The sequence below is a fragment of the Alosa sapidissima genome, chromosome 15 (assembly GCF_018492685.1).
Source record: "Alosa sapidissima isolate fAloSap1 chromosome 15, fAloSap1.pri, whole genome shotgun sequence".
In the NCBI taxonomy this organism is placed as follows: Eukaryota; Metazoa; Chordata; class Actinopteri; order Clupeiformes; family Clupeidae; genus Alosa; species Alosa sapidissima.
The window spans coordinates 17,995,934-18,245,668 of record NC_055971.1 but is presented as its reverse complement, the minus strand read 5'-3'; the positions used below and the strand labels follow the sequence as shown (position 1 = coordinate 18,245,668).

The following is a 249,735-nucleotide window of genomic DNA, read 5'->3' as shown; positions in this document are numbered from 1 at the left end:
CAACCAATCAGAGTGGCATTTCCCATTGAAAGAGCCTGTACCACCCCCCTCCCCTCCACCCATCACATCTCTATCTTGTTAGCGGCATCTTCCGGTGTTTACATTCTGGGGCCCATCGGAGGGAACATACCCTGCTTCCCACCCCCCTTTGATGTAGATAGCGAGTGCTATCTTTAATCAGGGGCCTAATTAGAATCTCCCATCTTGCGCATCACTTCCTGTCTAGACAGTGGGGGACGCATCCCACCCACTCTTCCAAGCCTTCGGCCAACATCTCCACCCTGCAGAGGAATGCTGGGTGGGCAGTGGGTGTGGGGTTGGGGGGAGCTGTTTATTTAGGAAGGGAGAGAGGGTTAAGTAGAGATGAAATGCTAGTTTCTCTTCCAAAATCAGATGAGGACATTGTGCCTCTTCTTGCCTGACCCTTCAGGTAACTTCTCTGCTCCTGTATACAGTTATATTATATTTGACACACATACATTTTAAAATATGTCAAATCAGATCTCTAATAAAAAAAAAACCCAGCATATTTAATGTTGACTTCACATAGCCAATCAGAATTTGAGGTGAGCGGTGCATTTTATCACTTGCTGTAACTATGTAAGGTTGCCTGTTTACAGTTAATGTACAGTTGGCAAGAATTTAGGTAAATTTCAGGCATCCATTAGAGTGCATACATTTACACATGAGAGTGTAGTATGTAGCATTAGCTGTCATTTTGATTTTAATGTAGTGACAGTAATTCAAAAGAGTGCATACATACATTTCCTCAGTAGGAACTGACCCTTTGACCTGGGAGTTTCCATCGTATATGTCCAAACAGGCAATCTGTGACACAGAATCTGCGGAGTCCACCAGAGAGAGAGATGGTCTGTGAACAGATCGGAAGACACATCAGAACATGAAGATACTGTTTCAAAGTAATCTTGAGAAAACTGAGAATAGGGGCCAATTTCAGAGCTCTTTATGGCCTGCTGTAAGTCCTGCTGCTCAGACATGGCCTGGAAATCAGAGACAGTCCTACCAAAGCAATAGTAGTGATTAAGATATAGGGGCACAGGCAGCCACTCATGCTGGAGCCACTATGGCCAAGCAGTTCATGGGGCCACCTGTTTAAGTGGGATCCCTTATGGCAATGGTGTCACTGAATAGTTAATGGTTTTCTAGGAGTGGGTTATAGCTTACAAATTGATGTGTGAGAGGGCTCCAAAGAGTTTTTTTTTTTTCTTATGGCTCCACAATCCTCAGAAAAGTCGATGGCATGTGAGGGATACACATTAGTGTGGACCACGGACCTGGGAGGGTGCGGGGTCGTGTGGAGAGAGGAGAACAGTCTCGAGGGCAGACTGGTACGGCTGGCATGGCAGCCTTGGCGCTGGCTTTATCTCCAGGGGCCACTTGAGCCAGGGAAGTGCATGGGTCACATTAACTTCAGTGACTTCACAATTGCTGGAGAGCCTCCAACATTCCCCAGAAGGCAAGTCAAACAAACCTGATGACTCAGTGCCTCGATGGCCGCCACAATGGGCACATTCCAGTAAACATCCCAACCAGAAGGAGCCACCTTCCCTGGGCTAACCTAAACATAGCTCAGGGGCCCTGGACAAGCACAGGGGACAGCAGCAGACCCACGGTACCATACGTCACACAAGGGATGTAATGCAAGTAGTTAACATGTATACCCGGTTGGTGAGGACTGTTGGAGTAGATGAGGAAAGCAAGATAGTCCCGAGTAAAATGGCTAGGCACTATTTTGGGGGAGAAATCAGCTCCTCTGTGTTGTTCATAACAAGGTTAAGGTCAAGGTCAAAAGGATGTTGGCATGCTAGCTGTAGTGTATCACAACAGTCAACAGTGACTTAGTTTGACTTAGCATCATTGTTGAGGACATTCTGTCTACATGAACTGTTAAAGAAAATTGGAATTGGACCAAGAAAGAAAATAGTACCTGATTTTTTTAGATTTTTTTTACCTCAAATGAATTTTGCCGTGAGCAACGGCCAAAAGCTCCCTTCACTCAGAGTAAGTGTACACGTGTGGGTTAAGGGATGCTTTTTACCTTGTCAGTTAACGCAAATATTATTGCCTGAGTGTACCCACGAGCTGTGTGGTTGTTAGTACAACAAACCAGTGAGAGAGCAAGGTCTCAAGTGAGACAGATGCACTGACCAACTCTCGAGGACACTTGAGTGCATGTATCTACACGGTATCTACAAGTCTGACTGCTGTATACCAACAGTATTATCCCGGGACTGAGAAGAACATTAGCTCTACCAGGTGTCAATGATTAACCGGTAGGGGTGTAAAGGTACAGGTATTCACACCGAACCATTTAGGTATAGGATGTTAGGTTCAATACAGATGTTTACCAAATGTACCAAATGCAGTATTAAACAATAATCAACTTTTTTGCATGCGGACCAAGTTTCAAAGTTCAGAGTTCCGACACAAACATATTAAGTAGTTGACCATATGTCAGTTTAATTAACTAATGCCAAAAAACAGTTGACACCTTTTCAAAATTCTATTCCTGCTTATATGTGTTGTGTTGAGCATCAGCAATATTGTCAGTGAATGTTAGGTTAGAAGTAGCAGTACTTACAGGCGTACTGTACCGAAAATGAACCAAACTGTGACTTCATCAGCAAGGTAGGCCACGTACCGAATTGTGATTTTTGTGTATTGTTACATCCCTAATAACAAATGTGACTCCAGATCAATCTGCAGAGAAAATGGATAGATATGCAGTGCAGTGCAAGATGTTTTAGTTCATACACTATGCTTTAAGTGCATGAGTATGTTACTGATATTACATTGCAATTTTGATGTATTGGAGAAAGGAAATGTACTTCTTCAAATACAGGTAGCTTGCCAAAGGAAATGCAGTTCCTTCCTTGCTTACATGTAATGAATCTCCAGAAACTGTCCAGTCTCCACGAATGCCACTAAACCTGTAGGACACCAGTGTACCAGTTTTCAGAACAAAATAGCTTGAGATAAAGGTTTAAAAGAAACAGGAGGGGATTACCTAATGAGAGGTCAATATATGAGGTCAGTGAATCCCAAACCAAAAACAGCAGCACAGTAAGAGAACCAACAGGGGTTATTTGACCACAGTGTTTGGGCATGCAGAGGTGGGGGGCGTAGGAGTGTGAGTGATTAAGAGGACGCGGCCATGTATTTTTGTAAGCTATCACAGACATGTTCTTGCGTTAGACAGGAAGAGAGAGAGGGCCACAAACAGGATGGAGTGGAATGTGCTTCCTGTTGGACGGGGCAGATTTCTTGTACCATCGTTTGACTACACGAGCCCACGCAACCTCCATCTCACCCCTCACAAACTTATTGCTCACGCGCACACACAGAGACACACACACACACACGTACACATATGCATGCATGTACACATAAACAGTCACACACACACACACACACACACACACACACACACACACAAAAGGATGTTTTTCCACTGGAATCAGGGAGAAGCAGGGTACCAGGATTGGGGAAAAAGCAAAAAGAGCAAGTCCAGAGAAGATAAGAGAGAAAGACAGCCAGTGAGTTCAGCAGTTAGAAACACAGGCGGTGGACTGCATGATACGCTACTGAGAGACACACAAATGAATAGACAAGGCCTTGTTCTCCTCCTCCTGACCACAGACAGAGCTAAACAGAACCACAATTCAGATAAAGTCGCAGCACAATAGTCAACCAAGGATGTACTCCCATCCCAACATCACAAAAGGGCATAATAACAGTCCACCACCAGACACCATACAGACCACCATACAACAACCCACGACCCAAAGCTATCAACACCAACATTGTAGACCAAGGGTGTTCAACTGACTCTGACCCAGGGACTACCATTCTGACTAAGAGGCAAGCTGTGGACCATAGCTGTGAAGTGACGTGAAAAAGAGTGATTCATGATAAATGCCTGGTCAGGGAACCCCTGTATTGCCTTGACGGACCACTCAATGTGGACCCCAGATATCTGCCATGTATGCCATGAGCAACCATTCACTGTCCGGGGCCTGCAGCTAGCCAACAGAGTTGCAACTCTAAGATAAAAGCCGGTGGGAGGGGCGGTACTGGTGGCACAGAATAGTGACAGTGACTTAGGATATGAAATTAACATTGCATGTCCTTGCAGGCTTCCTGATTGAATCAGAGCCCCTGATGACGAAATGGGATCTTTCTCATACTTCAGAGGGCCAGAGTTGAGTGAGTATGAGTCATGCCATCGACAGCGGCGCTGCACTCTCTGTCTCTCTCTCTCTCTCGCTCTCTTTTCCAAAGCATAGGCCCATACCCCCACCTCCTTGCAAGTAATTGAGCTTGTACGACAGAGGGACAGTCATTGTACACTGCCTAATGATATTCCAATAAAAAAGGGACTTTGGAAAACAAGCTGTACCTTTTAGGGAGATTAAAATATTACCGCCGCATCCGGCCCAAAGCGCCCCAACAAATACAGCTGATGCATCGGCCCAGGGAAGAATGACATAACGGCCAGAGGAGCCCTGCGTTATTACGATGTGTAAGATGGTGGAGAAGAACACAGCTTGGGATTTGAAAGAGGGAGATGTATCTCCTACTGCCATTGTATATAGGCACGGATGAGGATGGATACGGATGCAAATATAACGTTTAGGAATTACTCCCCTGATAAATTAATTTAATACCATTCAGAGTGAACAGCATCACATATGTCATAACAATATCATCATCAGGAATCATATATGTGGCAAAAGCGGGCAAGGAAAGATTGGTCACACTAACAGTTCCCATGTCGCAAGGAAGTGGTGAAGAACATAACTGACTTGTCGCAAAGATATAGTAGATAAATCATCATACAAATCCTTCAACAATGACCTTGATGTAGGGGAGATTTGCCTGCCAGAAAGCAAACACTCTACTGGATAGATATCCTGGCACTTCTACCTGAAGAACAACACTTTTTTACTTGAGAAAGGTGCATTTATAAGCAGCACAACAATGACAAACAATAAGAGTGTACCTTTGTCAAAACCAACAATGAGTATGTCTTTGACTAGAAGTTAAAGAGGGCAAAGTTTCTTTGTGCATAGGGGAGAGTGGGGTGAGTTGTGCCAGTTTTTACTTAAAGTGACTTTAAAGGGAGGCCATGATAGTAATGCTTCCAACTACAATATGAACATATATTTCAGGATGTGGTGCATCTCTGGGAACAATCACTTTCAATCTGAAATATAGTATTTAAGAGATATAGCTTTCTGAAAAAAAGTGGTCTTGTGGCACAACTTGCCCCCGGTGCGGGGTAAGTTGTGCCTTTGAAGAGAATGCATTGGGGTAAATTGTGCCATCGATTATTGAAGTAAAACAGTATATTTTGATCTCAGACACTGTAATGCTTTATAAAAGCTAGACAAATTCAATACAAAATTACTCATTTAAGGTTTATTTAAAGTTATTTTACAACATCAAAGGCCAATTTTCTACAAGCCTATTGCGCCACACAAGCACATCACAGGTCATTTTTGATTGTCACACCAGTTTCATCCATGTTGTAGATCTTGTGTGGAGGGAAGTCATACCTGAAATGAGATTAAAGTTTTGTTGATCAGAGAAGTTTACAGCAGATTTAGGTGGTTGGATGTGGTTGTGTAGATGTCAACTCTGCCACTGCTACTACCTAGAGATGATGTTCCCCCTCTCCTTCCCAGGCTTCCTGGTCAGTGTGTGTGTGTGTGTGTGAAGTTCACAGCATTTCATGGGACTTAGACCGTGAAACATTACTCCTAGTGCCTTTATATGTTCTGCCAGCTCATTCTCCGTACAGTATGCCCTGCCTGTCTTCCTCTTATAACTCTGTGGCATGATGGTATATTTCTATTTTTGGTCTAAAATGAAGAATGTCACATAGTTTTAGTGATAAAATGTAAGAATAAAAAGCACAATTACAATAAAATAATATGTTTAAAACATATGATAAGTGATACACAAACATATTATAAGTGGGGGTGAGTTGTGCCACTGGCACAACTTAACCCAGGCCCTTTGGCACAAATCACCCCAACCCCACCATTTTGGAAAAAATGCATCATCCATCAGATTTGAGCAAACATCATGCTAGCTGTATAGACTCATAATGTAGCTTACAAAAGCACTAAAACATGTCTGAAATGTTTCAAACTTGTCTATAACTGTTTTGACACAACAACAAAAAAACATGATCATAGAAATTTTACTTTGAAAGGCAACAAACAGTTCTTTTAACTTAAATGTGCTTACCTCTCATGCAATGAGGCTCTCTTCTCTGCATGATGATTGAAATGGCTAAGTCTATAAAAAATGTGTGGTCACATAACCAATTTCTTCTATGGTTTCCTAGAAATAGGGGGTGGCACAACTTCCCCACTGGCACCAATCACCCCACTCTCCCCTACCTGTATCTAGTGATGTGATGGTAACCCAATTTTACTTATTTACATCCGAATGGCCACAAAGGGTAATTTAAGAGATAAATTCTAGGCAATGGCTGTTGGAAAATTATGAGTCAATTATTGTTGTTAAATTATTGTTTAGCGTGTTACTTTAGACAGAGAGGGCATAGTTGAGAAGTAAGGACACTAATCTAAAGCAAATAAATAAATAAAATAGGTTAATACAATGGACAAAGGGAGGATAAGATACTGTTGCAAATGCAAGTAACAGTGCAATGCAAACACAGTACACCATGCTGGCTGTTTTAGCTAGATATTTTTTTTTATTATTAGACAGGTACAATTTCAGAAACTTTCTCCATCACCCCAGGTGAATGCTGGGTACAAAAATATTCCAGAACACGGTCCAGCGGATGTGTGCACAAACAAGAATTTCTTCCAAGCAGGCACCATCATGAACCCTGCAAAACGATTAACCGAGATAAACATAACGTCGTCTTTTCCTTTGAGGGCCCGCTCCGGGAATTCAAGTTTTCCAGACAATTATATCAGTGTTCCACCTGCAGACATTTCTTCCTCTCCATACACACATTCAAGAAGAAGAAAAAAATATCACTCAGAAGATGCCAAAGAACTGACTTGCTCCCATAGGGCGAGTTTCCTCTTAACTCAAAATCTCAACCTTGCGATAGCTCCAATTAATGTCATCTGAATACATTGGTCTCCCTCTGGTGGCGTTAAGCCACCATAACATAGGCCTAGTGACTTCAGAAAATCACAAAGCTGCATTGCTTGATGGATGAACCAAAAAATGAAGAAAACTGTACACTGGTACAATATGGCCATCCTATCATTAAAGGGAGAAGTGTGTGTGATCTCAGGTCATGTCCACATTGACGTTTATGTTCATGGTTACACATCAAATGAGAATGAAATGATATCCTGACAGCGAAGTAAGGCCTCCTTCTGAACACCAATTGGTGTCTGCAACTCTGACACTTGAAAGTTCAGCACATCAATGTCTGATGCTCCAAATCTGGCCTCCACCTGCACGCCCTCATGCATGTCGAAGTGAACCGTTTTATTTGTCATCTTGATAAGGGTGCGGAGAAAGCGCTCCCTCAATTCACTGCGAGAACACTGCTCCTCTTCGATGCTGGCCCCTTCACCAGAAGAGGCCGGTATGGAGGTGGGACACAGGGCAATAAACCGCGGGGAGTTGGGATCAAAACCTCGGCTGTTGGGATCTGGTCCCCTTGGCAATCTCAGGACGGGGACAGGGGTCTTCTTCATTGCAATAGGCGGTCAAATAGCTGCAGAAAAAAAACACCATTGTGTCAGTAGCCGCCAAGAAAATCTACAGGCATTCAGATTACAATATTAAAGTCATAGCCATTTGATCAGACGGATTGATAAGTCACAAACATCGGTCACAAAGTTGGCATGAGAGAGAGAGTTAAAGAGAGAGAGAGAGACGTAGAGATCATTAAGATATAAGCTCATAACGTTGGAACGTGGGAAGCTATAAGAAAACCATGAGATGATTTTGAGCAAAGGTTGATTTCAAAAAGTGTGTGTGTGGGGGGGGGGGGGGACTTTGGTTTTGGCTGATCTATTTGTAAAGGGAATAATTATCCTGCCAACCGTTGCCGAATAGCGAATTTGAATGAATAAAACAACAAACAAAAAAGAAACACTCCCCCTGTAACGATATACAGAAGCATTAAATTATAGGCTACGGTAGAAAATAAAATATAGCATGCGCTGTTAACATCTAAGTGCTGTGCGTGGAAGATTCCGAAAAACCGTGCCAAGAGTTAAAATAATAATACAAAAGAACTATCAATTAGATATAGAGATGCAGGCTGCTCCGTGCAGGTGAATAATAATTCGAAGTAGCCTAAGCCTACACTGTAATTACCGCACAATGTTTAATTTAGACACTTACCAGTTATGTTTTCTGCCATAGAACACGGAAGTTACAGTATGAAACTTACCGGAGAGTACTGAGAACAATTACTAAGGTTCCGCCCGAAAAATCAGAGGCTTTGTGAAAAACGTTACTGCAGCGTCCTCTATCGACAAATAATGGTAGGTCTATCTATCGTGATGTATGGCCTAAAGCTTTATGTAAACTCGCCTTTCTCACAGCTACTTCGTCTGAATAATATTAATAATAAAAAAAAACACTGAAATACTGAAACACTGTATCGTTATACGAGGAGATTATTTAAAAAGGCATTATTCGCATATTACGGAACCCCGCATCCATTGTCAGGCGGAAGTAGTAACGTGAAAGGCGGTAGGACCAGGACGTCCTTGGAAGCAACATGCATGCAGTCTTTTACTGTCTATGAGTCCTGTGCATAATGTAACGTTAGTACAAGCCTAGCCAACTTGGTATGTCTTTATTATTTATTTTATGTCGCATTCATAAAGTAGGAAATCACCAGTCAAACTCCGGTTTTCTTTGAATAGTTAACAATGGCAGCAGGTTAGCCAGCATGTAACACAGCTAAGTAAACTTGCTTATAAACTGTTACTGATATGTGAGTTAGATTAGTCGTAAGATAACGTTAGCGCTAGAAACGTGAAGAGAGTAGATTTTAATGTAGATCGCCTAGCAGAATTTCTGTTATTGTGTGTAAGGTCATGTTGTTTGTGATATTGAAAATGTTGTCTAGTTATCCCATGTGGAACCTGGAGAGATTTATATTGCTGGGGTATCAAACCTGCTACCCACACTAGCAGTCAAGCTAGCAACAAATGAGCTAGTCAGAAGTCATTCATCACTGAATAGCTAACGTTAAGTGAATGTTGAAATGCAAGGCATGTTTCATTAATTAGAAACCACTGATACTTTTGAATCGGTAGTGAAAAGAAATTGACAGTACATTATATCAGTTTTGCACAACTGAACGTGTTCTACGTTGTCCACGTCTGTGTGTCATATTACTTATAGGCAGTGTTGGGCAAGTTACTTCAAAAGCGTAATGCATTATTTATTACTTGTTAATGTCATCTCAAAGTAATTTGTTACATTACAATATTACTGTCTTTGAATTGTAAGGCATTACACTACGTTTACATTACTTTCACCAAAATAACAGGAAATATGGATTTGGTGTTCTCAATAGATTTTCATGTGTTCAATGCAGCTCATTACACGGCAGGAGGTGATGTGGTATGGCATAATGACTGAGCTAGGCTTAAGGCTAACAAAAGAACAATATAATGGTTGCAGTTATGGCTCATGGGACAATGTAGGCCCCAAAGGCCAAAGGTCACTCATAACTTACTGTAATATAGTAAAATATAGCCATAGTGAAATTGTATGTTGACTTTAAATGGTTCTCATCATTGCTGGCTGCCTTTCCTTCCACTTACAGTGGTGTAGACTTAATGCAAATAGTTTGAGAATAATGGCTACAATCTTTGTCTGTAAAAGCAACATTTTAGTTATTCTCACTGCTTGAAATGAGAAGTATAGCCTAACCATGTTAGATCTGTTGCATGAATTGCAGAGATAACTCAAATTCCCTTTCTACAGTCATCTAAACAAGGCAATCAAATTCCAGGACCAGCATAGATGACTTTTTTTAATTCTTGGATAATCTTCTCTGGTGCCAATTGAGCATTTCTCAATTTTGGATTAAAAAGCAAAGTAACTTCAGTTACTGAGAATTGTACCGAGTAAAATATTACTGAAATTGTATTGGTAATGCCTTACATTACTGCATTACAGCAAAAAGCAATGCATTACTGTAATTACATTACTTTTTTAATGCATTACTCCCAACACTGCTTATAGGAACTACTAGGCTAACAATGTATTGGATGAATCTTTAAATATCGAATGCTAACTTACTTAATTTTGCTTTGTAGATGCGATTCCCACCTGCTAGTAGAAGATGCCACTCCACAAATACCCACCTCGTATCTGGGAAGCTCTTAAGCTAAAGACAGGCATTTATTCCCGACTCCCACAACACTATTTAAAAAGCTGGGAAGACAAAACGCCTCCCACACCTGTGCATTGGAAAGCACTTGGAGTGAAGTATCAGGCCAACGCCAAAACTGGTAAAAAAGAACGCGTGCAGGATGTTCCCATTCCAGTTTACTACCCGCCAGAGTCCCAGCAGGGTCTTTGGGGAGGAGAGGGTTGGATATCAGGCTACAAATATGCCAACAATGAAAAGGTTTGTCCTCAGTTGTGTTTTGTGATGTATTGGATGCCATTTCTAATCTTAGTTACGTTTGTGGGATAGTTGTGGGATAGTAGTACTGTGGTCCTCAAAATGTTAAATCATTTCATGTGTTCAGGTTCAGATAGCTTGATAATCAGACCGTAACTCTAGATTTAATGTACTAGCAATAGTCTCCGTATGCTGAATACAGAGTACTGACTAATTGTGTTTTTATCTTTGAACATGTTTTCATCTTTGTTAAGCTGTCTACACGATTTAAGAAAACCTGGAAGCCCCAACTTTTCAAGAGGGAGTTTTACAGTGAGATCCTGGACCAAAAGTTCAACATCACAGTCACTGCTCGCACCTTAGATCTCATTGATGCTGCCTATGGCTTTGATTTTTACATCCTGAAGGTGAGTAGGACACTTCTAAATCAGCAATACACCTGATTACAGTGTTAGTAACTATTATAAAATATAGTATAATTATTTTTCCTATGTGACGTGGTCAGACACCCAAACAAGATCTGAACTCCAAACTTGGAATGGACCTTAAGAGGGCCATGCTCCTCAAATTGGCACGAAAGGACATGTATCCAGAGGATCCAGATCGTCGAGAAAAAGTCTGCAAGAGATACATGGTGAGCCCAAGCGGCCTTGTTCTCTTGTATGAATTACCGAAGAGATAAGTGCCTACTATTAACCCATACCTTATGGTATCTCACACAGCAGTTTGAAATCGCTGAGGAGGAAGCAGAGTGGGTTGGTCTGAGTCTGGAGGAAGCCGTGGAGAAACAGAGAGTCCTGGAACTTAAGGTGGGAACCGTGACCAAGAAGAGCAATGTTGGTTCATGCCATGTCTATAAACACTTCTAGGGCTCTAATTGCCTGTATGCCACACTTCCTGGAAGGCTTTTCAGCCAGGACAAACATTTCTGATGGATCGTCACCTGTGTCATAGCGGCTATTGTTTTAGCGTCCCTGTTTACACGAACCCGGTTGGGTGTTGCGCCTAGAGAATGAGCATGTTAACATACTGAAGGATTTACAGTATGTATGTGTGTAAAGAGTTGCCTTTGGATATAAACAAGGTATTTAGTGTCAGTGTGAACACAGAGGAACAGAATATAACAGAAGATGGCGTTTCACTGATGCTTCACCAGACATATATATGTTGCTGGCTAAAGACCCATCTGTGGCATATAGTCGATTTAACTGACAGGCAAAGCACAAAGTTTAAATTCTAAAACCAAAGCTAATTTAATAACGAGGTGAAATCGAATTGCTAATTTAATACCATGAAAAAGATCCCAAAGTCCAAACATCAGTGGGTCAACGCAGTGCTTCCACATGCTACATCATAGCTTTCGCTTATGCACAAGACATTTTGCTCATTGATTGACTTGGCACTTTGCCTTTATTTTAAATGAGTGCCCCTTCTGTTTCAGCTCGCTGACTCTGGTTTCTCTTTGTGTTTGTTTTCTTCTTGAAGGAGCCTGAGCCTGTATTCAAAGAATGTGTGGACAGCCTTGTGAAGGAGCTGGCCATTCAGAAGCTTTCTGAACCAAAGATTGTGGAGAAGACGTAGTCTACAGTTTTACTGGCTGATAACTTGAACGGATTCTTACTGCATACGAATTTGACCCATACATTTGACATGTGCTTATGTTATATAATCTCAAAACGAATTGGCATTGACAAAAAGTGCTTATGTAAATATGTGACTGTTTTTCTTTAGTAAATGAATTGAGAGTTGTAAGAAGGAAACATTAGTACATTTGTCCCAATTTTATGTTTTGGGATTTATTGAATTGTAGCGAAGTCCTTTTAGGCAAGTCCCTCCACTCGGAGACCATATTGCAACGCACTTTGGGCACTTATTCGGCATCTATTTTGGGCAGGACTGCACGTGCGCAAGGCTTCACGACACTAACCTCGCTCCAGTGGCGAGATCACAGCACTAGATTAGTACAATGTATTCACAACACTATCACAAGCCCTTTTAACATTTAAAAGCTAAGTGTGACTATCCGGAATTAACATTGTAGATATCAACAACGTCATTATGACTGGTGCAAATTATTGTGCATGACGTTGCTCTATTTTAGATATCCATAAATAGGCCTACGTAATTTCCCCTCCCCGCCATAATCAAAGAAGAACTGTACATGTGTAGGCCTACTAAAAGCACCAGCGCCATCTACAGGAAACTCCATTCACTACAATGGCATTGGCTGTAATCGAAAAAACAAAGTAACGTTGAATCATCATTTTCTTGCTGCCAGCTCCTGTCTTGCCAGGGCTGCAGTATTAAAAAGACGATTAAAAACTCCTTCGCCCTCTGGGTGCTCTGACATAGTGCTAATCAGTGCTAATTACAAGTTAACATTAACAACAACACGCTCTGCTCCCGCCTAAAGTGGGATGCGGGCCTAATTTGCATAGTAATACAGATATCTGCAATGTCATTTCATGTAGTCAAAACTATAATTCAAGATATCTGTAATTACATTTTGACTAGGCAGAATGAAAGTTACAGATATCTCCAATGTCAGATATCTCTAATCAAAATTCATTGACAGACCTATGGGTAATGCTAAACTAAAGTGTGTTATTGGAGCGGTGGTTGTCATCAAAAGATCAGTGAACCAGTGTAGAACAGGACCCTCAGCGAGTACTCCGACTACAGTATTGTTAACCCTTAAAGGAGTACCGTCACACCGGTGTGACGGGAATGTTGGGAAATGAAGATTCTAATGAATATCTGGGTTCATTGAATTCAACACAGCATTTTAGAACCTTCAATTGTTGCGGAACTTAGAACGTTCAAAAACCTACACCTTTAAGGGTTAATAAATGTCTGGGTGGGCCTCAGCAGTGTTAAGTTTGGTAACCTCTGATTTAGGGCATCCAGGTGATGGTAGTTCTTTTTTAAAAGTTTAAAAAGCATAAAAGGATATAAAATGATGGGTAGGATGGGTCGTCATGCTCCATAATCTTATTGCCTTTAGGATTTCTTCAATCTGTAATCGGAAAGGATGAAAATATGAAAAGATGAAGAAAATTACGAATTGCAAGGAGATGTCTTATTTTTCGTAAAATTGTCAAATATTCCCTCATATGTAGGGTGCCATTTTTGCAGCCAGATCTTTAGCCAGGGCTAATAGTCCTACCGGTACTCACCCACTATTAGGCCACCAGCTAGAGGTAGAAGAAGGTTACTGTTGAGTTGATGAGGGAGGAAAAAGATTTTCCCAGTGTAAATCTACCATACCTTCTGGATTTATTATATCAATGTGTGTTTGTTAATGGTTAATCATGAACAGACTAGGGGAAAAAATCCTAAAGGGATGTTTCTACCTAGTTGGTTCATGATTAAACATTAACTACCATGCATTTCCGAAGGTAGAAACAGGCTGAGATCACACTCCCGCTGTGTGAAGGGAGATGACAGTGATGTAGTACCTTGTTTGGGAATAAAATCTGGTTGTCTCTGTAGTGCAGAAAAGGGAACGTACACAGGCGTCTATTAGGGTGTCATCAAATAATGTCCACGAGTGGAGTTCTCATTTACATATATCAGTGTCAGCCGAAGCCACAGCAGTGTTAAGCAACATGCATGTGTCAGGAGTTTCCCCATGGCGAAAGGCCAATGTCTTTCCAGTGTTGGTCAACCATGTTTGTGGTTTGAGACATTGCAGCTGTCAACAGATGGAAAATGCTTCAATCTGTGTGGGAGAAAGGTGGGAAATACATGGGGGGGATTTGCCCCTGGTGGTCTACTCATTCATTCAATGGAAAGTCATGACGGAAACCGAAATATACCACCAGTTAACTGCTTCTTCAGTTGAATCGCAAACGATTATGAGTGCCACCTCAATCAATTACGTGATACAAGTGTGTCATGTCAAAAGAATACTGCCATCACAAAGAAACTACCCTTATTGACATGCATTGTTTAATGAAAAGCTAAGTGAAAGGCTCCATTGTTTCAAATGAGGTTTTATCACCCTTGTAAAATTGATTAGGTCAAGGTCAAGGTGTTCCTAAGCTGAAGGGAAAAGATCACTTCTGCATTGAAAGTGTTCAAACATCGCACATGATCTACAAAGTATAGTCGAACCACGAGGCAGTGAGAAACTTTCAAGATAACAGATATGAGAAAATCCACTCTTCCTTTTTGTAAAACTACTTCATCTTTGGGTAGTACAGATTCTTGCCATTACCGCAATTTGACTCAGTTGGCTATGACTTTGGTTGACTGATATTTATCCAAAACAACACGGATGCAGCAGGAATCGAACTTGGGTCAACCGATAGTCAGACAATGACGATACCATTGCTCCACCATGCCTTCATTTCTGGAGGTCAACTGTGTGTTCGCAAGTTAGGGCCCAGTCTTTTCCACAATCATTACAAATATTTTCAGCTAATTTCATCAAATCCAATAATAGCCTAATAATGAAGGAAAGTGAATGGGAATGCACCAGTCTATACAACAGTTTTAATGTTAACCAAAAGACACACAGGGCACACTTGTAAAACATTAATGGTCCACATGACTAAAACATCTATACACACTGACAGAAATGCTAGAAAGGAATTCATGTTACCAGAATTCACTAGGGTTCTCAGTCAAAGATAAGGCTGTATTATTGGAAATTAATTCAGTGGTCTGTGTGGTCCATCCCGTCGATAACTACTACAGTAATAATAGTATGAACATCTTCATTTTCTTCCACTTGTGGCAGTAGGGCTGTTATTTTAATGTAACATTTGAATTTGGTCAACCAGAATATGTACAAAATGTCTGGACCCTCGACAAAGCAAACATCAACAAAGAAATTAAAGACATATTTGACAAGGAAAACAAGACCATACCTTTTTCACGATAAATTGGTCCTGACTGGCCAACCATATATGTACTAACTGTCCATTTAGCTGTACAGAGAATCAGTGTTTTTCAGTGGAGCAGCCGAGGACAATAATGCATAGCATGCTATTCACAAAGTTCAGGACGGACAGTGATACTGGGTTCGGCCAGCGATACCCGACTAAGAGCTACATCCATTTCCTCTCCAAGGCCTTAATGTCTGAAACATCTCTGCAAAAGGGGCCTAAGTGATGCAATGACCTGTGAGGGATGGACAGTGGGGGGGGCTGAGGGGCATCAGACGTCACCGTCTTTTTCCGTCTTCACCTGGGGAAGACCGTGACCTTCTGCGAGGCCCTGCTCAATCAAATCAAGAACAGAGGGGGCAACAGCATGGTGGCCACCACTGACCATCTGATTGAACTGCATGTCTGTGTAAATACTCATGTTCATTGCGGACGGATCCTCCATAAGAAAAGAGTCTACATCCCTAAAGTTAGAGTTTTCGTCCTGGTTGGCCGCAGGCAAGCCAAAGCTAGCGCTGCCGCTATCTTCAAGCATCTGTATGATTGAAGAGAGCATGTTCATGGTGTCTGGATCCAGAGTCTCTATGGGGTCTTCTTGCTTCAGCTCGTCAACAGCAAACATGTCTCCCAGGGCCTGAACAGGCTGGATTGGTAAGTCTTCTTGAGATGGGGTCACCATGCCAACAGAACTCTCCAGGGGATAGGAGTAGGAGTCAAAGACGCGAGGTACAGCAGGCTCTGCCATCACACTCTCAGCTGTGGTGCAAGAGGCAGTGATATTGTTATTGTTCCTATTATTATCATTATTATTATTATTAGTAGTAGTAGTAGTAGCAGGGTTCCCACACTAGGTCAAATGTAAAATTACAAATGTTACTTTCAAAAAAATGAAAATCCACCTACTAATAGTAATCTTTGGTCGGTGTATTGTACCATTCATTATATACTATCTAATGAGAAAATTCTATTCATATATACTATTCATTATATACTATATAATGAATGGTACAATATACCGACCAAGGATTTCATAGCAGCCGCAGAATCTTTTACTTTTTTGGAGTGGGGGATAAATAAATGGGCATTGAATAAACGAAGTTGGGCTAACCACAACTACTTAATCAAGCAGTAAAGCTAATAACCAGATATACACCACTTCTGTGGGGGTAATATATCTGTATAAATGTATTTTGGCAAGTCAATTTTGAATGGCTACAACAAAATTCCCTGATATTCCATGACTTTGCCCCAAGAATGATCAAATCCCCTGACTTTCCATGTCTGGAATAGACTTTCTGAAATTCCATGATATTCCAGAAAATCCATGACCCGTGGGAACCCTGTAGTAGTAGTGGTAAAAGTAGTAGTAGCAGTAATATGGGTAGTTGTAGCAGTAGAAATAGTAATACGAGTCTGGTATTTTGTTCATAATTCCGGACATCTAAATGAAGGAGAAAATGTTACCTCTCGCATTGCACCCATCAGTGAACTTGATGTCAGGCTTGATTTTTCTTTTGCGATTTACCCCATAAGGATCTGAAACATACATACACACACACAAAAAAACAAAGAAACCCTTAATATCAAATAAAGCATGTCCTTTTCGATTCAGTTTAACTCAAGTAATTTATTCTGTGTCCAGTAGCTCATCACATGGATCAGCTTAGTCATGAAAACAGGAACAATTACGCATGGGAGGGAACTATGTGGTAGAACCAGGTCAAAAGGTGGAGCCCAACTGCCACTAGTCATTCCTGCCACTGTCTCTCCAAAAGCATTAACTGCTGACCACCAAAACTGGAAGAGGATGTCAGCAGGCGACTTTTAGTTTCAGCACTGTGTTCATAAATAACCTCTGATTCATCTGAGAACAACTTGCATATGCATTACCACAGGCAGCCGGCGATGTGACTGATTTATGACAGGCGACCGGCAAAATTGAATACAATCTATTGAAGTGAATGGGGAAACGCACTCAACAAGCTGAATGGCGGAGCGACCATCGCCATCACATCGCTCTAACCGGCCCCTTTCTATTTTTTAGGGCGATTTTGATACGTTACAATAGAAAACAGCTATTTGGTCAGTGCATCTCCACTGAATTGTTGGGTGATCGTGTCACCAGTAGTGTCAAGTCAAGTCAAATTTATTTATATAGTGCATTTCATACACAGAGGTAATTTAATGTGCTTTACATAAACAAAAGCAAATAGTAATAACAAATAAAAGCATAAAAGGGCAATAGTGAAAGAATAGTTTAAAAGGTAAAGATCATAGTAATCATAATAATAATAAAAAATAAATAAATAAATAAATAAATAAAATAAAAAGATTAACAGAATTCCACCGTCACAATCGACTGTCGCATCGCTAGCCATGCGTGTGTCGGCCTTTAGAGTGAACACCACCATTCAATTTAGCACTGAGAGGTGAAAAAGATGGCAAATAATATGTGATGCTGACCTGGATTATGTGCTGTGTAGGTGAACTTGACGGGTTCGCTGTCCATGCGGTCTGAAAGACGCCGGAGGAAGACGTTGACATCCACCTCCTCATAGATGTCCTGGTCCTGATAGGGGGGCGACTTGAAGACGATGGCGATCTGTCGGTGGACATCTGTTTGCGCAAACTCAGCCTTGGCCTCCCATGATCCCCGGCCAAAGATGATCTCTATGTCATCTGAGTGTGGGTTTTCAAAACAAGTGACACAAGACAACTTATATACTGACAACTTAATCTAAAACTTAATACAGAATTGTGTGTCAGCTTTGCTCGCTGCCATTCATTGTATTATAACTATGTAATGTCTCCAATATGAACTGGATGTAACAGAATAAAAACAAACCTTTTTGGACTTTGTCACACAACATGTAGATCTCAGTTTTCCCTGTGCATGGCCCCTTAACGATATTCAGCCGAGTTATTTTCAGCTCTGATGTTGTTGTAGCCTCTGTATAGACACACACACACACACACACACACACACACACACACACACACACACACACACACACACACACGTTGCAGAACCAAGATAATACAATAAGGTATTGAGGAAAAACATGACTTTTGTCAGAAGTGCCATTTTCACTTCATGGAAAGGGAAAGTGTAGTCTATTGTGCAGTATGCTCTTACTCTTGTCGAAAATGGGGTTGGAGACGATTGGGGACAGATGGATCCTCTCGCCATCCTCCCTCTCCAGTTCACATTGGAAACACAGTCGGACCACATTCATGTCCATATCTTCGATGCTCTTAGATTGGCCAGCTGTTACAGAATGAAAACAAGCTATTTCTCACTGGTGGGTCTACATACTACTGTATGTGTACACATATGAAGTGCATAAGTGTTTTGGAGAGTATAAATGTTTTGCTCTGTAAACAATGTGTGGAAACTCTCTTATTATAAGAAGTAATTTTACTCACTGTTAAATGGATCAATTTTTTGATCCCTTCTCTTCTTTAGGGAGAGATCAAGCTCTTTCCTACGCACACACTGAATGCCCAAATTGGCGAAACTATGAAACAAAGAGAAATTCAGAATATCAAAATACAGGGCAGGGCAGGGACATAATATAATGTATAATATTTTATAATTTTACATGTTCATATGTTCACATCCATAAAAACAAACAAACAAACACAAAGGAGAGCACACCTGTGTCGGCGGGTGTTGTGTGGATTAAGGTGAATGACACAGATGCCATCAGAGCAGTCTTTACCCACGAGGCAGTGGGGATGTGGGCGGTAAGGGATGTCCTTGGTGACTAGGGAAACAGTGACTGTGACATTCTTTATCTCTTGAATTGGTCCTTGAATCTAAGAGGGAGCAAGAAAGTGATAGAGGCAGACTGTAAGCGAAACCGAAACGAAAAACAAAAACGGTGGCATCAACGGCAGACAGGGTGGGACGTGTCAGATTTCAAGAGGTAATTCCCTCTCTCTGACCACACGACGAGGGTGTAGACCTCTCAGGAAGAAGATGCGGCGTGCAGCTCCTCAGGAGTGCTACAACTCGCAGCCAAACCACAGGGGGGGAAACCCCAATCATTTGGAACAGTGGGTACATTCCAGAAGTGCCCTCCATCCAAAATATGCCATGATAATAAATAAAACATTTGCACATACCAATGCACATTTACAGGGAAACAGGTATTAAGAGTCAAGCTACCTAGAGTCAAGCCGCCATCACACCTGCATTTGTGTAACTTTTCTTTTTCATAGCACTGGTGCTACAGAGGTTGATCGTTTTGTAACAATCCACAAAATCTCTACTATTGGTATGTATTTACAAACACATCTGTAGGCTACACTCTAGAAAACATTTTAAATATTGGCGCTAAGCTGGTAAATCATACATAGTACAGAATGTTTCTTTTGTAGCATGAACTACAAATATGTAGCACTGTACAGCCCTGATTGCAAAAACACTGATATTTTGGTGAACAGTACCATGTCATGTCTCATCAAAATATAGGCAATCCAAAAAGTATGTGACTGTGTGTGAGAGTGCCCCATATATAGCTAATCATATAATTTGTTTGTGAATTTCTGTAAAAGAAATGTTTACTCATAAACATAAAACATAATAACATAACATAAAAACATAAACATAAAATAAATTATGCTTATTCAACTATTTTAGGTCTGTGTGACTTGCTGGTAAACTGTGACATTTCTGTTGAGTTTTCTTGCTGTTCTTGCTAAGTTGTCTTTCTTTAGAATGACTTTTGAAATGTTCAGGGTGCCTGGTATATTCATATCACTTAAATTTAGAGGGTGTATGTGACCAAACACTGGTATTTGATGCTCATCACAGAAAAGCCTGCAGACATATGGGGAGTTTTTCCATGATATCTCCAAGCTTCTTCTAGTCTAGGTTCAATAATGTGTCCCCACTTCCCTGCATGTCAGCAAATCTATGAGATGGTTTGGGACTGACCTCAATAGCAGGCAGAGTCTTGTTGGTCTCGTTGCTGCTCGTGCCAAGGATGCTGCCAGCTGAGCGACCCTCGCACTCGTAGCGGAACCTCATGCCTCTCTCTTTGGGCTGCTCCGTCACCACCAGCTGCGGCTTGTCCAGAAGGCGCTCCAGTGGCTCTGTGTCCGAGCGGGCTGCCCGCTGCACCGCCGCTGCCCCTCCACGCCCACACCCGGACCGGGGGGCGGATCCCCTAGAACTCCTCATAGGATGGTGCACTGTGCTCTGGATTTCAGGAAAGGTCCGCAGGGGCTGGCAAGTGAAAAGCAGATTTACTGTTAAAGTTAACTCTGGAAACATTGGACCAGTTCAAGACTTACTGGTTGAGTAAATGAATGGAATGAAATCATGACAGTATGGTTTCCTCTTCATCGTTTTTACCCAGTCCAAGAAATCAGTGTTTGTTTGGTCAATCAGATGGCAACAGCAAAACCACAGAATACAAGGCAAGCACACTACAAATACAAGTTTTTAAAGTATCTTACAAGGTGCTGCACGTGCTGGCTGAAAACAACTTGTCAGTGAAAACAAGAGGGATCTCAACTTGGCTGAAGAATCATAAAAGACGCTTAAAAGCAAGAAAACTTAGTTGCAACAATATCAGGAACTTAGAATAAATTGCGTAAGTTATCAAAACAAAGACAGCTATCAAGCTCGTTAAATATGAAATGGGAACGACTACACAAAGGGTAGTTTGTGGGCGGAAGCATAGCATTGAAACAGGAAGATGGTGTTCAGAAAAAAGTACAGCAAAGAGAGTCAACCAATAGGAACGCCAGAAAGTGACGCTGCTGAGCAAGGGCAGAGCGGGGCAGAGCAACCCGGAGCAACCCCATTTGTACTTCCTTAGTATTGGTTGCTATGTGTAGGCTACGTATACTGTTCTAAAACCAATATTTGCAATCACTATAGCGGAAAAAATATTTTGTAAACAAATGTAACAAACTGCGAATGTAACAGAACTGCGTGGCAGCATGAGCAGGAAAATTGTGAGCCAGCATGCAGGAATCATATTACATGATTTGCTTTCTTCTTAGTAAAGACACATATTTTGAACCCCTTGTGTTCGGCTTCTCATTCTTACTCATGAAAACCAACGTTTGGATGATTTTGTAATGCCAAGGTCGTCACTGTATTTCTTTTATTTTTCTAAGAAAAGCTACGACAGCGCGCGTCAAAAATGACTGAAAGTGAAACTTGCACAGCAGCCTCAAAAGCATTCATGCATAACGGCTTCGATCTCATATTGCATCAAATAAGAGCTTTAAGAATAGGAAGATACTGCAGAGATCACAATGAGTTTTATATAGGCATAAAGTGTTAGTACCAAGTTACAATCATCTATTATTAGAATAAAAGGTTTAAAAACGTCGCCTAGCACCTAGGGCCAACCCACAGTTGATTATAGCAGATGGCAACTTCGAAAAGATACACAGTCAATAAATATAACGATACCGATACATAAACTACTGAAGAATAGACTGAATCACCTGGGAGGCTGTACCCCTGGGTACTAGCACTGCGTTCCTTTTGGGACTTGTAAGTTTTTGCAATGTTCTACTGTCAGAATCCGGGTCGGGAGGAGGGGGAGGAGGCAGAGGAGGCCCAGGTAGCACGAACTGCGGTCTCAACGATGTGTCCTCCACGATATACTCCTGGATTATGTCTATACAGAAAAGAACACATTAAAGACAGACAGACTCATATCATATTGACTTTGACGCTATCCATTTACGTATAAATGAATCTGTGAAAGTATCAAACTCACCAAGGTCTATATCTATGATGGAGGGGGGGGGGAAGTAAACATAACAGAGATTAAGCACTGCAGTTTAGAAAAATGCTAAATTGTTAGAAAACAAAAGGAGTCAGATACGAAAAGGCTAGACGGGCTCTAGGCTACGTTGCGGTGCAGCGTATCATATACGAAAGCTAAGCGCCAAACCAAACACGAATTAAGGATTCTGAATGGCGTCATTATTGTCATAGAGGTTTTGCTCATTTACCCTTCGATTTCAAATAGTTACCTTAACCAATTGCTCTCGGTATATTATGCTGGACCTAACAGCACATTGTAAATAATTTCGAGTCGACTAGCTGCATCAAAATAATCTTAGCTACAACATAAATTAGCTAACATTAGCTAAGTCAAAAATGTCATACCTGTGCGCGTTCCGTTATGGACACTCATGTTTGTCATGGTAGAAAGAACCAGATCTGTGATGTTTTCCAAACGCTCTCACTCTCACTGTAATGGGCTCATTTGACCGGAAACTCTAACTAAAACTTATGACGTTAGCTTGAGTTATTCTTTGGCCTTTAGCGCTCCACGAATCCACGTTGTCCGCGTTCTACGTCCTTAATTCTCACTCCAACCGTTTCAAGGAAACACCACGGTTTAGCGTAATGGCCACTACCACTCCTCTGTTTACTTGCTGAAAGATGTCAGCTCCTCATGTTTGTTCGATTTTCTGCAGTGATTCTCTTCTACTAATGGAAATCCCCAAGCGTCACATGTTGGGAAAACCCCCAACACGCTACCATGACAACACACTAACACCTGAAAGGACTACCTTGAAAATCATCTCAGAACTGTCAACCTACCAGCATCCCATCTGAACATAAAATAACCGTTGTAGAGATTTTCACCAGAGAACCTATGTTGCCTCCATCCAAGTGCCTCCAACATTCTTTTAACATTTCTTGCCATTGCATCACCCTGTTCAGTGCTGTGAGGTCACATCACTTCCAATTATCTAACTCTGGGATCTGAACACTGGCCGTGAAATAGAAAGATAATAATAAAACAACAATGAAATGCTAAATCCGCATTGTATGGCGAAACATCAATGTAGCCTACTATATGACCTACCAGTAACCTATGACCATTTACATTTTTTATGTGAGCAACACTATTACGCAGTCACCTTTTTCTGAGCCACAGATTTAGAAAACAGCAGACCGAGATATATATGCGCTCTGGTCCGAATGTCACTGGATCAAGCGAATTTCTAGGATCATGATAAACGATACATTCTATCTCAATCCAATCAGAACGTCTCGTGTAGTTCCATTTTAAATTCTACAAACAATCACGCCCCCTAGAGGAATCTGAAAGACGCTCGAGAAATCCCCTGCACTTGCACACTACTGGCAAAAAAAAAAAAAAAAAAAACACTACTGGCAATTATGGAATTATTGGTTATATAACATATTATAGTCATTGCATTTTACTATTTGCCTGTTTCAGAAAATTACAAATTTCGTAATCCTCACTACATAGGAAACCAATTTGTGAAGCAGCAGTAAAGAGTTCTGGACTAAAACGAGCAAGCTAACTACAGACGAGCCCTACAGGAATAAAGCAGTGTAGACTTTGAACCATACAGTTGGTGACATGATCTGAGAGGATTTTCTTAGATTTCGATGCCCGTCCCAAGCGTATTACAGCACACAGTGGCCGTGCCTAGGTGGTATCTGTCCTGGGCACCTGTTGGCATGCTATCAGTACCAACAGTGCTGTTGTTTGCGTGTACAACTGAATCTGAATTTTATTACCCCTTTAATAGTTGCCTATACAACATACACCCAAAAAACCCTTCATTAAGCTCCTTTAAAGGAGAACTTTGCAACTATTTCAACGTAATAAACCCGTTTAGAAATCATTTGGATGGTTAAATGACCTGTTCCGGTGAAAATGGTGACTTTTCACGCTGCCCCTAGCGTCCCCAGACGGAAAACCAACCTTGCAACATTGAGACTACCGTCCCGGAAAGAGAAGTGAGAAACAAGAAACTTGTTTTAAATCGTGTTTCTTACCTTGCAACATCCACATTGTCTACCGAACTTATGCTAACCGTTTTGCTAGCTTGTAAACAAATCCATGTGCTTTATCGTTACTATTTTCCCTGGTTTGAAATAGCATAATGCACAATTTCTCCAGCAGAGGGGGAAATCCTGCCAAGTTTCCCTTTAAATATTTAATCCCATACAATGAAGATTTATATCCCATACAATAAAGATTTAATCCCATACTCTACCCTGATCAAAAAGGCTCACCAGCGCCTCTTCTTTCTGAGGAGACTAAAGGTCCTGGTGGACTTCTACCGCTGCACCATCGAGAGCATCCTCACCAAATGTGTCACAGTTTGGAATGGCAACTGCTCTGCCAATGACCGGAAAGCACTGCAGGTGGTGAAAACTGCCCAACGCATCACCGGTTCCTCACTCCCCTCCATCGAGGCCATCCAGAGCAAGCGATGCTTGCGTAAGGCCAGGGTACCCCCAGAATTGTCAGACCTAAATTTAAGACTTTTTAATACCACTTCAGATGAAATTTAATACCTACATCGCACCTATTCGGATAGAATAAATAATATCAAAGGTAAGATTAAACCTCAAATAATTAACTGTTAACACGCTCAGTCAAAACCTTCCGTCGCAAATTGTGAAAAACATTGTTGTAGCCTACATGTCAAAACAGACGAAGGCATAGGCTACGGTTTATATTGCGTCACTTTACACATAATGTTAGTTGCATTGATTAAAAACTGTAACAATAATAGTACATCGGGTGGCATAGCAGGCTATCTGTTCAAGTCATAGGTGACACCCAAAATGAATGACCTCCCCTGACAAGAGTTCGCGATAGTAAGAAATTGTCTAGCCTACATTGATGCATGGAAAGAACACAGCTTCCGAATTCGCACATAGAGCTCACAATAGCATATCCAAAAAAGTTAAACGGATTGGGCAACCTCATCAGCTGTCTCGATTGTGTCAGCCCGTCCTCCAGACGTGTTCTTTTTTTTTTTTTAAGCAACCGCCCCAGGCCAATGAGACAAGCGTGTATAGCTACAACATAAACAAAGCGAAACTCATGGCTGAGGTATCTTCTTGAGCAATCTCTGCACTATTAGGTCTTTAAACATTTACCATCACACACATTCATTCATCGGACCTACTTTTTAAGGCCTTAATTTAGGAAAATTAAATTTAATACTTTTTAATACTTTTAAGACTCTGCGGGTACCCTGAAGGCACGCATCATCAAAGACTGTTCTCACCACTCCCCTCCGGGAGGCGTTACAGGTCTCTCCGCACCCGAACCAGCAGGTTCAGAGGAAGCTTCTTTCCTGCAGCTGTCACCCTACTAAACTCTAGCTCTGCACCCCGGTGACATCCAACGAACTAAGCCCCCATCACCACCCGCTTGATGCCTCCATGCCTGTGCCTGTTGAGGTGTCCACGACCATGGCAGCTTTGACAGGGACAAGGAGGCGGACAGCACTTATTGTTAATACTATTATAATTTTACTGTCTCTGCACTACAATGGTACTGTTACCACACTGCACATAGTTGTACATACTGTACATATGTGTTTATTTGGTTCATACTAAATATCCACATTTATTCAGTTTTCCGGTAATATATTCTGTCAATACAATGCATATATCTATAGTGTTCTTACTACTACTACGGTACTGACACTACATTGCACATATCTGTACATGTTTTTCATACATTGCTCATATTACATAGCCATACTTATTCTGCTCTTATAAGGTTACTGCTAATACACTGCACATACTTGTATTTAATTTATAGTACTCTAAACCACCTTCTGAAAACAACTGTATACTACGGTCTACACTGCACTATATCATTTGTCCTGTCTATGCACCTACTTTGTATATCACATTGTACTTGTTCTGCTTTTTTGCACTTCTGGTTAGACACAAACCGCATTTCGTTGTCTCTGTACTTGTACTCTGCACAATGACAATAAAGTTGAATCTAATCTAATGTCTGAATCATATCATGAATACCAAATTAACTTCTATGATCTTAATGATTTTCACAACACTGAGACAGGCAAATAAAAACAAGTACCCATTACATTTTAAACTGCACTTATGCTTTACTATAAACATGAGTGATCAAACTTTAATGTACCAAAATAAAAGCTCCATCAATTCATAATTACGGCACCAAAATAAAACCAAGACAAAACAAGCAGTTTGTCTCTTATACACCTGATGGTGGGTGGTGAACTTTTTCCAACCCTCATGATACTTAACAATGTGGCTGTTCTGTTATCGGTCAACATGGTCCTGCAATGGAGTGTGAACGTATAGAGGAACATTTCAAAATCAAAATTCCTGGTCAATGAAACTGACATATCAACTATTGCTAGACAATTTTGACATCAATGCAATTAAGTTTACAAGCTGAGATTCTGTACACTTTTCAGGACATTAAAAAAGTGACAAAGAAAAAAAAAAATCATGTTATCATTATTAATAATATTAATATATATTAATACCTACAAGGCTGTTATTTTTTTTTTTGTTCAAGTCTGGAACATCAACCATTTTGTTTTAAAAATGAGGGTAGTCACAATCTTCTGCGAGTAGCATTTGGATCAGGTCAGTTACTGCACCCCAGCACAGGAGCCTGTCCATTCCCCCCTTCACCTCATGCATTTCTCACCAGTACCCCACAACACAGCGCTCACACATGGAATGGAGGAAAAAAAGAAAGCACAAGGAATCCACATAAAAATAGCGAAGTTGCTCGACGCTTTGTATTTTCTGCAAGTTTTTTTTTTCCTCTATAATTTGCTGATATGTACTGCGATCACCCTATGTTCCCCATCTCAAATGGGCTATATTTCATTAGTTACCCCTATCCCCTCCCCATTATCCCCATCCCACAATATGTAAAACAGTACATCACATTTTTTTACTTCACTTAAACTGCAAAAATATGGAAACATTTTGGAAAATAAAAGTAATTAGGAAGTCTACGTTAAATATGATTCTTTTGCTGTGGATCCCACATGAAAGAATAACAAAGTTGAACTGAATTTTCTTCTCTTTTTTTTGTTGTTTTTGCAGTCAATTATAGAATACCATATACTCCAGTTTCCACCCCTGGCAAACAGACACCAGAATTTTAGCCTTGAAGCGGACTCCACCTTCACATGAGTGGGTGAAGGGGGAATGCGAACTGGGTGGGCGCTTAATCATTCTTCTTCTCCTCCTCTGCTTTCTCTGTGATAGCGGGTGTGGGCCCGTTGTCAGAGGCCTGCGCCGTGCTGTCCTTGCTGTTTGGGTCCACTCCACTGGTGCCAAACTCGTTGACACGGTTGGGGTCCACTCTGTAGATCCAGCGCTGGTACAGATAGATGAAGAACACTACGTCTGTTGGTGGAGGAGGTAAAAAAAAAAACATGTCATTTTGCAGACTGGACATTAAGGACATTATTTGAAGGACATTATTTGAATGACCCTCACTGACTACGGTCGCTTCAAGCAAATCCTGATGCTGCACACATTTATTTTTTTTGCTGTGGAAAATAGTTGTAATAAAATCAGTCGGAGCAAGCAAACATGCTGGTTAACAGTAACGTTAGTCAACAGATTAATGTAAAGTCATTTAGCAAATGGGTTTATTCCAGAGATCTCATCGCTGGTTGATTTTAGTGTCACCGAAGTAATAGATATCTGGTATTTAAGTGGAATTGTTTCCGTGTTACACTAGGTTAAGTTACAGGTTAAGAACATGGTGTCATCTAAGTGTTCTGACTAGCAGTAGCCTATTGCACTAAATTGGAGAAATGAGTGGCTAAACTGTCCCAGTTGTCCTATAGTGTGTGCAATTACATCTAATATTTTGGGGGATTCTTTGTGTACATCCCGATAGTTAAGCATTTTTCAGACGTTATGGTCTGTATTGCAGTCAGCTAGCCTAGAAATCTAGACGCACCCTAGCGGCGGCAAATTAATTTGCTCAGCCTGTACGTCTAGTAGCAAACCATAGGAATTTCTATTGGCTAACACCGTGGATGTTATCCAATCACAGCGCTCTATTTTGTTAGAGAGTCTTAAGGCGGGCTTAACAGGATAACGACAGTCCTGCGACGGTGAACAACAAGGAAGGTGGCTATGGCGAACGAAGAGCGGTTGTTTGAATCGGCGTTGGCGTCAACTTTGGAGGAGTTGGACTTGTGCTTTTCTTTGAAAGTTGAGCAACACAATGCACTTAAGTCATTCCTTTCGAAGAAGGATGTATTTGCCGTTTTGCCGACCGGATACGGATATGGTCGTAGCGCTGGCCTATTGCATGCCTAGGCAGTTTGAAAGACAATTCTCTGCCCGCCCCTTGGATTAAGCAAGGTGAATGGCTCGATTCCAGACTATACATTTCATTGACATAGGATGGGCCGCCAGGCTAGCAGTCAGCAGTAAGGGAGTGGAGAAAGAAACTACTGAACGTAAGAAACAAGGAACTAACTTTAAGTAGGGGAGAGCCGGGACAGTTCAAACATTTTTTATATCAAACCTAATTTTCAGAGATCGTACCATACTGAAAGCTAATATTTTGTCACTAGCAACCTACATATGCCCTCTGCCAAATACAGATGTATTTTCAGCTCTGAACAAAGCCATTCACAAATTATTTAAGCAAAGGTGGTACGTGCGTAATGTTTCATTCATTGGATTTTTGTTGTGAAGCATGTAGCCCACTTCGCGGTTATGGAAATAACATGCATATGGATGACTGCCATTATTATAGCTAGAACAGTAAGTGTTTCCATTTATATAATAGTTCTACCGTGCAAAATGTTATTTCACTATGTTTATACAGGGGTTAGGCCACTGCACATCCAAATAAGTGCCCTTAAAGACCTACAGCCCATCAGCCAACATAGGTTAACATGGCAAAACTCGATCCCTTACCCAACATCTTTCTTAAACTGCTTTCCCATGTCCCACCCCCTTATTTTATAGTATAAACAGACATCAAGGACAGGGCAAATGAAACGACAGAGAAGTTTAACTAGCTTTAACATTAGCGAGCTGTATCCATGTGTAGTATAGGCCTACATTCAGGCCTGAATTGCAACAGAAAGTGATGTATCGTTTGCGTAGCAGATGTTGCTGCCATTGCACAAGGCTGTTCAGCATCCATTTGGGTCGAGACCAGAGTAGATTGCATTCTGCATGCCGTCCATCCTTGTTAATAAAGTCTCTGACACTAGTATATTTTCACATATTTTGCTAACACAGGCAGCGTGGCTGTGAATGCAGGTTTGACAGTGGGTTTGGCTTATGAGTTGGACCAATCACGTAGACCTAGGTCACGAAGGGTTCCTATGCGAAGGAAAAAGATCCTGCCCTGAGAAAGGAGCTGAAAAAGTGTTGGGAACTGCGGTCAGAGGAACTTAATAATCCCCACATCTGTCGTGTCCGAACATGAGAAAAAAAGGGTTCTAGGAACGTTATGTTCTAGGAACTGCAAAAATCCCTCCGGTGCGAAAGGGACTAATCCTGTGTCCATTTTTGCCTTCTTGGCAGTGAGGTCATACTGAAGACCACACAATAATCACTAGGTAACCGGTCCTAAAAATGTTCAGAAAACCAGACAAAAAAACCCTGGCAAGAGAATGGGCCATAATTACAATGTCACTGGGCATATACTGTCTAACACTCACCATCTCTTAGACATCCTATTCTGTACATCATGGGCATCTTGATGACGAAGGCAAACAGGTCATCAATGAAAGTATTGAGTGCCTTATAGGTAAGCATCCTCCATGGGAGGTGGGCCACAGATTTCATCTTATAGTTAATGAAAAGCTGTGGGGTCATGGTAATGAAACCTGTAGAGGGGGCAAATACACAAGGAACAGATATAATGAGAATAAGCTCACGCAATAAACTACATCAATAAACTATAAACTACAATAAACACCACCAAAAAAACAGTCTCCATGATATTCTGTGTTGTGAGAATATTTCTTCTTTGTAAGTGATCACCTAACATTTTCATGGTTACGAGGCAATTTAATTAAAGTCAGAAAATTAATGTCTCTCTGGTGTGTTGAGTTTTGTTTGTAAAAAAAAAAAAAAGGTTACTCACCAAACGTTAACAGGAAGCCATAAAGCATGCTTAGTACCCATGAGTACCAGCCTTTGTGCTCCACGTACAGCAGGCTGTAGACGGCATAGCACCCAAAGAGTGGGTACAGGAACCACGACAGGTACTTGAAAGCCATCTGAGACAAAAGGAATATCCAAGGAAGGGGTATTACATTTGCCTCAAATGAGTGTGCAGTTCAACTGGGTTTCTTTACTAGTACTTACATCATCATATTGTTTGGTGGATGACTGCACATATGTGGACTTGTCTTTGAATACGAGTCGTGGGATTATTCCAGCAATCTTGTTCTCTCTGTCCAGCTGGAAATGACAAACATCATCTTAAGACCGGAACCAATGATGGGAGCTTGCAGTTCCCACAACAGAGAGATGAAATGACAACGACACCATCAGCAGGCGTTAGGACCACTCACTTTGACATCCATGACTTTTGTGATTTTCCAGAAGTCGATGAGCAGGCCAATGAACACGCTGACCTGCACCACAAAGTTGGTCTCGTTGTCCAGGATGTAGAGCAGCACCACTAGGGACTGGAACACCCCAAATATGATAGAGCGAACGGACAGGCCCTCCAGGGACTGCCGGCTGTTCCAAAATTGGATGTCTGAGGAGACATAGAGGAGGATTGAGCGCGTCATTGACTAAATGCACCCAGAAATATCCAAAATTAGTCATACTAGGTTATACCAAGCATCTTTTAGCTTAATCAGAAAAATCTGATCTGCAGTGTGCTCAACAGCATGCATTTGTTATACCTCCTTCAAGGCATATTTTTTGAATTAGTCATTTTTAATAGTATCCTTGAAGACAAGAGAAACAAAATCTGATGTTCACATATACACTAGGTTCACATACTGTACTTTTAAGTGCCAACCAATCACTCACCATTTTTGAAAGCCAGGAACTCAAAGATACTGTGAACTATGGAGACAACAATGGTCACACCCAACAGATAGGGATTGGTCTCCAACAAGGCCACCTGTGGAGAGACTCATTATTAACAGCTGCAGAAGAACACATTGAGCAGACAGAGGTTCCAAAAAGAATGGACCTTTTTCACAGCAGCCATTTTTGACATGAAATATACATCAGGCCGAGGTTTTAATTATGACATTAAGATTCTGATTCTACTACACTTAAATTTAACACAGACACAGAGGCTGCTGTGAAAAAAGTATATTTGTATGAAAAAGCCCACCAGCCACAGGGTCAAGGCAAATACCGTAAGTTGTTTTGCTAGTGGAATCACATGGGAGAAGCGGCCGAGCGCCATGAGCAACAGTTTGTTAATTAGACTACCTCCGTGATAATCTTTCCCGCAGCCTAGTAAATTATGACGGCATCAGCTTAGAAGATACAAGATTTAAAACAAAAGCGGCCTGCCACAAAACAGTATAACTTCACAACTGGATTTCTGCACACTCAAGTTACCTTTAGCAACGCACTTCTGCGGAAATTTGATGTAGATACAGATCAACATTTAAACCCGTTGACTGGCTTTGAATATCTTACCAAGATATTTCTATGATTGCAAAAGGCCACCTGTAGGAACTAGCCAAGGGACACGGCACATGTTGCATATTACATTCTCCAGACCTGGGGCCTGTACTACGAAGAGGGGTTACTGGCTTATCTGGGTACGCTGCATCTCAAACCTGCTCCGACCAGGTTATGTTCTTGGTTAACCCGAGGTTTCCGTTAACCACACCCTTTATACAGTAAGTACCACCCCTCCACTAACAATTTCTCCCGAGACATGTTGGCATACCTGGATGATCCATACGACATTGGCGCGCAAATCGCGAGGGACTCTCTTCGCAGGGCGAGGGGTTTTAGAGACCACCAGAAAATATATATAGCCTACCTGGACGATATTCTCTATGAAGATATAGATTGTCAGCCGAGGGAATTTGTTATCTTTGTCAGATGATCTAGGAAGACGTCTCATAGCAATGCCCGTACGTGGACATTCATGTATTCCAGCGGTGATGCAAGAATACTGTATGTCCGAAAATAAATCGGACATAGGCCTACAGTATGCTGAACATCTGAGCAAGAATAGCCTAAAATAAATCAGACATAGCCTACAGTAGGCCTAATAAATAAAAATCACCATTTTAACAAACTTGTTGAATTGAATGTCATAATACTGTACCCTGCACATAAAGGCTACACATTTCCACAGCACCAGAATCCGACCAAATGCCTCCCTCAACCCACTCCATAATCGGCCTTCCACTATTATTTGCGATGGCCAACTCCTCTGCTACTGTAAAACACTCTGGTGCCTTTCCTCCTACAGTAGTGTTCAAAGACACCTTTTTCTTGTTAGCTGTAAAACAGAGGCCAAGTGAAGGCTATAAGCTAGGCCTACATGTTTTCATAATTAAGAAATATTAATGCAAGCTATAACTGTATAAACCTACTATTCTGAAATGTTTTTGTGTTTCATTTTCACCTGCTGCCATGTGCGTTTGGCAATGGTGTTGCATCTGAAATGTTCACAGGATTAGGCATACACTAAATCAGTAAATGGGGGCTACTTAAACATTCAATTATCCTTATTACTGTAATCTATATGCCCACTTCTGAATTGGGTTGCATCTGTAGGCCTTTCTATGAACTCAAAATAGGCTATTTAATTATTTCAACTCATTTCAGACAATTTGACTTTGACTTTTTGACTTTGATTCCGCAAGCTACTAATCCTCCGTAACACATATTTGAAGAACATGTGGGAATAAAACTTAACTTTTAGGCATTTAGGCTACCCGATCTGCAATACGTTGCCAACAGCCTTGCTTTGTTCACTGCCGACGTATTTGATTTTTGTTGTAGAGTGGGTTTTAATTCCTCATAACTTAATTGTGCATTCCTCATCCGTAAAATAAGGTGATCGCGTCATCATTGAAAGTGGTGACTTGCGCTGCAACCCGCCCCTTTTATGTGAACGCGCACAAACTCCAATTAGGTTAACCCCGGCTCAACAAATCAACTTCATAATCAGCGTCGTAGTACCGATTAACACCACTTAAGATTGTCAACCCTGGTTTAACAAAGTAACCCTGGGTTACATCTGGGTAGGTTAAGCTCCCTTCGTAGTACAGGCCCCAGCACGCAAAGAAACCTCCTTAGTAACACATTACCAGATGCCAGCTTATTGCTTCAGACTGCATAAAAGCAGTCACACTTAGCGGCGGCAACTCAATGGTTTGTACAAGAGAAAAAAACTAAATGGCTTAGAGCGCTACTAGGAGGCTACAGGTGCTGGTCATATAATTAGAATATCATGAAAAAGTTGTTATTTCAGTAATTCCATTCAAAAAGTGAAACTTGTATAATATATACATTCATTCCACACAGACTGATATATTTCAAGTGTTTATTTTCTTTTAATTTTGATGATCATAACTGACAACTAATAAAAACTCCAAATTCAGTATTTCAGAAAATTAGAATATTGTGAAAAGGTTCCATATTGAAGACACCTGGTGCCACACTCTAATCAGCTAATTAACTCAAAACACCTGCAAAGGCCTTTAAATGGTCTCTCAGTCTAGTTCTGTAGGCTACACAATCATGGGGAAGATTGCTGACTTGACAGTTGTCCAAAAGATGACCATTGACACCTTGCACAAGGAGGGCAAGACACAAAAGGTCATTGCTAAAGAGGCTGGCTGTTCACAGAGCTCTGTGTCCAAGCACATTAAAAGAGAGGCGAAGGGAAGGAAAAGATATGGTAGAAAAAAAGTGTACAAGCAATAGGGATAACCGCACCCTGGTGAGGATTGTGAAATCCACCACGCACAGACGTATGCAAGACATGGGTTTCAGCTGTCGCATTCCTTGTGTCAAGCCACTCTTGAACAAGAGACGGCGTCAGAAGCGTCTCGTCTAGGCTAAAGACTGGACTGCTGCTGAGTGGTCCAAAGTTATGTTCTCTGATGAAAGTAAATTTTACATTTTCTTTTGGAAATCAAGGTCCCAGTCTGGAGGAAGAGAGGAGAGGCACAGAATCCACGTTGCTTGAAGTCCAGTGTAAAGTTTCCACAGTCAGTGATGGTTTGGGGTGCCATGTCATCTGCTGGTGTTGGTCCACTGTGTTTTTAGATGCTTCCTGCTGCTGACCAACTTTATGGCGATGCAGATTTTATTTTCCAACAGGACTAGGCACCTGCACACAGTGCCAAAGCTACCAGTACCTGGTTTAAGGACCATGGGGCAATTCCACGGAAAATTGACTTTTTGTCACATCCATAACGCCAGTGAAATGCCTTGGCATTTGTATGATGTGAATGGTAACATTCATTTTTTGTGCAATTTTTTTCTCATATACATTCTTCAGCCAAAAATAGCAAATGCTCAAATTTCATGTAATCATTCACATCATACCATACCATCACATTTTATTGGCGTTATGGATGGATATATATGGACGAAAACGTAATTTTCCATGGAATTGCCCCATGGTATCCCTGTTCTTAATTGGCCAGCAAACTTACCTGACCTTAACCCCATAGAAAATCTATGGGGTATTGTGAAGAAGATGCGATACGCCAGACCCAACAATGCAGAAGAGCTGAAGGCCACTATCAGAGCAACCTGGGCTCTCATAACACCTGAGCAGTGCCACAGACTGATCGACTCCAAGCCACGCCGCTTTGATGCAGTAATTCAGGCAAAAGGAGCCCCAACTAAGTAAGTATTGAGTGCTGTATATGTTCGCACTTTTCATGATCATACTTTTCAGTTGGCCTTGGTCTTAAATAATATTCTGAGATACTGATTTTGGGATTTTCCTTAGTTGTCAGTTATGATCATCAAAATTAAAAGAAATAAACATTTGAAATATATCAGTCTGTGTGTAATGAATAAATATAATATATAAGTTTCACTTTTTTAACGAAATTACTGACATAGAATATCATCAAAATGTTTATTTAATTATATGACCAGCACCTGTACAGTCAGTAATCACTTCAAACAGGTGCTCTTTTGTAGTGGGTGTGAGTTAAGTCAAAAAAAGAAAGCAACAAAGGCACTCTGTTTAGAAAAATGTTTGAATATTTTTTCCCCATACATTTTTTAGAATCATGATTTGTATATTAGACTAGTGTAAAGATGACATTTGGTGACTCAATGAGGCTGCTGACAGAAAGGTTGAAAACGTTGTGCATATGCAAGCCTGGCTAGCTGGCTAGAAGCCTTGCAGAAGATTTCACTAACCGTTAGCAGATAGGATCATTATTGTTAACCAAGGGGCTTACTACAAACTACATGATTGGTTTTAACTCTACAGTGACCATCACCTCTACAACGTGACATTATGAGGTTAGTAGACCACATGGCCATGGGCATTTTTGACATTTTGTCAAGGTTGTCAAGTTTTTAACTGAAATTGTTGCATGTAACACCTTCAAAGTTGTTAGAAAACCTGTGTGCCAACCTCAAGTGCCAGTGGGTAATCAGTAAAGGCCTACTGAAGTTCTAATGCACAGGACAAATGCCTAAAAATACCTCAAGCTGTCTAAACCACCCAAATCTTCATCATCACCCATCATCAGATACCTCTAATCGTACTCTACCTTTACAGAATCTTGGTCCTCGTCGGACTGGTCGTAGGTCTCCTCGCCCAGGAAGTTCCATGGAGAACGGGCATTCTGGGCGGCATACAGCTGCCAACGCCACAGGGACAGTGGGCAGTATGTGAGGCGCAGGGGCAACTTTTCCAGGGTCTCGTTGATGGGGTAGTAGTCTTTCTGCAGGTTCCAGTAGTCATTGAAGTAGACTATGGGGTAATAGTCTCCACTGACTGCATCAAACTTCACATCTGTAATAAACGCAGACATGGAGGGTGTTGAGTCTTAGTAGCAGAGAAGCAACTGTGTGGAGGTAATTGAGGCATGCAGATGTGGAGAGGCTTACGCTGGTCAAGAGGTGGGGGAACAGACCCTTTGACCCATGCTGTGTGGTCGTCCACCATGTTGATGGTAAGGTTGGGGTGCCAATGGGAAATGATCTCCACAGGTCCGTGGCTCTCTGCACGCTGGGAACAAGACCAATCAAGACATTGTTTAAAATTATAACACCATCAGGGAAATAGTCTCATCATAAGGACTCTGAACTTAAAGAGCAACTTGCAGGTTGGAAATCCCTATAAAAGCATAGTTTAGAGTGTATAGTCTCGGAAAGAAAAATTATAACTACCCTGGAAACAACATATTCTGAGAAAATTGTGAGAAAATAACTCCCACATCTATAAGCCAATAACCGGAAGGGAGGTACCAGAGGGCAAACAGGTCAAGTTCAATGAATGGTGTGGATCCTAACACAGACACAAAAGAGATTATAAATAACGAAAATGCCTGTGAAGGGTCACAACCCTATAATTATGAGCCACCTAGGCAAGATCAGGGCCAGGAAGAGAACAGGGAAAAGAATGACCGGCAGAGGAAAGAAGTTTTTTGGTGAGTGACTTAGTAATAAAAGGTGGCTAATGCTGTGTTTGCGTCTATTGACATCTTGATATTGTTTAATAAATTAACGTTGCTGTTGATCAAACAACCATGTAGATTGTCTTCATTTAAAGTCCTATTGGAATATTCAATATATTTCACAGCAATTGGGCAACATGGCAAATAACGTCAAACTGTTTGAAGGCCCATATTTCTTCTGTCACGACCTTCTGGCGGAAAAGTCAATGTCAGCGCAAATATGTAACAAACACAATATAACAATACTTGCAGGTATCTGAACACGCACAGTGGAAACACTCCCAAAATGAATGTTTAGAACTTTGATAAAGTCAGAATATGCTGTGTGACATGTAAAAGGGATGACATTTTATTAACAACTCATGTAAACACCATATTTCGCAATATTGTGTTAAATTCTGAATATGGTCAACTCACGTCAATTTAAGATGTTTACCTTCTATGTAATTTTACGCTTTTGTGGGCGGGAGAAGCATGTAAGTTAGTAAGTATATATACTCTTTTGATCCCGTGAGGGAAATTTGGTCTCTGCAATTATCCCAATCCGTGAATTAGTGACACACACACAGCACACAGTGAACACACAGTGAGGTGAAGCACACACTAATCCCGGAGCAGTGAGCTGCCTGCTACAGCGGCACTCGAGGAGCAGTGAGGGTTTAGGTGCCTTGCTCAAGGGCACTTCAGCGGTGGATGTGGGCATGGGAGAGAAGAGCTCAACCACTTTCCCCACCCACATTTTTCCTACTGGGTCGGGGATCGAACCAGCAACCCTTCGGTTACAAGCCCAAAGCCCTAACCAGTAGGCCACGGTTGCCCCCCAGTAGGGGCATTTAGGATATTTGGGAACCTGCTTAAAACAGATAAGCTTTCTTCTGAATTACTGTCCGTAGATTTTGTAAAACATTAATTTGTGCATATACATTTTTAAAAAGATATTTTCAGACAAGATGAAGTATAAATTCAATTTTGAAATCAACCTGCAAGTTGCTCTTTCAAGCGTAAAGTCGGCTTTTATAAGATAAGATAATCCTTTAATTGTCTCCCAAGGGAGAAATTTGCATTGTTACAGCGTCCAAGACAATGAAGGAAAAGAGACTTACAGACAACCCCCCCCCCCCCCCCCATACATCTTCAGTAGGACATGCAGCAAATACACATACACAAATACACATTCCTTGGGCATGCTTCCCAGCACCATACCTGTTTGAGCTCATGTGGGGAAAGCACAACCACCATGTACAGCCATTTATCGCAGTAACAGACAGTGTTATCATCCTACTACGCACTAATGCTAAATACATAAAATAAATAAATACAACAACAACGATAACCTTTTCTAATGGGAACCCACAGTTCTTAAGAATAGTTACATTGTCCTTGTGTAATGTATAAAACTGTATAAAAAAGTAGTCAGTAAAACAGCTCCAGTAGTTCTAAAGTGCCTTGTGCTCTATTGGGGTGGTGTTTATTATACAATCTAACTGCAGTGGGTAGGAAGGGCCGGTGAGGTCTCTCCTTTATACACACAGGGTGTAGCAGCCTGTCACTGAAACAGCTGCTCAGCATTGACAGAGTGACATGCATTGGGTGACGCTCGTGACCCAGCATAGATGTCAGTTTCGCTACCATCCTGCTCTCTCCCACCATCTCTATTGAGTCCAGCTTGCATCCCAGAACAGCACTAGCCCTCTTAATGAGTTTATTCAACTTCCTCCTGTCGGCAGCAGAGATGCCACTCCCCCAACATACTACTGCATAAAAAATGGCTGATGCCACCACTGAATTGTAAAATGTTCTCAAAAAGCTCCCCCTGAACCCCAAAAGATCTGAGTCGCCTCAGCAGATACTTTTACTTACTTTTATCATTTCTGGATCTGCTTCCGTCTCTCCAGTCAAGAGATTCTTGGTCTTGAGAAACTTCCTCCGCTTGAACTTATTCAGCACTGAAATTTGATTGGGTCAGATTTTACTTCTTGAACATTTCTGAAAAATGTTTACTTTTGTAGCCAAGCTAAACAAAGATGCATATCTTGCCTCTTTATTCCTCATCTCTAGTGGATGACTTTATGGCACTCAAAAGACTCGGTCATCGTTAATTTGCATGCTGATCTTTGGGACAGCTTCTCCATTAGGCTTTGCTGACTCAGGACAAGCACTAATTTAATTAGTGGTTGCCATGACCAGGTTGGTTTAGGTTAGGAGACTTACTCTTTAGAACCATGACTCAGAGTAACTCTAAGTAAGGAGACTTGCTTGAGTGAAGAGTGCCGACTTACTTCGAGAGGAATGGACAGTGGCCAGCCTGCGATACTGGCCCTTGCGCTTGGGGTCTGGATGAAAGCCACTCTTGGTGAAGTAGATATGAATATAGAGAGAGCCATTCTGCTGGAGACTCTGTAAGAGAAAGGTTAAGTAACAACCATATCAGAGGTGTGTTTAAATATCATCTGTCAACACCTCACAATAAAAGAATGCTCATTTTATCTCACTTGACCGACACAGCTGATAGGTATAGATAGAACTCTGATAAATATTCCAGTTTTTCTGGTCAGACCCGTATGCAAAGAGCATGTACCCCCTCCCCCTTTACCTCTGGTATATCCAGTTCCTTGTCATGTTCATAGCACCCTTGGTCTCCTGTACTCCAGTCTCCATAGACTAGATCTTGCTGGAACCAGAATAATGATTGTGTGTCGTTGAATTCCGTAAATATCTCATCTTTAGAGAGATATACATAGAGATCCTACAATGAAAAGAATCAGAGCAGAGTCAGAGAGTCCTCTCTTTTTATGATGGCAGTATGTCAAGGACTGTTTTGTTTGTAAGCAAGGATGCTTAAAAGATAACTCTGGCAATATTTGACATAGATCTCTGTTTCTTGAGGTCACCCAAGTACTGGGGGGGTGGCAGAGTTTTCCTTTAAAATAAAGGTCCTGGTGGGTCAGCCTACCATTAGGGTATCCTTGGGGAAAAGGTTACGGCTGGGGACTCTTGGTGCCCCAGCCGGAGTGTTGGGATCTGGAGTTGAAGGGCCTCGACGGAACCAGCTACTGATGGCCCATATGATAAAGATCCTGTGGAGGGGGTGTAGAATGTCAGGAATGTTAAGGGTATAACAAAACAATGCCAAGCTTCAACATTCAATATGAGGATAAACTGTTATCACAACAAAGACGTATGACTTTGTGCAAACAATGCAGTGCAGTCAATGAATCTGCAGTCAGTTTTAAGACTGAATCAGATAGGAATATCTGTTTTTAGGCCCATTGTTAGGCAAGGTTCACTGTTTTGAGGAGAGTGCCAAAGGAGGAATAATCATTCACAGAAGAATGGAGACTGTAGTAAATGAAGTAGATCCAAAGTCCAGAAACGGGTTCTAGGTAAACGCACAAACCACCACCACAGTGGCTTCATTTCCTATCCTAAATGTTGTTTTGTATTCATAAGACATAGGAAACATCCATTCCCTTGGACCATGTCGCAACACAGTGCAACATATTCTGAATTGCATTCTGTCAAGGGAGCCTTTCCCCTGACACCAATTACAACAGCAAACAGCCCTGCACTCCTAAATATAAAATCAAGGCTTCAGCTAGTGACCTGGATGTTTCTGACATGATATAGTGCCAACTCCTCTGAAATGCACCACGTAAACATACAGCCATTACTAATGATGAAAAATCTAAGAGTAATAAGCGGCAGAGCAGAGACTAACCAGATTATAACTGGCTAGCTGTTATTCTTTGGCTATGTGTTATCCATAAATGAAACACCTAATCCACTGTGTCCATAAACAGAAGCTTTCTAACAATCTTGATAGTAGGCCAGGGTGTTAAATATGAATGTTATGAATCATGATAAACAGTTCATCAATACCTCATAACAAACACGCAACTTTGGATGCATGAATAAACTTCAAGCAATCTCCATTCTTGGCTCAAAAACTCATTGCACGCAATACAGAATGTGGTCATTAGTGACACGCAAATAGCCAAGCTATGTGTATCATTTCATAGTTTTGCTCTACGATGTAAAAATAGTTAGACAGACACATAAATGGTAAGTGTACCCAAACTTTTGACTGGTAGTGTATTTCTCAGCCATTTACCTCAGTTAGGGGTATAAAGGTACACGTATTTGTACCGAACCGTTTAGGTACAGGAAGTTAGGTTCAATACAGGTGCGTACGGACCAGCTTAGGAAATCAGCAGAAATCATCTTACGACAGGGCTCACGTGTGATTCATGAAACTTTCGTATCAATCCCATTCCAGTGTAAGATTAATGTGTGTTGATAAATGTAGCGGCTGGAAACAAGTGTGATTTAAATATCACGCCACTATATAAGCTCGTTTTAAAGGCCTCGCCCCTAGAATTTTCGACATGGAGGTGCATTATACGTCCAAAAGAGAAACATTTGTGACCTCGAGATAGCCACAGTGACGTTGCAAGTCCAGCTGAACTTTGTTAAGTTTGACAGCTAAAACGGGGTCATCAAGAAAGTCGGGAAAGTATAGTGATTTAAGTGCAACACACTTTATTTTCGCAGAGAAAACACATCATACTACAAATTATTTCATTACAACATTATGACGCTGCCAATTGCCCTTAGAAAATAATACAAATTAATTTATGACTGTTGCCAAAGAGAAAATAATTCTCTCCACATAGCCTCTGGCTATCCTAAGCAATCAAATGTGTCAACATAACAGGCTACATTATGGCAAGTAAGCTACAAATGTGCAGGAAAAGTCTGTCTTGGAAAAGTCCAAGATATCCCATGAATTCAACTCTTCAACTTTCCAATCCTCTGCCGATTTACTGCTGCACTGTGCTATGCCACCTCAGAAACTTGCGTACACGAGTTGCATGCTTTGCATGGAAATGAGCATATGCCTGTCCTACGCCTGTTTTGTCATACACACGTTTCATATGAGGGCCATTAAAAAGCGAACCATGTCAGTTTAGTCAATTAACGTCAAAACATGACACCTTTTCAAAAAACTATTCCCGTTGTGAATCAGCAATATTGTCAGTGAATTTTAGGTTAGCAGTACCTACAGGCTTACCGTACCAAAAATGAACCAAACATGACTTTAAAACGGAGGTACACATCAAACCGTGATTTTTGTGTAGCGTTACACCCCTAAGCCCAGCCCTAACTCATAGTGGCGTAGTGTGCTCAACACACACTAGTATTATATGATTTCATTCCTACTAAATAGGTCCATCAAAAAGGTGAAATCCCCTATTCACCTTGAAAATGTAAAATTGTGGCTGGAAACATTGCAGAATGGTTGTCATGTAAGGGTTAACACTTAGAAGGACAATTTAATATCAGTACCATGTTATAGTAGACTAAAATCTTTCAAAGTGCATAGTCTGGCAACTATCGATTGGGAAACATTTGCAACACTTGCATCGCAACAGGCCCCAACTTTGAAATCATTGGTCCAGCTTTAGATTTCTAATGTTACTTCCTACTTCCCCTGTTCGCTGATTGAAGAGGTAAAGATTGGCCGGAGACGGCCACCATTAGCCCCAGAAAAACTCACATAACCATTCCAATGACTCCAAAGCTGTGAAGTTAAAGTAAATTAAGCTAAACAAACTGCATAGTTCCCCTTTAACAACTCTTTCTGATATTCTAACAGATATTTAGAGCAGCCCCTAAGGACTATAACGAAATGGCGAGCTTGAAATCAAGCGTGAAAATGTTTACTGAGTATGAACTATATAAGCCTACTGATACATTTTTCACCTGCCAGGTGAAAGAAAGTGAATGTGCACATTCTTGACTAGACTCACCTGAAGAGAACACCCTTGATGACTTGCCACGCGTTCGGAGCCGGCTGCGGCTGGGGATCCTGTCCAGCTTCAGCCGTCTGTGCGACCTGGTCAGCAGCAGCCCCGCCATTACTGCTCACCTGCAGAACAAACGCCGTTAGACTGAGAACTGCACACGTACAATATAGGTACGTTTTTAAACCAGATACCTTGTAATCCTCATAACAGGTAGTGGAGACTGATGATGATGATTAATTAACATTCACAAATGGCAAAAAGAAGGATGCGTTGGCTGTACAGGAATCAGGGTAGGCTTTTTCGTCGCTCTGATTGGTAAGGTCTATCCAATTGCGTGCAGAGCAGGCTTGTGCAAAATTCCAGAATAGAGTTGAAACTGGCTCTTAAATTCCAATTCAATTCTTGAATTTCACTTGCATTTCAATTTATATAGCAAACAGGAAGCAGAATTGTGATTCGAATTGTGCACAACCCTGGTGCAGAGATCTTCTATCCAATGTATTGGTTGAAACACGCCGCATAATTATGTCCCAATGCGCCAATTCCAGACTCAAATTCTGAATAGAATTTTGAGCATGGCTATGTCAGGTTACAAAGTACCTAGTATGTCGTACTAACTGCAGCCGCACTGAAGCTGGTCAAAACCCCAGCCTACTATTTTTCCAGCATCTGGTTAGTTATATGGTTTGTTATTTTTCTAGGATTTGGTTAAAGAGTAATTCCGAGGGAAAATGGGCTTTGATGTAGCTCAGTGTGCAGAACTTCATTTTCAGTTTAGTATTTAAATGGTATTGCATATAAAGTATTTCTGCAGATTAAGACAAATGGTACTTAATGACACATTTACATTCATTTGAATGAAGCTATGGAACTTTCCTGTGTATTAGCGCATTGTGCATAAACTGCAAAACTCTGTACTGACCTCATCCGTGTATTAACCACGACACCCAATATATAAAAATAAGACGCTTTAATTATACGAAGAAAATGATATGAAGAAAATTATATGAAGAAAATTATATGAAGAAAAGAATCACATTCCCATGTAAAGACAACCCTGAGTAGTGAGAAATTATGGTAAGTAAATAATCACAAGTCTACAACAAGGCTGCGGAGTCAGGGGCCAAGCACTCAAGAGATGCAAGAGCAAACCACAATTAGTGGTTGCATTTTAACATGTTACGTTAAGCCAACATAGCCTGGTTAGTTCAGATGATTGGTCATCAGTTTCTGCTAGAACTGTAGGCTGTGTGTGACACTTTTTCAAGGACATCTTCAACAGGAGAAGCGGAGATCAATGGAAACAACACTTAGGCCGAGTTTGGCTTGACACTGGAATGTTCATGATCACCAGATGGCCAGAAAGCATGGAGCATATCCAGTAAGACTGGTTAGGGTGACTAGAACACAAAACACTATGATTTTATTCTGACAATTCAGTTATGAGTGTAACGCCAAATAAGAATGAATCGAACACAGTTGAAGACTCCCTAGTATTATAATAATAGTAATAATAATAACAATAATAAACAGCTTTATTTTTATAGCACTTTTCATACACAGAATGCAGCTCAAAGTGCTTTACATTTGGTATATTTAACACAATAGAGAAGAAAATAATAGTATTAATAATTGTGGCCCGTCTTGCGGACCCCCATAAATACCAACAATTTCCTGCAAGTTCTTCAGTCATTCATTCCTCTTCATTGCTGTGGCCATTTATGATCCAACATATATACTAAGCAAATACAGCAGTGATGTCCTTAGTATTTGTTGTGATTATATGAATTATATACAGACATTTAAGGAACACAATGACTGGAAAACTGTCAGCCTTAAAGTGTAACTCCAGCGAAAAACTGACCCCAGGGTCTTTTCTGCATTAAAACACATCAAATAAGCTGTAGAGACAGTATTTTTCGTTGATCAACCACCACAGAGCTTGCACCGGTATACGCTATAGTCCAAATCGCAAACAGTGGATTAGCTAAGGGCGGTGAGCCAAACGCTTCCCAAATAGCATTTTAACCAGTAATATTGTTTAAAACAGCACCAAACCTCGTCAGTAACTTGCTCAGGGTCCCTACACATAAAACGAAGCAGCACGTGTTTACGTAGTTAGCGAACCCGAAGCTTACCAACTGTCCCCCTACCAGCTCCTCCAACCTCAGCACGAATAATAGATTAACCAAACGTGACAGTACAACCCTGAGCAAGCAGCTGACGAGGTTTGGTGCTGTTTTGAACAATATTACTGGTTAAAAAATTTGGGAAGCGTTTGGGCTCACCGCCCTTAGCTATAGAGTATACCGGGGCAAGCTCTGTAGTGGTTGATCAACGAAAAACACTGTCTCCACGGCTCATTTAATGTAGAAAAAGACCCTGGGGTCAATTTTTGCCAGAGTTACACTTAACCCCCTACAAGCATGCCATATAGCAACAGTGGCAAGAAAAAGCTCCCATATTTCCAGAACCCAACTTAATAGGGGGAGCCCATCTGCTTCTGGCTGGCTGCAGAAAAAGTAGTCTACAAGATAAAATGAGCTAACTAAAAGCTCTCATATACAGGTGTGCTTTCAGGTCTTTTTTTAAAGATATTCACCGAACTCGCCTGTTTGATGTACAGAAGCAGGGTGTTCCGCTTTGGTGCATACTGGATAAAAGCAGCTTCTCCACTTTGCTTGTGGAGCACTTTGGGTACAATTAAAAGATTAGCATTGGAAGCTCTACGTTTCCTTTGTGGTTGATAAGATATTAAAAGCTCAGATATATATGGAGGTGCTATGCAATTCAGAGCTTTGTAAGTAATTAACATAACCTTAAAATCAATTATACAGGAGACAGGGAGCCAGTGCAGTACAGCTAACACAGGGGTGATGTGCATCCTCTTGGTCTTAGTTAAAAGTGTAACAGCAGAGTTCTAGAGGAGTTCCAATTTCTTTATATGCTTTTTTGGGAGACCAGTAAAAAGTGCATTGCAGTAGTCTAACCTACTAGTGATAAAGCCATGGATTAGTTTTTCTGCATCTCGTTGAGTTAAAAAAAAAAGGGCAGCAATTTGGCAATGTTTCTTAGGTGGAAATAAGCTGCCTTGGTAGCTTTACTGATATGGGGCTTAAATCCTAACTCTGTATCTAAGATGACACCTAGGCTTGTTACTTCTGGTTTAATCTGGTTTGGTAAATCCAAAGTAATGACTTACTTTTACTATGAGTACCTTTTAAGAAAAGAAAATGTTTGAAATCAGCACCATCTCTGCCCAAAACTACAACATCATCAACTACTGCAGGATTACAAACCTGCGTATTAAGACTAGTTGGCAATTAAGTTATCAAACCAAACCAGATACAAGACATCACCGAAGTGCTAGAAATGTTTTTAAGTAATCAATTACTTATCTAGCCAACCTACTGTAAATATCCAATGGGGCAACAAAGCCAGACAGCAAAGTTACCTAGCATCTAGCCTCGTAGCTTCTCAGCTCACAAATGTTAAGTCATTAATCAGAATTCTGCCATTATTGCTCCATTTGTCACGTCTGGAAAATATAGGGATGGCGTTATAGCTCTGCTGTAGCTAGAGGTAATAAATGAGTTTGATATCAATTATAGCGGATTGTCCAGAACAAATATAATGACTAAATGAAAAGGACACGCCATCTGATGACAACGATAGCCTTGCTAGGTTAGCTTATAGGCTAGTCTAAATAGGATTTAAAACGTACAAAAATCAAGTCATCCTGGTCTTGTGGCGACCATGCTAAATCAGCTATCAGCTAACTAGCTAGCCAGTGGACTTACTCTCACATGACTATTCGAGTAAAAATAGTGGCAGGCAGTTTTCGTAACCCAAATACCGAGCAATAAAGTGGGTAACCCGTTTAGCAGTCTATCGACTACATATATTTTATTAATTCATACGATATTAAAGTTAAAATGAAATCTTCTGTTACCCCAAGCCTACTCCGTGGGGTCACACACAACCCGGCTTTCCATCCTAACGTTAGCTGCAATGTGTTTTGGCAAGTGTGAGAACATTTCGACAGATATAAATGCCAATGACAGACCCAAATAGATGTCTATTCAGAGAGCATCGTATGTTCGTGTATAGACTGTGGTGTAGTTAAATTATTCCCTTACCTCGCCGTTGCTAACGGCAGTTTGATCAGTGGGTTCGTTCTCCTGCGCCGCCATCTTACCTGTCTCTGTCGCACACTGCTGGTGATATGTAATCACATGCCTCGCGTGAGATTGCGATGAAACGATACATTTACTTGGTGGCCATTTTTGTAGTTTAAAGTGCACCTTCCCTTCATCAGAAAGTCTACAATTGCAAGTATGCTCAAATTCTTACATCCTTAAGCACTGACTTGATTGTAAAAATATTACCATGGTTATTTGCATCCTAGAAATAGTAGAAATTGTAGTGTGAAAAGGCAGTAGATCAGCCTAGCAATCTAGCCTTCTCGAACGCACCAAAATAACATTAAAGCTCACGCAGCTCATGTAGGCCTGGTCTACAATCCATTGACTCAGCACATCTAGGCTATGAAAAGTTTTTGTCTCATAAAAATGATATGTCTATAAAAACGGTGAAAGAAACCCGTATGCTTAGTACCAAGTGTAATGAGATACATGGCAATTGCATCAGTCAGCATGCCAAACACAAGTTTTGAAATCTCCCTCTGTCACTCATTAGTCCAGATGTTCAAAAGTTGGTCTGTAAGGTCACTCTTCTGTGATCATCCAATCGTTTCCAAACAGTGACACCAAGTGGCGAATTGTAAAACCACAGGCATAGGCCTGGCAAGGCATCTTTTGACTAATGTTATACAGCCTGCCTCTTTTTTTACTTTTTAAACAAAACCCTGGGCTTACAATGTATTGATTGAAGGCAAAAAACAGATGGATAGTCTATAGTGTATTAAAATGGATAGTCTATAGTGTATTAAAACTCAGCTTATTAGTAAATGTCTGAAAACAGGTGTGCGTGTGTGTGTGTGTGTGTGGGGGGGGGGGGGGGGGGGGGGGGGGGGGTCATCTCCATGGTCTGAGTGGTAATGTGCTAAAATGTGGAAAGATGACATAGAACTTAAACTTCAACATCTTCAGTTTCATATGTTTATATGTCAAAGAATCCATGAAGGGCAGTGGCACTATAAGGATACATAAAAATATATGCATTACAGAGTTAAGAAAATGGGGGTTTTGCACAATTACTTTGAATAAATAAAATGGCAAATATTTTTGTTAAGTCCTTCAAAAGACAGCCATCACAGTTGATGGTCATTATATCATTACATATTATTATTATTATAAATCATATCATTAGTGACGTGCTTCTGCACAAAAACAATAGTATTGTTACTAGGTCTATAAAGCGCCCGTTTCTTCACTAAATTGGGAGTTGGCTCAAAAGACTATGTGACATTGTAAAACACATTTACTGTGGACACTCACTCAACAAGACATATTAGAATATGTCCAAAGCATGAGCCTTAATAAGGGGTATTGATGATGTGATGAGCGAGTTCCCACCTTAGCATAACCCCTCCCCTTGAGAGTTGAGTGACACTGTGTCCTAAAAGCATGCAATACAAGCGAGCATCATAGCGACAACTTAAAGGGTTAAGGCTGCCAGTCTTATGACATGTTGTTTTCTATATTTCTGATATGTTGCTGATTGGATCATAAACGGCCACAGCAATGAAGAAAAGTGAAAGTGATTGATAATGACTGACTGACTGACTATTATTGTGTTACATACACAGAATGCAGCTCAAAGTGCTTTTAATGTAAAGCACTTTGAGCTGCATTCTGTGTATGAAAGGTGCTATACAAATAAAGCCTATTATTATTATTATTATTATTATTATTATTATTATTATTATTATCATTATTATTATTATTATTGTCTATGGTCTTAACACAGTCCACAAATCCAGGTTGCAGTGCATGTAAACTTTGTTCATACTGGAGGATGACAAACTCCTATAATTTTCTCACAAGAAGAAAAACAACTAAAAATCACAGTTATTTTGGTTTAAAATAACATTAAACTGTATTGTTTTATTATTATTATTATTATTATTATTATTATTATTATTATTATTATTAAAGGTCCACATTAAAAGTACCATCAGCATTTAGGCCTTAGAATTTCAAGTGTTCCTGTGTTTTTCTTTATTTGAATCTCAAAAGAAAGTTGCCTGTGGAGCTTGAATATCACAGGTTATCATTTCTGCACAACCATTAGCCTAATTGCAGAGTCGATGCCTGACAGGCCCTTCGACAACGTTTAAGCTGGCTGTTAAATCTGGCTGTTAAATCAAACAAAACATCTCATCCTCAACAGCACGTTTCGAGAACAGCTATAATGGGCGGGCGCAACCAAAATTTCAGTCAATCGGCAGCGTAAGGAGGAGCCACACACTACGCTCTGTTGGGCAAACAGCGTTGCCATATTTCAGCGTCAATCTGCATCATCTGTCCAATGACGCTGCTTGTCAGTTCATATGACTGAGGAGTATCCATATAGGAGATAGTTTGTAGATCAGTGATTGTGAGCAAAGGCCCATGCATACACTTCATGCGTTTGGACATGAGCAGTGTTGAACAGTGGTGGTTGAGCAGTTGGGCGGTGCACAGAAAAAATGACCTCCTTTGATTTCGGCGAAGGCATGGGATATTTGTGGTTACGTCCAGTGTAGGCAAAGTGTATATTTATTTGCATATGCTGTGTTATTTGTGTATAGTTAATCGGTTTCCACATTTGGGGTAGTAGTAGTAGCTTACATAATGGATCGCGTAAAGAGTTCCATGCAGCAAGTACCGAACCCAATTCCTAAAGTGCTCAGTCGTCGGACCGGTGGTGCGAATAGTTTGGAAGTTGAGAAGGAAAACTTTGAGCGCAGTCAGGTAAGTGGATTTCGACAATTGTCTCTTGTACTATGCTGATCAGATTGGTTTATCTATGAATACATACGAACAGACTTGGTGAGTATTGTCTCTCTCTCTGGTAGGCTACAAACAGCCCTGGGAACTCAGAACACAACTGAAACGCACCCAGGGTATTTTTAGAACCCTGTTTTACAGTCTTGGTTTCTGTAAATGAAACTATTATCGAAGGTAGTAAGCGTTACTTTTATTGCGTAATTTTGTTCAGTCCAGTGGTGTGAAACAATGCTTTGTTTACTATGGACGGCCAGACAGTTAGGCCTAACTAACTTTACGCGGTGACACGAATTTCCGATTAAATGTGATTTAGTGTAAAAGTTAGGCCTACCATTATCCATCCATTCATTTTGTATACGGTCCAGTTATGATGTTATGTTTTGAGTGGACTAGTTAATTTCACAATGGCTTTATGTCATATAATGACAATGGCCTCAAGTGGGTTTTAGACGTTGGGTAGCCCATGTTCCTCACTGCTGACTGACTGGACTCATGCTTATATGAAATGTTTCATTATTCACAAAATTGGTAATTTCTCAGGGTTCACAAGTTTGTAGTTTCTGAGAGGACCTACATCCCACTTGCCATGGGTTAACACTGCTTTTGGGATTTTCTCAGTTCACCCTTGAGACAAGCCAAAATAAATATTATATATATTTATTATTATTTGTATTTATTTATTATTATTGACCTTTTGACTCATACGCCTAGTGTGTTACAGACTTTCATGACTTTCAAGATTTCCCAGGTCCTGGGAATCTTTTGATGATAATAGATATTCAGCATTACAAAGACTTCTGGCTGTCAGATCTTGGCCTGTCCCTTATTATATGGATTTGCTTACTAGCCTATTATATATATATATATATATATATATATATATATTTAGCATTCCAAATTCAATATGCATAGTCCACTTTTTAATCTTGCAGTGAATCGGCTTGGAAGGGGATCTCATAGACGTTATTATTATATATATATATATAAGAAGTTCAAATGGTTTGTGTAGTGGGAGGTATAACATTAAAGCTTATAACCTCGGGACATGGCTTTTGGAAAGTGCATTCCACAAGAAGCGGAAGTGTGTGAGAGTTAGAGGAGATTGTTGATGGGAGACCTATAATCAACCTTGTTCCTGCCAGTCCTGAAGATTCAAGAATCAGGGAAAGTCTGGGTGTGTGTATGGTGGTGGTGGTAGTGGTGGGGTGGCGGCGCCTGGCGGCTTAGCCAGGACTCATGTCAGTAACGCCTATTGTTGCCTCATCAGATGTGGGAGAATGGCAGATCTCATGTTATCAACACAAAGAATTTAGCCGTGATGTCTAGGGCTAATTGTATGGTGATTGTACATGCTTGCATTCCCCCTTACCTCCCCCCACCCACCCACTTCATTCTTCCCTGGGCTGGGGAGCTAGAGCGCTGAAAAGTAGGTCACATGAATCAAGCAGCAGCAAACTGCATTGCTGGTGTGGTGTTGTTAGCTGCAGTTAGCAGAGTTCGTCCACCTTTGTTTTCTCAGGCTTTTCTTTCCTGTTTACTGATAAAAACAAGCTGTAAATTTCATGTGAGGTAATGGGGTGGATTTTGCTTAACTGGTGTACATATCCCAACCCCCTCCCACCTCCCTTCCAAAAATTGCATAAACACGCTCTTCAGCCCCCCCCCCCCCCCCCCTTCAACACCCCCCCCCCCCCCCCCCCGTTCACAACTAGGACAGGGACATGGATTATAGCGGCTGGTGTTATGAGACGCATGCGCACTAACCTTCTGTCGGGCCTGGTCACTGGGTCACACACACTGGCTGGAAGATCTGTGACACTCTGGAATCCACAGTGCACTCGGCACATATTTAGCTTTCTGCTTTTGACATTTCTCTTCCCCCCCCCCTTTTTTTGTGCCGTAATAGATTTGAGATGACTGTGGCCATGTGTTTTGGAGGAAGATTGGTATCTCGAGATGTTTTAGTTGAAACTGCCAAATTGTTTACAGACAGAGAGGATATTGCATGTAAGAAAAATGCATATATTCATTCACTTGTTCACCAAGTCACTGAATGCAGTGGACCATAATTTGAAATGAGCTTGTATTTATGGAAACCTTCCTGACAGCAATTAAAGCCAAAAGCTTTAACAATGTGCTGATGCTTTGCTGATTCACTCGGCAGATATAAAAGCACTAAGTGAAAAGAGTAGAGTCATTAAATTGGATTATACTCAGTCAAAATGGATTGGTAACTGAATGACCATGCAGAGCAAAGTAGAAACTATTAGCACGACTGCATTTATAATTCTGATAAACACGGGTGTGCATCTGAATGCTGGCACCTTGTTACTTCACACAGAATCATACAAGTTACCCGTTTCCTTTTCTCTTTCTTTAATTACAGGTTAATGCTTACACACATGGAGATATAGCACTTAGCATTTTCCGCTTATTTAACCCCATATTTCCCCAAACCCACCACACTAATGTACAAGGTTAAAAAGAAAGAGTCACTGTGCATTGTGTTGTTCCGAATTCATTACTTAATTTCTGAGATTCTCAGAATACACATGTAGGCAACAGTGCAAAATACACATACCTCTGTAGTGTTGTATGCACACATATACAGTTAAGGTTAGGGTCTACAAGCATTGTCTAAGGTGCAGTATCTTTCTTGAACTTTATTATCACCTGCTTGTTTAGTTTGAGACATGGCCTAGCCAAATGAGTTCCATGCTGTTTTTTTAGCCATACTGCCGGCTGCTCTAATAGAGCTTTTCCTCTTGTTCCGTTCCTGGAATGCATTGCAGGGATAAAATGGTTCCTCTGTGGTTTGAAATGTAGTGCATTGCAAATGAAAGGGTGTTCACATCAATGCTCTGTAATGACAAGAGAATGGTAGCACTTGTGGCAATATAGTGCGTGCTGAGACTCTGCTTTTGAATCTGGAATGAATTTGCTAGGCTGAAGTGGCACAAAACTGAACACTTCCACTAATCTGGAAATCATAATTCATCAGATTCATAAACACTTGATGTAGGCTATCAATTATTTTATGGACAAGGACTGTGATTGCTAGATTATGATGAGAATAGTGTTTGTTGACTGGCTGTTTGAGAGTTGAGACTTGTGAATGGGAGAGCACTTGGTAATAGCTCTCCAGAGCACACAACTGATAAATACAACAGACCTGGAGGGGCCATATTAAATTCATCACTGACCTCTTCTGCCTTTGACAGCTATCCTAGCTCCTGTTGCAGGGCGAGCAGAGTCAGAAAACATACAGCCTGTAGCCAACACTCGTGTCTGCATTGTAATGTTAGTGCATGAGGCAGGAATTGTAAATGAGTTTAATTAGCTCTTATTGGAATTTCCCTGAGGAAAGTAAATTGGAAAATCACAGCCAGATACCATATGACCACAATCTTTGTACTGCTAATTTCATCCTTCAGTGCATATGACTATTGTTGTGCAAAGGGAGGACGGATAGCTACCAAGCAGACAGGACAGTGCCAGTTCTAGATAGCTAGATTCCTTCATGGTTTTCCCCCAAATGTGACCACAAAGATGCATGTACAAGAGACACATATAGGCCTATGTATACAAGTTTTCTTGAATTAGTGAATATATAGGCCTACAGTCAGAGACTTCCTAATGAGGAGACACGGCACTCAAAAATTCCTCCATAGAAATGCATGGGGCTAACGGCAATATGGCTGTTGTCTACACATACTGTATCTCGCCCCTTCCTCGGCAAAACGTCGACATGTGAATACATTGAGCCAATCATGTGGTGTGAGGTGAATACATTGAGCCAATCATATGGTGTGTTGTAAAGACATCGTGCCAATCATGTGTTTTGAACTCGCCGCTGAAGCAAGATTGGTGTCCTGAAGTCTTGCGCACGCGCATTTCTGCCAAATAGGATGCCCGATGAGTGCCCAAAAAGCGTTGCAATATGGCCGCAGAGTGGAGGGACTTGCCTAAAAGGACTTTGCTACAGTGTCCTGAGTATGTAGTTTTCTGGCACAAATGGGATATAGCATCCACCCTTAAATCTAAGTCTATGGAATTGAGTATGCATATTTCATGCATGGTCTCATAAAAGAATGTACACACAACCACATATGATGATGACTGCTCTAAGTTAGGAAATAGGCAGGCATGACAGTCACAACTGCGAATGACCCTATTTGAAGGCACTAATTCAGTTATTTTTGGTATAGCATAAAACACTGTATTTCAGGGCCACGAGTTATGTCATTTACCGTATTCATCTTGTATTTGCAGAGCATTTTTGGCCATGTGTGCTTTTGGACATTAGGCTACAAAATAAACTGTATGGGCCGCCTTATTGGTTCCTTGTTAGTCATAATTTTGTGTGCCCTAGACTGTGTTACGCTACATGCTCCTTATTAGCAGGTAATAATTGTCAGACCTATGAGCTGAATTTGAGATATAGATGTGGTAAAATCTGAGCACTACGAACTGCATCCTATTAGGCTGCAGGGGATTCATTTGTTATGGCATTTTATTAGGTGTAATCTGGCTGTCCTCAGAGCTGTGTCAGTGGAGCCCCTGACAGCACCATATGACACTGGAACTAAAAAGCAGTTCATGTGTATCATTATTATGTTATGAAAATTGATTCAATATTTATTTGCCAGTGATAAGTGATAGTTGTTATAATGCCATTGTGTTTTATTGAGAGCTGCCCATCCAAGCCCGTAATTTGAATGTGTGATGCAAAGCAACCATAAGAGTGGCAAATTACAGAATGCGCAAACTAAATCTAACACTAAAAGTGTGAAACATTCTTATTCTTGCATTAATATAAGATATACACACACTGTGAAGAACTAACACAAAGAGCTCCATCTCTTTTGGTTAGAGGCCACTGACAACTATTCATGCAGGTAGCTTTTAACAATGGAATATTGTCCTCCTAACTTGAATAGTGAGGCATACGATATAATCATGATCATGGTACCCAGACAAAATTCTGTAAAATTGAACAAATAAAACCACATTCTCTCTCTCTCTCTCTCTCTCTCTCGCTCTCTCTCTCTCTCTCGCTCTCGCTCTCTCTGCCTCACTCTCTCTGTGTGCTATCTTTCTCCCTGTGCTCGGTTGGTGATCTTGTGCTCTGTCAGTAGAGGAATGTTGGGGAGGAGCCTGTTCTGTGTCCCTCTGGCACTACAGGGCTCAACAAGGCAGTCCATGGCATATTCTCAGCCCCTCTTATCTGTCTCTCTTCCCTCTCTCCTTCATTCCTCCCTCCCTCTATCCCTCTGTCCACCCACCCTTGACCCTTTCTGTCCATGTGCCTTTTGACACGCTTGGTCTAATCAGGGTCTTAGTGCAACTTCCCTCTCTTGACCTTCCCTGCCGCCGTCTCCTGCTTCTCTCTGTGATGTTCTTGCTGCCGCTATAATCTCTCTTTGTTCCCTTTGCTATAATTCTATCAAATCTTCAGATGGTCAGATGGGACGCACACTGAGATGGAGAGATGGAAGGCATAGAAATGCCTGACGGGGCAAAGAGTAGCAGCCCTCTCTCACCCATGGTGCCCCCAGTCTGGCCTTGGATTAAAAATATCATGCCAGGGTGAGTGGGGTGTTAACTCACAGCCATGCCCAGGTCACTGGTATTGATGGGAACCTCCATTAGGCTGCTAATGGCACCGTGGACCGGGCCCACTAGTCTGGGTACCACTTCTGCCCATCATGTCAATGCTTCAATTTTCAGTGCTTTGATTTCCAAGTCTGGTTGGGCACTATAGAACAACCATGGATAAGCGATGCAGGATTGCATGCAAACAACAGCAAATACATGGTTGTGAAGGTGCACTGTGTTTAGCCATTGTTTCAGTTATGGTCATGTACTTAAGGGACTTTAACGTTGTAAACAATGTTAGGAAACGGAAGAGTGTGTGGCCAAGGGGGATGGGCCAAAACACATACTGCACTTTAATTTACGGAGTTGTGGGTGACACCACCCAACTGAGATCTTTGCCTGCTCATCATTCGAAAACCCCAGTCTTGCTATAATAAGTCCAGTGTGCCTGTTGGTTGGATGGATATAAAAACATTTTTGGTTTCCTTTATTTCCGTCTTATTTTAGCTGTTTACTGCATATCGTGTATAGAGCTGATTCTTAAAGCTTAACATTACATTTTTTTTACCTTTTGCAGTGGACTCTGGTAGTAAGACATGCTTAATACACAACTGATTGTTTGGCCAAAGCACTCTGAGGACATTTTTACTCCGTTTTATATTTTTTTTTTACTTTTTTTGTTACTGACACAGAGCGTGCTGTTCAGTCCAGTTCTTCCAGTGACTGTAGTCTGGAATCCCTAAACTGAGATGATCTCATGTAGTAGTCATATGTTTTGCTAGTCAGTGAAGGGCAATGTGGTTTGGCATACCAGTCAGTTTCTAGGTTTAAGTAGCAGATACAGTAACACCATAAGAAGACTAATTTGGCCACATTGTTTCAGAAGCTGTTTTTTTTCCTTGTTTCCAGGCAAATGACATGTCACCAGACTCCAATGATGGTGATCTCAGTGGTTAACACATATTTAAAAGACCTCTTGTAAACAAATTTCTATGTTGTGTGCCCAAGGCCATAATCTGTACTTTGACCTCAGCGTTGGCAGAAAATGTCAGGTTGATGAACTTGTATTGTGACAAAGTGTAGCAGACATTCAACGTGTGTGTACGGCTATTTGGTCTCTGGCTGCTAGGCCATTGCTGAACTGCATGTCCGAACAGTGTGTGTGTGTGAGTGTGTGCGAGACCCATGCGTCTATGATGCTGTCCCACTGTGCGCACGTCGTACCAGGAAGTGAAGCGACTCTGTCAGTACTCAGACAGTATGCATTGTTTGGAAAGACGCCCTTTGTGATCAATGAAACCCACTGTATATTTTTTTCTGTTCACGTCATGGTTAAACTCGGTTTAATAGGTGTGTTGTAAATATCATAATGACACAGACAGATGTGGAGTTGTCTGGATTAACAGTAGGCCTTGGATATGCTTTAAAGAAAATTGTTGACACAGCCAGTGTGGAGCTTTAGTGAATTGAGCAATTAACATCACTCTGATATACTACCTGATTCTTTCACATTGTTGAGTCTTCACAGTCATTTATTTACAGAGGCATAGCCAACCTCTGAAATTAAATATGCATGTGGAATTCCGTCAGGCCGTTTAGATTACAGGAGGAAATTAATGACCAGTGAAAACAAACCAGTAGAGGGCACCGTTTAGCTAAACACACTATCATGACTGTTTTTCATAACGCTATTACTTTGCGCAGAGCGGATAGCCTATTCATGTGTGTCCTTACATGGAAAAAGGATGTAGGTCTATGTTAATGTTTTCATTTTTTATTTGTTACCAGCTGATTGGGATACAACCCATCATATTAGCCTAAGCCTTTAATGAAGAAAAAACATGAAGGAAAATAAAGCAGGATTCCTCTCGGTCAAATTTATAAAAAATTGTGATGCAAAAACCACCGAAAGTTACTTCTTGAAAGATTAAGCAACTAGTACAGATTACAATCTTGCGCAAGCGCCTTTCATCCTCTCTATATAGCTTAGGTCAGTGTCAGTGAGATGTTTTTATGAAGTCAGCCAATCACGACAAGGTGGTTCTGAAGTTATGTTATGCTGCAGATGCTTTGGACGTCGCCCCAGCAATACGTGTGAATGAGACTGGCCGATGTGTTTGCTAATGATGTCGGGACAGTCTTGAATTCTCTTACCGCTATTTTTTCATTCCTTGAGAAGGGGCCCGTGAGAGGCAATTTTGTCATCTCCGCATCATGCCAGTGGCTCTATTTTGCCATCACTGATGCATACAAGTTAGACTATTTTCTTTTGAATAAGGAAACCACGAAAACAATTGTGATCACACCGATCACAGAGAAGACTGCAGTCGTCTTTTTAGACCGGAGAATCTCTACTAGACAGATCTTTTCCGCGTCTAGCCAGTCAGATGATGTGATGGTCTACCGCTAATCAAGTCTTTATGGCGGTGAGAACAAGGGGAAGCCGAGCGCCCACGGAAGGAAGGAATAGGAGACTATTCGATACCAAATCGGGACACATGTTGAGCTAACGGACCACTCCACCTCCCTCTCCCTCCCTTGGCGGATCTTGCCTTTTCTTTTCCTTGTTTTTAATTCCTGTTGAAGAGGCCAGCGGCTCCATTCGTCTTAGCTGAAGTCGTCTTCCTGTCGGATTACTAAACTATGGATCTCAGTAAAATGGTAGGGAAAAAGGTGGTGTTTGTGAATCACTGGCTCTCTCAATATGTGTTCAAAAAAGAAGCTTTTAGAACGAAACGGTGCAACAGACATGCCTGTTTTGGGGGTTGGGGAGCAAAGTGTTTTTGGAGAGGGGTACGATAGCAGGGTACATGCTTCCAGGATTCCTTCTATTTCTCTGTAGCTTCTGGATCGGCTGCAGGTTTGGCTACAACATCTGTAGTGGTCATAATGTAACTGTTGCCAGCGTGAAATGTTGAGCTCCAGATTTAGTGGAATGTGTATAGACTGAGAGTTACATTGTTGCTGGGAAATTAGCAAGCTAGTGTTAAACGTATTTTCATTGTGCTTTCCACGTTGTGAGCATCGCGCATCCTCTGAAACTGTAGTAGGGTGTTCGCACTTAGCCTATATTGAAACCTATACAATAAGCTTGTGTTTTCTCAATTTATGTTCTGTTACTTTCTTGAAGTGGAAGTTGAAGCTTATCAATGAAAAACGTATAGGGCTACGTAGAAAAGGTGTGAAACATTGCTTAACCAACAATAACAGTTGTAACTGATGTTCGGGGAGTTCGTCAGATGTGATCCTGATGAAGGCTAGACTGCTGTAGGCTAGACTATAATTATAACGGGGACTTGATTGTTCTAAACTAGACTGATGTTGAACTGTTAAGCTGTGGAAATGTTAGTGTTTGAAACATTTGATTAGATGATAATGGGAGTTGTATAACACTCTTGGCTGCAGTTTCTCCAAATTACACAAAAACTAATGTTTGTTATTTGTTATTTGGAGGTCTTTGTTGATTTAAGAATGCCACTGCATGAAATATTTCTCGTAGGTCAGCCTTGTTTTCATTGGTATCAAGGCCGAATAGCATGCCTTCCTCTCTTCCATGACTTGGATTTTTGCAGCAGTTGCTACATCTGATACACACTTTTATACTTGGATTCTTGGTGTTTCTTTCTGAATGTAGTGAGAGAAAGGATATGCCTAGACCAGCTGTTAAGCAAGTTTGTTAGATCCTGGGGAGAATACAATTCACTCACTACAGCAGTGAGTCTTCTGAAGACCTGGCCTGAGGCTTTACACCCCCTTCCTCTTAGGTTATCTTGTCTGTCTCTGGATCAAAACGGCTATAGTTGGCGTGGAGGCAGGTGCACACTAGGCCAGTGCTGGCAGAAGAAAACCCTGCTGTTTCCTTGGTGCACTTAGAATGTTATTATAGTAATTCTCAGAGTGTAGTTAGGATATTATTACAGGACATGTATGGTTTATCCTATTACACTTTGAGATTGAGAATCTGATGTCCTGTGGTCAGATTCTCTATTTACTCGACTTGGATGCTGTTAGCTATGAAGGGTGCACCTACAGACTTCTTATGATGTCAAACACATCCATTAAGCTATACTTATCACCCGGAGAGAAGAAATACTCTTTTGCGTGCATGACTATTGCCTATAGTGGCAACCGGGTGATAAGCGATAACATGGACAGTTAGCTTGTTTACAGTTGATTCCATTGTTGCGAAGCATGCTTCCAGGCCACACATTAAAATGGGTCTTCCCAGGTGTGTGAGACCCAGGAATTATTCAGAAGGAGCCTAGAGATAGAAATATTTCTCGATCCTTCCTGTACTACTCACTGACCGATTCTACCTCAACTGCACAATCCTTTACTGTTCAGTCAATACATTTATGATTTTTCTTTTTGAAAAGCAAGTTATTACTGAGTTATTATTGTGCAGCACATACAATAGAGTACCGAAACCATGACGTCATGACGTCACACTCTTTGGTACTCTATTCAGAATGTTTTAGCGCAATATTTGGATAGATACCCAGCTTTTGAGCAGTTCTGAAATACTTTAAAGTGTATAATTCAGTATGTTTTAAAGAATATTTGGATTGAAACCCTGTTTTTGTGCAATGCTGTAATGGTTTATGAAATGTGTAGTGGTGTAGAGGTTTATTTCACTTTTGGTACTGTGTTGTGCTGCTCCACAGGATCGTATCATGATTGTGTTACATGCTGCTTTTCCAGCCGTATTGTTGTCTTTCTAGGTATTTTTTATAACTTGGCAGCTTCTTTTCAAGAAGTTCCTCATTAAACAAAGATGATTGTCTCATAAGAAAGGCCTCTTTATAGTAAGCCTGACTATAAACCTTCCTTGAGGCACCATGATTTCATTATATTGTCATTATATTGTTTTGGTTCAGTGGGCTGTCCCCTAAACCTATATCTCCGTTTTATGACATTGGTTTTGTTTCTCTTTATCTGCTAGATGTCCTTTCAGTTGTCAATTGCACTGAGGTAACTGCTAGCCCTGATGTGTGAATGAAGCAGCTGGATAACAGTTGCTCGCATCGTTTGCAGTGTGTGACACTGTGTGTGTTGTGTGAGATCAGTCGAGGCTAGGCGACCTGTCCAGCGTAGGTTGCCCATTTTGTCTTTCCGTTCTATTCTGTGCCCTGGCGGTCGGTGTCGTAAGGAGGTGTGGAGTGAATGTTCCATGAGAGCGGATGTTTGAGTCAGAGGCGAGTAAAAGAACAGAATGGTCTTTAAATAGGGGGAGAGTGGCTGCACAGTGGCTGCATTATAGAGAGGTGACCTTTAAAGAAATGGGTGGAGTGGAAGGTGGGGGGGGGGGGAAGCATGGCCCGAACTGGGCTTTAAGAGTTGTAAGAGGAGCGGAAAGAAAGCATCAGTGTTTATGTGGCTATTAGTGAAGGCCTCGGGCCAGGGCGCACCCTTGTAAATGGAGGTGTGTATATAAATGTAACACACTAGTGTAGTTGGATTGCGAGAATCGCAAGGAAACATGTAGGTGTTTTACAAGTACTAACAGGGTTTTTAATCTGGCTCGTTCATGGACCTGTACAGGCCAGACTGTCTTAGAATGTGCCATGCTTATTGCTTGTGTGTCACGGTGGCATTGATTGACCTTATAGGGCAATCAAAGAGACCTTCTGGGAAAGGGAGTCCTTCAGAGGGCACTAGTTTGAGTCTGGGCTGTTGTTTGGGTTGGCCATGTTTGTGAAAAAGTGTTCAAAAGTGATGGGGGCAGTGCCAGGCATTTTTCGTCCAACAGGAAATGGGCAGGAACGGGCTATGCCAAGACAGGAAGCCAGCTTAAGATGTCCCCCCACCACCACCACCACCACCCTCATCTCTCTCTCTCCCCTCCTTTCATCCCCCACCGGCCAGCACCCAGGAGCAGGCTCCAGTCCCACTGGCTCTGTCTTCTGTCCAACACGTCAGCACAGCACACACAGACAGACGTAGACTTGGCCATGCAAGGCAGCTAAAGAGGTGGCATTACATCACTTTGGATGGGGACGAAGTGTCTCATTTCCCTCAATCTGAGTGACTTCATGGTCCACTCCCATGTCTCACTTCCTCTTCTCTGCCATACCACATATGGGTCTACACACAACCAAGAACTTTCCCCTCTGCCTCAGTTTCAGGCCTAGCTTCAGCAATTGGCTGTGTTGTCGACTCACTCGAACTGGGCAAGACTGCCTAGTCTGACTGATTTCCATGGAATCTCACAGCACTCCTACACACAATCACTCCAGGATACGCTCTCTCCCTAACCTAAAATTAGCTGGCCGACATGCTCTGAGTTTCTATATAGAGAAGAGAGGAATCTGGATTCCTAGCAATAAGCTACTAATGTCTTTTAAATATCACTGCAAGTAGGTCTCGGAGGATTCACCTATATTAATATCAGCACTGATGTCCCAGTATGTGTACTGAGCAAACTTTCCGAGCCTCCTTTTTTTAAGGAGGGCCGGCTCTGATGTATTAGGGCAGCACTCAAACAGGCCTGGTCTCATGTTCAAAAGTGTCTCAGGAGTGCTTATCTGTTATGTGATCAGGCTTCTCTTGTCTCTCTGTCTCTCTCTCGCTGGAGGGAGAGAGCTCCCAGCCAGAGATGGTTTATGATAATGGGCCCTGACCTACAGCGGGCGAGGCCATTTTCTCCTACTGCCTCTCGCCTCCCTGCCTCCCCGCCGGCCTCCTCTTCAGGCCCTGTGGGTCACCCGAGGACAGCTGCTGTTGGACTCCGTGAGAACAGTTCCACTGCTTCCCGGTGACATTTGTTTAATTGATTTTCCTTCGTCCAATTTGTCTTTCTACTACTTTGGCAACTAAATTGCGACGGGGCCTTTTTATCCACAGATGCTTCAAGACAGTCTTTCGCTCTGGTTTGTGGCTCTAAACCCATTGCTGAACAGAGTTATCAAAGAAGGCCCTATGCTGTTGTCGTCATTATGGTCATTAAATGGTTATGACCCATTACCAGTATGGGGGTAACAGAAAGGGCTTAAGTAAACTAACTTTGCCTTTCATGTTCCCATAACACTTTCAAAGTTAATTTCACAATTACTTTCTCAAGGGAATAAAGAACAGCTGAACCATGAATGGCTGCTGAATCATTTATAAAGCAATCGCCTCGTATCACTTGAAAGACGGGCCAAGAACAGGGGCCTTGTTTGGCGGTCAGTGCTGTGCGGTGACAATGTTGATTCACACGGCGTCTGTCGCTCTCCGGCGCAGGGACAGACAGGGCCGCTTGGAGCGAACACACGGACATGGAGGCTACTTGGTATGCAGGCGACACAGGGGGCTGGGAGCCCAGCAAACACAAGCTGGACTCAGAGGGATTCATTCCATGAGCCCACAGACACAGAGCAGTTTGGGCTTTGGTATAAATAACACAGCAAAGAGTCTGCTTTTCCTTCGCTGCTCTTGTCACATGGTCTCTCTCTCTCTCTCCTTTTTTCTCACGGATGTCTTGATGTGTTTCCCCCCTCATTTTTGAATAGCTCCGGGCCTAATGAGGAAGCTCATAGTTTCGCTTCAAGGACGGTCCGCACTGGTCAGGGAGATAGTTGGGGCGTGGGTGCCAGCGAGCCGCTCCTGCGGATGCCAAGAAGCCGGGGCAGCTGGCTCTCTCATTCACACAGATGACAAAGTCTCAGTGTGGACAAATTAGGCCATGCTTGTGTGGGAACCACTTGCACTGGGGCTGGTGATGGTCCAGTAGTCTCTCTCCTTTTTCCTCATTCGTGCGAGTACTTGGAAGATAACCCATTTGCTATCCGTTTTCCCGGTAGAATATTTTCTAGCCACAAGAATTTGCCCACCAAGTAGTATCCACACAGGTTACATTGGTGAAATTCAATACTGTTGTTTTTCTTCTTTTATTCTTTGTTGATTGATGGCAAATCCTGAGAACTGTCGATCCAGTGCTAAGAACTTTGAAGATGAGGAATTTACTGGATTCTTAGAAGCTCCACTCTAATGCAGCTCTGCCTACAGTTAGTCGGTTAGTTTAAAAGCCACTCGCTCACTCAAGCCTTGCAGGCCCGGACGCTAGATCTTCCTCGCTTCCCTTTGAGCGCACAGCTGTGACTTAATGAGACACTTATCCCTCAAATCCATCATGTAGACACAAAGCCTCTCCTTGTCACCTTTGAGCTGCGCGTGTGCCACGGGCCCCAGGCCCAGTGTTGCCGTGGGGAGAGTGAGGAGCGAGGGGCCAGTCAGCATCACCGAGTCATTTGCAGTCGGGCCATTGAAGCTGCCTTTACTGTATCCGACACAATGATTTTGCTTTCTTTTACGGGAAGTTTGACTTTCTGTGGTCGGGTGGTATCAGGAAATATGCAAGACCTGCTATGAGTCAGCATCAAAGGAAATAGCCCAGTCTGTGTGTGTGGTTTTTTTTTTTTATTATTTTGTTGAGAATATTAACTGAATTCAAGAGATTTTTTTTAGAGCTTTTCAAAAATTTTGAATAACCTTGAGATGTGCAGTAACTGGTTGGGACTCTGAATTAGCCACCATGCCTCGAAAAATAATAATGCCTTACTGCAATATTACATCTCACTTTAATATGAACGGGCAAGGGGATGGTGGAGGTAGCTGTGACCCTGTGCAAAGGTTTCCTGGGAAGACTGTCTGGCACCTCTCTCTATGGCACCTGATCTATCAGCGGATTGAAACAGTGTTTTTGTGGTAGCAACAGATGGCTGATAGGGCTGGTATGTGGCTCTGTTTGTTCAGCCACGGGAGTGTGCTTGTGTGTTCATGTGTAAGGGTGCATATACATGCATTAGGGGAGGGGGCATATAAAACATTTATAATGAGTTTCTTAGTTACTTTACTTGGGATTAAATGATTGGAATTGGTTGTCTTTTCCTCATGCAAAATGTTTCATGTACTAAAAATGGTAATTAAAGGTGTATGAAAGGCTAACTGCCTTATGTTTATGCTTAAAGGTGCTAGATAAGTGATATTACGCGGTTTCTAAGCTAAAACATTTTTTGTTGCATACAGCTAACATCACCTCACCATTCGCTTGCTGCCTGTGCACCGAATACACTGTAAAAAACGCGGTCTCCATGGACAGCCTAGGCCCCAAAAACGGCCACAAAACAACTTGGGCCAACCTTGCCCATAAAACACAACAAATTGTTCCAGCAAATCACCGACGAGATGCATGTTTGGGAGAGTTTCAATTGCACGGGCGAGAGGGGGAGGGAGTAGCGATCTAGCTCTCTGTTTTGTGAAGAAGTGACCTTAAGCATTAAAGTTGCAGTTAGGGATTGTGCAAGTCGTGTTTGTTTCTGTTTCTGTTTATATTTATATTTACATTTAATAGCAGATGCTTTTGTGCAAAAAAACTTACATTATATTTTAACCAAGGTTAAGAGACCTCTCCCAGAGAAATTCCACGAAGGGTTTCATTTTTGTTTGGGGATAGGCTGCCCCCACTTTGTTTTTTTTCCAGTTTTTGGAGCCTGGGTTACCCATAGAGACCAGGCTTTTTTACAGTGTAATCAGCTAGCGGTTGTGAGGAGATGATTGCTGAATGTAACAAAATGTTATGGGCTTGAAATCACGTAAAATCCCTGACTGCACCTTTAAGGAAGTGTCATATAAATGTGAAGTTGTCTTTAGAAATACTTTTTTTTCCCTGTTTCCTTAAAACAGTAACCAAGTTCCTATTTGTATATTTGGGTTCTTGTCTATATTTACTGTTTCTGAATTTTATAATGGCAATTTCCTCTCTGTTTAAACATGCAGGCAGTAAGCATCAACAAGGCCATCAACACACAAGAGGTCGCCGTCAAAGAGAAACATGCCAGGAATATCCTTTTTTTACACATTCGTTCTTTCTGTCTGTGTGTGTGTTTTGTGTGTGTCTGTGTGTGTGTGTTGGGTACAGACAGTGCTGAGAGTGTTTTAGTTTCCATGTGAAGGAGGGCTGAATTGAACTCGTTAGCTGAAGCATGCTGGTGCGACGGCGTTTAACAGGAGCTCTTTTGTCTGACGAGGGCACAGCGCCTTCAGTGCATCACACACTTAAGACAAACCAGACGCCACTAGTCTCTTTCTTTTTTTCTTATGTTGATCTGGTTTACAGCTTGTCAGCTTGTCTCTAAACTGATTTACGAGGGACAATATCAGTCGGCTATACTGCACTCAGTAGTGTACACAGTCGAGGTTGCCTCAGACCTGCAGTTTAGCTTATCTGAAGGTTAGCTTCTCTGAAGGTTAGCTTCTCTCCCTCCTGTGTGGTCTCTCCTTGACTACCGCCTCCTCACCATGCATCTTGGGGACCCACCATGAGAAGGGCGCTCACACCTTCTGGGCTGCCGTCAACCGGCTGCCCCTGTCCAGCAACGCCGTGCTCTGCTGGAAATTCTGCCACGTCTTCCACAAGCTGCTGAGGGACGGCCACCCCAACGTGAGTATCCCCCTAACGGCCTGCTCCTTACACCTGGCCCACCAGGTGATTGGTCACTGTAAAAAGATGAAGGTGGTAGATTGGTCTGTTTTGTTTTCTAACTGTATTGTATATTTACTGTTCCATGATTTCTTTGAAAGATAGATTTATGTTCTTAATTGGCCTCACCTGGTAAAATAAAGGAGAGATAAAAAATAAATAACTGAATAAAAAAAAAACTGTCTATGTTTGCTCTCTGCTCCTGGCAGGTCATAAAGGACAGCATGAGGAACAAGGCGGACCTTACTGACATGAGCAGAATGTGGGTAAGGAACAGGAAATCTTTCTGCTGCTCTTGTGGGTCACACGTAGCAGGCTGACGAACCAGCAACACACACACACACACACACACACACACACACACACACACTCACACAATTCCCAGCGAAACCAGCTCATCATTCACATTAGTCACTGGTTAACCAGTTACCATACCTCAGGCCACCTTAATGTGTGACATTGCAAAGTGCCACTGACTAAATCTGGGTTTACTCGCAATGAGGGCTGCATTAAGATGAATCCTGTGAGCCCTCAAAGGTGTCCTGTCATCCAGCCAGGCCTGTGCCTGTGTCAGCCTGTCTGTCTGCAGGCTCCCCTCCATTTACGCACTGCCCCCTCTCTATGCGTGGAGGCCTGGGACAGTTGACTGACAGCTGGTGTGAGGGCTTCAGAAGTGTGTGTGACGACGTTGTGGTTTGACAATGCGCAGTTAGGCTGAGTTACCCTGAACTTTTTTCCTAACCTGGCTGTCACCGTGTGTGGCGCTGCATGACTCATAACACATGTCTTTTCGGAGGCTGTTCAGCTTGGCTGATGGCCTGTTCAAGTCAAGTAATCATGGCTGGGACGATTAAGGCATCAATCAAATGGGTGCAGCCTGCAGCTCAGGGACAGTTTTTCTATCAGTCGGATGTTGTAGTGAGAGGAACTTGAAATTATTGATTGTGTGCTTGCTGGCTCCTATTGCAGTTATCGACTTTGTTTACTTTTGTTGTCGAGAATACTCTTTTGGTTGCTGTTTGCAAAAGTGTTGTTCATTTTTTTTGACTTGCAGTGGAGTGTGCGTTGTGGCCTGGTTGTATTTAAGAGAGTTGGCAACCTTGTATGAGCTAACAGGAAGGATTGAATAGATGGAACTTTGCTGACCGGTGGCTTTTTGCAACGGTTGCTGTCACAGTCATATCCCCACTCTGTGCTGATAGGCTAGTAAAGGCCTGAACTCAGGAGAAATTGCATCCTGTTACCAGGACCCTGCCCTTCCTTTTGTGACATCACCATCAGCAGTAGGGCTACAGGAAGAGGAAGTGGGCAGCAGATGAACTGTTGACACTTTCGGTTCTCACTGCGCTCATTGAGCTGAAACGCATAGATCTATAATTAGCTGATGTTTAATAAATTGCCCCCAGTGGAAACGCATCCATCATATACGTGTACCAAATTTATGCAGTGTGCTCATGGAATATATGACGCACTCTTCATCCAGGTCTAGTATTTTCCTATATGAAGCATAGGCCACTGTAACAGATAAAGGACTATTTGTTAGAACAGAACCACTAAGCTATGTCGTTCAAATATATGAGAGAATTATTGGTGTGACCACTCGGTCATGAATTGTTTGGTATGTTCCTAGTCTTGACTTCCTGCCACCTTCAGGCCTTATCTCCTGTTCTTTTGCGAGCTATTGTGACCATGAGTTTCAGTGAAGTTATCTTGTTTTTGAACACCTTGTGGTATGATGGTGTTATCCATTTGGGTCGGTATGTTCGTTACACAGAGTTTCTAATAACAGAGTTTATAAGAGTTTCTAATAACAGAGTTTAAAAGAGTTTATAAACACTGAGTCTGTTGAAGAGAAGCACACACTGTGAATTCCTTGTTTTATTTTGCTCACCTTGGGTCTGGACTGCCTTTAGCCCTATTTGGCCCTGCTTGCTTTCCGTAGACAGCAGGAGGGAGCCGAAATGCTATGTCTCCGAGTGAAAATCTCAGACGGAAGAATTTGGCTCATGAAGAGCTTTAGCTTCCAGGCTGCAACAGTACAGACACAAAACACACACACACACACACACACACACACACACACACACACACATCCTCACACATTATGTGCCAAGTGCAGTGGGGTTCTAGTGCTTAATGATCCCCTTCTGCCAACTTGCTTGGCTATCTCAGCATCTGCTTTCCCCTGAGCAGTTTGAAGGCTGCCACCTCCCTTTGATCTTCTCTCATTTTCTTTCCCCTCTCTCTCTCTCTCTCTCTCTCTCTCTCTCTCTCTCTCCCTGTCCCCTTTCGTTCTCCATTTCCACAGGGGCATTTGAGTGAAGGTTATGGAAAGCTGTGCAGCATCTACCTCAAACTGCTCATCACCAAAATGGAGTTCCACATCAAAGTGAGTGGACGAATGTGTGTGTTTGTGTATGTGTCTGTCTGTCTGTCTGTCTGTCTGCCCCCCTCCCTCCTCACCTCTGTAATCAGTCTCACCCTCCACCCCAGCTGTCTATCTCTCTTCTCTCCCTCCATCCATCTCTGTGGGAAAAAGTGTGTCAGTCGTCTCATTCCCGTGCACCTCACGAATCTCCAACCTGATGCAAATTTATCATCTCTGTCAGAACCCCCGTTTCCCTGGCAACCTTCAGATGTCAAACAGACAGCTCGACGAGGTGGGAGAAAACGACGTCAACAATTTGTGAGTGCTCTCCGTGGTTGCTTCCTGGAGTGAACACAGGGAAATCGTCTTAGGCTGACGAAATGAAATAGCCAATATCAAATATCCAATCGTGGACCAATTTAAGTATATGACACTGATAAGAATTGGCAGCATGATTTATTGCGTGTGTGTGTGTGTGTGTGTGTGTGTGTGTGTGTGCGTGTGCGTGTGCGTGTGTGTGTGTGTGTGGTCTCTTTGCTCATAGTTTTTATTGTTTGTTTCCATGGCAGTTTCCAGATGACTGTTGAGATGTTTGACTATCTGGAGTGTGAGCTGAACCTCTTCCTGGCAGGTAATCATCAAGGACATAGCTGCTGATGGATGACATGTTAACCTGAGTGCAAAAAAAAATCTTAAACTAGAATCAATGTGTTCCGCTTAAATGCCCTTATGTAGCACAAGCCACACAAGCTGTGTGTGTGTTTGTGTCTGTGTGTAGGTTTGCATATGTAAGGGTGTGTGCCTACTCCCCAGGCTGCAGGCTGAATATGAATGTGTTTTTGGCTGCCCGAATCACTGCTCCGTGGCAAAGGAAACCACACCTCTGTGGAGGGAGGGCAAGGTCTCCCAGGACTTTGCATCAGAGAGAGAGAGAGAGAGAGAGAGAGAGAGAGAGCTGGGGGTGGGGGAAAGTGAGAGTACACGAGTGAAAGTAAGGGAGTAAAGCATGGCCAGGAATATTTAAAGGAGAGCAGCAGAGAGGATCTATAGAATCAGATAAATGGGCTAGCGAACAGAGCGTGGCGGAGAGGATAGGGGTGCACAGGAGATCTGCAGAGATATGCAGAAGCAGGTTACGTAAAAGTACCAAATATGGTGCAGTACACCTCACCTACATGCAGCACAGTCCCAGATCAGGCCCAGATTAGCAGCGCAATCAGCTGCTGTCAGCAGCAGGGTCTGGTGCTGCGATGTTGAGGCAAAGGCAGCAGTGTGGAGCAGTTCCAACATGCATCATCAAACTGTGTCAAGGTCAACGTCGTTAAATTAGCATCTCCGATTTAGCGCCGGCCTCAGATTCCTGCTTGGTAATGCTGATGTGCCGAGCATTGAATGTCAATAGGGCTCTCTGGTCAGATGGCTGTGGTGAGGGAGGTCAGTGGCCCATGCCCGCTGCACTCACCCAGTTGAAGATCTCTCCCCTCTCACTCCTTAGACCAGACTGATCCAGGCCTAATGAGATTAGGGGGATCATGTCACCTGGGTTGACTCGCTTTGTGTCCAGATTTAGTGCCTCCTCTGTGTGTGGCCATGTGGGAGTGCCGTGTGTTTTCTCAGAGTGGTGATGAGGCCTGTCCTGTCGTCGGTTTTGGTTTGAGTGGCCATTTTTGTACGGGCAGTTATCTACGCATGAGCTGTTCTTGTTGTCCTATGTGTTGAGCAAAATGGAAACTTGTCTATCACTATAGTAACTGAGCTTGATTATTTATTGTGCGTGTGTGTGTGTGCGTGCGCGTGTGTGTGTGTGTGTGTGTGTGTGTGTGTGTGTGTGTACACGTGTGCGCACACACAGTCTTCAGCTCACTGGACATGTCCCGCTCCGTCTCGGTGACTGCGGCAGGTCAGTGTCGACTTGCTCCGTTGATCCAGGTGATCCTGGACTCCAGCCACCTCTACGACTACACCGTCAAGCTCCTCTTCAAGCTCCACTCCTGTGAGTCCCCCTGCTGTTCACACGCTGCACCTCCCTCACACACACACACACACACACACACACACACACACACACACACACACACACACACACACACACACACACACACACACTGATGGAGTACAGCCAGCTGGTGAACATCACAGAATCGACGCCAACAGTGTGTGATTAGGATTTATGTGGCCAGATGTAATAACCTAATAATCAAATGATAACTGTCAGACTGTTTATCATCACTCTTATCACCCGGAGAGAAGAAATACTCTTTTCTGATTGGCTGGCGGGTGGCCTTTAATTCTGAATAACAGGACACCGTTCCATATCAATGTTTATGAATGGTAACTATAACAACCATAGTAGGACGACGGTTGCAGCGCTCTAGAATCCTTTGGTTGCAGGCTTCCCAACAATGGAATCAACTGTAAACAAGCTAACTGTCCATGCTAAAGTTGTACAACAAGCTGAACTAGTGAGCTTCTTTTTAAACAGAACCGCGTGTTTACTGTGTTTACAGTGGCAACCGGGTGATAAGTGGGATAACAGCCTTCGAGGTGTGTCCAGTTATACGGAATTAATGGACTTGGGCGGAGGCAACTCGTCCTCGTCCATTAATTCCGTATAACAGGACACCTCGGCGGCCGTTATCCCTTACTTATTGCACAGCTGCTTATGAAAACAAAATAATATTTTCACATATATTATATTAAGTCAGGATCATTACTAATACAATATGACTAGGTTGTTACAGTTCTAATGTTGGATTTCTTGCTTCAGCATAGTCTATTTAACAAACACTGGCTGGTATGGTGATGTGATTTCACCGTTCACTTATCAAGAAAAACCAACTGAACATCAAACTTTGATCTCGAGCAACCAATCAAAATCTAGGGTTCCAGAGAACTGTGTAGTATCTAATGGCCTCTGAGACGTCTCGTTCGTGGTCCGTGTTCCAGATGAGATGGAGACAAAGAACCTGTGGAGTGGCGTTACCTCTGCCAGGCTTTTATATAATGGGACAAATCGAAGGCCATCATCATCTTTACTCCCTGGTTGCTGGACACGTATTACAGCATACTTATATAACCCTCAAAGGAATAGATTTGGTTTAGTTTGTAATACTAATTTCTTAAGGCACGGATAATAAGACATAATAAAGACAGAAATAATAGTTTGCTTACCATATATATTGAACAGTGATTAAACTGTTTCAGCTGATCTACTTCATAGGGGTCCTGTTATATTATACAGAAATATCGGGATACCTGCCAGCCAATCAGAAAATAGAACGTCTCATCTTCGGGGCATAAGATGCAAATGTGAGCAGTGCAATTCTGCAAGTTGCAAACATTTTGTAGAGTAGGGAAACCAGCATGCAGGCAGTTGGCGACATCTTCGCACATTCTTGACAGACTGTTGGCAGAGAAATGGAGATTATCACTCCACTTCACCCACAAATACACACACACACACACACACACACACACACAGCCTATAGCATCATTAATGCACACTTCTCTGTTCATGTCCAGGCTTGCCAGCAGAGACACTGCAGGGGCACAGGGACCGCTTCCAGGAGCAGTTTAAGAAGTGAGTTCACGGAGGGGTCACGGCTGTACCAAATGGGCTCCGAGGACGGGGACGGGGGGGGGGGGGGGGTGGGGGGGGGGGGTGCAGAGAAAGCAGACTGAGATTGGTCAGCTCCCTCTCTCTCTCTGTCTGTCCATCCGTGGTGCAGCTGATGTCAGGAGACGTACACCTTATTGCATGCCTCTCAGTCATCTATAATGGATCACAGCACTGCGCTCACACACACACACAACGTGCTCTCTGTTTGCCGACTCGCCAACTCATTCTCAGATTCTGTCTCTCAGGTTGAAGAGTCTGTTTTACCGCTCCAGTAACCTGCAGTACTTTAAGAGACTCATCCAGATCCCACAGCTTCCAGAGGTGAGGGAGTCCTCTGTTTCTACGCCACATGTCTGTGTGTGTGCTGTTTCTACTCAACACCACACTTCTGTGTGTGTGTGTGTGTGTGTGTGTGTGTGTGTGTGTGTGTGTGTGTGTGTGTGTCGAACACCAGACTAACTTGTTTCAACATTAAACTCTTAATGAATTTGGACACTCTCCTGTGACCTCTGGCAGGTAACTAATGAAGCTTCGCATATTGACTCTTTACCCAGAATCCTCCTAACTTCCTGCGGGCATCGGCCCTGTCAGAGCACATCAGCCCAGTGGTGGTGATCCCGGTGGAGTCGTCTTCCCCTGAGAGTGAGCATGTGGTGGAGACTGAAGACCTGGTGGACATGGACATCCCTGCACAGCCGGTACTGACCGCCCCGTTACTAGGCAGCTCTTAATTATGTGTTACACAGGGTGGCTGCGGCTCCTAAAAATAAGGCCTTAAAAAGTTACATTTAACTTTAGTTTTAACTTTAGGTGCTCTAAGCGATGTCATACGTTTTTTAGGCTAAAACATTTTTTGTCACTTACAGCAAACGTCATCTCACCGGTAGCTGCCCGTGTCCTGAATACACTGTAAAAAACACGATCTCTGTGGACAACCCAGGCTCCAAAAACAGCCACAAAACAACTTGGGCAAACCTTGCCCATAAAAACATAACAAACTGTGCCAGCAAATCACGACGAGATGCGCGTTTAGGAGAGTTTCAATATGCAAGGGAGGGAGGGGGAGGAAGTAGCGAGCTAGCTTTCAGTTTTATTTAAACGTCAACAGAAGTGATGTTACCCAGCTTGTTTACACTTGTAGACACCCTGGTTACAAGAGCTGGAGTGAAAACACCAACAGTTATGCCCTCTATGCTCTATGTTCTGTCCATGATTACAAACTGGTAGAAATGTGCACTCATGCTGGGTTCAACGTTCTAGAGTCTGTCCATGATTATAAACTTGTAGAAATGTGTGCTCATGCTGGGTTCAACGTTCTAGAGTCTGTCCATGATTATAAACTTGTAGAAATGTGCGCTCATGCTGGGTTCAACGTTCTAGAGTCTGTCCATGATTATAAACTTGTAGAAATGTGCGCTCATGCTGGGTTCAACGTTCTAGAGTTTGTCCATGATTATAAACTTGTAGAAATGTGCGCTCATGCTGGGTTGCAGTTACGGATCAGGACCCATCTCTGACTCTAGTGATGGAGGTTATCGAGTGAGTGCGTTATTGGTGGTGTTGCTCTAACTGCACCCTGTGTTTTTCAGGCTGCAGTGGAGACCAGATTTGATGATCTCTTCGGAGCGGCCACAGACCCCTTTAACTTCAACAGTCAGAACGGCATGCGTAAAGACGATAAGTAAGTGACCCTTCAAGCTCGGGCCCTCATCATCAGTAACCCAAACTATAGCCACCATGCATGAAATGCTAAAATAAAGTGATTCAACATCCATACTTCAGCAATAAAATACTGTTGAACGTTAGGGTGTTTGAGTAGCCTGCCATAAACACATCGGCATCCTAAGAAGTTGTAAAACTGATGTGGCTCAACCGCTGTTCCCTCATGATGAGTTGTTTCTGTCTGACTGTCTGGCTGTCGGGCACATATGAGCTGTTTCACTTGACTATGGATATTAATACGCATTATATAGCTAGGCATGGAAATGTGCCACTCCACACCAGTATTTCACATAATGATTATACCATACTTTCCCACTGGGCCATTGTCATTTAATTACATTACAGTCACAAATGTCTTATTTTAGTATCTTATGTGGTCTGAAAGCCACTTAACAAGGGCATTTAATGCAGTTAATTATATGACAGAAATTGTTGCTGTTCTGTCTGGAGAAATATTCTTTCACACATCATAATGAGCCCACCTGTTCTGACGTGTGTGTGTGTGTGTGTGTGTGTGTGTGTGTGTGTGTGTGTGCGTGCAGAGACCGTCTGATTGAGCAGCTGACAGCAGAGATCCAGGCCCTGAAGGAGGAGCTGGAGACCTTCAGGCTGGAGGTGAGCAGCTCTGAGTGGGGAGCAGGTGCAGAGTGTGGGGGGTTATCAGCCCATTAGGGGGAGGGATTAGTTCTGTCATGGTCATGGCTGATGGTGACGCAGCATATTTCAAGATGATCTAAGATGGCTATAAACTTTGACACTGGCCCTCTCTCTCTGAGTACCTTCTTCATTTCTTTCTTTCTTTCTTTCTTTCTTTCTTTCTTTCTACATTTCTTTCTTTCTTTCTTTCTTTCTTTCTTTCTTTCCTTTCCCTTCATTTGTTCATGGTTTTGTTCTCTTTTTCTTTTCCCTCCTTCCAAATTCTTCATCCTCTGTCCTATTGTATCGCTGTCGGTCTTCCACCTATGGTGTGCACATCACTTATTAGAAGCCCTCTGTTGTGCTCTCTGTGTGACTGGTAAAGTGACGCCTCTCTCACGCACGCCTCTCTTGCCCTCCTCTCCACAGAGCGGGCGCCTGTGCCAGGCGCTGCGCGGGGCGCGTGAGCGAGCTGGAGGCCGAGCTGGCGGAGCAGAGCCACCTGAAGCAGCAGGCGCTGGGTGAGAGTGAGTTCCTGCGGGCCGAGCTGGACGACCTGCGCCGCGTCAAGGAGGACACAGAGAAGGAGCAGCGCAGCCTGACGGAGATCGAAAGTGAGAACCCCCCCCCCCCACACACACACACATCGCCCCCTCTCTTTCCCTGACACTCTTCAGTTGCCCATATGCCACACACTTCCTGGAATGCTTTTCAGCCAGCGCAAACATTTTCATCCAACATTGACCATCACTTGCATTGTTTTAGCGCACCTGTTTACATGGACCCGGTTGGATGTTGCACCTGTTGAAGGATTTATGCGTGTGACGAAGTTGAATAAAGAGTTACACTATTGGGCATAAACAAGATGTTTAGTGTCGGAGTGAACATGAAAGGAGCAGAATATAACAGAAGATGCCGTTTCCAAACGCTCTATAGGAAATAAATGCACTGGCTGAAATAGCCTTTCGTGGTGTATAGTCCGTGGTGTCCATCTTTCATTGTCAACTCCGCACTGTTCCCGTTTTTTTCCCCTTTTCCTTTTGTGTACCTCCCTTGACTTTCTGTTCTCCTGTCCTTTACCGCTCCACCCCCCACTATCCCTCAGACATGGATAAAGGTAATTGTGTTTCAAACCGTGAAAAACTCCCTTCCACCCACACACACACACACACACACACACACACACACACACACACACACACACACACACAAACTGCTGTAGTGTAATATTAGTGGCCCGTGGTAGGCGTGGGTGTGGTGCTGTGCCGTGTTGGTGGATGGATGGCTCTCCGCGGCGCCCTGTGCCTGAGGCTAGGGAGAGATCACTGCATGAGCAGCGGCTCGTCAGCCACTTCCACACCACTTACAGACACTATTTATGACCACGTGTTAAACATCGGCCCTCTCCTCACCCTCTTTCCTCTCCTTCCTCCCAGTCACACAGTGTGTGTGTGTGTGTGTGTGACAGAGAGATAGAGAGTGAGAGATCGAGAGAGAGAGTGAGAGATCGAGAGAGAGATAGACTGTGAGAGCTTGAGTGAGTGGGTGTATGCAGCCTAATTTAAATGAGAGAGTGCTTTGAAACAATATGACCTGTGAGGCATCCTTCCCCTCACTCAATCACTCACTCCCCTCCGATCTCTCTCTCTCTCTCTCTCTCTCTCTCTCGCTCTCTCTCTCTCTACTCTCCTTTCTTTACTCATTACCTGCCATAAATTGCACCGCTCATGGGAAGATTACTTCAAGAGCACTGATCTGACTCCTCCTGTGTGTGTGTGTGTGTTTCAGAGAAGGCCCAGGCCAATGAGCAGCGCTACACCAAGCTGAAGGAGAAGTACACAGAGCTGGTGCAGAGCCACGCTGACCTGCTCAGAAAGGTAGAGTCTCTCTCTCCTCACCCAGCCACCTCTCGAGATTTTCTCACGTGTCACAGGACAATGATCAAATGTGATGGCGCTCCACTGTGTGAAATGAAAAACCTCAATTATAAATGAGGTGTATGGCTCAGTGGTTTCCGTTCAGATTGATTCACAGAAAGAAAGAAAAATTGTGGGTAGGTAGCGGTTGTTCTGCAGCATTTCCCCGTTTTGTTGCAGTACAGATATGTCCTAGGGGCGATGGGTGTTTGTGTCAGTCCTTACCATGGTTGCTCTCTGCAGTACACAGATATTTCTTTGAGGTGATGAGTGTTTGTTTGTGTCGGTCCTTACTGTGGTTGCGCTGTGCCAGCCGAGGGCTGCTGCTCCCCAGAGAGGCTGGTGGAAAGACACCCCAGGCGCAGTAGGGCTCACGACAACAACGCCTCACCATTCTTCTGCTTTCCAAAATATCTGCAAAGTCAAACTCGAGAAATGTTGCAGGACATTGAAACCACCTACTGCCTCTGCTTTAACTCCTTATGCTCTGCTGTTATGGGAATTGTGTGAATATAATTGAGTACTCTGTTTTATAATCTTACTTCCGTCGAGATGGGAAGATGGTTGAATAGTCACTGCACTGCACCAATCCAGAGGACTTTTTCTCATTGTGTGTATGTGTGTGTCTGTGTGTGTGTGTGTGTCTGTAGAACGCAGAAGTGACCCGTCAGATGACTGTGGCGCGAGCGGCTCAGGACGAGGTTGACAGCGTGAGGAGGGAAATGCAAGAGAAGGTGAAGGCTGCCCAAGACGCTTCGGAACAGCAGGTATAGCACAAAACACAAACATCAATTCGCTCGTTTTCTGACTAATGAAGCCATGAGAATATTATGGTTTTACACCATCTCAAAGTGTGTAGCTGTGCTGACCAGAGCAAGGTAGAGACGTATGCTGGTGGTGATAGATTGCTGACGGGGTCTTTCTCTCTCTCTCTCTCTCTCTCTCGCTCTCTCTCTCTCTCTCTCTCTCTCTCGCTCTCTCTCTCGCAGGAGAAGGCTCAGCTGGAGCAGCTCCAGGCCCTACAGGCAGAGCTGCACTCCAGCAGGACAGAACTGGAGATCCTCAAGGGGAGCATGCTCTCCTCCCAGCAGGTACACTATTCATCCATCCATCCATCCATCCGTCCATCCGTCCGTCCGTCCGCATATCCGTCTGTCCCTTACCCATGGTGCAACACTGTGATTCAAGCGCAGTCACAGATGTCTGTATGTGGGTGTTGATGATCAGTTTGCCAGTCTGACTCCTCTGAGCATCTCTTCTAATGAAGTTCACACCTCCACATGATTGGGAAGAAGGAGACAGGGAGGGAGGGAGAGGGAGGGAGGTAGAGAGAGAGAGAGAGAGAGGGAGGAGGGAGAGAGAGAGAGGGAGGAGGGAGAGAGCAGACTGTGTTGCCGGTGGGGCTGTTGGTCCCTCATCAGAGGTGGCAGTTCTCGTTGGTATCTGAGTGAAGAGCACAGAGTGTGTGTGTGTGTGTGTGTGTGTGTGTGTGTGCGCGTCGTCAGCCCTTATCTGTCCTCTTATCCCCCCGATCCTCCCATCGGCCCAGACGGCTCGTTTTGGTAACACTGCTCAGTCCCATCTTTGCCTTCCTGTCATGTCATGTGTTTCCCCCTGTGTTTCACTCTCAAATTACCCCTGCTTTGTCAGTTGTTTCTTTGTTTCTTATATAATACCATCTGTCTCCTACCACCCCCCTCCCCTACTCTCTGACCCTCTCGCTTGCACACACACACACTCACACACTCTCTCTCTCTCTCTCTCTCTCTCTGACACACTTTCAGTCGAGTGAAGAGCTCAGCACTCAGCTCTCGGCACTGGAGTCGGAGAAGGCGGAGCTGGTGGAGTCAGTGTCCAAGAAGGAGGCGGAGCTTGCCAGCATTGGGGAGCAGTTGGAGCGTGTGCAGAACAGCCTGGCCAGCGAGAGGGAGAGCGGGGTCAAGGCTGCTGAGACTCTGCAGAACCAGCTCAATGAGAAGGTGTGTGTGTGTGTGAGTGTGTGCACGCAGTGTGTGTGTGTGTGTGTGTGTGTGTGTGCACGCAGTGTGTGTGTGTGTGTGTGTGTGTGCAGTGCATACATATGTGTGTGTATGTGCGTGTGGCTATCCTTGAGCACAGCAAAGAGATCATATTAATAGATCAAATAAAATGCCAGTAATGATAGAAATGACATGTTTATGACATAAAGGCCTAATGTAACACCTATTGCGGTACATGACCGTCAAACACCTCATAAATCCACTCCGCCTTCATCACAAGCTTCTCATGGATGACTAGTCTCCTGAAATGTATATGAAAAACATTTGCGGTTTTGATTATGTTAATGAAGATTATGTTAATGAAGTCTTTGTTCAATTTATGTGTAGCAGAATCAGAACCTAAATGATCAAATACCTTAATCATTTAACACCTGGGTCTGCCATATTTCATGTCAGAAATGGCTGCTGTGAAAAAAGACCATTAGAGTGTATATGGCTGACTGTGGCTGCCGTTGTGTGTGTGTGTGTGTGTGTGTGTGTGTGTGTGCGTGTGTGTGTGCGCTGCAGGAGAGCCGTGAGCAGGCACTGGAGGCCCAGCTGGAGGCGCTGCGCTGGGGAGCCCTGCAGGGGGCGCTAGAGGAGGCCCGCCGGATCATCCAGGACTGCCTCAGCACACTGGACGACCCCGCACACATCAGCTGCACCAGCTCTGCAGGTTAGCATGCACATGCTGTTAGCATGCACAGGGCAGCCGTGGCCTACTGGTTAGCGCTTCAGACTTGTTACCGGAGGGTTGCCGGTTCGTACCCCGACCAGTAGGCACGGCTGAAGTGCCCTTGAGCAAGGCACCTAACCCCTCACTGCTCCCCGAGCGCCGCTGTTGTAGCAGGCAACTCACTGCGCCGGGATTAGTGTATGTGCTTCACCTCACTGTGTGTTCACTGTGTGCTGAGTGTTTCACTAATTCACGGATTGGGATAAATGCAGAGACCAAATTTCCCTCACGGGATCAAAAGAGTATATATATACTATATATACACTCGCACTATATATACACTCGCTCACATACACTCACTCGCTCACACACATACACGTAAACAGTAACATATACACACTCAGAAACACATGTACGTTTATTATTAGTGCATTATTCACGTGTGTGTGTGTGCGCATGTGTGTGTGTGTGTTTGTGTATGTATGTGTAGACTACCTTCTCTCCAGGTGTCAGGCTGCAGTGGAGTGTGTGGAGCGGTTACAGGCTGCGAGGGACGGTTTCCAGGCCAACAGCACAGGTGGGTGAGCTCCACCCTGATCTCCCCCACCCTTGTAGTGGTCTAGTGATGTGACTCAGGTTTCACTCACTCACCACAGACTGAGCATGAGCCCGGGCATGATGATGCAGTGTCTCCCCTCTTTGAACTCCCCCCACAGGAGTGTCGGAGCTGGTGCAGGCCGTCACCCAGTTTGCCCACCTCGTCGGGGACACCATCATCCAGGGCAGTGCCACCTCCCACATGGTGCCAGTAGACCAAGCAGATGGTGAGCAAGCACAATCACACCCTAAATCTGTTTAAAGAGATCAGAAGAGTTTAACAAAGCTTCTAAATGCCACCTCTGTCAGAAATTAGGTAACAATGGTGAGTGAATGCTCTCCACACATAGTATGGACCCTTTCAAGAGAGTTCCATTATCAGCATCATAGTTGGCCCCACAAGACTTCCTTTTTAACATTCCATATGTTATCTTAATGCAGAGGAAGTAGATTGGGGCCCAAATAGAATGTTCAAGCATTGTTTTTGTTTACCTTGTTGAAAGGGTCTATACATTAATCAAATAATTTCACAAAACCCACTAAATACTACTTTGCAACATTCATTACCTAGTCTTAACAGTGGTGTATAAAAGTTTTAAGGTCTATGAAGTCGAAGGTTGGCACAGTGTCTAATTTTAGCTGTACGTAATGGGGAATCTGGAATGGCCTTTCAGTTTTGTTCTCTGCACCAGTAATTCATAAGTAGGTGGTTAGCCATTATTTGCCATTTGTAGCAGCACATGTCTCGCCTCAATAGGTGTTACTGGAAGATGAATAGCAGGCAGAAGAGTACAAATGCTCAAATCAAACAAAAACGAATGAGGAGCTTAAACGAGCAGGAGAACTTGCAGCTGATCCACCCACTCCATCCATTCATTACACAGACACTTCCACTAGCATTCAGCCCACGCTGACTGCCAGGGCCTTCTCTCTCTCTCTGTGTGTGTGTGTTGCGTGCATTTGGTAATCACCAGTATTAACTTGTGTGGGGGTGGGCTTAATAACTTTTCTGTAGCAGGCTGGTCCACTTTAGTATTCCCATGGTGATGCCTTACACGCTTACACCACTCACACACACAGAGACATGTACAGACATGTACAACTGGGTAGTAATCGGGGAATAGTTACCAGACCGACATGTGGGAGGATTCAAACTACAGTCATGAATCATGATAACCCGCAGTATCATAATTCAGGGGCGCCTGCAGGAATTAATGCTATGGTACGCACACCCATCACCCGCAAAAAAAAAAAAAAAAAACACGCGTCGACAATATTTGTCCGTTTCCCGGTTTTAGCCCCGTGCTTTGGTCAGAAAAAAAGTAGGCTACGTAGCATAACAACATCCACATGCAATAATACAACAACGTCTACAATGACCTATTCATTTGGACGACTTGATACAGCCCAATACAGGCTAAAATTACCTTGTTTTGTTCTAGTGTACCGTGACATCTGGCTTTAAACAGCTGTAATGCAGTCTAACGTTCTGACAAGCACACCAATTGCCCACCTTGTTCTTGCCCATCTGGGACTCCTCTAGCTTTGCTGCCTCCATACTTCCTGTTTTCGTTGTTTAAACTTGTGATATCCATGATGAGTATTGAGTTAGTGAATTAGCTCAACATTGTGTGCTGATAACCATATATAGTAAAAAAAAAACAAGTAGCCTAGTTGCGTGACTGTGTGCGTATTCTCAAACAAAATGTGTGTAATTTTGATAATGTGTTCACTAAGTTACATAATAGAAAATTGTAAATAGCCTGATGGCATGCAGATAATGGGATACTGTGCATAGTTGGGAAGGTATGGTGGGCCAATTTGGTGTGAATACACACAAACACAAGGGAAATTTTCTCTCGTTGTTGAGTAGCCTGATGGTACGCACATTGCGTACGGACGTACACCTGCAGGTCATAATTACCCTGTTCATTTTGAAATAAGCTCTTTATCAGTATATTTATGTAACTTTAAATTGATCTCTGTTCCATTACACTTGAAAGTATTACCACTTCAGAATGTTGACTTTAAATCACACACAACACACAGGAAATGGCTCTACTGAGTTGAGCGGACTCCTGTCCTGGTCGGTGTTTGAGTGTTGATCTGGTCACTGTCCCTGCAGTGTTGTCCAGCAGTGTGAAGTCGTGCGGCGCGGAGGCACTGGCCTTGCTGACTCAGCTGCAGGACCGTGAGTCTCTGGCCACTGCAGACAGCAGCAAGCTCAAGGAGGTGCTGGAGGGAATCAAGGCCTCGGCCGAGGTGAGACACACACACACACACACACACACACACACACACACACACACACACACACAAACACACACATAACATTGTTAACAGCACTGCAGACCCATTTAAGCCCATTTGCATCATAACTGCAACAGCTACAGGTCTGATGAATTATATCATAATATTATTACAACTACTACTGACTCTCTGTCCTTGCGTATATCTTGTCACAGGATTTATTCCTGAAGAGGCTGTGGAAAATGGAAATAGCACTCTGTCTATGTCTTTCTCTTCCTGTCTGTTTGTCTCATCTTATTCATTGGAGTCTCCTGTGATTTTCTCTTTGCTCCCCTCACTTCTCTCTCGTGGTTGCCGTGTCTGTCTCGGAGTAGAAGCTACGACCGCGCGGTCTCGAGCTGCAGCAGGGGGAACTGGGAGATCTGGTGGAATCGGAAATGTCCGCCGCATCACAAGCCGTAGAGTCAGCTGCAGCCAGGATAGAGGTGTGTGTGTGTGTGTGTGTTTGTGTTATCTTTATAAAATCCTTTACATTTCACACATTTTGTCTTTTGGTTTCTTGGTTACAGCATGTAATTTAGATGAACAATGTTTTTAAAACAGGAAATGCTTAACAAGTCCCGAGCTGTTGATACTGGAATCAAGATGGAGGTCAATGAAAGGTTAGTGTCTTCTTACATCTGAAAAATGTTATCTAAAGTGTAGCCACCTACCTCCATAAATTCAGAGCTGTAGTAGTTCCACAAAGTTCTACTGTGTTGTGTGTTATACTGAGGCAGCTGATTCCACTCAAAGCCAGAGCAAAGCCAGATGCCCACTGCACAACATGCCATGAAGTCCCAGCCCCTCTGAAACCTCTGACCGCCCTGTGGTGTGTGGCTGAGCTGTTTGTAATCCGTGTTGTCTGCTGTCTCTCTGGCGCCCTCTGCAGGATTCTGGCCTCCTGCACAGACCTCATGGAGGCCATTAAAGTGCTGGTGCTCTCCTCCAAAGACCTTCAGAGGGACATCGTGGATGGCGGCCGGGTGAGCTACAACCTCCAGTAAACTCTCTAATGGGCTGACAGATGGCAGGCGACTCAGGAACGGATCTGGCGCCGATCTCTCGCCAGATCCGTTCCACTTTCGTCTGGGGGTTAGACGACACGTTTGTTTTGGCGTCCGTTCTGTCTGCTGGAATGTTCTCTTCATTGTGATGTGTCCTTGTGTTGACCGTGTCCGCTCGCCCCAGTGGCGGTGAGCTGGTTTACACAGCTGATTGACTTTTCGCTGCTGTGTCTCCACAGGGAGCGGCGTCCATGAAGGAGTTCTACGCCAAGAACTCCCGCTGGACCGAGGGCCTGATCTCTGCTTCCAAGGCAGTGGGCTGGGGGGCCACTGTGCTGGTGTAAGTGCTCTGCGTGTGTGTGTGTGTGTGTGTGTGTGTGTGTGTGTGTTGGGGGCTGTGTCTTACTCTGTGTGTGTCTTTGTGAATGAGTTCGATCACAATCTGCTTTTACAGATTCCTTTTGGTCTTCAGACAGCAGTGTGTGGTTAACGTGTATTTTACTCCCCCAAATATGTTGTGATGCTTGCTACTATATAAATGTATGCCACTTTGATAGTGGAAGTAAAATAATATCCGATTACAGCGTCCCCGGTTTTACTGTAATCGCCTGCAATGATGGTTATTCTTATCAGTTTGCGATTTACTACTGAATGCCCTGTGTGTCTGGTTCCGTCTCTGCAGGGATGCAGCAGACATGGTTGTTCAGGGCAAAGGCAAGTTTGAGGAGCTGATGGTGTGTTCACACGAGATCGCAGCCAGCACGGCCCAGCTTGTGGCGGCATCCAAGGTACAGTGCAAAAACACACACATACACTCATGCAATATTAAATATGCTTCGTCAAAGAGGGCTTGTATGTGATCTCTTAAATAATGAAATGTTGTACCAGAGCTGAGAATTTGGGATGTAGAGATCTGTGTCTATAACTATTTGATCCCCATTCTACATTGTGTAACTAGTATGTACTGTTTTGTACTTGTTGTATTTGAAAATATGACCTGAATTGGGACCAGAATGTCACACTCCTGTTTTTTTTTTTTATCTCTCCCTTTCTGTCCTTCCATCTGTCCTTCCCTCACTCAATATTATCTGTACACACACACCCACACACTCAAACACAAAGGTTAAGGCAGACAAGGGCAGTTCTAACCTGGCTCGGCTACAGCAAGCTTCCAGAGGAGTCACCCAAGCCACTGCTGGTGTCGTAGCATCAACCAAGTCTGGCAAATCACAGATTGAAGAGACTGGTAAGTCTCTGTGTGTGTGTGTGTGTGTGTGTGTGTGTGTGTGTGTGTGTGTGTGTGTGTGTCAGTGACACATGGCCATGCATATTTATGTGTAGAGAGATGCGTGACCTAATAACTGGGATAGCTGCCATTTTAGTTGCTGTTGCCCTCTGTTGCAACATTGTCCACATTCCAAATTTAACCAATGCACTTGAAAGCAGAATGCTTGAGGCTCCACAGATTTTGTGTGTATATGTGTATGTGTGTGTGTCTATGTGTGTGTTCTACTGACAGTCTTTGTTCAACTCTCTCCTCTGTAGAAACTATGGACTTCTCCAGTATGACACTAACACAGATCAAGAGGCAGGAGATGGACTCGCAGGTGTGTGTGTGTGTGTGTGTGCTTGTGTGCGTGTGTGCGTGTGTGTGTGCGTGTGTGTGTGTGTGTGTGTGCGTGCGTGCGTGCGTGCGTGCGTGCGTGCGTGCGTGCGTGAGCGGCATATCTGTTTCAGTGAGTATCCAGGCGGGCAGCTCAGTCTGGTTTTGTTGCGAGCAGGTCCTGGTCCTGGAGCTGGAGACACGTCTGCAGAGGGAGAGGGAGAGACTGGGGGAGCTGAGGAAGAAACACTACGAACTGGCCGGAGTAGCCGAGGGCTGGGGAGAGGAGGAGGAGGGTACGTAATCACACACACATACACACACACACACACATACACTACCACACACACACACACACACACACATACACACACAAACACACACATACACATACACACACATGCTTCCTCCCAAGTGTAACCCCAGGTGTGTGTATTTTAGCGCATGCTGGTGAGATAAGTAATGTGTCTGGTGCGCTCATTACTATCTTAATGTCTAATCTTTCCTCTCTCTCTCTCTCTCTCTCTCTCTCTCTCTCTCTCTCTCTCTCTCTCTCTCTCTCTCTCTCTCTCTCTCTCTCTCTCTCTCTCTCTCTCTCTCTCTCTCTCTCTCTCTCTCTCTCTCTCTCTCTCTCTCTCTCTCTCTCTCTCTCTCCCAACAGGTACAGGTTGAACCATGCCACACAACAGCAGCTATTTCAAGGCTGGGCCTCTCCGCTCCTCTCCTCTCTTTTCTCTCTCTCTCTCTCTCTCTCTCTCTCCTCTCCTTCTCTTCTTTTCTCAGTCCCTCTCCCCTGCTATTCACACAAGTAACTCCGAAGTCTTCTCATGTTTATTTTCATTCTGTAATTGCAAAGCGAAGCCAAATAAAAGGGTGCTTTTTTTTTTTTTTTAAAAAGAAAAAAAGAAAAACAAACCTTTCTCCTTGCCCTGCTGCTGTGGAGAGGGGAAACTTCCATGAGGATGGCAAGTAGATGGCACAAACAGCAACGGGGTGGACCCGGTCTTCCCATCCGCTGGCCACAGACTTGTAGCAGAGACCGCAAGCTTGCCGACGACAACATGTATTTATTGGAGGATTGTTTGTCTACTCCCGACCGGCCCGTGACGTGTTTTTGGAGGTGGTGTTACCCCTCAGTCCCCACCCTATACCCATCCTGGCCCTTTGACCCTTGACCCCTCACCTTATGCTGCCCCTTTAACCCCAAGCACCGTTTCCTCCTTCAGCGTTGACTGGATGACACACACACACACACACACAAACACAGTGGGCAAGTCTACACTACGCCGTGACCCATCCACCATTTCGGACGCCGCAAACAAAGTGCTTCACAAAACTGTAGCGGTGGCAACCTCTATCTGGTGTCTCCATCTCCGTCTCCACAACTGGATCCAAAAAAAAAAGACAAAAGGAACACAAAAGGGGACAGGTGTTGGAGACGCTTCGCTCTCCTGCCCTGGAGATTTCGGTTCTGTACTGTTCTGGGCCAAACCATAAAGCCTTCCTGATCCAGCTCCTGCACAGTGGACCACACAGTCGTTTCCACACAACAGTGGCCTTGCTCTGGACTCCGGACTCCAAATGGAGAGATATGAGCCGATGTGTTAGGACACATCCACATGCAGCACACACACACACACACACACACACACACACACACACACACACACACACACACACACACACAGTGACCCACTGTGGACGCCTGTCTCTGATCTGGTCTTATCCAATCTTGATATGATGAATTACTTCACACCAAGCCTCCTTGTCTTTGAGTCTCTGATTCTGCCTCTCTATATTCCCTTTCTCTCTCTCTTTTTCTCTTTTTTTTTTCTCTCTGTCTCTCTCACTCTTTGTAGTACATGTATCTGTGTGTGCAATGAGTTGACTTCAACACTAACTTGACATCAGAACATGACACAAACCAGGCTATAACTTTATGAACAGATATCTGGTTGGCTTTTGTGTTGTGTTGATGGAAAGAGTGGTTCATTAACTTCTCTCTGACTAAGTTCTGGGATGTCTAGACTCCTCTGACCAGGCTCATTTCTCTCACCCAACATGGCAGACATGAGGTCACAAGCATTTCACAAGTTAATGTCCATGACTGAGCTAGATATGACTGTTTGTCGTTGACTCGTATTCCTCTTTGCCAGTTTTGACGGGTGAAAATGGGCCATACAGTGTCACAGACAGACTGCCTTAGAAACAAGAGAGAGCTGGTTCATATACAGACTGTTAATAGGACATAGACTGAATCAATGATGTGGTGCATTAACCGGAGGACCTTTGATGTGCAGCAGCAGTGGCAGGCACAGAGGGCTTGAGGGCCTGACAAAATAGTTTGGATTCCATTTAGAGGATGATTCTTTTAATCGAGAGTGAGCGAGAAAGAAAGAGCTGGCATCTGTCTTCTCCAGACCTCTCTACTACTTTTACACTACTTCTACTTCTACACAGCAGCACAGCCTCACACACATACACAGACCCTCCATAACGGAATAGAGAACATACATTTGTGCCTTCAAGTGTGATAAAGGTCAACATTTCAAATACTTTAATACTTCAGTGATAAAGTAGATGTTGTAACTGAACAGTAGACATGATATGCTTCATACTTTATCCTTTTAAAAAAAGAATAAAAGCTTTAACTCAGTATTGTAGCAGAGGAGCAAAGGCTGGCGAGCCCATAGCTCCTCATATTTGGTATTTAATTTAATTTGCTTTGGTTTTACCTTGGAGCTTCCAATCTGATTTGTAAATTCCTTAAACTCGTCTGTCAAGGAACAATCTTTACAAGCTAAGGCGAGTTGGGTGGGGTGGGGTGGGGGAGGCAGAATAATGTATCTTCTATTGCTTGTCCCTGTTGAAGCAATTTTTTCAGGGCCAAACAGCCTTTAGACCTTCACTGTCTGTCAGCCCAACACAACTCCAGCTATTGGATATGCTCAAAGAAGTCGCCAGCCAGCCAACCACCAGGGCCATGATTACCTCAGCCAGGCCTCTGTCAAACCAGACGAGACTTCCTCTAGACTGGGAAGGGGTTCAGAAGCATTCTTAAGCTTAAGCTAGAACCATGTGTTTCACAAGTGTGTGTGTGTGTGTGTGTCTGTGTGAATATACGTCTGAGTCGGTGTGTTCTGGCTTAGTCTCCACCAGGGTGTGTGAGTGTCTGTCTGTGTGTGAGTGAATGAGTGAAACCAAGTGTTGAGCTATGAGTGAGCTCTTTTTAAAGCTCTTGTCTTTCTGTGTCCACATGCCCTCTCTGTGTTTAATGCACTGCTTTGGCCGTTTTGTAAAGTTGTTGTGACACTGGGTATTTAATTCAGATTTATCTGTGTTTGGTCACCTAATCTATCATCTTCCACCTTTTGGTTCATCTGTAGGTCTACCAGCTCAGCCAGCCTCTCAACTGCCTCTCAGTCAGTCAAGAAAAAACAGAGCATTACGAAATACTCAAGTAACAATTTCAAACGTGTCTTTATATTATATACTAAAAAACTGTGTGGGTTTGTTTAATTTTTTCAGTTTTTAAATAAATATTTCAAGTCATTAATTAAATGTCTTTCCCTCTGTGATATTCCTAACTGCAGTATTGAGAGTCCAAAACATCAGTAGGTTCTAAAATTATTTCTTTGAGTGCAGGGTCCATCTGTGATTTGGCCTACAACACAAATTATGAAACAAGGCATTTTGATGAATGGATTTGCTCAGCACAAAGAGTCTGTCACATGTTGGACTAGCAAAAAAGGATTAAGGTAGAGGAATGATTTGATACCATAAAGATTAAACACCCTTTTTAACATTTATTACATAAGACTCTAATTATTACATAATACAAGGGACAAAATGGTACATTCCCGTGTAGCCCAGGGTGCCTTTAATTTCCGTGAATGTGCATCAACCTGCATTTTTATGTTGCACCAATAGAGGTCAGTAGTGTCTTCTGAGTATTAAATGTTCATTGCCAGCAACTGCTTTGATGTGGGCCTTCACGAAATAAACTGAATTAAGCAATGTAACACTTTCGGGAACTCCTTTATTCTTTACACATAAAGCATGTATCTTATTAATGTAAGTATTTTTTACGATTATTTTTTTTTAATTTCAGTAGCCACAGATGAACACATTTTTAATTCACTGTGGGCCTATAACCTACATTATCTTCTAAGGTGTAGGTTGTGCCACTATCCATATGTCACATGTAAACACTCAAATACGATATAAATAGATGTGCAGGGATAGGCCTATATCAACCAGTATAATCTGAAACAAATGCAGAGATTATGAGAATCCCTAATCCAGCATGAAAATATTACTATCCTTGCATCAGCAGAGCAACTTATAGCCACTATATCAGTAGATCTGCTGGAGATTTCCTATAACGCCTAGCTGTGTGTGCCAATCAGTTTAACCTATATTAAATGTAAATGTGCTTTTGACTATTTAACACACAAATAGACCTACATCTAAAACAGTCAAACAGGCGTCAACTGCTGGACCAGAGAGAGATCTCCTGATGTGCCCTGTTCTCCTCCACTGGTGTGCGGACTACAGGCTAAGAGATCAAAACCATCCACGTGAGCCTTCACCTACAAAACTAATAAAAGCAATCAGTACTGCATGAGGTCACTGTGGGTAGGCCTAGAGATTCCTTCATCTTTTTTTTTTTTGAAGGCATGGGTTTAGGTCAGCTAAAGTTGAAAACACTTAAGAAATACTACCTCACCTCCTTTGAACTAAACTGGACCAGAATTTGTTAGGATTTGTTATATGACAGTGTTGGTTTGCTGGTTATACTGAGAACACCTCAGATCGGCATGGCATAAAAGGGCCTATAGGCTGTCAGATGTAAACGCTGGGAATATTGATTTAAAACAAAAAAAAAAATCATTCATGTGACAGAAAGGGTTTAAACACTGAAAATGGAATTGGTGAAAAGTACTGCATCATGAGGAGGAGCAGACTAGGCCTACTGGGACTCAGCCTTGCTACTTTGAGCATTGCATATGACGTATGTGAGAGAGGCCCTGTCCTTTGACAAGTAGGTTTATTTCACAGTGGCCTTTGAGCTAATTACATTTTGTAGGTAAACTACACACTGTGTTCATTCAATGAAGCCTGTGTTATAGTTCAGTTGGTCTCAGTGCCAACACTTTACCCTATTTTGTCATTGGAGAGGTGCTTCACTAGCTTTAGCTACAGCAGCTCATCTCTATTTTTAGCATCTGCTGTTCTGGGCTTGCTTCAGTTCAAAGCAGTTTCCAGCATATACTGTAGGTCTGTGTCTTAAGTTGCGATTCCACTTTCCACCACTGGGGGGAAACCCAGCTACAGAAAGGTTTCATAAGGGGGCGAACCTTATGAATGTGTTCTCTGTTTAGGGAAAATGGGTGGATGAGGTTGTCTGCCATAGAACAATAAACCATCCAAAACCTCACCGCCTGTAAAGAGGCCTTTGATATTTGTTTTGTAGCTGGGCTCTCCAACCGCCAGCTTTTTTGCCTTACAGGCACTTTTCCACAGCTGCATCAGTTAGACGTGATCAATGTGGCCAAAATAACATTTTCTTCTTAGAAGATTGTTGTGCCTTTCCAGTGACAAATAAACAAAATCAAGCCAAGGAAGGAAGCGACAACATCTTTTCGTATAGCAGGCCTAGGTAGAGGAGAAAATGTTTGAAGGGCTCAACTAGTTGAGGCCTGTCAGGAAACCAAAGCTAAACTTGGGCTTTTCTAGCATTTGGCTTTACAGTCCTGTCTCCACAACTGATGTAGATGTAGATGGTAGATTCTAAAAAGCAACTGAAATGCTCTTCTGTGTCCTTAGATGTGGCTGGTTTGTCAACTCCTTTATGTTCATGCAGTGATGCTTGCCTGGAGATGTAACTATGAACTGGCATGCCCTGAGTCAGTTGAGGTTGTTAACTGTAGAGAGGAGGAGCAGTGAAGCGGTCTGGCTTCAACCAAACCATCTGATCATGCTGATGGACACATCTTTGTCTAGGGTTTATTGTTCTATCAAATAGACCACAAACTGACTTATAGTCTATAATTAGTCCCTTTGCAATAACGCACATTGAACATGAGAGTCGATGGACGGTGTGTGTATGTGAGGGGAGAGTAAATGGGACTGGATCTGGTGTGTGTGTGTGTCCTAGACTCAGACACCAAACGATAGACTCTTCCCTTACACTGCCACCTCCACTGCTACTGGGAGAGACAGATGCCCAGTTGCTAGGAGACCCAGGCCCTAAGTGCAAATAGAGTCATGAGCGGCTGAAGACTGCTGGGGTGAGAGGGGGTGCGGGGGTGTTAGGCTAACAGACTCCCGAAAAAGAAAATCAGAGAGGAGACGAGGTGAAGACTGGCTGCAATAATCACTCTGCATGGAATATTTACATAACGTGTTAATTTTTCCTTCCTGCTCACCGACACATCAGATTACTGGTGTCTCCAGTCACAATCCAGCTCTCTCTTTGTTTTCATAAGTTCATAAAATAATTATATTTTTCTGACATTATTAAAAGATGTAATTAATATATATTTGTATTATTCCTTGCCTCAGTTACTGTAACAACCAGTTTATGAGTTATTATAAAGGGGCTATTAGGGCAATATGTCAGCTTGTCTCTCTATTCAAGTAACAGAATTATGCTATGTTAGCATTATACACACTGTATATATTATTATACAGTAACATAATTATGCTGTCATACCTCACCTTGGTTAACATACTCATCAGCCCCCTGTCCTTACCCAGATAACAGACTGAAAACAATCCAGCCGTGACTTGTTGCAGGTCTACATGCTAAATAAGGGTCTATTGTGGTTTAGAGTCCACTATCTGGCTGATCTGATCTGACTGGGATACAGAGGACCACTGTTCCCCCATTGCCAAGCTTTAGCATGTGATGCATATTCAAACATACTGTACATACTCTCACACGGGTCTTGGCACAGGCCTGTAGACAAATGCTGTCAACAGAACACCACCTTAATGATCACACTCATCCTTCAGTGACATACCTCTACACTGAGAGCCATACAGTAGTCGTCTTTCAAGCAACTGCACCCCCACAGACTGGGCATGAGTCATCTCCGCCGAGCGTCTCTGTGAGCAGGAGGCCATATGCCACGGCCATCCCTACTGATAAGATCTCTGGCTAGAAGACGGGGAGGATCTCCAGTGCCTCAGGCTGTTTTCTGTTATCATCATCAAATCACCAATTGTGCCCCATAATGTGAACAAATGGTGTTATCAAGATACAGACACTTGCAGTGCCTGCCAGCGCCTGGCAAGACTGTTTTGGGAACTAGCGACATATTGCTCTTTTGATTTGTTCTGTTGACAATGGTTGTTGCAAATATGCACCATAATCCTATAATGTTGAAAGAGAACATTAATAGAGGACATTTGTCCGCTAAATAAAAGTTGGCTGCAGTTTATTTTGTGGAATGGCCATCCCATTACTCAACACAGTGGAACAAACTCAAGAGAAATCAAGATGTATTTGGGTTTGCTTTTATTTGATGAGGTTCCAATTGTACTGTCAATATCTCCTCGTCCTTTAGAAAAGACACTAATATTGAAACATTTTTCAAAGAGTAAAAAAGTAGCAAATATCATACACCCAGTGATGGGGTCTGACACAGAAAGCATGACATATGCTAAAATAATAATCATAAATAATACAGACACATAGCTATTTACATTTCATTGAACACAGAGGTCAATCAACATAAATTATAATGCTTTATATATAATGTGAATATATTTATATATTTATATATTATCATCTGTCATTTACAAAAGCAAACAATGCATTGTTTTTTATCTCAGAGAGAAAAGGCTATCCAGAAGCTTGGTTTTCAGATATTCCAACCAGAAGGTCTGCAACTCTCTGCCCCCTCCCCCCTCCCCAAGCATTAGCGGGATCTTCAGTTTTGGTCTGCTTACCATAGATGGGTGAGTTCTTTGGTTGTGTTTGGGGGACTCAGAGAGCACCGAACTCTGTGTCTCAACTGTCTGTTGCCTTGGTTACTGAGCGACTCTCTAGCAAGAATAGCAGTGAATGGGTCAATCAGGTAGGTTGGGGTTGGGTTGATTGGTTGGTTACTATTTAGGGAGTGTTTCAAAGTTAGATTGGTTTAGAGAGGCAGTGTAACAGTTTACTAAGATCATCACAGACTATCGACCGAACTGCAGACACAGTTTCGCTACCTTCGCCTGTTTCTCATCAGTCCATAGTGTCTCCCACAGACACCAAACCTGCTACAAACACCACTACAGTAACAAAACAGTGGTCATGGGTGCAACTGCCACGACAGACCCACTGGACAACACACGGATCTGGACACGACACCTAAAAAATAAATATACTCTCATGACTGCACACATAATGTCATTTACATGGCTGTTAACTGATGTGAGGTCAAGAAGACTGGTACCTGGTACCAATGGAGCTAATAGACTCTCAGAAATTGGAAAGGACACTGGAGGGTTAACCGGGGGTCATTTGGAAGTTCCATCATCTTTCCAAGACCACATTCTCATCGCACTTAAGCCATTTATCCTAAGTGACATCACACTCTGGAAGGCTCTCTGTCTATGTATGGCTCACTGAGATCTGATTTGGGGAATCTCTCTCTCTCTCTCTCTCTGTACTCCTCTATCTTTCTGTATACCTCTCTCTCTCTCTCTCTCTCTCCCTCTCTCTCTCTCTCTTTCTCTCTCCCTCTCTCTCTCTCTATGGCATTCATGATGCCCCTTCCCCCCTGTGACAGGCTCTGATGCACTGTAGTGCAATGCCCCTTCTAGTGCCAGAGCATCTGTGGCACAGCTGGCATAGGGCTGCCCCAGTTGGTGGATTTGGGGATAATCGTCTTAGAAAAGCACGTCCACACACACACACACACACACACACACACACACACGCACGCACACACACACACACACACACTCACAAACACACACAGAGTGGTTGAGAGAGAAACCCCATCAGCTCTGTAACCCCTGATCCTGTCAAAAGCCTGGCCTTTCTCAGTAGCGTACACGCTAGGGCCATCTAACGCCCACCCACACTCAGATTTGGTTCATATGTTTTTGTCCTGTCCGTCTGGTTCAGAGTGTGTGTGTGTGTGCGTGTGTGTGTGTGTGTGTGTGTGTGTGTGTGTGTGTGAGAGCTTGCTTCTACATTGTGAACCTCAAGATGTAGCTGTACATCTGCGTTTGTGGTTATATCTGTGTTTTGCGTGTAAACTGAGGTACTGCAACAGTCACGTGCCCACCTGAACTCACGTGCAACCTTAAAACGCTTCGACCTACACACACACACACGTCCTGCTTATCTTCTCCTCACTATCCCGATGTCGCCAAAGGGTACTGTGCAAATGTGAGTAAAAGTGTATGTCTGTGTGTGTGTGTTTGTTTTCGGCAGGGTAGAAGGGTGAACACAGGCGGGGGAGACAGGGCAGGGGAGTAATGAACAACCAAAAAGTTCACACATTCACCCACACATCCGCCATAAGAACTCCCATCTTCCCTTGTGTTTTTTATACCCCCTCCCTCCCCACCCAAATCGTTAACGCTCCTCGGGGCTCCTTTAATCCCAGCCGTTGTCCTTGATCATGTGAGCCAGCTCGATGATGAACTTCCCCTCCTTGTATTTCTGACTGCTCTCAAAGGCATGCTCCTGCAAGAGGAGAGAGAGAGAGAGAGAGAGAGAGATAGAGGGAGGAAGGGAGGGAGAGAGAGAGATAAAGAGTGTTACACAGGAGTGATAAAGAGCAAAAGATGGTGAGGAAGACAAGAGAGAGAGGGAGGAAAGGAAAGTGGGGGGAGGAGGGAGGAGGGAACCTTTAGATGACACGGCAATGATATTGAAAGCATTCGTCTTTTAATGCAGCTGAAATGTCTTCAAAGCGTCGTGCAGGATGCCTGCACTCTGCACTAAGTCTCCAGCTCTTCCTGCGTGCCATCGTTTTGTGGCGCTTAATATCCTGTTGATCCTTTTCTTTTTATATCGGATGGATTTGGCACGGCAGTGCCCGTGGTGGTGGGGGCAGCAATATTAAATGTCACAGTTTAGAAGTGCACTAGGTCAAGTATGTCCAGAACTTGGACACAGGACCCTGGAAACATTAATATCTGCCCTCCTATTCATAAATATGTGGGCCAACATGAATGGAAGACAGACATGTCTAGCCATGTGTGGTTTGCTCAAACGGAAAAGTAGTAATGGCTACCACTTTTATTTTGCATGTGCCAGCACAAGCAATGGTTTCCGTTATCCAAGAATCCACTGTCTCCCAATGACTGAACTTGAACACTGGGATACAAGGACGGAGGGGAAAAAAATAATGATTTGGCAGGCTTGACCGCTCTGACTTTAAAAATGGACACCATGGCAGGAATGTCCTACAGCTTGTGGAGTGCAGTTGGTCGTGTGTATTAAATGCCATGGCTGTGGTTTCTCGCCGAAAACCTCTCCCTGATAGGGAAAGCAGATACCTGCTGTCTGACCTTGGCCTTCTAAAGCTGCAATGATTCTCACCTCTGCTTCATGCCAGGAGTAACCGTGGTTACACCATAACACTGATTTGTATGCGTATGTGTATCCATTGTGAGCCAGTATTCCTGAGGTGGGCTATAAATCTGACACATGAGTAGGACCGGATCTCTGATAAATACCAGTGTCTGTAACTGGACTCTCGACATCTAACCCTGTTTTTACAAAGAGAATACACGTCAACCACCGGTCATTTTGCAGTACCACAACAACGAAACTGGATGGCCGCAGAGTCCGAGCTGACTTATCTCTTTGCTTACATTAGCTGGCGGCCTTATTTGCTTAACTGTCTTTTGGAGAGCATGTGAAAGGGAGAACTTCCTCATGCTAGTCGGGTGAACTGAGGTCCCTGCTGCGGAACACTGGAGTGTGAAGATCAGTGAGCGTTCCATCGTGCCTCGTTTGCCAAATCCAGACCCATTAGGCCCACAATGGGCACCACTCTGCTCCAGTGTAAAATCTTTCCATTAGAATTAAACTGTTAAGTTGCACTGTTGCTAATAAGTCTGTTTGTGTGTTTGTGTTTGTGTTTGTGTGTGTGTGTGTGTGTGTGTGTGGGTGTGTGTGTGTGTGTGTGTGTGTGTGTGTGTGTGGGTGTGTGTGGGGGGGTGTTTGGTGGTGCTGGGTGAGGAGGGCTGCTTACGTATTTCCATCCCAGCGTGGTCTTGCAGTTCTCACAGTAGATGTCTGCTACAGCATGAAGCCCAGTGAGCAGCACCCTCTCCTCTGCCGGCCCACAGCCCACATTCACCCTGCAGAGAGAGAGAGAGAGAGAGAGAGAGAGAGAGAGAGAGAGAGAGAGAGAGAGAGGACGGGGAACAATAGAGACAAGCAGAGAGAGAAAAGAGGAATGTAATACAAGCTGTAAGACAAGACGTAAAATAAGAAAGTATTACCAATTCGATAACACTTTATTTGATTTGTATACATGGTTGTGAGTCCTACACAAGTCACAAGTGGTGGTATTAAACCATGCAACATATTGGCCACCGTGATTTACTCTTTGGTTGTGGGGGCACTGAAAAGGATATTTCTCAGTGACCAAAGGAGATACTTACACTGAGTTGAACAGATAAGCTCTACCTTGACTTCCTTGAAAGGACTAGAGAGAAACGAGACAGAAAACCTATGAGAAAGACAGACTGGTAACGGCCACTAAATCATTCCAGTGTATGTCCTCTTGTCTCCCCTCAATGAGGGTCTCACTTTTCACCTTCAATTGAGTTTTTTTTTTTGTGCAAGTTTTTTTGTTTAAACTTTTTCTGACACTTTCTTTCACTTGTAATCAATTTCCCCTCTCAGTTTGTTTTTCTGCATGCTTGTACAGGAACATAGTGGGGAGCTGTTTGTTGCCAGGGAGAGTGACAGGCATGTGTGTGTGTCGGAGGGCAACAGTTACCTTGGAGATGAGCTCGTCATGGTTGGCCAGGTGTGCTCGGCAGTGGATGCAGCTGTAGGTGCGGTGGCAGCTGGGCAGGTAGGCCTGAAAGGTTTTGGAGCGCGTCATAGTGACCATGGGCGGGGTCGGCGGGCGGTGCAGGAAGGGGCTGCCGGCCCAGGTCGGCTCGCAGGGGAAGCACCGCAACACACAGGTGAGGGCCGTGGTGGGGGACGGGCAGGAGGCACACACCTGTCCACACACACACACACACACACACACACACACACACACACGGACACACACAGTCAGCCAGACAGCCAGAGCCAGAAAAAGAGAAGAAAGACAAAGACTAAGTGAAGGAGACAGACCACATGAGCTTAAACCAAGCTGATTCAGTCCCCAGAGAAGCCATTGTACTCACACAAAGTCTGTGTCCCTTTTTTGTCAAAGATCTGCTTGTTATCTCCAACTCCCGACAACCATTTTACTGCTGTAACAGAACGAGTCTGCAAATACACACTTCCAACTCTGAGACATTGACTGGAGGAGACTCCCAACTGTTCCGCAGCGTAGGAGGATGTGGACACATGCTTGCAAAGAGCCTTTGTCCTTAACAACTCTCCTGAAGTCAGCAGCTCACGACTACCATACACTGGGTGTGGGACCTGCGGCCTCCCATTGGTCGGATGACACACCTCGTCCTCTCTCTTTGGCCCTGTTGCAGTTTTCGAGTGGAGTGTGTGGGAGTGCGACTCACAGACAGTGGAAAGGGCAGCTGAGGCCAGGTCTTTTAAGGGCCCTGGTGGCATGAGCGTAACGGCTGCCCTAGTGTCTGTCTGTCCATTGTTCGCCAGCCAAAGACGTGGGGCACAAGCATAAAGGAAGCACTGAGTGGCCGCAGGCCACCCCACACACACAGACACACACACGCGCACACACACACAAAGTCTTCTAAAAACTCAAGCCAAGCGACCTGGTCTAACCTCAGTGAACCTCTTTGCAGCACTAAGAGTAGTGTGAGTATTTTTGGGCGTCTGTAAAAAATACCAGGCCAAACGTGCTGCCAGTATTTGTTTGGGAGTTTAAAGTTACAACTAATGTGTCACATATAGGATATAGAGTATTAATGGCAAAGGTTTCACTTACTCTCACTCCGACAAATACATGTACATTGGAAAAACAGACATATCCTTCCAAGCTCTGCAAGCTCTGTATTTTTTTTAAATCTCCACGCGTATAGTTACAACCAGGAAGCAAAGACTCAATGGGGAAAAATCAATGGTTTGTCCTGGGTCAGGCTCAAAGTGATGCAGGCATCTGACAGAGCCCTACAAGTTGAAGGTCTTTCTCTCGATGAGTCCTGAAGGATGAGCTGATTTAGCAGAAGTGTAAATAGGATTCATGCCATGCCACGAGAGCTCAGAGTATTACTGGATCCTGCCAACGTACCTGTCCTAAGTATATCTTCTGAAATTGCATTAACCTGCACTCCCAACTCAATTATAAATGATTTTTTCCCCAAGACTTAACTTAGACCCGGCAAATCGAAAGATGAAGTCATCCTTTTGAGAGAGAGAGAGAGAGAGAGATAGAGAGAGAGAGAAAAGATTACAGCTCTTAAATGGCAAAACAGGATCCCTCCCTGGATCAATATTTTGGCCTTCAGCATTTGTCTCAGATTTCACAGATGTAACACAGTACACTGATAGGTGGGACAGAGCAGCATTCACAGCATCAGCCTAGACCAAACAGTATGTTCAGCAGCTTATCCACCTAACTCCCATCATCACAAAAGCCCCATCTAATCAGCGCCCTGACCCATAACACTGTTCTACTGCCAGCCCTGGGCGAGCAATCACACAACCCAAATCAATGCCAAATGTGCCCGTGAACTGCGGTTAGCATGGCTATCTGTGTCAGAGCGGTGGCACATTTAATTAGGAACTAAATTAATAAATAAATAAATCAAGTGCGGCGAGTGCTGGAGCATGAATCCACTGGAGGGGAATTCCAACGTCGCGGTGCTGCCTGGGATGGGCGCTGGCACGCAGGGCAGGGCAGCAGCGGGCACAGGGAGTGGTCGAGGTGGACGTGTCCAAGCCATCCTGGCCGTCGTAGAGGGTTTGGGAATGCTTGGCAGGATAGGTGTGGCAGGAATGCTGCTGCAGGTTTCAGTGTTTTACAAGCACTCCATGATGACACTGAAAACAACGCAGTTTTCAAGTTGGTGTGATATTTGTTATCACAGTGGGGAATTATTTTTAATGAATGACTGTGTGTGATGCAACTGCATTACATAAACAGCACTGGCTTAACTCGTACCTAATCGTTAGACGTTTGATGTGGGCTGAAACATCAACACGTTGAGGATGTCATACCATGGGGGCCTAATCGAGCCAGATGATCAGAGGACAAACAGGAGGGATGCTTCTACCCCTGTTGCCTCTCCAGAGAGAGACAGAGGGAGTGGGAGGAAGGGAGACAAACCACCATTTGCAGTGCACACACACACACAGACACATACACCACCACACCAATGCAGATGAGCCCCCTCACAGGCAGCCGCGTCCCCCACCTCTACCCCAACGTCCATCTCGCTGGGCAGCGCTGGCTAGCAACAGCCCGTCCCCAAGTGACTTGTCTCCGGGTGACAAACAGCCCCCCTCCCCCCAGCCCCCACACAAACACCAGCACTTAGTCACCCCCCCCCCCCCCCCAATATCTACCTCCAGTAAAGGGGTGGGGGGGGGGGGGGGGTGTGAGCTGGGGAGATGTCTGATGCGCTCTGCGCTGCAGCTGTGTGACGGGCGAGGCTGTGTGCCGCAGCACCCCGTGCTCCATTCAAGGCTCCTGTGTCTCCAAACAACCTTTCTTACATAACCGGGCGCCGCTGCTGCTGCTTCTGTTGCTGCCGCCACCACTGCTAACTATGATAACAGCAACTACAGCCACAGCAGTAGGGCAGAGGGGGAAAGACCAAGGGGAAGAGAGGGGGAAAGAGGGGGAGAGAGGGGGAAAGAGGGGGAAAGAGAAAGAGAGGAAGAGAGAGAGAGAGAGAGCTGTTGATAAAAAAGGCCCGGGGAGGATGGGAGGAGGGAGTGGGAGTTGATTAGGGATGAAAGAGGGATAGAGAGAGAATGAGACAGAGGGATAAAGATGAGAAGGGGGGAGAGAGTGAGGGAGGGAGGGTGGGTGGGATGGAAACAGAGACAGCAAGGAGTGAGTGTCCTTGTGTTGGGCTCTGATCTGTCCTCGAGACTGAAACTGTTTTGTGGGCAGTGCACCACCCACAGCTGGCTGGTGTTGGCAGATCCTACAGCTGAAACATTGTGGGACAGTCTCCATACACTTTGGGTGAACGCTTCATAAACACATCAAAATGAGGCAACTAGCTGAAGTGGGAATGTGGTGACTTCCGGTCAAAAGATATACATGAACAGAATTCTACAGAACCAAAAAATACCTCAATACCAAAACAGCTGTAACCTCCTCAAACCACTCAATTAAAGTAAATTCAGTTAAAGGAACCCCCCCCCAGTTGTTTTTCAGACTTTAGTTTTGGAAGTGGTGCACTCTCTTCAAGAAAAGCAGATTGCGCAACTGCCCAGGAGACTTAACAACACTTCCACATCCTATTGCTAATACAGATATAATATAGGAAGTGACGGTCCATGTGGGTGAGTGCAAGACAAAAAAACAACAATGATGGCAGTCCCCACACAAGTGCTGTCTTGAATGCAACCATTAGCTTTGTACCGCTTCAGTAAATGTCACCGAATTTTCAGGATGTCTGGAGGTGATCTGTGTATCATGACTCCATTGTGGTTGTAGCATCTGCTGATATACAAACAATATTCCCCAAGTACTGCCAACCACATGCCTTCTGTGAGTGTGGAGTCTCTTCTTGAGCAACCGACGGTCTCGCTGTGCATGTGAGATGTTTTTTTCCTACATTATTTTGTCTGGCCTACATGCGCTGGTGTGTCTGAGTGTATAATCTATTTGTGGTGAACCAGGTCAGATGCAGCGGCGACAGTGTGTATATGATCAGGCCTGTATGTAGGCCAGCGTTTTAGACATTGCAGTGCACAGATGGCACAAAAAGGGCACAGTCCATCAATCCAGCAACACTGTGGATGGAATCCGAACCACTGTGGCCTAGACGATCAGAACTGTCCAGACCACATACTTAACACAGCACATGCCAAACATTGTGATATGATGGAGCTGGTGATATTTCAGTGGTCAGTTCATGCCTGAACAAGTAATGGCAGAATATTTGAGTGTCGAAAGATCTACATCTTGGTAAGAGGCATGCTCAGACAAGTGTTGAAGTCAGTTTGTCCAGAACAAAATGATTTGTAACGCTCCCCTCCCACATTGAAGGCTGATTTCAAATCGATACGGTTATGTACTGTTCATAACATTGAAATCATGTTGCGAAATGTTCCTACAGTAGCCTACAACACAACTGATTTAAGTTGCAATAGACTGAGATAACTCTTCCTAAGGGCACATCTATTTCTCACAACAAACTGATCACAGTTTTTACGCTGAAAGCATGCCACATGACCGACTGTCAAGTCCAAACGAGCACAACAAAAATAAACATGACGCAGACACAGGGGGAGGTATTGCCAGGGGCATGTCGTCAATTAACTCTCTTATACAAAGAGGGCTACCAAAATGTAACCCACTTAAATAGGATCAGAAACGTCGTTACGTACGTTGGTAAGTTTAAGCGAGATACTGATGATGGCAAAGTAAACAACACGGGTGATGCGCCATCCGCAGCGGGATAAAGATGCGTCTCCCTGTTGCTGCTGCTGGTGGCGCAAGATCACGCCACGAGCGCAACGTTAGAAACGGTGTAATAACAAGCAGACCCACTGCGGACCTCGCCATCCCATGAATTCAACAAAACAACTCGTTTGTATCTAGCCTACTATTTTTGCTGCCGACTGCAAGCACAAAATCTCAGTATACTCTCTCCAGTTTAATGCACAAATCAACTCATGACGGCAATGATGATGCAGCAAGACATTAACACTCACGAAACGGTTTATTTCTAGGCTCCGTGCAAAACAACTTTAAGTTCTAGGTATTACCTTTGAAAAGAGGAAAAAATATAGACAGGATGGCCGCGCCACTTCTTCCTCCCGGACGAACTTTATTCAGGGAAAATCCTTTGCATTCCTTCCCAGGCAAATTTCCTTTAATCACGTTTGCAAGTCGGTCGCAGACGTGGTATTTTGACGCGCGATGTATCAACTGAGTTTGATGCAATCATGCAGAATCACACTGTACTTCGCATGAAGTCAAAGTGACAGTTGTTTCCACCAACCAATAAAACGACAGTGCATAGCAACATTGCCCTCATTGGTCAAAAGAAAACACAAACGACCAATAGTAGAGCGTACTGTTATCTACCTGCAGCTGCGATTCAGTTTAAGGAGAACGTGAGCTGCAGCAGACATCAACAACACATATCCCACAATATCTTCGAAATAGAACAAACGCTATATGCATGACTATAATTTGAGCTGAAAAAACACTACTGCAAAACAATATGACTATTGTATGACAGACGATATCAAAATATAAAATATCCAATCTTGGTGTGATGATGTGGTAAGCTGTTCAGTCGTGGAATAAATGCGTCAAAAAGTAATGTCTGGCCCAGCTGAATTCCCCAAATAATAATTCAGTTTTTCGAAGATGATTAAAACAAGCAGTAGGCAAATGCATCCATTCGAAATTATTGATAAAGATACCAAGACACATAACTGCATTCTTTAAACTTGACGTAAAATACAAAAGGCCTAGTAGGCTACCTCATGTGATGATTCTGAATGATAGAAAAGGATTTTTTGGCAACTTCCACTGATGGAGCATGGCGCCCTCTGGCGCCTGTTACCAACGAAAGTAGAAACGCAAAGTGCATCACATAATAATACATCTTAACAATATGTCACTTGTAATCTTGACCTTTTAGCAGAGGATAGAGTGACCTTGTGGTAGGCCTTGTGGTAGACAACCACTTTCACTGAAAAAGAAGACGGCTCAAATGTCTAAATAAATACGTATTCTGAGGAGAAAAATGCATGCATGAGGACACTGCTGATGCAATTAATGAAAATCAATACATGGATATGTAAACTGCAGACAGGTATGATCTCAAAAATAATTTATTAAACAGACATACACAGTAATCACTGAAAATGAATCACTATTCGTAAAATTCAGACAACTAACAGCAATAAGGTACATGACTTGAAAAAGACAGTGAAACACAGTGCCCATGTTACAAAACATCCAGACTGGAAAACTATACCTGTTTTAGCAGTTCGTCATATTGCATTGTTGCCACACATTCTCATTGAGAATGAAAAGCCACTCAACACCTACAGTATACTGTACAGTATCTGTTTCGGAGGTTTTAACACTGGTAGCACAGACGGACAAACCTGTGAAGACTCTGTCTGACTGAGCCATAACAGTTACAATGACTTCTTCATTTTTATGTGCTTTTTTAAAAGCCCTTTATTGCAAAGAAGTCCATGCATAAATAGTACATTATCAACAATACTTAACCTTGTTTAAAATTACTTGCTCAACTCACCAGTGTATGACAATCTGTATAATAGTATGCATCCAACAAAACAAATAATGAAAAATAAAAGACATTGTGCTAATGTCAAATATACATACGTAATCATCCAAACAACACCTTATACACTTGTGCAAATTTGAATAAAAACAGCCCAGTGGTAAATAATTATTTCTTCCCCCTGAATTGGAATTGCCACATTTAGAACACATTTAACAAGGACAAGTCTTAGTGTTCCATAACAATACATTCAGCCACAACTAAGAAGCAGATGCCCCAAGAAGGGACATCCACCACCACAGTCCACAAGGGGGAAAAAAAACAGTGGTGACAGCGGTGCAGCACACTGAAATCCACACCATGGTTAAGGTTTAATGCCCTGCGCCAGGAACCATGATCAGTTCTGGTTTACTGATTTCTCCTCCTCTGATATGGTCATAGCACAAATAAAATGAAGAGCATCTCTAGATGGTGCTGCTGTGTGGATCATACCTCTAAGGTGGCTGGTGATTGAATTCCTTAAATGTCGCTCAAGAGACATAAAGTTTAGATGCCCTACACTGTAAACAGCACTGACATCTCACAGATAGTCTGCAAACTAGCAAAAGCAATATCATTACATCATTGGAACAAACCGATTCTCCTCACACAAGAAGACTTCTTTAAGTGGACATTTTTATACTTTCATTAAGACAATGATATTTGCAGTTTTATATTAAATCACTAAGTTTTGAAGAACAATAAAGAAAATAAATGTAGTTTTGGCAGTTTGTGACCTGGAAATAAGGCCAGAAATAAGCTGCCTATGTCACAGCTGAAAATACACAGATCTCAAACTACAAAGGAAAATCTGTTGGCCTCCCTAAACCATTTCTTAGTGCCGTTCCATTTTCCACACACAAATACAAAAACATGGTTTCCACAACAATGGGCCCTTTGAATGGGTTGACAATAGTTGTCTATCTACTGTACTGGTAAGACATAAGGTAAACTTGAAAAAATGGTAGTTGGTGTAATTCCACAAAAAGAGACAGAGAGACAGACACGCAAACAAAAACTGTCTCCACCACCAATCTTGAATCTTGACCCACCAAATGCGCCTCATTTAAGTGGACACCAGGGTGTCTAAACACACTGCTCACTCTTTACTTAATCTAATACTGTTCTTCTCTATGAATTCTTTCAGCTTGGTTGGATAGTCGGTCATGATTCCACTGGCGCCAAGGTCAAAAGCACGTTGGAAATCCTCCTCATCATTCAGTACCCAAATATACACCTGAAGAGTTAACGAACACAGATGACATTTACATTTATTCATTTTACATTTATATTTACATTTAACAATGAGGACACAAGATGACAACAATATGCACTCATTGCACTTGGATTTATAATGATGGAAAGTATGCCTTTATTTCTTTCTAACTGCAATGAGACTATGAGCAAGAACAGTAGTTTCCCCAGGAAGATGTGTGGAGTGGGTCCTCTTAACTCAAACAAACATGCGTGTACATACCCACACCCACACACACACACACACACACACAAACACACACATGCGCGCACACGCACGAGATTGGGGTTAATCTGAAGAAGTAGTTCACAGAAGTTTTTGCTTCTTTGAATGACTTAAGGGATGTGTTATTGTTTAGGCATTAAAAAAGTACAGACTAAAGTCTGTGGGAAAACAGACATAAAGTCAGTGGAATTGCTGAGACCTCTGACACCAAGTAATCTCTTAAGGACGTCCTTAAATCTCATCCTCCCGACTCTTCACTCCCATCGCAGTAGTATGAACAGTTGTAAAGTGGGGACAAATATGTGCTTACTTGTATTCCTCTAGCAGTTAAATGATCAAACAGTGCTTTCCTCATCAGTAGCCTGAAAAAGAGCAGTGGAAATGTGCATCATCTCAACCATGAAACAAGGTAAAAAGGCAGCCAAAGAAGGAAAGCAGTTAGAGCAGCTTAGTTGTAATTCACACAAAATTTCAGACTTACGTGTCAGCAAGCCAAATGAACACGCGCTGGCTCCTTGTCAATCTAGAGGGGTCCCTTAACCTGTGGGTGAAACAAGCTGCATTTAATTGAACAGTGACATTTTTGTCCCACTGATGTCAAACAAACCATTAAACATGCAACCTGAGTAACATCAAGACAGCTGATATGATATCCCTTAAATTGGACAAATGCAGAGTATTCTATTTGCTGTGGGCTATGTCCTAGTCATTGTTTTGTATGAAACATGTAAAATCACCCGTCGGACTGTATATATTGGCAGATGTATTCTCAATAGGGCTGTCAAAGTTATAATACGATAAAACAAAATCTAAAATTGTATCCAATAGTCAGCTAGGCTATCATATAGAAAGCACTGCTGTTATCTCATGTCGAGACTCAATCTCTATTGAAAAGAAAACATGTATTTTCCATGTTGATTGACACACTAAAGTAAGTTTTAACATTAACTTTGTGCTAAAATGTTGCTCAACAAGTTGTTAACTGCACCTGCAAGAGGTCTAATTAGATTCAGTAGTGAAGCTATGGTTTGTCAGTGAATTCAGGGAAGTTCCTTCAAAAGGAACAAATTCCCAAAAACACAGAGAACAGTTACGATACCAGTTAGTACAGCTTTAAGATTGTGGCACTTGCAGAGTTGTTAAAATGCTATCATAATGTCACCATGAAAAACCAAATTGCAGTAACGTTATTGGCTACAAAAAACAAAAGCAATCATGATGCTCTCATATTTCCCTTCCAGTTTTGTCAGTACTAGGTGACTACTGTAAAGCTTTTCCGTGTTTGATGGCAGACACTAACGTTACTTCAATTGCTGTAACTCTAAAGCGTAAGCCAAGATTTCCTCATTGCTCTCCAGAGCATGTGTACAGCCTGCTGACACGTAAGCAAAATAAAGCTATTTCACCAAATCATATTTTGCACATAGGCCTAATGTATCCAATGTAATGTCTATCCATTATTTTATAAAGAACATAATGTGAGAGCACATAATGTGTTCTGTCTATGCACTATTAGTGCAACATAATATTCTGTAATGTCTCTACTATGGTCGATAAATGTCAGCCTTCATTGAGAAGATCTAAGTCTTATCTTTTAGCCGACATGAACTTGAGGCAAACAGTACATTTTTTGGTTCAGCAGTAATTTAAGACGCCCATTTCAACCTTGGTTTTGTCAAAATTACCAAGGAATGGATCAGCAGAAGTGCTGTAGAAGCTTGCTGATGTGCAAAAAAACTTAAATAAATTTAATAACGAATTATGCTCAACTCATGAGATTAGTGAGCAATGTTCATGGAATAGAGGAATATGGTTAAAAAGCCATGATGTTTCCTAACTGTCTGGCATAAACACAAAAACCACATTTCTGCTGATTAATCAGTACAAACTTCACAAAGATCTGCAAATATGTTCTGGTTTGAACCAGTTTTGTTAACTCAATCACCTCAACTCAACTAACTTAATCACAGACAGCACCACAATCAGCAGAACACTAATCAGCTGTATCGGCTGTAGTAGAGCCTGAGACTTCAATGAAGTTCTTCACACTTAAATGTCATGTGGTAGCGCCTGTGTCTACAAGTGGCTCTGTGCCATCGCAAGCCAAAGGGACTGTTACAGAAAGTCATGATTAAAAGCTGATGCATTATTAAAATTATTCATCTGTGTGGCTGAGTGTGAATGGCTGCTCACTTGGTGATGATGGAAGGCATGGGGATTTCTAGGAACTGCTCCTTGAGAGGGAAGAAGGGCAGGAGGCCAGTGTAGAAGAGCCCCACCAGGAGCAGCACTCTGGGCATGCTGAACAGCAATGGGATCTGTGGGTTCTAACCACCACAGAAGAGACACAGGGGACAATGAGACATGCCATTCACATATCTTAAAGCCTGACAAGTCACTTAACAAACTTTGACTCTTTGATTCTTTACCTCCTTGAAGCATTTCTTCACAATTGTATTGTTAGAGTTTCCCCACACAGTCAGATGTTCCCGGTCGTATTTGACCACTAGTTCTGAGACCTGCAGCGGTAAAGCAGACCAGCAATAATCTCTTCAGACAGGGCCTCCACAGACTATGCACACAAAATCCATACGAGTGAAAGGACAGTAGGGTTTGTTGAAAACCAGACCTTTTTGATGAGGGTGTCATTGTTGACTTTGATGTCGATGTTGACAGGTGTGGTGGGGAAGTTCTCGAAGACCTCTCTCAGCAAAGGGATACGCTTGTCGTCACCTCCCTCACAATAACACTCTATTTGGACAAAGGATAAATTACACACCAGGCACTGGACTATACTTCATATGGAGCCCACCTTTACCTCTCAACACTTATTCATGGACTACTCATCACAGAAATGTTAACAGAACATGAATATCCATACATAATTGACTCCAAACTCATGAGGGGTATAATGCCCTCAAATTACACCTATTCTATTCATATGCTTTGTAGTCCCTCAGTCAGGTACAGTGTCATTCAATGTACTGAAATTTACACACCAACACATTATGAAATAGCACAAAAGTCTAGCTATTTAATATGGATTATGTGTCTCTTTTGGAACAGAGCACACTGTAGCATCTTCAATTTGACTGTGTGGACCTATTCTTCAACCAGGTGATGACCACCTGCTTTCAGTAACACCTCATGTGTAACACAGTACATTCATTAACACATGATCTATTAAACATCATATTTTGCCATTCAGAACAATCCTTACCTTTCTGAAAGGTAACACCAAGTCTGCAGAGGTAAGGAGGGATATCCTGTGTAGAGAAAGGACAAACATTCACACACAAACACATACAGAAACACACACACATACACACACACAGAGTGAGTGTCTGCTTTCTTTGGTGAAGGTCAGAGAGTTGTCCAGCAGATAAATGTCAAAGTGGGCCAGTGAGCTTAGTGTGAATCCTGGGGACAGATAGTGAGAGAGCATTTGTCCAGTCTGGTCACTCACCACATAGGCCACATCGGAGATGTCAACGCTCACACCTGTTGACCTCATCAGGTTGCTATCGTGCAAAACCACCACTTGCTCGTCCTTCGTCAGATGACAGTCCAGCTCCAACATGTCTGTGCCCAGCTGCACCGCACTGATTAAGACATAAAAAGGTGAAGGTGGTGGGAAGGAGACTAGTGGAGGACAGTGGGGCTTAAGCATACAGGCCGTAGGCCACCATACCACAACAAACATGCATGCACACACACGTACACACATACATGTGCGCACGCACACACACGCACACACACACACACACACACACACACGCACACACACACACACACACACTGTATTGCTGTAGAAACAAGTCAGGACTCAGGACTTATTATATATATATATATACAGTGAGATGTGGGTGGCAGTGGTATAGCCTACTTTACAGTATGATTTCTAAATACTGGCATGAACTCATATTTAGAGCTTAAAATAACTGATGTTTTATTTTCTTTCAGAAGTAAAGAGATTGGCCAAATTTGATACTCACTGTCTGAATGCTGCCATTGTATTCTCCAAGTTTTCTCCAGCTCCTGTAAACACAAACCTGATTTAACATGATGTATTACATGATTTCACAGTTAGGCTAAACTGGGCCCTTGACATTTAAATAAATATGCATGAATAATGCTTTAGGAATGCTCTAAAATGCTCTAGACAGTGAGAGTTTAAACATGTTCATACTGATGATGTTACACAGCAGTAGCCTATATTGTTGATGGACTAATAATATCATAGGCACTTTAAGTCTCATTTTGGTCTACCTAAACCACGAGCCACCTGAGTTCAGATCATAGGTTCAGATACACCATGATTTTTACAGCGACTAGGGTACAATTGATCTCATGCAGTAATCTATTCAAATGATTTTTTTGTAGGGCCTACAGCACACTGTATTTATTCTTCAGTTTATTTGAGGTTGATGTTGATGAGTCATGTAATGATATGATCAATTTTTTTTAAATTAATTAAAAAAAATCACTCCATGACATACAATGACCTCAACCCCGGCCTAACTGAACACTGAAGTGTAAAAATCAAATGCACTGTTGTGAAGGAAATACTAAAAGTATGCAGATAAAGGTCAGTTCACCTAACATGGATATGACTATGTAACCTGACTCTCGCCAGATGAATTTCGTTCCGCCTAGCTCCACTCATCCATCTGGGATCAATCCATTGAAGTGTTGCTTCAGAAGGCTGGGCCTAATCAAAAAATGCTTGCATATGATTGGATAAGCCACTTGTCCGTCATCTATTGACGTGCTATTTCAACCACTCACATCGAAGCCAACCCGTGACGCTGATAACAGTCTCACAGTCGCTTCTACGCAAGACACATCTATGAAACTCCCGCCCTGCGTCCTGATTGGCTCTACCATACAATCTCGTGCTGAAATCACTCTCAATGGAAGAGGCCCCAGATGGATGTGAGTGAAGCTAGGCGTATGAAAGGTCAAAGTAACAAAAATGAAATAAAATTAAATGACAAAGTAAAATGTCATGTAAGTCAAATCACCAAGTATCAAATTTAAATCTATCAACAGTCATTAAATGTAATCTAATTTGAAGTTTAAATCAATGTCATTTGAATTTTGAATTACGTTAAACTTGAAATCATCGACTCAGATTGACCTCTCCAGAATAAGTCCCGCCTCCGTAACTTCCGTATCCATCCAACTTCCGGGCGTGGATTGTCTATGGGAAATAACATGGCGTTTCGAAATATCATACCGGTAAAACATCTGTAGGTAGCGAAGTTGAAAAAGCTGGTGGGCAGATTGGCCTACACACTTCTGCCATCTAGTTTCCACTGGATTTTTTTATTGTCGGTGCCGTTTAAGTAGTATACTATAAACTATACTACTTAAACGACACCGAAAATCAAAAAATCCAGTGGAAACTAGATGGCAGAAGTCTGTAGGCCAATCTGCCCAGCAGCTTTTTCTACTTTGTCACCTACAGAGTTTGACAGGTACGATCTTTCAAAACGCCATGTTATTTCCCATAGACATTTGACTACCGAAGGTTGGATGGATATGGAAGTTAGGAGGCGGGACTTATTCTGGAGAGGTCTATTCAGTGGAGGGGGGGCGGGGGACAGAGCATGATTGACAGGTATTCTATGGTACAACCTAAACACCAAAGTCCAAAGTAAAAGCGTTCGAATTAAATGGTGGTGCACGGAATTGCATGAGGCTGAAATATTAAGTCTCATTCAAAATGAAAACAACAGGGAAATGTAAATGTAATGTATTACTTCAAATTAATTCAACTTCTTATTCAATTGATTTCAAGTTTAACGCAATAAAAATTCAATTGCAAAATTCAAATGACATTGATTTAAACTTCAAATTAGATTACATTTAATGACCGTTGATAGATTTAAATTTGATACTTGGTGATTTGACTTAAATTACATTTTACTTTGTAATTTACTTTAATTTTTGTTACTTTGACCTTTCATATTGGCGGAGCTACAGTAAGCGGAACGAAATTCATGGCGAGAGTCAGGTTAATGCCATTCATCAACCAATTACTCGGAAAGCAATTTACAGGGACCTGTAAAAAAAGCCTTATAATTGCATGAATGTGTTGCAGGAATTAGGGTTAAATGCAGGCTAAATGTATATAACAAAAATAATCAAATTATTTTTGTCAACAACAAACAACCATCCAAAGCTCTACAAGCATTCATAAAAGGACATTGCTCTACTGTAACTTTCACTCACCCCCGCGATGGGATATATGCCTGCTCCGGAATACCCCCTGCTTTCGTCGGTGTAACAGAGCTGGACATTTCAACAGTAGCGCGGAGGTCAACACATACCCCGTCACCGTGGACAAAATATAAAGTGCCGCGCACATCTCAGCGTCTTTATTCTCTGTGAAAATATTATCGACACAACGTTAAGAATTGGAAATTTGACATGCTGAAAACGTTACTCTTTCGCGGTCAGTGAACTATAGTAGCCTAAACCCTATGGGTATGCGAAAGTAAATTAGCTTACTAGCTAACTGTCCTAGCGAGATGCCTGACTGACCTACGTCAACGTTACAGCTGAGTAGCCTAACGTTAGCCTAAACATAGCTATTGCTCATAGGCGAAACTAACTAATAGGCTACAAACAAAAATTAATAACCAAAAAGACGAACAGACAGGTAACACACTCGCTACGTTATGACAGCGATGAGTAAGACCTGCGATGTGCTTACTGGTAGCTAGTGACAGCTACGTTACATTATTGCTAATGCTATTTCATGGTGTAGATCCATTTAACAATATCATGTCATCAAAGCAATTGAGGAAGTATCTTACAACTGACATTTCACGAGGTCTCAGACACTCCTGTACAACTGATCTGCTCAAGCCCAACATCCAACATTTCTCGTAGGCTAGCTTGCGCAACATCTGTGAGATGGCATTTATTGGGTTCATTTGGTAGGTTCATCTCTTACAGCGCATGCTCTCCTGATAGGAAAGCATTTTCTTGTATGGAAAGTGGTATGATAGTAGAGTGCATAGACAGACTGTGGGGCTTTCTTGGGCCCTTCCGGTCTTAGGAGACAGTTCACTGACAGGGCAGAAACTTTTCTCGAATGAACTCACAAGACCTATAGGCTACTTTTCCGCGTAGACTTGCTTACATTTTTTATTAGAACATTGCAAAGTTAATGAGATAAAATGCTTATTTGAATAAATTAGCAGAAACAAGGATAATATGTATAGCTTACTGACTTTTTTTATTGAAAGAATAGCCTATCCTATTCCTTTCAGGTGTAAAGTTATCTGCAGTGTAAAGTTTTTTATGTTAGTTATTTTGCATAGATTAATAACAAAAAATCCAATTCAGACTAGACCAAGCACATTTATGGTAGTATAATTTTCTTTAATACTATTCTAGCTTCTTTTCATACAAATGATCACTATTTTTTTTTCTTGCTATAAGAATAGTAAAATGTATACAAGCTTGGAAAACAAGTAGGCCTATAGAACATAAAGCTACTTTCTATCAAACTAAGAATTATAAAATAGATACACCAGAACAAACATATCAAAGACTTTTGTATGACATAGCACTGGGGGGTTTTCCAAGTACGTGGTTTAGTGACAAACCTGGGTAAGTTAACTCAGGTAAGTAACCTCCTACAACAAGAGTCCTATATGGCATTGTTTTGTAAGGAGAATGAAGACATGCAGCTCTTCTTTTACCACTTACTCTGAGTTAACTTACCCAGGTTTGTCACTAAACCACATACTCGGAATACCCCCCTGATCTGCCTAATAATTTATTATTGTTTATGCAATCTACAAACTAAAATCTATGTTAATTTTTTAAAGGCACAGGGACTATTGCATGCCTTCATCTCATCACACCTGGATTACTCGGTAACAGCCTTTTACCTGCCTTAACCTCAAATCCACATCACCACCGCTTCAGACTGTTCAGAACTTAGTTGCCAGGCTTTTAACTAAAACTAAGAGGTGTGAGCACATCACTCCTGTTTTTCTGTTTTCCTGTTTGCCTCTTTGCACCGATACCCTCAGTGTAAACTTCACCACACATGACTGACCAACGCTCAGCCCAGTCTGTGCCTGAAGTATCTGTGTTGTTAAAGACTGTTTATTGTGTTTGCTTTTTCAAGTGTGTGTATGCTGAAAGCATTTGATGGCAAGTGGTAAAGTTGCAGCCCATCTGAGGTTGGTGTCATCTGCTGGTTTGGAAACAGGATGTACTGTAGCCTATATGTGTTAAAGCTCAGACCCAATGCTTATGACCTCTCACATATAATGAGCTGTTGCTCATGAAGTTAAAACAAGATTTTATTTTCATAGGACATAAGTTATACAACAAACATTGTTGCCTAATGTGAGATCTATTTGGATAGGTACTCCAGAGTTTTTTTTTCTGAAACACTTCCGGCTCTACCCTGTAGCTATACACATACATACCTATGCTTTGTGCTGGAAATAAGAATGCACCCTCAGGAAATCACCTAAACGTCATGTCATCTTGCTTGCTCTCTTGACATCAGTCATCCCTTTGAGTTGTTCATTTGAGTTAACATTTATTTGTAAAATATGTATTGTAAACGTAGTATAAGCTGTGCGAGATGGGTGGTATTCTTTGGATTTTCCATACCAACATTTGGTAAATTATTAAAAGTATTATTATATTATTAATTAAAATCCACTGTCAGTCCTGCAGTCCTCCAGGGAGTGTCAGGCTGTTGCTGCGTAAAATATCAAAAGTGTAGAATAATCATTGAAACCAGAGAATAATACATTACAATTAGTTTTAGCAATATGGGGAAAACTTCCCAGGTTAAAAGTTTCTCATATCCTTAATGAAGATTTTGGTTTATGTCATATTGTAAACGGAGCCCTATGTTTATCAGCCAGAGTAACAAAGAAGTTTAAAAAATGACAGTGTCAGCCAGTCTTTAAATGTATTCTGTGTACATGATTCCATGCATTGAAATCACATTAAAAACAATGTCAGCAACTGAGCAATAGCCTGGAAAATCCAGACCCTGATAAGGGTCTGGCAAAGAGCAATGTAATGGCCCAACTCGAGGGGCGGCAACAAGAGTGCATTTAAAAATCTCACTGCACGCAATTGGTAACACTAGACCATGTTTACTCTGAATGATTTCGGATTTCGACGCAATCGGATAACAGTACGACCAATGTGTACTGTCCTCCAACGTTGCAGCGCTGTCTTTATCAGTTTAGCTGGTTCCCCGGAATGCAAGGAGAAAAAGTAACGTGCATCATTGCTCTTTGCCAGAGTGTCTTGCAGAGACAATTCTATTGTGCTCTCGCGAGAACTCTGTAACAGTAAACCAATACATAACAAAATGTTTTTTAGAGTTATGTATGTTTTCTCTAGCTCAATTCATTGCATTAAAATTCATTAGATTCTACTATTCAGTTTAACAAATTGGTCAAAGAGACTTGCACAGTACAGGCATACATTTTGGATCAGTCGGCTGTATCTTCTAACAGGGAAATGAGCTCAATTTTGGTGTCAGCTTTGTCTCCCAAAACAGTTCCAAAACAAGTGCCACAAAACCATAAAAACCTAAAAGCCAGGGTTATTTGAAGGACCATGGCTATTTACGATAGTGAAACCATAGTTAATTTTCATAAGGGTATGCTCAGACCAAAGTTTTATAAGTTTTACTGACTGGAAAAGCATCAGTTAGAATATTTTGTGATTATATTCAAATGTAAATTTATTAAGGCTATCACAAACCTCACCTGCATTTATCATACTGTTAATCAAAGTACACTTGACTCCTACTTGACTTCACTTTATCTCATGCAGTATGTCAGCACTGATGTCATCATTCTTATGTGTCCTCAGAACACAAGCTGTGCACTGGTGAGTGTGGTAACCTGACAACGATCACAGTTTTCTCTGACTCCACAGTGATCCTCCCTTGTTGCTTTGACAACAGCATGAATGACCCTGTGCTTTGGAGCAAAGACGGGGAATGCATCGTCCGCATCCACAGCTTAAACAGAGTCGATTTCCTGAACCATAAGATGGGCAGATTGACTGTGTTTTTGTCTCAGAGAGGAATTTTTTCACTTCGCATTGACCGGTTCCAGGCTTCAGATGTGGGTGTGTATTGCTGTGAGTGGGGAAACCAGTGCAGGGTAGTGGAGGTCAAGCAGGTGCAACGGAATACTGCGAAGCCCCCAGGGTAACTGCATCTTGTACATTAAGCAATGCACATCATAATGTAGACCATTATGCTGCTGAGACAAGATAAGGCTGGCAGATCTCAATGTCGGGTTTCAAACAAGGCTGGAATTAAGGTCCTATGAGGCCCCACCGCAATACATGTCTAGTAAGCTTAAACTTAATACTTAGGCCACTTAATACATGTGACAGGAGAAAGTAGTTCTAACATGTAATGTCAGTATGTATTTTAACATATCTGATTGCTTTCCTTGCTTAACCCCTTGTTAATATCTCTTTGTGTAGGTGATTTTGTAGTTGAACATGACATGACCACATTATGTTCGGTAAGTATAGGAAACTAAGATATGATATATTTCTGGAGCAGGGACAAATAAAGCACCTAATATTTTCCTCCACAGCAGCAGTCAGTGAGATTTGGAACTTTCTGTTTGGCACATCCTGAAGCATCCACGTCTGAACTGACAGGTGAGAGACACTCTTCAACAAAGACTGCTTTAACAGTGAGAATGATCTGAGAAAGTTATATCGCAGACTAAGAAACATACTGTAATATCATGAGTTATAGTGGTGGGCTTGTTTAAAGGTGCTGTGAGAATTTTCCATAGTTTAAAACACCCCAAATAACCTAGAAATAGCATCAGAATGTGAATAAACAACTGTTTTGACATAATGTTAAAAATGTAAATGTTAGATAAAAGGAATATCTTTTGCTACAAACAGACAACAGCAGGTTTCCAGGTCAAGGTGCTCTTTATTTACTATGTGGGTCAGTGCTAGACTGACAAAAAGGTATGGGGTCTTCGCCCATATTTATACAGAGATATAAACAAGCGCATGTAGGTTAGAGTGACAGCATCTGGCTATAAGCCCTGATGACAAAACAACAAGAACCAGTCTCAGGCAGTTGGGCAATGTGACTTTTCTAAGCCTAAGATACAAGGGTCTGAGACAGTTGTGTGATGTGACTTCTCTGAACCTAAGGTCATACAAGGTTCTGAGACGATGTTTGCATAAACACAATGGTAAAATAAACATACATGATGACAAAACAATCTAACAGTTAATAAAAAACACTCATGCTGAGTTAAAAGTCAGAAAATAAAAATTAGATTAAAGGTGTGTTAAAAACAAGTAATGATGGCAGCTTATTCCAAAATTTAGCAGCAATTACCGCCCAATCTACTCTTCATCCTTGGCAGAGGGACAACTACATAGATGCCTCATTGTCCGTTGATATTCAAGAGGGTAGGCTAGCGTTCGGAAAGCGTAGCCAGCCACCATTGATGTATATATATAGATACTGCATTGGACTCTAGAACGTATGTCAACGCGCCGCCGCCATACTGCTGAGGTCAATTGGGCATTGGCCTCCAGTGATTTACCGCTCGATTGTTGCCCTCAGCAATATGGCAGCACCAATGACAAAGGTTCTGGATCATCCCGACAGTGCTTTATTCATTGAGTCTTTGCTTTTGCCTGATTCTTCTGATGCATTTTGTGGCGTACCACAGCAAGAGTGGTGAAGAAGTTCCCCATGAAGAGCACCAAGAAGCAGTGGCCACACATAGATACCTTCAAGACAAGAACAAACCAAACAATTTTGAAATGACAGTCTTAATTCTAAGTCAGACATCCTCATCTCTCATGATTCGGATTGGTTAGTGGACAGCTGACTATCTCTTGATAACTGCTGAGGTAAATAACAAATCACTACCAGAAAATAATAAGAGTAAAACAGCTGATCATTATCGCAAAATTAACAGGATGACACTTACATCATAATTCTGATCACTTTAATTATTAGAGGCATAACAACTGACGGTATTTCCCAATATACCAAAATAATCGTTGAGGAAGAGGCAAAGGAATCCACAATCCTGATCGGTTATGATTAGATTAGATTAGATTCAACTTTATTGAATTGAATCTAATCTAATCATAACCGTTTAGGATCGTGGATTCCTTTGCCTCTTATTATTTTGGTATATTTGGTATATTATTATTTGGTATATTGGTATATTATTTTTGGCGTGTACCTTACCTGCCACTCTACACATTCTGGAAGTTGGGACATTAGGTAAAGGGAGATCCCATTGAACAGCTGCCAAAACTGTAATTGGGAGACAAAGAAACAAACAAACATATACAGTGAATAAATTACAGACACAGGGAAACGAAATTACAAAACAAGCTGAATAAGGTATTTTTCAAATGATAAGTAGTTCTACGTAAATTCTTGGTCTAGAGTTACAGAAAATAGTGGTCTGACCACACTCACATGACCAAAGAAGAGGAAGGGCAGTAGAAATGTTAAGCCTCTCCACATCCAAGACTGGAAACCCTCTGAGAGCAAACAAACATATTTTCTCAGATACACAACGCAGCACATATTTTGATTTGAGGCAAATTACATATTTGAAATAAGGTCATTAAGAAAACAATTACAATTTTAGCTCTGGTAAATGATAAAAGAATTCTACTGTTTGCAAAAATGTTATCTCTTGAAAACAATCCTTACCCCAATCTTAACCTCTGCTTTAGCCTTTTCAAACTCAAAGAGATGATTTTAAGCTCTGCATCATGGCATGAGTAAACAGCGTTCACCCTAGAATCTCATTTGACAGTGTACTGAGGCATCCCAGACATACCATTTCACATGGCTCTGTGATGGAGGGCCATGTATACTTTGGCCATGGAGTTGCAGCCAGAAAGACGTTTCAAAATAAGAGTGTGTATCCGCACCTACTGTCAAGTCCAAATTGTGTCTTTCACCGAGAGCCTTGAGCCTATAGAGGCATCCGCTTTGATAGTAGTACTGAAGAAGCTGCAGAAAGCCTGGACATTGAATTAAATTTTCATTAATATTAAAATGTCAGCATTATCACAATACATTTTTGTTGTAAGTAATGTTGGATGAAAAGGTGAGTACAGTAGCTGTACTTACTTTGATACATTGAGTAGGCCAGAAACTGGTTCCTAAACATGTGATACAGCTTGCCTTCAGGCCTTAAGAAATTGAAGAGACCAAACATGGTTGAATGAGTGTTTGAATACTATGAATGGTATCTTCTATAATGACCTCAAGAACAGATGACTGTGCTGCACTGACCAGGTCAGCATGACTCCAGAGAGGAAGGTGGAGATGTAATGGTGGGCCACCCACCACCCTTTAATTCTGAAGTAGAGAATAACGATTGACAGATTATACACAGACCAGTCTTGATGTCTTTCTTTTTTATATGAGTGTTGGTTGGTGAGCTGACCTGGATCCATTGCTGATCAAGACACTCTCTCGAAGGGTAAGTGTGCAGTAGAACCACACCAACAGGAAGTTGAGGACAGCATCAACAAATCTCATAAAAAATTATTAGTATTAGTCAATAGTTCGATTCACCTTTGTCATTACAGTGGCCTGTATGCAATTGTTTCCACAACTTGGATATAGCTTCTTACCTATAGCTAACTATAAAACGGCACAGAAAAGCAAGCACCAGCAGGATGACCGTCACGTAGAGCTTGAATCTCTCATACTCATCCTTGTAGGCTGTTCTAAAGAACATAGAGGAAAAATGTTTTAAGGAGAGGTGGTCGGGATACACCAGTTGATTCATTTTGCACATCATCACAGTCAAATTACATGTCTTGGATCTCTGTCCTTATGCCATGTACCTCTTTTATATAAAAACATTATTTTTAATAACATGCAAATATGAGTTGCAATGCAGGGATATACATGGTACTTACTTGGACTGTTTATTCAGAAGGTTTAAATTCACACTTCCCAGTACAAGACTGAGGTATAACCTGAATTAAGAGATCAATATAAAACAACAAACAATGTTTGACATAATGACATAAATGATACATTTCGATTTTTGCGACAAGATGAGAAAACCTCGGTGGTTTCCTACCCATTTTTCTTTGGTAGGAAAGCTTCCATTTCATAGAAAATGTTCTGCCTCTCACGTATTTGTGAGCGTATGTCATCCAGGGGCTTGGCTTCCTCCTCTGATAGTCCTTTTCTGCATCTGGGAGTCAGATATTTAGATATACAGTGCATACAGAAAGTATTCACAGCGCTTCACTTTTTCCACATTTCATTATGTTTCATCATCTTAAAATGGATTTATTTATTTTTCTCATCAATCTGTAAATTTATATATATAAAAAATAAAAGACTGAAATATTCCATTTACATAAGTATTCAGACCCTTTGTTATGACACTTGCCATTGAGCTCTGGTGCATCCTACTTCTATCAATGGTCCCTTGAGATGCTTCTACAATGGACTACAATTAGAGTCCGCCTGTGCCTAAATTAATTCACTGGACATTTTTGGAAAGGCACACATTAGTAGGATGCACCAGAGATCAATGGCAAGTGTCAGCATATGTAAATGGAATATTTCAGTCTTTTATTTTTTTATAGATTTACAAAACACTCCAAACACTTTTTTGTAGGGTGTTTGAGTATTGTGTGTAGATTGATTGAAAAATGAAATCCATTTTAAGATGAGTCTGAAACATAACAAAATGTGGAAAAAGTGAAGTGATGTGAATACTTACTTGAGTATGCACTGTATCAATAGATTCTGAAAATATGCATAGTTCAGTTGTGTGTGTGGTAATGTATAATATGTATTCACTTCTGCACTGAACGAGATATGTCTTTAAGACTCTTCTTTTGTTGACTGATGGAGGATGAGAAGCGCTTCTGTAACTTTGACACTTCATCAAGCTTCTGCATGTATAACCTGTGGGTCTCCTAATCAAACATATTAGCAAATTAACTGCTATGGAGGAAATAAACAAGCAAACAAAACTGTGTGAATCTTGAAGGGCCAGTAAGTTATATTCTGCTCATAAATACAAATTATATATCCAGTCCCTTTAGTTAACATGACATTCATTCTCATTATAGTAAGATTAATCATTTCTTAAGTGAGTCTGACCCAAAATGAGAAGGTACTGAGGCATATAATGTAAGTGTCAAAAAAGTCTTACCTGAACTGTGTAGAACTCTTTCTCTAAGACCTCCCACTCTTTAAGGACATCTGGAATACCTGAGGACATCTTGCCGGTTTCTTGATTAATCAGTAATGTAAAACCGGATAAATATTACTACATACACATGTGAGCTATAGCATTATATATAAACAACAAGTCTCTGTCTAGCTAGCAACACTATTTGAAAAGCTGTTCAAGGCTCTTGTGGTACATGAAGTAGACCTCGCAAGATATCTCCTTGGACTTTGCTTGGATCTGGTGGTTATAAACTTGACTGCTGTAAGAGGGACTAACCCATAGACACATATATCTGCATACACGTACAAGCACTTTCCAGTTTTTCTATTTTTTTACAATGATGAAAATATAAGGCATTCCGGTTACTGTATTAAACAGTAGAAGATTATTTCCCATTCTTTTTTCATAGTGTTTTGGTAAGACTGCTCATGCCTATAGTTGAATTTTCACCTAAATATGCAGACACAGCCCTTCTTATGCAATAATGTTATCAGTTGTGAGCCTGAGATTATAGGTCGTTGTAAATGACTGAGGACATTGGTTTCATCATATTGACTGATAAATCGCTTTTAAAAATGTCTCCAACTTATCTATGATTACGTTGTTTTATGTCATAGGAGGAGGAGACTTTCCTTGATGAATTTGAATATCTGTCTTGAGTCAGAGCTGTTGTGAGCATGCAGGACCCTCTGAACAATCCTTCCTCACAGTCTTGTCTTCTCTCTGTCCTGCGATGGTCTAAACAAAATTGTGAAAGATTAACCAGACCCCCATAAAATAAAATTCTGGAATTCTCCTGGGCCTTGGAACCATCTACTAAAACCTCCAAGTCTGTGCAAATGTTTCAACTATCAATAAACTTCTACAGACATCCCTCTTGGGCCCTGATTTTGGATGTGTTCAGCAGATTGACGGGGACTAGGGAGAAGTGTTGTACCATTGTTACAACTTGCAGAATTAAGAGCAGATGAATCAGCTTAAAGATCAACCTGACTGCCTCTTACAGTCATTGCATCATTTATCTGCTTGGTAAATCTGCAATATCACATGTTCTATTGGAAGACCTGAGCTAGGGTGAAGTTACCCTTGTTACAGCTTACACAGATTTTACTTTTTCTGTTTTTCTTTTATTCTGGCAATGTTATGTCAAGAGTATGGATTTACCACAGCCTAGCGAGACCAAACATGTATCTTCTCAGTGCTGAATTGCCTTGAGGATCCATCCATCCAAGGTGTAATATGTAAATGTATGAAAACATGTTATAAAGGTGTCAAAATAAAATACAAAATATATCCACAACATGTATAAAAATACAAAAGACTAAAATATTGTCTGCTGCACTCTAGCAGCCACCAAATTGGGCAGTGGTTGCAACTTGCAATTGCCCTTTAGCCTGAATCAGAGAAAACAACTCATCAATCTTTCATTTGTCACGTGCCTTAATGAAAATAAACTCTGACGAAAATTGTCATTTGACTTTGGCCTACATCTTTTTAAAACTCTTTGGCCCTAGAAACCATAATAAGGAAGTAAAATCATCTGGTCTAATGAAAGGAAGACTGAACTATTTGGCCACAATTCCCAGTGCTGTATATGTGGAAGAAACCAGGCACTGAGCTGCACTGATGTTTGTCCTTTGCTTCTCTCGTCCCCTGAAAGGAACTCTGAATACTTATGTAAATGGGATATTTTAGTCTTTTATTTTTTATAAATTTACAAAACACTCCAAACACCTGTTTTTTTGTGGAGTGTTGGAGTATTGTGTGTAATACTTTCGATATGCACTGTATACAGTGATGGCCAAAAGTATTAGCACCCATGCTAAAGTTGACTGAAAAGAGGAATATAAAATCATCTTTTGGAAATTGATCTTAATGCCTTAAGTGAAAAATGAAGAAATATCTAACCTTTAAGGACACCAATTTTCTTAGTGAATGAATAATGTATCATTAAAATAGCCCCACATCATCACATACCCTTCACCATACCTAGAGATTGGCATGGGTGTTATTTCAGTTAGCCTATTAGCTGGTTTAATGCTCATTGAGCTCAATGCAAATCAAACCAGCTAATAGGCTAACTGAAATAACACCCATGCCAATCTCTAGGTATGGTGAAGGGTATGTGATGTGGGGCTATTTTAATTCCAAAGGCCAAGGTAACTTTATCAGGATGCACAGTATTCTGGATCCATGAAATAACTGGCCTTTAAAAATAAAAATCTGCCTGTCTCTATAGGAATTTAACATAGGGGTGGGAATACTTATGACCCCTGTATTTTAAGGAAGAACATTTATTTATGATACATTATTCATTCACTAAGAAAATTGGTGTCCTTAAAGGTTAGATATTTCCTCATTTTTCATTTAAGGCATTAAGATCAATTTCCAAAAGATGATTTTATATTCCTCTTTTCAGTCAACTTTAGCATGGGTGCAAATACTTTTGGCCATCACTGTAGGCTATACTGTAGATCATTTGAGTCTAAGCTATAGTAAAAAAGAGCCATTGTGTTGTGTGTACTATTTACAAACCCCCCCCCCCCCCCCCCCCCCCACACACACACACTCACTCATAAGCGAACACACACACATAAAACACACACACACACACACACACACACACTTGCAGGCAAGCAGACATGCACACACACACACATGCAGGCAAGCAGACACGCACACACACACACACACACACACACACACACACACACACACACACACTCATTAACAAACACACACAGAGAACAGAGAAGCACACATATACACAAAAGCAAACGCACACATGAAATAGTGACAAATTGCAGTGTGATTTATTTTTAGAGAGAATGTTCAGGACTGAGCAGTCATATTTTGTACCACTTACTTTGCGGTACATATAGTTATCATATGTGTTCAGTAGACTGTTTTACGTAGGCCTAATTGTAGGCTAACTATTCACACAAAATATGATTTGAACTGAAAATACCTCATCTTCAATCCTGTGAGTGTGAAGTGATGGAAAGCTGCTTGTAGTTGCTGCTGGGTGAGGTGTCCCTCTTGTGGCCAGTCCATGTACACACTGGTGACCCAGGATAACCTACCCACAATTCCAGTTTATCAATATGGCTGTCTACATTTGATATGTTTCTAATAATTTCAACTTGTCTGGGACAATACTTTCTGTGTACATATTTATGAAGGATAAATAACATACACCGGAACCTGTGATGTTCACGACACTGAGAATGTTGCCGCTCACGTTGCTGGCGGATACTTTCTCTCATGCATTTGGCGCCGAATTACCAAGTGAGTTATCAGCTTCCTAAATTAGCTTGCTAGCTAGCCTTGAAACAAAAGTAAGGTGATAGTTATCCAGCTAGCTATGAAACGCAATGCAGTACCAGATAATGGAACATTTACTCTACTCATTAAAATGAGTTACAATACATTTACACTTCATTCATTTCTTGCTAACAGTATTATCTGACCTAAGTCTTTGTTGGTAAACCGAAGTTGGCTAAAGTAACATTAGCTAGCCAGTCAGCTACTGTAACCTTTCATGGTACAAGACTAGAGTATCGGACATAATTCTAATGTTAGCCTATAAACCGACTATTTGTATATTGTAGAACTATTTGGACTTGTGGCATGAATTTCTACTATACAGCGAATTACATAGTGGGTTTGTTTTAAATCCTTAGGTAATTTGGATAATGTGCGACGCTACACAGAAAGCTATGTATTGGCGCTGTGGCATAACCGGTTGTATATTTACACCGCTGCGGCTGTCGTTGTGGGCATATGGTTTGCCCTTAACCTGGTGCTGAAGAAGGTGAATTGAAACTTTGTATATTTTCCAAGAGTCAATAACAAATCCTATATGCTGTTTTGATGGACTGTCAAATCTGTTAAAAGGTGTTAAGTCTCATGTTGTATTATGCAGTGACCTTGCTCGGTTTTTATGCCATAGATCGTCTGGTGGTTAAACGTATTTTTGTGTTCAAGAGCACATCATAAGAACGCCAATGTTGTCATGTATTCCTGCAGAAGAAGGTCGTTACACCTGTTAGTCCTTGGCGTTACCAAACGACAGAAACGGAGGAAAAGAAAAAATATCCTGTAAAGGAGAAAGTGGAACATGTGTCTGGACTAAAGATTTTTTACGGATCACAAACCGGAACTGCAAAGGTATGAAGTGCATTCATGCCAAAGACAGACAAAACAGTCAGTGTGGGCAGTAAAGTCAATGTTATTAGGGTCCTACAATGATAAGATACTGGAATGGAACTGCATCTATTTTTGCAGTTTGTATACCAATTGGTAGTGATAATCACAATATAAGTGTTCTTATTCTTTATTGGATACTGCTTATTTAAACACATTGTTCATCTCCGGGGCATGCAACTTGTTCTTTTGTTACTGTATTTTTTGGACATTGGATGTGTAATAGCCCCATACACAAGTTATGTTGATCTCCTCCATGATGCAGAGCAAATCAGACCTTTGAGTAAGGTGCACCGATAACCACTATTCCATCAATCTTCATACCTTTTGAAGTCTTCTTTACAATAAGGTTTAGTAATGTTGCCTCATGTTTTATCACCTGCCTAAAGAGTTTTTACACAGAAGATTAATCTATTTTGTTGAGCAATAATGAAACAATTTGCCATTCTCACAGAATCCCAGTTTGTGTTGTAAGCTGTGAGTGCTGACTACTAGATAACCAGGCTAAAGGCTCTGTCTCAGTTTAATCACACTGTTCTTCATTGTAACAATTTCATGTACAAGTTTGTGTACAATTTTAAGATGGTGTTTTCTGTGTAGGGATTTGCCAAAGAGCTTGCTGAAGATGTCAAGAATCTAGGACTTATATCTGAGGTGATTGACTTGAAAGATTATGATCCTGACGACAGACTATCAGATGAGGTGAGATTGGTTAATTTCCTCCAACTTGAGTTTGTGTGTGTGTGTGTGTGTGTGTGTGTTCGTGTGTGTTCGCACCTGTGTATGCATGCATATGCTCATACTGTACTTGATATCTCGCTGACACTTGTTTAATCCCTGTGCAAATCTTAAATCCATTAGCTAAATCTCTAGAAAGGTCATTATCTTGAATTTTGTCTGATTGCTCTTTCAATGAAGTACCACAGACAGACATATTGTATGTAGAACCTTTTTCCTAACTTGTGTTATTTCTAAATTGCTGAATGATGTATTTTGACACGCAGTCAGGGCAGAGTAACTGATCTTGTGAGTTAGTTCTTTATGTATTACATCATTTGGCTCCCAGTCGTAATGGCCTGCCAGGGTGATGAATGAACTCCAGCAGATTTCTGGGAAGTGAATGATCAGTTGGCTACTGAGGGAACTGACAAAATATTTCAACCCAACCCATAGTTCAGGCCTGCACATAAACCAAATCAATACAGGGACTACAGACATCTTGCTTTCTTGCATTCATCCATTTTACATACATCAGTGTTGTGTTTGGGCTGCCAATCAGGCATTCTTTGGTTGAGCCAGCGATTAATATGGTTGACCCATCTCTTCATCTCAGGAAAAATATCAAAGGAATTATTCTTACATTATTTTTATCCAAACTATAATTTATTCCTTTATTTAACACCCCTCTCTCTCTGCTGATAAGACCACTGTAGACAGGGTTTTCTGGAAGAGGAGAGAGACTTCTCTGCATAATCTGTCTGCCTCTTCACCCCCTCCATGTTTGGATACTGTCTGTCCACTAGCCACTTTTTACCACTGTCTTACTGCCTCACTGTTTGCGTGCTATATTAGCACATATGCATAACCCCTCCCTCCATGCCACAGACGAATTGTGGCCACACTTATACCTTTTCTTATAAATATACATTATATATATAGAGAGAGAGATAGATATAGATAGATAGATATAGATATGTGTGTGTATATATATATATATAGATATATATATATATATATATATAGATATGTGTGTATATATATATAGATATAGATATATATATATATATATATATATATAGATATGTGTGTATATATATATAGATATAGATATATATAGATATGTATATATAGATATATAGTTTTTTCTATAGTTTCACCTTGCCTACTCGCCGATATGTCTATATTTATTTTATGCTGGTCTCTAGACTTTATTCTTGCACTGTTGGACTTACTCATTTGCACCATCACCATGACACTCACTCACACAGAGCACCTTACCTTACCTTACTATGCACAGAGAATCACAGGCTCAGTTCCTGCCTCAGTCATTGCAAGCGCCACTTGATTAATCACCCACTATGTGGATACTGTTTTTAGAATTGATTTAGATTAAGTGTTATTTAGTATAATTTGTCTTTTAGTATATTTAGTATATTCTTTATCTTCTACTGTCCTTATTGCTTAGTTGTGTTTTTTTATATTATATCCTTTTAATTACTTTTTTCAGCTGTTAGTGAATGTGTGTGTGATGTCTATATGCTACTGAGACCTTGAATTTCCCCTGGGGATCAATACAGTATCTATCCATCTATCCATCTATCCATCTATCCATCTATCCATCTATCTATCTACAGACACTGCAGATAAGTCAGTCAGGGATCTCATGTTTCTGTTGGCTGTCGGGGAAGCCTCTGGCCTGGAGGAATGCAGAGCCTTACTTAGCCTTTGGCTACCCTTTTGTTTATTTCCAGTGCACGAGCAAAGCGGTGTGTGTGTTTCTCCTGGCTACCTACACGGATGGCAAACCCACAGAGACTGCAGAGTGGTTTTGTAAATGGCTGGAGGAGGCCTCCACAGATTTCAGATATGGCAAAACCTACCTCAAAGGCTTGAGATATACTGTGTTTGGCTTGGGGGACTCTGTCTACACCGACCACTACAACACGGTGAGATAAACATGTTTTGCAGTGGTGGCGCAGAATGTGATGGTGGTATGAAAGTAGTCTACTTTTATAAGTATGAGAGTACTTTCTTTACTCTTCCTAATGAGGGATATAACTGCTTTGGGAAACAAAATTATGTATGCCTAAGTCTGGTCGAGAGTTGACATGTAGAGTTATCTAATTAGTAGTGTATTCATGGTTCAAAAAACAGTTCTCATAAATTCACAAACACAGCAGTTTGTTAATGGTTACTCTTTAGAAGCACATGGTAAAGGGTTGTTTACACCAAGACTAAACTAATAGCTAATATGAATGACTACGTGCACACATAAACTATAGCTATAATAACATGAAGAACGATATCGTTGGGCATCACTTTCAGAGCGATTTTGAGAACGATAAAAAGCTGACAGCCATTCAGAATCCATCATATTTTAGCCATCACATTCATCAACACGGAGACTTTTCTTATCCCTGGTCAATGTGTAAGCTTTTATTGTTATGGTTATAGTTATCGTTCCCGGTGTGAACGGCCCTTAACACCGAAACCTTCCTTCTCTCTGCCTCCCCCATCTCTCCCTCAGGTGGCTAAATGTGTCGACAAGTGGCTGTGGATGCTGAGCGCCTCACGGGTGCTGACGCGCGGCGAGGGCGACAACAACGTGGCCAAGAGTCGGCACGGCAGCGTGCAGGCAGACTTCCAGGCGTGGAAGGGCCGACTGCTGACCCGACTGCAGGCGCTGGCCCGCGGGGAGAAGAAGAAATGCAGCGGCCAGTGCAAGAACGGCACCTGCAAGAGCAAGAAGAAGAAGAAGAAGCAGCAGCAGCAGCAGAGTGGGGCAGGAGACGTGGCGGGGGACGCGGGGAAGTGTTCCAGCGAGCAGAAGCAGCACAGCTCTGAGGTCAGTGGAAGGTGCCGCTGTCGCGTACTGTTGGCCAAGGACTGTCATCCTCTTTAACACTAGAACTGCTGCTACGGTAATTTTGACCGTTTAAAAAACTTGCGCGTAAAATGACTTTAAGAAAAAACATACAGTCCTGCTGGTTGAATGTAAAGTTTAAAATCTAAGGCTCAAAATGGGTGCTTACAGCAGTTCTACTAGTTATAAATTAGGGCACTTCTAGTGTTAAGGCCATTTGGGTTGGTGTCGAGATTTCACAATACATTCAGCTGAAGGCTTTCATTCTCCTCCTCATACACTGCAAAAACGTCTTATCTCACAAAATGTAACCAAGTGTTATCAATCTTATATCAGGATCAAAAAATCTACTTGCCATTGTTTTCAGTATAAAGAGACTCACCTAGCGCTTTCTCGTAAAATCATTTGACTTAATTTAAGAGTCTGACTTATTTTAAGAAGTCTCATCCTGAAAACAAGCAAATTTGTCTGCGAGTGTGTTGAGTAAATTTGACTTGATAAGACTCCTTAAATTAAGTCAAAATTATCTTTAGAGAGTGCTAGGTAAGTCTCTTCATACTAAAAACAATAGCAAGTAGATTTTTTGATCTTAATATAAGATTAATAACACTTGGTTAGATTTATTTTCATGTTTAGTCTACATTTCACCATACTTGTTTCCAGGTCTATATGCTAAGCCAGCCTGCCGTTTCACAGTAAAATATCACACATTTTTAGCTCTCTGAAAAGCTCTCTTGTCAGGCGCTTAAGTTAATCCTGCTGGTCCACATGCTGGATAAATGACTTTAATCAAGTGCAGTGAATTCTCCCCTGCTCCCCATAACGGCACACCTGCGTCCTGATTTAATTAAGCCCCGGGCCATCCAAAGGTAACTGCAGTAATAAATGTTTCCTGCGTCATACAGTGCTTCATCATTTAGTTTTTTTTGCACTGGCCCTGTAGCGTGTGAGGGTGACTTAGCAAGTTAGGTGTGTGTGTGCGTGCGCGTGCATGTGTGTGTGTGCGTGTGCGTCTGTGTGTGTGTGTGTGTGCGTGTGCGTGTGCATGTGGGTGTGCGTGTGCATGTGGGTGTGCGTGTGCATGTTCATGTGCGTGCGTGTTAGTAAATGGGGGTCATTGCAGGTAACAGAGTGGCTGAGCCTGCTGTGTTTGCCTCCCAGGAGGAGCTGGTGGAGTCCAGCAGCGACGCAGAGAGCAGTGGCGAGGAGGAGCCAGGCCACGGGTCCGTCATCGATATGGAGGACCTGGGGAACGTCATGAACCGCATCAAGAAAGTCAAGGTGACATGCTAGCTAGCTTTGCTTTTTTTAGGTGTTTATGTGGCTTCAGAGTGCTTTTATGGAGATTCCTTGCCATACAGAAGTAAGTCCCCAAGAACGTGCCAATGTGACTGATGCAAGAATTTCACTGGGACACTCCTACAAGCATGAGGCGGAGGCAAAGATTTCCTGGATGCACCATCAAGTCCATAATTGTCCAAATCAAAAACCTCAAAGGCTGTTATCCTGCTTATATCACCACACAAAATCATCTGTTTCTATTAAAATGATAATTTTGGTGCCACAGTCTAATAGAGCCTTTGCCTAATACCAATCAGCTTTCATAGTAACCTTTGTTCAAAGTGAGTGATTGATTTTTGAATGGTGATTCAGCTTTTGACTGGATCCATATGCAGGGTGTGTATGAAAAATTTGAACGCTGTATTGTTATAACATTTGTCAGATTGTGTTCTGCATCCTTTAATGACGGATGTTTAAGTGTATGAGCTCAGCTGGTTTGGCTCTGACCTTATAGCCGTTTAAATGAGAGCTGATGAGGCGCTGTGTGGAGCAAGACCTCAGAGACAAGTGGGGTGGGACTGGAAGATGATCACCAACGCCCTTCTCACGGATCTGTGCCACAAAGATATGCTGTAAACTGCATTTGTTGACCTAGAAAAAGTGTAACCCCCGCCCAATATGGTTTGTCAGATTGCATTGCTCTATAAGAGGGTTCTTTAGAATGCGTTCATTGCTACCAGTGAGAGTTAGCCTTGACATGGTTCTGGCACTCTCCTTTACTCTGCAGTCAACAGCTAAACGACTTGTGTAAATGTGTTAACCTGTGAGAGCTTACAACTTACAAACCTTTGTGTGTATCAACGCCCATGGTTGCCGTGTCTGTCAAGTGCAGGTTTTAAATGTGTCCGTTTGCAATAAAGCCAATATACAGTCCAAATGTTTGACTTTGCACGTGTTGACTTTACAGGGCTGTTCAGCTGTCTGTTCTGTGCTCATGTGCACTGCATAGGTATTATGGCTGGATATCTGCATACTACACTATCCCTTGGTTGTCAGTGAACTAGAAGTTGGTGTGCTCAGTTTCCACAGGGTTAAGCCCATTAGATTGTACAGATTGGGGTATTGATGAAGAGGACACCTCACGTAGCCTGATCTAAGAGTCTCATTTGCACTGGCTGATAAAGTGTAATTGTGATTCAAACGCATACAGGGCTATCAGTCAGTCACTCAACTTTCTCAGGCATTTGGACACTTTGAATATTAGCTCTTTTGGCCTCATCTGCAGTCGCCTCTGGAGATATACGCTACATAATGTACCGTAATAATCACTCGATCTGCATTACTTGGAATTAATTAAGGTCACAAGGGAATGAGTATTGAGATTGAGGCCCATTAACCAAGAAGGGGAAATTATACATCAAAGGTCCCTGATCCCTGCAGGGATACAAAGGAAAAGCAGCCGCCTCATATCTAGTTCATTTTAGAAACTATTTTGTGCTTGAGCTGACCTGGGGATATAGCCTGCTTACCGAATGGTGTCCACACACTGCTCTCACTTCGGGGAGAGATATCTTGCCAAGTACCTCCGGTTATTATCTGTTTGGTTGCAGTTGGTGTGTAGCTCCCCACTTTTGTCTGCAGGGGGCAGTAGAGACACAGTTTAAAAACGGAGCAGATCAGTGTGGTTCAGTTTGCTGTTTGTTGTTCCTTCACATCACACCCAGAGGAATTAGGATGTCATCTCATCTTGTCAGAACAGGAATGTGACATTTCTCTCTGTATTCAGGTACAGATGGGATGTTGTGCTCAGATTTAGCAGAAGGCAAGGAGGGTTTATGTCCCTTAATTTTGTCCTAGAAGTAGAGCAGGAGCTTTTTTTTTATCCATTTGTGACACTGAAGAAGCCATACACCAGCCCTGTTTCAATCTAAACTCTTGCCACTAGCAAGCTATGTGTATGCATGTGGGTATGTATGCACATATTGTGATGCCTCTGTCTGCTTCTCAGTATCCCACCAGTGAACATGTGACTAAGTAACGTAAAATCTACTCTGACAGACACTGTACTCTACCAGGAGACCCATTATCTGCCATTATTTAGTTCATGGCATTTAAATGCATTGTAAGCGTTCCTCATCAGACGTGTTGCCAATGTGAATGTGTGTGCCTGTGATTTTGCTAGATCTCTGGCTGCTTGCTTTGTCTCTTAGATTGCCAACCTGACCTCCTTTTCCTCCAAGCCCCAGCGCCATGGTCTTGTCAGGGCTGTAGCTGGGATTCAGGGACAGCATGTGTGGCAGAAGCTGGCGCGGTGCCCAGAGGGGTGGGTGAGGTGTTTTCTGTGGAGGTGGAGGTGGCTGGCGGTGATGGCTCACTATGCTGCGCTGCGCTGAGCTGAGTAGGATGGGCAGCAGCCGGAGCGGCTCAGCCTTGCTGTGGCTGGGTGTCAGGCTGGATGTGTCAGCTGCCAGGCCCGCCCGCAAGCACACCCCCAGCTCCCCCCTCTTGGTCTGTCTGCCTCAACCCATTCCATCCCTCCTCATCTCTCCTCTCATCTCCTCTCCTCTTCTCTTCCCTGCTCCCATCTCCTCTCCCCTTCCTCTCCTCTCTCTTCTCCTCCTCCCCTCTCCTCTCCTCTCTGCACCATTGACTGCATCTCCGCTGTCACTCGCTCAGAGACTCAGGGGAGAGGGACGAAGTAGACACTGTTCTTGTTCTGTCCACTTCAGAGGCAAGTGGGAGTCGGTGGGGTGGGGGTGGGAAGAGAAGGGGGAGGTCATTACAGCTTGTGGACAGAAGTGTTCTGAGAGGTGGATCTGGTGGCTGTGCCGGTCCAGACACCCCCCCCCCCCCCCTCCCCATTCTGTTAGTTTTTCCCTTTTGTCTGGATTTTAGTCAAGGGACAGCCTGTACTTCCAACAAACACGCAGTGCCAATGCTGTATGAGCAAGAGTAGATTGTCATGCTGTTTCTTTTTCTCCCTCTTCATCTCCCTCTGTCTCTCTTTCCCTCTGTCTCACACACACACACACACACACACACACACACACACACACACACACACACACACACACACACACACACTCAACCTCCCTCTCTTTCTCCCTCTGTCACACACACACAACACACACACACGCGTCCTCTCTCTCTCTCCCTCACTTTTTCTCTCTCTCTCTTTCCCCCTCTGTCTCACAAACACACAAGCGTTCTCTCTCTCTCTCCATCCCTCTGTCTCACACGCACACACAAACACACAAGCGTTCTCTCTCTCCCTCTGTCTCACAAACACACAAGCGTTCTCTCTCTCTCTCCATCCCTCTGTCTCACAAACACACACACACACACACACACACACACACACTCCATCCCTTATCCTTTCCCTCCTCTGTGTGATCTCATTCAGAGTTTTTTTTTAATGGAAGGCCTGGGGAGGCAACCTTAATTAAAAGCCTAGAAGAAGCAAGGTGACGGAAAGAGGAAGGAAGGGAAGAAGAAATGAAATGTTTTTTTGTTTTTTTGTTTTTTTTTCTTTCCCAGGCAATATTCGAGAAACATCAAAACATCACATCGTTTCCCATAGAGGGAAAAGTACTCAAAATAAATCTCCTCCAGAGTAAACTACCAAGTTGTTTCGAGACTATATTTTTTTCTTACACTGCGACAGGATAGAATCTGAATAAAACATAAAAAAATATCTGCTGAAATCATCAGAGAGTGTCTTGGGCTTTCCTCGATCAGCATTCATGTGGCGTTCCACCCCACCAGTGGAGCGTGACTGCAGTGCCCTGGGAGAGGGCACTGTGGGTCAGTGAGGTTATCCTTTAGCATAGGACAATCAAGATGAGTGATTCCGCAATGCAGCCGGTCAAATCTCCCACCGTCTGTTGCGGTCAAGAGGTTATGCCCTGAAGAGTGTCAAGGGTTGCTAACTTCTCTCAGGGTTCCTACGCAGTATGGAAAACCTGGAAAAGTATGGAATTTGATTTTAGTAATTTCCAGGTCTGGATAAGTATGGAAAAAAGAAACAAGGGTATGGAGAAATATTTGTGTTTCCAGACTATTGCATTTGCAGTACTAATCACTTCACTCAGGTCATAATGAACCATTCCTACTGTTGTGTAGCTTAACTGTCAGTCCCCATCGTCAAGATACAACTAAGATACAACTAAAAATGACCCAGCTAAATGGACGAATATTAAGTGTCATTTTTTAATTTACTTCAGTTGTCCATACCTTTGTTTTCACCGAGTTATCCAAACCAGAAGTGGCCACAATGTCGAGAATATGGTCAGAAAAATCTACCGAGAAGTTTGGAAATTTGAGTATGGAAAAAGTATGGAATTTTTAAATGCAAAATGTGTAGGAACCCTGTTCTCTTCCATCAGGACCAAAGCTCTGTCAAAGACTGTTGTCGGATTGCCATGCTTGTCAGGCAGAAAGGTGGGCATGCAAGCACAGTGTTTGTGCTATGGAGGGTGTGTCTGGTGTATGTTTGCGGAAAGCAAGAATCAGGTACAGAGCACTGCCGGGTGTGTGTGTGTGTGTGTGTGTGCGTGCCCACGGCAGCATGAGTGAGATAAGCCCAGACAGCAGTGCGTTAACCCAGTCACCGGGACGCCTCGAGCAGCGCTGGAATGCCGCTCTCTTTCCCTCCTGTTGGATGTAATGTTAAGTGTCATCTTGCCTGTGTTTTCTCTGATTTAGTTATTTTCTTGTCACAGCTGAGTAGGTAGTTGTCATTGCACCCCAGCCCTGCCCAATGCCCCCCTTTTCCGATGTCTTCTGCCCTCTGCATATGGTTTCAGCCCCTTCAACCACCCCTCATTAGCTTTCGTGGCGTGTTTCTGCCAGTGACATCGTTTGGGACTGGATCGCTCGCTGGCTTCTGTCTCTGGTGATAGGGGCCAATGAGATGCTTGGCTGGAATGCATTAGAAAATGCGACAAGTGCCTCACAAAAGTATTATCAAATCAAGACTTATCTAATCGCACCACTTGGCTGTAATCACTGTCTCACTCGGCTGCCGAGTCAGTAAGTGAGAAAGAGAGAGATAGAGAAAGACTGACAGTGGCTTTCTCATGTCCACCACTAATGAGAAATTGACCGTTGATAATGGAGTGTCAGCTTGTGAGATGGCCTCAGGAAGAGCATCCGCAGACTTTGTTTACATTGCGCATATGCGGTTATAACACAGAAGGGGATGCAGTTAGTACATGCCACTTGGTGCTCCCTCAACTACAACACTGCAACAGCTGGTCCAGGCCCGTACTCTGGAGCGACTCTGCAGCTGTTCACCACTCAGCAATGCCCCTCTCTCCTTCTCAGTTACACTCAGGCCTGGGGAAGAGCCCACCAGAAGCTTGTGTGTCTGTTCCTCTCCGAGGTGGTGCAGGAGCTGTGTGACCTGCTCGAGGCTGCTCCTCCATCTGTGAAGTCTGCTGTAGTATCGAGGCCATCTTCCGCCATCAGGGCTTGTACTTTAGCACTTCAGTCTTATTTTTAAGCCCAGACTGTTGACATGCCATCTGATTAGTATTACCGGCCTCCAAGTCTAAGGAAGATATAAAGATAGAGAACGGACCAGGCAAAGTTCAGGTGTTGCACACTGGCATTCCATTTATTAGTTAAAAAAAAAAAAATATATATATATAGTATATAATATAAGTAATAAATGCTTAAATATATATACTAATAAATGCTTAAATATTCAGACAAATCCAACAAGGTTCAGACAATTTCAACATTAGATCCTCTAACAAACCTTCTTTAATAACTTGCCTTTGGTTATGTTGCAAAGTCATAATCACACATTAAAGCATTAACGTCTTTGATAAGAATATAAACATGGTGAGAATATAGCAGCTACACAACATTTAGCAACCAATTCATCCACTTGTAACATCACTAAAAGCCAATGGCCACATGGTAATTGGTGGCAACAAAGATTTGCTTTAATTAACATTTGCTTTAATGAATAAGATTCACATCAAAATTACTTAGAACATTAACCAGCCATCTCTACAAAACACAACCTTAGATGAAAACTAAACATACCTTGATATAAAGAGAGGGAATGGACAGGCGAACTTCAGGTGTTGCACACTGGCATTCACAATTTTTTCTTCTCTGCCAGCTATATCGTACCTGACCCTATCCCTCTCTCCTAGGGTGCCATCTACTGTACAGGCCCACAGCTACTCTCCCAGATACTCTCCCAGATACTCTCCCAGCTACTCTCCCAGATACTCTCCCAGCTACTCTCCCAGATACTCTCCCAGATACTCTCCCAGCTACTCTCCCAGCTACTCTCCCAGCTACTCTCCCAGATACTCTCCCAGATACTCTCCCAGATACTCTCCCAGGCAGCAGACTTGTATGCAATGTATGCTGTGTCAATGTGTGCAGATACTAAAACATGCAAAGGGCAATTCCGTGCAAAACTGTCACATCCATAACGGCAACACAATGCCATGGTATTTAGTTGGCGTTATGGACGTGACAGTTTTGTGTGGAATTGCCCCAAACTTTAAGGAAATTAGGGAAGGGGCACAACAACACAACAAAGCAGTTGGCGATCAGTGACGACAGCAACGCTCCTCAACACCCACTTTGTTAAGGAACCCCGACTAGTACGACATGTTGGCCTTATAAGATTTTGGCGTCAGCTACAAAAACGTGGTATAACAACACTCCAAATAGTTTTAGTTTTATTAGTTTATTAGTTTTTATTAAAAAATGTAGGCCGCAATGGTTATGTAGTTCTACGTCTCAATAGGGAGGGAAAGTAATCTCATCGCCCCCAACTGGTTGCGTTCCTAGAGTTTAGCGGAGTTGAATGCCTTCCATATGATATGCATTGGGGTCACCTCTATTGCTTCTACTGGTCATACTTTATTTTTAGGACTAATATGAATTGTTTTTTGTAACATGGTGATAACAAACTACAGTTGCATGTGATGTCACCGGTTTGGACACCTCATCTCTAACTGATCAAAATAGCTATTTGCTTGAATGGGTTAACATATTTTGTAATGATGGAGAGTTATGTAAACCGCGTGGCGATTACCTTTATGTTAGGGTAACTTGTGTTGTGCTCCTCCTCACACAAAGAGCTGGCAGTATGGTTCTACTTGTTGTCAATGTGTTGGGGATAGCTTTCTTTCCTCTTGATAAGCCCTGATGTGCACTGCCTAGTGCCATCACTGAGCTTTGAGGGGCCCCTTTACACAGAAATAAACTTGCTCTTATTTCAGCAGTGCCCCGTCTTAGTTGTGCTGATGTTGTTGCACCTGATGGGGTGGAAATCTTGAGGGTGAGTAAATTTGTTCAGGAGACATTTTCTGCTGTCGTTAAATTTAGTGGGTCATTAGGTGGTGCACAGACCTGGAATTAGGTTTAAAAAAAAAAAAGAAAAGAAAAGACAAACCTTTTGCCGTGGCTCAGTAGCTCATTTCGATTTCAGATTTGATTTCATCTCATTTCCTCCCTTCCCAGTGTGTTTCTTGGCGGTGAGCAATCACATCATACTCTGAAGAGGCATTAAGGCCTCTTTTCTGCTCCATTTGCAGACTGCTCAGAATATTGATAGACGTGTTTGTAGTAGGGCTTGTTGCTGAATTACCGAATAATGGTGGGCAGCTCGGTCAGGCTGATATCTTGTATCCTCCTAATGAAACATTTCGGTGAGACTTTTATATTTGCCTGATCAAAATTGTAATGCGTTTATTGTGACAGTTGACTCAGTTGTAACTGAGACTTTCATTACAGTAATGTTAATTGCTGTAATGTAAATGAAAGAGGGTGTTTCTCCACTGAAGCATATCCATAGTGACAAAGCTGTTGAGGATGAGAGCTGCCACCATAACATGAGATGAGCAACACCCTATTTTGTGCATAAGCTCATCAGTGATGATGCGACTGCTCGGAGTTTAGCCTGATTAGCACGTGGCTTGTCAGTTCCTTTTCTCGAAATTAAATGGCATTAGCCTAGCTAAATGGCAATCACGCTTTGTCAGATTAAGCTGTGCATCTGAAATGTAATCGTCTAAAACTGAATGGGTGGCTGTGTCGGCAAGGGGCACAACTTAGATTAGATTAAATGAGTTTAGAGAAGTTTCATCTGCTTTCTCTTGGGGTTTTTTTTTTGGTAGGGTATTGACCGTTTCAAGAGAGTTCCATTATCAGCATCATAGTTGTTCTCACAAGGCTTCCGTTTTAACGTACAGGTATGTTAAACGGAATGTAACATATGTTATCTTAATGAAGCGGAAGTAGATTGGGAACAAAATATAACGTTCAACGTTCAAGGATTGTTTTTGTTTTTCTTGTTGAAAGGGTCTATAGCTAGAGAGGGACTCTGGTTCGGCCGCTGATTTCTGGTCTTTTCTGTCTGCAGAAGAAGGAGGACGTGGAGGACGGGCAGAAGGTCAAACTGTCCAAGATGAGTAATGGGAAGACCCCCGAGGAGGAGGAGAGGAGGGAGATGATCACGCCGGCGCTCCGAGACGCACTCACCAAGCAAGGTGAGACCAACCCGCTGCATGCTGTCATAATTTCTCACTCATCTGTGTCTGTCTGTCGGACCCTTTTCTCTCTCTGTGTCTCTCTCACACTGCTGTTCAGAGAAATGAACTCTGGACATGACCTCATATGGTATCATTGATGCTGTTGATCCCTTTTTATGGGTTTCTTGGCACAAATCCACAAACATCCATTTGCCGGCATTGATTGACTAGTGGGTGCCCTGAGTTACCCCGTGTTTTATGTCGGGCATATTTTTGGAGTTCAGCTTTTGTTGTTAGTGCTTTGTGCTACTGTGCTCTGTGATCTCCACACATGTCGCATTTGATGGTGATGGAGACCAAATTTATGGATCAAATAAAATGTGAGAGGCTGCAACAAATTTAATACCAAAGATATGAATATATCTCGGGGTCGATGGAATTTTTTCATGCTTCAGCCAAAATGTGACGTATAGAGAGGCTTTTGCAAATTATCTGAAATGTATCATTTCACATTTTGTTGAAATGTGCCATTTTCTGCATGACTGGCATCTATTTCTTCCCATCCCAACACATTCGCTTAACTCCGAAGTTTTTAATTTTCAAGTACTGCCATCTTGTAAAATGACTCATTATAATGTGGTCTTTGCCAAAGAGAGAGACACCAGTCCAATATGTATATATTGTTTTGTTTTTTTTCTGACCACTTTCTCTACTGTTGTTTTTACCTGGCTGTAATGAAGAGGTTGCCATGCGGCACGTGTTGCTGGGTGCTGTCCCTCCAGAGGGAGTGTGGAGTAACCCTAATGATACGGGTGCTGTCCCTCCAGACGGAGTGTGGAGTAACCCTAATGATACAGCGCAGCCCAATTAGCCTCCTCTCCTGTGGCCCCATCTCCCCTGAGCTCCTCACCGCTCCCCTTTTATCAGAGCTCAACGCTCCCTCCAGACACACACACACACACTCACTCACACACACACACACACACACACACACACACACACACACACACACACACACTCTCTCTCTCTCTCTCTCTCTCTCTCTCTCTCTCTCTCTCTCTCTCACACACACACTCACACTCACTCTCTCTCTCTCTCTCTCGCTCTCTCACACACACACTCACACTCTCTCTCTCTCACGCTCTCTCGCACACACACACACACACACACACACACATACATACATACATACATACACATACACATACACACACACACACACACACACACACAGACAAACAGACACCCTCACTCTCTCTGCCTACAAGAAAGTGATGATAAGCAGTTTTGAAGCTTCTTTCTTCCCATGCTCAGTTTTCCACGGTCCTCCTCTCCCTCTTTCCATGTCTCTCCTCCCTTCCATCTTCTCTTCCCCTTTGCTATTTCCGTTTTCTTTCCTCTTCTTTCCCCCCCCTCTCTTCTTCCCTCATCCCTTGCACCTCTCCATTCACACTCTAATGAGCTCAGTCAGGGGGGGAAAAAACTGTAAAAAAAAAAAGACTGAGCTCAGCCGGTGTATTGCTCGGATATGTCTCCTAATGTGTCCCTACTGTCTGAGTTCATTCATTCCGTTTTTCATTCTTTAGTTTGTTCATTCAGTTTTCTAAACAGCAGTTTGTGCTGACCAGGCAGGGGGGGGGGGGGGGGGGGGGGGAAAGCTCACAGCTCGAGGGAGATCTGCCTGACTTTGAAAAGTGGCCGCACTGTCTACTCCAGTTTCACTCACTCACACACACACACACACACACACACACACACACACACACACACACACATACTCCTGCTTCCTATTCAGGTTACTGAGTTAATTAACTTATTATCTCACTAAATTACTCCCATACATCTGCCTTCATGCAAGCCAGCAGTTAAAAGATAAACAAAGAACGAACGAAAGAAAGAGATACTTGGGTAGAATGTAGCAATGTGGTACCTTAGGAATGCTTTACCTGTCAAGTCTAGAGAACATCTTAATCAAGAGAACACAGTGCACTGAGACAAACTATAATTTTATAGAGGTAACAAGCTCCCTCTCTTCTCCCCCTCAAAAAAACAAATGAAGCATAATGAGTGTAGAAATGTCATTAATAAGATGAAGACGGTGCATTTTTTGCCAGTTGCTGTTAATTATTAATTGAGGTTACTTATTGAACTAGATGCGTGTTGCTCGTATTGTATGGGGAAACAGAAATGATGAGAGTGAGAGAGCCAGTGAGAAGATAAAAGACCTGTTTGCTCAGCATCCAGAGGGAAGAATTAGGTTATTAATGTCAGCCTCGCAAATGGATGTGAGGGTGTCTTCAGAGGGGCTGTTGCAGAGTGTTGCATAATTGATGAACATTGTAGACCTTGTCTGATCTGGCCTGCATGTGTTCCAGAGGGGTTGCCGTGCGGATGTATTCTGGAAATGGAGTTGTAACTTTAGCAGGCCTGAACACTTGGGCAGTGAGTGACTTTTTTTTTTTTTTAGAATCCTATTAATAAGGGTTCCCGGGTCGTGAACTGGCTGCAAGCATGGTGGCAATCCTGAGTTTTTTTACTGGCTGGCTGCGCGCGTGCAATAACATGACATCAGTCCGAAGCTCTGCATTAGTAATTCTCCTTCTTGAAAACTGTGGTCATGGCAATGTGCTACTGAAAGGAATAAAAGCCTGTTGGAGCTCTTAGACTGAGATGGGAGAAGTGTTAGCTTCTCCTTTTATGTAAATTTACTCTCTCTTTACCCTCTTAAGCACTTGTCCCCACTGCCAGTGCCAACTGTAGATACAGTATTATCGCTCTTTCAGAAAATCAGATCATGTGCTGCTTACGTGCCAACCAAGTGATTATCTTACACTGCATCCCATGCTTGCATTCTGTTGCCATGCCACTAGCTTTGCCAAGCGGGCACGGGTCCCATGCTCCCATCCTTACCTGTCATAATTACCAAGTGTCGTGTTAAATGAATGTAAGCTAACCGTTCATTCTGTCAAAACACACAGCACGTTTGGCCATTATATCGCATTTCTTGAACATGTGGGTATGCCCAGATTGAAAAATCCAATTGCAGTTGGAAAGGGCTCTGCCATACATTGAAAGCAGACTTTCATTCCTCTGCCATGGCAGTTCATTGCAGCCTAGCGACGATGAAGTGGTTCCATTTGGACTCAGATTTCCCTTGGGAAGTGCCAAATAATGGACAAATGTCACTGAATGTGCTTGTGCCCTTCTAGAAAAAGTCTGAGTTGCTCAAAACATGGAGGCACACACACACACATATCTATGCTCACTGCAAACTCTACTGTAATTCTCTGCTTCATCATATTGACCTATCTCTGTCCTTCACCCCAAATAGCAGAGGTTGACCAGATGTTCCAAAGCCAGACAAAAATAATTCTACATGTTGTAGCTTGGTGCTTTTTGAACAAGCAAATTATGCAATGCCCACATAAACAGCATTTGCAATTCAGAATAGTCCTTTGTTCATATACTTTATGCCTTCAGTCTCCGTGTTTGAGCCTTGTTGTGTAGAGCCTGATTTAGCTCTACAGGGAGAGAGGACAGAGATAGAGAGAGAGAGAGAAAAAAAAACGAAGGAGAAGGGAGGGGGGAGAGACGGTAGCTACCTTTCCCTCCCGATCTTGCCCTGTGCATTTCTAGGCAAACATAAAAGACGGCGTGGGCCGTTTGATGTGGAGTTTTCCTAATGAACACGGTTGGGGGGGGGGGGGGGGGGGGTGGAGGAGGTGGGAGTGGGACTTCCGAATGTTTCGGCTTCCTGATGCGTGCGCTTCACACACACACAGAGCCCCTCTCCCCTGTGCTGCCCCACCCCACCCCACCCAAAAAAATGCTGGGGAGGAAAAGATCTCTGCTCAGCACTCTTTGTCCTGGGGTGTGTGTTTGTGTATGTGTGTGTGTATGTGTGTATGTTTGTTTGTTTGTTTGTTTTTTTGTGATTGCGTTTGGAAGAGAGAGGGAGGGGGGGGCAGCAGATGTGTGTGCGTGTGCTGAGAGATGTTTGTCTGTGGGAGAGGTTATCTTCAATCATATGTCCACCTCTGATCCCGCTACTGTCCCAGCACAGCTGGGCCGAGTCATTTAGCCACAAATTGAACCAGTGCTCAGGCGCTGCGGTGGTGTTGCCTCTGTTTGAGCCCCTCATTGAAAGCGATCAGCCATGCTGTTGCAGACCTCTGCTCACTTTTTTGTGTTTGTGAGGTAAATGGTAAATTGGACCCGAATTCCCCAGTGGGCTCTCAGTGTTTCTTGGTGAACAGCCATTTGTAGGGAGTCAAATGAGTCAAAGTGCTTAAAAATACTCAACTCAACAAACTCTTGAACCGCTCCACCAGGATGAGTGAAAATCAGGAATGTGACATGCTGTATTACGCCGCTCACAACATCATTTTTTTGGGGCTTTTATGCCAGATAATCACATAGGACACGAAGAGAGTGAAAGGAAGCAAGTGTAATAGAGAGATGGGGTGGGATTGGGCAATGACCCAGGTCGGCCTCGAACCCCATGGGCATGTGGACCAGAATGTGGTCTGTACGCTGTAGCCAGTTGCACCACAGCACCCAAGCCTTAGATTTCGAAGAGCAGTGAAGGTTTTCCAGCTGCTGGCGACCCTGTCAAGGTATCTGTCCCAGTGCTGGGCAGCGGTAGATGAATGGATGCTGACGGGGTAACCATATCCTGGAGCCAGTCTTTCTGTTTGATGAGCAGGCATGGGAGGTGTTGCTGGACACAGACTAAAGCCACAAGGAACAAAAGAACAAATCTGTTTGGCAAACCCCCAGATCAGATACAGAGTTACCCTTCAGAATGTAGGGAACGTAGTGAAGCACTCCATCAGAGGAAATACTCTGAAATGAACCCTGGCTTGGTGCTGAAGTGGCTTTGTAGAATTCACCTGTTCACCTGTATATGCGTTGTAGCCTAATCTGCCTAACCTGTTCACCTGTATCTGCATTGTAGCCTAATCTTAATGCAGTCCGATTGATTCAGTGGGGGATTGATTCAGTCTCTCTTCACTCCAGAGAGGGCAATTATAAAGTAGATTAGTGGTTCCCCAGGATGTCATGGTAATGGAACAGCTTCTTGGCACATCACACTTTTGTTTGGAAATGACAATGAACTTCCTGGAATCACTATCACTATGTCAGTGTCTCTCAAGAGGTGTCTGGGGTCTGAGTGACAAACAGGCCAGTACCCTTTGACAAGTCAGCACTGTCACTCATGCTTGTTTCATCTGCTCTTCTATCCAGGCTACAAGCTCATCGGGAGCCATTCTGGAGTAAAGCTATGTCGCTGGACTAAGGTGAGTCCAAACTTTTCAATTTGTTGTGTATACCCCTATGCCCTGGTTTCTTTGGGAAGTTATTTACCTGAGGTACATTTTGTCCCTTGAATGCTTTCTTGCGTCTTCTGGCAGTCGATGCTACGTGGGAGAGGTGGCTGCTACAAGCACACTTTTTACGGCATCGAGTCCCATCGGTGCATGGAGGCCACCCCCAGCCTGGCCTGTGCCAATAAATGTGTTTTCTGCTGGAGGTGAGAGGAAATGATTCACTATTTGGTCACAATTCAATGATACATTACATAGCCTCTGTTTTAGTGTTGCTACGTTATTGAGTTGAGAGCACCACGTACAGTAGTAATGGCGTATACGACATTGCATTTATCGAGGTGGGTCAGTATTGGGGGGTAAGATGTACAGAGAATCAATCTTTGATTTCTGATGATTTCTGTGCAAGACTCTAGGGGTGAAGTTGAACTGGAAGTGTATAACATAATATGCCATCAAGAATGCTATTTCAGTGAACAACAAATGCATGTGTTGATTAGGTATCTTTGCAGTCTTCTAATAAAATATGTTTTATTCTATTAAGTATACTAAGTGTCTGTACTGCACCTGGGTTTGGTCTGCTTTCTCTGGGGATATAAGGCATAGGCACAGTAGGACCTCTGAGAGTTTCTGATAGACGCCACGACTCATTACTAATGATAATGAATAATCAGGTCTCTGTGGCGATGAGTGATGCACGTGCTTACCGTCAGCACTCCGGCCCTCCTCCGTAAACAGCCCTGATGAATGGCCGCGCTAATTGCAAGTGCAAAAGCAGACACGGCCACGCTGATTCATGACGATGGCTGGCTACGAGAGGAAGAGGGTTGGGCGCATCGGCGAGCCTGTCCACCCTGTCGTCTGCCACCGCGCCCCCCTCTCTCGCTCCGATGGAAATGATAAAAGTCTCATCTCATCTGGTGAAAAGGTCCCGAGCTTGTGGGCTGGAGGGTACAGCTGGGAGCTGTCAGTCTAGATCAGCCACGTCTGAGTGGAGGCTTCCATCCAGGATGGCTGCCACCAGAACGCATTGGCGCAACAGGACTCAGCCGTCTGCTACCACAGGCAGCCCCAAAAGCCTCTGGGAGTGTGTGTGCGTGTGCGTGTGTGCGTGCTTGTGTGTGTCTGTGTGTATGTGTAGTGTGTGTGTGGTGTGTGTGTGTCTTGTGATCGTCAAAGGAGGAGGATGACGAAGGAGAGTTTACTTTCAGATTAGCCCATGTGGGATAAATGTGAGCGGACAAACAAACATGGAGAAGGAACATACTCGACAAGCGTAGAGGGAGAGGAAATGAGAGAGACCGAGAGAGAGAGAGAGAGACCGAGGGAGAGAGAGACCGCGCTGGATGGTCTTTATTCTTTCTCTCAGATGAATCCCATTAATTTTGAATGGGAACAAAGTGGCTTTGTGGTTCAAAGCTTTTTTTATTTTTATCTCGCTATAGAATGTGGCAACAGCATTAGCATAAGCGTGAGGCGTGTTTCAAACAAAGCAGAAGAATCAGAGGGGCAAAGGGGCTGGCGTGGCATACATGGGGAATGCTCCAGCCGTGTGCAACAGCTGATAAGTGCCACAGCTCAGCAGCAGAAAGGTTCTCAGGCGAAATGTCGCACAGCTCTGCAGAGGACTGCCAGAGGTGTGAGTCTTTGACATTGTGTGCCAGTATTTGGCCAGTGTGAGATGTTGAGAGAGGCTGTTCCAGCCAAGTTATCACATTACTTGAAAAGGAGTTACTGTTGAATATGTAAGAGAAAAGGCAATCCATCTATTTAGTTAGTTTTTTGAAAATGTATATATTATTATTATTATTATTATTATTATTATTATTATTATTATTATTATTATTATTATTATTATTATTATTATAGTTTATTTGATATGGACAGATACTAGCCTGGGAAACCCAGACGAACTTCCGGCAAATTTGGGATTTGCTCTGCAGGTCCGTCTAGTGAAGAGCCCATTCAAGCCCATTTCCAATGTGCCTAAATCCTAGGAACCAATCACAACCATTGAGGCAGGCTTTAGATGACGATAGAACACCGACGTTGAAACAGTTTTTGCAAATATGAACATCAGATGGCTGCTGCCAAGGAACAGCACTCATTTGAAGCTGCTATCGCATCGGTTTTAGACAAGGAGTTAGAAAACGACAAGTTTCCCATACTGCTTCCTTATGTTGGAATATAGATAGATAGATACTTTATTGATCCCTAGGGGAAATTCAAGGTCACAGTAGCATACAGACATACACACACACATTCACTAACAGCAGAAAAAAGTAATTAAAAGTATATAATATAAAAAAAAACACAGCTAAGCAATAAGGACTGTAGAAGATAAAGAATATACTAAATATACTAAAATACAAATTATACTAAATAAAACTTAATCTAAATGCAGTGGACAACTTAATCTAAATGCACATAGTGGGTGATTAATCAATCAGGTGCGCTTGCGCTTGCTATATGTAATATCTGCAACAGTGGTAGGCTGCTGAAAGGGCAGATGTAGGTTGCTAGGTTTCATTCTTCCCAGTTCTCCCCTAACCTACAACCATAGACAGTAAACTGTTGCAATGTATGTTCTCGTCGCTCTGCATAGGTCATCTCTTTCGTTGCTTTGATTGGTTTTCGGTCTCTCCAATTGCGCCCGGAGGCATTTTGATCGGCGTTTGTTGTTGACGCCCTTTTTGAAATGGGAGGTGAATGAACCTTTGCCAGACCCTTATCTCAAATACAATTGTATTGAGAAGGGTCTGGTGTCAACCAGGCTAGACAGATGCATTATTAATAGACAAACTGAAAAACGCTATCTGATGCCAGTATTGTTCATAGCTAAATGCTAATTTACAACACTTGTCCCTACGTGTCCCTAGTTATCACAGAACCATTCCTGTAGATTCAGTGTTTTTACTCTGCGTGGGTTAAACCATAAGTAAAAACACCATGAACAGACCCTCGTCTCGTTCACATGAAGAGACGGATTGTTCTGCAGTGACTGATGGGTTCTTCCTTCCTGAGTGCACATCCTGAATACTGAGCATTTCCTCGATTGCACAGCAGTTGTCTTCCAATTAATACTCTGAGTTGTTTACATCAGCCAAGGCCAAGGGATGCTGCAGGACTGACTCACAGATTGCTCCTCTCAGAGGAAGTAGAATTCTGTTCCCAAGAACAAGAGCCGCAGAGAGTGAGGTTGACAACAACTCTCTCCTGTTTGTTTAGCCTTTTTTCCATTTAGAAGTTTCAGAGTTTTTCATTTTTCACTGGGGGTTTAGTAACATTTGTGGCTGACAAAAAAGTAAATTTTCTGCTGCGAGTCAGCATGTATTTGGCAGCAAGTGCCCTTTTACTTTAAACAACAAACCCTGTGTCAGGCCCATAGACTGTATAAAATAGGCCAGGGATTGTACCGAGTGAGCAGTATTAGTGTTAGCGAGGTCCTGAGGGTTATCCACACATGTCCAGCCTTAGAAAATGCTTAGCCAAGGCCGCGCTTCACTGACCCTTCCCCTCTGGATACTGTGTGTACACTGTGAAGCACATGGTTCATTTCTCAGATGCTGGGCCTCTGCAGCTCCAGGTCCACCTACCTGAGTCAAGACACCCATGCTAGCATGACCGTGGCCTCTATTCAGACTTGCATTTCATAAGTCATGCTCCCCCATTTTGTTTGTGGGAATGATATTGGGTTTCCAGCGGAGCTCCATCCACTACTCCTTCCACTCGCCTGCGTCCAGCAGCTGTGAGGAGGTGGGAATGGAGAGAGAGGGAGAGGCCTTCAAGCTGAGATTTTCATAGTGGCGTCCATTTGCAGGCTGTGTGTGTGTGTGTGTGTGTGTCAGTGTGTGGGTCACAGAGGGCTGATCTTCCTCAAGGGTGGAGCTGAAGGGCACCGCGCTCTTGATCTGCTCTGTTCAGCCTCAGCAAAACCCCCTAGTGTCTTTCCTCCACTTAGCCGCATGGAAATGATTGAAACCGGGTGGAGTTTATTATTTTACCCATTTAAACGCAAATCTAAAGCAGTGATCGTCTCATGTGACTGAAAGAGAATCGGCGCTTAGAAAGGGAATACAAATGCACTGGACGGATGACGTGGGCGGCTGCTGTGAGTGATGATGTGAGCCGTTGTGAAGGGGTCCCGATGAACTCATTAGCTGGGTCACAGGGCTGGGGTTGTGGGTGGGGGTGTTGAATGGTGGTTCGGGTGATGGGGGGCCACATCTGACAGATGCTGTCCTGTCCTGTCCTGTCTTGTCCACCCTCCCCCCCCCCCCGGCCCGCAGACACCACACCAACCCCGTGGGCACCGAGTGGCGCTGGAAGATGGACCCGGCCGAGAAGATCCTGCTGGAGGCGGTGGAGAACCACCAGAGCATGATCAAGCAGTTCAGAGGTAAACCTGTCTGCAGCCTACACACACACACACACACAACACACACACACACACACACACACAGATGCAGACACGCATGCACACACACACACACACACACACAGATGCAGACACGCATGCACACACACACACACATACACAGACGCAGGCTTGCATGCTATATTCAGTTCACGCACACTCACACTCACTTTCCATTTTTATGTTCTTGAAATGCTTAAATTTACATTGGTTACCTTGGTTCACATCAGACTGTCTGGTTTTATTTTGTCATATGTCCTTCACTGGGGAAATCTACAAGGGTTTTTGGTTATGTACTTACATCGTTTTGAGGTATGCCATTTGACCCCTTGTCCCATGGTTTTCCATAAACTCCAGATACAGCTGGCTGAATATTTGCATAATTCTTTCACCACTGCACATACTGTGCAATAATTCATGCAATGTATGTAAAGTCACTTTTGATATCAACTGACACTTTGAAATTGCTTTGAAATTGCAGGTCATGTACTTGGCCTCATGCGTAACACAAGCTATGCATTTTTCATACAGACTGGCTGACAGCCATTGCTGACTCAGGAATTTTCCCACCTTTGGCACTCGACGTATTTATTCAGTTTTATCTCCAAAACCAGCAGAACATGTATCCCTTAAAACACTCAAAACTTGCCCACCAACACTTGGGATAAATGTTTTAATTTGACTGTCAACTTCCAAATAAAACACCACAGAAGGACTCTTTCCCCCTGCTCTGAAATACCCAGACAGGCACTTTGGGGATATTTGGGCTGTACTTTGTGGTTCACACAAAGCGCTGACATTACGAGCTCTGAGTGCCGGCATGAATCAGACCCCATCTATTCATTTGCGCCTTGTCAGTTAGCCTGCAGTCAAATGCATGAGATTGTTATTGGGAACCAAGGGTGCCCGGGGAGTAAAGGAGATAAGCTTGGCGCTTTGATTAGTGGGTGACAGCTCGCACTCCCGGCGGGTGGCATAAATCTCCCCAGCGCCAGTCACTCGCATTAGACAATGCAGGGGCTCCAGTGACGCGGTTTGTCCCGTGGCATCTCTGAGGGGGTCTCATACAGGCAGGGCCTTATCTGTCATGACCTTGAGACTGTGACTTCACTTTGACGCGGCAGGCAACTTTGTCTTTGGTTTGTGGGAAATGCATACAAAGGATATTTAAGCATACTTTATCAGGAGTGGAGAGTAATCAATTTTACTTTAACTTTACTTTGCAAAATAACACTATTGGAATCTGTCACTAGCCCTAATTCTACATTTAACCCCATCAGTAATCTCATTTGTGTTCTTTACCAACAATTTCAACAGAAGTCGAGCATTACTGAAGGACTGTTCGTGTAGTGTTGTGACTTTTAGGACTTAAGTGTACTAAGGGAATAGAATGCAGTGTAGGAACATTTTCCTACACCAACAGCATTTTGATTAGTGTTTTTGTGTTGAGGTTTAGTGGGTGTTCTCTTTCACATTGATCCAGCATGAGGAGGATCACATTTAACTCCGGGGCTGGCAGACCTGGACATTCTTATTTCCTCAAACAATATCCCCTTGCATTTACATGATGTACAGCCAACACAACCCCCATTTTACTTTATGAGATCAACGCCTCCTTTGTCAACAGGAAGATTATTGTATTCAGAGCAGCAATATGGATTTGGGGAGGTAAATAATATTCTGTTGCTGAATGCAGTGGAACTCAATTAACAATTTTGCTCATTGTATACCGAGCTTCCCTGCCACAGTCTGCCAGAGAGCTCTTTATAGTGTCGGCTTTCTTATTTTGATTGTGTTGTGATTAATTAAACAGTGCTGGCTGCAGCAGCAATAACTTTGCCAGGATAGCGCTCCACATACATAATGGAAGAGTTCTTAATATGCAAGAAAAATAGATAGAATACAAATGGAACTTGGACTATCAAATGTGGTTATGTCATTAAAGCAGGCCTTTTTAAAAATCACAATTGGATAATCAGTTGTCTGTGGGGATTGTTCTCTGATGAAGTGCATAATAAACACTCCCAAAATCTCATCAAGGGGGTAAAAGAGAGGCTTCAGGCAGTTCTGAGTGCTTTTTTGTCAAGTGGCACTATTTAATCCTATTGTTGGTTTTGTGTTCCCATAAAGTCTGTCTAGTGGTGTTTCTTGAGTATTCATCATCCATCTGAAAAGACCCCATCACATCAGCTACAACTGCCCGCACCCTCCCAGCCACGACTTCCAACAAAATCACACATTCCTCCCTCACACTCATGAGCTCATGTATCGAGTGACTGAAGCTCGGAAACAGTCACTAACTGCCAGACTTTATAAAAAAGGCCCAGTTTTTATATTTTATTTTTAGAGCAAACTGGCGACTTTGATCGACATCTGGATCGATTTTGGCTGACACTGCTTAGGGTAAAGCTGGGCTATTGGGTTTAGGGAGAGGAGTTGGGGTGGTGGTGTTGCGAGAGGGGGCTGAGTGGGGGGCTGGGGGGTTTCTGATGGGCTCGGAGTTCATTGGCACTGCAGAGGCTTTGATGGGGAGTGACTCACTCCTCTGGAGTGAGTTGGTTTTTCTCACTCTTGCCTCCCTCCCCCTCCCACTGTCATTTAACCCCGGTCCCCGCTGCCCCATGCTCAGCATTTGGAGGTGGATCGATTGTTTGATTTTTCTCTTTTTGTGTTTTTCACCTAATCAGGGTTTGCATATGAGCGGATGGATGAGAGAGGATTAGTGTAGGCAGTCTGTGAGCCTTCACGAGTGCTCCCTTTGATGAGCTGTGCTTGAAATGTCACTGGGAGATCTTAACAACTCGGCCGCTGAGTCCATTTAAGACGTGCCTCACATCGGGGGATTGGATTTTGATCTTGTCTTTCTTTTCTCTTTCTCTCCCTTTCCCTCTCTCTTTCTCTCTCCTCCAGCTCTTTAGCTTTTTGTCTCCCTCTCTGCTCCCCTCCCCCTCCTCCTCCTTCTCTTGTCTCGGTTTGAAAAGCCCACTTCATCATGGTTCAATTTGGACCATCATCATGGACTGCTTAAGTCAGCGCGATGCTGCTTCACTTTCCTTTGCATTCTGTGCCACCAGATTATTATTGTCTATACTGGCATCACTGCAGCAGTCATTCATACTGTACTGTGGGGAGAATGTCGATGCAATCTAGATGAAGCACTTCAGAGGGTGGAGTGTCTCCAGAGGATTGGCTTAATCGTGTTGGAATTTCAAGTGAAGTCTTTTCAACTGCAAAAGTGATATTTCAGGAATACCAGGTTGCACATAATGACTTCGGTCTTTGCCAGCAATAAAATACTTTATTGTTGAATTAAATGTTATTTTATGGTTCATTGATTTGTTATGTCTTCAGAAGAGCCTCCCCTTACTTTTGGAGACTGAATCTTTTGTGCGCATACAGCCTGGTTATTTAAAGTAATTCTGGATCCCTCCTTTAAAATAAATTAGATTTCAGTTACAGTGGCATTTTAACCCATTACTGTGGATATAACTTATACTGCAGGTGTCCCCAGCACCGGTTATGTAACTCCGCTAATACACACTATGGAATATGCTAGGTTTGTTTTTCACGGTTTGTCCTCTGCAGAGGAGAACGTGTTTGCCTGTGGTCCCGTCTCTGACTCGGGGTACAGGAACCGCGTGCTTGTTTGTGGCCCTCTTAGGTTGCCGCTGCTCTGTTGGCATTGACTCATTTATTTGACAACCGTGGCAGGCGCTGCCACCTAAAGCTGGAGGCAGGTCTGATTATCCAGGGAGAAGTGAACCTACCTGGTGAGCTGAGAATTGGAGGAAATAGTGGGTGTGTGTGAGTGTAAGTGTGAGTGTGTGTGTGTGTGTTTGTGTATGTGTGTGTGTGTGTGTGTGTGAGAATGAGTGTGTGTGTGTGCCCGCACGCAGCTTTGATACTCAATACCTCTGGCCATGTGAAAGCTCCTATAATCTAGTGAACTGACTGAACTGAGCAAGACAAAAATGTGTGTACTGTTAGCAAGACAGATTGTTTGTGTACTGTTGCACATTTGGACATGCACTCACTTGCCTGTGTACCCTTAACAATCACGAAAGCGGTCTAGAACTATTGAAACTAGATGTACCGCAGAACGGTACAAAATATGACCGCCGCCCAGTCCAGCACATTTTTTCCACAAAAATAAATCACGCTGAAAGGCCTATATGATTCTAACTGTCTCACTAAATTGCATTATGCACACTCAATTCTTACTGGTATCTGCTAGACAACAAGTACCAAAACATGATTAGTTCATAGATTTCACATGTAAAATTCATTTTATACAACCCCACCCCCATCTTGCCTGTTCATAATTCTGAGAAATTCTTGAATTGTGTGCATGTGTGTGTGCACACGTTTATGTTTATGTGTGTGGGTGTGGGTGTGTGTGTGTGTGTGTGCATGCGTACATGCGTGCATATGTCTACTGTGTGACTATGTGTCATACGTATGATTACTGTGAATGTATGTGTGTGCGTGTGTATCTGTTTATGCACATGTGTGCACATGGAATGGGTTAACATGACCCCTGGAGGCAAACATACAGAAAAAATTGGTCATCCTAGGCCCTACGGTTCTCAAGATATTCACAGAAAACTGTGTCTGCCCTACCCTCCTTTCGGGGGGTCCAGTCCAGCGGGGGGGGGGGCTACAGATCAAAACGAAAAACGATGGTTCCATGCTATCCATGTGGGGTTACATGCCCACCAAGTTTCGTGTACCCCGGTCTTTCAGTGTCCCAGGAATCCTTGTTGGTGTACGGTCACTAAATGTACACATAAATCATTTTATTGTAAGGCCCCCCATGAACGAAAGTTCACAAAACTTGGCATGCATTCATAAGGTGTCATAATGATCCTACACTTTCAATTTCGTGCAGTTTTGACCATGTCAGCCAGAGATATTGTGATGAAAACGCCTAATTTTTTGCTTTTTCATTTTTAACTAGGTGGCGCTATACATGAAATGAGTGGTTATGGAATGGGTTGACATGGCCCCTTGAGATCAACATACAAAAAAAAAAAGGTCCTCCTAAACCCTACGGTTCTCGAGATATTCACAGAAAACTGTGTCTGCCCTACCCTCCTTTCGAGGGGTCCTGTCCAGCGGGGGGGCTACAGATCAAAACGAAAAACGATGGTTCCATGCTATCCATGTGGGGTTACATGCCCACCAAGTTTCGTGTACCCCGGTCTTTCAGTGTCCTGGGAATCCTTGACGGAAATTTGGACATGCGCTGCGCGGCGGTCATAATTAGGTACAACCTATCCAAAATAAACACGCAATTTAATCAACAGCTCTTTAATTTAGTTTAATCAAGAACTGAATATTTCAACTTTCATGCAAAGATTTATTTGACTGCATTTAGCTCAGTATTCCAGCAAGAGTGTTAATAGATTTTAAAAAAATTCAAATTTGACTCATTCCTCACTGAGATTAGCTGAAATTACCATTGTGTGTCATTGAAGCATAGTTTTGAGAGATGAATGCATGCACACTGTCCCTCTTGTTTTGATGGTAATCTGGTTTGTATTGCTGTCTAAATCGAAATCTAAAAATCTAAATCAGTTTTATTGGCCAAGTATACTTACATATACAAGGAATTTGTTCTTTGCATTTTACCCATCCGGGGAAAGTGTACAACACACACACACACAGTGTACACCCATTCATACACACACACTCAGAGTAGTGAGCACACATACACACCCGGAGCAGTGGGCCGCCCCTTAATCCGGCGCCCGGGGAGCACTTGGGGGTTAGGTGCCTTGCTCAAGGGCACCCTATCCGTGGATGTGGGAGAGCGCTGTTTAATCACTCCCCCCACCCACATTTTTCCTACCAGTCAGGGATCGAACCGGCCACCCTTCGGTCACAAGTCGGATTCCCTAACCAGTAGGCCACGGATGTCTATCTGCATTTTGCCTTTAATCAGATAGGACAGTAGAGAGAGTGAGCAAGTGGGAAAGAGAGATAGGGTGGGAACGGGAAATGACCCTGGTCGGGCTGTGGTGCGGAATGTGGTATGAGCGCCGTAGCCAGTTGCACCACAGCGCCCCTGTCTATCAGCGCTTTTGAAATATCCTTTGAACACAGCGTCAGCTGTACTCCGATCGCTTCCACATGTGTGGTGCTGTGTGCGACGGCTCTCAGGCAGACCGGTGACTCAGACTGTGCTGCCTTGCAGGGGTCCCGGGGGTTCGCCCGGAGCGCTTCGAGGAGGGCCTGGCTGTCAAGCACTGCGCCCTCTCCCTGGTGGGAGAGCCCATCATGTACCCTGAGATCAACGCCTTCCTGCGTCTGCTCCACCAGCAGCGCATCTCCAGCTTCCTGGTGACCAACGCTCAGTTCCCCGACGAGATCAGGTAAGCTCTCTCTCACCGCCTCCAGCACAAGGCATTCCGCTGCAACACTTTTGTTTTGCTTTGCTTCACAGAATTACGCCAGCGAGCTTCCCGTAATACATCCTGTTTGTCATTCACGGAGCTTTGCATTTAGGAATTTTTAAGTGCATGTAAGATGCTAGAAGAGATGGGTAAACAAAATGAATTATGTATTTTATGTATATTTACATATTCCTTCTAGAAGGGAAAATGGCTTTCTCAGGATATCTGAACGCCTCAAGGACTTCAACCAGATACCCAATTTAGCTTCTCGAAGCTCATAATTATATCTGTTAAATTTAACCAGTGAATCCATTAGAACAAGTTGTCCTTGCCAAAGACCCACAGCAGTCACACTCATTTTACTTCTCCAACTCCTCAAGTCCCAATGCCCGTCTTTCCACTAAGCAAGCCAGCGTTTTGTCTCCCGGACCGATGCTTATTTGTATACAAAGAGTGTACAAAGTGTCTGATTGAATGAGAAAAGCCTTTGCGGCGTGTTTTGATGGGGGCGTTGCTGAGCAGTCGTCTCCTGTGTGAAGCCCGGGCTGACAGGCGGGCAAGCCAGCGGACGGGAGAGAGATGGCGCCGCTTGCATTAGACCCACCTCATCTCGCCCTCGGCTTCTGTCACACGCTGTTCACCCTGACATCTGCTCGCATAAACATCCCCTTTGTGGCAGCACAGATCCACCCCAAAAACCCTCGTCACCGACACCACCCCCGCCACCCACCCCCCACACCCCCCGCTTTAACCCGCACTCTGTAGTTTGTTTGAAACATGCGTTTGGAGCAGCGCACTTTTCTCTCTCTCTCTCTCTCTCCGAGTCCCTGAACACGGCATTCAGGCGTTTGAGCGGCACGGCTCTGTTCCGTAGCACTGCAGAGCCTGTAACAGCGCTGATAAGCACTAATCGGCCCAAGCAGAATTGCAAATCGCTGCTTCGTCTGTTGCCCCGGCTGTAGCTGCCGCTCTGAGATGGAGCGAACGCAGCGCGCGGCTCTCTGGCTCTCCAGACGCTGTCGGTAGCGTCGGTCCGCTGTCTCACCCCGTCCCCCCCCACTCACTATGTCCTCCCCTCAGACTTAAGAAAAATACATCTTCAGCCTGCCTGGCAGAAGCCACCATCGCAACATAAATCAGCCGTGCTTTTTTTTTACGGCAGAAAGAAGTGGGCAGTCATTGAGCGCGATGGAGAAAGAAGGGCGGCCATTTATGTGAGGGGCACACAGCCGTGACGCACCGCACTGGGACAGGTTTATCGGAGGGATACAAGCAGCTCCTCCAACTAAGCCTGGAACAGAGTTGCAGCATGTGGCGACACATTCAGCACCATCTTTTACTTGTAATGGGGAACAAAGCAGCCGTCCACAACGAGACAGACACACACACACACACACACACACACACACACACTCACACAAATACACACACACTTCAGTCTCTGTAGAGAGAGATTGGGAGATGGCTGCTGCCAGTCTGTTGCCATCCCTTGTGTTGCTGCATGAATAAAACGAGATGCCATTTCATTGAAAGAGATGGAAGCAGGGTTACACTGCATTATTCATCTCAATAATACACTCCCACTACACACACACACACACACACACACACACACACACTCTCCCCCATGCTCCGGCTCTGTATCTATCTAAGGTTAAAGCTGCCCAGAGGCTCAGAGGCCTAGCTCTGCTCATAGCACTCGCCAGAGTTATCTTTGCTGTCAGTAGCAACCAGGGCTAAATTATTCACAAAGACCAAATGAGGATTGGTGGAGGAGCCTACAAGAACTCATTACTTCTGCAGTGGTGATGTATGGATGTCATGTTAGGACTTCTGCCTTAATTAGATAGACGTTGAAGTAATATAGTGTTAGTTTAAAGCTGCACTAATATTAGACTTTTTCCAATAAGGATAAACTTGCGCTTTTTTAGAAGACAACTCTCAGCCTCGCTCTCTTTTATTGTAATATTAAAAAAAATTGTGTCTGAACTATGACAAGCTGATCTAAATAATTTTTAGAAGCTTTTCCAATATTAAAGTCTTACCTCGTATAAATACACATGAAATGTCTCTCTGGATAGTTGCTTTTCCTGGAGGCCGATCAGCACATGTTGTGTGTGTTTGTGTGCGCCTGACACTGAGAGGCAGCCCCCGTCTTGCTTGACAGCCAAACTTATTATTGCCGCTGAGCTGCTGTCAGCCATTGCAGAGGAGGCTACCAGCAATCAGCCCTACCTCAGGCCGCATGTCAGCGAAGAAGCCTCACATTCAAGGTGCTCAAATTTATTGCGGCCGATACCGACACACACTTGATTGGAAGTGGCAAGGCTTCACTCACCCGAGTGACAGATGATGGGTAGGTTGGATGGATAAATCAAGGTGGCCTTGGGTTTTTTTGACACTGGGTTATAGGGTAGCTGAAAGTATTTCCTAGCTCTCTTTAATGTTGTACATATGCCCTACGGGTGGAGTGTTTTTTTTTTTTTTTGTCTCTCCTTTGAGCTCCTTGCTTTATCTAATTACCTCCATCCCTTTCACCTGATTGCCTACGGGGTCCTCGGCTCATTCTAAAGCATTTGCTTTGTCAGGCTCTCTGCTATTTAGTTGAGTCTATACATGCATGCATACATCATCTCGGTTTAGTTTAAAAAACTCCTGGGACAAAGTACCGTATAGGAGGCTGATTAGATTTGTTTTTCCTTTCCATCATCCAGGAGAGGGAACACGATTAGTGTAGTAGCCATTGGAGGCTCTTTAGTTAGCCATTCTCTCTCTCGTGAACATACAGAGAGGAAAAATGCCTATCTGATTTCAACGTGTGAAGAAACTGTCAGATTAACGTCTCATGCCCCTTTTTCCGCCTTTCATCCCGTTCATCCCAATTTTCTCCCACACTTGTTTTGCAGGAATCTGGTTCCTGTCACTCAGTTATATGTCAGCGTGGACGCCAGCACGAAGGACAGCCTGAAACGGATCGACCGACCTCTCTTTAAGGACTTCTGGCAACGCTTCTTGGACAGCCTCCGAGCCCTGGGTGAAAAGGTTTGTACGCTTCGCTTGTCGTGAAAGATGTGTCTTGTTGATCACACTCTCCATTTGCGTACTGAAGGAGTTCCTCTCTGACTTTTTAAGGGATGGTTTGTTTCCCTCTTACTGTAAAGCTTGGAAGAGTAATCATTTCATTGGTTTTAATGACATCAGTATTTTAACATTTTTTTTACCAACACTCTCGTAAGAATATTTTTTAGGATTTTTTTAGAATTGAAAGACATGGCAGGGAATCAACTCAAATGAGATCATAAGTGTGTCAAATGTTCTCATAGCTTGCCCAGGTGGTCAGAAACTGCACTGAGACCCACAGTTAGTTGACAGATGCTCCAGTTGACCAGTCATGCGTCTCATTCTGTACCGCAGCACCGTCCTCCTCCGCTCTGACTTCACAAAACAACACAGGCCACCAGTTGCTCTGCTCTGCCCTGTGCAGCCGTAACGTCTGTAAACAGATTAGAGGGATCAGAAATTACAGGCTATTAAAAGGCAGCTTGTAAATGAATTAGGGGGAAAATATTAGTAGAGTACTGGGAGGAGGCATATAACTGCCTCCCTCACACTGATCATTACTGTAATGATATGGAAGACAATTAATGATGCCTCCCATTGGCCCTTGATGCTATCACATCAGTTCTCATCTCAAAACCAAAGCCTCAATATTCTTCTGTGGTGGTATATTTTGATTGATAATCCTCAACGTGTTTTCATACTACCTAGTGGCTTTCCCCATATACAATACAATACTAAGATTAGACAGCCTTTGTGTAATCAGACCGGCCGAAGTAAACGCCAAAGTAAACACGTGTTTCAGAAAACGATTTCTCCATTCCCACACATGGGCTGTCAAATGGAAGGATCATTATCTACAAAAGAGGCCATTTGAGGAAGTGAGGTATGTTATCTGCTGTGCCTCCTTAGTTCAGAGGAGTGGCAAAAGAGATTATTCATGTGCCTGCGGGCTTTATCTTTATGGCTTCTTTTTTTTAGACTTCTTTTTATGAGGTTTTCACAGTGGAAGTAGTGCTTGGGAAGCAGGGCTTAGTCTCTGATACTACAGGCTCAACGTCTCAATTGAAAATTAGGCTTTTCAATTGAGGCACCAAAATCCTTCTTTCAAAACCCCTCTTTTTTCTGCTACTCTATTGTTGCCACTAAGATGGCAGAAAGATGGAGCGATTCACTCTTTCTCTCGCCATCTTCAAGCCTGTCGATTTTCTTTTCGGGCGGCATCAACTTAGCATGTGTGATACAAAAGACACACCCCGTCCTGGGACTGATTACATAACGAAATTAATGGGGAACTGTGAAATCCATCATGAAGGCGAGCGACGGACCGATTTGATTGGACGGAAGTGCAGCTGTGGCATGATCAAGGCCTGTGCCAGCTCCAGTGATTTCTGGAAGTGATCTCACACTCGGAGCTGACACCCCCCCCCCCCATTCCCCCAATCCCACAATCCCCCTGGCTCTCAACACAGATAGAGGACATTCAGTGGGAAACAAAGATCTGAGATTGCTTCTCTGTTCACAAAAGGATTGTTGGAGCAACTAGCTCCGCAGAGGAATTGTTTTTTGTTCAACAGTCTTGCTTGTCCCCTTTTGTTGTCATCGATGCTATCGATATGTTTAATACCTATAGAAGTGCAGTGCTAAAGATGGTGACTAGCCTATAAATTAAAAGTTGTTATCTCTGTGTGTTGTATTGACCCCTAAAAATTCGATCCACAGCGGGTTGTGGATCCTGGACACAGATATATTGATGCAGATGACGGAACACACAAAAAAGAAAAAGCATCTGACAAGTAATAACTGACTAAAAATCTTTTCAAAAGTTTCAAATTATTGTTGGGGAGTTTACGGAGCAGTCGTCAACTTGTTTCATTTGTAAAGCCAGTGTCTGTAATGTCTCAAGTGAGAAATCCTCATTTGATTTTGACTATTTGATGGCTCCACTTTTCCCACCTAATGACGTTTGGTAGCCTTCTCTAACCTTGAGCAACCCACCTCTGCCGATCATCTGTCATTTATAGCACTATCGCATCAGCAAAGCACCGGCGGGAATTTCAGCTTGATCGGATTTGTGTTTATGCTGGATTTTTATCACATTTGGATCACGCCTTCAGCGAATTCACCACGGATAGAGGGGAAAGAAGCTCATTATCAGTCTGCACAGGTTGATATCCTCCATTAGTCTGATGTGGGAAGCTGTAAGTGCCTAAGAGGCAGTTGATGGTGATTCAGGGTGAGTGGTGTTGTGTCGGGAAACTGTTTTAGCTGTGTTCAGGTCAGCAGTCACTAGTGGCACGCGTGTGCGTGTGTGTGTTTGTGTGTGTGTGTGTGTGTGTGTGTGTGTGTGTGGGACGGAGTCGAGCAGAGCTGACAAAACACTAATTCTCTGCTCCCTACAAGTGGTGGCTGGTGACTGGCTGAAAGGAGAAATGGAAGCAAATTCACAGGAGTTGTTTTTTTCTTTCTGGTTTTGTTGTGTCTGGGTTTGATTTGTTTTTAAGAATCTCCACACGTCTCCCGCAGCTTTGGCCCTGTTCATTACCTTGATGCTCGTTTGGCAAGTGTTTGTCCCAGTGGGGTTTCTGTTAGCCTTATAGATTGTAAGGGATTGGTGATTGGTAGGTCATCTAATTTAGAGCCACATCAACACAGATTGTAAACTAAACTCATTTGCAAATTTCATACCATTTCAAAGACAGATCAGTGAATGTTATCTAAAGACATGATCTGTGTTGGCTATTAACTCAGTCCAGTCCAAATTGTGAAAGAGTTTATTTTACAGGTGAGGGGTCTAATAGGGATTTTGGGACAGGACTTGATTTTGAGACTTCTGCTCAAATTGATTTATCCCTAAACCCATTTGTTTGTACCATTTGTGTGTACCTTGCCGTTTTAAATGAGAGCACTGCTGAAATAGGACCAATTCAACAGCTTTAATGGTGTTCTAGTGTAAAGTTGGGGGCTCAGGAGAAAGGAGTATGTCCTTCATTCTCAATAATATTGTAGATTGTCACCCCAATATACTGTCTAAATAACCTGATAATCTGCATGTTATGATTTATTTATCTTTATTAGCCATGTCCCTCAAATGGCAAGCAAAATAAACCAGTGCTCCCCTAACTGGCTCAGTGACCTTGAAAAGCATCAGTGCTGCTGCTGAAGCAGCCTGAATCACATCTGACGTGCTGTCTCTGCACACTGACTCACTGCTGAATTAAGTGTTGGGATCAGTCGCACAGTTGTTGATTCCAAAGAAAAAGGATTCATTCTCTCCACCACAAATCCTCCCGATCACTGCAGGGCATGGAGGGCTTTGCGTTTTTTTACACAATGGCTCCATTCCCGCTCCTTTGAGATCACTTGGTGGCCGCTTGGTTGATGTCACTGGGCATGGGTTTGTTAGTTCTGCCTGGCTAAGTGAGGCAATCTGGGATAGGGCCAGGGGCATGATGTAATGTCCGACGCGTCTCATGTGAGGTCGGATGCAGTGGCTTGGAGCACAGTGCTCTGGTCCGGCGTTCTCCCGTGTGATGCTCTCGCTCTGCCAAGACACAGGGTAATGAAGACTCCCAGGAGCTGTGGAGCCACTGGAGAGATAGGGGGAGAGAGAGAGGAAGGGGGAGAGAGAGAGTGTGAAAGAGAGATAGGAAGGGGGAGAGAGAGTGTGAAAGAAAGGGAGAGAGAGAGAGAGAGAGAGAGAGAGAGAGAGAGAGTGAGTGAGAAGAAGAAAACAAGAAGTCACTCTGGCGGTGCATGCCTGGGCGTGTTTACTATTCAGTGTTGTTTTTTTCATAACTCAGCGTCATTTATCCCATACAGTTGGGCATTAGTAATTTCATGGAAAAACAAATACGACTTGCCTCGTGGATGCGTTTCATGAGAATTTCATTTAACTGTTTCTCCGGAGGTATAATAAGAAATTTCTCTGCCTGACTTGGGGCAAGCGATGAATTATTCATGTCACAGTAATGTTTTGTCCTTCGGTATTGAACAAATATTTTCAAATCTCTGCCTAACCTTAAAATGCATAATAAGGAAAATGTTCCGTTATTCAGTCAAACCAGGGCAGTAACTTTATGAGCATTAAATAAAGCGATGGAAGGAAAACCTGTTGACGGTGAAGGTGGATATGTTATGGCCAGACCAGAGCACTGGTGCAAGGCTGTGTGTGTCTCCCATTACCACTAGTGCGAAAGGATAAATGTCACAAAGCATTCTGTGTTTGATCAGACCAGTCTAAACCTGTAACATGCTTCTATCATTGTTTGGATCTTCCCCTATGTTAAGATCTAAGTAAACATAGTGTGTGTGTGTGTGTGTGTGTGTGTGTGTGTGTGTGTGTGTGTGTGTGTGGGGTGGGGTGGGGGGGGGGGGGGGGGGGGGGGGGGTTACAGGAAGTGGGCTTCCACAGCCTGTGCCCTGAGAGAAGTGGATGTCATGGTGGGCCAGGCTGGCGGAGTGATCTCCGCCTGCTTCGCCTCGCTTGTTGTCGGCCTGCCAGAAGGTTGGGTAGCGTGACAAATCTGCCCAGTGTGGCGCTTCGGCACAAGCCACTGAGATAAGTGTCTGTGGCCCAGTGTCTTGGCCCGGGCCCCTGCCGGTTGGACCAAAGACTCCAGAGTATTAAAATCCCCCAACCTAACCACATTGGATATTATTTGTACATTGTTTGAAATGAATGGGTTCATGGGATGTTAACTAAACTGTTGGAATCCTTTTTATTCATGCAAAACTGACACAAACTAATGTTCGGTGTTCTCAGCAAATTAGCTTGACATTTATACCACCGATGGCTGGCACGCTATTAGACAAGAAGATGAATCCGACTTTGCTCAAATGTTGCCTTTCTCCCATACTGGATTCATTAAAGTCATCAACAGCGAGAGTAGGAGCACGAGAGACAGAGCACCCTTGCAGATGGATAGCTAGCTCAGCCCTCATTCACACATCCACTCATCACTCACTCTCTCCTCTAATCTCTCTCTCTCTCTCTCTCTTTCCTCTTGCTCTCTCTCTGTCCTCCTCCTCCTTCTCCTCCTCTCTCTCATTCGCGTCTGTGGCAATGGTCTCCACTCTAGAATCTATCAGCTTGATTAATGATTAATGATTTATTTACCAATTGGATTATAGGGATGATTTATTGATCAACAAAAGTGTCATTTAGCAGACGGCGTGGCGACGTGCCCATGTCTGATTCACATTAGTGCCAAGCCAAATGAAAGAATGCGATTTAAGCTGGTAATTGACACTTTTTCCATTCCAAGTCAGTCATGTGATTGAGAAGAATGAGGACTGTAATTTAGAGACATTTTTCAAGCCATCTGTTGTAGCTTTGCTACGCGTCGTCTGCACTGGTGCCATTATAGAGACACCCTCTTGTGGCTTTGCTCTAGGACATCAGAGAGGCATGGCTGCCATTTGGCCGACTCCTATTTGCTTCATTGAACAAGTGGAGACAGTATGGAGACGTACATTTTGGATTAAAGTTGGTTTAATATTGCAAGCAAGTCATTTATATTATATTTTCCCTGGTCTGCTCGCAGACCACTTGGGATAGCTTGCGGACCAACAGTGGTTCCCGGACAGCACTTTGAGAAAACACTGGATGTGAGGCTCTCCAGCTGTTGGGGGGGGGGGGGGGGTGTTGCTGTGGAGCGTTGTGTGTGGAGCGCCCCTCATCACTCACTTTCGGGGTACCTCAGTAATGCGTTTCTATTTTGGGCCAAATGGGGAAGGGATCTGCTGAAGGACACAGTAGAGGGGGTCTGATGGAAGGTCACGTGTGGTAGGGGGCTGGGCTCAGTTGCAGGGGGCTCAGTTGCCATGTTCCCATTTTAACTCAAGGTGTACTGTTCTTGGTCATGTGATCTGTCCATAATTGTGGAAGGTTGGAGTGGGGCACTTTTGAGGGCGACAGCTGCTCATTCTTTATTGGAACGTAACACTTTAATGTATGGGATTCTGTAAAAACGTAATATGTAAAATGGTAATTTTCTTCCAATAAAGTCTTTATGTTGCAGTGATCTGTGTAAACAAGTTATCATACACGTGGTCGGGTTTACGTATTCATGTGTGTGCCTGTCTATCTGAAGTAATGTGCGTGTGTGTATGTCCATGTGGGATTTTTCCTGTGTGAGGAGAGGACTGCAGGCTCAGCAGTGATAGGCTGTGGGATGCTCCTCTGGACGAGCTGCACCACAGTCCCCACACATGTTTTATAAAGCGGAGCTGTAATGCTGTGTGTGTGTGTGTGTGTGTGTGTGTGTGTGTGTGTGTGTGTGTGTGTGTGTGTGCGCAGAGTCTATCTGACAGGCACCCAAATCTCCCTGCACCCTCTTTCCATTTCCAGCAGAGCAGTGTGGAAATAAATATTTGACTTCCTACTTAGCCTGCAGCCATTTCAACATTTAGATGTTGGAGGTCTGCTCAGGTGGCTTATTTGTTTTTCTTTTCAAAGCACATTAGCTGCCTACTCATTCATCACTTCCTGTTCTCTTTTTGGATGTTTTATCAGTTCATTAATGTCAGCACAGTGGTAATTAAATCCATGTTTACCGTGGATCCCACCACGCCTTCTCACTGATTGGGGATCAGATGAGCTGTGTTGTTTTTGAAAGAAGTCCTCAGTATTTGTCATTTAACACGAGTAGTTAGCGGTTGAAAAGTGTGGTTATTATAGACGTCCGTGGTGTGTTTTCTGTTCTTTGGATCTGAGCCATGTTGTTGTAGTGACCCCTAGGAAAACACAAGTCTCAAGCCTGTTCTCTCTCCCCACCTGTCCCCACAGCAACAGCGTACGGTGTACAGGCTGACCCTGGTGAAGGCTTGGAACGTGGACGAGTTGAAGGCATATTCGGATCTCATCGCCCTTGGCCAGCCTGACTTCATCGAGGTGAAGGTACGTGAACGTGGTCCTCTGGCCTCTCCATCTGGACCCTGGCATAACAGCTGCTTTAAGCGTGCGCACATTAACCCTGGGCACGTGAGGCGAGGGGCGGGTGATTTTTACACTCTTGTTGGGATTCCAAAATGGTAATTCTTTCTGCTGCTTAGTGTCAACCTTTAAAAAAGTCAGTTTCTGTCAGCATTGAAAGGCCTCTTCTTTTATACAATAAAATCTATAGGCAAGAATCGACCCAGTCACTTCAGATTGATACATTTTGTCATGTATACAAATATTAAACAATGCCCTTAGTAAATTAAATGTATGCTTGGAAGAGGTGCGTTTTTCTGTTAAACTTAAACTACCAGGTTTACCATAACAGCACCAAGTCACATGACATGAACTTGCCCATTGTGATATTAAATCTTGCATGAGCATCTTGGTCCTTTTCAGTTACTTGTCAGCCCTCCCATCTTCGCCCATTCCATTAGGGGGAAAACAAGCTAATGACTACATTTGTTTAATTTGCCCTCCCCCTTAATGTATTTGCGGAAAGCAAATGAAGCAAGATCTTTCTCTGATTGAATTTTATTCGGTCTGGAGTTAAATTAATTGGAAAGGAACTGCTAAATGTTCCGTCACTCTTTCAAGGTGTTCTGTGTTTTTTTGGTGTTTCCAAGCCTTTATCCGCCACCAGATATGACTGCCCCCCTTACCAGTAATTAGATGGTAGATTATGTAAACATTTACTGGATTTACAACAATAAACATTTGTGTTCTCACCACATGATTGATTTTTCAGTCTAGCAAACATGTCTGAATCATTTCCATATGTATGAAGATTTTACCAAATCTATTCTTCGCAAGCCACACTATAATTATGCTCTAATTTAAATCATGAGAATGACGCCTACAGACTAAGCTAGATTGGGAATTGTTTAGAAGAGCAGTCTTAACATCTTAATATTGATTATGCTAACCTACAGACACTCACTGGCAGCAGAGCCATAGAGATAAATAAACGGCTCTGACGGCAGTATCTTTGCATTGCACCATGGGATGTCATTTTCAAATAATGCCCGTCAACATTGCATTTTATTATTATTGTTGTTATGTGTTGTGTGTTTTTTTTATATATGAACATAAAAAAATGCGTTGGTCTCGAGGACTCGGTTTGTAAATTACGAGTCCTTCTCCTCCCACTGTGGTCCAAGACCGAGTCAAGACCGAGTCTTTGAAGGAACAAGTCCGAGACGAGACCGTGAAAGCAGAAATCGGTCTCGAGACCGGTCTCGAGTACTACATTGCTATTGTCACCATAGCACCATATATAGTAGGAGTTGATACTCTTAAACTCATGCTGTAGCTGGTTGGTTCACCCTATAGTAGGAGTTGATACTCTTAAACCCATGCTGTAGCTGGTTGGTTCAGCAACACATTGTGCTCCTGTCTCCAACAAGGGGCATGGTGCTTAGCCTTTTGTTTGAGGCTTTTGTGAATTTTGAGAGCCTATCCAGGATGTTCCTTTCTCTCTATGGACTCTTTCCAGATAGAGAATGTCCTACTCAGTTTACACACACAGGTTGCCCTCTCAATCCACTCCACAGACTTACAATTCTGACAGAAGTTGTTTTGCTCCGAGACCCACTTGTGTTTTTTAATGCTCCAACCGCAGTGGTAGAGCCTGCCAGGGTTCTCGTCAAAAACTTGCCTTGTTGTTAGCAGAGGAATTAGCAATCCCATTGAATTTTAAGAGCACATTGTAGCAACTGGAGGCAAAGGAAACATAAAATACCCACATCATCTTATTACATCACCGAGTGCTGCAACTCCCTTTCTCCTAACTCCCTTCCTCCGAGCTGCGTTTGCCTGTTCGGTAGCATTCATCCTCTACCTGGCTGTGAACGTCTTATTTTGGACCGAACCTGGCTCTTATTAGACCAGATCTTCTCCAGACGTGGCTCCCGTCTATCTGCGAGAGGTTTATTTCCGTCTCGTTTGACCGTAACACCCGCAACTGATGCTCCAGGTGCTCGCAGTAGTTGATTGTTCCCAGATCAAGGCCCTTCTGTGGCAGCCTCTTTAACATGCACATTGGCAGAAATGTAGTGGGTGTGTAATTATAGACCAGCAAACTCATCTGTAGCCAGGATGGCGGTAAACTACACCCTTTCAAATATTTTTCATTTGTTGTTGCTGCCCACCTTATGGGCTCCAATATTTGCGTATTCCCTCGACTCCCTTTATAGTATATTTATCTCAGTAATGTAGATTTTGAAGATATTCTAACTTGTCAGGGAGACCTTTTATTCTGCTTTGAGTATTTGTGTATTCTTGGCCGAGGGTGACAGTCTGATTTGTGGTGAAATAACCATAACCTGTAAATGTGTGGTAGTGCCGTCTCCATGGTGAGTAGTGCCCTGTCTGGCATGTAGTGTACAGGGTGCTTGCAACACTGTTTCAGGATGAAGCAAATTGTAATGGGTAATAGTTTGGACTAGCAGTGGACAGGGGTATATTTGTCTGTCTGCAAAATAAAATAAAGTACTTGATAACACTTGGGCTGCATTTATTGAATTTTTAGTTCTAATCCCTTTGTGAATGCATTGTTTCAATGGGTTAGTTTGGCAACACATTCCATCTTCATTACTTTCAGGGCTTTGTGTGGACACGTGTTAAATTAACAACCAATGAGCATACATTTCTCCATACTTTTGATTGTTGTGTGGCGTTGCTTGACATCTTTTTTCTTATCAAGACACTAAAAAGGCAGAAATTGCTTAGAGAAAATTACCTGCATTGTTTTATTAGTTGTAGTTCACCTAGGTTCAGTGAGGTTTCAGCATCCAGTTTGGTTTCAGCATCCTGCAAATAAGCTCACAGCTTGCTGTTTTGATATTGCTTGCTACACATTGGTCTATTATTTGGATTTTTAGTGGGCAGTTTCCAGTTTTGGGGTTCTTGGAGGTAAACCTCTTAAACTCAGCCATGAGAAAAATAGTTTTGACGTGGACAAGCTTAAAGTTTGTCTGTTGGCCTACTTTTTAAATGGATTTTGCCTTGGCGTGTCTCTCAATGAAGCATGTTTGTCAGTCCAGTGATAAGAGGGATGTTGCATTCCCCTCTGACTTGTTTTTGTGTTAGCGTCTTGGTTGATCTGCAGTGGTTTTTCATTTTGTGCCCTTTTTCTATCAATCTTGAATGGGATAATGTGTGCTGTATATAGAAGCCAGAATACATGTCGTTTCATTTACAAAGATCAAATCGGAATGACGAGTTGTCACCGAGTGAAGTCTCTCTCCGTTTCTTTCCCTTCTTACTAGGCTCTAGTCAGAATTAGAGGTTACAACTGAAAATGGAATACCAGACATTTTCCACACGTCTGTGTATTAGAGCTGATGTGGACCGTGCCCTTCCTCATCCTGGCTAGATTGCAACACCCGGTCCATGTTAATCCCCCCTCAAGGAGCTTCGTCCCTCCCATGTCCTACTCATCCCTCTGCCCCACGCACACACATCCTGACAATATTAGAGTCGGATCAGGTCCGTGTAAGATAACCATGACACCGCTCGTAAATTCATTACCAGCCCAAAGAGCTTGTTCATCCACTGCCGCACTGGGAGACCTGTCACATTCAGACTCAAAGTCAAGGCAAGTCCAAAGAAGAGCCAGACTTCAACTATGACATCCGGTTACCTAGCAACAACATTCACTCTCTTTGATGCACTGTGGGAACATCAGATTTACGCTCGCCTCTCCAAGGGGATGGAAGAAAGGCAGCGAAACAGCAGAAGAAATAGATAGGGATAAAACCGACTGGCATCGCTCTGCCAGAGTGCTGAGCCCTCCAGATCTCACAGGCCTAATAAATTTGTTCAGAAAACCGTGACAAACAGTCTCACCTTAATGCTTTTGTTTTTGTTCCTGTTGAATTATGGGGAAAAAAGAAACATATTAAGAGATGCTAGCAGAATATCTACGGTGTGCATATAACCTCTGGATGACTTTCAAATGATTGGCTTCCAGTACGGGAAAATTCCAGCTTAAATGACCTTGCAGTGGTCAAATGAATATGCATGTGCCTCTCCAGAAGTTGGGTGTAATGTATTTTTTAGCAGGAGAGAATATAAATAAATAATATCCTTTACTTGAGAAGGAGAGAGAAAGAGTTCAGGGCTGCTGTTTAATATGCTTATTCCAACAGGAGTGAGAATAGAGTAGCGATAGCATTTGGCATATTGAGCTTGCTGATTGCATAATAGTTCAAGCCTTCTGGTGTCCTAAACATGAGCAGTGCAGATGAAATGTCTTGAGAGCCAATCTGTTACCTTCTGTTGTGGAATTTACCTCAGGTTTGCTTGTCAGGCATTAAACTGCATTTTGCATCCGATCCCTTGTGAGTCTGGTTTCTTTTCACTGAAATAGCATAAATCGGCAGTCAAAATTTCCGAGACGAGGTAAGAAGTCTCGAGTTTTACAAACGATGAAACAGCTACCACAATGGGCACCATGTAATAGGATATTGTGTTCAGTACATGAAGGCTGGTAATCTTTTAGGTTGTTCCCCTGTGCTCCTAAATTAAAAATTTGAAGAATGACAGGTGGTTTGGAAATTTTCTCAAGGTCTTGTTCAAGTCGTCATGGTTTTGGTTATGCTTTGTGTTAGCCAACATTTAATTATTTTGTGCTGAACTTAAGCTCAGGGGTGCCCATCATTCCTCTCCAAGTCTTCCACTGCACAATTAGAATTCTACCCAGAGTGGCGATTCCAAAAGCATCTTTATATATTGTCTTACCCCTACAGCCCTGATAATTTTCCCATGGCAGCTGGCGAGTGACACACAGCACGGTCCTCATCATATCCATTTCAGCATGTGGCGTTGGCCATGAGTGGCTGGGCAGGGCTGGGCTCTCCGGTCCCCAGGGGAGGGAGCTGATTTTCTGGAGCAGATAATGAAGTTGGGTGAGCTCCAGGCAAACTGCATGATGATGATGATGATGATGATGATGATGATGATGCCGTCGCCGCCGTCGCCTATGAGTTTCTCCCCCACCGCCCCCCCACCACTGCTCTGCCTGCTCCTCCCAGCTCCCTGCCCTGCCCCTTCTCAGCGCGTACTGTACCGCTCCTCTCCGCTCAGCATCTGCTCTCGTCTCCTCCTTGTGCGCTCGCCTTTGAACCTTCTGCTCAGGGCACCGACGAGCTCATCTGAGCACCGCAGCTTTGTTCACAGCAACCTCACAGGCAGCTGCAGGAATGTAGAAGCTTGCAGTGGGTTTCTCATATGGAATACACACACACACACACACAGGTTGACGATTGTGTTGATTGAGGTTTTGATCAGTTTAGTTTTGTGTGTGAGAGGGAAAAAAAGACAACAAGCAGCCAACAACAGATAGAAGCACCCAAGGGGATTATAAACACACACCTCAAGTAACCGAGGCTTGGGTGCAGTGAGGAGGCTATTGGCAGTGTTTGTCTGCCTTGTTAATACCCCAGATGCAGCTGTGCCTAAAACAGATGGGGCCTTGAGTTGTTCCCAATTCTAGTACTGTTTGGTAGGCCAGTCATTTTCAAAGGTAGTTATCATAGACAGTAACACTTCATTTGAAGGGATTTACAAAAGACTGACATGACACTGTCATGATTTTGACAATGACACCTGTCATGAACATGATGGAGTCTTAATGAATGTTCATGCCTGCTGTCATTAAGTTTCATTTGTTATTTTATTTTCAACTTCGACATTGCCTGTGATGCCTTGTGTTACTGAAAAGACAAACATTCTACATTTCCACAAATTCATATCTACAATTTCTACGGAACTCAATATGTATGAAACTGTGTTAAGTCAGGTAACGTGACCATCTCCTTGTCATTATCCTCCTCATCATGGGGACTGTGATGTAACTAGATTTAAGTGATGGCTTCAGGCTATTTAGTCTTTAGTGGGAACCTGGGGTTGACAGTGAGGAGTTACACCATTACTGGTGCACTACACATGTAGAAATACAGATGCAGCCATATCTCAAATGTCTTGAAATCCTCTTGAGAGAATGAATGAGTTTTCAGTAGGTTTGTGAGTATTAATAGCTGTACCACAGAGGCTTTGCCGGTAGGAAAGAGGTACAGTAGGAGAATGGATGGCCCTCCCTCTCTAGGCCTCTCTGTGATGAATAAGTACTGGACCACATTGTCTGTACCCCTGGTGGTCTCTGTTGTCCTTCTGCTCCTGCTTCATTTTTTCTCCTGGTGTCTCAGACAGTTTTCCCTCATCAGACGCAGCCAGGCTTGCCGTAGTTCACTCTAAAAAACGTGGCTTAGAAATCTGAGGGCGAGAGGGAGGGGAGAGCAGCACAGTAACCCTGAATCAAGGTTGAATGAATCATTGGGTTGCGCTGTTTTTTTGGGTTGTCGAAATGGAATTCAAGCTTTTGCAATTAAGCAATTAATGGTATTCTCTTGAAAGCTAGAATAATAGATTACATTTACCAGTTTTTTGTAGACCCCATTTGTCATTTGCAATTTCAGACTTTGAACTTTTGGATTTTTTTTTGGACATTTGTATTTGTGTTGCCTTTGCTTGGCTTCTCATTACATTTAAATGTAGCCTATTAGTTGCACTTTAATCCAAAGCCATTTTACCTAAAAGGGAACAATCAAGGCACAGTGCAGGCAGTCATCAAGCACAGTCAATATGTCCTCCAAGACAATTGCCAGTATGTTACATTGTGCATTTAGAGAATCTCATGAGGATGTCGTATCTCTGCTCTCAATATCCTCAACTCACTTTATTTTAACAAATGATGTTCTAGAAAGGCAAATCGTCATCCGCTCAGTGATTTCTCTCAGGGTGTCATGATACATGTTAAATGTTAGGAGGAGTTCCTAGAGTCAGGAAGCTCTCTCCTCCCTCCTTCCTCTGTCCTTCAGTAGGAGGTGGTGGGGATGGGGGTTGGGGGATGGGGGCTCTGAGGGGCTATTGATTAAAACATTATTCCTTTCCAATTAGTATGTCTCAGGAGTATTAGAGTTGACACCATGATGGAACACGTGAGTAGCGTCGCAAATTAGCTGTGAATTGGTGATGCACTGTTACCGGTCGAACTGAGAAATTAAATCAATGTGCATGGTGTGCCAGGGTGCATCTGTGTGTTTCTAGATATCACATTTCTGTGTATTTCTTGTTTCTGAGTATGTGGGGCAGGACTTGGAAGTCAACTTTTCAACTAAATGTGTAGCAACATACTGAATAATATTCTGCATTAATGAATAGCGCTTTCCAATTTTATGCCATAAACAAGTTATTGTGGCTCAGAGGGGCTTAAATGGCATCTATCGCTGTTTCTTTATCACTCTCTCCCTCCATCTTTCCCTCCCTCCCTCCCTCACTCTCTCTTCATACAAACAGACACACGTGTGTGTACACACACACACACACACACACACACACACACACACACACACACACACACACACACGCAGGATGATAAATACTTAGTCACACTGGAAGGCCTCTCAGCTGAGCAGATAAATTCCATTACAGGCGTAAGGAGCGGTAATATTTTGAGTTGGCAAGGACTCTCTCAGAGGGCGCCCCCCCTCCACGTGCGCCCCCCCCCCCCCCCCCCCCCTCACTCCGTGGACCCCAGTGATTTATAAAGGAGGCTTTGTAGGTAATCATTATTCTACATGGCTACAGTGCAGCCTAATAAGACCGCGGGCCTCATCAATTCTATGCGATGCCGGGATTATCGGCCTTGGAAATCTGCCACACCCTGCAAGCTTCAGATGGAAGCAGCCCGGGGGCTTTTTTTCCCATCATAATTCTCTAAATGCTTTTGTTGTTTCCTACAGGAGGAAGAAAAAGACGGTTATATATAAACGTATATGTCATAGATTTTTTTTTCCGGCACTTCCTCCTGCCCTTTTTAAATGCCGTGCTCAGAGCAGGGGCCCACCTGAGGCCAGAGGTGTAAATGGAGCTGTCTGTGCGGCGCCGGTTGCACAGCTATTATGGGATTGCTGCTGCACTGTAAATGGGGTTAGCGGTATGCAGCACTGTAGATAACTTCTATTGAATAAAGCCTTTTCTTCTAGCCTGTGTCCCTTATCAACTCCTTTACACTGTCAGAATGCACAGGATTAAAGGAAGGGCTACTATTTCTAAAGGACACAGCATGACATGGGCGTTTCATTTTTGGAGTTTGGAGGATGCAAGGTCAGAAAAGTAGACAGCATTTTTGTTTTTGTCACATAAGTAGTGCTTGTTTCAGCTGAGTGTTTCCCCAGAGGTTCGGAATCCCTATGGTTCCTGATATCCATCCACAGGTTGTCTTCTAGCCTGATAACCTCTCCCTGTCCTTGACACCAGAGCATTGTAATGGGGGAGTTATCAGCCCCTCATATCTCTCTAGCTCCAGTCTTCCCTCTCCCCTGTGGCCAGTTTGTCAATAAGAGGGCTGTGGGAGCTGTTAGGAGACCGATGGCCGAAGCTGATGTTTTAGGGGATATTGATCGGCTTCCCCTGGTTATATATAGACGAACGTTTGTAAAATGGGCTTTGTGGTGAGTACTTTTGTGGAGGGTCACTTCTGTAGTGGTCGAACGTCGTGTGCTGTTCACGTTTTCAAAGCTCCCTTCTCTGTGCCTTCCCTCCAAATCTCCCTCTTTCTCCTCTCTCACTCTGAAATCTGGGATACCTACTCACAATCACGCTCATTCATTATGGAACCATGTTCAATTATGCTGTACATGAGGATTTCACATATATGTCAATAACCGAGTTGTTCTTCATGTAACCCATGTTGGGGGCAGCACTCGCCGTTTCCCCAGCAGCTCAATTAAATCTTGTGACAGTTTTGTCAATTGTATTCAATATAACTTCATAAAATGGCCATCCCTCTCATCTTTCTAGAGGGTTGTGAATGCTTTTAAAAATTCATTATTTTAGCGTTCTCATCTGCAGTGCAGTTCTGTAGCAGACACTAAATTTAATCATTATCTGACCATTCACTTTGGCTTTGTGTTTTCCACCCAACATGTAAGCCTGTTGTCCACAAAACAAGCTGCAGTATGGGATCATTACTATCTTCTCAGGGGCATCTGATCATAGTACAATGTTAGAACTACATAGAGGTTTCTTGTTTGTAGACTGCTGCTTGTTCTGGTGGTGTTTTTGTGTGGAGAAGCCTCCCAGCCTACTGCTGTCGTTCATAGCTGTAGACATCACAGGGCACTACTCCCCTCCCTGCCAAGTTGCCTTTGTGTCTGTATTTGACCGACAGTGACTAGACAGAGCAGTCCACTTTCATGTGTGTGCTTCATCTAAATCAGGTAAAATAAGAGGTGGATAAGCAATGAATTCTGTGAGGTGGACTGTGCCATCCGGTATCAGATTTTTAAGAAAAAAAGGCATTCAGAACATATTTGGTGATGGTGGAGGCGATGTTTATAATGATATCAGTGGTATTAAATGGTTCCTAGAGTGTACATATTGTGAATGTGGATAATACAGTGTGATTTTTGAATGTTAAAAGTGGATGAGAGGTGGATAAACTCTAATAAACTCTAATAAGAGATGGATAAACTCAGAAATTTCAGAGATGGATAAACTGTGTTTACTTGCGTTTAGACTCCACTACATCCCTAATCTAAATGCCCTGCTTGAAAATGCTCCTCACATGCTTCAAGGCACACTTCCTATCCCCAAGTTTTTTAGGCTCTCTATATATTCCAATTATGTATTCACCATGTCTCCTGAACCAAGGCACACTTCCAAAAAGGGGCCTCCATGGAGGTCTTTGGGTATAATGTCCTTCCACAGTAGATGAACTGCCGGCCTCTTTCATGTGGGCTTGTGGTGCTCACGGAAGTGGGACCCCCCACCCCCCTCCCCAGCCGTGGCTGTGTGCTAACGGAGTCTGCTTTATCTTCCCTGTGCAGGGGGTGACTTACTGTGGCGAGAGCTCGGCCAGCAATCTCACCATGGCCAACGTACCGTGGCACGAGGAGGTCATCTACTTTGTGCAGCAGCTGGCCAACCTGCTCCCGGACTACGACATTGCCTGCGAGCACGAGCATTCCAACTGCCTCCTCCTGGCCCATCACAAGGTATTGATGCACTCCTCAACTCTCTCTCACTCACTCACTCACTCACTCTCTCTCTCTCTCTCTCTCTCTCTCTCTCTCTCTCTCTCTCTCTCTCTCTCTCTCTCTCTCTCTCTCTCTCTCTCTCACACACACTCACACTCACACTCTCTCTCTCTCTCTCTCTCTCTCACACACACTCACACTCACACTCTCTCTCTCTCTCTCTCTCTCTCTCACTCTCACTCTCCCACTCACTCACTCTCTCCCACTCACTCACTCTCTCTCTCTCACTCACTCACTTTCATTTTCAGCCTAGTCCTTCCCTCTTCTCTTCTCCTCTGTCTGGTCAATGAAATGGGCCTATTTCTCATTAATGGGGAATTAAAATGTTTGACTCGTTAAATCATGGGGCTTAATTAAAGATTCTCAGTAATAAAAGGAAGAATAATTTAGCCTATATGGCTCTTCTGCGGAAAGCCACAGTCTCTGCTCTTAATGGAGCCTAACTTTAGAAAACTGAATTTTGGCCTTCATTTGCATCCGGTAACGGGGGAAAAATGGTTCAAAAAATGGTCAAATGGTATGGTAGGTCATACCCTTGAAGTGTTTTTGCAAAGGTGGTCTGAAGAAAGAGTGGTGTATTTTTAATGAACAGCTTCAGTCTTTTGTGGCTCTTTTTGTCTGTAATAAAATGACAAAATCAAAGGTACTTCTGAATAACTGTGCCTGTCACAAAATGGCACCCAGCATTAGCAGCACTCAAACTATTAAAGTGAATCCCTTACCCTGAACTGTGTCTCTGTTTGTAGACATTTTGAGATTCATGTATCGCATTTGTTCTTATTTATTTTCCATGTTGATCCCAACACAGAGCCTCAGTAGAATTGATTTTTAAACGTTTCCGATGCTGCTTACCTGTCTACCTGTCTGCTAGACACAGGGTCCGGGAAGGCTCCACTTCTCGTAATACTAGTCACACACTAGGGACACACTAGTCCCGTCCATCCTCTGTAAATCCCCCATTCTTCCTCTGCCAACTTTACTGATGGATTGTGCGTGGGCTGGAAGGCTTTTCATCTCCTTGGAATTTTTTTTTTATAGTTAAAATCACAATCTTCCGGTTAAATAATGGCGTGCGTTTATGTGCAGGCATCCTTCTTTGGCATCTCTTCCCGACTGTTTTAATGCCTTGATATATATACCGTAATCGCAGCTACCTGCTGTCAAAATGAGATTCCGTCTCACTTCTCCTGGTCTCAAAGCCAGGCTGTTAACCCCCACGCTGAACGTCTCAGCAGACATAGAGAGACGTGACTTAAAGGTATATAACTACCCCCCTTCCACCCACCCACCCACTCTCCCACACACACCTCCAATTACTGCAGCTTTTTTCTTTCTGGAAAACTCATCCCCGTTACTTTGGCCCGGCTCGATCCTTATTAGCTATACCTGGTAGCATTTCATTGCCCTGTGCTCCCTTATCTTTTCCTAGACACCAGCCAAAGTCATTCCACCTCTCTTTCCTTCCCTGTGATGCAGCCCACCTCCTCTCACTCGAATGGAGCCCAGCCGTCGTGCTGAATATAGACGCTCATTATTGTGATTGGGGGGTTGAGGGCCTGAGTGCGCCGTGCGTGCGTCAGTGGAAGGTAAACTGTTAAGTGGGTGACAGGCCTCCTCCTCCAACAGACCAGCTGTCAGAGAGTCAAAGGACACCTAGGCTTTGGCTACAGCACCGCAGTCTCCGAAAGACAGAAAAAAATCTTAACATCCAACGCTAGAACTAGGAGTGTTTACTGCAGTTTTTAATTATGCATGCATCGAATAGAAATAGGTGCATTTCAGTGAAGCAGCAGCACCTTGTGTGTCCATTTTGTTTTTGGAGTATGTTTACATCCTAACCTCGTTTACATCCTAACCTTGTTTATATGTAAATACAGTGCCCATCGCCCTGCCCTGCCTCCCATGGCAGTGTTCTATGGTTCGTAATGAGAAGCTGCGGAGGGTTGGTCTGTGTGTTTGTGTGTGCGTGTGTGTTTGTCTCTGTGTGTGTGTGTGTGTGTGTGTGTGTATGTGTGTGTGTTTGTTACTGTGTGTGTGTGAGGGTGTGTGTGTGTGTGTGTTTGTCTCTGTGTGTGTGTGTGTTTATGTGTGTTTGTGTGTGTGTGTATGTGGGTGTGTGTGTATGTGTGTGTCGGTGGATAGGTCAGATGAAGCTCAACGGGGAGATAGAGAGGGTCTCCTCCACCCGCTGAAACCCACGCAGGTGCCCCCGCTGCCCTCCCGCCCAGGCCGTGAGAGTGGAGAGGGCGGCCGAGACGGAGCCGCTGACACGGAGCTGGAGAGCTATCGACGGAAGGGCAGAGACCCACCTCTCCGGCCCCACAGCAGCGCAGCTCAGACAGGGGGTGGCCGCCTGGAGCTCATCACCCGCGTAGCACGCGCAGCATCCACAGCATCCCCACGGCTCTTGGGTGCTGCTCAAAAGCCGATTGTTCCCCTAATACGCTACCATTTTTCACACAGAGGCTGGGAAGGCCAAAGTCAGTAATTCATCTCATTGATTTTGTGCCCCCACCACCCCTCCTCCTCTTTGAGCTCCTTCAATTCATCCCTTTTTTTCTTCCCATTCCGTATCCCATGAGCCCCTTAGCCGGCGGCCCCCAACACTCGTTAAGACACTCGTTCATTTGCTTTATAGGCTTTTTTGAATCGTCTTTGTGTCGGTCTGCTGTTGCTGCATTTGCCCTTCTGCGTTTTTGTCTGAGATAAACCATATCTATCCCATCCCCGTGATTGATGTACGTTTTTCTCATGCCCTCGAAGGTAGCTTTATATAGCAGGGATAGTGGCATGGCCCTTTAGGCTAGCGGTAAACAAGTGTTTAAATCTTCTCACTGGATTCTGCTGTTTTAACAGTCCTGTAATGAAATAAAGTGATTTAATGGGGCATTGTATGTCCCAGCGCTGGCTGCGCACACGGCCTTGCCTTTTGTGATTATTCAATAATTCATAACTGAGGCAGCATTTAAACGTTACGGGCGAAGGAGCTTTTGACAGAGTCTGCAGATGAGCAGGCACTTTCAAATTCACAATGCATGCCAACTGTAGCTCCCATCATAGAATTAAAACACACTGACCAGAGAGTTCAAAGGTTTCTGTGCTGCTCCTCAATTCTAGGTCAGTATGTTTTTACTTAAACACAATTAATTTATTCCTTTTTTTGCCCTGTAATGTGTTTTGAAATTTGGATAAGGACCATTGAAAGACGATTAATGGCATTCGGTTCCAGAGACGCCCACTTAGGTGGCAGTGACGTAGGTTATGCTTGTGGACTGAGATAAATATTTAAACAGCTGGACCTCACTGTCCGTTAGGAGGGATGCTCCTTATTTCTCTACAGCTTTCGCCGTATGTCGCCACTACTCATTAACGTGTGTTGTTCTTTTACCCACCTCTCCCTGTGCTTATATGGGAGACTGACGATGGTGGTTGGGCTTTACTTGACATCAAAGACAGGCGATGAGAGGAGGACTCCACACTCTCCCAGCCTAATGCGGGGGCAGCCCTCTCCCATGAGACCTCCACACTCAGCCCCATCTCTGATGGACGGCTGTTTATCCTGAGTCTCCGAATAACCAGGGGTGGTGCCGTGGAGAGGGGTGGAGGATTCACACCAGTAAATGAAGCAGTAATGAACACATGAGGGCTTAGGAGACGGGTCCCCCCGGAGGGGATCAGTCAGCTTAAGGCTTCGGCCCGACGAGCCGGAGAGATAGTGCCCCAAGCCCTGACTCCTTCAGAAGCTCCAGGTGAGCGGCAGGGACCAGATAGCACAGCACGAGGGACAAAAACAATTCTCCCTGGCTTCACACAATAGCAGTCTGAGGATAAGAGGAGCAGGCCCAGGGAAGTTTTCTGTGTCATGCATTCATGGTCAGACTGAATTCAGGCTTCCTCGTTTGGTACACCAATGCCATTCATTGCAAAGCGAAGGACGGCACTGATCACAATCCAACCTCTGTTGACTGGGGATGCTGCTGAGGATGTCAGTCAGCTAACTAAGAATGCCAGTTGTTGGTCACTGTCTTTTTTTTTTGAGGGGGGGGGGGGGGGGTTGTTCCAGATTATGTTCTATATGCTAAAATGTAATATGTTATAGGATTAACATAGAAAGTTTGAAGTTATTTATAAAGCAAAAGATATCATGGCATGTGTAGGGTTACGGTATGTTCTTTTATTTTATTCCCTTGACTGATAACTCTGAGCTTGTGCTTTTGGAGTAGATCCAAAGATTAGTTGAAAAGAGTATATTTATTCCTGACTTACAGACAGGACTGAATGTGTGCACTGAATGCTTGGTGGCATGGCAGGCGAGTGCTGGAGGTATGCAGTCTCTGGAATGGCATAAAGCATGTAATCCAGGCCTTCAATTTACACAGAGGAGTTGATTATGTCTGGAGAAAAGAGAGGGATGAGAGGGAGGACCACTGCATTGAAAGAGAGAGAGAGAGAAAGAAAGAGAGAAAGGCAAAGACAGACTCCACGCCTGCAACTGATTGCATCGCAAAAGCCCAAGATGGATTGCGGGCATCTTTCTACACTTGTGTGGTGTGAAATGCAATCAGCACAACTAACTCCTGCCTCCACCCCACCAAACACACTCACACATACACACACACAAACAAACTTGCACCCCATGCCTGGTGCAAGATTGTTGCCGATGAAAATGGATGAAGCGGACGGCCGAGGCAGCGCGTGCTGCTTGTTGCTTGGTGCTCAGCGGCGAGTGGCAGAGACGCCTGTGATGGATGAGGAGGGAGATGAGCTCCGGCAGCCTTTGAAGCACACGAGTAGGTGCAGACAAGCAAGTGCACCGAGCTACCGAACTCTCGGGCATGTAAATATAAGAAATGATTTTGTCTTCGAGAGGCCTTCGGACTTACTGTAGTGGCAGAGAAACCTCCGCTGTGGAAGAGCCTGACAGAAAGTGTCGTAAGACTAAATCGATCTAATTATTTGTCTTTTCGTCACAGTCAAACATGGTTCTACCCATCATCCTCGTCAGATTGGCAGTGTTTATTTTAGGCCTCAGACAGTGATGGATCTCATGCTGCGAGGCAACGCTTACACCAGATCAGTCTCAGAAAGGAGCTTGTTTTATCAGGGGACAGTTTCACCCTCTTTGTTGTTTGTTTTCAAGGGCATATCTTTATCCATGTGCAGTAAACAGCTTGTAGTGCACAGCATGCAATGAAGTCAACCTGTCATCACTTTTTAATTAAATGAGGCCACTGAAATTATAATTTTTGCAGTGTTACTACAAAATCCAGCTAAAATAGGAAAGCAACTAAAACTGTAAAAATATTTTTGATATATTGGGACAAAAAATACAACTTCAATGGCATAGTGAAAACTTAACCATGAAACCATATTTCATGCCCCCCCCCCCATATAACAGATGGTATTGATACATGAATTGCATGTTAAAGAGGGAAAAACACATTGTGTAGCTACAGTCAATGCCTTCACATTTGAAAGTAGATTTTCATGCCATAGTGACATTTTAGGCCCAAATCTCTCTTATTCTGGCTTGCATCATCTTCTGCGTTGTTTGACTCTACGCTTTGAGTCCTCAGGGTGTTCTGCTCCCTTATTTATTCCTAGTCAGCGGTGACAAATGCAGTGGGGTGGAGGGACGGTGCCCAGCGCTGACCCCCTCTCGTAAACATTTTGACAGAGGCTGTTTGATGGCTAGGGGAACTAAATTAGGATTTGATGCGCTCCCGTGGTTTGCATCACCAAACTGATGAACCGCTGTCAGCGTCCCCAGGCCATCAGGGAGCTCACCCCGGAGGACCAACGCTGTGATTAATCACCCGGAGAGCTATCGCTCACCCGCTGTTTCTTTCCCTCTCTCTCTCTCTGTTCCCCTGTCCTCTCTCCTCTCCCTTCAGTTCAAAGTGGACGGCGAGTGGTGGACGTGGATCGACTACGAGCGCTTCCAGGAGCTGATCCAGGCCCACGAGGAGAGCGGTGGCGCCGCCAGCACCTTCTCGGCGGCGGACTACATGGCCAAGACGCCCAGCTGGGCCCTCTTCGGCGCCAGCGAGCGAGGCTTCGACCCTTTAGACACACGCTTCCAGCGGAAGAACAAGGCCAAAGACATTTCGGGCTGCTGATGCCAACTATCGCAGCAGACCTCACGTGACTTTTCTTCATAAATCAGGAGGCATTTAGACGCTAAATCTTATCTCTTTTTTTTTTGTTTTGTTTAAGGGAGTCTCTGTCAGAATCCAGAGACTCTCTTTGAGCCAGACGTCACCGTGAACATAAAGCACTGGTTTAACAGCCACTTTTCATGATTATATTCTCTGACACTGGAACAGACCTGGTTGACGTTTTTCATTGATATTTGCCTAGTGAGAATGTCCATTTACTAAGGCTGTAGTTCATTACTCTCCTGCAGTTGTTAGACGTCCAAGCAGAATCAAGTTTTTATGAAGATTTCATCGTATCAGGATTCACTGGGTAGCCGACATGATAATACAGTGGCAAAGAACTGAATGTCTCTCACAGAACAATTAGCAAATCTGCTGAGTGGCAAAGACAGGGCTGCTAATAAGTCTTGTCATGTTCAAACGCCCTCCCTGTTAGCATGAGTGCTGGTCCTGTCATATAGCTTTTATTTCCTTATAGGTTGGGTCAACTTTTCTTGCACGCATACAGTATGAAGCTCAATGTGTGTTTTTCCAGCTTGTCTTTCTGATGTTTTGATCTGTCCATGTGTTTGGTATTATATATATATTATGTCCACTTTCCCTCCATTTTTTGTGTTTTATTTTTGTTTTATTTTCCCTTTCTTTCCCTTTTACTTATCCATGGTTTGTCCCAAAAGAGCCAGTATTTTTCTATATTTTTCCATATTTCTCGTTCCCTGTCCATTTAAGTTAATATATTGTTTTTGTAAGATTTTTGTCTCAAGAAAGTCACAGATTTTTCCCTGTCATTGTGATCATTCCACAAATTATATTTTTTTTTCCAAAATAGACCATGACCTGACTACCAATGCCAACTCAAAAGAGTAGTCAGAATTCCACATCAAAATACTTAAATCTAATGTCAATATTCCAGTTGTATTGTTCGACCCCTAAGGACTAAATGTATTTTTTCAGTGTGCACAAAAGCAAATATGGGCAAAAGTTATTGTCCCACACAGCACTATATCTGTGACGTCAGTAATGTAGTTTGATTACATTGACGACATCATTTGAAATGTGGGTAAATGCAAAGGCAGAATGTTACTTGCCCCTGCCCTTTACTGTACATCAGAAGTGTCATATCCTCTCTGTAACAGCCCTCTTTAGTGAATCAAGCCTTAAAAATTAAGGCAACATAAACTTTGGTAGCATTGGAACAACCACCAGAAAAATAGCCCTTCCCTAAAAAAAACCTCTGTGCTCTGAATGCCTGGGTGAGATTGACATTACTTGAGAAATGGATGTGCCATTGTGTGGAGATGTGTACAGTTTCACCAGCTTGAGATTTCTGCTCACTGTGCTCAAGTGTGCTCAAAATGACAGTTCCCTGACGGGCACAAGGAACTTTTGCCACAGCCAACCTAAGTTACTTTTTGTGGACGTTTGCACTTTTTTTGCAGGTTTCTGTGCTGAACACTTGCGCTGTCTCTCTCTCTCTCTCTCTCTTTCGTGCGCGCTCTGGCAGCTCGGCGCATCTGCCTCAGCTGCGATGGAGCCGCGTGTCAGTCAGCGATGGCTGCAGGGGCCGCCGACGGGTCAGCAGCTCCTTGCCGCCCGTTTCGACTCTTAATTACCCGCCTCACCGGCACTCCGGAACACCGCCGCTACCGCATTCCGCCCAGCTTTCCGAGAGCGGTAGGGCGCTGCAGGCAGGCGGAGATAATGGACCTGGTTTGCATGCGTGTGACTGTGAGGGGCCCCCGTCCCCAGCGTCAGCCTCAACCCTCCACCGCACTGCAGCGGTAGCCACCACTTGACCTGACGGTCTGCAGTCTGCAGTCAAACATAATTGTTTCAATTTTGAGTTTAAAGTTTCCTTTTCTTTTCTTTGCTTGCCTGAAGTTTTTGATTTCACTAGGGTACATCACTGATTGATTTGTGAACTTTACATTAAAGATGTAATAGATGAATGAAGCCATTTTTGAGTGTTGCTCTGATTCTCTTAGTTCAATGCCCTGCATGTTCTTTCCGGGAGTTTTCACACAGACATTAATTATGTTTAAACTGTAAGAGCGGATGATGAAATGTATTTTACATAACCATTTCACTGCGTTTCCGAGTATTTATAAAGATTTTACCACACACCACTGAACTCTCTCCAGCTACGCTATACCTCTCAGCAACAGCAGAAGAGCTTCCAATTAACTTGCAGAAGAGTGCATAACACTTGAAGCAGCACTTAGGCGAAAAACTGTATACTTTAGCTATTTAACAGTCGATCCATCCTACACATCATTACTTCCTATACATCACATCATTCTTGAGAGGGTTCCGTATGCATTCATAAGGCTACTGTTGTAATCTTCTCATATCAGAACATCTCGAGCTAATGAGGGGAGATGCTTCAGAGGGTTACTAGTAAGATTAGTACAAGTAAGATTAGTATATGTACTGTATGTAAGTACGGTTGCTATGTTTGGCTTGGGAACTGTGCAGATGCTCCACAGCTTTTATGCCCCCAGGGGTATTTGAACTTTGACCTTGGCACTGAAACGGGAGCAACATCCGTTACGTTTCCCCCTGTGCCGCTCGCATAGTGTCATTACGAATGCCGATGGTGTCCGTCTCCCTGCATCCAGGAGCTGGAACGCTACTTGTCATTAGCACGCCGCTTCGGATTTATCTCACTGTTTTGATGCTTCTCAGGGGGTTTGGCGGTGACGGCGAGGAGAGGTGAAAGATACATCTCTCCACGATAAGTGACAGAACACTATCGATTTTGTTATGGCCCTTTTGTCTGCAAATAAAAGGAGCCTTTCTGGTTCTCGGCGGCCTGATCTAGGCTAATGTGCTCTTTTCTCTCTTACACACTTTTTAATCAATGCCTGGCCCCCCTGGAGAGCTCTTCACCCCAAAATATGCAGCATGTATATCAAATGAAGACATTTCATTACAGAGCTTAATTGGGTTATTTTCATCTCTGCACTGGTAGATAGAAAGCAGCAGTTATGTCCTCTACTTTAAAAACAAAAACGTCTTAATTAAGGTTTTTATTTGTCTGTAGGGTATTCATCTGTGCACAGTAGTGACAACTCCACCGTGGGGGTTGGCAGGGCATGCCTTATTTAAACTGAAAATAAGGGCTTGTTATAATCTCAATTTACTGTGTTTGTCTAATGCAGGTTAAGCAAAGGATCTGTTCTGACATTGGAAGCCATCAGTCTGAGCCTATTCTGTTTTTTGAGTCTCTGAATAGCAGCTGCCTGAATCTTACCTATACATATCACAGCCAAAATGCATCAAATTCAACTGCTCAGAGCAGATCAGATTATGTCCTTTTTTGCTTTTCGGTTTCAAGACACATCTTGCAATATGCATTTCCTTGACACCCCTTTCCAGCCCAAAGCCTGTCCACCCACCTAGAGCTAAAAATTCATCAACGGAATTTCAGAGAATATTCAGCTGCAAGCCTTTCTCCTCCAGTCAAGAGCACTGCTAGACATATGTGAGAGGGGAAAATGGGCTAGCTCCTCATCACTGTGCTTTTGTACACCTTCCCTGACAGTGTTAATGATGTCCGTGTCCCTGGAGCATAGCTTGTGTGTGCGATAATAAATGTTTGGCAAAGAAGAACACTAGAGCCTTGACCCTTCCTCTGAAGCCGCAGCAGCAACACCTCGCTGGTTTGGCCGTCATCATCAGCTGGGAAAAGAAGCACCTTGCCTCATTCAACCCGTCCCTGGCAGGTAAGTCTGCCGTGAGTCACACTATCATAGATTTACAATAAGGTTCAGAGTCTGTTGGTTGGGGGGGGGGGTTATTTGTTTATGTAACATATCTGTTTCTCTGTGGTGTGGTTCCCTCAGCATAGCATAGAATTTATATTGTGTGTTGCCTGGTAACCACGCTGGAAGGACTTTGTATTCCTTGTTTTTGCAGTATTAAAAAAAAGGTGGACAACTGTGTTTTTGTTTGTTTTCGTTAAGGCTATAAGCAGTGGCTATGGCTCACTTTTTGTTCATTGATCCACTAACAGTCATCACCATAGTTACAGGGAACATGTCACAGGCTCCTGCTTTGGTCATTGCATCAATGCCACTGCTGATGTGGACTCACTGCTGAACAGGCAATGGGGGAGGTGGAAAACAACGATAACCAAGTAATTTCACCACAAATGCCTGCAGTATTGCTCTCATGTAGATCCACAGAGAAACACTTGCTCTGCCTGTGTATATTCATCTTATTTATCCATCAATGAAAATCTTTTTTATGTTATCCTCAGCATCAAGATGCCAAAAATAATTTCATCAGAATGGTAGCATCTGGAGCGTTTCTCCTCTGTCCACTGCCTCAGTTGCCCCTGCGGCTGTTTAATTTCATGTCTCCCTTCAGAGGCGCTTTTGCTATCACAGTCTTCTGCACTTGGCCGGTGGAACGGCAGCCTCGTCCACGAGTGGGGACTGGGAGCGGCTGGCCAGCCTCATTAAGTCCGCCTGGGCTTCAGATCCCATCCCCTCCCCTCATGCCTCTCTGCCTGCTAGCCAACATCAGAGAGACCTTACATCCATCGGTCGCCACTCTCGACACAAAGGAACCGCAGAAAACATATGGAGTGTGGGCTCTGGGCTATAGCTCTCTCCCTCTCACACATACACCAGATGCCTGGCTGCCCCGTCAAAGGCAGAGAGTGACTAAAATCATCCCAGACTCATTAATTTTTTTGGGGTTGCCTGCCCCAAACCCTCTTAGCACTCTGGTGGAGTCGCAGTGGAGTTGCAAGGTTTTTCAGTCTGATTGGATGTTTGACATCCCTCATAAAAGTCCTAGTGAAACGACTCCAAAAGCCATTGAAGCTCAGTTGCATTGTGTGCGTTATTGCACTCAGGGGTGATACTGCAGATGTGTGGGGTTTTTTGCGCAGGCTGGACATTCTCCTCCCCCTTGTAGAATTAGATGTGATATCTGCTAAATTAATTTGGGAGAGGAGGAGTAGCGTGGAGGTTTGAATCATTTATCTCCCGAGACGGCCTGTCTCAAAATGGAGTCCTGAGTTATCACTGAGTTGGCACAGTGGCGTCTCTGCCTATTTTCACAACGGCGCTTGCTGGCACTCGAGTGGCCTGGTGACAGGATCAGGATCAAGCAGTGGGACTTCCACAGCTAACACTGAACACTCATGGATCAGCTGATGACCGTGTGGTCCAAGCTCTACACAGGGGAGGGTGCCTCTGTGTCTATGTGTGTAAGTGTGAGTAAGTGAGTGTGTGTGTGTGTGTGTGTCTGTGTTTGAGTGCTGTAATGGCGCCTGCAGATGGCATAGGCAGCCCTGTTTCTGGGCAGACATAGTGGGGATGTTCTGGGAGCGACTGGGTCCTTGTGCTGCCTCCTTCCATCTGTTGGGCGTTTAGGCCACCGACAGCCTAGTGTGTAGAGCCGGAGGCTTCAGCGTGCCACCTATTTACACGCGTTCAAACTCCTACGACTTTTTAATCCCTCCATTTTCTTTCCCTCACATATGAAATCATGAGGTGTGTGTGTGTGTCACTCTCTCTCTTTCTCTGTATGTGTGTGTGTGTGTACAAGCACAACATGGAGGGACTCTGGGCTTTTTGTCAAGCAAACAGATTTTGACGGAAATGGAGCCAAATTGAAAGCCGCCCTCTGCCAGAGAGGAAATGACAGAAGCCGCCCAGCACAAATTAAGAGGGAGCTGACAGCAACCAAGACCCCCCCCAACAGAACAGGCTCCCACTTACTCAGGGGAGGGGTGGGTCTGTGGATGGGGAGCAGAGAGTGTATTGTAAGTCAATCTCTGTAACGATGGCCCGTAATGAGAGTGTCTGAGTAGGGGTCCACTCAATCACAGCTTTATCTAAACATCTTTAAGCTGTAAATCTCCCACAAGGGCAGTGGCCTTATGTCTGCCAAACGCCTGTCATTACGGTCTGGTAATGGTTCTCCCTCACCACCTGATATAAGGGGCTCGGTGACCTGCGGAACGAGAGAAGAGGAGTAATGTTTAATAATGACCACCGCTGGCCTTCTGGGTGACATTAAACCAGAGTCACTTTGCACACCTCTGGCAGTAAAGAAACATTTGGTTTAACTCCCAACATGGAGTCATGCGGTGTTGAGTATAGTGCCCTAACAGGAATACTTCATCTGCCACGTTGATGTTTTTTTGGCAGGAGATGTGGATGCTAATGAAGTGATAAACTTAGACTAATGTTTCACAATGAACCTAAATTACCTGAGAAAGTCACACGTTACCTGTCTCATTTTCACAATGTGTGAAGGAAACAGGTGGGTGTTCCAGAACTCTCATTCCACAGCTGCTAATTGTGTTGTTTGTTTTGGGTTTCTCATCTCTTGGGTCTTAGCCTGGTACTGCTGGGGTTACTTGTTATTGCCCTGAGGCAGATGTTATAACAATATGTCTTTATCCTGAGAAGTCTTTGTGTGTTTTTTGTTGTCCTGGTGTTGTGAAATAACTGTGCTTACATTAGCACCAGGCTCTCATAGTCGAGTCAACCACAGGATTAGCCCACAGCTATGCACTAAAATAATTTATACCACCTTGGACTTGGAGACCAGAGGTTTTATTACAAGCTTGAGTGCCTCCTGCGTCCACAGGAAGGAATGTCAGGTGGTGGGGAGGCTTACAGTTGTAGTGGGTGCAGGTGGTAAATGGGAGCTGTGAACTACTGCCTTGCAGCTTGTGCAATATGTTTCATTTGTATGCTTTGTGCATGCACAGGCCGACTGACACTGCATTTTAATTGTCTCCCAGCTTTCCTGAAGTCTCCCATGCCCGAGAGATGTCATGGCCGTGGATTTAATTGTTTGAGAACTGTGTGGGTTTTGGAGGAGAGGGCAGGACGAGACAGAAGTTACAGATGATAATCAAGGCGGACGAGGCTCTCGCCAGTACTGTGATCCTGCCTGGCAGTGCTAGTGGTGCCCAGAGCCAGCATCCTGCAGGTCCACAGGCCTCATCCAGGGGGCTGCTCTGTGTGTGTGCGCGCACTTGTGCGTGCGTTTGTGCATGCATCCGTGTGTGTGTGCGCGCACTTGTCCGTGAGTTTGTGCATGCATGCGTGTGTGTGTGTGTGTGTGTGTGTGTGCATGAGTGTTTGTGTGTGTGTGTGTTGGGGGGGGGGGTCCAGATGCAACGTCCAAGGCTCCTGGGCCCCAGGAGGGGACTGTGTGTCCAGTTGGCTCTTGCATGAAAGAGCCTGGCAGCCTGGATGAAGGGCCAGGAATAGCCTGAGAGCCATAAGCCATGGCAGCCCTGGGACGAGACGGGATCGAAGGCGTCCTTGCGAGCATGCTGCCAGGTGACACAGTGACATGTCAGGTCGGCTCTCTGCAGGCCCTCTGGAATCGCGATCCCCTTTCGTCTGACTCGCCCGTGCGCTCACCTGGTGTTGTTGAAGCAGCTGAACGAGGAGTGCCGCAGGTGGAGGGAGGATCATGCCAGAGGGACTGTCACCTACACCTGAGTATGACTGCCCCAACCAACACAGCAATTGTGATTTTCACACGTAATTATGCTTTTCAGGTTCTGAGTGGGCTGCGCTTCAACAGCGGCGCCGTTCTTAAGAGGGAACAAATGAAAATGACGCTCTTCTCACTCTGAGCTCACTCTGCACTCAGAATCCTGTCCGTTTTTCTACTCGTGGAGGGAGACTGTGCCAAGTGCTGACATGCAATCAGTTTCCTTTTTTATCTCCACGGGAATAAGAAGGGTAGAGTATAAAAAGAACAGCCCTGGTACAAAAGAGATACTCATTTTAAAACACTGTCTGAGTGCAAGTTCAGAGGGATCTGTTCATGACACGGCGATGTTTCAATGAGGGACAAATGGCCTTGTTGAGTCCTCTCTATCTGTCTACCTGTCCGTCTGTCTGTCTGTGTTATATCTATCTATCTTGTCTACCAGTCTATATTCAATGTCTTTGTGTCTTTTGCAGAGACTGATAAAGTGGTTGTTTTTCAGTATATTTGTTGGCCTTGCCTGGTTGAGAATGGCTATCAGATGTACTGTTGGCTTGTTGACATGTTGAAATATACCCCATTCAGTGGGCTCAGAATCATGACCGTGGATAGCTTCTTATTAGGAGCTACCTCATGGAGAGCCCAGCCCAACACCTGCACGTCATCTATCTTCCCTGCAGTGTGTGTCCGTGTCCGTGTGTGTGTGTCAGACTCTCCAAATGGCACTGATTCCCTGTCCTGTGCTATGGGGTCTCCCAGTTTTTCCTTGTCGTGCGAGTCATTACCCCTCTACCATCTCCTCATGATGCCTGATCTGATTAACTGCACTCTGTGTGACAGCTTCTCTTCTCCATCTTGTTACACCGGACCGTAATGTATTTCTGTGGCGCGTTTTCGTTGCGAGATATGATTTCTCGCCGTAGCGAGGGAGGCTCAATGTGACATTGTCTCTGTTGTCCTCTTTGTAATTGAGTTTGCCTCAGCTGGAGACACACACACTCTGATTGATGGGCAGCTGTGAGAGCTGCACTTATTTAACGGGTGGGTTTTTTTCCCCTCAAATCATAATCGAATTGGTCAAATTTGATTCCATATGCTAATTCCGCTGCCAGAATGCTCAGTGGCAGCCCTGGATACGGACTCCGATGCTCCATCTCTGTCAGTTTTTCTGGAAAGTTCTGCATTTCTGTTGTTGTGTGCAGCCCTTACACGGGTCCTGGGTGCAGGCTGGCTGAGGTGGCTGCGTGTGGTGGAGAGTGGAGTTGGCCTACATTCCTAATGAGAATGGATGAGTCTCAATTTGATCTCATCGCTCAACCGCCCAAGCCATCTCCGTCAGCCAGTGACCCGCCATGCTCCTTAGTGCAAACTCACCACAGCCCAATACCAAAACAACCCACTATTCTATTATTACACTCAGTCAGATATGCAGTACAGCCTCAGATGAACTTGGATGGTGCTGTACAATACCATACAATATCATAGCATTACAAGTAGACTACAAAGGAATTGCATTAGCAGATCCCTCCTACTGAGCAACAGGAAGGCGATATGAGTACTGGGACATTTTGGGAACACATGTCAGATTCACTGAGGCAAACATATTCAGAATCAGACGTATTTTCCTCAAGATGATGTGCTCACAGTCTTCAGAAATTTCATACGACGGCACTCCAGAGCTCCACTGATTCCCTAAGGGATGGTCTTTCTTCTTCTCCCTTTGCAAAATAACTCTGTGAGCAGATGACACAAGTGCATAGTAAGCTTAGTTGCTGGAGATGTTCAGGATCTCTTTCCGATGTCTGCGACAGAGCTGCGACTCTCCGTGACTCGTATTGTCTTCTGAAAATCCCATGAAACTCCGGAGAGTCTGATTCATGCGCGTGGCCTGTGAGTCAGCATGTGGAAGCGTGTGAGGGGGATTCTAATTATCACTCCATCATATCACTATGCTGTTCCCTCTCTCCGTCTCCTTTACTCTCTCTCTCCCTCTCCGTGTTACTCTCTCTTCCCCCTTAGGTTACTCTGTGTGGTCACAATGCTCCTGGTAAACTGTGAATTGACCAAACCCCTTTTGTACAGTATCAGTGAACTACTTTGTCTACAGCGTCCACATCCAGTATATAGCCTTTATCTGCTGCAGGGTCGTAGTCACCAGAGACATTGAGGGGGACGTGTCCCCCCCCAATATTCAAATATGACCAAAATGTCCCCCCCCCCCCAATATTTGGACATAGAAAAATAAAGAAAGAATAAAGCGCTATACTAGGAAACCAACACGTATCTGAAATGTAATCAAACGTAAATAACGCACAAAGTAGTGACCTATGGTTCCAGAGTAGCCTACACCCCTGAGTGGTTTGTCCTGGTGATTTTCCGTTTTTCGTTAGTAGCGTGTGCTATCAAAAGCTTCCATTTACTGCACCCTATGGTGAGGTAGGGCTGTCAACAATATCGCAAAAGCTACTTTTAATAATAGTTTTGCATGGTAGGAAATGTATTGAAATTCTGTTTGGGGGTCCCTCAGACCCCACCACAGATTTGGTCCCCCCCAATGTTGACATCATGACTACGGCCTTGATCTGCTGTATCTCTCAATTGCTCCAATTAATGTATCATTCAGCTTACTCTTGCACTATAATATTTACTGTGAATTTGGCTCCTGTAAATACTCATGTATATGTATGAGGAGGGATGCAGACTTGATTTATATCTTACTTTCTATGAGCAAGCCCTGATAAATAGGTTTGGTACAACTTAGTTTTTGACCCTAAACACTTGGGGAGAAGAACAAGAGCCCAAAGTCTTCTGTTGCCAGCTCTCTTTTGTTGCCAGCTCTCTCCCAGTCTGTCATCATGAGGGGTGATTCCTGTACTACATGTGACTTTATGACCAGGGCTCCTCTGGAACCGTATAAGCTGAGCGAGAGCTTCTGTAGACTGGGGAGTCTTGGGAGCACTTGGATCAGGCTTAGGACTGTTGCGAGCAGGCTTAGGACGCGAGCACCACACACACTCACACACTCATAAGTACACACACATTCATAAGCGCACACATACACTCATACACACACACACACACTCATAAACACACACACACTTCTAATCGTCTCAGCAGACTCTCGGAGCCGAGTTGGATGCTGGCCCCTCTCCCAACTCTGTGCCCAATCCTAACGGACAGCTTTTTAAAGGAAGAGTGATTGTAATGGGCCGAGAAAATGATGGCTTTTCAGGAGAGGCCTCTTATTGTACACAAGCCCCTGGAGAGGCATTAGCCCACATCCGTGTTGCCTCGCTAATTCCTACAATGGGAGAGACCTCTGCACATAGAGTATGTAAAACTCCCCACATATTATTGCACTGATATATTATAGATTTGTTCTGGTTGAGGTTTGTGATACATACCATATTTAGTTTGTGATACATACCCAGATTTAGATCTTTAAAAAAAAAAATGGATTAGAATTGCACATCAGATTACAATATCAATGTTACAATATTAAATATAGACTGGTTTTCATTAAGTATTTATAAAATAAGCAAATATTACATCTACCCATGCTTTAGGGTGTGCCTTGAGTGTTAAACAATAGAACAGCCCATTTTTCTGAAAAATCTTAGTGCTGCTGCAGTTTCTCTCATTAGGCTGCAATTCATCATTCAACTGGTGCAACCAATTAGGTGTAGCCCCAATAATACACCCATCCAGCGCTTGCCTTGTAACCATGTTAGCTGTAGACAGGCCAACATGCCTGGACGTGACCCACATGAAGGTATCAGGTAAACTGCAGGCGAAGCACGTGACCTACCTCGAGTAGCAATCGTGCTTTCATCGATAAATCAGTGAGCAGAGGCCAAGGCAGAGCTGTCTGTGCAGGTGCGGGGAAATAGACCACAGCTTGAGATGAGCCGTCAATCTTCCCTGAAACTATAAAAACTCTATGATCTAGGTAAGAAGCATCGCTTATTTCAAAATAGTCGTTGACACGAATATTGCCCACTTCACACACTGAGATAAAGGCTAAACGGTTCGAGTACCTGGCTTTATGTTAGCTTGTGTAGTCATCCAAATAGTTTATGTGTTTCACAAAAATAGTTGATGTGTTTCATCAAGAAAATAAGGTGAAGAACAATTGTTGCACACCAGTCGCTACCGTAGACTATACGTGAAGTTATTTTCCCGACAGCGCGCGCATAAGCGACCATTAATGGTTAATTTTGTTTGAACATTATAGTTGCTCACTGATATGACTGCTTTGTAAAACGTAATTTATGTGAAGTTATCAGAGGGTTTGAGCTATTCTGTGAAGGAAGAAATGCCTCGTCAGATTAATGTTTTAATGTTTGAAAAGCTTTGTGAAAACATTTGTATTTTTTACTGTTCAATGGAATTTTCCTCATTCATGTTTTGAACACTAATCGAGTGAGATATCAGTGTTATATCTAATGAATTATAAAATGATTTGATGAGTTGAAAAATCACCACACATCAAATCATTTGGGGGTGGCTCCCTCTATTTAACACACACCAGCCACCAGTGAGCCAATAGGTAGACTACCTATTGTTGGCTGTGTGGGTTGATTAATGACCAGCGCTTGGTCAGTTTGTCCTTCACAGCAATTCAGGGGTTAATATTTTTCAGTCGAAGAAATATGACACAAATCGGCACGGGAGAGAGCGCAATTTGTTTCTGTCTCATGCAAACACTGCGATTATCGTGAAAAAATCACGGACATAGTCGAACTTGGCAGATTTATTGATTGGCTTTTGGAGGACTTGCAGCGATTACAACCTTTCCTCAAGGCGGTTTGGAGATACAAGTTACATCTGTGCATTTGTCAACGAATAAAGCTAGTTAGGAAAACTCATACGAGTATGTTTGGGAAGAATATAGCCTACTGACATTATGAGGATACAACGGGGTCATTAAAATTGATGGGAGTTGGACGAAAAGTGCAACTGTTCGATTGATTGAGCAGGAGCGAGGGTATTGCCGTCCCCAGTGCACATGGACTTGCTATCTGGGAAAGAGACCAATGCATCCTGTTGTTCTAATGGAATAATATCTGCACATTCTGGATAGGAATGATCTGCCTGTCTATTGTTCTACACATCTAAATATTTGAGCGCATATATTGGTGAATCAACTGGACTTCAGTTTGACAGCGTTGGGACGCAATAACGACGCACATATAACAAGGATTAAAGATTAGATATTCATACAGGTAAATCGTTAAACGTTGTACGTCTATTGTATTCGAATTTTCCAGACTTGTAACCAGTCTTGCCTCGAAAATAACGTTTGTGGTGCAGATATCACGTTAGTACACCTGTTGTTATTGAAATTGGTTTGTCCTTTGCAGGGCTCACCGCCTGGCCATTAACGCTAAACTTTGAATGGAAACCTTTGATTAATTCCAGCACTCAGTTGAATGTACGTTTCTGTCGATGCTAGAATGATCCATTACTGTCATTTTTTTAAACTGTGTTATTCGTTCTGTTATGCAATCGAACATTTAATTTATTCTCCGACATGCGTAATTTTCACACATTTGGAAACTACCATTTTGATACGAACGTTCATATGCACACGATTCTACCCGATTGTTGTGTATTTATTTGTTTATTTATTAATTTGTGTACTTCATGTTAAATGAGAAATTAATTTGTCAGTTTAGTCTACAGGCTGTGACATTGCGTGATATTATAAGGAAAATGAAATCTGGGTGACAATTTTTTTTTTTCTAAATTCGGTATCTATAGAGAAACATTTTACCTTAAAGTTGCACAATATGATGTGTTTCAATGAAGTACAGCCTTGATGTGAGGCTTTGTTTAAGTGCGGGATGCAGGCAGGCAATAGAGAAGTGTTGTAACTCACATCTGCCAGGTGAAGCGGCTGCGCTGGCGCTGAAAGCGTTTGCTTACGGTAATAGGAGAGGGGAGAGGTGTGCGCGGCTGCTGTTAACGGGCTGAAGGATTCCGCTCTCACAAATCATTGTGGAGCACCTTGTGTCCAAGCAGCAGCAGCCGGCGGTGCTGAGAGAGAAAGAGAGAAAAGGAAGGGGGGGCTGCACGGGGCTCTGCCACTGAGGCTCTGTCTAATGAGCCTGCTGTTGCTGCCTACTCGTCCCTCATGTGAAGTGCAGGTCACTACAGACTGAAGGGAGTCAGTGAGTGACTGGCTGACTGAGTGAGTGAGTGAGGAGACAGAGAGAGGTGGAGAAAGAAAGATAGCGTGAGCGTGAATGACTGCCCGATGCTGCTTTGGGAGAAGCACAAATTTGGGAGGCAGTAGTTGGGCTGAGCCGTCCAGGGACAGCCAGCCTGCCTGACTGCCTGCCTGCCAGCCAGCCAGCCCTGCTCACATAGCCTCCGCACCAGCGCCTGATGGAGGTCACAGATCCAGATCCAGAGCCTCGGACGGAGGACGGGGAGGAGGGAGAGGGGCCGTGCCTCAGCGAGAGTAGCCGGACAGGGAGCCCTCTGGAGGAGCCAGCCCTGCTGCAGCACCCCTCAGACTGTGATCAGTATGGGTAAGCTGGAGCCGGAAAAGAGCAGAGCAGAACAGAGCGCTGCCAGAGCTGCACTCCCCCCATCCCCACTGCTCGGGGAGTGGATGCAGCAGGCTGCTGGGTCTGGGAATGTTTTTGTTTTTCACCATGGTGTTTATGAGATGGATGTGTTTGTAAATGGAAATTATTGCCTGGGGGTACGTAATGACCGTTGAGCCACTAATATGTCCAGTTTGTGAGGGATGAAGGGAGTTATCATTGAAATTAGGAATGGGAATGGTCGCCTCTCACATGCTGAGTCTCTCTCAGTTTGGCTGTGACAATATTGGTTTGTGTATGATGTGAGGACAGCCCTGGTGCAAGCTCTCTTCTCAGATGTTTTCTTAAGTCAACACTGTGGGGGGGAAAGAGGGAGGGGGTAACATTGTGTGCTGGAGGTTCTGTGGCATTGGACCACTGCCTTCCAAGCCTTTTATTGTGATTAGTTCATTTTGAGAAAGGTCTGTGTAGTGTCTCTTATGATGGTCAACAGCTGTTTTGTTTTGGCTCTAGAGTTATTTGTGGTTGAAGGTGATTTGGAAGGCAAGTGTGTGTAAGGTGCACACGGAGTAGCACTTGGCCTGTGCTGCTATTGAGTTCCGTCAGGCTGGAAATAGTGCTGGACCCTCACAACAACACAAACAAAGAGTTGGAGATCTATTGGTTGTTGGTTTTCTTTTCTCACCCAGCTTTTGTCCTCAGACATGGGATTGATTTGGTTTCCTGCTGGTCCACTTGGATCAGTGGTTCTGCCTCTTTGTTCCTCAGAATTGTTGAAAATATGTTTTCTTGCTGTAATGACCAGAAAGGCTATACTGATGCAGAATGACCTTGAGTGTGTTATCCTCATATGTTATATGCTCAATTATGTTTGTTAAATATCCATCCAAGAAAGATAGTGTTTTGCTCTAGAAATAGTTTAAATTTGTTCCCCATTTCACATTAGATTTAGCAAACTCACAATGTCACTGTAGGAGTTTACATAGCTTGAGAGATGTTAAATAAACACAGATGTCTCTATATTGTCAGCATGTGTTAGACTTCAAAGCAAGACGTCCAAGTAATAAATTAATAATTTCCATGCTTCCTTTTATCGCTAAATCTGCTTCATCCACATGGTACTGTCACTTTAGTTTGGGAGTTAAAGCCTTCCTGTCACGTTGGGGTGGTCTTGTGTGTGTGTGTGTGAAATGGACAGCCACACAGTTTGTTTAACAGGAAGCAACCAAAATGCTGTGGACACACCCTGACTGAAGAGTTTTGCAAATGCATTCACACACACTGCCCTGTAGGCTCAGGAAAGTGCTCCGGCTTTGGCTTCCAGAGGTAAAATAAATGCCTTGTGGAAGGGTACCAAATCTGACTCGCTGGGTCTCCATTTCACACTGGCAGGCATACATTTCCCTCATGATAAGGCACAGGCTTTTTTGGGATGAATGAGTAGCTGACACAGCATGGGCAACTCGTTTTCTTGTATTTGCTTTTTTTTGAGAAGCTAAAAATCGTAGATACTGTGTGTTGGTGAATCGTCTTTTAAAACGATTCAGCATTTTTGTTGTGCTGCAGATAAGAAACTCTGCCACACTGGTTTGAGCTTCAGCCCAAAAGAGAGGATCATTATTTTCCTAGTTTTGGATGGCAGTTGTAGGCCAATTTGAATGACTTGAAATCGAACACATTTGACATGCTACTGTGGCCCTTCTGTGTCCATGTCACATGGATTTACACAGCAAGCACGCAGCCTCCTGCACCACATACATAGATAGATAGATAGATAGATAGATAGATACTTTATTGATCGCCAAGGGGAAATTCAAGATGCATCATGCAGGACTGCTCTCTACATACTGACCCTCGTGTTACTGTAGAGCTCCTCTGGTGGCCTTTATGCTCCAAAGGAAATGTGGTGTTTCCGAGGGCAAGGCTAGCTGTGCCTCTTAAAGTGTTTTGTTTGTGATAAGTGTGGATGTGTAAATGACCAGCAGCAGGCACAAATGAGGTCTTGTCTTTCTGCATCACGTTTTGCTTACATAACAGGCTGCATTTTGTGGAATGCAGGGTGATTTAGAGGAATGGTGTGATCCTGATGTAGATCTCATTATTCACTGGTTAGAGCTTCTCGTGTTGAAGAAGAAAATGCTTTTTTAATTTGTTCAGTATACAGCCTGGCAAAGGGAAACTGAAATATCTGCCTTAAAGATGCAGCATCTCATTTTAGTTGTAAATTGGATGCTTACTTTACTACAACAAAGTCATTTTGAAGTCTTGTTAAAAATCACTTCCCATCTCCCAATATTTGTCTGCATTCATCTTGTTTTTATAATTCAAGCGTTTCATTTTCTTTTTCTTTTTTAATTAAGTTTTATACCCAATAAATATCGACAAATGCATGAGAACTCTTCAAAGAATCATGATGCATAAAATTCGGCAAAAGTATCCTTTCACAGTTTCTTAAGCGTTACATCAGAACTAATGCATAATGCACCCTAACACTCATCTGATAGAAACGGGGTTCAGCTGTCCTGGTAAGTCTCCTCAGGCTGCCTACAGCTCGTGGGCTTTTTTGATGCCTCCACCCTGTTAGTTCCTCGGCAGCCCCGGCTGTTTTGGTGGGGAGCAGCCAGCAATTAGCCCGGTGTCCTTCACCTGAGCGCATACCGGCCCGCAGCCGCCAGCGCTTGGCACACTCTCCTTCCTCCCTCCCTCCCTCCCTCCCTACCCTCCCCGTGCTCTCCTGGGGCACTGTAGCGCATCACTGTCTGATGGGCACGCTGCCCACAGGAGTGCACTGCTGGACGTGTCCGTACGTAGCCCGAATCCCGGGCTCATTTGGTGTGTGCTAGAACCTCTGGCCCTCCTCCGCTCGCAGACTCTTCCTGTGAGCAGCACCGCCTGCTCGGCTGTCCCGGCTTGCTGGTGGAGGCCTCCAGTGGGGCGTTTCTGGGCTCTTGTCACCTCTGTTGTGGTTCTGGGTTTTCCGCTCATCTGGAGAGGACCACTCAGTGTGAACTCTCAACACCTGGAGCTTAGCCCCTCTGCTACATGGAGGGTACAGGACAGGTGAACAGCCCCACTGATTAAAAAAACAGTAATGATCTACTTAAAGCCTGGAAGAATGCTCATAACACTTTAACAAATACTAAATTGTGCATTTATACCTTTTGCAGAGCTCACAATTAATAAAAAATAAAGAAATCAAATGGTTTAAACTGAATCAAGAATATTCCGCAAACAACAAATGGTTTAGGTAGTTTGCACATCAGTGCAGTTTTCTGACTGCATGTAGAACTGTACTCTAAAAATTATTATGAAGAAGACTCAAGGAAGAGCCGCCAGGCCTCACAACAGACAATTAATGGTAGAAAGTGTTTTAAAAAATGCTTGTTTGTCCAAAGAATCTGGAGAGAAACCTCCTGTGCCTTAGGGAATACAGCCAGAGACTTTCTAATGAGGAGCACTCAAAAAATCCTCCATAAAATGCATGGGGCTAGTTTGTAACGCCAATATGGCCGTTGTCTACACATATCACACCCCTTCCTCTGCAAAATGTTGACATGTGAATACATTGAGCCAATCATATGGTGTGTTGTGAAGACATCATGCCAATCATGTGTTGTGAACTCGCAGCTGGAGCAAGATTGGTGTCGTGAAGCCTTGCGCACACGCATTTCTGCCGAAGAGGATGCCCGATGAGTGCCCAAAAAGCATTGCAATATGGCCGCCGAGTGGAGGGACTTGCCTAAAAGGACTTTGATACAGCATATTGGCCCTGCTGATCCAGCTTCCTGCTGTGGAAAGTCATAATTTGTGGTATTCCATCTGAACCCCAGACATGCGTTTCTTCGGCTCTTTCTCTTAATCTTAATCATCTAACACGCAAGTTGCTGACAGCCAAACTGCATGTTTTGTCTCCTTTGGGATAGCCTGCTGAGCCATTGTTAATTAATGCTTATTTATATCACTTTTATGTGTTAGGACTTGTTGTGCTATTAGAAATTTCAATATGGTCTATCTTCTGCCAGTGGTGTATCCTTTTAAGTATATTCGAAATAGACCCCTGCCTCTACCACACACTCCATTTGCTGAAAGTTCTTATTCCCATATTCTCAGCCCAGTAGCGTTCTGAATGAAGTATCAACCTCATTACCTTCCATTCAGTGCCTTGTTGATTTGGCTTGAAACAGATCCTTGCACTGCACTACAGTTCAATCCATCTTATCCCGCAGATGCCAGGCTAGATAGAGATGTAGGACGGGGGCGAGTGAATGAAATTACTTTTCCTGGACTCTCGTTGAACCATTTCAGGCAAATAGCATTGATCGTTGTACTGATGAAAGTAGCCATTTGCAGGTCAATACACTTTGTACCTGATTGGTGATTGTATTTATTTATATATTCTGTGACTGTCAGGCAAGACTCTGAAACTACAAAAATACACCAAACATCACACCACATACCACCATATAGCCTTCCATCAGGATCTATGATTGGAAGCATAATGATTGTAATTTTATGCCAGTTTGTCCTCCTATCAGGCTGGAAGAGTGGGGACTGAAATACCAGGATGAGGCTAATGCTTTCTGACAGTTACCCCACATACACCACAGTAGCCTGTATTGTTTTTGGCTTTCTAGTGTTTCTGATTCCCTAATCCACTGTAATCTCAGAAAAAAGTCATTTCCAGCAATTACCCAATTACCCATTGATGAGTTCTGGCACTTTGCATCCTCTCTTTTGACATAACTACTGTTGAACTGCCTGTGAAGCCAGTTGTTTTTGTCGTGCGTGTGGCAACTGGGTGGCCCCAACTGAGACACCCGTAACCGTATCAAGTGTGAAAAGCTTGTCAGGGCACATCAGTGTCCCCTAAGTGTAGGACATGTCTCCATAATTTATTTCAACTACACATATCTTATCCTCAGCCTAAAGGAAATCATACACGAGTTAATTTGCAGAGACACTATGGACCAATCGGCATGAAACCAAACCGACCACATGACGGCTGTTTTCTGAGGGTGTAGAGCACCATTTCTCTCTCTTCCTGAGGGAAAGATCTGCTGCTTGTTGTCAGTGTCACAGCGTAGGAAGACAAATGAATGCTCCTCAAAGTCATATATCTGCATGTTGTTTGGAAGAATCTGTCACATCAGTGCATATACTTCCTGGATGTCATTCATGCCCTCGCACAAGCAGAAGCTGAAAAAGGAGCGGTGATTTGTGATTCCAATAGTTGTGTGCGATACTGGAATCTGACGCAAGCCTGTGACAAATGCATCAAACTTGTAGAACCGCCCCTCTTTAAAGATTCAGCAGGTGTGTCAGTATAAGTATTGATGTGTCTTTGATTCCAGAGGTAGGATCTTGTCACCTTCATATTTTTTTTTTTTGTCACAGCAAGGTTGGAGTGAAAAAGGGAGTCCAGCTTTCTCATCCATTATGTGTTCATGTTCATGTATGCACACCTTTATGGTTCTTGAGTAAATAATAAACGGAGGATACATCTAGCCATTAAAATCGGCATGCGATTCCTTGCATCGTCAGAACTATGTGTGAGTTTTTCTTGTGGCTTTTACAGTTGATGCTTTCACATTTATTTGTTGATTTGTTTGTGTCCTTGGCAAACCTGACTTAATAAGAGAATCCATAAATGCAGAACTGCATAAATAGATTTACCCTCACTGGTTTGATCCATATTATGCATTAAGTGTGTGAACTCAATTTAATGAAATATGTATTTCGCAGTTGCTGTTAAGAGCTTACACCAATCAGGAATATAATCGTGGTATATTCACCCGAGGGTGCTTCAGCTTATGAACAGCTTGTGAACATATTACACAAATTAGTGGATCATTTCGATGTTGTGTGCCTTACAATTTACACAGCAAGGCAAAGTCATTGTAATGTTAACAACCTTTGGGTACATTTAGTTAGTGCCGGGGTAGCTAGGAGTTCCTGATGGTTTTAACCTAATTCCCACTTCCTCTGCCTGTGTCCCAGAGAGAAGATGCCGTTCCACCATGTGACGGCAGGCCTGCTGTACAAGGGGAATTACTTGAGCCGGTCTCTGTCGGAGAGGAGTGACAGTGACCAGCTCGCCAGCATCTCCGTGGAGGAGCTCGACGGTAAGGCTTAGCTCAGGCGCACTCTCTAGCTGCCCTGGTTGTGAGGTCTTTCTCTCCAGCCTGCTCACCCACCACACACACACACACACACACACACACACACAGGCATGCGTGCACACACACGCGCACACACACTCTCTCTTAACACTTCTGATGACCAGGGGCCTATTGTTACTTTATATAATCCTATTTAGCCCTACTGTCCAGGGATGGATATGGATCCACGCAGAGCCTTATTTTAAACTCTTTGTCTGTCTTAATGGATCTCTGGAAGGGATGTCTATCAGTAACGTTGCAACACATTTTTCAGCTCATTAGCACACATAAAAAAAGCAGCATTGACCCCAGGCATAAATATTTGTTTGCTTTGTTTTGTGAGCATCTGTTCACATGAGCCAACACACTGGGTTGAGTGGCTTGCTGATCGATATTGGTTGCTGTAGTCAGCATTAAGAGCTTCTTTTACGAGAACACAATGTCGACATTAATCTAATGATGAAGCATGCAGATTGCCAGCGGCAGAGTAACTATAATAATATGTTTGAATAATCCATCTTTGTACTAGTGTAGTTATTGTGCTTCATCTTGGACCATGACTTCAGGCGGTAGTATGGTGACGTTGATGAAGCAAGGCTGAATAGAAAGCACTCTGACTTGCAGAGAGTGGAAATACTGAAATGATGATCATTTCTTATAATAATTTATTCTTTGAATTGCGGTGCTTATTATGCCTTGGCTTGGAACATATGTGCCTTTTTCACTCAAGGCTATGAATTCATGTTTGAAATCCTCAAAAACAAAATCGAGAAATGTACAGTATACTTGCAAGAGTCCAACTTAACCAGTGTAGGAAGATAATTAGAGGAACTACATTTAGCCTTTTTGTATGTGTTTAGCTCAGTATGGTCTTCTCATTAGATTCCCAATGCCGCGTCTTGCACTGCTCTCTCTCCTCCAGGATGATGGTTATTTCTGGGGGGTTTTTTTTCTCTGAGGGGGAAGTCTGCAATGACAGGTTGGATGCGCCATTAACCACCATTACATAATGAGTGACAGATTTCACGCTGAAATACCTGCACCTGACTGCTAAAATACATTATGATGCCAGTACATGCTGCAGTTATGTGATGTAGTGCTGAGTTCTAAACTGCCATTAATTGCCATTTACTTTAAACCATACTTATGCGAGGACGTTTCCCTCTGGGATATTTTTGCAGTATGGGCTGCTTTGCTTGAATCATTGATGTCTTGCCTCTTCGCAAAGCTCTGAAAAGACGGGGGAATGGGATATTGGGAGGTTATGTTGTTGTTGGAGGCTGACGTATAAATGCACCTCAGCCCTCACCAATAATGTTGGAGCACCCACAGTCTTTGATGATGCAAATGTGTTTATTCATGTGTCGGCCGCTTCTATACAAACAAATAAATGGAAATGCCTTTGATGTCTATGCAGCCCCTCCACTGAAAATAAAAGAGAAAAAGACTCTTTGTACGGTCGAATGACGTCCCCTGAAATTGTTGGATCCTGATGTTTTTGGCGAAGGGCCCTACCGGAACCTTCTTTGTGTATTTGCAGAACTGACTCAGGCATTCCGTTCTCCACACAAGAGTTGCTGTCAAATCTAAAAGTAAAAGTGGGCGTCCCATCCCCTCCGGATGTGTGTGGATGTGTGTATTATGTCACGCTCCACTACTGTCAAATGGAAGCATCACAGTGGGTGATTGACAAGTAATGGACAGCATGATATGAACACATCTAGCCAGGGGGGCTGTTTTGTGGTGTTTGTCATCCTCTGCTCTCTCTGACTGGAAGTCAATGCTAATAACAGCAGACGGTCCACCACAGGATAACATTTCCGCAGGTCTGTTTGCACCATCATTTTCACATTTATCTGTGTGGTCAGTAATTATTCCACCCACTGATCCTGACTTAGCTGTCCCCAGTTAAACGTGCGAAGGGTCTGTGAGCTGGTGCTGTAGGTTTGTTTGTTTGCATAAACTTTTGAGTCCCTGAGTTTTTTGAGTCTTGACTGGTTTCCAGGTGGGGTTGAACTCAAGCATGCTGCCTGGCCCAAATAATTATTCAGCATTCAGCGGCGCACCCAAGCGTGGCATGCAATCACTGTATTCTAGGAACAGGTGACATTCTATGTCTATTTAAGACCGCCATTGCTGCATCTGCCATCACCAGCTTTCCTCCTTCTCCCCCTCCTCTCCTTTCCCCCTTTCTCCTCTCCTCCTTTCTCCTCTCCTCCTCTCCCCCTTTCTCCTCTCCTTCTTTCTCCTCTCCTCCTCTCCTCCTTTCTCCTCTCTTCTCCTTTCCCCTGCTCTCCTCGGCACTGTTATAATATATGCATCTGTAAGGAGGAGCTGAAGAGAACAGAGCGGCTGCCTGCCGTCCTTGCTCTGTGGGAGCCAATGTCACAGTTTAGAGGAGGGACAGGGGACCTGCGGCCGAGCTGTTGCTTATAATGCTCCAAAAAATCACTGCCCTATACTGACAGATAAAACTACACCTCTGTCACTTTTCTTTCTTATTCTCTCTCTCTCTCTCTCTCTCTCTCTCTCTCTCTCTCTCTCTCTCTCTCTCTCTCTCTCTCTCTCTCTCTCTGTGTCATTTACTACAACCTCCTCTCCTCTCTGCTGTTTTGCTCTAGTGACCAGGAATGAGGAGCACAAAAGAAAGTAGAGGATTTGAAGTCAGAGAGACAGAGAGAGAAAGAGAGAGAGAAAAAGTGAGGTGCTGATATTGTTAAATAGAGGTAATGTTTCTTGGTGGAGTAAAGTGATTCGTCTGAAAGTACAACCTTTACTCTGTGTGTAGTGAAGCAGGTGGAGTGAAAAACCCGGGACGCCAAAGTTATACGCCTGTCTTCTCTTCTCTTCTCTTGGCAGAGATCCGAGAGGCTTTTAAAGTGCTGGATCGCGATGGGAACGGCTTCATCTCCAAGCAGGAGCTGGGCATGGCCATGCGCTCGCTGGGTTACATGCCTAGCGAAGTAGAACTCGCCATCATCATGCAGAGACTAGACATGGACGGTGAGTTGTCCTCCCGCACCTTTCCTCCTGCACCTTTCCTTCCGCACCTTTCCTCCCGCACCCGCTCACTCAGTCACACATAGCCCTATCATGCCCCAGTCACACCCTAACACAAACAGTGTTTCCCATACATTGCCTTTTTTATGGCGGCCCACCACAGTATCAACATTAACCACCACACAATGACTTTCCAGGTTGTACTAAATTGTGCTTAAATCTGGTTCATCATAACCACGCTACGCTAATTTGTTAAAAACTGTTGAATTCAAGTTAATTCTGCAAACCTACCCCCACAAATATAATTAAGTTCTGTGGGAAACACTGACATATACACACACCTGAAGACACCAAAACACATGCACCCAACATCCTCGCCTAAACTCACACCCATAATCACATACCTACTACTACCTAACCATACAGACATGAACAAACTCTCCTAATCACACCGATACATCCACATGAATACACCTGTCCCAGACACTTACACCTAAGCACTCACAGATTTAATACACACTTATAGTGGCCCTGTAATGATAAAGAGAGAAGTCCATTTAAGACTTGGCAACATGCTCTGAACTAGAACTGATGCCCAGTCTTCCGTGCTTCAAGATGGAAAGAATTTACGCATCTCTTCTCCAGTTGCATCAGTCAGACAGGCCATCATTCAATATGTTGCTCTAAGCACAAAATACATCACAACAAGGCAGAATAGTCTTTTAAATCAAGACAAATTCTGATCAGAACTGATTGTCTAAATTGATTTTAGTTTTCTTTATTTTCTTTTAAACTCCTTTGATTTATTTATTTCGTCTGCTTTAGAGTGCCAACAAAACCTGAAGATGGTCTAAGATGTACCTGCCAAATGAAACTTGTCTTTGAGATGCGTTACATAAATAAAGCTATTTGTCAAAACATTTGTTTTTATTGTGATGGGAATAGATCATCTTGGCTGTCTGCTGATGTTGCAGTTCACATTAATATTTTGGCATACTAATGTTTTTTGTTCTGTAGTCTCTATGGAAAGGTGTTTGAATATCTTCTTTTGTGTCTGTACTGCTGGCACTGACTGTCTTGGCTTCTGGTTGCTTTAGATTCTGTCAGGCATACTGTGATTCTACTTTTAATGTCGCCAATGTCTCGTTTTAAACGAAACACTGTTGGTAGCATTGGCTAACTAGCGCCAGATTTCTGACTGCAGGGGACAAGCCGAGGTGAGCTATGAGACATACGTTCACACTCGGTATCATGTTTCAGCACACTTTAGGTCAAAATCACACCGGAATTATCCTTTAATGCTGTTTTGAGAAAGATGTTGGAAGTAAAAGTGTTTTTTTCGTCTGTCAGGGGTAAGACAGGATTGATATTGCCCATGTCCCTCAAACTTGTTTTTTATTTAATTTTCTTATAAGTGTCATTGCGAAGATGACAGATCAGCTGAATTCCTGCAGATATAGATTGACCAGTGTAGTTTGTCATTGGATATCTTTATTCTGTAGTTATGTGATGTAGAATTTGATCTTTACCAGTATTTTGCTGCTCTGAACACTACATTCATATAAATGTCTGTTATGACACTAAATAACTATATTATGCAGTAAAGAACACTGCATTTTCATCCGAAATCAGCAGTCTGTTTGATTCTTGTTCTGTCAACTCTCATAATGGCTTGTGCAGTTACTGTGTGGGTCTGTTGGTCCTGACTCAGAGTATGGTGTCTGCAGCAGGACCTCCCGGGCAGCCCAGCCTGTACTCATCACCTGCCTGTGGCCTGCTGCACTGCATACACAGCGCCCAATCCAATCAATGCCACGAGTCGTGCCAAACAAACCTCTGCATCTGAGGGGTGGGGTTGTGTGTCTGTTTTTTTTTTTTTTTGGGGGGGGGGGGGGGGGGGGGTGGATGGTGGAGGAGGTGTGTTTGTGTGGAGGCGTGCGTCCAGGAGAGAGCCATGAAGGTGAATTAAGTCATCCTGCTTTGACAGCACTATCTCGACAAGGTCGCTGTCTGTTACGAGACGACATACGAAATCCTGCTTGCTAAAGCAGGGAGAAAAGGGACACTGGTGTTCTTTTCAGCCAGAGCTGAATTAATTTGGGTGTCCGTGTGTGCACCCAGCGGTCACAAACAAGAGGTCGTAATTCAAGAAGCCATTCAGCCCACATGGTACGACATTGTGTTTTTCCATTTGACATACTTCAAATACTCAAAACATGCATCAGTGTAAATCAGGCTCTGGTAGTCAATATGTCAATGCTGTGGTGGGAAGTATTCCTTTGCCATAAATTTGTTACATGTTCGAGTTTTATTGATTACTCTTTTTGATAGATTTCTACTGAACGACTTGTTTCTTGCTACTCATCTCATGTCTGTGAAATGCAATCATGTTCGTGCGCTGTGTTTAATTTATGAACTCCATGAATGATTTCCTTATGTGTTCAGTAATGGGCTGGAGAACCTCACTGGGATTCTGTTCTGTTCTGTTCTGTTCTGTTATTTTTCACTGTTCTGACACGAATTGGATCCTTCTATTCTCCAGGTGACGGCCAGGTGGATTTTGATGAGTTCATGACAATCCTGGGCCCCAAGCTTCTGTCATCAGAGACACGAGAGAGTTTCCTGGGACACACAATAGACAGCATATTCTGGCAGGTAAGAAAATCCCAACTCGTTTCTGAGCCTCAATTAAAAAGTGTCAGTGTGCACAGATGGAGGATGGGTTTGAGTGCACATGCGGGGCTTGAGGACCCAGATGGCTTTGTACTCTCCAACTAGAATCGGGTCTGTCAGATCAGGACTCCAGGCCCCGTAGATAATCAGACGTTTGCTGGTTCTTAAACGGCATCATTGCTTGACACTAAAACCGCGTATCCGTTTTGGCACCAGTGTACCAGTGGTCTGCGGCCATATTGGATGAGATCCCCCCCCCCCTCTGCTCTCTATCTGTTGATGATCAGAAACGACCGTGGCAGACAGTGGACAGATGTGCTAATGCAGACCTATAGATCTGTGAGCTGGAGCTGACAGCAGCATGATGGATGTATGTGTGGGGCCGTGTTGGGGTGGGGGGCAGGGGGGGTGAGAAGAGAGGGGCATCCCTGGAGATTGAGCGCCTGGTCCATTGTTAGCTTTGATGCTATCAGGGAATGATGTAGCATTGATGCACCAAATCTGCGGCTTTGACCTTGGGCTGACCCTGGGGAGCAAGGGGAGCTGTCGGAACACATCTCCATCTACCCGCGGAGATGCCTGTGTAAAAAAGGGCAGAGTGGCTTCCTCTTCTCCTGAAGGACCCCGTCCGCCGAGATTAAACGGCAGGCGTCTTACATTAAAAATACATTTGAGCACGCTTTGATGAATGAGCCACTGTGTGCACTTCCAAAAGTCATTCCTTGTAATTTTTATGTTCGGTATTCGTTGAGAGATGAATCACTGTCTGGCAAAAAGCTGAGGAAGTGACTTGAATAACAAGGAGCTGGGCTTTACTTGATGGGGGAGTGTCAGTACTCTTTCCTCTTTTAACAGGTTCTTAATGCCTCATTGTATTTTCCTCTTGCCAGTTGCATTGTCATTTGGCAGACAATCCAAAGAGACTTACATAGAGATTATTGTCTATATTTATCTTAACATGCTCCTCCAAGGAATGGATCCAATGACCACTTTGAGGATTCTACAAGCATGCTCAATTAATACCACCGATGCAACAGTTGTTGACACATCCAATTGAAATGCTAGGACATTCTTTTGATAGGCTGGCAATGTTTGTTGAGAGAATGGCAGGATTTGAATGTGTCGCCATGGAGATATCATCTTTAGTGTTTACTTTCCTCAGAGAAAATGGGGAAATGGGCCAAGGCTGGTGATGGGACCTCACTTTGCTTGTGCCTGTTCCGCCTCTCTCTCTCTCTCTCTCTCTCTCTAATGTCTGGGGCCATTTGTCTGCTGTGACTTCCTACCCCGGTCCAGCAGGTTATTCTCCCTGAATGGATTGGTGAGCTATTGATTCAGGCCCCTGCCCCTGAGAAAATGAATCATTTTTCTCAATAAGAGTTGCACATTTGCCCATTACGTCTCTGAGGGTCCTAACATGGCCGGCCGGAGGGAATGTAGCGCGAGTGGCCCCCGTCTTTGAGTGGCCCGGGGGCTGATGGTAAGGTATGGGCTGGGCGGTCAGGCCTGCTGGACTCATTTGCCCTCTGCGGCAGCCAGTAGCTGCCTGCTGCACTGGGCGGACGATGCCAGGGATTCAATCAAAGCCCAGCTCTGGCTTTATAGTCCAATGAATTTTAGATGTGTGTTCACTCCCCGCCCTCTGAAAGCCTGCCACACACAGACACCCGGCAAAAACAATCAACAGCCGAAACGATCGGAGAAACACGACCTTGGGTCGTGGAACGTAAAGCTTTAAAAAGCCAACATGCCTTATGACTAATGAGCACGTTTTATGCGTCCGCGTGCGACATCGCTGGAACCCATGCGACTCGCCAGAGCGGCCTCTTTAAACGATCTTGCTGCCGGTTGCTCTTTGCCCGTGAGCTCTTGATGCATCAGCATGATGCGAAGCAACCAAAAACCTGGCAGCCGAGGGTTTAATTATGTTTTATAAATTACGGCGGGCCGCGGCGAGCTTCTAAGAGGACACCGCTGTTAAGTATTTATTCTGTCTGTGACGGTGCCTGTCAGGCGGCCTCCATCTCATCTAGTCACGCTCACCGTTTGCCGAGAGAGGGCCACGAGCGGCAAGGCGACCCTGACTCACCCGCTAAGTTATTAATGTCAGCCCTGCCATGCGAGTTGACGCGGTGACCTCAGGCAGGGGTATGAGACCGAGTCAGCACCCAGGGGCTCCCGCCTTTTTGAGTTTACCACAGGGTTGATTTTGACAAGACAGGAATGGTGTCCCAGTGGAGTTGTTTTCCTGGTTCTCCTTGCTTTGCTCTTTCCTCTGTGCGTGTGCGTGTGCGTCTGTGTGTGTGCGTGTGTGCATTTGTGCGTGTTTGAAGGCTGCCTGTGTGTGTGTGCTTCCAGACAGGCAACAGTGACACATGATGGCGTGTTTCACTTCATACCGTGTCTTACTGTACATCTCCACATGCATCCTAGAGCAGGTGCTCCGTTTCCCACAATCCACTGGGAGAGCGTCCACAGTGTAGTGGAGGTCTGCCTCTAGACCTAGCAGCTTCTCGCTCCTTCATTCAACCTCAGCTTCTCTCTCTTTTTCTTTTTCTCTCTTTCTCTCTCTCTCTCTTCCTCCCTTCCTCCCACTCTCCCCTCCTGCTCCGATCAGACCATTTGTCCACTGTTGCACGACCAAAAATCTACCCATGAAACACTGAGCACAGTGGACTAATGCTCTCGTCTCAATGCGTTAATTATAGCTTGGTGTCACTTTTATTAATCAGACCGGGTGTGGGAGACCACACCACATCTGGCTGATGAGATGGTGATTTTCGTCACAAGACACTTCTCCGTAATGATGGAGCAAAACAACGTTACAAGAAGAATTTGTCACTCAGGCATGTTAGGCTTTGACAGTTTACCTGGACAGAGAGCAAATTACTAATTAGAATTTAAATGTCTTGGCACACAAAAAACAAAACATATTTGATGTCTTGGAGGTTTTACTCTTCCAACAACCTTGAGATTTCACTACACCTTTCCACATCCATCTCTCCAGAGGGGCCCGACTCCGCGCTGCCTGTGGCCCGAACTTGGGCCATGTGTGCTTGATGTCAGCTACTCTGTGCGCCAGTCGTCCTGTTCATTTCTCACCTTCCTCTCTGTTCGGCTAGACTTATGCCCATGTCCCAGTGATATGAAAATGGAAATTGTCGCCAAATCGTTTATGCATGAAGTTTTGCCGGACTATTACAGTTTCTAAAATATTTAACAAATGATGTATAATGAGTCACCCCGGGCTGCGCTGCAGAGGAGTCTGTCTGGCTGCCTGCGAGTACAGAAGACGGGTCAGAAATCTGTTTTTGTTTGAAAATGAAACACCGCGAGGCTGTTGCTCAGAGGAAAGCACACGTTTGACTCGGATACGTTCTCCTGATTAAATATTTACAAGCTTCCTCCACCTCTCCCGGCTGGATTTTGATTTTCATGAAAATTGTACCCGCTCTGGATAACAGTGGCAGAGAAACGTGAGCAAGTGCCATGCATTTTTAGTGTGCTCGGAGACCAAACGCCGAGTCCCTTCTCACATATGGCTGACTACACCTGCATGGTTGAATTTAAGTAGATTGCACTAGCTTCACTATATGCTTGCATATGCAAACAGATTCTCATTCGCTGTTGGTTTATGACCACTATTTGACCAGTGTTTCATTTTGGGCTACAATTTTACCACTGTATACTCGACTGGGTTTGTTTTAGTTTTAGGAGAGAATGGATGGGTGATTGATGGTGCTTTGGCATGTTTCAGCCAGCGGAAATATTTTGTACAGAAAATTGACAGGAAACTGAAAAGAGTGATGAAGGCATGCTAAATAGAGGCTTTGACAAAACGCAGCCAGTGTTTCTAACAGCTTCCCTCCCCGAATTCCACCTAGATTGAGTGCCGAACTACAGAGGAGCAGTACTGTACTGCTCTAAAATCCCCATCACAAGTAGATATTTTACCAGAACTCAAGCTAATTTGCAGATTTTGTCATTCTTGGTGGCTGTATTGTTTCACGGGCTAATTTGAATGGTACTTCAGAGACCTGCAGACCTAAATAATACATAGGGTGTTCATCTCAGATACACTGGCTTTGGGCATTCTTCACTGCAGAATGAAAAAGCGAAGATTGCAATGTTCTGCCACAGCCATATGCACTAGTGGTATTATGCTATGGAGAGGGCAGAAAGAAGTAGCGCATACTTTATGCACATGTGTTGTATGTTCACCACACCGCAGCACAATTTTAAACCAGTTCTTATACTCAGTAGCAGCAAACAGGAACCAGTCTGGGTCTCATCGGCTACAGATCAGGCTGATCCAAGTGTGGACTGCACCAGAGTCAGCTTCAACTGCATCTGTGGCAGCTGTGGATGCAATCACATTACAGTATCCTGGCTATTATAATTAAAAGTTCAGCAATAATGTTTTTTTTAATTATTATATTAATAATAATAATAATAATAGTATGTTTATTTTATATAGCGCCTTTCTCAAACCCAAGGTCGCTTTACATAGTAGGAAGGCAGGGAAACACAATAACAAACAAAGACAAGTTATATGTATGGAGCTATGTGTTGGGTGTGGAGGAGAAGTGATCACTTATTAGATTACCTACACTTATTTTCCAAGTTGTCAGACAACACAGATCAACATTACCACTGGAAAACGATTATTTTGTGTTTGATTGGGAAGCTGTGTTACATGAGGTGTGATGAATGTAATGGAGAGTGCTGACGATGAGAACAGACAAGCTGTCTCCTTCGCACATGCATTTGCCATTTAGTGCAACGCATGATGCACGGATGGCAGATTTAATGAGAGTGGATTCCAACGTGAATCAAATATGAATGCCATCATGATGATGATTTGTGAGTTTCCTTCTGAATACTAATAGGTTGAGAACTTTTAAACAACACGGTAAACGGAGTACTTAACCCTTCAGCTGGTACCATCACACTGGTGTGACAGGAATGTTGGAAATGGAACGTTCTAAACTATATCTGTGTTCATTGAATTCAACATGGAATTCTACAACCTTACAATGAGCACATTTTCATGCCGGGAATAAACCGTTTTGAATCGGTTTATTACCCAAATTCCATTTATATAAATATTCCGTTTAACCTGTTTACATGCAGGTAGAATGTCACGTTTTGAGCATATTCCTGTTTACATAGCAATCAACATTATTCCGAATAAGTCTGCGATGCAGCCCACAAACAGGCTCCCAACGTCATGACGTAATCTCCCTCTTTTAGCTGAATAATACAACTCTTCAAGTCTTTAGGGTCTTCCACCTGTATTTCACTTGTGCAGGCTTATGTTGATAGCCAGCCTTATTAAGTTTTTGACATCTGTTTTAAAATGTCGCTATTACGACAATTTCTGCCGTCGATGAACTCCATGACATTTGCATGATTGCAAGACATAAATTTGTCTCCACGACTTGGTTCAGCATGCGCAGGCCTACAACACTCTTCCTTCTGGGAGCATATTCCGTTTAAGGTGTTTTCATGACCCAATATTCCGCTTAAAACAGGCATATGCTAGGGTGTGCAAGCGGTTTATTAGTAAACCGAATATGGCCTTTTTCGGTTTATTTCAATCAGAATAAGGTGTTTACAAGACACGCATATTCGGTTTATTCCCAGTAAACTGATTCAAAACCGTTTATTAGCTGCATGGAAGTTCAAATACAATTAATTGTGAAGTGGAATGTACATGTAATAAGAAAAAAAGACACCAAGGACACAGAGGAGAATGCATGGAGATGAAGAACTGAAGAAAATTAACACATTAGAATAGATAAAACACTGGGAATAGATACAAGTTAATCAGTCAGAGTACAGAACGGTTAAAATAACTGAGCTTTTAAAAGTACTGACTCTTTGACTTGAAGGGCCCTAGTTTTAGGCTGTAAGAAGAGAAAACTGATTTCCTACGCTTTCACTGAGATACAGGAATGATGAATAGGCCGATGTTGGGTCAGATGGACCTGATATTACGTGCATTTTCTATCTCTCAGCCTGAATTTGATGGGCGAAACTGTGACATAATCTTGAGATCCTGAGATGTCAGGATAGGTGTAGTATGATACTGTTTTCTGAAAGTGGTTCAGATTGTTAGAGCAGTGTCTCTGCCTTAACACAATGTACAGTATATAGGAGCTTTTTACAGCAGGGATATTTTGTGTTTGATTGTAAGTTGTTCAGAGACATTCAGGGGTTTATGTAGCCAGGTAGGCCCCAGTGGTATGCTGTTAGACCAGGACATCCACTGCTAAAGAAAATATCAGATTGAGATAACAGCCCCACACTGAATTTGTGAGGTGCAATTGTCGTTAAATTCTCCACAGGATCGACATAATGACCATTAAAAGAAATTTCAGCAGTTGAAGTGCAGAAAAAACAAATATCAAACATGTATATTAGATGATTGTCCTTGGTTATATATCACGCAAGCAACATTGTGCACAGGGGAATGCTGTTGATATATTATGCTCAACTCAAAAGGAAAGATCTGAACCAGACTGCCACTGAACACTGCCACTATCTCACTGAATGCGAATATCATATTGGATCTCAACATTAAAAGAACCGTATGTAAGAAATGTATTTCAATTAATCATGAAATGGCCCTGATATGTCACTAGACATTAAGAAATCCTGTTCATTTCAAATACTTATATCACTGACAACAGTAGTCTGGCCAGGATATTGTCATTTCAAAAGTGAAGTTGCAGCCCTCAACTGATGTTGATGTTGTGTTTTATCATGTCATGTTGTGTTTTGGCCTGATGCGCCACCCTCCACCTATCTACTAATCACAAAGTCAGTAGTGTTTCGGCATCCGGGTTGGCAACCTCGGGGGGGGGGGGGGGGGGGGGGCCACAATCTTACATATGGTTCCTTTAACTGTAATAAAAGATAAAAAGTTCTACAAGATGTGTCTGTGAGAGCTATGGAAGTTTAAACCAATCATTTAAACTCATTACATTTTTCAGATGAATTGGGAAGGAATGAGTTAAGATAAAATTGAATTTGGGGTTCTTACCGTCAGGATGGCAAAGCTTAAACTCCCATTTGATGTTTAAAAATGATTTTTATAAACAGCATGGGGAGCTTTTAGGTTCATGGAGCTCTCAATCCTCTAAGCTTCTCCTCCGTTTATCTGTATTCAAAAGGGACAATCTTTTATTCCTTGAATTTTTAGGTTGGGCCGGAGTCATTCTTTGCTTTCAGAAGAGTGACAGTACATGCACTTGTGCACATTTTAAATGTTTTTTGAATCAATACCACTGCTTGCCATTTGGGATTAAAATGCATACTTAGAATATGAAATAAAATTTTGTGCTCAGTATTCTTTGCTGAAATATGTGCATAGAAATTCAGAAATGCCGAAAAATTGTATACTTATAGAGCTGTCTGCACCAGTGCCGATGGTGCTTGTTGTGCTGTGTGTTTGTTTGTGTGTGTGTGTGTGTGTGTGTGTGTGTGTGTGTGTGTGTCTGAGCCAGCCACACTCACAGGCTAGGCGAGCCGCTCATAAGAAGTCTTCAGAAGCTTCAGAGGGCTCTTTGAGCCGCTGTGCTGTGTTGCCGATGAAGAGATAGGCTCGGCTAGCTGGGTGCTCAGAAACCACAGCTTGGCTAGCCTCTGATCCACAGATGGCCGACAGAGGTCATCCGATGGTCACCGCTAACCTGCGTGGTGTTTAAAAGGACACGTCATCAGCAGTCCACCCCTTTAAGTGTGTCAGCTCCCTTAAATCAGGCCGCAGTGAGTCAGACCACACACTTTCAGATACCAGACTATAGGGGCTTATTCTGCTGCTAAAGCATAGCTTGGTGAGAAATGTATGATAATTTGGTTTTATTCTTTTACATTATTAGATTATCTAATGTCATTTCACAGTGCTTTGCTCTACTGGTGAGTGTGTGTGTGTGTGTGTGTGTGTGTGTGTGTAGCTGTGAAAGTGTGTGTAATTGTGTGCAATTGTGGTAGTCCTGTGAAATCCAGCCATCTGATTCAGGGTGTTTCCACAAGGCTTTTTAATTTAGCGCATTAATTGCTTCGTGCTCTTGCCGGTTTCTCACAGGATCCTCTGATGTAGCATATTAAGCTCGCACTTCAGCACTGTGGCCTAAGTGCAGCCTCTCCCAGCCAATCATTTACTGTAACTCAGCTGTCATTTCCTCAAAGGGGAAGGACTTGTTTGCACGTGAAGTATTGATCCCTGGCGATATACTGTCATCACTCCATTATTATGTTTTCTGCTGCAAAAAAAAATCACTCACATGAGGCCCAAGAGCTAGGACTTCATCAAATCCCATCCATTCATCTCTCATGTCCAGTCGCCCTTTGTCTAGGTCCTTTGTTGTGGCCATTATTGAATCAGAGGAGTGAGATGAATAATGCATTGCCTTAAATGATTTTTGTTCAAGCGATGAGAAATGGGTGGCGCTCACCTGACCTCTTGGTCAGTCACATGACCTCGACTCTCGGCCCATTTTAATCAGGCTCACTTTTGTGGTCGGTCATTCCAGATTAGCCTCGAGACCTTTGCAATGTAATGAAAGACTCAAAAGGCATGGGTTACTTGTGAAGTGTCTATGTAAGTCAGATGTAATATCACAGGCCTATGCATCATTGTCCTATTAGCCAAATCCAGAAGTCTGGCTGGATTAATACGGGGACTAAGGAGGGCTTATGCCCCAGGGCCCACAGGAAGGCATGGCCCTGGTTGGGAGAGGAAGTAGCCTACATCTATTCAGTGGGACTTTGTGGTTCTTGTTAAAACCGCAGGAGGAGGATTATGGTCATATAGGTTTTGTCAGTTTCTTTACCAAGTTTTTTTCCCCCGCTTTTTTTTTTTTTTTTTTTTCAAGCAATTTTTGGTCAACGATTCCGGGACCACAGAACACTGGGCATTTGAAACTTGGGTATAGAAGCTTTTGATTCCCGGGGCCGCTCCCCCAGCATGTAAGACCCCCTGAAAGCTGGGTAGGCTGTAGGCGGAATAACTCTATAACCATTGCGCCCAGGAATACAAATTGTTTGGGCCATTTTGGCTTTCAGACAGTCACACACATACACACATGTACACGCACATATGCACACAGGCGCACACTCACTCACACACTCTCTAGCTCACTCTGTCTCTCACACACACCTTATATGGTCAGTTTCCATATCACAAACAAATACAGGACGCACAGGACACACAGGAGAGTTTACCGCAGGACAGAGGACAGGCTACCGTGTGAGTGATCCAGTGTGAATGTGAACTAAGTAGAAGCCCTTCAAGAATGTACCTTTGTCTCTCGGCCCTGACGCTAAGTTAATGTCATTTGGCACGAAAACATCTTGCTTAAATTCCACCCTAGCTCTAGTGTCAGAAGCTGTGCCATGTTTATCAGCTTGGGACGGGCTGTTGTTTGTTGGCTGTGTTTAGGGAGGCTTCGTGCAAGACATCAGAGGTTATTGGAAATTAGGCCAAGTTGTACCCTTATGACAGGCACTTGATAAAACAACACGACTAACTGCAAGTCACAGAAGACTGTCAGCTGTGATTACTTCTCAGGATGAGATGCCAGTGCCAACCCAGCCAGAGTAAATACTAATTATCATCATAACCGTATGTCTACTGTGTGTCAGTGCTTTGCTTACTGAAGACAGCACATTAAACAGCACATTACTTGAATCTTTTCGCTACTTTCAGGTGTCGTGTAATAAGAATGGAAATGTAAAAAACAAATAAGCTAGAAACTTTGCTGTTGATCTTAACCTTGCTATGTTTATTGATTTGAAATGTGTTTTGATTAAAATTTCACGCTTCAGTGCATTTGTCTTGTCCAAAGGATGATTTTGTGTTTTCTTGCAAGCAGGTGTCACGGGAGTGTTCACAGACAAAAAGACAGTAACCGAATAAGATAAGACCATTAGAAAGGGGCAAAAATACTATGAAAGTAGAAAGTGGCGCCAAAGCTACTTGTAGCACTATAAATGCAAAGCATGTATCTGTTTTAGATCCCATCAACTGAATACATTTTATTGTCAGACCTCAGCCAAGGTTTTCAGCAGCTGTCAGACCTCACTCTTCATCCAGGGTTTCTGGTGCGGATAGGTCCAGATTGATTTTGATCAAATCTGATGTTGTGACTGCCATAGTAGAGTGGTTAGTGTAGGCTGGCACAGAGGATGCTATTTATTAATGCCTATATGAGCAGCATTGTTGGCTGAATGTGTACAGTATGTTATTTGCAACTGTCTTATACAATGACCTCAACTACACTTGATCAGTGGTCATTGTGTTCAAAACAGATCTGAAAAGAAGGATGGCAGGAATTCCTAGTGTCATAGCTGATCTGTCACCCACTCGTCTGTCTCTGGACTAATTCAGCTGATGCAGTGCTTGTTGTACGGTATCAATCAAGTACACTTGAACTATCGACCAGAGATCAATTATAGAGGAATTGTTGTCAGACATAACTCTGTTCTTCATAACTGGCTTGATAAAGTTACTCCTCAAGTAGAAGACTGATACCTCTGTTCAAGAACAAGAGAGCTCTTTAGCTCCTAATGGCAGTTTTGTTTCAATTTTGAAAGTGTTTGATTCAGTTTCCAAAAAACTTTGCTTAGACAGAGTAGCCTGTTTTTAATTGCTCCATGCCTCACTGTCTCACTGAAATATTTTGTATATATTTTTTTAATTAGCTGGGCCTAGGAGCAATTCATTTGAATTATTTTCAGCCCATAAATAAGTGCATAGCTAACCAGTGTGTAATGTAAGGCTAGTTTGATGCATTCTTTGTTGTTTTTCTTATTTAGGTTTATTTGAAATTGGCTGTTATGCGAGGAACTTCGAGTTTCCTGAAGTTGAGGAATACTTCGTCCGCTGCATTTAATATTTTCACAGAATGCACTAGGAGAGAGCATATTGAAACTGGTATGTGTGTTTATCTCAGCTTTTTAAAGTTTGTGCAGGGTACACTAGATTGCAACAAACTTCTTCTAAAGTTGGACAGCTGTTGAAAAAATGCAGACCAGTGTCTGAACTGCATTTGAAGTTTCTCATCAACTTGGTCTGCCACTGTCTGCTTTTTCAGTGACCGGCCAGGGATCACTGAGATCTGAAACTGCTGTCTGTCTGCTTGTCCCTGTCCTGCCTTTCTAAGGGCTAGTCCACACGTTCCAAACCCATCTTTTTTTCCTCCGTCTTCCCTGGAACCATATCAAGAATATTTGCGTCCAAACGGATCCATCTCAACACGACTCAACACGTTACTTCATATCCTAGGCCTATAAGTGGCACTGTTTCTCTTACAGAAATTGACCAAAGCTTGCGTGCTGTAGGCTATACAAAACATGTGCAAGGAAACCAGAATTGTTTGTGTGGACTGATAGTGAACTGCTTACTGTAGTTACTGTAAAACGAATAAACTTCGTTTTACGGTTTGTGAAGGGTGTAGTCCCGTCCTTTATTTGGCTAACGCAGGTACAAATAATCTCCTTTACTTTCTTTGGTTGTAGGATAGTCCGCGATTCACATTAGTTTTGGCTATCACCGCAAATGCATAGGCTACTAAACGCTAGGCCTACCCAAGTTAGGCTATTCTGTCGCCACATTTATAATATTGCTATAATACCTTCGTTAGTAACAGTCGATACTTTTGTCTGCATCAAATCGCACATTCGCATTTAGTGCGCATCTACCATAGGCTTAACATGAGTTATGCGTCTTTGTATGCTCATATCTGACTTCACTAGACTATGAATGCATTTATTTATATTTATTTATATGTTGTAAGACATGTAAAATAAATGAATGACACCGGCACTACGCACAAATTAATTTAAACTTACACCGCACCACTATTGTGTGAACTGCCATAGATATTCATGAGATTTTCACGATATAAGAAGATTCCCTTGTTGATTACCGACACAGTTTTTTATGTATCATACAACATCCATCCCTGGCAAATTCATTGGCATCAGAATGTATGAGCTCACAAGAATCACAGAGGAACCTTGGAAATGTTCTTTTACAGACCCGGAAGAAATCAATTTCTCTCTCTCTCTCTTTCTACCCCCCCCCCTCTCTCTCTCTTTCTTCCTCTTTCCCTCATGACGTGGATGATCTCAGTAGCTCACCATAGGATTAATTTCATGCAAGTCACCTTGACCACCATCAATTCATTAGGACCTGTTTGTCTGTGCCTGTCTGCCTCAATGCTGGGAAGCCTCCCCCTCTCTGCACTCATCTTCCCTTGTGCTGTCAATCAAGTATAGGGCTTCTGCCACACAAATTAAAGTGCAAACTGCACTCTGCACTCTGCTCTCGCTCTCGCTCTCTCTCTCGCTCTCTCTCTCTCTCTCTCTCTCTCTCTCGCTCTCGCTCTCGCTCGCTCTCGCTCTCGCTCTCGCTCTCGCTCGCTCTCTCTCTCTCTCTCTCTCTCTCTCTCTCTCTCTCTCTCTCTCTCTCTCTCTCTCTCTCTCTCTCTCTCTCTCTCTCTCTCTCTCTCTCTCTCTCTCTCTCTCTCTCTGTCTCTGTGTCTGTCTGTCTGTCTGTCTGTCTGCCTCTCATTTGCATACACATACACACACGCGTCCCTACATCAGTTATCCCTCTGCCGGAGGATGCTTAATTGCTTTGTACTGTTCTGTCTTGTTCTTAAAGGCAGTGAACGTCTTGATCTCAGCACTTTTGCATTTTCCAGTGTAATACTTTAAACATGCCTTTTTTCGGGGATTGAGCATCCCCAACACAGCAGCTTTACTTTGCAGGGGAGCTGAAACGCGAGGGCTGAATGCGGCAGCCATAGCGCCGGATAGACAAGCGAAACATGGACTCTCAAATCATATCATCACATTTCCAAACTGCATTTCAAATTGCACAACAGCACAATCAGATTTTCCAGGTAGTTTTCAATGAAATACCTCAAGGATCTGTAACAATTCTGGCTTTGTCAGAGAATGATGTACCATGCAACACTTCTCAAATGTATCCTGTCCACTGAAAAAGTTTATGCTTAACAACATCCAGGTAGTTGTTGGAGATGCATTATGTTGCCGCTACAGCTGTATCTGTCAGTAGCCATTAGAAGGGTCCGATCATTACAATAACAGGCCTGTTTAATTGTATAAATGGGTAATTGCTATATAGATGTAGGCTTGACTGTTATTCTCAGTATTGATTAATTGTTAATCTGAACCCATGTAATTGCTGATCTGTGTGCCTAGCTGTCGCAGTAAGGCACCACATCCCTTTCTTGTTGGATGAGTAAACTGGCTTTTTTTCTCTGTTGACTGCATGTCAGGAGTGTTCAGCCACTCTTTTCATGCCTGTGTCAGCGTGTGTGTGTGTGTGTGTGTGTTCTGGATGAAGCATGGCCTGAGAAGAGGTGTGTGCATATGAAAGCAACAAGCAAGCCGGGGAGTGATGTTTCCATGGAGCTGATTTCAATTTCAGATATGGAAATGGGGCACTGGGAGTGAGTGAGTGTGAGTGTTTGTGTGTGTGATGGAGAGAAAGAAAGAGAGAGGGAGAGAGAAAGAGAGAGAGAACTCACTGAACCCCCTGCTGCTATGAGAACAGTACAGAGACTTATATGTATGTCGATATTTTGTGTGTGTGTGTGTGTGTGTGTGTGCATGAGAGAAAAGAGAGGGAGAATAAAACAGGAGGTACATAAAGGAGGAGCAGCCTTGGATCTCTCCGGCTTTGCTCCAATCCTCAGACGCTTAAAACGACCTGCGCCAAGCACTTGCAGCTCACCTACAACACACACACACACACACACACACAGTAGCATAGCCTAGCGTCTAGCTGTAAGGAACCACTGACATTTACAAACGACACAGGCCTGATCCTCAGGACAGGCTGGGCATTCTCTGCGTGCTCCCGGGGTAATGGCCACTTTTCACCTGATTAATCGCACGGCTGTAATTGCCTGTTAATGTGAGATGTAACACTGTTGTGGTTAAAATGGCGGAGAGCCATTTGAGGGGAAACTGCACTTCTGATGGCTGTTTTGACCAAGCCGCTGTCTCTCAGACCAGATGCCTTTGTGTCAGATTATGTAAAGCTTCTTTGCCTCAGAGAACTTTTTCCCGTTAAATACACAAGCACATTCCGTCTTGACTGGGTGTCTTTTCCTAATCTGCAGCTTTATCTGCTGTATAACATTGGGATAAATACCCACCGAAGCATTAGGAAATATAGTTTCTGACTGCACATAAGACCCCTAGTAAAGACCTTATTTAAGAGTGGCAAGAGCAACTGGAGTGTTATTAGCTGGTTATCATTGTTGGTCATGATTAAGGCTAATAGCTAATATGTAGATCATACTGCAGGTCATCGGAGCTGATTACTGTGGCGCTCATCATCACCATGGCCACATACTGTATGACAGATGGCCATACCAAAAGGGCAGTGTCACAACTCCTAATACAAAGCAAAGGTCAGTTTAATCAGCGATCTACCAGACCATGATTCATCGGCTGTCGGCCACCATTGCCTCACAGGTCCCCAATATTTGGTCAAGAGGAAGCCACCAAGGCAAAGGTTGTATTGATGGGGAAGGAGTGGTGGTCTGGAAGTCTGTAAGCACTCAAAATGATGAACACATCTGGACACCTTTTAAAGCGCAACGCTCTTGTCATTTCCGTAATGACACTGACACGAACCATCTGTCCAGTCAATTTCCTCTCCTCCCTGCCTCCTCCCCTCCCATACTTCTTTCCCAATAACGCGTATGCATGGCAACGCACACAGGCCAGAACATATCACTTTGCCAAGCTGAAACTTCCGGGCCTAACAGAGATTTTTCTGACTAATAGCAGGCTATGGATTATTTAACTTGGGGCCCCCTGAGTGTGCAAGTTTGGTCGCCTATACATCAACGCATGGCCGACAGCCAGGTAAGCCTGTGCCTGTCAACACCTCAACAGGCGTGATGGCTTTATAGCTGCCAAGGCTCTGTTCACTTTGTCATTCCCTCCAAAAATTATTTGTGCTTTCTTTTGCCCTTTATGAATCTTCTGTCCTCTTCACGTGTGACAGTAGCTCTCAACATGGAAACATAAATTACCCCCCCCCCTCCCCTCCCCCACCACCACCACCACCACCACTTCCACTTCGCTGAATGTTCATGGGCTGTTAAGAGATTAAGATCAATACAGTGACTGCAGAGCTGCAATGTAAACAAGGGCGTTGAGTTGTCTCTCTTACGAACACCCATGGTGGTGAAGTTGGACATATAAAGCTATAGTCTGCCCTTTATGAATGATTTTAAGGGACGGTACGTGGTACTTGGATGTTGTTATGGTGATGGTGAAGAGTGGAGTTTTAAGGGGGTAATTGCTACAAAGGTGACAATACAACACTGTCACTATTACCGTATTATTGCAATTCCTTAGGCTTTATGATATAATAAGTATTATGATTTCAATCTGTGATACATTGTGATTTATTTGTAGATATACAAATTGTGTTTGTGTACTGCAGTCATCTTATTGTATTATGTTATATTATGGACTTCACAAGGATTGTTATGAGAGTAGATGTGTGTAAACAAATTAAAGTCATAGCATTAAGTACATAGATGAATAGATATATGGATAGACAGACAGACAGATAGATAGAAAATATATACGGTAATATACCGTATATACCGCAAGTGGTGATTATCAGGGTCCAAGCAGAATGCAAGAAGTGCCCCTTGTGACATCAAAAATCTGAAAGTCATTTTTGTCATGGTCTATAGATGATGTGTACCAAATTTCGAGAGATTCGGATGAATGGCCTTGATGCAGAAAGAAGGTGCAGAAGGTATTTAGCTTAGAACAAAAAAACAATAGGGATCTAGCAGCTCCACTCACTAATCAATATGATATATCGTGCCAGAAAATGTCAGAATACAACATTGTATTGACTTATCTCCCGCTTTTTACAAGAGGTACAACAGGCTTGTTGTCTGGCCGTATCCCGACTGTTATATTGTGATTTTTCCTGAAAACCAACAGCTGTCATCAGTATTCTTGAATTAAACATGGAAATGTTATCATGGGGAGTAGTACCCGTGAGACTTTTGTTTTGTGTTTTTGTAACCTTCTAAAACTCCTGTTTCGCTTGGTTTTCCTGGTAATGATGAGGCACTAATGCAGCAAGACCTGCTTAATCGCTTTTGGGGAGAAAAACGGTGTGCTCTCCCAAAGGGACCCCCATGCCCCACACAGCTTACTGGGAAAAAAATATTTCAAGCTCTTCTTTTCCTGAGGGGCTCAAAGGTGCTAAGTGTATCTGTCAGCTGGATTTAGTAAATAAGTGAGTCAGTCCAGAAATGCACTTTGGTCCAGGGATGAGACTCCGGCGTCGACGGGGCCTGTCTGGACGTATGAGCGATTAGATTAGTTTCATGGCGTCCTGTCCAAAGTGAAGGCTGCTTCAATCAGCACTAGTGAAGCCGACTGGGTTCTCACAGTCCGTGCCAAAGTTTAAAGGCCTTTGATCTGTTTTCAGCTGAGTCTCCCGGAGGCTCCTACAGCACATGCTATGTGTTCATCCCACGGTGACCAATTAGCACAAACAGGAACATGCTGCACTTTTCTGTAGGAACAAAACAGAATAGCCGGTGAAGCCATAGAATGGCATTGAACATCTAAAGTTCGGCCTGAACAGACCTTATCTCTGCAGATGTTTTATTCAAAGTGCAAAAGGAACTGGTGTTGTGTGCTTGGTCCTTGGATGGAATTAAATATTACATATGTTGAGATTTTCTGTAGAAAACAATGCGGAATACCATTTTGGAGCCATATTTCTGCCCCCCCCCCCTTCACACTTGATACTGTAGATCCAATTTCATGCCTCTAATGCGTTGTGTGAATGCACTCAATCCTTACACGACATCCGATCATTCTGACCACATTCGAAGGTGGTCAGGAACGTTTGATAGTGCTTTTTAATGTGAACAGGAATGTATCCTGGGCCACATTTGAAGCTGCTTGTTGAATCGATATCTCCTGCCAACAGCTCATATTGGGTTAAAAAACCACACAACAGAAACCTTTCACCAAATTACTAACAAGGAACATGAAGAAAAAAAATAATTTTGCAAATCTTCCAACCAAGAATAATCTTCAAGGTAATGTTATAGGCAGCAGGAAGCCTTGATAGTTTGCAATTACATTAGCCCCAACGCCAGTTCACCTTCATTTAACCCTTCATCAACTCATAGCAATAATAGCATAAATGCATATGCCCTCCATAAGAATAATGTAAGGGTCATAATGTGTGAGTCTGTATAAGTGTTGTCTAGCTCTATGTAACTTATGGCTCCTAAATGCAAGACAAATTCCCCCTTGGGGCAATAAAGGTTTCATTCATTCATTCATTCATGTATTATAGCCTACTGTCGTCCAAAATGGTACATTAATTGTTGTGATTAATTGAAAAACTGTAATGTATTAACTGTAGAACTCCACGATTTAGGTGTCTTTCAGAGGTTGTTGTAGTCATTATTAACCTGTGAAAAGGACCATAGGACCAGATATCACATTTTGTATCACATTTATCCACACAACCTAAGGAATCCATTGTTGGCAACGATTACAAGTTATAGCTTGGGAACACTTGCACATGCATGCTTAGTATGTTGCGAAGCTTAGTAAGTAAGGGACTGTTCGTTATTTATAAAAGGGGCTACCGGAGGGACTTTGAGTGCTTCAGTCAGAAGTTGCATGACCCTCCCTTGCCTGTAAGAAATGTTTCAATGACCCTCCGACAGAATTCCCAAAAAAGACATGACCCTCCCCGGCCAAATGTCGATGTCTTCCGCCGGACCTCAATCCGTCAAAAAAGTGAGCACAAGGCCAAAGTGATGGCAAATAATCATTCCTGCCTCAAACCCCAGATTGCTGCTAAAAAGGTGCAGTCTACAATCATTGTGGAGACATGAAGAGGCTTGGTGGGTATTATATGAACCATTTTGACAGCTGTGGTGGTAAATAAAGATGTTTCCAGTGATTGTTTAAAAAGGGTATGAATAATTTTGAACACGCAATTTTTCATAAAAAATGTTAAAAAAGACAAAAACACTTTTTTTTGATTCCAGGGGGTGACCCCCCTCCTAGACAAAAAAAAAGTTGGGTGACCCTCTCCTCAACAAAGAATAAAAAGACATGACCCTCCCCTATTTTCCTCCGGTGGCCCCTTCAATAAATAACGAACAGTCCTTAACAACTTAGTTTTCTTCTTAGTTTTCTACCATAGCAAAACAAGGTAAAGTTCAACACATTAATAAAATAGCCTACCTATCTCTGATTCTAAATACTCTTTTACTCTTCAGCAGGGAAGTAGGATTCGATACAAGAGACTCTTGTTAGATCGCATTTTAATGCCAGGTGTGTACGCAAGTGCTGAAAGGTGGGAAATGGCCAAGATCAGATCTTGTTTACCAGGTGTGAATGGGGCCTCTCTCTCACTGTACTGTATGTCTGTTGTTGTACTCTCAGTCTCCCCCCACCGGTCTCACAGTCAGTCAGTTCCCGACAGTCAGAACTGTGCAGGCCTGTGTGTCCAGAGAGCGCTGATCCAGCAGGAACGCTGCCCTGGCCATCACTAAGCTCTGCTTGACACGAGAAATCCTGTCAGCGCATCACTAATTGCTGTTAAACAGATTGCCATCGGCCACAAAGCGGGTCTGTCGATGAACCCTCTTGCACTTTCTGTGGGGAAGGTTCGATGAGTTCCAATGCTCTCTGCCACTTGCCTGGAGGGCCTGAAAATGTGACACCACACACCCCGCCCTTCCTCTTGTGACATGGCATGGTCTTGCCATTGTTTGAAAGGGAAGGATTATTGCCTTTCTGCTTGGCTTGATCTGAACATTTCCATTTGTCGTGTAGTTGATGGGGGCTCGCTCGTGCCAATCAGTGCTGATCCAAACACTCTCCCGGAGCTCGGTGGGGGCTCCCAGGAATGTGACCGAGCGATGCCGACTTTGTGCGGCGCGTCGCTATTGACATTTAGACTTGGTAAGTGACTTCATTCCCCAGCCTCCATCTGCGCACTCTGGAACTGGCGTTGGCAGATTGGAAACGTTGATGTGTTACAGACAGATTTCGGTCGGCTTGGCCAGTGCTCGCTGAATCGCACTGCCGGTCCACATGGCGCGGCCCCTGAGCCTCGTCTCATGAAAACGACCCCGTTTAGAAGCCCCGGTCCTTTCTAACCTCTCTCCGCCTCAAACCCATACACCATGACGGAGAACTTAACGCCCGCCGTTAAATCACAGGTATTGTTAATGACCCATTTACGTTCACATTTGCCGATTTTCATGACGGCTATATATTAAACGTAACTTGCGGTGCACAGCTGGTTAAATATGTTTTATCTGTGCCTGTGCTCCTTGACATGGCATTAGTGTGTGTGTGACCTTGACTCGCAGGCTGCCTGCCGTTCTATAGGAGCTTCATGGGTGCTAATTAAGGCTGTAATCTGCACCGGCGCCAAGCATCAGGAGGATAAAAACTAGTTACAGGAAAACAATTACGCTAATATAATTTACTGCCAGCTGTTTTGGCTCCCATTGCAGAGAGATGCTTTGCGAGCGCAGTGCTGCAATAGGGAGGCGAGATGGAGTATTAGCTGTTGTGTAGATCCACAAAAATGCTTAAAGGATCAGAGAATGTTTTGGTTGCTATTTGACTTTGGTCTTTTCAGGTTGTCTTAAATATCTTGATTGTCAAAATAAAATTGAATTAGTCTACCAAAACAATATTTTGATCAGTGTTGGTAGGGCTTATCCATTTTATTTATCTCTTTTTAAAAATTCTGTCTTGTAATGTTGCCATCATTGTGTGTGTGTGTGTCATGTCACACTGTGGAAAACTGGCGGTAAAGCTCTTGCTTGTATAAAATGGCCGAGGCAGAGATGACCTTCAGACTCTTATGCACTCACTCAGCCATGAAGGTCAGTCTGGCCATCATTACGCTTCTAAATAAACTCTTAAAAGGAAAGAGAAAAGACACAGAGTAGAAGAACGAGAAGCTAAAATGGAATTTGTTATCCGTCAAGGGTGCTGCTCATTGAATCCGGCCTCTCCTCTCACACACAAAAGTACAGCCAGACACACATATAACACACACACACACAACACACAACACACACAACACACAGGCAGTCTCTTCTGTTCTCTGTGGCGGCAGTCTCTTCTATTCTCTGCTAATGGTCCCCAATGATGGCACCGCTGGAGGGCTGGGTTGACTGAAGGTCAAATCCTGGCAGTGGCTGTGCAGCCTCTTAATCCACCTGTCCAGAAACGCACAGAGGTAAATAGTATCTTGCCCTCTAATTGTGATAACAGGTTAGCTGCTGTTGCTTTTCTCTGTGTTTGAAGTCTGTCAGTGTAGAGGAGTCTTAGTCAATCTATTTTTCTCAACACAGAGAACACTCTACTGATCAATGCCTACTTGCCTTTTTTATCTGTGTGTTTGTGTTTGAAGTTTATGTACATCTTAATTTTATTCTGTGTGTGTGTCATTGCTGCTCCTTCTGACACACATTGTCAATGAAAAAATCTCACACTGACTCCAGGAGGAAGCATTCTAACACCTCTAGTGTACACATTGTGCTGTTTATGTACAGTGATGTCATATAAATGTCTGGACATGAAACATACACAAGAGCCCCCCCCCGCCCCCCCAGTCATCTGTGACTTAAGGGAGATATAGCGAGATGAGTAATGGCAGTAGTCTGCATACGAGTGGGTGTGATATGTCCCTTTTTATTGCACGCATGATTTATCACCTTGTCGCAGTGTTCTGTTTTGTCTTTGCACGAGCCACTTAAAGAAAGCACTTGTGCTGCTGCCATCCCCTTTTTCTTCCTCCCTGCAGAGTTGCAAGCTGCGCTATTGACTTTTGAGTACATTCGTGTCGAGCCATACATTGAGTGCCAGACGTACAGCGGAGTCACAATCTGAATTTATCTGGCTCTTGGGTTGAGCCGTCAATGAAGATTAAATCAGTCAGATAGTGTTAATGTTGTTTAAACTGAATGACTGAGTTAGGTGGTAACTGTAAATATAAAAAAACATGTTATGAATGTAGCACTGGCAGATGTGTTTTGAAAGACATACAGTAACTTTGTCCATGCTTTCTTATCTACCGGTAATTGACATCTTGATTCTTTACAACAGATCATCAAATAGCAAAAAATCATACAGTAGTGTTTCATACAGTACACTGCCCCTAAAGAAGCAACAGTGTTTCTGTTGATCAAAACACAATTTTAGACTACAAAAACTGGCGGTATCGAGTATGGTTCTTGATGTGTTCACCGTTCATTAAGCACTTGTCTGTTACGTTATTATTATTAATATGTTAGTATTGCTATGTATGTGACAAATAAACCTCCTTGTATCTTGTATCTTTGTCTACTACAAAGGTCAGAGGTCAAACAGTGAGCAGCGAAGGGTCAGCCTATCTTGTTTGTGTACATAACGTGTGTTCTGAAAAAGTATTTTTAAGAAGACATAAACATTGAAAACAAGCTGCATTTCATTCAGTGTATCCACATAATTGACTCTTTTAAGTCACTTAAATGTGGTTCAGTCCAACATTTGAATTTCGTTTTATGTTTTGGTTTTCAAGTTGTTCCTTTTGAATTATTTGTGATTTCCTGTTTGGTCTGTCTGAGCGCAATGTTGTGAAAATCTCCTCTTTTCTTAATTATTGAACTGATTACTGTTTAGCTCCTCTGGCCAATTAGTCGTCACAGTTGTTTCCCATTGAACTCTTGGCCATGGGCTGATGAAATGTGTGGTAAAACTTAAGTGCAAACGTCTGCGAGAAGAATGAGTTGTGAATGATGTTGTGTGTGTTTTCCCCCCCCCCCCTCTTTCTCTCTCTCTCTGTGGCTCAGTTTGACATGCAGAGGATAACGCTGGAGGAGCTCAAGCACATCCTCTTCCACGCCTTCCGGGACCACCTCACGATGAAGGACATCGAGAACATCATCATTAATGAGGAGGAGAGTCTCAACGAGAACTCTGGGAACTGCCAGACAGAGTTTGAGGGAGGTGAGTGCTCTACAGTATGTGTGTTTGTGTGCGTGCGTGCGTGCTTGTGTACGTGTTTAGTTGTTTGGATGGGTGTCTGGGATGGCGAGTTGGGTATATCTGCCTGTCACAGACAGCTGTCACTGCTGTGTTTCAAAGAATCTTTTTTCAGAATTGCGCTTAATAGCCTCATTATCAGTTAATAGCAGTTAACAGAGAGTTAAATAGGTGTGATGGAATCATCTCCACAAAATGCTGTGGTGGTGCAAAGCCAACAGCATGACTGCTGTGGGGCTGCCTCTCATTCTCTCATGGCCGTTTTTCGAGTTCCTCTCATTTATCAGTATGAAGTCAGCCACGCCTGACGATGAGCTCTGTCGATGATTGCAAGTCTGCAGCTTTGCGTAGGATCAAAAGCCTTTGACAGCCTCAAGCTTTTTGCACTCCAGATCAAAGAGATCTTTCATCTTTAATGTAATCTCTGCAATATATCGAAATGTTTTGGTATTGATTTGAATTTTCTTTTTAAACACACAGATGATCAGCTCCACAAGGCCATTTTGCCCTGATTTAAGTAATTATAGTGATTTTGGCTACATCATTCTCCATAGAGGAGCCGACAAGATAACATGTATTGGTTTTATACCACAGAAGGTCTTCTGGCATCGGAGAAACAGACACTTTTTATTGATGAGCACTAAGCCCTGGCTAGTGTATGTATCCAGGCTGATTATGACCAATTAATGATCAAGGCTGAATGCCAAATATTCTCATCTGTCAAATACTTCAAGCCTCCTTGAGCATTGATAATTGGCAGAGTAGGACTGTATGATATACATAATTTAATTCCTAATGCAGTGTTTAATTCCAATGCAGTGTGTTATTGTTGTTGCAAAACCTCACAGCATGAATGGGCTATTCTATTGCAACTGTTCTAACACATGTCCAATTTTGTGTACTGACATCATTCTACCTACTGTATCTCTGATCACTTGCTAGATTTATTTTATCCTCATTAGACAATGTGATAATACAGAAATAATGGAAATGATTATACGTATAAACTACAGTGAAGCCCCTAATGACATTATATTACGCTACCCAGTTTTTAAAAAATGGAAGATCTCTGTGTGCTGATATTGCTTATACAGACTATATATGAAGAGTTCAGATGCAAAAGCCTCTAAACGCCACCTCCGTCAAAAATGAGATAATGATGGTGAGGGAATGCTCTCCACACATACTATATGTTGATCAAATAATTTAGTTTCAAAACCCGCTAAATACCATTCTCTTCCTGATCTGAAATATGAATTTGTAGGCAAAAACCTATATAATAGGAGCCTGATAAAAATGCTAATTTAAAAGAAAAGTGGTCAGGCGGATTTAGAGGGTTTTGCATATATCTTATCTATATGTATATACGATAGCCTTATTTGCATGCAAGAGTAGCCTAATCATAAGATGAATTACGTTGACAGAATTGTAATTCAAACACTGATAAACTCAACATAAACACATCATTTTTATTTAGTAATTCATCATATCATGCTATAGAACAGCAGGGATCTTATTGGACCGTATTTGAACAGCTGTCTCTTTTATCCTCATGGTGATAATAAATGTTCCAATACAATTATCGGCAGAAATAAACCTTTCCGGTGAGCCATAAATGAGACATCTGTTGAAAGCCATGAATGCGAAAATTGCAGAACTTGCACAACAATAGTCACAACCCACACGTAAGAGATGACACCCAAGGATTTATGCAGTAAGCTGCCAACAGCCTCACTATCATTCCATCTTCGCGGTTTTAGACAGCATCAAAAATGATCACACAGACAATATGATGGTCTTGATTTATGTGCAAACCTGAAACTGGTCATAAAACGACTCACATGCAATTTGTGTTCCTACTATTAAATTTTACTAGCCATCAGTTATTTGATATTATTTACTGAGCAAAGTTTCTTTTGCCTTGTGAGGGTGGAGGATATCAGAAGATGCCTAAATGGTAAAGCTTGAACTGTAGTGCTACTCTATCCTCCCATCTCGCAGGATGAAGTGAACCTTTGCTCTGAGTTTATAACTAACACCTACAAGCAGCTGGGACCAAGGGCAGGAGTGCAGGTTCTTCAGGACTTCAGCAGTGGCCGTGGTGGAGTTTGAGCCCCCCCACCCCCACCCCTGTGACTCTGCGTTCAGATTACATACCCTGCCATTTTTTTGCACCTACAATGCCTGGCTTGGAAAGGTCAATCCCACAGTAGGGTTGCCAGGTTTGGTGGCATTTGGTTTCAGAAGTAAAGTCTCGGCCATGAAGCTGGAAAACATTTTATCTCCTGCCCCCAGTACCACCCCAGTTTGGGTACAAATGTTTTATGGATCAGTGTTTCTTATATGAGCTGGAATGCGTTTAGTCTGATCACGGGCACATCAGAGGTGAGTTGTGAGTCTGGGAACGGAGGCGGGTTATTTAGTTGCTTTATGGCCCCATAAAAAGAGCAGAGAAGAAAAGCTGATGAGTCCTCAAGGTGCTCGCCTCATTTTCATATTTATGACTTTGTCTTCATCAGGGAAGGGTGAGTTGAATCGCCGCTCAGTAGCCCCTCGATGACGGTTAATGGGATGCTACTTTGGTGTAGATGTGACTGAGCACTTCCTTATGGGCCCCTTGGCTGCAAATATTCTTTTTCATCCTGTTTTTATATGAAGAATCTTTTTTATTTAAAAAAATGAAGGCAGTCTTACAGGTTATCAAAGCTGTTGAGCTGTCTCTGAATATTCATGACGGCTAGCTAGTTCTTCTCCACACCGTCATGACTTCGAGCTACATTGATATCTCCACATTAATTAATCCTTTTCTCAAGTTCAGCCTGAGCCAAATGTTTTTGTGTGAGGGAGAGGAAAGCTTGCTGACGACATCAGCTGTGTGGTTGAGCGCAGGGCGACAACAGAGGGCATGCTGGGAAGAGCGAGACCTCCGCGCTGACTGACAGTGCCTCGGGCGTGCTCCATCTTCACCTCACCAGCTACAGCGTGTCTCCGTGTCTGAGGCTGCATTCGGAGATGCCATCTGTCAAAGCCCCGGTGCCCGCCATGAATTATTCACCACGATACCTTAGCCTGGCTGAACTGAGGCCGTGAGGTGCTCGCTGCCCGGGGTCAATAGGAAACTGCATAAGAAGTATTCCCTGAAGTATCAGCATAAGTGCAGAATCTTTGCCCCGACTTTAAAGTCTTTAATCTGTGTAGCATCAGGTTTAACCTTTAAGTATTTTAGCGGAAAGGCTCAGCACGTAGTACAAATTTTGCATAATTGATGTTGCCACCCATTCATTTGTAGGCTTTGATCTCATTTGAAAGTGAGGCTATCTCCCCTGTATTGTTGTTGACATCAGAATCTTTCATTCAGTTCGTCGTAAAAATGTTATTTCACATTTGCTGTAAAAATAACTACAGTCCTGGGTGACTTCTCTACCCTTGTGAACTGAGCCTGGTGTATAATTAGTTTCCAATTAGTTCCTTTCAGTAATTAATCCAGTATTGTCTGACCCTGCCTCCTTAAGTGCTGTAAATGCTGAGTGTTCCCTGTCCACTGTGGTGTGTGTCTGTGTGTATGTCTGTGTGTGAGTGTGTGTCTGTGTCTATGTGTGTGTGTGTGTGTGTGTGGGGGGGGGGGGGGGGGGGGGCACCAAGAAGTGTGACATCACCACACCTGTGTCAGCAGAGGGCGGTGCCTTGACCAAGCCAGAATCAAGGCCAGCTATTGGCTCGAGGCAGACAGGACTAGCTGACTAGCAGCACTCCCTGCTGGAGGGGGACTGACGCGGAAAAAATTACATTATAAGGGTGAGGCGAGTGCGCAATCTGTCTCTCCGCATGTGTCCCTGCTCCACCTAATAACCTCCCCTTCTATTCTCAATGGCAGGCTGTTGCCTCAGCTAACTCCAGGTCGGAAAGGGGACATGATTTTGATTTTTAAAGCCGACCTAACAGATTGCATACAGTTTGTTTTGGTTCCTCGTTAAAAACAAATGTAGCTTTGGGATCTTCAAAAAGCGTCTGTTTACCTTGTAGCTAACTAATTCATTCTTACTCTTTATTTAGGCTATATGACTTTACATGAAACTATTAAATTATTATGTTGATTTAATGATAATAGAATGTTTATTGATGTCATTGTACGTCACTTTGGACAAAAGCGTCTAGTAAGAACCATAAACAGAAAAATGATAGTATATAGAGTATATGCTCTAATAATAATATCACAGAACATATAAAGACAAAGTGCTTATGGGCAAGTCCCCCTACTCGGCGGCCATCTTGGTAATGCACTTTGGGCAGTTATGGGGCAGCTATATTCGTATTCAAGTGAATATGGAGGCATACATAAGGGTTACCTACAGTATATTATAGGAAGGGGCGGAATATGTGTGGACAACTGCCATATTGGCGTTACGAACTAACCCCATGCAAGTCTCCGATACAGCACCCTGCGTATTTGTTGGCACCTTGGTAAAGTTGAGTAAAAAGAGGTTTTAGAAAATCATCTTTTGGCAATTTATCTTGGTCTCACAATGAAAACAATGAGGAAAAAAGAACAACCTTTAAGGGAAGTAAATGTATTCTGAGATACAAAAATACCGAGAAGTACAAAAAAAGACAAATATGGTACTTCGATGAACCAGTGTTTTTGAGTCATGTCTACAGTCAGTGAAGAGTGAATGGGCTGTTGATGATGTGTAATTTTGAAGTCTCAGTACTCTCAGTACAGTACTCCGCATTAGCGTTACCCTTAGGACACCAAAAACCTTGCTGACCGTTTGTCTCTCTGTCTTCCCTTTCCACAGTCCACTCCAAGAAGAACAACCGGCAGACGTGTGTGCGCAAGAGCCTCATCTGCGCCTTCGCCATGGCCTTCATCATCAGCGTCATGCTCATTGCAGCCAATCAGATGCTGCGGAATGGCATGGAGTAGCACATCACTGTGATTGCGGGGCCCCCAGCCTGCATGTGCATGCTCAGTGCGTTATACAGGTCATTTCTCTTTTTTTGCCAAAAGAAGAAGAAGAAAATACAAACCAGATCGGAATTAAGAAAAAAAAAAAATCAAACACCTCACTGATGAAAGAATGAAAGAAAGTGAGAGAAAAAAAACAAGGAACCATTGTTTTTCTATCCAAGAGGTATTTTTTCCGGTCAGGAGTTTGTTTGTTTGTTTGTTTTGTTTGTTTATTATTTAATTTATTTCCTAGGGAGTGAGTGACAAACCAGTGTGGGTCAGACTGAAGCCAGCAGGGGGCAGGGTGTCTCCACAGAGACCCAACCCACGCCCCCCACCCCTTTTTCCCACCTCTCTGGCAGGGACATCTAAGGGCTGTTCCCTCAATGCAATAAACCACAGGAGCGTGGAATCAACCTCCTGTCCACCACCGGCCACCATGTTCTACACTCAATGCTGGTCCAGCCTGCGGTTTGGTGCAGCCCAGCCATGGACTGAACCACCATAGGGGAATTGGCGATGTGTTTTGTGCTTTTGGAAAGAGCACTGAAACACACACACAAACACACACACACACACACACACAAACATAATCAAGCACACAAGTTTGCAATGTCCCCTCCTGCGTCGCTATTTGTCACATAGCCATTTTAATTCCATCTGGGATACTGACTTCTACAGAGCTACCTGGAGACAGGCCTTTCTCTTTCTTTCTTTCTCTCTCTCTCTCTCTCCCTCCCTCTCTCTTTCTCTCACTTGCTTTCTCTGTCCCTCTGTCTGCCATCATCTTTTTGTGTTTGGATTTTCTTCTTCTATTATTTTCTCTGCTCACCCACCAGTCCATATTTGATCTTTCGCCGTGTGACGTGACGTTGAAAACGAGGACACTTCAGACGAGGACAGCGTGCTCGGCATGCCAAAGACTGGAGATTGTGTGTGGGTGGAAGTGCGGCTCGGCTCGGCTGGGCTCGGCGCTACCTCTGGGCCTCGTACTGTTTTCTTCCCGCCCATTTCCCGGCCTCCACACTGAGACTGACATTTCAACATCTCGCTCTCTCGCTCTCTCATGACGTTGAGCAGGAGGTTAACACTCACTCAACACACTTTTTTTTACTTCTTCTTTAGTTGTCTGCCTCAAATTTAGCCTTTGTCTGGTGCATCCTTCCGCCAACACAAACCCATCTCTTCCCCATGTAAAGTACTGTGGATGCCGTGGTGTGGATGTACGTAGAGTAGCCGGGCTGGTGTGTGTGTGTGTGTGTGTGTGTGACCTGCTACGCCCACCTCAACCACCTGTGTCCGGCGCACCAGCCTCTTCCCACGGCATGGCAGCGCTGAGGCCGGACGAGCGCCTGTGGGTCTCCGTGGCGATCGAGTGCCTGAGGTCGGCGCTGATGTCCAGACTAGGGATGAACTGAACTTGTCTTGCAGTGTTAGAACAGTCGGGCCTGTGTGCTTCTCCTTTAAAACCAACGCTCCTTGGTTAACAAAGCCAGTCTTTTACTGTATTGTGTTGGGATTATCATTACCTGAGCACCCTCTCATCCCCATCCCCTTCCTGTGTAAAATTCTCACAATAATACTTAGACCACCTTTAATTGCATGCAATGTCGTGAAAGTCTGTATATGTATGCCCCTACATATAGTATATCCATGTCAGGGCAGATGTATGTCTGTGTGTCCGTGCATGACTGTCGATCCCTCCATACACACTCTGCTCAGGCAGTGTCTCAGAGGTCTGGGTGGGGGTGGTGGGGGGGGTGGTGGTGAGCGACTGAGTGAGGGTTTATGGTCCGCTACCACCACCACCGAGAGTCCACCACCACTCTGAGTGCCTCTGACTGAAGCCATATAAATCTGCACAGACGTACCTAAGAACACACTCTGTGGGAGTGCGATCTTCCGCTGCGACTGGGAAATGGGGAGATGGGGAAGAAAAACAAAATGTCATTTGGCAAAGGGAAATGTGGCGGAGAGTGCTGAATTACCCTTTTCTACTGTAAATGTCAGCACCCCAGTATGAACACACAGAGAGGGAGAGAGAGAGCAGGGAGATGAGGGGGTGGGAGGGATAGATTGCAGTACTGCAGCTCTACCTGCTGGCGCAGAGGGGAACTTGATGTTTAGAAGAGAAACAATATCATTCAGGATTATGAATGAGTACGGACCAGCTGTTTTTGGTAGAGTTCCTTTTCAACACTGTTTAGTGCAATAGAATGTATTGGATTGTGATAAAAGTTATCAAATGAATGCATATAGTACATTGTATACAAGCTTACCAGGCTAAAGAAGTATTATGATAATTAAAGTGAATATGGAATGTTTTTGCAGAATTTTGAATGTAATGCTAAAGGTATGGCAGGACTGCATTGGATCTTTGAGATTTTCTGCTCTGGGAAAACCAATTTAAACAACATCAGGCAAGAGGAGCCCACCTGGTGTTTCTGTCAGTGCACTCATTTTCTCCGGTGTCTCTTGCAGTTAAAGATTTCACATCTCTAAGTAGCTTTAGCGCAAATCACTCTGGACACGAATAGCAAACGGCACAGTGGAGTCTTTCTTTCTGTGATAAAGTGTCACTTGCATTCAGTGCATGTTTCAGGAATCAATATTTGGCAGGCCGGAAATTAAGCAATGAGTTTTTAGCAGCCATTCAAACAGGACATTGAGCTGCTCAATGCTGTTACGCGTCACTGGTGTTTTAGCAGCTGAAACTGCTTGAATCCCCCTCTTAGTTCTGATTCAGTAGCATGGTGGTCCCTGTCACACCTGTGTACTGTACAAAAAGTGTAAATAGTCAATATATTTACAAGAAATACACTCATAAATATACAGTATGTAAACTCAGCATGAAACTGTTCAAGAACATGTAGAAGATAGACCAGAAGTTAATATAAAACGACTGAAATATTAAGTAACTGTAAATATTTAAATCTGTACAAAATAAATGGAAATCATTTATGCAATAAAATTCTTTTATAAAATTTTTGTTGTAAAATGTATTGGTGTGGAGCACATGCATTTCAAATGTTTTTTTATATTTCATCATTGATTAAGACAGTATTATATGATGACGTTAAACACGTCCAAGATGTGTAGCCTATTCTGCATAATTGTATTTTAAATTTCTAATGAAACTCTAGCAAGTAGCTAATGATCTATTATTCAACAGATTTAACTGAGTATGGTATTCAAAATGTAAAGCGCAGTGGGCCGGATTTTTTTGGGATGAGACTTTGTGGGGGTAATCATTGTCATGGTCATTATCGTTTTTCTGAATGAGTATGTTGTTTGATGATATACTCCTTTATTATACCCACTTATAGTTTTTGTGGCATCTTCCCTCCTGAGGATGGTTTTTAGAGCTAGGTTTAGTCCATGTATCGGTTTGTAGAGCTAGGTTTAGTCAATGTATCGTATCATAGAGCTTAATACACATTGTTAAAGACAACTGTATGTGAATATCCTTAGTCTAGTTTTTTCTAATTTCCCCTTCCTACCCAAAGCATCTGGGGGGGGGGGGGGGGCATATGAAACCTGCTGGCGGGCCGGATCTGGCCTCGGGCCTTATGACACCCTGATATTAAGGTATATGAGATGGCACAACCTCACTCAAGCTAAGTTCTGAGTTACCACCAGAGGGAGGCAGACTCCTCCACATCATGTGGACGCCTTCAACTGCAGGCATCAGAGGGGAGCCCCTGACCTCACTGGGCATAATGTGCACATCTGCTATTACATATGTAAGTGATAGCCTACTGTTGCTAATGTAGTCTTGTAATTTTAAGGAATTAGGTTACATAATACATTCACTAGAAATGCAATTCCGAGGAATTACACGAGGGGATGCAGTCTGCTGGTTAGGGTGTTGGTGGGGCTGTTGAGCTTGCTGCTAGCTGGTTGGTAGGGTAATTGTGATACCTGCAAAGGTGCTTTTGGAGTAACCAAATTTGAATCTTGTGTGACATGGCATTCTTGAGATATCATACTCAAGGTGTTTTTGACCTTGACATTTGACCTTCAACCTCCAACTCACTTCATCTTTGAGTCCATAAAAACACTCATACCAAATTTGAAGCATGTACGTCAAGCCGTTCTGAAGATATAATGCTGAATGCATGAAATATGGCTGGGACTTTTATTTTGACACACAGGAAACACTTTAACAGAATGTGTAGTTCAGGTAGAGCTAGATTGTATGCTTAGAAGCTGAGACAGTTGAATTCCTCACAGGTGACACCTGTGCCAGTGTTCTGATTAGCCTGGGAACTGCTCTGAGAACTACTTAACGAGCGCAGCTGGCTCTATTATGACATCACAGCCCCCATTTAAGTCTATGGGGGAAAAATACACTTTTAATTACAACTAGAAAATGTAATTTCGAGGAAATTACCAGTGCATGAAAATATAAACATACTGTATATTAACATAAAATGCCAAACAAACTTTTATTTGGAAACAGTTGGCAGGAGTTTAAATAGTTAAATTATTTAATAGTGAATTATTGTAGTGAGGACATGTATTTTGAAACAGTTGTGGACAGAGAAAATAGTAGTCTTAAGAGAGCCAGATTGTATGCTTAAAGCCTGAGACAGAGTATAGTTTAAAAGTTGAATGTAGATAGTGTAATGGATGTTGATAGACAGAAAGTTGAATGGATGTTGATAGGCAGATTGTTTAATGGATGTTGATGTATAGTTTAATGGGTGGATGAGTGAATGGTTTGAAGAGGATGAATGGATAGAAAGTTGGATGGAATGTGCCTTATATCCTTGTAGAATGGAGAGACACAGAGAGAGTTGGCCTAGTTAAGCAGAAAGCAGTGGATACAGGTGCAATCAGTTTAACTGGCCCTTTGATGGGTCCTAATAGTGAGCAGCTGGAAGTTGATACAGGTGCAAATCAAGTTAATTAGTCCATTGTGATGTCATAGTGCTAATGCAAAGTCTATGGGGAAAAATAAGCTTGTTTTTTATTATCTCAAAAAGTATAACATTTATAAAAGTGAAAAATACATTCCCTACGTGTCCTTTTCAAGACCTACGTTACAAAGTTTGAACGAAGTTTCTATGTTAAACGGTTGAAGCTGAATTAGACGCAGAAATTTGGTGGGAAGAAGAAGAAGAAGAAGAAGAAGAAGAAGACTTCGGTTAACAGAACAGTGCATTTTCATGCACTGTAAATATCTCAAAAAGTATAATCTTCTCAAAAATGAAAAACGGATAGGACGGTAAAGCCTTGGAAGATCTACGGACGGTGCTTCAACCAAATTTGTACATTAAGCGGTTTGGGCTGAATAGCACGCACAAAAAGGTAAAAAGAAAAATAATAAGAAGAAGAAGTCTCCGGATTTCAATAGAGGGGATGCATCCCCTCTAATTATAGTATGAAAAATAAATTGTTGCAAAAGTAATAAAAAGTAATTTGTCAGAGACCTTAAGACTATCCAAAACAAGTATTCACTTGTGTGGTGTAACCTTCTAAAAGGCCTGAAATTAGAATAGCCCCCCCCCCCCCATTTTTGTATTAACCCTTGCCTCAAAGAAAATGTGAGTGAGCTGAGGTAACTAGAAAATGTAATTTCGAGGAAATTACCAGTGCATGAAAATATAAACATACTGTACATGTATATTAACATAAAATGCCAAACAAACTTTTATTTGGAAACAGTTGGCAGGAGTCAGAGTTGATAACAACAGACAGTTGAAATGGCTGAACAGTTAAATAGTTGAGTAGTTTAAATAGTTAAATTATTTAATAGTGAATTATTGTAGTGAGGACATTTATTTTGAAACAGTTGTGGGCAGAGGAAATAGTAGTCTTAAGAGAGCCAGATTGTATGCTTAAAGCCTGAGACAGAGTATATAGTTTAAAAGTTGAATGTAGATAGTGTAATAGATGTTGATAGACAAAGTTGAATGGATGTTGAGTTGGCCTAGATAAGCAGAAAGTAGTTGATACAGGTGCAATCAGTTTAACTGGCCCTTTGATGGGTCCTAATAGTGAGCAGCTGGAAGTTGATACAGGTGCAAATCAAGTTAATTAGTCCATTGTGATGTCATAGTGCTAATGCAAAGTCTATGGGGAAAAATAAGCTTGTTTTTTATTAATATCTCAAAAAGTATAAAGTTTACAAAAGTGAAAAATACATTCCCCACGTGTCCTTTTCAAGACCTACATTACAAAGTTTGAACAAAGTTTCTACGTTAAACGGTTAAAGCTGAATTAGACGCAGAAATTTGGTGGGAAGAAGAAGAAGAAGAAGAAGAAGACTTCGGATAACAGAACAGTGCATTTTCATGCACTGTAATTAAATCGGACAGGAGCTGTCTCGCAACCGGTTTCATCTCCACATAAACTAATTGAGAGTAATAGGAACCTGTCAATCACGAGAGCGTTGGAGCCTCTCACTGTGGGATTGGCTCACTGGCGGACGACGCTGATAAAAGGGTGTGTTATCATTAGCATGCGCGGCTCGGCTGATGCCCTTGAAAGTTCCCGCGCCAGAAAGATGACTTGTATAGTGGGAGCCAAGTACAGCAGGCGCTTGAGGCCAGTTAGGACCTCCACTGCGCCTCTTTAGCCCTCAGCACTGGCTGTGCCTTTGCTGCATGTCTGTCATTATCTCAATTAGGAATGGCCAGCTCTCTTCAAACATGTGGGCCACTTGTGTCAATGCTAGAAAGAGGCTTATAGGTTATTTGAAACCACAGTGGCCTACATGGTAGGCCTTTGAGTTATGTCAGAGACATTCCCCATGGGGAAGAAGAGTGGAGATGGTGAGTGCATAATGTTACAAATCATGTATGCAGCTCTTCTAGAGAGCTTCTACAGGCAGGCCTAATACATACCTATAGGTCTTTTCTGTATTCGGGCAAAACCTGACATGTAATATTTACAAAATTATAACAGGTAGACCACTACCACAGAATTCAGAATTTTATTCAAACCAAGAGATGCTACTACAAAATGGAAGACGATATTCGAAATTCCAACTTTGACCACGGAAACAGTTGAATATTTAACCTTACAATACATCTCATTTAAAACAATACAAATCTGTAATAATCTTTACAGTATGTGATATTGTCCCACAATGTCCCCCTCCATAAATCCTTCCATTTAGCGATAAATATCTGAGTCTGATTTTTTTCTTTTTTGCTTTTTATTCCTTATTGACACCAAGTTCCAGTGTCACTCACTGGGATATCAAAAATTTCTTGATACATGTAGAATTTCCCATGTGCAAATAACCATTGCATGCTACTGTAGTGCTACTAAATGCTTCAAATGATTCACATTTCATACCAAAAGAAAAGGGGACACTTTGATCACAATGGAGTCAATGAATCCATATTTCAAAGCAATACTTAGAACAGAAAGACCCTATATTTTCCAAGCACACTGATAAATGCTTCCCAGCAACGGCAATATGACATCTCACTTACACAATAAATGGATGCCCTAAATACACCATGGTCACTATATTTGCAGAATGGGTTATATTGTAGATTAATGTAATTCATTGATGAATGATCGAATGAAAAATGTAATAGTGAACAAATATTTTATCCCTGAGGGGAATTTTTTTTTCGGTTGATAACCACAAGCACATCTTGTTTTGGTTTAGCAAGTCATTGTTCGTTGTTGCAGTCATTGTTTTTCCAACTCCGCCCAAGGGGTCCCGCCTGTTGGCATGTTTGTCAGCACTCACAGCAGTTGAGTGAGCGTGGGCACTGTTTTTTTTTTTCTAGCCGTTTCTTTTTTGGTACTTTATCGAGCTGCATCCACAGATAACGACCATTTCTTCTTGAAAGCAGCGCTTGTTTACAAACAAGTCTATCCACACTTGTCCCCCCTCTTATCCAGTGCTTCCTGATGAGGAGTAGGTTGGCTGTGCTGGATCACTGCTTCATTGTGTTCTTGATGGTCCACCTCTGGCCGGTGCAGGACCTCAGCACCAGCATGTAGCCGAAGAGCACGTTAGCCGGCACCACCTCCAGACAGCGGCCTGTGGCTCTGTTCACCATCGCCTCGTTCTGAAAACCACAGTTCCTATTTTTAGGGGGCTTTTACGGCGACGGCGACATGGCATGGGTGCACAAGCACTTTATCTAGGCCACACATGAATGTATTACTGCACTTATCCATTCATTCTAATCTACACTGGGATCAAAGAAAGAAGCGATAAAGCTGTGTGAACTGGCATCAACTGGCATGTGAATTGGTGCTTGGAAATGAATTCAGATAGTATCTTGTGCATGTGTCAATGTGAATTTGTGTACCATAATCATTTGTTCATGATTAATAATTAATTAATTCTATGATAATCCATTAAGTTATACCAGTTTACACAAGTTTCACACCCCCACCCTGCATAATCTGAAGTGACTACTTATAAGTACACGTCTATAGCGTTGATGCTCTAGTGACCTGGATTTAGTCGTTCTTTACCTGAGCGAAGTTCCATGTCTTTTGTTGCATGTTGGAGATTTTCTCACAGTTGAGGAGCTGCGGAGAGTTGCTGACGCGGTCATCCACGACGCAGCGTGTGTCCTCTCCAGTGCTCCCCAGTGGACCCAGGAACAGATAGCCCTCCTTAGTGTAGCGACCCAGCTGCAGTTTGTAATGAAGGAGATGTTAGGTAGGTGATCAGTGATACACAAGGTAAGAGGAATAGACAGAGAGAGGGATAGAGAGAGAAAGAGAGAGAGAGGGATAGAGAGAGAGAGAGAGAAGAAATTGTGAAACCTGTTTACTCCAAGAAATATCTTGAATCAATATAGCTGCTATAAGTACTGTATACCTTAATGTGTTGTATTAAACAACATAAGGGTCTCTCTCACATATTTAAGTAGTTTTAAGTTATTGCCGGTACTTTGAGTTTCTCATAGGGAAAAGTGTGCATGCAAAGTGTGAACCAAAACATTTAACACACCTAAATAGGATACATTAACTGGTTTATTTTAGCCTACTTGTAGCGCATTCATCAGGACCTGTTATTTGGCTCACTCTTTCACTCTCCTCTTCTTTCCCTGCATTCTTTGGAAAGGCCCCTCTGCCTGTCCTCTCCTAACTCTTCAGGATAAACTGTTCTCATGTCTCCCTTGTTTTTTAATTTTAACAGTGTAAATAACAAGTCCATGAGTAAGTATTATTTCAAAGCCTATATGTTGGATCATGTTCAAGAAAAATACTAACATAAATAAATGTGTTATTCCCTAATTTCTTAGGTAGTTTCTTAACTCACTTCTCTTTCTTTGTGCATGGCTTCATGTTACCTTTCCAAATGAAGTTAGTTTGTTTCAGTCTGTCTCTGATATTTCTCCATATGAATGATGATGGCCTACATCGGATTCAAGGTAACAGTGTGGTGTGTTTCATAATTAGTTTAGTCATTCGGTTATTGGTTGATAAATAAGACACTGTTGCACTTTCGCTTTGAGCCAGTCAGATGGGCAGCCGTGGCCTACTGGTTAGCGCTTCGGACTTGGAACCGGAGGGTTGCCGGTTCAAACCCTGACCAGTAGGAAGTGGCTGAAGTGCCCTTGAGCAAGGCACCTAACCCTTCACTGCTCCCCGAGCGCCGCTGTTGTTGCAGGCAGCTCACTGCGCCGGGATTAGTGTGTGCTTCACCTCACTGTGTGCTGAGTGTGTTTCAATAATTCACGGATTGGGATAAATGCAGAGACCAAATTTCCCTCACGAGATCAAAAGAGTCTATATACTTATACTTAGATGTGCTCATAGACAGTAGCCTATCTGCCTATCTGCCTTAATGCACGTACATTGTATGTTGTTTAAAAATCACACTGGAGGAAGCACAGACGAAAATGTCATTTTGAGACAGAGTCAGACACGCTCATAGACGGTAGCCTTTCTGCGTTAATGCATGGATATTGTTCTAATTTTAATTTCAAAATAACATTTGAGGAAACGTTGATGAAAACTTAGCGTGAGAAAGGCATGTGTGAAATATGTAAATTGTGTGTCCAGCCCTGTTTTTAGTAGGCAGCTGCTCTCCTCTCTTCCCAGTAATGTGTACCACCACTGAATCTTATAGTGGTACGCAGTACCAGACTGCGCCCGGACCGTACCGGCTAGGGGTGTAAAGGTACACATACTTGTACTGAACCGTTTAGGTTCAATACAGATGTGTACCGAATGTACCAAACACAGTCTTTAACAGTAATCAGCAGGAACATTTTTTGCTTGCAGACCATGTTTCAAATTTGAACTCCCACACAAACATATTAAGTGACGGACCGTATGTCAGTTTAGTCAATTAATGACAAAAAACATTGAACACCTTTTTAAAAGACTATCTTCCCATTGTGCATCAGCAATATTGTCAGTGAATTCTAGGTTAGCAGTACCTACAGGTTTACTGTGCCGATCTTTAACTGAACCGTGACTTCAAAACCGAGGTACACACCGAACCGTGATTTTTGTGTACACTCCTAGTACTGGCCTACTTTCACCCCTGGGGATAACACAAAATGCACATTTCCACACATATTATTGCTGCAAACAGAACAGTCAACAATGTTTTGTCACCTGAGGACCCCACCCATGACATGGATGCAGTGTAGCTGTATGGTTCTCCTTTTCACCTTGATCCACACAAAGATTTGTCACATTGTTGTTGCGTATCTGTCAGAAATAAGGCCAACAGAACACAGTCGAAAACAGTGAATACTCAGCAATCAACACTCAGCTCAGAAATGAGAACGTACAGCACAGTATAAGCAATCTCCACCTCAGCAAAGAATATGAAGCCTGTATTTCAGGATAAACTAATGTGCTGCATCCACAAAGCTTTGAGTTCAACTCACCTCTCCATAAAACAGAGTGCTATTGTACCTCCTCATCTCTGGGTAGATGTTGTCCAGGTACCACTCAAAGTTTTTGCACTGAAGACTTTTCCTAATTGCCACTCTCTGGGATATGTCACCATAATCAATCCCATGGTTCTGTAGGGGGAGGCCAACCCAGCGTTATTCAGCCACAGGAAACAACAGATGGAGGACAGACAGTTGGAGAGTGTACAGTCAGCGCATGACTCACTCACCTCCATGGGGAGGTTCCAGGCCAAGTAGACGTTAGATTTGTACTCGTCCATCCAGACCTCTGCGACCCGCAGTGCGTTGCGGCGGGTGTGGAAGGCGATATTGCTGTGGTACGGCTTTTTGGTTCTGGCAATGTGGGCCACCCTGGAGCAAGGCAGCACCTCCATGCTACCGCCACACAGCCAAACCTGTGATACATGGAAACGCGCGTTACACACACACACACACACACACACACACACACACACACACACACACACACAAACACACACACATGGCGTCAGTACTTTCCTGATGAAATTCCTGGGTGTTATACTGAAATATCCTCAAATAAGATTGAGGCAACATTCTTTTTTATGGCTATGGACACTGTTCTATTTTTTGAGGGGCAGAAATAGGTGACACACTAACCCTGATTCCGAGCTCAATATTCTCTCCTCCGTAGACATCCATGCCAGAGTCCAGCAAACCCAGCTCTCCAAAGTAGTCGCGGTTCACAACGAACGAGCATCCGATCATTGCAGGAGTCCTAGATGACACAGTGTTATGACTTTCATTTCAGAGCTAGCGAATGTTAATTAACAGCAATGTTTTTTTAAAAACCACACTAAAGATCAGGAACAAAGCCTAGACTTTAAAATGCATACTGCCCATGCTGAAATATGTTGCTTTTATGCCATTAGAAGGCTAGACAAAGTTGCTTAAGATAGATAGATAGATAGATAGATAGATAGGTAGATAGGTAGATAGATAGACAGACAGACAGACATACATATAGATAGATGGATGGATAGATACTTTATTTGTCCCTATGGAAATGTAGGTGTCCAGCAACTTATGACACACATACAGAACATGAAACACTCTGAGGATGCAAATGCAATGGAGATGCAATTGTGAGATGATATCTATCCACCAGATTTCAGATACTAGACGGAACTGATACTGCGATGCAGTATGCAGTGGAAGTGATATAGTGAGATGTTATGGTGTGTGCCATGGAGGTAGTGCAAAAAGTGAACAGTGCAAAGATATTACCAGTGCAATTATAGAATACTCTGCCTGATATAAAATACAAAAAGGTACTGTAAATGACAATAGAAACTAACTATACAAAATCATGATACTTTATAAAAAAAATACTAAAGTAAAAAAGCATGACAGTTTTAAAAAATAGGGCATAACAAACATAAAGAGAAAAAAAGAGAAAAAATGTGTGTAGAAGCTAATATTGCCTGTAAAAGACAGGCTTAAAGATTATTACCTAAATCCCTGTGGGGTAGCAAATCTAGTACCAGCTTGCTTTTTGTGAAGTCAAGAACTATCATACATAGAACTGCTTGAAGAGAGAAGATTTAACTCAGTTCTGTACCAAGAGCCCAAACCAGAAAAAAGAAAAAAAAAATCTGTTTTTTTTCTGGTTTCCATTTATGGTGGAGGCTGTCGCTAAGACCTGAGTGTCTCACAGACGTGGATGAGAGAGAAGGTGAAGACAGAGAGGGTTAAAGCGGAGCTAGTAATCAAGGATCTTTGGTGAAGAGGAGGGAACCTGATGGGCGCTGTGGTGTCCCCTTCGTCCCACCACTGCTTCGGAGGACTGATGTACATGCACCACAGCTCCCAGTTGTACCCGTGGCCAGAGTTCTCATAGCGCTCCAGCTCAAAGGTCTCATACTTGATGTTGTCTATGGAGGGCAGGATGATCCTCTTGCGATCCTCCTTGATTCTAGCCAGAACCGGTTCAGCCCTGGGATAACAATGAAAGAAGCTGGATTATGAACAAGCTTGGGGTTTACTGCTGCTGTGACTATGGTGAGGCATAAGTCTGTGGAGCTTTTTTTTTTTTTTTTTTTAAATAAGAGACTTATTAAAAAAGACAAGAGAAGACACTTTCACTTTGTCTCTCGGTTCACTGAGCAACTGTGTGTAATGGATGGGGGTGGTCTCTTTAGATTGCTTGTAAATCCACCATCACCCTTAACGCAGCTGTCTAAGGCTTACCAAGAGGGAGTGAACTCGACGTGGGCATCAAAGAAGCCCGTCACCTCCCCGGTGGCCACTTTCCAGCCCTCGATGCGGGCGCGGATGAGCCCCTCTCTCTTCTGATTGCGCACGATTTTGACGAGTCCCGGGTAGCGCTTGTTGACATACTCCTCCAGCGGCCCTTTCAATTGCTCTGTGAAACACAACACAAACACACACACACACACACACACACACACACACACACACACACAGACATAGAATGTGTGTTTGAAAAGAGGAAATAGTGTTGAATTACTATTGAAATTCTTTTCATGCTGATTATGAATGCATTGCAGCCGTGTTTAAACATCACTAGGCAGAATAGGCTTCCTGTGCTGTAAACTGCCACGCCTTTGATCTCGACGGAAGACATGAATGCTTCCCTCAAGAGAAAATAAAATCCTCTCAGAAATCCTCCCACCGCCCTTGATCACTTTGTACAGTCAGCTACAGTGTAAAGGACAGCCACACATTAGAGTGGAGAGTGGGAGAGTTATGACGACAGTAGAACATGCAATTTGTGCATTTGTCCCTTCATCTGACACAACCACATGTTTTTATTATTACATTTTTTTATTCTGTGCCAATGGTTGGATGGTCCTCCTCGGTCTACTGCAACTTGTTTGTAAGAACGAACTGTCTGTCATGCTTAAGACATGGAATACAAACCCAACAACACTCACAGCTGGGAATTACTTCCCATGGTAATGCTGAATTATACAAAGCCCATGCAAAACCACTGATTAAAATTTAATTTCCCTTTGTTGTACTCCTCGCCCAATTCCATTTTATGTCACTAATCTATTTCACATTCAGGAGGCAAGTGACGGCAGTATCCATGTTTACAAATTCATATCACATCATAACATGGTGTCTGCCAGCTTTCACCAACCTTCATCGCTGTTGTCGTCCACCAGGATGATCTCCTTGAGGAGGTGGGCCGGTGTGTGATTGACGGCTGAGTGGACAGAGCGCAGGATGACAGAGAGCGCCTCGTTCACAAAGATGAAGATGAGCGAGATCTGGGGAAGGTCTCTTGGGTAGTACACCTTTCTGCACCTGCAAAGCAGATGGCAAACAACAGATAAGTTGTCTCCAATAAGTCAAAGGCAACCTCCATCCCATTGATGCATAATTCCCTCAGCCTAACTGTACTTCAAAAGGGGGATGCAGGAAACCACAGACTCTTTGCATCATACAACTCAGTAAGGGCGGAGAAGAATGGAGTCTTTTTTTCCTGTTTTCAGCATTTCAATCTCATCTTTGTGGTACTGACTGAATGGTGTTTCTGGAGCGATATGAAGCCCATATATAATGCGCTCTTTGTTGACTTGCGACGCTGGCATTTGAGGGGGAAGGAAGAGGAGGGATATGGAGCGCCTCAGCCTGCCTGTCTGATCTAGTGGGCCTTCAGGAACTGACACCAACATAAACAGTGCAGAACAAGGGAAGAGGCTCAGAACTTAGAAAGGGACTGGTCAGCAGAAAAAAAAAACAGAAATGTTTTACACCCACTGTTTGGAAAAGCGCCGGATGCCAAGTACAATGATGGAGGATGTACATCACATTGTTAGTGTACTCATTTGAGTCTAGGTACCTTGTCTTTTTCTTTAACATAAAACTGTCCCAGTGAACTTTCAGGGACTCCTTAGAAACAAATCATGATGGTTGGCTACACTCACTTGCTCGGTCGATAGTCTGGGATGGATCTGTCCAGTGATATCTTGTCACTGAGATATGCATTGTAGCCATATTTCTCCTTTAGGTATTTGGCCTCTTTCTCTTCAGCTGGAGTTAAGGTTGCTGGCAGACCTCCTCTACCACGACCTCCAAAGCCTTCAATGAGTCCCAGTGATTTGGATAAGCCTGCAGAGCACAGTTTGTAAAAAACACTAGGTAAAAATGCAATATAGGCATGCAGTACGCTGTTGCTTACCACAGTACCTGTACAACAGAATGAATTAGTGTCAGTAGCGCAAGTGCATTTCTCGGTTGACATGTTGCCTTTACGTACCGTTCAGTTGCCTGTACACCACGTCTTCCAGGGATCCTAGTCTTCTTAACAGAATTTCATGAGTGATGCTTGCGTCTTGCCCAGTGATGTTCAAACCTGTGTGTCTTCTCACATCAGCCAAAGCATCCAGACCAATCCCTTTGGATGTACGTATATTACACTTGCCCCAAAAAGTAATGAATCCACCCACTGCTATCACGTTCAGGACCAATAAAACTTTCCACCTTCTTGTCATAAATGCCATTAAAGATGTTGGTGTCCTGAAGCCGATTAGTCGTATCTAAAAGACATTCAATACACAATGAGTTCAAATGTATTCTGTGACATAACGTGATTTTCGTGTGTCGCGCCAATTTTTTTAGTAGCCATTTAACGCGCAAGTGAAAACACAACGGATTGGTTTCTGATTCAACTGTAGCTCAACACGCCTTTAAACACATTAGATGTAGCGTATAGGGATTTGCTGCCCGAACTGAGCGAGTAGTATCAATGTCTAACTATCAATATCTAATCTATAAAGGTCTATATCATTTAACTAGCTTGATCACTTACCATTTCGCATTGAGGATATGTTTGAGATGTATTCTGCTCTTGGAGCTTGTTCGTGAGCTTTCATCCGTGTCGATACAGTTTCCAAATGTCTCATTCAAAACTCAGGCGTACAATGTAACACCGGTTTGGTAAACAGGAACCCCCTCCGATTGAAACATTACGCGCAAATATTGCTTCATGAACATACATCTTCAATCTTTTCAGACTCTAAAGTCTGTCTCTGAACGCCTCCTAGATCGCCCCTTACAATGTGATTCTATACCTTGCACGAATCTTATGCCGCAATTTCTTTCAATCACAACAGCGAGATAAATCCAACGCTGATACGCTCCGTATCCATAATAAGTGTAGTCTAAAAGACTGGATAAATTAAGCAGCTCAATGACGGTAATAAACGCATGGAATACCCTATGCTTCTTGCGCATGGAGGTTCCTAGGAACCCTCTGCTGAAAATGTGTCGGTGTGCAGACGCAGCATCCCCTCAGATGTTGTCATGGCAAATGGTAGTGTTGAATTGCGAATGGTAATGGCGTTAACGGTATTCTCCTTGCAACCCAGTCAACCAAATTTCAGATCAATGCGTTCTCTTTAATGCTTCTTTCCCATTCCTGGTTTGTCTCTGTTGTGTGTGTGTGTGCGCCGCTATACCGTATCATCCTGGCCGAATGCGCACACTTGCTTAGGATACTTCGTCGAAAGGCTGAAGTAAAACATGGAATGGATGTTACTTGGAAGAGGCTAACCTTACTCTAACCGTAGCCTCAAGCTACGCATAACTAGCATCCAAAGAAAATGCCTTATCAAACCACTTGATTTTCAGATAGGCTACCTTGCCACACAGTAAAATCTGTTTGAAAAGATTCAAATGATGTTTCCTTTTGAACATCATAATATGGCTAATGTCTAGACGTGCCTTACTGTTTAGGCACTCGCTTTTCATTGGATAGTGAATGATATAGAGGTATCCTTCTTACACACACACACACACACACACACACACACACACACAAACACTACACATTAGAAATAGTAAATGATACTTCGTCATATAGGCCAAAAACTGCTGCTGGAGCACTGACTTCTCATTTCTTGGAACTAGTTCATTCAGTTTTTTGTGGAATTGATTCAAATTATTGGATTTCTTTGTCAAGCATTCATTAATTTCTAAAATGGCTGCCCAAAGACGACAGGATATTTCTTTAGTTTAACATGAAACTTGAAATAAGTGTAAGGCTGCAGCTTCTTCCAATATATCAAAATGTTTCTCTGTAAGATCAAACCAAATGTTTTCAATGGGGCTCGCCCTAGAGACAGGTGCCAGCCAGTAATTCATAAAATACAAAGTAGAATGCTAAATAACTAATCACTCACTTTGCTAATCATCTCTTCAAGCAGTTTGTCCATGATTTTATCTTACATACATATCTTTTCTGAGGACTGTAACAGGTATTTGTGATAAGCAGGGTCATTTGGGGAGAAATGAGTAGTGATTAGATGAAAACAGAGGTTTTCACTTCTCGACGCTTAGGGAAACAATTTGAGCCTAATATTTACTAAAACAATCAGCTTTTGAATCAAGAGGCATAATGACAAATAATATTTACACTTTCAACAGCCTTCAATCAATTCACATATTAAGAATGTGT

General features: G+C 43.2%; 11 protein-coding genes and 2 long non-coding RNA genes across 23 annotated transcripts; 5 read left to right on the top strand and 8 right to left on the bottom strand.

Annotated features, from left to right (window-relative positions):
• Window positions 1-6,729: 6,729 nt before the first annotated feature.
• gemin7 (gem (nuclear organelle) associated protein 7) lies at window positions 6,730-8,459 on the bottom strand. The gene is made up of 2 exons (XM_042062924.1): window positions 8,377-8,459; window positions 6,730-7,741 (listed from the first exon to the last, which is right to left on the bottom strand). The coding sequence occupies exon 2, from the start codon at window positions 7,719-7,721 to the stop codon at window positions 7,341-7,343; it is 381 nt and encodes a 126-aa protein (XP_041918858.1). The 5' UTR covers window positions 7,722-7,741; window positions 8,377-8,459; the 3' UTR covers window positions 6,730-7,340.
• A 235-nt stretch (window positions 8,460-8,694) lies between these two features.
• Window positions 8,695-12,389, top strand: mrpl28 (mitochondrial ribosomal protein L28). 2 transcript variants are annotated; one of them, XM_042062923.1, is made up of 6 exons: window positions 8,695-8,828; window positions 10,314-10,627; window positions 10,879-11,031; window positions 11,130-11,258; window positions 11,350-11,433; window positions 12,110-12,389. In XM_042062923.1, exons 2-6 carry the CDS (start codon window positions 10,340-10,342, stop codon window positions 12,203-12,205), a joined length of 750 nt encoding a protein of 249 aa, XP_041918857.1. In that variant the 5' UTR covers window positions 8,695-8,828; window positions 10,314-10,339; the 3' UTR covers window positions 12,206-12,389. The 2 variants fall into 2 exon arrangements, with proteins under 2 accessions (XP_041918857.1, XP_041918856.1); XM_042062922.1 differs by having other exon boundaries at window positions 11,347-11,433.
• Window positions 12,390-15,107: 2,718 nt separating this feature from the next.
• On the bottom strand, window positions 15,108-23,485 carry relb (v-rel avian reticuloendotheliosis viral oncogene homolog B). Of its 3 annotated transcripts, none has more exons than XM_042062919.1 (11): window positions 22,660-23,485; window positions 22,266-22,282; window positions 21,988-22,163; window positions 20,459-20,749; window positions 19,175-19,335; window positions 18,943-19,034; window positions 18,653-18,784; window positions 18,362-18,466; window positions 17,980-18,195; window positions 16,981-17,052; window positions 15,108-16,272 (listed from the first exon to the last, which is right to left on the bottom strand). In XM_042062919.1, exons 1-11 carry the CDS (start codon window positions 22,695-22,697, stop codon window positions 15,788-15,790), a joined length of 1,785 nt encoding a protein of 594 aa, XP_041918853.1. In that variant the 5' UTR covers window positions 22,698-23,485; the 3' UTR covers window positions 15,108-15,787. The 3 variants fall into 3 exon arrangements, with proteins under 3 accessions (XP_041918853.1, XP_041918854.1, XP_041918855.1); XM_042062920.1 differs by having other exon boundaries at window positions 22,266-22,277; window positions 22,661-23,485; XM_042062921.1 differs by lacking the exons at window positions 21,988-22,163; window positions 22,266-22,282; window positions 22,660-23,485 and adding an exon at window positions 20,983-21,234.
• Window positions 23,486-26,393: 2,908 nt separating this feature from the next.
• On the bottom strand, window positions 26,394-46,996 carry clptm1 (CLPTM1 regulator of GABA type A receptor forward trafficking). The gene is made up of 14 exons (XM_042062918.1): window positions 46,886-46,996; window positions 42,750-42,868; window positions 39,893-40,016; window positions 39,533-39,685; window positions 39,219-39,336; window positions 38,800-38,885; window positions 36,371-36,491; window positions 36,031-36,275; window positions 31,331-31,424; window positions 30,859-31,049; window positions 30,650-30,745; window positions 30,426-30,561; window positions 29,998-30,165; window positions 26,394-27,703 (listed from the first exon to the last, which is right to left on the bottom strand). Exons 1-14 carry the CDS (start codon window positions 46,937-46,939, stop codon window positions 27,522-27,524), a joined length of 1,887 nt encoding a protein of 628 aa, XP_041918852.1. The 5' UTR covers window positions 46,940-46,996; the 3' UTR covers window positions 26,394-27,521.
• A 2,233-nt stretch (window positions 46,997-49,229) lies between these two features.
• On the top strand, window positions 49,230-85,096 carry hip1 (huntingtin interacting protein 1). Its single transcript, XM_042063174.1, is given in 32 exon segments — window positions 49,230-49,663; window positions 65,054-65,117; window positions 65,575-65,717; window positions 65,966-66,022; window positions 68,065-68,145; window positions 68,366-68,442; window positions 68,694-68,755; window positions 69,977-70,117; window positions 71,647-71,704; window positions 71,989-72,064; window positions 72,298-72,441; window positions 73,333-73,424; window positions 74,008-74,080; window positions 74,531-74,557; window positions 74,559-74,715; window positions 75,890-75,978; window positions 76,668-76,784; window positions 77,007-77,108; window positions 77,802-77,996; window positions 78,564-78,711; window positions 79,202-79,288; window positions 79,428-79,535; window positions 81,434-81,570; window positions 81,933-82,043; window positions 82,162-82,220; window positions 82,490-82,583; window positions 82,844-82,944; window positions 83,287-83,392; window positions 83,727-83,850; window positions 84,150-84,211; window positions 84,386-84,503; window positions 84,869-85,096. Coding segments are annotated over 32 exon segments (3,141 nt in total). The 5' UTR covers window positions 49,230-49,543; the 3' UTR covers window positions 84,880-85,096.
• Window positions 85,097-91,715: 6,619 nt separating this feature from the next.
• On the bottom strand, window positions 91,716-101,562 carry ypel2b (yippee-like 2b). Its single transcript, XM_042063175.1, has 5 exons — window positions 101,267-101,562; window positions 96,177-96,407; window positions 95,836-95,879; window positions 95,421-95,529; window positions 91,716-93,901 (listed from the first exon to the last, which is right to left on the bottom strand). Exons 2-5 carry the CDS (start codon window positions 96,291-96,293, stop codon window positions 93,812-93,814), a joined length of 360 nt encoding a protein of 119 aa, XP_041919109.1. The 5' UTR covers window positions 96,294-96,407; window positions 101,267-101,562; the 3' UTR covers window positions 91,716-93,811.
• A 768-nt stretch (window positions 101,563-102,330) lies between these two features.
• Window positions 102,331-111,273, bottom strand: gdpd1 (glycerophosphodiester phosphodiesterase domain containing 1). 4 transcript variants are annotated; one of them, XM_042063130.1, is made up of 11 exons: window positions 111,112-111,273; window positions 110,525-110,677; window positions 108,283-108,325; window positions 107,754-107,889; window positions 107,508-107,553; window positions 106,917-107,038; window positions 106,717-106,806; window positions 106,481-106,614; window positions 104,769-104,828; window positions 104,598-104,649; window positions 102,331-104,044 (listed from the first exon to the last, which is right to left on the bottom strand). In XM_042063130.1, the coding sequence occupies exons 2-11, from the start codon at window positions 110,658-110,660 to the stop codon at window positions 103,907-103,909; spliced, it is 957 nt and encodes a 318-aa protein (XP_041919064.1). In that variant the 5' UTR covers window positions 110,661-110,677; window positions 111,112-111,273; the 3' UTR covers window positions 102,331-103,906. The 4 variants fall into 4 exon arrangements, with proteins under 4 accessions (XP_041919064.1, XP_041919063.1, XP_041919066.1 ...); XM_042063129.1 differs by having other exon boundaries at window positions 111,119-111,272; XM_042063132.1 differs by lacking the exon at window positions 111,112-111,273 and adding an exon at window positions 111,009-111,059.
• LOC121683506 lies at window positions 110,687-115,139 on the top strand. The gene is made up of 5 exons (XR_006022803.1): window positions 110,687-111,234; window positions 112,135-112,182; window positions 112,440-112,494; window positions 114,164-114,831; window positions 114,907-115,139. It is a non-coding gene; the product is annotated as an uncharacterized LOC121683506 (long non-coding RNA).
• Window positions 115,140-115,239: 100 nt separating this feature from the next.
• zgc:103681 (uncharacterized protein LOC449773 homolog) lies at window positions 115,240-130,159 on the bottom strand. The gene is made up of 15 exons (XM_042063128.1): window positions 130,132-130,159; window positions 122,501-122,611; window positions 120,697-120,742; window positions 119,512-120,270; window positions 119,154-119,272; window positions 118,420-118,536; window positions 118,253-118,312; window positions 117,962-118,057; window positions 117,772-117,861; window positions 117,618-117,683; window positions 117,453-117,514; window positions 117,251-117,343; window positions 116,787-116,851; window positions 116,550-116,618; window positions 115,240-116,080 (listed from the first exon to the last, which is right to left on the bottom strand). Exons 4-15 carry the CDS (start codon window positions 119,578-119,580, stop codon window positions 115,964-115,966), a joined length of 1,023 nt encoding a protein of 340 aa, XP_041919062.1. The 5' UTR covers window positions 119,581-120,270; window positions 120,697-120,742; window positions 122,501-122,611; window positions 130,132-130,159; the 3' UTR covers window positions 115,240-115,963.
• Window positions 122,625-181,460, top strand: tyw1 (tRNA-yW synthesizing protein 1 homolog (S. cerevisiae)). 2 transcript variants are annotated; one of them, XM_042063127.1, is made up of 16 exons: window positions 122,625-122,820; window positions 123,216-123,346; window positions 123,562-123,702; window positions 124,339-124,440; window positions 126,210-126,404; window positions 126,986-127,303; window positions 128,483-128,602; window positions 137,001-137,124; window positions 142,354-142,406; window positions 142,521-142,639; window positions 146,723-146,832; window positions 153,047-153,224; window positions 156,152-156,287; window positions 163,093-163,203; window positions 173,136-173,303; window positions 179,240-181,460. In XM_042063127.1, the coding sequence occupies exons 1-16, from the start codon at window positions 122,742-122,744 to the stop codon at window positions 179,462-179,464; spliced, it is 2,310 nt and encodes a 769-aa protein (XP_041919061.1). In that variant the 5' UTR covers window positions 122,625-122,741; the 3' UTR covers window positions 179,465-181,460. The 2 variants fall into 2 exon arrangements, with proteins under 2 accessions (XP_041919061.1, XP_041919060.1); XM_042063126.1 differs by having other exon boundaries at window positions 136,998-137,124.
• Window positions 181,461-183,053: 1,593 nt separating this feature from the next.
• On the top strand, window positions 183,054-235,071 carry caln1 (calneuron 1). 4 transcript variants are annotated; one of them, XM_042063446.1, is made up of 6 exons: window positions 183,054-183,228; window positions 199,531-199,655; window positions 202,551-202,694; window positions 205,234-205,346; window positions 227,288-227,444; window positions 232,277-235,071. In XM_042063446.1, exons 2-6 carry the CDS (start codon window positions 199,538-199,540, stop codon window positions 232,402-232,404), a joined length of 660 nt encoding a protein of 219 aa, XP_041919380.1. In that variant the 5' UTR covers window positions 183,054-183,228; window positions 199,531-199,537; the 3' UTR covers window positions 232,405-235,071. The 4 variants fall into 4 exon arrangements, with proteins under 4 accessions (XP_041919380.1, XP_041919378.1, XP_041919379.1 ...); XM_042063444.1 differs by lacking the exon at window positions 183,054-183,228 and adding an exon at window positions 190,718-190,928; XM_042063445.1 differs by lacking the exon at window positions 183,054-183,228 and adding an exon at window positions 191,613-192,204.
• On the bottom strand, window positions 227,363-231,653 carry LOC121683702. Its single transcript, XR_006022877.1, has 3 exons — window positions 231,643-231,653; window positions 228,711-228,716; window positions 227,363-227,451 (listed from the first exon to the last, which is right to left on the bottom strand). It is a non-coding gene; the product is annotated as an uncharacterized LOC121683702 (long non-coding RNA).
• Window positions 235,072-239,334: 4,263 nt separating the features above from the next.
• Window positions 239,335-248,843, bottom strand: galnt17 (polypeptide N-acetylgalactosaminyltransferase 17). Its single transcript, XM_042063431.1, has 12 exons — window positions 248,089-248,843; window positions 247,537-247,816; window positions 247,205-247,388; window positions 246,415-246,581; window positions 245,499-245,673; window positions 245,047-245,244; window positions 243,909-244,026; window positions 243,500-243,685; window positions 243,264-243,401; window positions 242,986-243,081; window positions 240,883-241,044; window positions 239,335-240,467 (listed from the first exon to the last, which is right to left on the bottom strand). Exons 1-12 carry the CDS (start codon window positions 248,089-248,091, stop codon window positions 240,333-240,335), a joined length of 1,842 nt encoding a protein of 613 aa, XP_041919365.1. The 5' UTR covers window positions 248,092-248,843; the 3' UTR covers window positions 239,335-240,332.
• Window positions 248,844-249,735: the final 892 nt, after the last annotated feature.

Bases quoted from the DNA above. Each gene is read 5' to 3' on its own strand.
- gemin7 (XM_042062924.1), bottom strand. From the start codon at position 7,721: ATGAAGAAGACCCCTGTCCCCGTCCTGAGATTGCCAAGGGGACCAGAT.
- mrpl28 (XM_042062922.1), top strand. From the start codon at position 10,340: ATGCCACTCCACAAATACCCACCTCGTATCTGGGAAGCTCTTAAGCTA. The intron at 10,628-10,878 runs GTTTGTCCTCAG...ATCTTTGTTAAG, and splicing joins AATATGCCAACAATGAAAAG to CTGTCTACACGATTTAAGAA. The intron at 11,434-12,109 runs GTGGGAACCGTG...TTCTTCTTGAAG, and splicing joins AGAGAGTCCTGGAACTTAAG to GAGCCTGAGCCTGTATTCAA.
- relb (XM_042062919.1), bottom strand. From the start codon at position 22,697: ATGACAAACATGAGTGTCCATAACGGAACGCGCACAGG. The intron at 19,336-20,458 runs GTCAGTCCCAAA...GCTCCCTCTTAG, and splicing joins AGACTCTGCCTGCTATTGAG to ATTCAAGGACCAATTCAAGA. The intron at 16,273-16,980 runs GTAACATTTTCT...CTTGCACCACAG, and splicing joins TGATGGGTGCAATGCGAGAG to CTGAGAGTGTGATGGCAGAG.
- clptm1 (XM_042062918.1), bottom strand. From the start codon at position 46,939: ATGGCGGCGCAGGAGAACGAACCCACTGATCAAACTGCCGTTAGCAAC. The intron at 42,869-46,885 runs GTAAGGGAATAA...TTTGTTCTGCAG, and splicing joins CTGCCGTTAGCAACGGCGAG to GTGAGCAGTAATGGCGGGGC. The intron at 31,050-31,330 runs GTGAGTGATTGG...ATGTCTCCTCAG, and splicing joins GTTCCTGGCTTTCAAAAATG to ACATCCAATTTTGGAACAGC.
- ypel2b (XM_042063175.1), bottom strand. From the start codon at position 96,293: ATGGTCACTATGACGCGCTCCAAAACCTTTCAGGCCTACCTGCCCAGC. The intron at 95,880-96,176 runs GTAACTGTTGCC...GTTTCTCTCTAG, and splicing joins ATGACGAGCTCATCTCCAAG to TCCTTTCAAGGAAGTCAAGG. The intron at 93,902-95,420 runs GTAAGCAGCCCT...CTCCTCTTGCAG, and splicing joins CCACGCTGGGATGGAAATAC to GAGCATGCCTTTGAGAGCAG.
- gdpd1 (XM_042063130.1), bottom strand. From the start codon at position 110,660: ATGTGCGCGGCACTTTATATTTTGTCCACGGTGACGGGGTATGTGTTG. The intron at 107,554-107,753 runs GTGAGTGACCAG...TTCTCTACACAG, and splicing joins TCTCCGATGTGGCCTATGTG to GATATCCCTCCTTACCTCTG. The intron at 106,615-106,716 runs GTAAAGAATCAA...TGTGGTGGTTAG, and splicing joins TGAAGAAATGCTTCAAGGAG to AACCCACAGATCCCATTGCT.
- zgc:103681 (XM_042063128.1), bottom strand. From the start codon at position 119,580: ATGTCCTCAGGTATTCCAGATGTCCTTAAAGAGTGGGAGGTCTTAGAG. The intron at 117,515-117,617 runs GTCAGTGCAGCA...CAATTTCTTAAG, and splicing joins TCTGGAGTCATGCTGACCTG to GCCTGAAGGCAAGCTGTATC. The intron at 116,081-116,549 runs GTAAGGTACACG...CTTGTCTTGAAG, and splicing joins CAGAATGTGTAGAGTGGCAG to GTATCTATGTGTGGCCACTG.
- tyw1 (XM_042063126.1), top strand. From the start codon at position 122,742: ATGTTCACGACACTGAGAATGTTGCCGCTCACGTTGCTGGCGGATACT. The intron at 123,703-124,338 runs GTATGAAGTGCA...TTTTCTGTGTAG, and splicing joins CACAAACCGGAACTGCAAAG to GGATTTGCCAAAGAGCTTGC. The intron at 137,125-142,353 runs GTGAGACCAACC...TCTTCTATCCAG, and splicing joins AGACGCACTCACCAAGCAAG to GCTACAAGCTCATCGGGAGC.
- caln1 (XM_042063443.1), top strand. From the start codon at position 193,370: ATGGAGGTCACAGATCCAGATCCAGAGCCTCGGACGGAGGACGGGGAG. The intron at 193,516-199,530 runs GTAAGCTGGAGC...CCTGTGTCCCAG, and splicing joins TCAGACTGTGATCAGTATGG to AGAGAAGATGCCGTTCCACC. The intron at 205,347-227,287 runs GTAAGAAAATCC...TCTGTGGCTCAG, and splicing joins TAGACAGCATATTCTGGCAG to TTTGACATGCAGAGGATAAC.
- galnt17 (XM_042063431.1), bottom strand. The intron at 243,402-243,499 runs GTGAGTGAGTCA...CTCCCCCTACAG, and splicing joins CCTGGAACCTCCCCATGGAG to AACCATGGGATTGATTATGG. The intron at 243,082-243,263 runs GTGAGTTGAACT...TATTTCTGACAG, and splicing joins GCACTCTGTTTTATGGAGAG to ATACGCAACAACAATGTGAC.